A 288,358-nucleotide genomic window follows, 5' to 3' on the forward strand; every position below is an offset into this window, starting at 1 on the left:
TTTGAACAGCAAATGTGAAAATTCAGCGATTTTGAATACAAATAATCTAAAACTGTTGAAGTTAAATGGAAAATAACTTTATAGTATAATCACTGGATACATATAACAATATTTTTTTTTTTTTTCTTTTTACATTTTTTTTCTTTCCATGATGGCACCTGCCTCCACTGACTGCATGTCACTGATTTCAGTCTAAAACCGATCTTCCATTTATCCATTTTCTACCGCTTATTCCCTTCGGGGTCGCGGGGGGCGCTGGAGCCTATCTCAGCTACAATCAGGCAGAAGGCGGGGTACACCCTGGACAAGTCGCCACCTCATCGCAGGACAACATTCACACTCACATTCACACACTAGGGCCAATTTAGTGTTGCCAATCAACCTATCCCCAGGTGCATGTCTTTGGAGGTGGGAGGAAGCCGGAGTACCCGGAGGGAACCCACGCAGTCACAGGGAGGACATGCAAACTCCACACAGAAAGATCCCGAGGCCGGGATTGAACTCGCGACTACTCAGGACCTTCATATTGTGAGGCAGACGCACTAACCCCTCTTCCACCGTGCTGCCCTAAAACAGATCTTGATTGAGATAACAATTAAAAAGAAAAATAGAAGCAGTCATATAAGTATGCGTGCCATCCAATTAAGTAAATTAAATGTGTTCCGTCGTAGGAATGGGAACAGTCACATCCTTCATTATTGACTGTAACTACACTCCCCATCGTTGGATGATGCTGAGACAATGGATCATACAATGACTTCTCAACATTCCTTCAGTTTCTACCTAACCTTAACACTGTCCACTATTTTCAAGAACATTTTGTAACACTCTCTGTTTTATAATGCTACAAATAATCTTACTTTATATCATACTCTAACTAAGGAAGTTAGAAATAAGTAAATTTTTGTTTCTGAAATATATCTCGATTTTGAATACCACCAACAGATTAAATATTTTTTACCAACATTAAAATATACTATGCAACAATAGTTTAAAAAATACCACAATAATATTAAAGTCATGTTGTTGATTGTATGGTTTAGTTTAGGTTTTAAGCCACATGGTGCTGTTAAATAAAATTAACAATTAGTTTCATATGTATGGTAAATGTTTAAAGCTATTAATGCAAAAGTTTTTCAGATACATACCGTTACTGTTTAAACCACATATTTTTTAAATATTTAACACAATGTTTTTAATTGCCTGTCACTACATAGTAGGAATATTGATATTTGTCTTCTTTTTGTATTGACCACATGTTTAACATACGTTTTGTAGATTTAAGTTGCATTATAAGTGTAGCTTTTATTGTCATTGTACAACAATACAACACAATTGAATGAATCAACGAGTCAACTTTAGCTTCCTGATTGTACAATAAGTAAGTGTAGTGTGACGTTTTTGGTGCTTTTAGACTACCATCCATCCCCAGGCTTTTATCATTACTTTTTCCTAAATCTAACCTTGTTTGTATGTTCTTCACAAGCAAATAATAGTTTCTTGTGTGTTAGTATTTTAGAATGGCTCTTTTTCAAAACTAACAGACGGCGGAAATACAAAGTGACTTTAATAATAGTCTTCGCAACAATAATAATGCAAACTATATTTGTATGTGTACACATCACGGATAAGCAGAGTCCTCCTACTGCATTTGTACATCTATTCATTCAAGTTATGTTAAACCAGACCCAAACCTGTTCACCCAATTACTTTTTTCAAAACATTTTGACCAAAGAACCACCATTACATGTTAGGTAGATCACAAGGAAGTGTTTTCAATTTAGAAAAAAAATCAATAATAATACAACTCCTTTGATGCACCCTATAATTCTATAATATGAAATAAGGTCGAAAATAGACCATTCATCAGCAGTGCGCCTTATAATCCGGTGTGCCCTATGGTCCGGAAAATACGGTAAATGGAGCCCTCCAAACATTAAATAGATTTAGACTTAGACTTAGACTTAGACTTCCTTTTTATTGTCATTCAAATTTGAACTTTACAGTACAGATAAGAACACAATTTGGTTGCATTAGCTCATGGTAGTGCAGGATCAAAAAACAATAAGGTGCAGATATAAATAAATAGATTACTGTACAGATAAATATATTGCACTTTTGCATATGCATCCAGGTTTATGGATGTACAGTATATTATATTGTTTTTATATTCCAGGGAGTTAATCCATTTTTGGGGGGCATTGAGGGGATAATTATGATGCGTTCAAGAGTCTTACGGCCTGAGGTAAGAAGCTGTTACAGAACCTGGAGGTTCTGCTACGGAGGCTGCGGAACCTCTTTCTAGAGTCCAGCAGTGAAAACAGTCCTTGGTGGGGGTGGGAGGTGTCTCAGATTTACTGAGCCCTGGTCAGGCAGCGGCTTTTTGCGGTCTCCTGGATAGGAGGAAGAGGAGTCCTGATGATCTTTTCCGCCGTCCTCACCACTCTCTGGAGAGACTTCCAGTCTGAGGCACTGCAGGCTTCAGTCCAGACAGAGATGCTGTTGGTCAGTAGGCTCTCTATAGTGCCTCTGTAGAATGTGGTGAGAATGGGGGACGGGAGCTGTGCTCTTTTCATCCGACGCAAAAAAGTGCATGCGCTGCTGCGCTGCTGAGCTCTTTTTACAAGATCCGGTGTGTAGGGACCAGGTCATATTGTCAGTTATCTGCACCCACAGGAACTTGGTGCTGCTTACCAAATACATCTCATAGCCACCTTTACACTTGTTTCACCCAATATAGTAGCCTTGAGTGTGTTTACAGTACTTATCAGTAGGCTTGACGATCTTCCCAAACCCAGCGTCATTGCTATGGCCGTCGCCTGGCCAGGATCCGGGTCTTTTGATAACGCCAGCGTCAAAGTGGAACTGTATTATTGATGAGGCAGGAGTTGCAGATAATGCGCAGTAAAAAGTTGTTGTGCCAAAAGTTGGTCAACTGGATCGTCGTGGTGAAGATAGCAATTATTTGCTGCTTGTTGTTATTGTAACCCTTAAAGGCCTACTGAAACCCACTACTACTGACCACGCAGTCTGATAGTTTATATATCAATGATGAAATCTTAACATTGCAACACATGCCAATACGGCCGGGTTAACTTATAAGGTGCAATTTTAAATTTCCCGCGAAATATCCTGCTGAAAACGTCTCGGTATGATGACGTCTGCGCGTGACGTCACGGATTGTAGCAGACATTTTGGAACAGCACAGTGGCCAGCTTAAGTCGTCTGTTTTCATAGCAAAATTCCACAGTATTCTGGAAAACTGTGTTGGTGAATCGTTTGCAATTTGTTCAATTAACAATGGAGACTGCAAATAAGAAAGCTGTTGGTGGGAAGCGGTGTGTTGCCGCCGGCTGCAGCAACACAAACACAAATTGTTTACATTCCCGAAAGATGGCGGTCAAGCTTTACTATGGAACAGAGAAGTCAAGCGAACACGGTATGATTGGACCACACACACAAAGTACAGTGTATTATGCAGCGATCATTTCGAAAGATTGTGTTTCGAAGAGGGTCCCTTGCGAAGGGCAGAGATGGGCATCGCCACCACCCGTCGACAGACCACGGCCAGGCATCAATGGCAGTGTCACTGTTAGTGCTCCCAGTGCAAGTTCGACAAGTTCAGACCACCCCTCCACCTGTGGAGTGGACAGCCAGCACATGAGGTCTGCATTTGCCAAAAGGGAAAGGAAGAGGGTAAGGATCTTGATTTCCAGTTTCCATAGTCATACTCACACACATAGTCATAGACTACTCCAGTGGTTCTCAAACTTTTTTCAGTGATGTACCCCCTGTGAACATTTTTTTAATTCAAGTACCCCCTAATCAGAGCAAAGCATTTTGGTTGAAAAAAAGAGATAAAGAAGTAAAATACAGCACTATGTCATCAGTTTCTGATTTATTAAATTGTATAACAGTGCAAAATATTGCTCATTTGTAGTGGTCTTTCTTGAACTATTTGGAAAAAAAGACATAAAAATAACTAAAAACTTGTTGAAAAATAAACAAGTGATTCAATTATAAATAAAAATGTCTACACATAGAAGTAATCATCAACTTAAAGTGCCCTCTTTGGGGATTGTAATAGAGATCCATCTGGATTCATGAACTTAATTCTAAACATTTATTTCGTTGAAGTATTATTCAATAAATATATTTCTAAAGGATTTTTGAATTGTTGCTATTTTTAGAATATTTAAAAAAAATCTCACGTACCCCTTGGCATACCTTCAAGTACCTCCAGGGGTACGCATACCCCCATTTGAGAACCACCGGACTACTCCATGAACAATGAAATAAATTAACAATAAAATAGTCTACATATAATTATTGCTTCAAGTTCTAGTCAAGTTCTTCTGCAGTGTAAAGTATCGTACATTTACTGACATTACTGTCAATAGTGTCAATACTGTATAGATTACAATAGACAATAATATAAAGTATTGTACATTTGTACATTTACACACCTTTTGTGTGCATCCTTAGTTATTTTTCATCAATCCTTTTTGAATGTGCTTTTTGTTATAATTCTTATTATTTCTTCTCTGCGTTGGGGTGCTACACCGGCAACGCCGATCGTGACATCAATATTATTGTTGTCTACTTATCACAGGCTAAGGAAACCCATACGTATTAACATTCGTTGTTTCTACTACGTTACACAGCTGTGTGTTTTTGCATGCTATTCCAAAGAATCGAATAGAATAGAATAGAATATATCCAAAGACAGTGGATGACCGACAAGAGTGTTTACCCCATTTTCCATTGCTCTATAGGTAACCCTGAAATAGGGTTGTACGGTATACCCGTACAAGTATGGAATCGCGGTACTAATGAATCAAAAACTTTACTATACTCTGAAAAATACCAGTTCCCATACATGACATTGCCACATAGTGACATTGCTGGTTTTACGAGCAGAGGAGCATGTTCGGCAGCACACAATCACGGAGTACTTACAAGCAGACACAGTGTGTAGACAGAAAAGAGAGAACGGATGCATTTTGATCTAAAAACTAAAGATAAAGGTGAAGCTATAACACTGAAACCCCCTCAGGAAGAGGTGCTTTAAGACATGGCTAGCTAGCTAGCAGTGAACATCCATCCGCAGTCGGCAGTGTTTTAGCTACTTCTAAATCACTAATCCTTGCCTCCATGGCGACAAATAAAGTACGGTTCCCTGCAGGACGAGGAATAGCTAAGCATGCTTGGCTACACACCGTACGAGGATACTACAGCTCACCGGCATCACCGCTAACAAAAGCTAGCGCGCCTAAATGTAAACAAATGCCATGGGTGGATCTACACCTAACATCCGCTGTAATGATATCAAGTACAATTGCGTATCTAATCGATACTACTATGAGTACATCAATATTTTTTATCGTCACAAAATATTTTTCGCTTTTGAAAAATTCCTATTATGTTCAAAAACTCAGGAAATATGTCCCTGGACACATGAAGACTTTGAATATGACTATTGTATGATCCTGGAACTACTTGGTATCAGATCGGAAAATAACAGCGTATTAACAGTAAATGAACAAGTACATTAATAATTTTACAGCTTGTCCCTCATAATTTTGACAAAATAATAGAATGAAAAATGACATAATATGTTATTGCATACATCAGCAGACAAATTAGGAGTCTTTGTTTGTTTACTTACTACTAAAATACAAGTTGTCTTGTATGTTCACTATTTTATTTAAGGATAAAATTGTTCTTCGATTGCAATAAGAAACATATGTTTAATGTACCGAAATGTTTTTTGTTAAAATAAAGTCAATAATGCCACTTTTTTGTGGTCCCCTTTTTTTTAGAAAAGTATCGAAAGGTATTGAAATACATTTTGGTACCGGTACCACTACCAAAATATTGGTATCACGACAACCCTACCCTGAAAGTTACAAGCAGATGTTCCCCAAACTTTCAGGAAATAGCGGAAATGGGATAACAAACAATTCATGACATCTTGGGCCAATTTGGATCTTTTTTACTAAATTAAGTTATGTTTATGTTACGGACTTCAACTTATTTGTGTGCATGCTATCGACCTCACTTCCATTCACAGAGGCAAAGAGAATGGATGACAGATTAATTTCAATGAAACGTTCAGGTAATGTCAGATATAGGATAATGTAATTACATTTTGGTGTGTTTGAATTTAGGACATTTTTACTATTAGGAGGTACAGTAGGAAAGGGATTCATCCCTGGGTAGAGATAATTTTGCATTGCAGTCTGCTGAAAGGATGGAAAGCGCCTCTCTACGTAGCAACTGATGATGTGGTCAAAGTTGGAGTTGCCACAAAACCCATTTCACGATGTTCTGCTGCCGTCTGGCGGCTAAAGTGGATAGTGCGCCCCCGATTTGTCACGTTTCATGTGTCAGGCCCATTCATTGATACTGTTGGACCTGGCAGAGGTCTCCACACTTTGAGTGCTTTTCTAGTTTGTACTCTATTTTAAATCCATTGTGAATAAGAAAAAAATGGTGTTAAAATATGTCTGTTTAACACTACACACACACCATCATGTCACATATCAAAACTATTTTCTTCAATAACATTCTGACCATTTTTAAACAATGTTTTATGTTATCATATCATTAAAAAACAACAGTTTGGTGACATAAAGAGGGTGGACTTAAACAGTTTTCACTGTATTATTCTTTAAAAACAATTATTTAAACATGATTTATAAGCACACGTAGTTTGCGTTCATAACGGTGGGAAGTAGTCTATGTCAAACTTTGCTGGCGCCATATCTAATAAAACCCATACAACTAATGGTTAGCATGTAAAATAACATATTTCTTGTTCTGAACCATAGCGACAGCCCAAGTTACACAGTTGTTCTACACCATTCAGCATATAAAGAACAAATCAAAGTAACCATTACCGATTTATTATGTAAGTGAATGGCTTTTAAATTAGGGGAACCCAAATCTTTGCTCAGCAACCTTTTAGGCTCAAGCAATCTCAGTGGTAATGTTTAGTTTAGATATTGTTTGATCAGATCTAATTCAGTGTAAATTAGTTATTGTTTTAACAATAAAAAAGGGCCAATAATTGTTTAAATTATGACACAAGAAGTGATTGATTTGTAGAGTAGAAGTGGGGAATACTACACATTTTGGTATCATCCAATACCAAGTAACTACAGAAATCAGATCATTATTTAAAATCTTCAAACTCATTGAATTATATTGCCTTGATTCTTTAAATTAAATAAAACATAAAATAAAGATTTTCGGCATACACAAATAATATCAACCAACTTAGTTAACAGTATAGAAATACAACTTAACATAAGAAGATGTAACACAAATCATATGATCAATATGTTAATTTGTTAACATGTTGATCCAGTTAGTGTTAGTGTACACTACCTTCCGCCCGAGTGCAGCTGGGATAGGCTCAGCACAGTGACGTGCAGTGACGTTTGAGGTTGGGGAGGCACTGACCCACTAGTCAGATTTACAAACATACAGTATGATGCTAAGTCACTGACTCACAAGTCAGATTTACAAACATGACAGTATGATGCAATGGCACTGGCTCGAAATCACAAAAACACAAAGTATGATGCTAGAACAAAAAATGTCAACACACTTAGCACACAATTAACACAACAACTGCAGAGCAAGACATCTTTTTGACTTGGGGGCCGCATTGGGTTAAAACAATTTGGCCGGGGGCCGGGCTGTGTGTGTATATGTATATATGTATATGTATATATATATATATATATATTTATATATATATATATATATATATATATATATATATATATATATATATATATATATATATATATATATATATATATATATATATATATATATATATATATATATATATATATATATATATATATATATATATATATATACCGTATTTTCCGCACCATAAGCCGCACCTAAAAAACACAATTTTTGTCAAAAGCAGACAGTGCGGCTAATAACCCGGTGCGCCTTATATATGGATTAATATTCATATTTATTTTCATAAGGTTTAGGTCTCGCAACTATGGTAAACAGTCGCCATCTTTTTTCCCCGTAAAAGAGGAAGCGCTTCTTCTTCTACGGTAAGCAACCGCCCCATAGAAGAGGAAGCGCTTCTTCTTCTACTGTAAGCAACCGCCAAGGTGAGCACCCGCCCCCGGAGAAGAAGAAGCTCGCGGATATTTAATTTCATTTGTTTTTCTGTAAAGACAACAAAATGTCTCCTACTAAGAGACACGCGTACAAGGTTCCACTGGCTTTTGATATTCATGTGAACCGCACTGTGGATACAACGGGAGCACGTACGGTGAATATTCGCACCACAGGAAATGAGAAGTCGTCCTACTGTGGTTCTAGCTTGCCATGCTAACGGCCAGAAACTTTCACCCACGGTGATATTCAAAAGGAAGACCTTGCCAAAAGAGAACTTTCCAGCCGGCGTCATCATAAAAGCTAACTCGAAGGGATGGATGGATGAAGAAAAGATGAGCGAGTGGTTGATAGACGTTTACGCGAAGACACCGGGTGACTTTTTTCACGCAGCGCCGTTCCTGTTGATCTACGACTGCATGCGCGTCCACATCACAGATGGTGTCAAAAAACAAGTGAAGCACACCGAAGAAGAATAATTCGAGGGATTTGTAGATGAGTAATAACTTCAGAAAGTGAGCTTTAAATGTTTATTTTGTGTGTTGTGTGACACTAACGTATGAGCAACGTTGAGTTATTGATGTTGCTATTGCTCTGCACTATTTTGAGTGTTACTAGTTTTGTGATTGCACATTTGCACATTACATTTTGGGAGTGAACAGAGTTGTTAGAACGCTGGTTTGTAATATATTATTAAAGTTTGACTGACCTATCCGACTGTTTTGTTGACATTCCCTTTAGCGTAGCGTAGGTGCGGCTAATAGCACGGGGCGGCTAACAGGTAAACAAAGTTTTGAAATATGCCGTTCATTAAACGTGCGGCTAATAACACGGGGCGCCTTATGGTGCGGAAAATACGGTATATATATATATATATATATATATATATATATATATATATATATATATATATATATATATATATATATATATATATATATTCCTCGCGCACTAATTGACCGAAAGAGCGTGCACTTGCTGCGTGCTCGTCTGACACTGCGAGCGCAATGATATCACGTTATCGATGGGAAAATGCATTTTTAGACAATATGATATGCCTGAGCGGCTAAGAGAAACAAGTGGTTGAAAATGGATTACAAAAGACAACTTTTTAAAAATAATAACAAATATATATATTTTTTAATTTAGGACTTCCTGAGGGCCGTATTTTGGACGCTGGCGGGCTGTAGTTTGGGGACCCTTGGACTAGACAGTATATCTTACCTTTACTTGTAAATGAAGTCCATTCGCCTTTCCTTCTGGACGAAAATCTCTATGACTTTGTTGTTGAAGTCCTTCTATTTGTCTTTTTCTTTGAGTTTTAAAAGTCTCTCTTTCTCAATTGAGATAATTGCCGCAAAATGCAAGGTCCTGTTTCCCCAAAAAGCAAGTGGCGTTTATCAGGTCTTTTAATATCTCACGATTTTCTTTTACATTGGCATTGTGGATGCTGATACGTAGTCTCCGTTGTTCATTTAGAGCCAGATCAATATGTGATATTCCAAATGTTTTTAAAGAAATCTGACCTTGAATGTGGGCAGATGAGCTTTCATGTTTTTCGAGGCTTCTTGGCAGGTTTTTCAGATCCATCCCATCCATCCATTTTCTACTGCTTGTCCCTCTCGGGTTGCGGGGGTTGCTGGAGCCTATCTCAGCTGCATTCGGGTGGAAGGCAGGGTACACCCTGGACAAGTCGCCATCTCAGTATATCCCATTTGTTTCTAAACTGTCACGGCGCGGACTCGAACCCGTGTTGCTCCTGCAACTGAGTGCCAAGATTCCTCCTCTGGGTGCTTGCCCGGACACGCCCCTGCTCACGCTGGGCTTAGCACGCCCACACAGTGACAAGGCTGCAGACAATCACGCATCATTGTACCTGGACTTGACGAGAGGGAGTGCATAAAAGACCAGCAAAGCCAGGAGACCTTCGCCAGAACATAGCCAATCTCCCCTGAGTAAGCAACGTCTGGCACCCCGCCCTTGTTCCTTGCTTGCCTCCTTGTGCTCTCCCTCGATCCTGACTTGATGTCTTTTGTGTTTTCCACAGTGTCTTCTGTGATCGTGTCTTGCCTCACGACCTCCTTCCGGATCTTTGCTTGCCTTCCCTGATCCTCGACCACTGCTTGGACCCGGACATCGTTGCATTCCTCTTTGCCTTCCCCCTTGGATTCGACGAAAGATACATCCAAAATGCACCGACAACACCCTTTTGGTAAATTACACATAGTTAATTCCACACATCGTCCGCATTTATTCACTAGTGGTAGCATACACACCCCACACATTCATCAAATGTTTTAATAAACCTTCTAAACCGCAGTTCTACCCTGGTGTTGCCTCCTTCCCTTTGCCTAGTACACCATAGTGATGGGTCCGGCAACACCGATGAATCGGCGCATGCGTCGAGCTCATAGAGCAAGACCCTGTGTCGGTGTGCGTACCGCTTTTAGAAAGTCACATGACCGAACAGCGAACTGTGTCGCACTGAAAAGACCCGCTCACAGGGCACAGAGAAGTCTCTGTGCCCTGTGAGCGGGTCTTTTCTACAGCCGGAGAAATAATAACTAAGAAGAGAAATCGTCTAAAATGTAATACGTTGGAAAAACTGTTTTTTTTTAAATAAAATGTGTATAAAAAAAATTCCCAGTCCACAAGCATCACAACACGTTCTCTTAGATTTCCATGTCATGATACATGTCCACAATATTTATTGACTGTATCTAAAGATAAAAAAAATGTATTTAAATGAAGATTTGAAATAATCCTAAATGAAATACAAGGACTTGGTTTATATTATTGTATATACTAGGTCAGGGGTCACCAACCTTTTTGAAACCAAGAGCTACTTCTTGGGTACTGTGATATTTAGATATACGCTGGCTGCGTGGTGACGTCAACACGCACTAGTGGACAATGTGAGAACAGTTACACCTGATGCATGAGACAGGTGCATGCAAGCAATGTTGATGATTAAAGCATCCAAATCCATCTAACCGTCTTAATATTGAACCAGCAACAAAGTACACCTCCAAACATTACAGTGGCGACGAGGACTCAAATGGATATTCGCGTGAAGACTGTTCAAAAGGAAAGGAGGAAGTTCCGATGCTGAACATTCACAACTCGCAACGTGAGTTATAAAGCCAAAAGCTAACCAGTTAGCAACATACAGTGGATGCTGAGAAATTAGCAATGTAAAAACAAAAATGCTGAACTCTGCCATGGCAAGCCATGCCGCTATTCTGCCGTTTGACACGGAGATAGATCCAATTTCAGTCGGGACAAGATGGAGTAAGTGGATCCAACGATTTGAAAACTTTCGAGTTGCAATGAACATTGTGAATAATGGAAGAAAAAGGGCTTTGCTTCTGCACTTAGCTGGGGAACGTGTGCATGACATACCTGTATATGACACGCTTGCGGTCGAAGATGATGATTTTGAAACAACAAAAACGAAACTTGATGGATACTTCACCCCTAAGAAAAACACTCAATATCTTGTGTACAAGTTTAGGAAAGCCACAACACAACCAGGAGAAAATCTGGACACATATCACACGAGGTTACGCATGCTATCCAAAGACTGTGAATTTATCGATATGGACAGTGAAATAAAAGCACAGCTCATTCAGAGCTGCACTTCCTCGAGAATCCGGAGGAGGGCGCTCAGAGACCATGAAATGACGCTGGAAGCGCTGCTGAATTTTGGGAGAACATTAGAAATATCAGAACAGCAAGCAGAGAGCATAGAACAAGGTGCATCCACTGCTGTTAACGCACTTGAACACAAGTATAAACCACAAGTGAGTGATCTGAGGGGAAATAAAAATTATAAAAAAGACACTAAATGCAGAAACTGTGGGGGGAGATATCCTCACAGAGGAGACTGTCCAGCAAAAGGCAAGGACTGCAATGCATGTGGAAAACCAAACCATTTTGCAAAGGTATGCCGCTCAAATCAAAGAAAATCAGCTCAAGACAGAAATATACGTCATGATCAATCAATCAATCAATGTTTATTTATATAGCCCTAAATCACAAGTGTCTCAAAGGGCTGCACAAGCCACAACGACATCCTCGGTACAGAGCCCACATACGGGCAAGGAAAAACTCACCCCAGTGGGACGTCGGTGAATGACTATGAGAAACCTTGGAGAGGACCGCATATGTGGGTAAACCCCCCCCCCCCCCCCCCCCCCCCCCCTCTAGGGGAGACCGAAAGCAATGGATGTCGAGTGGGTCTGACATAATATTGTGAAAGTCCAGTCCACAGTGGTCTCCAACACATCAGCGAGAGTCCAGACCATAGTGGGGCCAGCAGGAAACCGTCCCGAGCGGAGACGGGTCAGCAGCGCAGAGATGTCCCCAACCGATGCACAGGCTAGTGGTCCACCCGGGATCCCGACTCTGGACAGCCAACACTTCATCCATGGCCACCGGACCTATGCAACTACCCCTCCCAAGGGACAGGGGAGAAGAGGAAAGAAGAAAAGAAACGGCAGATCAACTGGTCTAAAAAGCGGGGTCTATTTAAAGGCTAGATTATACAAATTAGTTTTAAGATGGGACTTAAATGCTTCTACTGAGGTAGCATCTCTAACTGTTACCGGGAGGGCATTCCAGAGTACTGGAGCCCGAATAGAAAACGCTCTATAGCCCGCAGACTTTTTTTTGCCTCTGGGAATCACTAATAAGCCGGAGTTCTTTGAACGCAGATTTCTTGTCGGGACATATGGTACAATACAATCGGCGAGATAGGCTGGAGCTAAACCGTGTAGTATTTTATACGTAAGTAGTAAAACCTTAAAGTCACATCTTAAGTGCACAGGAAGCCAGTGCAAGTGAGCCAGTATAGGCATAATATGATCAAACTTACTTGTTTTTGTCAAAAGTCTAGCAGCCGCATTTTGTACCATCTGTAATCTTTTAATGCTAGACATAGGGAGACCCGAAAATAATACGTTACAGTAATCAAGACGAGACGTAAAGAACGCATGAATAATGATCTCAGCGTCGCTAGTGGACAAGATGGAACGAATTTTAGCGATATTACGGAGATGAAAGAAGGCCGTTTTAGTAACACTCTTAATGTGTGACTCAAACGAGAGAGTTGGGTCGAAGATAATACCCAGATTCTTTACCGAGTCGCCTTGTGTAATTGTTTGGTTGTCAAATGTTAAGGTGGTATTATTAAATAGATGTCGGTGTCTAGCAGGACCGATAATCAGCATTTCCGTTTTCTTAGCGTTGAGTTGCAAAAAGTTAGCGGACATCCATTGTTTAATTTCATTAAGACACGCCTCCAGCTGACTACAATCCAGCGTGTTGGTCAGCTTTAGGGGCATGTAGAGTTGGGTGTGATCACAATAGATACACCACATTTGGACAACAGGAAAACACAAGACGTGTAAATCGAGTGACTGCATCAGACTGTGGTACACGCAGGGATTCATCAAGCAGTGATGATCAGCATGTATTTTCAGTAAATGGTGAAGCCTGCCCCAAACACCCCAGAACACACATACTGCTCAATGATGTGCAAGTTGAAGTGTTGATTGACTCTGGAGCAGCAGTTAACATTATTAGTGAAAACATATACAATATGCTCAAGCCACAGCCAGAAATGAGTGCTGCCAAAATCAAGATTTTTTCATACGGGTCCAAACATGCTTTGCCTATTATTGGTGTTTTTGAGTGCTGTGTGAAAGTAAAGGGCAGAAACATGCAAACAACCTTTTATGTGCTGAAGGGCAGTGGACACTCTCTTTTGAGCTATGACACAGCAAGTAAGCTTGAATTAATCCATATTGTAAATGCTGTGGACCCCACCATCAGGAGTGTGTCAGATCACCTGATTGACAGTTATCCAGAACTGTTCACTGGGATAGGCAAGCTCAAGGATTTCAGTGTGAAGCTACACATTAATCCAGATGTACAGCCAACATGTCAACCACACAGAAGGGTGCCATTCCACATCCGACAGAAGGTCAAAAAGGAATTACGAAAGCTGGAAGAGGATGACATAATCGAAAGAGTGACCGGACCGACACCTTGGGTCTCTCCAATAGTTACCCCACCTAAGCCTAAAGACCCGGATCAAGTAAGGATCTGTGTTGACATGCGACAAGCAAATGTGGCAATACAACGTGAACGTCACCTCACGCCCATGATGGACGACGTGATCCATGAGCTAAACGGTGCACGTATCTTTTCAAAATTGGACCTCAACAAAGGCTACCATCAGCTAGAGCTACATCCGGATAGCTGTTACATCACCACCTTTACAACTCCCCTAGGCCTGAGACGGTACAAAAGACTGAGCTTCGGCATATCGTCGGCTGCTGAAGTCTTCCAGAACACCATCTGTCAGGTATTGCACGGCATCCCTGGTGTCAAGAATTTAAGTGATGACATCATTGTGTAAGGCTCATCCCAGAAGGCCCATGACGATGCTTTGCGAGCAGTCTTTTGCAGACTCAAAGAAAGCGGCCTTACACTGAATCGCAACAAGTGCGAATTTAACAAGCAAAGACTGGAATTCTTTGGCTTCATCTTCTCAGCTGACGGCATCTCAGCTGACCCTCGCAAAGTGGCAGCCATACATCGAGCATCAGAGCCCAAAGACCCTGCCGAGATCAGAAGCCTTCTCGGCATGGCAAACTATTGCTCCAGGTTTATCAAAGACTTCTCTACATCACTGAAGTGAAGTGTGAAGTGAATTACATTTATATAGCGCTTTTTCTCAAGTGACTCAAAGCGCTTTACATTGTGAAACCCAATATCTAAGTTACATTTTTAAACCAGTGTGGGTGGCACTGGGAGCAGGTGGGTAAAGTGTCTTGCCCAAGGACACAACGGCAGTGACTAGGATGGCGGAAGCGGGGATCGAACCTGCAACCCTCACTGCGCCGCTCAGAGAGCTCACCAAGAAAGGAGCACCTTGGACTTGGGGTTCTGAGCATTCAGCTGCGCTACAAGCACTCAAGGAGCGCCTCACCAGTGACACTACCATGTCTTACTTTGATCCAAAAAAGGACACTGAACTTGTTGTGGATGCCAGCCCATGTGGTTTGGGTGTGATTCTTTTTCAGACAGACAAGGGAGAGAAGCATGTCATAGCGTATGCCAGTCGGGCACTGACGGAGGTCAAAAGGCGCTACTCGCAGACAGAACGAGAGGCCCTAGCGATTATCTGGAGCTGTGAGCATTTCCACCTATACCTCTATGGTAATCAGTTTACCCTTGTGACTGACGACAAACCGTTGGAGCTGATATGGAACAACCCAAAGTCAAAGCCACCTGCCCGGATAGAGCGATGGGGATTTCGACTTCAACCCTACGACTTTAAGATTGTCTACAGGAAGGGAGCTGACAATCCTGCTGATTACATGTCTCGACATCCGCTTACATCTCAGACTTCCGGAAGCACGAGAGCTTCCAAGATTGCAGAGGAATATGTCAACTTCATATCGCAGTTGGCTACGCATAAGGCAATGATGCTGGACCACATCAAAGCAGAGACACTGAAAGATGACATTCTGCAACAGGTTGGTGCACATATTAAGAACAATTCATGGCACACAATCACTGATAAAGTGCCGCATGCTGTTACACTTCAGCAGTACAGACATGTCAGAAATTAACTCACACTGTCAGCAAGCGACGACCTCATACTCAGAGGCTGTAGGATTGTAATTCCATCATCTCTACAACGCCATGTCCTTGAACCTGCTCACGAAGGCCATCAAGGCATTGCCAAGACAAAGGTATTGCTCAGAGAAAAAGTGTGGTTTCCAGGCATTGATCAACAAGCAGAGACAATCATCAAAACCTGTCTAGCCTGTCAGGCTAACACTCCAGTCACCAGGACTGAGCCACTCAAAATGTCCAAGCTACCGGAGTCACCATGGCATTCAGTAAGTGCAGATTTCTATGGACCTCTCCCATCCGGAGAATACCTGATGGTGATTGTAGATGACTACACACGGTATCCAGTAGTGGACATTCTACATGCAATTTCGTCCAGTGTGGTGATACCCCGCATGGACAACATCTTCTCAATGTTTGGGATACCACGTGTTGTGAAGACAGACAATGGACCTCCATTTAATGGTTCCCAGTTTTCCCAGTGGAAACACTGATCATCTTAATGATTTCTCATTACGCCTGTGGGTTGATGAGGCGTCATGAGTTGTTCAATTATGCTTCTAGGGGCCTTAAAAAAACATCCAAACACCTCGATTAGGGTTTTATTTACAAACCCCGTTTCCATATGAGTTGGGAAATTGGGTTAGATGTAAATATAAACAGAATACAATGATTTGCAAATCATTTTCAACCCATATTCAGTTGAATATGCTACAAAGACAACATATTTGATGTTCAAACTGATAAACTTTTTTTTTTTTTCAAATAATCATTAACTTTAGAATTTGATGCCAGCAACATGTGACAAAGAAGTTGGGAAAGGTGGTAATAAATACTGATAAAGTTGAGGAATGCTCATCAAACACTTATTTGGAACATCCCACAGGTGAACAGGCAAATTGGGAACAGGTGGGTGCCATGATTGGGTATAAAAGTAGATTCCATAAAATGCTCAGTCATTCACAAAGAAGGATGGGGTGAGGGTCACCACTTTGTCAACAAATGCATGAGCAAATTGTTGAACAGTTTAAGAAAAACCTTTCTCAACCAGCTATTGTAAGGAATTCAGGGATTTCACCATCTACGGTCCGTAATATCATCAAAGAGTTCAGAGAATCTGGAGAAGTCACTGCACATAAGCAGCTAGCCCGTGACCTTCGATCCCTCAGGCTGTACTGCATCAACAAGCGACATCAGTGTGTAAAGGATATCACCACATGGGCTCAGGAACACTTCAGAAACCCACTGTCAGTAACTACAGTTGGTCGCTACATCTGTAAGTGCAAGTTAAAACTCTCCTATGCAAGGCGAAAACCATTTATCAACAACACCCAGAAACGTGTACGGCTTCGCTGGGCCTGAGCTCATCTAAGATGGACTGATACAAAGTGTAAAAGTGTTCGGTGGTCTGACGAGTCCACATTTCAAATTGTTTTTGGAAACTGTGGACGTCATGTCCTCCGGACCAAAGAGGAAAAGAACCATCCGGATTGTTATAGGCACAAAGTTTAAAAGCCAGCATCTGTGATGGTATGGGGGTGTATTAGTGCCCAAGACATGGGTAACTTACACATCTGTGAAGGCGCCATTAATGCTGAAAGGTACATACTGTCAGGGTTGCCCCTGACAGTCTGGTTGCGTTTGTCTTAGTTTTCTATCAGTGCTTTTATTTTGTCTTCATTTCCTGCTTGTATCCCTGAGTGCTTTTCCCCCTCAGCTGTGGCTGATTGGCACCGGGCCACACCTGGTGTCAATCAGCCAGATGCTATTTGAACCTGCTTTCCCCTCCAGTCAGGGCTGGATTATTGTCATTCCTACCTGTCGTGTAGATCGTTACAGCTACTACCTGTCGTGCTACTACTTGTCCTTGTACCTGTCGTCGTAGCGGTAAACTGTTCCTGTTAGCTATTTGTAGTTTGCTTTCTCCTAGCTCTTTTGTTTTGTGTTTTCTTGTTAGGCATGAGCTGTTTCCAGTTTTTCTGTTTGCTGGTTCCTGTTTTCAGTTTTGGCTATTCCTAGTTCCTGGTTTGTGTTTTTACCTTTTATTCTATGAACATTAAATCATGTTTTCCTGGACAATAACTGCCGCCATCTCTGCATCTTGGGGTTCGTCAACAACTCAATGTGACATAATAATCCAGCCTAACACGAACCTCGCAGAGATGTCCATGGCGGAGAGGCTTAACAAAGCCTTAGAATTAATGGCTAATTTGAAGAGAAGTTCGGCCACTTTTCAAGCCCTCTCCCACCCACCCCTGTCGTCTGTGGGCCTATCTGGGGACGTCTGGGATCCGTCCCTTGGGGTGGGGGGGCTATGAGTAGCTGTGTAGCTGGGGAGGCACAGCTACTTCTCGCCCCAGTGGGTCTGCAAAAGATGGCGCCATCATCTCCGAGGGGTCTGCAACAGATGGCGCCATCCTCTCCGGTGGACCAGCAGATGCCACCATGCACTCCGGTGGACAAGCAGACGCCACCATGCACTCCGGTGGGCCGGCAGACGCCACCATGCACTCCGGTGGGCCAGCAGAGGGCGCCACCACCATCGTCTCCGGTGGGTCCTCCCACGCCGGCGGTCGAGCCGCCTCGCCAATTGCGGCGGCGTTCAACTCGCCGTCACCTAACTCTTCCTCGCTGGTTGCGGGGACACTTGGCCTGGTGGCCCACCTCCTTGTCTTCCCTCCACCCTCCCGTGACTTTGGACTGTTTTTTTTTTTTGGGGGGGGGGAGATTTTCTAATACGTCTGGTATCCGTTATGGGAAGGGGGGCTACTGTCAGGGTTGCCCCTGACAGTTTGGTTGCGTTTGTCTTAGTTTTCTATTAGTGCTTTTATTTTGTCTTCATTTCCTGCTTGTATCCCTGAGTGCTTTTTCCCCTCAGCTGTGGCTGATTGGCACCGGGCCACACCTGGTGTCAATCAGCCAGATGCTATTTGAAACTGCCTTCCCCTCCAGTCAGGGCTGGATTATTGTCATTCCTATCTGTCGTGTAGATCGTTACAGCTACTACCTGTCGTGCTACTACTTGTCCTTGTACCTGTCGTCGTAGCGGTAAGCTGTTCCTGATGATGATGAAGCTGTTCCTGTTAGCTATTTGTAGTTTGCTTTCTCGTAGCTCTTTTTTGTGTTTTCTTGTTGGGCATTAGCTGTTTTTCTGTTTGCTGGTTCCTGTTTTCAGTTTTGGCTATTCCTAGTTCCTGGTTTGTGTTTTTACCTTTTATTCTATGAACATTAAATCATGTTTTCCTGGACAATGCCTGCCGCCATCTCTGCATCTTGGGGTTCGTCAACAACTCAATGTGACATACAGGTTTTGGAGCAACATATGTTGCCATCCAAGCAACGTTACCATGGACGCCCCTGCTTATTTCAGCAAGACAATGCCAAGCCACGTGTTACATCAATGTGGCTTCATAATAAAAGCGTGCGGGTACTAGACTGGCCTGCCTGTAGTCCAGACCTGTCTCCCATTGAAAATGTGTGGCGCATTATGAAGCCTAGAATACCACAACGGAGACCCCCGGACTGTTGAACAACTTAAGCTGTACATCAAGCAAGAATGGGAAAGAATTCCACCTGAGAAGCTTAAATGTGTCTCCTCAGTTCCCAAACGTTTACTGAGTGTTGTTAAAAGGAAAGGCCATGTAACACAGTGGTGAACATGCCCTTTCCCAACTACTTTGGCACGTGTTGCAGCCATGAAATTTTAAGTTAATTATTATTTGCAAAAAAAAAATAAAGTTTATGAGTTTGAACATCAAATATCTTGTCTTTGTAGTGCATTCAATTGAATATGGGTTGAAAAGGATTTGCAAATCATTGTATTCCGTTTATATTTACATCTAACAATTTCCCAACTCATATGGAAACGGGGTTGGTACATGATGTAAGTATATATGTAATGTACCGTATTTTCCGCACCATAAGCCGCACCTAAAAACCACATTTTTTCTCAAAAGCAGACAGTGCGGCTAATAACCCGGTGCGCCTTTTATATGGATTAATATAAATATTTATTTTCATAAAGTTTAGGTCTCGCAACTACGGTAAACAGCCGCCATCTTTTTTCCCCGTAAAAGAGGAAGCGCTTCTTCTTCTACGGTAAGCAACCGCCCCCATAGAAGAGGAAGCGCTTCTTCTTCTACTGTAAGCAACCGCCAAGGTGAGCACCCGCCCCCGTAGAAGAAGAAGCGTGCGGATATTACGTTTCATTTCATTTGTGTGTTTCTGTAAAGACCACAAAATGTCTCCTACTAAGAGACACGCGTACAAGGTTCCACTGACTTTTGATATTCATGTGAACCGCACTGTGGATACAACAGGAGCACGTACGGTGAATATTCGCACCACAGGGAATGAGAAGTCGTCCTACTGTGGTTCTAGCTTGCCATGCTAACGGCCAGAAACTTCCACCCACGGTGATATTCAAAAGGAAGACCTTGCCAAAAGAGAACTTTCCAGCCGGCGTCATCATAAAAGCTAACTCGAAGAGATGGATGGATGAAGAAAAGATGAGCGAAGAGACCGGGTGACTTTTTTCACGCAGCTCCGTCCCTGTTGATCTATGACTGCATGCGCGTCCACATCATGGATGGTGTCAAAAAACAAGTGAAGCACACCGAAGAAGAAGAATTCGAGGGATTTGTGGATGAGTAATAACTTCAGAAAGTAAGCTTTTGTAGTAGAATTTCTGACCTTTGACCTATATTGCATGTCTAATAAGAATGTACGCTCATTTAATTTCTCTTCTATTCTGTGCCAGTGGGACAAAAGTGAATATTAAGTCGTGCCAACCTGTCTACAGAATGTTTAGAATTTCCAAATAATATGACTAAGAGATACAAGGTTGTTTTGGAACAGACAAAACCAAAACAAAACAATCATGACACATTAGATAACAAACAATGACGCACAAGAGACATATAAAAAATGGCAGAAGACCGGAACTCGACAGTGATTTTGGCTTGTGTGTGTCTTGTTTACTCCGGAGTAACATGTGGTCTGTCTGCACGGCCAACTTAATTCAACCTGCACTTCTGATAATGGGTAAATAAATTTGTTGTACTAAACTACTTTTGTTGCCTGTTTAAGCTTCGGACAATCCACTACACAAATTGGCGTCACGAACAGGATGGTTTAGAAGTTACAGGTCGACAGCCGCTCCCGCTCTCTCTGTCAGGCAGACAGTGTGCTGCACGCACGCATAACAAGGTAAGCGTTTTGCTTAAAGTGTAAACATTTTCTGCCTGGAGAGAGCCGGATCGATAAGACTAATTGCTGAATCTATTTTTGATAAAAGATAGGTTTAGTCAGGTTCTCCAAAAACAACCTGGAATGGGGTAAATTATGGTTGGATTGAGTTGTTTTATATGTGATCATTTGTCTGTGTGTTTGTTGAAAACTTGTGATCTCTTGTTTTTAACATAAGGGGATTGTTATTATAATTTTGGTGGTTTGGAGTGTAGAAGCATAGACGATGTGAGACGAAAAATTTATTTTAACCTCTTCATCCTCTGTCGTTGTTGGCAGAGGATGCTTTTTTCTGCAAGTACATTAGGTTAGCCGGAGTTGGACACAGCGAAATTTAAGGCAAGGTTGGCTAACTGGTGTGACATTTGGCCCACACAAATTCATGACGTCTATGAAGGTCCTACGTATCTGTCTATGTGGAAACTGCAGCCGGGTAAAAAGCCTGATATAAGGTGATCGTTCAGTGACTCCGGTAAAGGAGATCAACTGAGCCAAGTTGTCACGAATTTGGAAATTTGCTGCAGTATAGATGGATAGAGTTAAGGGCTCCTTTTGGTAGAGCCTTGGTGAAACTATATGGACTGACCAGACACGATGTACTGTAGGATTGGTGGGTGATTCCTGGTAATCCTACAGCGCCTTAGGCCGATTATCCGTGTTGGTCAGGAAGGATAACACAGGTGCTGCTCCAATGAAACGGGTTAATCGCCGTTTTATGAGCAATGATGGAACCTGGTTTTTGTGATATGAGACGGCCGATTCCACAAAAGCACGCGTGCATTAGTTGTTTATATTTTTCCGGACAATGGGGTGGTATGGTAATTTAACAATGTGTGTGTATAATGATGAATGCTGAAATGTGTGTGTATTGAGTGAGTCAGTTTATGTTGGTACATTTAGATATATGCGTAATTTAATATCTTTTGTGTAGCACCTGGTTTCTTATCTGGTTTAATTCCCCCCTTCCTCCCCCCCCCTCCCTCTCGCAACCTCCCTTCACGCTTTTTCTCACAGCCCCGCTATCTGTAAAAGTTGGGAAATTGTCTAAAATGTCTAAAATGTGTGAGAAATAGACAAAGTTATGTACAGAAAACACATGAGTGAATGATCCATCCATATAATTATTTTCTTCCGCTTATCAAGAGGTTGGATCGTGGAGGCAGCAGCCTAAGCAGGGAAGCTCCCCCTCTTTGGCGCTGCGAGCGAATTCCAGTCATTTGAATTTGTTTTAAACTATACTGGTGATTGTGACTGTGCGATATTACAGTTACACACTGAGATTTTGAGTACGGGAAAAAAGGCTCTTGCTCGCTGGTAAATTCTCTGTGTGAGTGACTGTGTGACGCATATAAAGAAAAAAAAAAAAAAAAAGGACTCTCAGCTGGGAGACATTTTGAGATAAGAGTGTGTCAGAAGTGGCGAGGCTGTGTGAGTGTCAGCTGTACGAGGCATTGGGCCGAAGAGGTGTGACACTGTTAGCATAGCATTGGATTAGTTTAGCATTGAGCTGGGTTTAAAGAATAAATAAATAAATAAATAAAAAACTATATATATATATATATATATATATATATATAGTGGACAGCTGTACTCAAATCTGAAGAGAAGGCTGACAGGTTGGTTTTGATAATAGGAAAAATAAAATATACTGTATATGAATAAATAAACATTTAAATATCAACACATACATTTGGACTGGGACATTGAAGCATTGTTAAATTCATTAGTCATTAATTATGTGTGTAATATACTGTATTGAACAGCCTTGTTGCTTATCTGATCCATCCAGTTCCTGTGTGGAAGTTGAGACAAACACACACACGCACGCACATCATAGATTAGGACACATTGTAACTTTGAATTAATAGTTATACAACAAATAAATTAATAATATTGAATTTAAATTTGATACAGATAAATTGATTATACATTGACATTTTAATTTTTTTTAGGAATAAACACACAATAAAATAAAAGTTAAATTTATATTCTAATACATCTAAGGGCATCTGTGCAAACTGTGAAACATAGAGTCTGAAGAAGTACAGATAAGCGTCGCCAACACTCAGCGCCATTGTCAAAACAAAACGTAGAGAAGCGTTAAACAAATTCTAATCAGAAGGAAGACAGACCAAAATATGAGAACTTAAGTAAACAGACAGCAAGTAAACCAGAAATAATAATGTAAATAAATAACAAAGAAAGCAAATTTCTATGTGACATTGGTGCATGTAGAATTACATGTAGAGAATAAAACTAAATGGAAATAACTGGCAAGATGAGCATGACGTCATGAATTGTGCTCGGGTTAGTAATAGATAGATAGATAGACAGATAAAACGTTATTGATTCCTTCAGGAGAGTTCCCTCAGGAAGAAGAAGTAAAAAGTAAACAGTAACTAATAAGGGTATAAATGGAAACAAAATAGAAAAATATTACAAGGAGAATAAAAATAGAACAGTAAAATAAGAGAAACTAGGCATTAACGACCATGATATAAAAAAGTATTGCACTGTTATTGTTTTGCATTCCCCCGGACAAAAAAGGGGGGTACTTGAAGGTATGCCAAGGGGTACCTGAGATTTTAAATATTTTAAAATAGCGACAATTCAAAATCCTTTATAAATATAATTATAGAAGAATAATTCTTCAACAAAATAAATATTTAGAATTAAGTTCACGAGCCCAGATGGATCTCTATTACAATATCCAAAGAAGGTTGATGATTGATTATATGTATAGAAATCTTTATTATAATTTAATCACTTGTTTAATTTTTAAAACGTTTTAGTTATTCTTATTTTTTTTTGTCCAAATAAGTCAAGTAAGACCACAACAAATGAGCAATATGGTGCACTGTTATACAATTTAATAAATCAGAAAATGATGACATTATGCTGTATTTTATTTCTTTATTTTACTGGGAAAAAAAAAAGGTTGAAAACCACTGCCCTAAATCATATCTAAAGCTAAAATTATTTTATAAGACTGATTATTTTGGATTATTGTGTTTGTATTGTGAGAGAAGGAGAGAAAGTGAGAGAGAGAGGAAGAGAGATTGAGGGTGAAGAGGATGGTTTGAGTAAATATGGGAAAAGGATGTTTATAACCTTACGTTATGTGAATGGTTTCTAGGAGAACAGAAAATAGAAACATTGGGTGAAGTGTAAGGAAGAGATGGATACAGGATGTTGTTTGTAAAGGAAAACGAAAGTGAAGAAAAGATGAGAAAGTGACAAATGAAGGTATTCGTAAATGGTATGCTGTTGATTGTGGTTAGCTGCAAGTTTGTTTATTTGTTTGTTTGTTTAGTTGTTTGAGTGAAATGGGAAGAAATCAATAGGAATAATTACATGCAAAATGGAATAAAACTATGAGTGCGATAGATAATGAATGAATAAATGAAATAGGTTTATTTTGGTCATATAATCAACCATCAACCAATTTGTGTGAGCAGTTTAACAGTAAATTAGACATATTAACAATCATACACATTTACACACAGAAAAGAAAAGAAAAAAGAATGACTGAAAAAAAAAAGACTAGGCGGAAGCCAAAGCTTATATTGGCCTATGATATACATTTATTGGACATTAAATTACCTGGAACATCAACGTTAAAAGATGAAAGTAATTGTTACTATATTTTATAATGTTCAAAAAACTTTACTTTTCAAGGGTCTCCAAAACCATAACAAAAAACTACATGTGTTCAGCTCATCACTGAGGATGGTACATCATTTAACTCCTAAAACTGAAATACATTTGTGTTTTTATTTTATTTTACTTGACCTATTTCAAAAATCAATATCCCCGTAAATGATAGTTTTCTCCTCATAATGTAAACAAGCTAAGAATACAAACTGGAAGGCTGTTGTTCTTTACTCGGAAACATAATTGCCATTGTTTTAAAATTAAATTATCTGAACATTTAACACATTATGACTTATAAAAAATAGATTGGTATGATCATAACAATAATGCTTTGTGTAATATTGAAATGAGCCTTTTTAGTTTAAGTATTGGGTCTATATTTCTTCTATAAACATTTCCCCAAACTTCAAAACAATATTACATATGGAAAAATAAATGAATAATATAACATGTGCAGACATTTCTTATTCAGCATGTGTTTGACTTTATACCGAATAGCAATGGATTTGGATATTTTTCTTTAATATGTTCAATATGTGGCTTCAAACATATTTATGATCAATTATTATTCTCAAGAAGTTAGTTAATATACTCTGTCAAGTTACTCTTTCTGGTAAAGATTTAGTCTTATTAATTTCTACATATTGAGATCTATTACTTAAAATAACTACTTAACCACTATTGTGAAACACTTTTAATTTATGGGAGTATTGGGATAGGATTGAGGAAGATGTCTGCTGTGGTGGTGGTTAGTTTGGAAATCAATTTAATAAAAGTAAGTTTAAAGGCCTACTGAAATGAATTTTTTAATTTAACGGGGATAGCAGATCTATTCTATGTGTCATACTTGATCATTTCGCGATATTGCCATATTTTTGCTGAAAGGATTTAGTATAGAACAACGACGATAAAGATTGCAACTTTTGGTATCTGATAAAAAAAAGGCTTGCCCCTACCGGAAGTAGCGTGACGTAGTCAGTTGAACATATACGCAAAGTTCCCTATTGTTTACAATGATGGCCGCATGAAGTGAGAGAGATTCGGACCGAGAAAGCGACAATTTCCCCATTAATTTGAGCGAGGATGAAAGATTTGTGGATGAGTAAAGTGCAAGTGAAGGACTAGTGGGGAGTTGAAGCTATTCAGATAGGGAAGATGCTGTGAGAGCCGGGGGTGACCTGATATTCAGCTGGGAATGACTACAACAGTAAATAAACACAAGACATATATATACTCTATTAGCCACAACACAACCAGGCTTATATTTAATATGCCACAAATTAATCCTGCATAAAAACACCTACGTGTTTGTTATGCTAGCTCCTCTGCTAGCTCCTAGCTCCATAGAACACGCCAATACAATTCAAACACCTGATCAACACACACAATCACTCAGCCCAAAAGACCGTTCACCTAACCCAAGGTTCATAAAGCTTATATATTTTTAAAAAGTTACGTACGTGACGCGCACATACGGTCAAGCTATCAAATGTTTAGCAGCCAAGGCTGCATACTCACAGTACCTGATATTCAGCTGGGAATGACTACAACAGTAAATAAACACAAGACATATATATACTCTATTAGCCACAACACAACCAGGCCTATATTTAATATGCCACAAATTAATCCTGCATAAAAACACCTGCGTGTTTGTTATGCTAGCTCCTATGCTAGCTCCTAGCTCCATAGAACACGCCAATACAATTCAAACACCTGATCAACACACACAATCACTCAGCCCAAAAGACCGTTCACCTAACCCAAGGTTCATAAAGCTCATATATTTTTAAAAAGTTACGTACGTGACGCGCACGTACGGTCAAGCTATCAAATGTTTAGCAGCCAAGGCTGCATACTCACGGTACCTGGTATTCAGCTGGGAATGACTAAAACAGTAAATAAACACAAGACATATATTTACTCTATTAGCCACAACACAACCAGGCTTATATTTAATATGACACAAATTAATCCTGCATAAAAACACCTACGTCTTTGTTATGCTAACTCCTAGCTCCTATGCTAGCTCCTAGCTCCATAGAACACGCCAATACAATTCAAACACCTGATCAACACACACAATCACTCAGCCCAAAAGACCGTTCACCTAACCCAAGGTTCATAAAGCTTATATATTTTAAAAAAAGTTACGTACATACGCAAAAAAAAGTTGCGCACATACGGTCAAGCGATCAAATGTTTAGAAGCCAAAGCTGCATACTCACAGTAGCACGTCTGCGTCTTTGTCATCCAAATCAAAGTAATCCTGGTAAGAGTCTGTGTTGTCCCAGTTCTCTACAGGCGTCTGTGTATCGAAGTCAAAAGTCCTCCTGGTTAGAGTCTCTGTTATCCGAGTTCTTCCATCTTGACTGCATCTTTCGGGAATGTAAACAAAGAAGCGCCGGCTGTGTACTGTTGTTGCTGACTACGTTCGAAAAATACGTCCATTTCGCACCGACAACTTTCTTCTTTGCTTGCTCAGCTTCTTTCTCCATAATGCAATGAACAAGATTGCAACAGATTCACGAACACAGATGTCCAGAATACTGTGGAATTATGAAATAAAAACAGAGCTTTTTCGTATTGGCTTCAATGTGGAAGGCATACCCGTGTTCCCCGGGCTACGTCACGCGCATACGTCATCCTCAGAGGCGTTTCGAACCGGAAGTTTAGCGGCAAATTTAAAATGTCACTTTATAAGTTAACCCGGCCGTATTGGCATGTGTTATAATGTTAAGATTTCATCATTGATATATAAACTATCAGACTGCGTGGTCGGTAGTAGTGGGTTTCAGTAGGCCTTTAAGTCAGGTAACTTTAAAGTGCAGTCTGACATTTTAGTTTGGAGTAATTTATATTTTTATTTAGACATTGCAGTACACCATACTTCTGGATGTTGAGCTAGAAGAGGATAATGGCATGACAGAATAAAGTTAGAGTTAAAGTTGGGGTGCCAGTGATTGTCACACACACACTGGGTGTGATGGAATTTGTCCTCTGCATTTGGCCCATCCCCGTGATCGCCCCTGGGAGGTGGGGGGAGCAGTGGGCAGCAGCGGTGCCGCGCCCGGGAATCATTTTAGGTGATTTGGCTCCAAAATGTTTTATAGTCTTTGGTATGACTCGGCCGGAGTTTTGAAATTGCGACCTGCCGATCTCAGGGCGGACACTCTAACCACTAGGCCACTGAGATGAAGGAGGCAAACCAAATCTCAACAGCTTTCAGTTAGCTATAGATTTTAAGAGTATAATGCGAATAACTATAACTTTACAACCGTTTGCTGTGAATAGTGTTGAATAATAATTACAAATAACAGCCTACATTAATAAATAGAATAAGAGCCGATATGTAAAGTGTTAAAAAGAGGAGAAGTGTGATTAAGCCTGGCGCTTAGAGCATGGCCTTGTGTGTTTGTTGTGACTAGGTTGGATAATCAGTCGGAGACAGGCAAGGCAAGGCGGGGCAGCTTTGTTTGTGTGGCGTTTTTCTAGGAAAGGGCAGACTCAAAGTGCTTCACAGACAACAAAGTGAAATGAAAGAAAATAAAAGCAAAATTAAAATGCAGGCAATAAAAATAAAAACAGTGCGGACGTTAAAAGTTAAAAGATTAAAAGATTTAGCTGAAAGATAAGGAGAAACGTGAATAAATACATTATTTTGTTTTGGAGAATATCACGTACAGCAGGAGGTCAGAGAGCAAACATGACAGCTTGCTCGCGCCTACTGATAGACAAATGATAGTTTAAATTAACTTATAGATAATCTTTAAGTGAATTAAAAGGGTACTTAAATACACATGAAGTAGTACGTATAATCTTTGAATTAAGGTTATTGATTAGCAATTAATGGGATAGTTAAGACTGTAATTTTAAAACGTGATATGCAAAATTGAACTAACCGAGAAGATACGAAAACGATGGGTGTACATGTTTTGAGTTCCAAATTCTGGAGGAAAAAACCTCAACAAAACGTAAAACCATACAGACGGACTTGGGTGGTAGCCACGGTTTTGCTAGGTCAAGCGAGGGTGGAAAGGATATGCAGCTGGGGGACTGCCAATCTGAACAAGACAAGCTCCAAAGTTGTAGCCAGAACATGCTCACAAAAAATACAGGTGTGACAGCAGGACGAACAGCAGGATACAAACAGACCCCTGCTGGACATAAGTGTCAACGGACAATGTTCAACACAATCTTTGAAGCATTCCTTTGTGGTCAACCTGCACACACCTTGTAATGACCTGCTTACGAACTGTGCCCTGACAATTCAATAACGCACAGAAGGAACTTCCTGATGTTGCCTGACAGCACGACATCAGCTGACAACTACTGGGGACGCCTCCCAGGAACGAGTGGAAGACGGGGACTGCTCCAACTGTCCTAGCACTGGCTGACTGAGGTGCGTCCGTGTGTCCTGCCACCCAAACCGCCAAAGTGTATGATCACCAATTAGACGACTCATAATAGGAGGGACTCAAGGTATGGCCGCTCATGTGAACTATCCTTACAACAATTAGAATGGTGTAAGATGGACAACTAATGACCCACATTGTTCCCTCTGTCCTGCCTACGAAACCAAAAATTTAGGTCAAATGATAAAACAGGGCGTAGCTGCCGCTGATTGAACCGATACGCAAATACCACATTTTCAATTATTTCGGTTGTCAGTTAAAAACATAGCTATTGGTTGCAATTTGGACATTCCTGCTGTAGGCTACAAGGAGCTAGCAGCTACACAACAGCTGAGCTAAAATAACAAAATTTAAGCATATCAAATAATTTTAGTTGCTTATTACATACACAAAGTCGCAGAGAGACAGAAGTCTGTAGAAAGTAATCAGTAACAAACGTGTCCGCATTATTAAACTTTCTACCACAGGAAACATACTGAACAAATACAGCAGTTACTGTCAGACTCTAATCCGGATTACCGTGTCTATCAGAGACATGGTTAAAACCCACAACAACTTTTGTTCTAATTAATGTCCCGGGGGACAAGATTACAGAAAATACAGATCGAGTGACAAAGGGGGGAGGAATTATGATTTATTAAAGGGAAAACATTAAAAGTAGATCAATTTGAGTATGTTGAAATTAAAATCACATTTTCCTCAGAAATGTATTTCAAGGTAATTGTAGTATACCGACCGACCACAGCTAAAGACATTTTTCTTGATTCATTTTCAGACATCCTCAAACAGCATAGTATGAAAGAAGTAATGTCATGGGGGACGTTAATCTGGACTGGTTAAATAAAACACGTAGAAAGAAACTTAAGGATATTATAAACGGCTTCTACATGATACAAATGATAAGCAGCCCTACTAGAATTACAATTGGATGACAAAAATCAAAGAGAACATCTGTAAATACACGAATACAAAACCAGAAAGAAGAGTGCTAAAATAAAAATACCATCGGATTCTAATAAAGACATGAGGACTCAGCTCTCATAAGAGCAATTATAACAGGTCTAAATACAGATCGTATGATTTAAAAGTTTGGAGGAACAAAGTTACAATGTTTATGCGGAAGTCTAAGGCTGACTTTCATTTAGAATTAATCAAAGCTGCAAAAGGGAACAATACAGAGTTATGGAAAACCAGATACAAATTTACGGAAAGAGAGCAAACAAGAAACAACACTATAACATTAAATATCAACGGCGCTACTGTCGCAGACAGTCTGGACATAAGTAATAATTTAAATGAACATTTCATCCAGTCTGTACAAACCCTGAATAAAAAATCCCTCCAAATCAGTGCAAATAATTGTCATTTATTCAGGATTGACTAATTTTAGAATTAACAAATGAAACAAAGTTAAACAAAATCTTCACTGCATTATCAGACTCACGATCTAGGACAGCTCCAGACTGGAGAAACTGATCAGGCAGGCCGGATTCTACGATCGGACTAAAACTGGACTCACTGGTGACGGTGGTAGAGAAGAGGACTGTGGAAAAACTAGTGAGCATCCTGGATGATGCCAGTCACCCTCTGCATACCGTTATCAGTAGCCAGAGGAGCCTGTTCAGTGCTAGACTGCTTCATCCCAAGTGCAGGACTAATAGACTAAAAAACTCCTTTGTCCCACACGCCATTAGACTGTACAACTCCTCTCTGGGAGGGAGGGGGGGTACGAGAATGACGGGGGATGCAAAACAATAACAGTGTAATACGTTTTCATAACATGGTCACTAATGCCTAGTTTCTCTTGTTATATTCTTATTTTACTGTTATATTTGTATTCCCATTGATGCTTTTTGTTTTTATTCTATTGTAATATTTTTCTATTTTGTTTTCATTTATACCCCCATTATTTACTTTTTTAAATTCGATCTCAATTCTGTACACTGCTGCTGGAATTTTAATTTTCCAGAGGGAAATCTCCTGAAGGAATCAATAAAGTACTATCTATCTATCTATCTATATATATATGGGTTGGACACTATCTTCCTAAAAACATAAGGATTGTATTATTGCTCGTATAACAACAATTGATAAATAAATCAATAACGGAAAACACTTTCCCTACCACGTCGAGAAACTGCTACTATGATTAAATCCATAAAGCAGGAAATAAAGAAGACCAGAACATGTACAGACCAATTAGCCTTCTCCACGTTATAACAAAAGGAATAGAAAATTTGAAGTTAAAAGGTGGCTTTGGAGCAATCAAGGCTGCTCACACGATCACTAAGATGGGCTTTATGTTGACACATCAATTTAATGAGTATTATATTTATCTATGAGAGCATTTTTGTTGTAAATTGTGAGGTATGGCTGTTAAAAGCTTGGTTGTTGTTATGAATGATTACAGATGTGAACAAGAGCATGTATTGTCTTTGTGTGATGATGTAAATAAGGTGTGGTTGTATTGTATGTTAAGTATGTGTCCATGAAGGGGCATTTGGTGACTTTTCTTATAATTGATTACATGCTACAGTATGATTATTTTTTTATTAATTATTGATTATTATGAATGTATATATTTATTATGATTAATTAGTGTCATAATTGTATTGCTTGATTTTTGGATCCCTTTAATTTAGGTAGCCAGGGACTGCAGATGGAAAGTAGCTATTTAGATATAATCGGGTACAGAACATATCTGTTTCTGAACTTAATGTTTCTGTGCATTGTCCCATCATAGATAGACTAAATTAAATACAACTATTTAGTGAATTATTGAGGCCACAATAATTCACTAGGTGTTGTAAAATATCAAAGTACTATTGCAAAAGCGAACAGTGACCTCAAACATGACCTGTCCTCCGCCTCTGTTCTTGCTGCGCTTGACTATCAGCTGTCTTTTCTTTTTCTTGGATGTTTCTGAAACTACTAATACTACTACTACTATTACTATTACTATTACTACGACTAACACTGTCCCTGTGAGAGGGACAAAGGGGGGAGGTGAGTTTGGATTGGGTCAAGTTTGAGCGTGTTGAGGTTTTATTTAATCGATATGAAGGAACGTAATGATTTAGATTGACAATTGCAGTGGTTGGCGGAAGCAACCCCACCCTCAAAGGAGGGTGCCAATTCAGTAATTAAATGTTTTGTGAATGATCTAATATCCCGACATGGTTTCCCCAAAAAGATTAGGTCAAACAACGGCACCTAATTTAAGAAAACAGGTTAATCTTCTTCAGTCACAAGATCAGCACTTCTCAGGACCAGCAGCTTCCTAGGAAGGTGGAAAGACCATGAGACCAAAATGGTAAGTTTGCAAAATGTAGAATTTGTGTGCCAGTTCCTCTGTGCAGATTTGAGGATGAAAGCAGCCACTCCAGATTCCCTTGCACTCGCTAAGAGGGGCACGGTCAAAGCAAATCCAGGATCAACACCCGATACCTGACTGGAAGGAACCGAGAGGAGAGACAACACCTTGCCAGCGATGACGAGAACAACTAAGGTTGCCAGCCAATGTGTCCACCGGGACTCCAGCAGCTGTGGAAAGAAGTGTCGGGCGTGCCGAAGCGGCGAGGAGGCCTAGAAGCAAGCCGAGGGCCTGGACCAAAGCCCCACGCCCCATACTCTGCCCCCGCCCCCACAGCTCCAACTTTTTCTCAGCTTTTCCCCAAAGCGGCCAGCGCGCACATGCCATTGCACAGTCTGCCCAATGGACTGAACCACACCCCAAGAAGAGACAGAGACAGACTGTTTGAGTGGATCTCTTTCTTCACCAAGGCAGCCAAAAGCCCAACGAGGTGTCGGCAGGCCACCAGCCTGAGGCACCACCGAGCCATCTATACGAGTACTAATCGAACATGGACTCATACGAAATTCAGTTGTGTGTTCAAAATTAATTGGTAATTAACAATATTGGTAACTACATCCATTGCAAATGCCGGGAAAAATATTTTTGCAAATGTCTTACAGTCATAAGTCTATATACATTCATCTATTTATGTTCAATGATGTTCATGATCAAAGTATTTGTTATTCCTTTACTAAATCAAAGGGTAGGCCACTAATTGTGTTCTGTGAGATGGTTTTACTGCAGGCTGGTAACAGCGATCGCTCTGAAGACGGAATTTTTGCCTCGTATAAAAACATTGAGGTTTTTGCCTCTATCTGTGGTAGAGATTAGTGGTCTACATCAGAAATTGTTTTGGTCCAGGGTCTTAAGACCCTGGAAGGCGGGTATGTAGTCGAATTTCTGACCTTTGACCTATATTGCATGTCTAATAAGAATGTACGCTCATTTAATTTCTCTTCTATTCTGTGCCAGTGGGACAAAAGTGAATATTAAGTCGTGCCAACCTGTCTACAGAATGTTTAGAATTTCCAAATATGACTAAGAGATACAAGGTTGTTTTGGAACAGACAAAACCAAAACAAAACAATCATGACACATTAGATAACAAACAATGACGCACAAGAGACATATAAAAAATGGCAGAAGACCGGAACTCGACAGTGATTTTGGCTTGTGTGTGTCTTGTTTACTCCGGAGTAACATGTGGTCTGTCTGCACGGCCAACTTAATTCAACCTGCACTTCTGATAATGGGTAAATAAATTTGTTGTACTAAACTACTTTTGTTGCCTGTTTAAGCTTCGGACAATCCACTACACTTTAAATGTTTATTTTGTGTGTTGTGTGACATTAACGTTCGAGCAACGTTGAGTTTTTGATGTTGCTATTGCTCTGCACTATTTTGAGTGTTACTATTTTTGTGATTGCACATTTGCACATTACATTTTGGGAGTGAACAGAGTTGTTAGAATGCTGGTTTGTAATATATTATTAAAGTTTGACTGACCTATCTGAGTGTTTTTTTGACATTCCCTTTAGCGTAGCGTAGGTGCGGCTAATAACACGGGGCGGCTAATAGGTAAACAAAGTTTTGAAATATGCCATTCATTGAAGGTGCGGCTTACAACACGGGGCGGCTTATGGTGCGGAAAATACGGTAGCAATGAGGACATTTATAATACAATTTAATATTTACGTATTTTGCTAATTTTAAGCATACGCTGCGCAATAATTTCCAAAACACATCACGTTTCCTTTTTTTTTTCTTCATCATTGATTTCTGCTCACTGCAGACTTTATGAGAGCTAACAAACATAATAAAACATCACTTACTGTGCAAAGTCTGCTGTCATGTGGATGCCGACTGTTCATATATTCCCTTTTAGATGAAAAATTGTGAGGGGGGAAACAAACACTTTTTGTGTCATTCTCGTCAGTTCCAGGTCCAAGGTGTCCCAACTTGCTGGTTATATTCTCAGCCACCTTTTGTCCAGGTGCGATGCATGACTTATGATCTGCAATAAATTTACAGGGAGCAGGAAAGCGATAAAGCAGCAGACCACTTGATGTAAACATTGTAACACATAAGTCATCACGTCGCCGCTATAAATAGGTCGCCTGTATTATTGCCTTCGATAACTTTATCACTAATACTGATTAATATTCAAATCACAAAATCCAAATGAAGTATTGCTGGCGCTTTTTGAATGGTTCTTTTTTGGATTTTATGGGCGAAATAGTGGAGTCCCATTGGCTCCGTTGTAAGCGGGCTTTTATTTACGTTTATTTAATATTTGGAATGCATTAAAAATAATCCATCCATCGTAACGATTGTGAACGGTAGGCAAAATTCCCCAAAAAAGTGCAGTTCCCCTTTAAAAGTTTAGAGAAACTCAAGTTAAGTTCATTGTTAATGTTAATGAACATGTCAAATTAATTTTGAACGTAGTATATTGCCAAAGCAGAAATCTGTTCTTCAAAGGTGTCAGAAGTATTTAATAAAATACGAACAAGCAAAAGTGAAAAGCGAAAATGCAGCAAAAAAAAAAAGGAAAAAAATTAACCAAAGGAGAAGAAATCAAACCTGCATGTAATTCTTTGGCTGATAAAATATTTTTGATATGTGACTTAAAGTGCAGATTTGTTTCTCCATCTGCGCTTCAAAACCGAACACAACAAACAGGTTTTGTTTTGGTTGAGTAGTAAAAATGTTGTGCCAGCCAAGACTTGATGTCCAAAATACAAATAATAAGCAGTGTATGGCCATCACAACAATAGAAGATGATGCTGTGCCTCCTGATGACGTTCAAAAGTGGTAGCATGTCAAGTTGGAAATAACAGGATCCAAAAATAAATAAATGTATTCTTAGTATAGATCATTGGAATTATTATCTATGCATAGAATAATTTATGTGAGAAATGTTTAAAAACTATGTTGTTTAAACTTAAATTTGAACAATGGCAAGTTGTTGAGGGTCTCCTGTTTAAATGTGCAAATGACAAATAAAGCTCCCTGAATCCTTCAAAAAATCGCCTTTTAACAGTAAATCCAAGTCAAACACGGGCAGAAATAATTTACTATTAGTAACTATTTCATGAATACTGTAAATACAGATTTGATGACAATGGCTGTTCAATGTGGAGTTACAATAGCCGTTGTTGTTATCACTATCATGACTTCTATTAGTACTATTATTACTATTTTGAAAAATGGCTATTGGTTCTATTAGGTCATGTTTAAACTTGGGACACTACAGACAGATTCTAGCCAGAGAATCCTTTAATTAATTTTATGTCTTGCGTAGATGTGTGTTGTTCTGTGTGTTCTTGACAAATACATAGAAAGAATGACATTGGCATGAAACATAAATACAGATCAAACAGTTTTTAAGACTCAAAACATTGACAGGGGGATTATGTAGTCTCTAGAGCCATCTAGTGATGAAACCCATCAATTACAGTTACAATTGCTATCAAGTGACTAATTAGACTTAGACTTAGACAAACTTTAATGATCCACAAGGGAAATTGTTCCACACATTAGCTCAGTTACAAAGGATGAAAATAATAATGTGCATAAGGGCACAAAAAGAGGGCGAAAACAAAGGTAAAAAGTACACCAAAAATGTACCATAATATACTAATCCATGAATAATGGAGGTAAAATTGAACCAATTATCTCCACATTTGACTCGAAAGGCATTCAAACAAGTTTACAGCAGTACAAAGTAAAAACACTTCATTTCAACGTAAATGCACTCTACATTTGACAATAAAGGCACGTCTTTATCATGAACACAGGCAACAATGAACAACAATGCGTATGGCGTCACATTAGTGCCAAAAATCCAAGCGCATAAAAACTGTTATCGCGCGCTGATTCTCCACTTTGTGCGCACGCGCGACACCCTTTTGCGCGCGCGCGGTGCCTTTCTGCGCGCGCGCCGTCTCGGTCTGTGCTCTGTCATGTTTCATTTTGGCACTTTGGGGGCGGGTATGCTTAGACCGCCCCTTCTTTCTGATTGGCTTTGAAAAAAAAAGAAAAAAAGAAAAAAGAAAAATACAATTTCAAGTAGGTTGTAAAAAAAGGCAGATGAAGTGAAACTATAGCAATGCTTTTCTTTACACTCTCTCATGCACACAGATACTCATGTTATGAGAAGTATATTGTTTCAAAAATATTAACATTAATTGTTGTTATTTTAAACATCTTTCGGATTACATTGCTCGAATTCAAAAACAACTTTACTACACGTATATTAGGCCCAATGTGCATGATTATTCTATTAGTATTAGTTATTTTTATGTTTTATCATATCTTAGCTTATTTTTATGTTTTATCATATCTTACCCTTTTTTTATATAGTCTTATTATATTTATATTTCAGTTTTTATTGTATTTTATTTTATTTTATAGTTTTTCATATTGTAGTTTATTTTTATGTTTGATTATATCTTATCTTATTTCATATTATTTTGGGACTTTTTTACCTGATGTGTATTTTAATTATTTTTAATCCATTTATTTTATCATCTAGTGTTTCCTCAAAGAGCCCTCTGGATCTCCACGTCCAGAGGGTTCCTGTGATTGGCTATTGTCATTGTGTTGTTACTATTATTGTTGTTGTTGTTGTTTGTTTATTTTAATGTACATGTTTGACTGTCTTTATGGGGTGTGGGTGTTATTTCTCATTTTGTTTTAACTATATAAAGCACTTTGAGCTGCATTTTAAATGTATGAAAAGTGCTTTATAAATAAAAATGTATTATTATTATTATTAGTAATAGTACCCTTAAAGTCACTCCAAACCAGTTCATTAACTTACCTCTTTTTCAGCCAACATTTTTTTATCCACTTTTTCCTCCGTAAATCTTGATACATATTGACGATGACCCGCCCTGCTATACTTCTAATTGGCTCATATGAAAAATGCTCAAAGCCAATCAGAAAGAAGGGGCGGTCTAAGCATACCCGCCCCCAAAGTGCCAAAATGAAACATGACAGCGCAGAGACCGAGACGGCGCGCGTGCACAAAGGCACCACGTCCGCGCAAAAGGGTGTTGCGCGTGCGCACGCAGTGGAGAATCAGCGCGCGATAACAGTTTTTATGCGCTTGGATTTTTGGCACTAATATGACGCCATACATGCGTCTCTTTTCTGCACCATCAAAATAAGACTGCGCAACACACCACGAAAAGGTGTTCTAGCATACTGAGTAATTGTAAAGGTGTTACCCACAATCAGGGGCGCCGAAAAGGGGGGGGGGGGGGGGGGTAAAGGAGACGGATTCTAGGGGCCCGTGATGGAGGGGGGCCCAGAGAGGCCCCTAATGATGATGAAATTATAATACAGAAAAAATAATGACACTAAGTTATAAACTAACATATAATCACACATGTTTTATTTTCCATGTCCTGGTAACAATACCTTTATTTGTTTTGGAAGCATCAACACATGCAGGGCCCTCCCTTGCCCCCCTCTATTTACGTAAAATGGTTCAGTCCGACTGGATCAGCTGCAGGTAGAGCACCAGCTATTAGTCACAGACAGCGCCACAGCGGGCAAAGCGGAGGAGAACAGCAGTAACACTCAAAAATCAGGCAGCCAAAAAAGAAAGGAAAATAAAATAAGAGAGGAGAAGGAGTTGAAGGGTCGACAATATGTCACCCAATATTTCCAAAAAAAGGTGGGTTTGTTAGTTGTGGTGGAAAGTTATGCATATTAACTTTGTCCCTGTCTGTGGTAATAAGCTAGCTCACTTTTCTCACCATGTTAGCTCAAGAAAACTCTGGATTTTTACATTTTACTGCTATATTAGTTAAATAATCAATCCAGTCAAACATTTATCAAGCTGTTCTTATTCAATAATAGTTGATCTCCCCTCTGTCAAAATGATGCCTCATTCTGAACAGAGTCAAGTGCACCAGCAGCAGCAGCAGCTGTCTGTCAGCCCTCTGAATCAGCCCCAGTACCCCCACATGAGGAAGGAGGTGAGCAGCTGTGTGTGTTGAAATAATAATAATAATAATAATAATATAATACAAAATGTAATACATTTTACTACAGTCTCAAGAATCAATGGTGCAGCAAATAAATGACTCAAAATGAATTCCATTGTATTCAGAATGCTCAGTTCTTCCCCTACTGTACATGTCAACTGTGATGCTGTTCTTCTTTCAAAAATATGGTAATGATAGTCAAAAATACCATTAAAATGCATAATGTATGTAAAATAGCATCAAAAAATGTTGCCGCTGTGTTGGGGGCCCTGTAAAGATTCTTTTATGGGGCCCAAAATCCCTAGCGGCGCCCCTGCCCACAATAGGCCTTCAGACAGTCAGAGGTGTCAAAGTCGTTTTTACTGAGGGCCACATCGCAATTATGTTTGGCCCCAGAGGGCCGCTTATAACAGTAAATACTATTGTTTCACAATTTTTTAATGCATTTTATTATTAGATTTTTAAAAACTAAAATGTACAAAAAATATGGTAAGTTGCAATAATTTCACCTCAAAAAGTAGTGTATATTACTGTAAATGGAAAAACAATACTGCTGTTTTTATGGTAAAAAAAAACCGGTCAGCTCAGTTGCCAGAATTTTACTGTTAAATGTACATTTGTTTTTTTACTGTAGATAAAAAAAACAGCAATTTTACAGTAACATTTTTGCACCTGAGCTACAAGTTTTATTGATTTTTTCTTTTACCGCAAATCAACAACTGTAGATTTTTCAGTGTATTACTTAAAATGCCAAAACTGTATAAAACACAGTAAATTTCACAATTTTACCATGAAATTTATTGATACTTTTACATTGCACAATTTGATGGATAACTTGCTTTGAATTTATTATTATTATTAGTATTTATTTTATTTAAAAAATAGTTTGAATGTTTGATAATATATTTTGCATAATTAGTATTATTAAATGATTAATTAATATTTGAGTTAACATCATTTGCGATTAAATGGAGTACATATATTTTTTCCCCCCAAAAAATAGAAAGAGAGAATACATTTAGGAAGAAAAGTTACAGTACTTTATTGAAGGATATGTGAATGTATGAAATTATTTAGGACATTTTTAGAAAGTTTTAGGATGTAAGCATGTGACAATGTTAATAATGTTGTACCTTATTATCTTACATGTACTGTATTGGGACCACTGCTTATAAGCTATTACAGCTTCCTGGGAGTTTCCTCCCACTTACAATTCATACAGAATTGTTAAGTATATGGACTTTTATAACGTTTTGTAAACAAAGGGAGATGATGATGATGACTATGAGAACTACTTTGACTAAAAAAGAGGTGCCATATTTGTGTATTATGTGTTTTGTGGCAACATGTCAATTGTGCTTTATTTATGAAGGCGATTTTCCTTCTGACAGTGTGGTTATTGTCTTTATGCTATATTGTGTCTGTCATTAAATAGAAGCATAATGTCAGAATTGAACACTAAACATATTAAGAGTTGAAACAAATATTATTTGACCGTTTGATGAGTTATTGTATTACCAGATAGACTCCTGTAGTTTCACTATCATAAAGCTGGACACATTATAGAATAGAATAGAATAGAATAGAATGTTTATAATGTTCAACAAAGTAGACTAGTGTTTTGAGAACAAGACGAGTGAGCAGATTTGTTGAATGACACTTTATACTACAAACCCCAAAACCAGTGAAGTTGGCACGTTGTGTAAATCATGAATAAAAACAGAAAACAATGATTTGCAAATCATTTGCAATCTATATTCAATTGAATAGACTGCAAAGACAAGGTATTGAATTTTCGAACTGAGAAACTAATTTTCGGACTGGAAAACGTTATTTTTTGCAAATATTAGCTACCATATTTTTCGGACTATAAGTCGCAGTTTTTTTTCATAGTTTGGCCGGGGGTGCGACTTATACTCAGGAGCGACTTATGTGTGAAATTATTAACACATTACCGTAAAATATCAAATAATATTATTTAGCTCATTCACGTAAGAGACTAGACGTATAAGATTTCATCGGATTTAGCGATTAGGAGTGACAGATTGTTTGGTAAACGTATAGCATGTTCTATATGTTATACAAACGTAGTTATTTGAATGACTCTTACAATAATATGTTACGTTAACATACCAGGCACGTTCTCAGTTGGTTATTTATGCGTCATATAACGTACACTTATTCAGCCTGTTGTTCACTATCCATCCATCCATCCATTTTCTACCGCTTATTCCCTTCGGGGTCGCGGGGGGCGCTGGAGCCTATCTCAGCTACAATCGGGCGGAAGGCGGGGTACACCCTGGACAAGTCGCCACCTCATCGTAGGGCCAACACAGATAGACAGACAACATTCACACTCACATTCACACACTAGGGCCAATTTGGTGTTGCCAATCAACTTATCCCCAGGTGCATGTCTTTGGAGGTGGGAGGAAGCCGGAGTACCCGGAGGGAACCCACGCAGTCACGGGGAGAACATGCAAACTCCACACAGAAAGATCCAGAGGCCGGGATTGAACTCACGACTACTCAGGACCTTCGTATTGTGAGGCAGACGCACTAACAATGTTCACTATTCTTTATTTATTTTAAATTGCCTTTCAAATGTCTATTCTTGGTGTTGGGTTTTATCAAATACATTTCCCCCAAAAATGCGACTTATACTCAAGTGCGACTTATATATGTTGTTTTCCTTCTTTGTTATGCATTTTCGGCCTGTGCGACTTATACTCTGAAAAATGCGGTAATTTTGAATTTGATGTCTGCAACATGTTTCAAAAAAGGTGGCACAAGTGGCAAAAAAGACTGAGAAAGTTGAGGAATGCTCATCAAACACTTATTTGGAAAATCCCACAAGTGAACAGGCTAATTGGGAACAGGTGGGTGCCAGACTGTGTATAAAAGCAGCTTCCATGAAATGCTCAGTCATTCACAAACAAGGATGGGGCGAGGGTCACTGCTTTGTGAACAAATGCGTGAGCAAATTGTCGAACAGTATAAGAACAACATTTCTCAACAAGCTATTGCAAGGAATTTAGGGATTTCACCAGCTAAGGTCTGTAATATCATAAAAAGATTCAAAGAATCTGGAGAAATGTCTGCACGTAACTTTGAATGCCCGTGACCTTGGATTAAAAACCGACATTGGTGTGTAAAGGATATCACCACATGGGCTTCAGAAAACCACTGTCAGTAACTACAGTTCGTCGCTACATCTGTAAGTACATGTTAAAACTCTATTATGCAAAGCGAAAGCGTATTATCAACAACACCCAGAAACGCCGCCGGCTTCGCTGATGGATGAAGATGGATGTTTTTATTTATGAATTACACAACGTGCCAACTTCACCGGTTTTGGGTTTTGTAAATTAACATGTACCTCATAGCCACATGTAGTTTCCACCTTGGACAAAACGTATCTCCAAACGTTCCTAATTGCTGGGTTGCAATCACGTGACTTAGAGGCACTTCCGGGTTTCTAAAGCCCCTTTAGGCTACTTTTTATCTACCTGCATAAGTGCAGATTTGGGCGCAATTTGAAAGGTTTAAAGGCAAATATATAAGCAATCATGAAAAAACATTTAAAATGGGATGGATACACTCATTTTTAAAACATTTAAACCAGGGGTCTTATATATATATATATATATATATATATATATATATATATATATATATATATATATATATATATATATATATATATATATATATATACCGGTATATATATATATATATATATATATATATATATATATATATATATATATATATATATATATATATATATATATATACTTATTTCTACTATATATATATACTTATATATGCCCTACAAACCAGGCCAAAACCAACTTGTCATCTGTCACCAACACGCATACCACTAAGCCACTGGTGCGCTTATGGCCACACAAAAAGTTGGACAACTCAAACACCACACAAAGTTACACTATGTGTGTGCGTGCTGAAGCCGCACGTATTATGTGACTTGGCCAGCATTCGCTAGACTGGGTGAAAAGCGGACGTGACGATCATGGGTGTCAAATTTGGCCCGCCGTGTAATTTCACTTATCCCTTGAGGCGATATCAAATTAACACAAGAGCTGGCCCGCCGATTATATTCAGCGGCGGTGCCGCGGTAACACCACATTCACCGCTAATACTCATACTTGCCAACCCTCCTGGGAGACTCTCAAATTTCAGGGGCCCTCCCAAAAAAAGTCATACGTGTGCTTATTCTACTGTCATTTATTATTAATGTTAATTTATTTATATTAATCATGGAATGCTGTTGATAGAGAAAGTTACAGGAATGCACACTTCATCCTATGCTTACATTTCATTGTGCAACATGAGGATGGTTAAGGGCAACTAAATGTGATCTCTGAAAGGGGTACACATGATTTCCAAAGCAGGACCCCCACCCAGACATATTGTACAATACTAATCCATAGCTTAATTAAAAACAAGATTTATTTTATTTTCATTACAAGTGGGCCAAATCACTAATATTACAAAATAATCTCATGAAAATAACTCCTCTCATTTGAGTGTTATTATAAAAGATTGGTTTGAGACAGGTGTGCTGCTGGTATTGCCACGTGTGATGTTGCTCACATGTGCTCCACTGAATGCTCAGGGAGTTTTTGTGTTTGCTCAGACACATGAACAATTAGAGGGAACATTGCACTTGACTTTCCTGCACAACAACTTAGCTTTTAGTTTCTGTTTTAAAATTAAACAATGAAAATACGGTGGATTAGACCAACGATCACTATATTTATTACTAAGACATGACGTTAGTTTATTTGCACAACCAAGTCTTTGTAGTTATATTTAAGTATAGCAGCCACAAAAGAATACAAACCAATGTGGTCTCTTGTCCTTTCTTTACATTTATTTATGTTCTCAAACACTAATTATAGAGTAGAGAATGAACTTGATATCAGTACAGAAAGTTTCTCTGACAAATCAAATGTTCAAACAAACATTTTACAAAGTGATCGCTGCAGACACGAGCATGGTCCGATTGTATTCAACAAGATCATGAAAGTGATATTTTTAAGAGCCATTTCCTTTGACACATGTAGCACCCCTACTGTAGGATAGCAGGTTAGTACAACAATTAAGATTACTAGGTTCTTGGCTGTATAATTGAGAGACTCGCAATGAGACGTTACGTACTTAGTGGACCACAGAACAACTGCTGGCAAATTTATTGCACAATAATAAACAATAACACATGAACAGTGTGCTTTTTAAATTGTAAATACCCCCCAAAAATAAATAAAAATAGAGCTCTGTTGCAAAAATTCAAAAGTAGCAAAATAGAAGAAATGTCCTTTTTAAATTGTCCTTTGAAAAAGTAAATTCTACCCGGGTAGTAATGAATTGAACACTGTCTATATTCCTTGGTTGGGAATCCTTAGTTCTATTGTAATCCGTTATTCCATACTGATTCGGTTCGATACTTGCGACTCTGATGGTGGATCAGTTCAGTTATAGGTCGCTGCAGAGTGTGGAGACCGATGCAGCTGGCCACACCACATCCAAACGCTCCCTCTCCGCAGACTCTCACTCACTGGGACTGGCTCGCCATCATAACTCAAGTCCAGTTTGGAACCAGACTTCAGGATCATACAAAAACCAATTGAAGTTCTCAGCAGCACAAAACACAGCAATCCAGCTCCCACTGGAACCAGGCTATCTTATGCTGCTTTTCCAACACTCGGTTTGAGGAGTGACAAGTATTTTAACTTATAAACCTTGTCTTTGTAACACAACGATATGACTCGTGCCTTCACTCTTTGACGTTCAGTGAAGGAATGTCTGGAATGAGAAAGGTGCATGCGACCTCTACTGGCCAACATGTGAATAACGTGCTGCGTGCATGTATCATTAATTTAACCCTGTAGTGACCACATGACTTTGACACATCAAGTTTAACATTTTTTAAGTGACCAAAGTGACTTTGGCACACCATAGATTAGAAATGAATAATAGGAGAATATATTAGTGACACTATATTTCCATATGGGTTACACACTCCCCCCTTAAGTCAGCATGAGTCCCTTCATGTGCTATAACATCTTGACTCAAATTGCTATAACCTCATGACTGTCGTAGTCACCTAAGGAAATAAGTGCGTGATTGAAACTGTCTAAAAGACTTTGAGCAAAAGAGATGAAGGGTTTACCCAACAGTGGGTAGTTCAATCGGTCTGGTGGCCGCCGTGACCTTATAGATCGGCGTACCATATTGCCTTCCCCACAGTCATCAGGTAAGTCGGTTCCCTCGCCTTGAGTATCTTGAGCTTCTGGAATTTCAGTGTCATTTCCCGGTTTTCCATTTTCATTACTCTCCAACTGGTGATCTCCAACCACTTCAGGAAATTCCTTTTCTTTTTCAACTGGCAACGCAGGCTCATTACCAGCAGAGGACTCCACTTGTGATTGGGTTTGTAGTGTCTCGCCCACTTCCTTTTCTGTGGGAGGATTGTCAGCTACAACCAGCTGTTTAGGGATGTCATAGACCTTTGTAAATCTCTTCTCAGTGAGAGCTGAGGTTTCCTCGGGAAGGACTGTGTACTCCTCTTCAGACTCAGAACTTTCCTCTTCTTGGACCTGAGGAGAACATTGTCTTGTCCTGGGACGACGAATCGGCCTTGGCTGATTGGGTTCCTCATCCTCGACTTCAACCAATTGCCCGCATGGCAGCAGAAGATCCCTGTGTAAAGTGCGGACTGGACCATCTTCATCTACTGGCTGAACCTTGTAAACAGGTAAGTCGCCCATCTGTTGTAAGACACTGTACACAGCGGACTCCCACTTGTCAGCGAGTTTGTGTTTGTTCCTCAGACGGACATTTCTCACCAGTACTCTATCTCCCACTTCAAGTGCAGACTCTCTGACTCGTTTATTCCACTGCTGCTTATTCCTCTCAGCAACCTTCTGGGAGTTTTCAATGGCTGTTTGATAACTCTCCTCCAGTCGAGACTTGAGATTTCGCACATATTGGGAGTGAGATACTGGTGTTCCTTCCCTTACGGGTAGGTTGAATGCAATATCGACTGGAAGCCTGGGTTGTCTCCCAAACATTAACTCATAGGGACTGAACCCGGTGACCTCGCTTCTGGTACAGTTGTAGGCATGTGTGAGTGGTTTAACGAAATCACGCCAGTGACTCTTCTCTTTTTCTTTCAGAGTACCCAACATGCCAAGAAGCGTGCGGTTGAACCGCTCAACCGGGTTTCCCCTCGGGTGATAAGGACTGGTTCTCACTTTCTTGATACCGGCTATGGCACACAGTTCTTTAATAGTGTGGGATTCGAAATCTCTTCCCTGATCACTGTGCAAGCGTTCAGGAAAGCCGTAGTGAACCAGGAACTGCTCCCACAGACACTTTGCAACAGTAGTAGCTTTTTGATCTTTCGTGGGTATGGCTACTGCATATTTTGTAAAGTGGTCTGTGATGACCAGAATGTCCTTAGTATTGTGGGAATCAGGCTCCAGTGATAGGTAGTCCATGCAGACTAATTGCATTGGCCTATTTGTCTGGATACTGACCAGCGGTGCTGCTTTCTCAGGCGGAGTCTTCCTCCTAACACAACGGCCACAGGTTTTGACCTTGTGCTCAACATCCGCAGCCATTCGTGGCCAGTAGAATCTTGACCGTACTAAGTCAATGGTACGGTCTATGCCCATGTGTCCCATGTCATCATGGAGACACTTGAGTACAGTGACTCTGAGGGACTCTGGAAGAACGAGTTGATAGATCGTTTCCTCTTCACATTTCCGCTTCCTGTACAGGAGACCGTCTCTCATCTCAAGGCGCTTCCACTCCTTGAGCATCAGTGTGAGTTCAGGAGAATTAGGACCAATGTTCCGAGGTACTGGGCCTCCAGATTCCAACAGATGAATAACATGTTTGATGGCAGGATCAGCTTCCTGACGTTCTCGGAGGTCATCCTCACTGAAGATGGGTACTGTCACATGACCTAATAATTCTTCATCACTGTAGATGTCTGGAACAGCGTTGGCGTTGAGAGCTAGGGATTCAACCAACGTGATGGAAGGTAAGTTGTCGGTTTCTCTTATCAGGTGTCGGTGACAAAGGGCTGTAACTGCATCTTCAGGTAAGTTTAGATGGTCAGGTGACGATGATAGATGATGTGAGGTGAACCGCTTTATTCTCTCTCTTTCTTCCAGTGAAGCGTCATCCTCAACCAGCATTCCATGCGGTCGCCTGGAGAGACCATCGGCATCTTGATTGCTCTTTCCAGCCCTGTACTTGATGTTGAAATTGAACGTAGAAAGGGCTGCTAGCCAGCGATAACTGGCAGAATCTAGCTTAGCTGAGGTGAGTATGTAAGTTAACGGATTGTTATCCGTTACCACAGTGAAGTTGTTACCATAGAGATAGTCCTGGAACTTCTCTAGGATTGCCCATTTTAAAGCTAGAAACTCCAGCTTGTGTGCTGGATATCTGGCCTCACTAGATGAAAGGCCCCTACTGGCATAGGCGATGACCCTTGATTGGCCGTCCTGCTCTTGGTATAAAGCAGCTCCTAAACCAGTAGTACTAGCATCCGTATGCAGTGTATAGGGGAGCTTTGCATCTGCGAACCCCAGGATCGGAGAAGATGTGAGCTTCTCTATGATGCATTCAAAAGCGTCCTGACAAGCAGGTGTCCATCGTTCTGCGAACGGCTCTTTTGGATTGAAATATTTCCCTTTACATGTCGTCATCTTCTGGCCTTTTCTGAGAGGTGGATAGCCAGAAGTGAGACTGTTTAGGGGCTTCACTATTTTAGAATAGTCCTTGACAAAGCGGCGATAATAGCCGGCGAAGCCTAAAAAGGACTTCAATTCTTTTAGGGTCTGTGGCCTTGGCCACATTTTCAGTGCAATGACTTTCTCGGGATCAGTCTCGACACCATCTCTTGAGACGATGTGTCCAAGATAACGTACAGACGTTTGGAAGAATCTGCACTTCTCGGGAGAAAGCTTGAGACCATATTCTCTTAGCCGTTGAAGGACGTGCAGAAGCCTGGCCTCATGTTCCTCCAGGGAGGCAGAGAACACAATGAGATCATCAAGAAACACAAGCACCTCTTTCAGGTTAATGTCACCCATGCATTTCTCCATTAGGCGCTGAAATGTACTCGGCGCATTGGTTATCCCCTGGGGCATACGGTTGAACTCCCAAAACCCCAGGGGACAGACAAAAGCAGTCTTGGCTTTGTCACTCTCTTCCATACCAATTTGGTAATATCCGGACTTGAGGTCCATTACGGAAAACCACTGTGACCCGGTGAGGGCGGAGAATGCTTCTTCGAGGTTTGGTAGTGCATAAGCATCCTTTATGGTTTGCGTATTCAACTTACGGTAATCGACACAAAGTCGGACATCACCGTTCTTTTTCTTTACAACGACTATGGGTGACGAGTAGGGTGACTCGGACTCCTGTATCACACCAGCTTCTAGCAGTGTTTTAAGGTGTTTCCTCACAGCCTCATAGTCATTGGGATGTATGGGTCTTGAACGCTGTTTAAAAGGCGTCTCGTCCTTGAGCTTGATACGATGCTTGACTTTGGTGGCATGACCAAAATCAAGGTCATGATGTGCGAACACATCAGAGTAACCATTGAGTTTCTCTGTGACTCTGGTTTTCCATTCCTCTGGTAGAGGAGAATTGCCGAAGTCAAATGTCAGGGTGTTGTTTGTGGACTGATTTGGAGAAAATGTTGCACTACAACAGTTCACAGTAGCTGCATTCTTGTCAGGTAATGGACTTTTTTCAACAATCTTATCAGGAACATGCAGTTCTGCGACAATACAGTTTGTGGGTAGTGTTATGTCATGGTCTGTCTCGTTTCTCAGCCAAACAGCCAACTTGTGCTGAGGCTGCTGGGGCAAAGTGACGAGGCAACAGTCAACGAAAATGCCACCAGGTAAGACAGACTTTCTTGGCTGTTCCAGAACTGCCAATTTCTCCGTATTTGCAAGATTGACATTGACCTGGCCTTCCACAAGGACTTTATCATGTGCAGGAATAACTTTCTGCGGTTTCGCTTTGAGTGTCATTAGACCTATTTGCCCAGTGCTCTTTAGCTTTTGTCTAAATTCAAGTGCACTGAGGATTTGTTTGTAGCCATGAACAGTTGAAGTGGTCTTTTGAGTGTTGTATTGGCACTCTTCATCATATAATACATCAAGTAAGTTGGTCCCTATTAGAACAGGAAGGTCACTGTTGGAGCGTTGATCAGGGACAACTAATGCTAGAGTGTTCACTTCGGGTGCAGTATCAATAAACTCTTTTGGCAACCTAATACTGACTTCTACATAGCCCAAATATGGGACAGACTGACCATTAGCACCTTCCACATCAAGAAGATTGAATGGCTGGATAGGCTGTTCTGACAAGTGCTCTGTGTAGAATGAGTTTGAAATTGTGGTCACCTGAGACCCTGTGTCAAGAAGGCAGTTACAATTTACACCTGACACAGTCACATTACTGATGCATTTGTTGCCAATTAAACCTTTTGGTATTTTAGATTGGTGCTTGGTTCTGTGAGAATAACTTGAAACATTTTGTTTGGAGCTTGTGTTAGTCTTTGTTCCTGTTTGCTCCTCAACAGGAACATGATTTATAAATCCTGTTTGCTTTGTTCGTCCCACAGCTTTTGTTTCTCTTTGAGTTCTTGGCGTTTAGCCTCAACAACCTCCGGGTTGGGCTCGTTGGGACAAGCTGGCGCTATATGTCCATCTTCGCCACAGTTAAAGCAATACCACGCTCGTGGTCTCTTTTTGCCTCTTAGGACAGCCTCAGTCTTAGGCTCTCTTTCCTTGGGTTTATTTTGCTTAGCTCCCTTGGAGGTAGCCTTTGTGGAAGATTCATCCATGGACGCTTTCAGGTTTGCCAACTGGGCTTGAAGTTGTGCAAGTTGTTTTTGTATTTTCTTTGTACTTTCATTATGGTTGTACTTTACAGCAACGGCTGCTACGTCCCTCTCATCTGTATCAGATTTGTACACGTTCACATTATTAGACTGCACTTGAGCTTTGTGAAATCCAACATGTTGCTTCATACGACGAGATCTGGCAGCCTGCTTGTCTTCCTCCGTCCTCACTAAGAGCAACAACTCGGAGAATGAGGGTGGGGCATCCTTCTGCAGTTGGGACAGCTGAAGATGTGTGATTAAACTATTGTTGAAACATCCCCTGCAGAACTGTTTCAGCAGTTGCCGGTCTGCGTCGCTGGCAGGAATGCCATTCCTCTTGACTACTTTGCTCAGTATTGACTGTAGACGATGTAAATAAGCAGAAGCCTTTTCACCCGGCTCTGCGTCGGTGGTAAGGAATGCTGCAAAGAGCTCATCAGCATCATCCACAGTACCGTAGGCTGAGTCAAGAGCATGCAAATAGTCACGTGGGCTCGACTGGGGCCCAAGATGCTTTACAACATTTACAGCTGGAGGAAGGAGACTTTCTACAATCCTTCTGACCACTTGCTTGTCAGGGATTGTGGAATCGCTGAAGTAGAACTCGACATTACTACGCCAAGTGTCATAATCGACTTCCAGGCTGGGGCAGGGAGTTTTCCCAGAGAAAGGCCTCAACCTGGCATGGTGTGTTGACGACATGTCACTGCTCTTTACAATATGCTCCACGACCATTCTCTGCACCTCAGGTGTGTTAATTTGGTCAAGTGGTAGCTGAAAGGGTGATCTGGCACCACTAGGCAGGGTTTGTCTAAGTGGGACCGCATTCATATTTAGAGTGGACTGAGTTGGGGTTTGGACTGATGCTGGTTCAACTCCACTCTTGTGAGGAGTAGACGAGGGGGTTTGGTGCTCAACATCCTCATCTCGTTGAGCTGGCCTGCTTTCTTGAATTCTGGCCAACTCCTCTCGCAGGATTTTCTCAAAGTCTGTGCCACTCAATTTTGCAATGCTTTCAAGCTCACACAGGTAGAATTTGGTTATGTTCGAACCTGCATTAGCAGCATAAACACTAGATAAAAGTTGCACATAGTGTGTAATTTTGTCATCTGAAGAAGGTCTGTTATATGGTAAATCACGTGCAAGAACACTAACACCTTCCCCAGATTTAAACTCAACAATAGCAGAATTTGGGAATTTAGCATCGGAACTGTCAATTTTAACCACTCTTTCAATGGACCCATATTGATTCAAAAAGTCAAATACCTCCTCATCTACTTCAGTACCAGACATGCCACTGACCAGTACTGAACTGGGTACCTTAATGTTTTCAGACTTAATGACATCCATATTTCAAGTGTAAAGTCAGAGGTATTACAAAATTTGTGAATAAACGTTGCCAGAGCTGTTCTGTATTGTACGTACAGTATGAATTCGGAATCACAGCGCTCCTGGCTGGCTCGCCAAGTGTGTAGCACCCCTACTGTAGGATAGCAGGTTAGTACAACAATTAAGATTACTAGGTTCTTGGCTGTATAATTGAGAGACTCGCAATGAGACGTTACGTACTTAGTGGACCACAGAACAACTGCTGGCAAATTTATTGCACAATAATAAACAATAACACATGAACAGTGTGCTTTTTAAATTGTAAATACCCCCCAAAAATAAATAAAAATAGAGCTCTGTTGCAAAAATTCAAAAGTAGCAAAATAGAAGAAATGTCCTTTTTAAATTGTCCTTTGAAAAAGTAAATTCTACCCGGGTAGTAATGAATTGAACACTGTCTATATTCCTTGGTTGGGAATCCTTAGTTCTATTGTAATCCGTTATTCCATACTGATTCGGTTCGATACTTGCGACTCTGATGGTGGATCAGTTCAGTTATAGGTCGCTGCAGAGTGTGGAGACCGATGCAGCTGGCCACACCACATCCAAACGCTCCCTCTCCGCAGACTCTCACTCACTGGGACTGGCTCGCCATCATAACTCAAGTCCAGTTTGGAACCAGACTTCAGGATCATACAAAAACCAATTGAAGTTCTCAGCAGCACAAAACACAGCAATCCAGCTCCCACTGGAACCAGGCTATCTTATGCTGCTTTTCCAACACTCGGTTTGAGGAGTGACAAGTATTTTAACTTATAAACCTTGTCTTTGTAACACAACGATATGACTCGTGCCTTCACTCTTTGACGTTCAGTGAAGGAATGTCTGGAATGAGAAAGGTGCATGCGACCTCTACTGGCCAACATGTGAATAACGTGCTGCGTGCATGTATCATTAATTTAACCCTGTAGTGACCACATGACTTTGACACATCAAGTTTAACATTTTTTAAGTGACCAAAGTGACTTTGGCACACCATAGATTAGAAATGAATAATAGGAGAATATATTAGTGACACTATATTTCCATATGGGTTACACACACTTAAGTTTTTTCCCTGACTTTATAACATTTGTGAAATACTTTTTTTGGGACTCAAGAAAGCTCTTTTATATCTCTCTATTTGAACAATTAGAACACCCAAGAACAGAACAGCAGTACGGCATTTTCTTCACAAACTCTACACTCACTCTCACTTGTTTTAGTGCTACGTTCAAGGTGCAACCTAGCAATTGTTCCTTTTTTTTTTTCTTTTTAAACTGTCATTTGATAAAAAGTCACATTTGGAGTTTAATTAGCAGAAGATAGGCATATATTTCTAGCTAACTAGCTGCCGACATGCTAAGGCAGTGGCAGCAGCTATGGTGGAACTAAACAGATGCCTGAAAAGTAAAGCAACAATGAGTGAGACAGGTGAGCGATTGATAACGCTGGCATCCATTGGCTTAGCCCACAGGTGTCAAACTCAAGTCCGCGGGCCACATTTGGCCCGCCACATCATTAAGGCGGCCCACAAACGCCCTGAAATGAGTCAATAAAGCATTGTATCATTTACTAAATGCAATTTTTTCATTGTGACAGACAGAAATACATGTATTGCATGCTATTGGGTATATTTTAAACTTCATTAACTAATAATGCAACAAATACAATACTATTATTAATTTACAAACTTTTTAAAATTAAAACAAAATAAATATCTGCTTGAGTTATTCAAAGCAAGTTATTAATCAAATTGTACACTGTAGAAATGACAATAGATTTTACAGTAAAAAAAACTGGCAGCTCAGTTGCCAGGATTTTACAGTAAAAAAAAACTATAGAATCGTTTTTCCATTTACATTAATATGCTGTAAAAAAATATCGTACATTTTACGCTGAAGTTGTGGTGACTCAGCTGCCAGTTTTTTTTTGTTTTTTTTTACTGAAAAATATATAATTTTTTTACAGTGTATACAAATATAATAATCAAATGCACAGCAATTAATTTTATAATATCATGAGGTGAATTCTTATACATTTATATTCATAAATTATATACGGTTACAAGCGGCTCTCTTAGGGCAGCCATAACTGCGATGTGGCCCTCAATGTAACCGTGTTCAACATCCCAGGCTTAGCCTGTCGCAGTTAAGCTATTGTCGTTTGGAAAAAGTCTGTTGATTTAATATTAATATAAAATATTTCAAATACTCTTTAATTTTCATGATGATTATATTTTATTATTTTAATTTCATTTGTGATTTTTTATGACAATTTTTTTTTTGCCTTTTTCTAATATTTTGTAAAGCACTTTGAATTGCCTTGTGTACGAATTGTGTTCTATAAATAAACTTGCCTTGCCTTGTTATTTTACGGACTATTGTTATTTTCACGATAATAAAAATATGAGACAAAGTGTGTCCCTTGACAGTTACATATGGAATATGTACTTTGTTTTTAGATACAGGACACAGATAGTAGACCCAGAGAAGGCTTTAGTCTGTTTATTTAATCAATCAATCAATCAACGTTTATTCATGTAGCCCTAAATCACGAGTGTCTCAAAGGGCTGCACAAGCCACAACGACATCCCACAGATCCCACATCAGGGCAAGAAAAAAACTCAACCCAATTGGCTACAATGAGAAACCTTGGAGACGACTGCAGATGTGGAGACCCCCCTGGGCGACCGGTGCAATGGACGTTGAGTGGATCTAGTTAATAGTGTGAGAGTCCAGTCCATAGCGGGGCCAGTCGGAGATCGTCTTGGGTGGAGACAAGTCAGCAGCGCAGGCATGTCCTCAACATTCCACATTAGACAGTTCATAAAGTTATACGCCGATTTGTATCAAAACTTTAAGAAATGTCAGAAATTGTATAAGGAACAAATGATTAGATTTTGGGGCTGATCTGCATCATTTCTACTACGTTAGCTTACGTTCAACCTTTATTTCCGTGTCTGCGTGTGCTTGTGCTAGCGGCCCCACAGAGACAAAGATAGTGGGAGACAGACAAGAGGCTTCACTATGTTTTATTCAGCTAAAAATAGCTTTAAAAAGGTGAGGGCACATTTTATTAAACTTTTAGAACATTTTAGAAATCGGATAAAGAACAAGTGATTAACATTTTGGGGCTTATTTGAATCACCATCTAGATTCAGGATTTTTTTTTACTACTAGGACATAGGGCCTGGCAAAGTGTGCGTATTCTGATAGATTTTCTAAATATACATCAGCTTTTAGACTGGAATGCTGCTTTAACATCTGCTGACTGAAGCCTTGCTTTTGAAGAATCCTCCATCAAGTCTTTTATTGGGCGCCAAACAATCATCCATGCCACACCCACTTCAAGTCGTTGTTTAATGTTTTGTTGTATTTGGAGTTTTCGAAATTGTCATGCTAAATCTCTGATGTTAATCGTGTGCGTGTAGATGTGATTTTCAGTGTAAATTAGAATCGAGCTAGCACATGTGCGCATATGCATTTGGTTGAATGTCACAGGAATAATTTGTGTATCTTATCTAAGTTATAATTACCATGCCTTATTTATGTCTGTTTAGTTTTACAGTGCTTCACAGTCCTGAAATGAAACTATATACTAGAGATTTTACATTACTGAAAGTGAGATAGAAAACCTTAAAACTTGCGGCTGCTGTAACAGAGGCCAGACAGTGTGGCTATGCAAATGTATAGTGGGTACAAAGAGTATTCAGACCCCTTTAATTTTGTAATATTTGCTTCATTGCAGTCATTTGCTAAAATAAAAATAAGTTAATTTTATTTGTAATTTATGTACACTCTTGACAGAAAAAGGTAGAAAAGTAACTGTGGTCCACGCGTATTGGCGTTGTTAGGCCTAGCCCCCCTAAAATGTTCTTAAGCCCCCCTAAATAATTTAATGTTAAAAAAACCCCCAAAAAACAAAACTTTTTTTATTTTTATTTTATTTTTTTACAAATACATGCCGACATATTCATTATAAAGTGGCCCGAATAGGAGTTTAAATAAATAATCATATAACCTGTCATTATTCACTCAGTTTACCCTCACTTCATAGTGTAAGGTGGAGAGCCCCTTTAGTGCGTCGGTATCCAATCCATTCCACTTGTTCATACAGAAAATGCCCACATCACTCAAAATCCAGTCCGCATTTTCTCTGCAACCTTGCTTGCGGTCCTGCAGGTGTACGAAGTACATTAGCACACAGCACTGCAGAACAAGAACCTTGTGTGTGCAATTGTAAATAATTTAGTTTTTAAGTTTTGTGTTTCTTGTAGAATCTATATAAAGTAATATACATTAGCCTATTGTTAAAATAATGAAAACAACATCATTAAATATATTTGTTTTATTGTATTGTTAAAATAATAGCTGTTGTATTATTATAGGATGGCTTGTTAAACATTTCATAGGATTTTCAGAGGGTGAAAAAACCAAGACATTTAATATAAAATGTAAAATGAATAAATACATTAAAGGAAAAAGAAAAAAAATGGTTAAAAGCCATCGTCCCGGGGAGCATTTCATTTCGTCCCGTGCATTTTTTTTACCGTCCCTGGGATGACGGGACTACATTAATCTCAAGCCCTGGAAGTTACATTTTATTGTTTGCATTATTTGTTTCAGCATTGCACTTTGAAGATGGTCCCTCAGCTCTTTGACAGCTTTGGCTCTTTTTCAGATCAGCAGACTAAGTCTTTCTTATTTACAGTATATATAAACGTTTCTCATTTCTATTCAGACTTCCATATATATTTAATTTCCTTAACGGCTTGCCATAATATATATATATATATATATATATATATATATATATATATATATATATATATATATATATATATATATATATATATATATATATATATATATATATATATATATATATATATATATATATATATAAATATATTATATACAAGCCAAACGATCCCGATCCAGATATTACTTTAATTCAAGTAATCAAGTAATATTTCCAGGGCTTGAATTTACAACCATTTTAGTCACATATGTGCCCAAAATGTAATCTGTGCAACTTCAAAATATTTGGGAACAAACAATTATTGTATTGTGAGCGAAAATTGTGGCATTAGCCTCTATGTTGTGAATGAATAACATAGAGGCTAATCCCATGACTTTCATTGTGTTTCAGTGTATCTTGAAGGATCATACAAGTAATTGTTTCTTGTTGATGCTGTAAACAAAATGTCACTGTGCAAACCCATGTTTGTTGTTGTACTGAACACAGATTGAAACTAAACCGACTGAAATAATAATAATAACAATTAATAATTTCTAAGTCTTTGTTAGCCGTTTGTGAAGTTTTGTGCTCGTGCGCTACATTCGCTCGCATCCTGCTTCTCCTGAGGGCTAAGCCCCCCCTGTCCTTAAAAGCTAGTGACGCCCCTGTCCACGTGTCACCTGCGGCTGTGAAGCGGATGGCAGGTGAGTGGATATCTCAGCTGGAACGAGTTATCTAATCACCTATCTCTTTATTAGCAGCGTCGGAGAGCATGAGAGGGTGTCTGACGGAGTGGACACACGACACCCGGGCTGCTGAAAAGCACAGGAAGAGGACAGAAAGAGCGACTGATAAAAAGCATCAGAGACTGAGAAAAGGAAACCATTTATGTGCTCAACGAGAAAAGTAAAATATATTTGTAAATCCTCAGCCGAAGGGTGTCACATGGTGATATTGGTCCAAGAAAGAACCCAACAACAAGGAAGAGTCGTTCACAGTAACATTTTTTTGGCAAATTTTCAGAGATGCTCATTTGGGTTTAGGTGAGGGACTCGGCTGGGCCAGGCAGAAATGGTCACAGAGTTGTTCCAAAGCCACTCCTTTGTTATTCCAGCTGTATGCTTAGCGTCATTGTCTTGTTGGAAGGTGAACCTTCGGCCCAGTCTGAGGTCCTGAACATTCTGGAAGAGGTTTTCTCCCAGGATATCCCTGTACTTGGCCACGATCATCTTTCCTTCAATTGCAACCAGTCATCCTGTACCTGCAGCTGAAAAACACCCTCATAACATAATGCTGCAACCACCACGTTTCACTGTTGGGATTTTATCTGGCAGGTGATGAGCAGTGCTTGGTGATACACATACCGTTTAGAATTAACGCCAAAAATTCAATCTCGGTCTCATCAGACCAGAAAATCTTGTATCTCATAGTCTGGGAAGTCCTTCATGGGTTTTTTGGCAAACTCTATGCGGGCTTTCATATGTATTGGAGAGGCCTCCGCCGGGCCACTCTGCCATAAAGCCCCAACGAGTAGAGGGCTGCAGTGATAGTTCACTTTGTGTAACTTTCGCTAATCTCCCTACTCGAGCTCAGTCACAGTGATCTTTGGCTTCTTTTTTACCTCCCTCACCAAGGCTCTTGTCCCACGATTGCTCAGCTTGGCTGGACAGCCATGTCTAGTAAGTTGCGGTAGTCCCAAACTTCTTCCATTTAAGGATTATGAAAGCCATTGTGCTCTTAAGAACCTTGAGTGCTGCAGAAGTTATTTTATAACCTTGGCCAGATTTGTGCCTTGCCACAATTCTGTCTTTGAGAACCTTGGGCAGTTCCTTCGACTTCATGAATCTCATTTACCCGATGCTAGCATGCAGCTAGCCGGCCGCACTCTGCTCACCCGGGACAGAACTAAGGACTCCGGTAAGAGCAGAGGGGGGCTCTGTATTTACATGCATGAGAACTGGTGCAACAACGGGACAATCATTGAACAGCACTGTTGCCCGGACGTAGAGTACATGTCTGTTAGATGTCGGCCTTTTTTTCTCCCGAGAGAGCTGTCTGTTGTTATCATCATGGCTGTGTATATTCCACCGGACGCCAAAGTAAACACAGCGCTCTCTCTTCTGCTGAACACCGTCAACGAACAGCAGCGGGCCCACCCCGACGGTGTTCATATCACAGCAGGGGATTTTAATGAGGCCAATCTGAAGACTGTACTCCCTAAGTTCTACCAGCACGTTAAGTGTTCTACAAGGGGCAAGAACACCCTGGACCACGTGTATACCAACATGAAGCACGCGTACAGAGCTACACCCCTCCCCCAGCTTGGACAGTCAGACCATCTTTCCCTCCTGCTCTCTCCTACCTACACCCCCATCAGACGCCAGGCCAGGCCCATCACAAAGACTGTTATGACCTGGCCTGACGATGCACTCCCCAAACTTCAGGACTGCTTCCAACACACAGACTGGGACCTCTTCCAACAACAGGAGCTGGAGACAGCCACAGGAACGGTGCTGGACTACATACAGTTCTGCATCGGGAATGTGACTGTGGAAAAAACCATCCGGGTTTACCCCAACAAGAAACCCTGGATGACCAGCCAGGTCCGCACACTCTTTAGGGCCCGCGACGCAGCCTTCAGGTCAGGGGACAGGGCACTGTACAGTGCTGCTAGAGCCGACCTGAAGAGAGGGATTAAAAAAGCAAAGGCGGACCACAGGAGGTGCATAGAGTCCCATCTGTCCAGCAATAACTCACGGGAGGTGTGGCGGGGCATTCATGACATCACAAACTTCAGAGGCTGCAATGTGACAACTGCGGATCAGAGTGCGACACTGGCAGAGGAGCTTAACTGTTTCTTTGCCCGTTTCGAAAACCCCCAGCGACACTCATCTGCTCCAGCCCTGCCCTTGCCCCCACCGGGCTCCGGCACCACTCCACTCACTGTACAGGAGCACAGTGTCAGACGAGTGCTCCTGGCTGTGAACCCCAGGAAGGCTGCCAGACCAGATGGAGTACCTGGAAAGGTGCTCAGGGCGTGCGCCCACCAGCTCGCTCCCCCCCTCACCAGGATCTTCAACCTCTCCCTGGCTCAGGCAGTCATCCCATCCTGCCTGAAGTCATCTACAATAATCCCGGTGCCGAAGAAGTCTCCCATCACCAGCCTGAATGATTACCGACCAGTGGCCCTCACTCCGGTAATCATGAAGTGCTTCGAGAGACTGGTTCTCCAGCACATCAAGGACCATATCCCTCCAGACTTCGACCCACCCACCAGTTCGCATACCGGGCGAACAGATCCACAGAGGACGCAATCGCTGTTGCTCTCCACTCTGCTCTGAACCACCTGGAGCAGCAGCAGAGCTACGTCCGGATGCTCTTTGTCGATTATAGTTCTGCCTTCAATACAATAATCCCTGACAGACTCTGCAATAAACTGGACACTCTTGGCCTCCCCCCTCTCACAAACGCCTGGATAAGCGACTTCCTAACGGACCGACCCCAGAATGTGAGATTGGCCACCAGCTCTCATCCTCCCGCATGCTGAGCATCGGCTCCCCACAGGGCTGTGTGCTGAGCCCCCTCCTCTACTGCCTCTACGCCCATGACTGCAGTCCAGCACACAGTGGGCAGTCCAGCCCACAGTGGGCTCATCTCCAGGGGTGACGAGGCTGCCTACAGGGAGGAGGTCCTGAAGCTGACGGCCTGGTCTTCGGAGAACAACCTCGCTCTCAACACCAGCAAGACCAGAGAGATCATCGTCGACTTCAGGAGGAGAAGCACCGACCCTGCCCCCCTCTACATCAACGGCGAACGTGTGGAGAGGGTCCACACCTTCAGGTACCTTGGAGTCCACATCTCTAACGACTTTTCCTGGACAATCAACACCTCATCAATCATCAAGAAGGCTCAGCAGTGGCTACACTTCCTTAGAGTCCTCGGGAAGCCTGACCTGCTGCTGACCTTCTACCGCTCGTCCATCGAGAGCCTGCTGACCTACTGTATTACAGTATGGTACGGCAGCTGCACTGCAACAGACAGGGAGAGGCTGCAAAGAGTGGTCAAGACAGCTCAGAAGATCATCGGCCGCCCTCTCCCCTCTCTGATGGACATCTACACCTCCCGCTGCCTCAACAGAGCCAGTGCCATCATCAAGGACAGCACCCACCCTGGCTCTGACCTGTTCCACCTGCTGCCCTCTGGGAAGCGCTACAGGTGCATTAAAATCAGGACAAACAGGCTAAAGAACGTCTTCTTCCCCAGGGCCATAACCACCCTGAACGGACTGCCCCATTGTCCCTCATAACTGCCTTCTCTTCGGTGCAATAACCCATTCCACCAACCACCCTGTTTTTTTCATGTAAATATTCATGTATATTTTGCACTTCTATATTTTTTATATTTTTATATATTTACACATTGTTTTCTTGCATGCACACATCGCACTGTATGGAATGGCCTCAATCTCGTTACTCTGCGTAATGACAATAAAACTGATTCTGATTCTGATTCTGATATGCACTGTGAGCTGTAAGGTTTTATTTAGACAGGGGTGTGCCTTTCCTAATCAAGTCCAATGAGTATAATTAAACACAGCTGGAATTCAATGAAGGAGCAGAACCATCTCAAGAAGGATCAGAAGAAATGGGCAGCATGGGAGTTAAAGGCCTACTGAAACCCACTACTACCGACCACACAGTCTGATAGTTTATATATCAATGATGAAATCTTAACATTGCAACACATGCCAATACGGCCGGGTTAACTTATAAAGTGCAATTTTAAATTTCCCGCGAAACTTCCGGTTGAAAACGTCTCGGTATGATGACGTTTGTGCGTGACGTCACGGAGTGAACGGAAGTATTCAGACCCCATTGGATCCAATACAGAGAGCTCTGTTTTCACCACATAATTCCACAGTATTCTGGACATCTGTGTTGGTGAATCTTTTGCAATTTGTTTAATGAACAATGAAGATTGCAAAGAAAAAAGCTGTAGGTGGGATCAGTGTATTAGCGACGGACTACAGCAACACAACCAGGAGGACTTTGAGATGGATAGCAGACGGGCTAGCCGCCGACCTCACCTTGACTTCCTCCGTCTCCGGGCCGCCGACCGCATCTATGATCGGGTCCTTCGTCGCTCCGTCAATCGCTGGAACGCAGGTGAGCACGGGTGTTGATGAGCAGATGAGGGCTGGCTGGCGTAGGTGGATAGCTAATGTTTTTAGCATAGCTCTGACGAGGTCCCGTAGCTAAGTTAGCTTCAATGGCGTCGTTAGCAACAGCATTGTTAAGCTTCGCCAGGCTGGAAAGCATTAACCGTGTAGTTACATGTCCATGGTTTAATAGTATTGTTGATTTTCTGTCTATCCTTCCAGTCAGGGGTTTATTTATTTTGTTTCTATCTGCATTTAAGCACGATGCTATCACGTTAGCTCCGTAGCTAAAGAGCTTTGCCGATGTATTGTCGTGGAGATAAAAGTCACTGTGAATGTCCATTTCGTGTGCTTGACTCTCATTTTCAAGAGGATATAGTATCCGAGGTGGTTTAAAATACAAATCCGTGATCCACAATAGAAAAAGGAGAAAGTGTGGAATCCAATGAACCCTTGCACCTAAGTTACGGTCAGAGCGAAAAAAGATACGTCCTGCACTGCACTCTAGTCCTTCACTCTCACGTTCCTCATCCACAAATTTTTCATCCTCGCTCAAATTAATGGGGTAATCGTCGCTTTCTCGGTCTGAATCGCTCTCGCTGCATTGTAAACGATGGGGAAATGTGAGGAGCCATTCAGCCTGTGACGTCACGCTACTTCCGGTACAGGCAAGGCTTTTTTTATCAGCGATCAAAAGTAGCGAACTTTATCGTCGATGTTCTCTACTAAATCCTTTCAGCAAAAATATGGCAATATCGCGAAATGATCAAGTATGACACATAGAATGGATCTGCTATCCCCGTTTAAATAAAAAAAAATCATTTGTAGCCCTTTAAATATGTGTGTCAGAGCAAAGTGTCTCAACACTTATGACCATGTGATATTTCAGTTTTTCTTTTTTAATACATTTGCAAAAATTCTGTCAAGATGGGGTGCTGAGTTTACATGAATCCATCCATTTTCTACCGCTTATTCTCTTGAGAAATAAAATCAACTTTTTGGATTTCAACAAATGGCTGCAAATAAACAGAAAGTAAAACATTTAAAGGAGTCTGAATACTTTCCGTACCGAATATACTGTATTTTGGTAAACCTCAAGTTAAGAGTTCGCGCTCTGGCTTTAAGCTTGGTCATTTGCGCTTTCGCACTCTCATTCAGTGGATGCAGGTTCAAGCCCTGGGTAGAAACCAGGGGCTGGACAAAATGAAAAATAATTATGAGTTTGTGCAATCAAATGCAGCACTGTACGCTTAACTATTTCACTTGTATCATTGGTGCTACTAAATGAAAAAAATTAGCAGCACTGACATTTTTTGTAGCACAGAAAATATATTGTAGCACTATGAAATGTCTCAAATATCACACTTTCCTTATTAACACTGAACGTACACATGTGCACTCATACATATAAACACAATGCCATCATGAGGCCTAATGTAACGCTCAACTAAACACAGGGAACATCCCTATACTGTGCTAGCACGGTCTCTAACACGAGTGTAGGGCTGGGCAATATGGACCAAAACTCACATCCCGATTTCATTTGAACCATAAACTAACCCATACATGGAAATATCTCCACCATGCCTTGATTTTAAATTTTCGGGACTAGTGGGGATCCCTAATACACAAAAACAGGTACCAACAAGTAAGACAAGTAGGTTTTGCATAATAGGATCCCTACTTGAGGTGGTTTGAGATAATAAAAAAGAAAAAGCCTTTGAAATAATATAAGAAAAGTAAAATATAATTTTCAATCTTTAAAAAAACCCAAAAACATTTAGCAATGCTCAATTCTTCAGCTAACAAAAACACAAAATAACAATATGTGAAATTAAGTGCCCTGGTTTAAGAGGACGTGTTTAAACGTCAGCAACATAAAAATAATTGACCTCTGACAATGGTGTTTTTATAGGTAAACATTATTATAGGACATACAATACACACAAAGATTTGAGGCAGGAACACCAACCTGCCAACTGCTTCATGATGCTGTGTGACAGGCTGTGTTCTTAAAATTATTTTTAAAAAGTCATTAATTATGGTTACTTTACCAAAAAAGGTATTTAACTACTCTTTAATAAATGTAATTAATTTGTAGGGAAAGTAATTATTGCACTATTTTTAAAAACATTCTAATATCTGGCATTATGCAGTTGAGATCAGCTTCTGAGTAGTGTGTGTGTGCCTTTTAAAAGGCAGTGCCTGTTTCCTAGTGACGTGCGACGTTAGCGAGTCCACACTCAGTGGGAGCTGTTTTTGTTAGCTTAGCAGGCCAGCAGCGGCAGTTTGTTGGCTCTGACGGCAGCTCTTTTGAATCTTTCACTGGTTTGTGTTACCTCTGCTTAATTAATAGATTGAATGTGCTTCCATAGCTGTATGTTCTTGTCAACAAACGGGGAGTTATTTGGATAGCGAGTTTGTCAATCATTGATTTGTTGTTCAATATTCCCTTTGTTATAGTTGTATTGGATGTTCAAATAAACTGAAACTAACCAACTAACTAACTCTCGTAGTTACTAGCGTGCAGTGCAGTTTGTTCCCCTCTGTGCATGGAGGATGATGAGGAGGAGGAGGCAGGGACACCAAAACACAGCTCTGCAGCACACACACAGAGTGATCAATGACACTTCTGCCTCAATCACTTTCACAATCACAGTGCATTTGGGTATGGTTATGGTTTCAGTTTATTTCATACATGCTACACAGTTAAGCAAACATTTTAATCTAGTTTGATAAACTATATTTTGGGAGCAAAATGCGATGAAAGGGTTAAAATCTGTATTTGCACGTGGTACTTTCTTTTCTCCAAAACTTGCATGACTTATTTTTAGTCGCAAATGCCACTAAAATGCTCGCGCTGTACAGTACCGAAATGTATAGTTTAATTACCGTATTTTCTGGACCACAGGGCGCATTGCTGATGAGCGGGTCTATTCAGGAATTTTTTCATACAAAAGGCGCACCACATAATAAGGCGCATTAAAGGGGTCATATTATGATTTTTTTCTAAATTTAAAACACTATCTTGCGGTCTACATAACATGTAATGGTGGTTCTTTGGTGAAAATGTTGCATAGATTATGTTTTACAGATCATCATCATGTCGCTTTCTGACAGTTGCTTCAGGGTGCGCCGTTTTGTGGGCGGTCTTATTTACGTGGCTCACTTTCGGCATCGTTTTCTCCCCATCATCTTTGTTGTAGCGGTGTAACGTGCAAGGACGGGAGTTGAAGAAGTGTCAAAAGATGGAGCTAACTGTTATAATGACATTCAGACTTTACTTTACTTTACGTTTTTTTTCCAAGATGGCTGCGCTTCAGAGCAGCGGCTTCGTGCGAGCGCTCCTGGAAGTGTAGACCGATTTGGCAAAAATACCCCTCAATTCAGTCAATTTCATGGCTGGCTCACAGCGTGTTCACTCCGTGATCACTTACGACCGACTTACGATTCTGGATGTGGAGAGATCGGGCCATTTTGGGCTGATAGATGCGTGTACGATGGACCTGCTCGCTAGCTTGGGAATTCTTCGCGAGCTACATCCAGCAGTGGCCTTTGAAGCAGCGGCGTCCACTACCAGCGGAGACCGTCAGCGAAAGAGACGTAAGCGATGCGCTCGGAAGCAGAAGCGGGGGTGTCGGGCGGGGCTAACAACAAAGCTAAATGCTTTGTTGTTAGCGGGGCTAACGAAAAAGCTAAATGCTAATCCACAAAGAAGCGCTAATAAGGAGTCTGTTAAGCTAGAACTAGCCAGCGCCAGGCTGGATAATCCCTGCACACATAGCAATTCTTCTAGAATAATATACAACTCACATAATGTTTTTTCTGCGTCAGAGGTGGACATGCATTTTACTGAGGTGGCAAACAATCTAAAAATTCCTGTCCTATCAATTCCTAGATATGGTCGAAATTATTTAAAGTGCACTATGCATAATAAACGTAACATTATTAATATTGCTACTACGGATACTTTCAACAAAAACTCCTCAAAACAGCCCACTACCTATAATATGGGCTTTTTAAACATAAGGTCATTGTCTTCCAAAACGTTATTAGTTAATGAAGTCATCAGAGACAACAATCTTGATGTCGTTGGTCTAGCCGAGACCTGGCTCAAACCAGACGAATTTTTTGCGCTGGGTGAGGCGTCTCCTCCTGGCTATGCGGGAACGCATATTGCCCGCCCCATTAAAAGGGGTGGGGGTGTTGCACTAATATACAACAAAAACTTTAGCCTTACCTCGGACCTAAATAATAAATATAACTCGTTTGAGGTGCTTACTGTGAGGTTTGACACACCGCTGCCTCTCCACCTGGCTGTCATCTACCGCCCCCCTGGGCCCTATTCGGACTTTATCAATGAATTTTCAGAGTTCGTTGCTGATCTAGTGACGCACGCCGACAATATAATCATAATGGGAGACTTTAACATCCATATGAATACCCCATTGGACCCTCCATGCGTGGCGCTCCAGACTATAATTGATAGCTGTGGTCTTACACAAATAATAAATGAACCCACGCATCGCAACGGTAATACGATAGATCTAGTGCTTGTCAGGGGTGTCACCACCTCTAAAGTTACGATACTCCCGTACACTAAAGTAATGTCCGATCATTACCTTATAAAATTCGAAGTTCGGACTCATTGTCAACAAACTAATAATAATAATAATAACTACTATAGCAGCCGCAACATTAATACTGCCACAACGACGACTCTTACTGACCTACTGCCTTCAGTAATGGCACCATTCCCAAATTATGTGGGCTCTATTGATAACCTCACTAACAACTTTAACGACGCCCTGCGCGACACCATTGATATTGTAGCACCGCTAAAGCTAAAAAGGGCCCCTAAAAGGCGTACCCCATGGTTTACAGAAGAAACTAAAGCCCAGAAATTATCATGTAGAAAGCTGGAACGCAAATGGCGTGCGACTAAACTTGAGGTTTTCCATCAAGCATGGAGTGATAGTTTAATAACTTATAAACGCATGCTTACCTCAGCTAAAGCTAAATATTACTCAAATCTCATCCACCTCAACAAAAATGATCCTAAATTTTTGTTTAGTACAGTAGCATCGCTAACCCAACAAGGGACTCCTCCCAGTAGCTCCACCCACTCAGCAGATGACTTTATGAATTTCTTTAATAAGAAAATTGAAGTCATTACAAAAGAGATTAAAGACAATGCATCTCAGCTACAACTGGGTTCTATTAACACAAATACGACGGTATATACGACGGACATTGCCCTCCAAAATAGTTTCTCTCTCTTTGATGAAATAACATTGGAGGAATTGTTAAAATGTGTAAATGGGACAAAACAAACAACATGTTTACTTGACCCAATTCCTGGGAAACTTATCAAGGAGCTTTTTGTTTTATTAGGTCCATCAGTGTTAAATATTATAAACGTATCACTTTCCTCTGGTACTGTTCCTCTAGCATTCAAAAAAGCGGTTATTCATCCTCTACTCAAAAGACCTAACCTCGATCCTGACCTCATGGTGAACTACCGGCCGGTGTCCCACCTACCGTTTATCTCGAAAATTCTCGAAAAAATTGTCGCACAGCAGCTAAATGAACACTTAGCGTCTAACAATCTCTGTGAACCTTTTCAATCCGGTTTCAGGGCAAATCACTCTACGGAGACAGCCCTCGCAAAAATGACTAATGATCTATTGCTAACGATGGATTCTGATGCGTCATCTATGTTGCTGCTTCTTGATCTTAGCGCCGCTTTCGATACTGTTGATCATAACATTTTATTAGAGCGTATCAAAACGCGTATTGGGATGTCAGACTTAGCCTTGTCTTGGTTTAACTCTTATCTTACTGACAGGATGCAGTGTGTCTCCCATAACAATGTGACCTCGGACTATGTTAAGGTAACGTGCGGAGTTCCCCAGGGTTCAGCTCTTGGCCCTGCACTCTTTAGTATTTACATGCTGCCGCTAGGTGACATTATACGCAAATACGGTGTTAGCTTTCACTGTTATGCTGATGACACTCAACTCTACATGCCCCTAAAGCTGACCAACACGCCGGATTGTAGTCAGCTGGAGGCGTGTCTTAATGAAATTAAACAATGGATGTCCGCTAACTTTTTGCAACTCAACGCTAAGAAAACGGAAATGCTGATTATCGGTCCTGCTCAACACCAACATCTATTTAATAATACCACCTTAACATTTGACAACCAAACAATTAAACAAGGCGACTCGGTAAAGAATCTGGGTATTATCTTCGACCCAACTCTCTCGTTTGAGTCACACATTAAGAGTGTTACTAAAACGGCCTTCTTTCATCTCCGTAATATCGCTAAAATTCGTTCCATTTTGTCCACAAGCGATGCTGAGATCATTATCCATGCGTTCGTTACATCTCGTCTCGATTACTGTAACGTATTATTTTCGGGCCTCCCTATGTCTAGCATTAAAAGATTACAGATGGTACAAAATGCGGCTGCTAGACTTTTGACAAAAACAAGAAAGTTTGATCATATTACGCCTATACTGGCTCACTTGCACTGGCTTCCTGTGCACCTAAGATGCGACTTTAAGGTTTTACTACTTACGTATAAAATACTACACGGTCAAGCTCCTGCCTATCTTGACGATTGTATTGTACCATATGTCCCGGCAAGAAATCTGCGTTCAAAGAACTCCGGCTTATTAGTGATTCCCAGAGCCCAAAAAAAGTCTGCGGGCTATAGAGCGTTTTCTATTCGGGCTCCAATACTATGGAATGCCCTCCCGGTAAAAGTTAGAGATGCTACCTCAGTAGAAGCATTTAAGTCTCATCTTAAAACTCATTTGTATACTCTAGCCTTTAAATAGACTCCCTTTTTAGACCAGTTGATCTGCCGTTTCTTTTCTTTTCTTTTCTACTCTGCTCCGGGGTGGACCGCTAGCCTGTCCATCAGATGGGGACATCTCTACGCTGCTGACCCGTCTCCGCTCGGGATGGTTCCCGCTGGCCCCACCATGGACTGGACTTTCGCTGATGTGTTGGACTTTCACAATATTATGTCAGACCCACTCGACACCGAGGATGTCGTTGTGGCTTGTACAGCCCTTTGAGACACTTGTGATTTAGGGCTATATAAATAAACATTGATTGATTGATTGATTGACTTAAATCAACAACGGAGCAGCATTTCCTCATCCGTGGCTCACTAGTGCAACAACGCCGGAAATGTGTCCCGTGAAAAACTGTCCGACCGGAACTCTCTAATAACTAAAGTTTCATGGATGAATTATGTAAACCCACTACACCGGTAATTTTTAGCGCTTCCATAGCGAGATATAAGTTAGAACTTTATGCTACTTTATATTAGAAATGGCAACAGCAGAGGATGAATGTCCCATAACAAGAAGATAGTGAAAAAGAAGAAGCTTATCAACTACGGCATCGGCGCAGACTACAGTAGCGGACCTGCGCAAATTTTCAAGACTTATGCAGATCCCAAATACACATCAGCAGGTACCAGAAGGTAAACAAAGTTGGTTTTGCATAATATTATGAAACAAAACGTTAGATAATATGTCAGCCAATGGGTACCATTTTGCGGTCCTAATACACACATCATGACTCTGACTACGGTAGCTGTAATGGGCCGACAATGCATCAAGCGGTGCGGCTTCAAAGTCATACTAAAACATTTTGACAGATTTTTGAGTGCCGTGTGTAATGTTCTTTATTTTCAATGGAACATTCAAAGTTTTGATGTTGTTTACTGGCGTTATATTGCAGTCTACACGTATCTCTTATAGAATTATTCCGTACATTAGGCGCACTGGGTTATAATGTGCACTGTTGATTTTTGAATCAATTTAAGTGGACCCCGACTTAAACAAGTTGAAAAACTTATTCGGGTGTTACCATTTAGTGATCAATTGTACGGAATATGTACTTCACTGTGCAACCTACTAATAAAAGTCTCAATCAATCAATCAATCAATGAGAAAATGAAAAGATTTTAAGTGCGCCTTATAGTCCAAAAAATACGGTAAATGTTTTTTGAGTTGTAAAATTATCCACCATTTGGGTGGCTGCTTGTCATTAGGAGTGATGGTAGGTCCCCAACAGAGGTGGGTAGTAACGCACCACATTTACTCTGTTACATCTACTTGAGTAACTTTTGGGATAAATTGTACTTCTAAGAGTAGTTTTAATGCCACATACTTTTACTTGAGTATATTCATAGAGAAGAATCACTACTTTTACTCCACTCCATTTATCTACATTCAGCTCGCTACTCGCTACTGATTTTTATCGATCTGTTAATGTACGCTTTGTTTGTTTTGGTTTGTCAGACAGACCTTCAAAGTAGGATCTATCGCATGCCTGCGTTTCACCAATGAAATACAGTCACTGGTGACGTTTCACTCCGTTTCACCAATCAAATGCAGTCACTGGTGACGTATGTCTCTGTTTCACCAATCAAACAGAGCCAGGGGGTCACATGACCGGCTGGTCATGTGACCGCCGCTGAAAATTAAAACAACAACAAGCTTAAGCTTACATGAACTCAACGTCACATTTGAGGAAGCACATCGCGGTAAGTAACATTAGTAGATATTTTGGCTGTCACCGTAGGCTGATGTTAGCTTCCCTGCTATGAATCACTGTCAAATGTACATCGTGTGGGGACATTTATTAACGCACTGCAGCCTCACAGACACGCACAGTCGCACACACACCCACACACGCATGCATAGAAACACCAATTAGAAGTGCACAGTGTTTTCCCAGGTTTAGTTAGTTTAGTCTTTATTTGAAGGAACAATGCACAGAAACATTAAGCTCAAAGACAGATATGTTCTGTACCAGATTTAGCTAAATATGGTAATTTCCATCTGCAGTCCCTGGCTACCTAAATTAAAGGGATACAAAAATCATGCAATAAATCTATGACAATAAAATCATACACAAGTATTAAGAAAAAAGTCATAAAATGCCCTTTAATGGACACATACTTAATATACAATACAACCACACCTCATTTACATCATCACACAAAGACAATACATGCTCTTGTTCACATTTGTCATCATTTGTAAAAACAACCTTGATTTTAACTGACACACCTCACAATTTACAACGAAAATGCTCTCATGGATAAATATAATACACATTAAGTTGACATGTCAAACAATTTGCCCACCTTAGTGACTGTGTGAGCAGCTTTGATTGCTCCAAAGCCACGTGCAGCCCAACGTGCAGCGTAACCAGTTTATGGTTTGCGTAAAGGCTAACTTGTTATTTTCCTTTGTAATCTCTGCCTACAGAGCCTATGGTGCTGTTAAGTTATTGTGGCTCAATTTGCCTTAATTTTTTCATGTTAATAAATTATTATTTAATATATATTATTGTTTTAGTTGCTTAAGAGATATTCCTGGCTCTGAATTTGCTCATTGCTATTTTTATGTTTTTGTGCATTACCTGTTCGTCATCATTAAACGAACAGGTTACTCATCAGTTACTCAGTACTTGAGTAGTTTTTTCACAACATACTTTTTACTTTTACTCAATTAAATATTTGGGTGACTACTCCTTACTTCTACTTGAGTAATAAATCTCTAAAGTAACAGTACTCTTACTTGAGTACAATTTCTGGCTACTCTACCCACCTCTGGTCCCCAATCAAAGCAGTTGAGAACCACTGCTTTAGGAGATGATTGAGCAATCAAACCAGGCAAAGAATCATTTCAGCCTTTCAGTGAAAAATTGATTGGCTAAGATTCCGACCACAAGGATGACAACCATTAAAAATAAAGTCAAGCCACGGCGTAACAGCAGCTGTGGTAGTGAGAGAACATCTCCAACTATGGTGATTCCAAATTTATGTTGGTCAGGAAACTCTTGGGGGTTGTGGTCCTCTTCAGCGCTCTCACAACTGAATGCCGTGTCATTAGCCTTACCCAGTTCGGGGTTCGAGTCTGGAAAATCAATCATATAAGCGTTTAGTTAGAGTGTTTGAACTTCATGGCCAAATTATTTGGTGGCATTTGTACACCTGTACTTGCCTAAATCTTTCATTGGGGACATGTCCTGATCAACCTTGACCTGGACTCCAGCTCTCAAGAGTGCCTGATCAAAGACATTAAAGTGGAATAATTTAATTTAGGTGACACATGTTTCTGGGAATCTCATTACACACCTCTTCAGCAACCTTCTTCCAATCAAGCTTATACAAAAATATGATGAAGAAAATAGACTGCATCAACACACAAACAGTAAGTCCTGTCCAAAATCCTGTGAAGAAATGACAGAAGCGTTGAGCAAACCGTGATAGCAAAACTTTAAGGGCCTGATCTACTAAGATCCAAATTACAAGTGCCACGATTGTACAATCGATAACAATGTGCAAAATTTGTGTTTACCGCAATAATTAAATATGGATTTTGCATGCTCATTTCTCTCAACATTTGTGTGGTGTTTCGTCATGTTGTTGACATACAGCACACACATATAATATGAACCACCTTTTTTGGTCTATACAGAAGCATAATTTATACAACAGATCCTACATTTAGCATGCTGAAGGTGCACTCTAGGAGGCACTGCCGGGTTGAGATGGTATGTCTGGAACGATCCAGATGCAAGAAAATACATATTCAACATTTTTACAGATATTTCTTACATGACAAAATGAACACCATTTCAACAAATGACAGCAGACACCAAAACAAATATAAATTAATGTGTTTTAATCAACTCACGTCTTTCAGCAGATACAAAATTCTAAAATGATATTGCTGAATAGACGATATGTCATGTTTTTTCTGACAGCCCCAATATGATGACATACAAACAGACAGCATATTTTCTCTCTTAACTGTCTGGATCATGGACAGACATTTCAGATGTGCTATATATAGGCACCAAACAGCGGCCAGAGAACAGTTTTAGTCTTGACAAATCAGCGCTAAATGATTATATTTGCATTTCCTCCTCCTAGTGTTTTGGCCTTTCTGATAATCAACAAATATTTTGCATCTACAGTACATGGAGACAAACATGCTGAATGAATTGCGCTCCTTAGTTTGCTCATTTAAGAGACGCAATCTTCTGAGCATGAGCTTAGTGGTCTGGCGTGCTATCAAGTTTGTACACATTTTAATATACGCAAACCATTAGTAGACAGGCCCTTACGGTGCATACATTGGAATGGTTACCTCTTACCTATGATGCCCATTCCTGCTGCAAACATCAAGGACACACCGATGGGAAGGCCAATGATGTAGTATCCCACCAGATTACATGCAGCGCCAATCTTTTGTTTCCCCGCTCCTCGAATGGCACCTCCACTCACTCCCTGTAGTGATCAGTGCAGGGTTACTCTGGGCTCACTTCCAATGTTTCAAATGTATCACAGGAATGTGTTTCTCACCGCAACAGCATCAGCGAGATGCATGAAGCTGAGAATCATCACTACATCAGCAACCCTCTTCAAAATTTCTCTGGAAAAAAATGTAACATAAAAACATAACAAAAAAACCTAGAAAAACACTTGGAGAGCACTTACCTCAGTCAGGCCCTAATTCTCAATAATAAAAAAGTGCTCAATCTAGACCAGACCTGGGCAAATTAAGGACCGGGGGCCGCATGCGTTAAGCTCAGATGAGGCACCAAGCAGTGTGGGTGGTGGAGCGTTTCCACAGAGTGTTTCCAGAGCGGCCAGCCTGAAACGCGGTTGTCAAGGACAGACGAGGATCGGAGATTTTTACAACAAAGTTCTATAGCTTAGTGATATATCAGATTGTAGGTGTTTTTTTTTTTTACCCTTTGCGTTCATATTTCGCTGTTTGTTGCATTTTTATTGCGTTTCGCTTGATTGTAAAATATGTCGATCGAGAGGGGGTGTGACGTTCATATGTTGTCAATATTCAGTGTTTTATCGTTCATAGTTAATATTGTAAATCACACATTCTTTATTTTCATGTACATTCTGGGTGTCCCATTCAGTAAAACATTTTTAAATTCCATTCCGTTTTTTAAGGTGGTCTGTCATAACGTTTTTAGCATTCAATCAGACATTATTGTGAGGTTTTGTATTAGTGTTCCTAAAATAAGATATACCAGCCCCAGACAGGTTTTTTTCTCTAAATTTGGCCCGAGTCAAAATAATTGCCCAGGCCTGATCTAGACAGTGATCCGATCAGCCGAAAAATTTAATCCCTATCAAAATGTGCTCATAACCTTTTGAGCTATCTATAAAAAATGTAATAAACGGTGTGAAGCCTCTTGTCAGTCTCCACTGTCTTAGTCCTTGTGGCGCCGCTCGCATACACACACGAAAGTAGAGGCTCATAATGTAAACCTAAGGTAGCAAATAAATTATCCGGATCAGGCACATCATTTAATCAATTGTTCCTTATCCCATTTCTGACATTTCCTTAAAGTTTAGTAAAAAAAAAACCAACAACATAAAATTAAGTTTTGAGGAATGTAGCTAGCTAACTAACTAACTCACAAAAAAACAAGTATCCCATTGTATTGACTTGTATTTAAAGGCCTACTGAAATTAAATGTTTTTATTTAAATGGGGATAGCAGATCTATTCTATGTGTCATACTTGATCATTTCGCGATATTTCCATATTTTTGCTAAAATGATTTAGTATAGAACAACGACGATAAAGATCGCAACTTTTGGTATCTGACAAAAAAAAGCCTTGCCCCTACCGGAAGTAGCGTGACGTAGTCAGTTGAACATTTCCGCAAAGTTCCCTATTGTTTACAGTGATGGCGGCCAGAAGTGAGAGCGATTCGGACCGAGAAAGCGACGATTTCCCCATTAATTTGAGCGAGGATGAAAGATTTGTGGATGAGGAAAGTGCAAGTGAAGGACTAGTGGGGAGTGGAAGCGATTCAGATAGGGAAGATGCTGTGAGAGGCGGGTGGGACCTGATATTCAGCTGGGAATGACTACAACAGTAAATAAACACAAGACATATATATACACTCTATTAGCCACAACCCAACCAGCCCAAAGGACCGTTCACCTAACCCAAGGTTCATAAAGCTTATATATTTACCCAAAGTTACGTACATGACACGCACGTACGGGCAAGCGATCAAATGTTTGGAAGCGCGCGGGTGGGACCTGATATTCAGCTGGGAATGACTACAACAGTAAATAAACACAAGACATATATATACTCTATTAGCCACAACACAACCAGGCTTATATTTAATATGCCACAAATTAATCCAGCATAAAAACACCTAGGTGTTTGTTATGCTAGCTCCTAGCTCCTAGCTCCCACCCATATAACCCGCCAATACAATTCAAACACCTGCACAACACACACAATCACTCAGCCCAAAGGACCGTTCACCTAACCCAAGGTTCATAAAGCTTATATATTTACCCAAAGTTACGTACGTGACACGCACGTACGGGCAAGCGATCAATGTTCGGAAGCGCAGCTGCGTACTCACGGTACCGCGTCTGCGTCTGTGTATCCAAATCAAAGTAATCCTGGTAAGAGGCTGTGTTGTCCCAGTTCTCTACAGGCGTCTGTGTATCGAAGTCAAAGTCCTCCTGGTAAGAGTCTCTGTTGTCCGAGTTCTTCGATCTTGACTGCATCTTTCGGGAATGTAAACAATGAAACACCGGCTGTGTTGTGTTGCTGACTTCCCTCGCAAAATACTCCGCTTCGCACCGACAACTTTCTTCTTTGCTTGCTCAGCTTCTTCCTCCATAATGCAATGAACAAATTGCAACAGATTCACCAACACAGATGTCCAGAATACTGTGGAATAATGAGATGAAAACAGAGCTATTTTGTATTGGCTTCAATGGGGGATCCATACCTGTTTCACCGGCTACGTCATGCGCATACGTCATCATCCAAAGGAGTTTTCAACCGGAAGTTTAGCGGGAAATTTAAAATTGCACTTTATAAGTTAAAGTATTGGCATGTGTTGCAATGTTAAGATTTCATACCATCGTTCCACATTTCACCTACCTCAGGAAGCGTCCTGTCCCCCACCTGTAACATCGATAATGACATCCAGGTCTGTGTTGGGTTAGCGTCTGCTGCCTTCGGTAGGCTCAAAACCAGGGTCTTCCTGAACAGAAACCTGACAGTTTCCACTAAAGCAGCTGTTTACAAAGTAGTTTGTCTGTTCACACTGCTATACGGCTCGGAAGCCTGGACCCCTTACCAAAGGCACGTCAGAATCCTGGAGAGATACCACATCCGCTGCCTGCAACGGATTCTGGGTCTGACCTGGGAGGACAGAGTCCCACATGTGGATATTTATGACCGGACCCAAACACCCAGTATCCAAGTGTTCCTTGCGCAAAGACATCTGCGCTGGGTGGGGCATGTAATCCGCATGCCCCCCCAGAGGCTCTCCCGACAGATCCTCTAAGGCCAACTCCAGGAAGGCTGTAGGTCTCCTGGGGGTCAGCGGAAACTCTACAAGGACCACATAAAAACCCTCCTGAAGCGCTGTGCCATCCAGCCTTCCGCACTGGAAGTTTTGGCTGCTGATCGCCACACCTGGCGCAACTGCAGTCACACTGGCATTGCTCATCTCCAGGAGCAGACCACTGAGAGGAGAAAACAACAACGTATACAGCGACATCAGCGCGCTGCAGGGGCCCCCCTCTCAAGCGTGGACTACATCTGCCCCACATGTGACAAACCATGTGGGTCGTGCATTGGCCTGCACAGCCACATGCAATGGCATATACAAAACCCCCCTCAATAACCCATTACTGGAGCAACGTCATCATCGTAACCGATGGACAGCCATAAGCAAGTAGGCAAGGCGGCTGCGTAAGGAGGACAGTTCAGCTAGTTTTTTGTTCTTTTTACCTTTGACATTAAATGGAAAGTTGATCCATCACCCCCTTGTTACGTCTGTTTGATATACAGTACAGTAAAGCGCTTTATATTGTGTTCAAAATGTAATAACTTTTAAGGTCTATATTGTTTCTCATGAGCAATTTTGCCTCGATATAAATGTTTTTCTATTTATGAAGCCTATTCAAGAACCAATTAAGTTTATAAATCAGTTTCCTATGTACTTTCACAAAAAGTATAATTGATGAAAGCTACTAATTTTTGTAATATTTATTTTAATAGTTCATTCCAACCCACACAAAAAGAATAAACCTGTTTAGCTCGTTTTCCCAGAACACTAAAAAAATGTTGGTATCCACAACTCCATCCATCCATTTTCTACCGCTTATTCCCTTTTGGGGTCGCGGGGGATGCTGGAGGCTATCTCAGCTGCATTTGGGCGGAAGGCGGGGTACACCCTGGACAAGTCATCACCTCATCGCAGGGCCATTAATGTATATTAGTAACCTATCATTTCAAACAGGTACATTGGTTGAAAGGTTGAAAACCACTGCCCTAAATTATATCTAAAGCTAAAATTATTTTATAAGACTGATTATTTTGGATTATTGTGTTTGTATTGTGAGAGAAGGAGAGAAAGTGAGAGAGAGAGGAAGAGAGAGCAGGTGAAAAAACAGATTGAGGGTGAAGAGGATGGTTTGAGAAAATATGGGAAAAGGATGTTTATAACCTTACGTTATGTGAATGGTTTCTAGGAGAACAGAAAATAGAAACATTGGGTGAAGTGTAAGGAAGAGATGGATACAGGATGTTGTTTGTAAAGGAAAACGAAAGTGAAGATAAGATGAGAAAGTGACAAATGAAGGTATTCGTAAATGGTATGCTGTTGATTGTGGTTAGCTGCAAGTTTGTTTATTTGTTTGTTTGTTTAGTTGTTTGAGTGAAAGGGGAATAAATCAATAGGAATAATTACATGCAAAATGGAATAAAACTATGAGTGCGATAGATAATGAATGAATAAATGAAATAAGTTTATTTTGGTCATATAATCAACCATTAACCAATTTGTGTGAGCAGTTTAACAGTAAATTAGACATATTAACAATCATACACATTTACACACAGAACAAAAAAGAAAAAAGAATGACCGAAAAAAAGAATAGGCGGAAGCCAAAGCTTATATAGGCCTATGATATACAATTACTGAACATTAAATTACCTGGAACATCAACGTTAAAAGATGAAAGTAATTGTTACTATGTTTTATAATGTTAAAAAAACTTTACCTTTCAAGGGTCTCCAAAACCATAACAAAAAACTACATGTGTTCAGCTCATCACTGAGGATGGTACATCATTTAACTACTAAAACTGAAATACATTTGTGTTTTTATTTTATTTTACTTGACCTATTTCAAAAATCAATATCCCCCGTAAATGATAGTTTTCTCCTCATAATGTAAACAAGCTAAGAATACAAACTGGAAGGCTCTTTACTCGGAAACATAATTGCCATTGTTTTAAAATTAAATTATCTGAACATTTAACACATTATGACTTATAAAAAATAGATTGGTATGATCATAACAATAATGCTTTGTGTAATATTGAAATGAGCCTTTTAAGTTTAAGTATTGGGTCTATATTTCTTCTATAAACATTTCCCCAAACTTCAAAACAATATTACATATGGAAAAATAAATGAATAATATAACATGTGCAGACATTTCTTATTCAGCATGTGTTTTACTTTATACCGAATAGCAATGGATTTGGATATTTTTCTTTAATATGTTCAATATGCGGCTTCCAACATATTAATGATCAATTACTATTCTCAAGAATGTAGTTCATATACTCTGTCAATTTCCACTTGATTCAACTTTAATTTTTGTTTCACAATTTGACTTTGCACCCTGGACAGGTCGCCACCTCATCACAGGGCCAACACAGATAGATAGACAGACAACATTCACACACTAGGGCAAATTTAGTCTTATTAATTTCTACATATTGAGATCTATTACTTAAAATAACTACTTAACCACTGTTGTGAAACACCTTTCTAATTTATGGGAGTATTGGGATAGGATTGAGGAAGATGTCTGCTGTGGTGGTGGTTAGTTTGGAAATTAATTTAATAAAAGTAACTTTAAAGTGCAGTCTGACATTTTAGTTTGGAGTAATTTATAGTTTTATTTAGACATTGCAGTACACCATACCATACGCCCGGGAATAGTTTTTGGTGATTTGGCTCCCAAAATTTTTTGTAGTCTTTGGTATGACTCGGCCGGGGTTTTGAACTTGCGACCTGCCGATCTCAGGGCGGACACTCTAACCACTAGGCCACTGAGATGAAGGAGGCAAACCAAATCTCAACAGCTTTCAGTTAGCTACAGATTTTGAGAGTATAATGCGAATAACTATAACTTTACAACTGTTTGCTGTGAATAGTGTTGAATAATAATTACAAATAACAGCCTACATTAATAATTAGAATAAGAGCCGATATGTAAAGTGTTAAAAAGACGAGAAGTGTGATTAGGGCTGGCGCTTAGAGCATGGCCTTGTGTGTTTGTTGTGACTAGGTTGGATAACCAGTCGGAGACAGGCAAGGCAAGGCGGGGCAGCTTTGTTTGTGTGGCGTTTTTCCAGGAAAGGGCAGACTCAAAGTGCTTCACAGACAACAAAGTGAAATGAAAGAAAATAAAAGCAAAATTAAAATGCAGACAATAAAAATAAACACAGTGCGGACGTTAAAAGTTAAAAGATTAAAAGATTTAGCTGAGAGATAAGGAGAAACGTGAATAAATACATTCTTTGGTTTTGGAGAATATCACGTACAGCGGGAGGTCAGAGTGCAAGCATGACAGCTTGCTCGCGCCTACTGATAGACAAATGATAGTTTAAATTAACTTATAGATAATCTTTAAGTGAATTAAAAGGGTACTTAAATACACATGAAGTAGTACGTATAATCTTTGAATTAAGGTTATTGATTAGCAATTAATGGGATAGTTAAGACTGTAATTTTAAAACGTGATATGCAAAATTGAACTAACCGAGAGGATATGAAAACGATGGGTGTACATGATTTGAGTTCCAAATTCTGGAGGAAAAAACCTAAACAAAACGTAAAACCATACAGACGGACTTGGGTGGTAGCCACGGTTGTGCTAGGTCAAGCGAGGGTGGAAAGGATGTGCAGCCGGGGGACTGCCAGCTTCTCTGAACAAGACAAGCTCCAAAGTTGTAGCCAGAACATGCTCACAAAAAATACAGGTGTGACAGCAGGACGAACAGCAGGATACAAACAGACCCCTGCTGGACATAAGTGTCAACGGACAATGTTCAACACAATCTTTGAAGCATTCCTTTGTGGTCAACCTGCACACACCTTGTAATGACCTGCTTACGAACTGTGCCCTGACAATTCAATACCGCACAGAAGGAACTTCCTGATGTTGCCTGACAGCACGACATCAGCTGACAACTACTGGGGACGCCTCCCAGGAACGAGTGGAAGACGGGGACTGCTCCAACTGTCCTAGCACTGGATGACTGAGGTGCGTCCGTGTGTCCTGCCACCCAAACCGCCAAAGTGTATGATCACCAATTAGACGACTCATAATAGGAGCCTTTTGACTCTTATATATGGTGGGACTCAAGGTATGGCCGCTCATGTGAACTATCCTTACAACAATTAGAATGGTATAAGATGGACAACTAATGACCCACATTGTTCCTTTGCTCTCTGTCCTGCCTACTAAACCAAAAATTTAGGTCAAATGATAAAACAGGGCGTAGCTGCCGCTGATTGAACCGATACGCAATTACCACATTTTCAATTATTTCGGTTGTCTGTTAAAAACAAAGCTATTGGTTTCAATTTGGACATTCCTGCTGTAGGCTACAAAGAGCTAGCAGCTACACAACAGCTGAGCTAAAACAAAATTTAAGCATATCAAATAATTGTAGTTGCTTATTACATACACAAAGTCACAGAGAGACAGAAGTCTGTAGAAAGTATTCAGTGACAAACGTGTCCGCATTATTAAACTTTCTACCACAGGAAACATACTGAACAAATACAGCAGTTACTGTCAGACTCTAATCCGGATTACCGTGTCTATCAGAGACATGGTTAAAACCCACAACAACTTTCGTTCAAATTAATGTCCCGGGGGACAAGATTACAGAAAATACAGATCGAGTGACAAAGGGGGGAGGAATTATGATTTATGAAAGGGAAAACATTAAAAGTAGATCAATTTGAGTATGTTGAAATTAAAATCACATTTTCCTCAGAAATGTATTTCAAGGTAATTGTAGTATACCGACCGACCACAGCTAAAGACATTTTTCTTGATTCATTTTCAGACATCCTCAAACAGCATAGTATGAAAGAAGTAACGTCATGGGGGACGTTAATCTGGACTGGTTAAATAAAACACATAGGATTACCGTGTCTATCAGAGACATGGTTAAAACCCACAACAACTTTCGTTCTAATTAATGTCCCGGGGGACAAGATTACAGAAAATACAGATCGAGTGACAAAGGGGGGAGGAATTATGATTTATGAAAGGGAAAACATTAAAAGTAGATCAATTTGAGTATGTTGAAATTAAAATCACATTTTCCTCAGAAATGTATTTCAAGGTAATTGTAGTATACCGACCGACCACAGCTAAAGACATTTTTCTTGATTCATTTTCAGACATCCTCAAACAGCATAGTATGAAAGAAGTAACGTCATGGGGGACGTTAATCTGGACTGGTTAAATAAAACACATAGAAAGAAACTTAAGGATATTATAAACGGCTTCTACATGATACAAATAAAAAAGCAGCCCTACTAGAATTATAATTGGATGACAAAAATCAAAGAGAACATCTGTAAATACACAAATACAAAACCAGAAAGAAGAGTGCTAAAATAAAAATACCATTGGATTCTAATAAAGACATGAGGACTCAGCTCTCATAAGAGCAATTATAACAGGTCTAAATACAGATCGTATGATTTAAAAGTTTGGAGGAACAAAGTTACAATGTTTATGCGGAAGTCTAAGGCTGACTTTCACTTAGAATTAATCAAAGCTGCAAAAGGGAACAATAGAGAGTTATGGAAAACCAGATACAAACTTACGGAAAGAGAGCAAACAAGAAACAACACTATAACATTAAATATCAATGGCGCTACTATCGCAGACAGTCTGGACATAAGTAATAATTTTAATGAACATTTCATCCAGTCTGTACAAACCCTGAATAAAAAGTACCTCAAAATCAGTGCAAATAATTGTCATTTATTCAGGATGGACTAATTTTAGAATTAACAAATGAAACAAAGTTAAACAAAATCTTCACTGCATTATCAGACTCACGATCTAGAGATATATAAATATGGGTTGGACACTATCTTCCTAAAAACATATAAGGATTGTATTATTGCTCGTATAACAACAATTGATAAATAAATCAATAACGGAAAACACTTTCCCTACCACGTCGAGAAACTCCTACTATGATTAAATCCATAAAGCAGGAAATAAAGAAGACCAGAACATGTACAGACCAATTAGCCTTCTCCACGTTATAACAAAAGGAATAGAACATTTGAAATTAAAAAGTGGCTTTGGAGCAATCAAGGCTGCTCAGAGGGTCACTAAGATGGGCATTATGTTGACACATCAATTTAATGAGTATTATATTTATCTATGAGAGCATTTTTGTAGTAGATTGTGAGGTATGGCTGTTAAAATCTTGGTTGTTTTTACGAATGATGACAGATGTGAACAAGAGCATGTATTGTCTTTGTGTGATGATGTAAATAAGGTGTGGTTGTATTGTATGTTAAGTATGTGTCCATGAAGGGGCATTTTAGGACTTCTCTTAATCTGATTACATGCTACAGTATGATTATTTTTTTATTAATTATTAATTACTATGAATGTATATATTTATTATGATTAATTAGTGTCATAATTGTATTGCTTGATTTTTGGATCCCTTTAATTTAGGTAGCAAGGGACTGCAGATGGAAAGTAGCTATTTAGATATAATCTGGTACAGAACATATCTGTTTCTGAACTTAATGTTTCTGTGCATTGTCCCATCATAGATAGACTAAATTAAATACAACTATTTAGTGAATTATTGTCGCCACAATAATTCACTAGGTGTTGTAAAATATCAAAGTACTATTGCAAAAGCGAACAGTGACCTCAAACATGACCTGTCCTCCGCCTCTGTTCTTGCTGCACTTGACTATCAGCTGCCTTTTCTTTTTCTTGGATGTTTCTGAAACTACTAATACTACTACTACTATTACTATTACTATTACTATTACTACGACTAACACTGTCCCTGTGAGAGGGACAGAGGGGGGAGGTGAGTTTGGATTGGGTAAAGTTTGAGCGTGTTGAGGTTTTATTTAATCGATATGATCAATCCGGTACAAGGATAAAGGAACGTAATGATTTAGATTGACAATTGCAGTGGTTGGCGAAAGCAACCCCAACCTCAAAGGAGGGTGCCAATTCAGTAATTAAATGTTTTGTGAATGATCTAATATCCCGACATGGTTTCCCCAAAAAGATTAGGTCAAACAACGGCACCTATTTTAAGAAAACAGGTTAATCTTCTTCAGTCACAAGATCAGCACTTCTCAGGACCAGCAGCTTCCTAGGAAGGTGGAAAGACCATGAGACCAAAATGGTAAGTTTGCAAAATGTAGAATTTGTGTGCCAGTTCCTCTGTGCAGATTTGAGGATGAAGCAGCCACTCCATATTCCCTCGCACTCGCTAAGAGGGGCACGGTCAAAGCCAATCCAGGACCAACACCCGATACCTGACTGGAAGGAACCGAGAGGAGAGACAACACCTTGCCAGCGATGACGAGAACGACTAAGGTTGCCAGCCAATATGTGTCCGTCGGGACTCCAGCAGCTGTGGAAGGAGGCCTAGAAGCAAGCCGAGGGCCTGGACCAAAGCCCCACGCCCCATACTCTGCCCCAGCCTTCCCCAAAGCCCCCACAGCTCCAACTCTACCTGAGTTTTCCCCAAAGCGGCCAGCGCGCACATGCCATTGCACAGTCTGCCCAATGGACTGAACCACACCCCAAGAAGAGACAGAGACAGGCTGTTTGAGTGGATCTCTTTCTTCACCAAGGCAGCCAAAAGCCCAACGAGGTGTCGGAAGGCCACCAGCCTGAGGCACCACCGAGCCATGTATACGAGCACTAATCGAACATGGACTCATACGAAATTCAGTTGTGTGTTCAAAATTAATTGGTAATTAACAATATTGGTAACTACATCCATTGCAAATGCCGGGAAAAATATTTTTGCAAATGTCTTACAGTCATAAGTCTATATACATTCATCTATTTATGTTCAATAATGTTCATGATCAAAGTATTTGTTATTCCTTTACTAAATCAAAGGGTAGGCCACTAATTGTGTTCTGTGAGATGGTTTTACTGCAGGCTGGTAACAGCGATCGCTCTGAAGGAGGGTCATAGACGGAATTTTTGCCTCGTATAAAAACATTGAGGTTTTTGCCTCTATCTGTGGTAGAGATTAGTGGTCTACATCAGAAATTGTTTTGGTCCAGGGTCTTAAGACCCTGGAAGGCGGGTATGTAGTAGAATTTCTGACCTTTGACCTATATTGCATGTCTAATAAGAATGTACGCTCATTTAATTTCTCTTCTATTCTGTGCCAGTGGGACAAAAGTGAATATTAAGTCGTGCCAACCTGTCTACAGAATGTGTTGACTGTCTAAAGGATTCGAGTTGTTATGGAACAGATAGGGATAACCAAAAGACATTGACGCATTAGATAACAAACAATGACGCACAAGAGACATATAAAAAATGGCAGAAGACCGGAACTCGACAGTGATTTTGGCTTGTGTGTGTCTTGTTTACTCCGGAGTAACATGTGGTCTGTCTGCACGGCCAACTTAATTCAACCTGCACTTCTGATAATGGGTAAATACATTTGTTGTACTAAACTACTTTTGTTGCCTGTTTAAGCTTCGGACAATCCACTACAGTAACACAAGCGAGCAGTAGAGAATCCATCCATCCATTTTCTATCGCTTATTCCCTTCGGGGTCGCGGGGGGTGCTGGAGCCTATCTCAGCTACAATCGGGCGGAAGGCGGGGTACACCCTGGACAAGTCGCCACCTCATCGCAAGGCCAACACAGATAGACAGACAACATTCACACTCACATTCACACACTAGGGCCAATTTCGTGTTGCCAATCAACCTATCCCCAGGTGCATGTCTTTGGAGGTGGGAGGAAGCCGGAGTACCCGGAGGGAACCCACGCAGTCACGGGGAGGACATGCAAACTCCACAGAGAAAGATCCTGAGGCCGGGATTGAACTCACGACTACTCAGGACCTTCGTATTGTGAGGCAGACGCACTAACCCCTCTTCCACCGTGCTGCCCAGTAGAGAATATGAAGAGATTTTTGATCCAGAACATATTTTGCTTTATTCATTATTGATGTGTTTTTTGCTACTTCATGTATTAGATTTTTTACTTGAGGTTTCTAGTCCATGTGATCATCTATTATTACACCCAAAATTGTGTTTTCTTTTGCCCTTTCAATGTCTACTCCGTCTATTAGTATTTGTGTATGAGTTTCTCTTCTACTGTTACCAAATAACATTATTTTAGTTTTACTGAGATTCAAAGATCATCTGCAAATAATACTAACTAGTCCTTTGTAACTTTTCAAATGTTGTTTAAATAAAGATTTAACAATGTTGGTCCAAGTATTGATCCCTTAGGTACACCACAAGATATTTTCAGCTCTGGGGATGTGTGTCCGCCTATCTTCACGTATTGCTTCCTGTTAAGTAGCTTCTTACCCAGTTCAAGACCAACTCTCTGATTCCATACCTTTCAAATGTTGTTGATGAAGATATTGTGATTAATTGTATCAAATGCTTTTGTTAAATCCATAAACACTGCAACAGCACATTTTTGCTGTCTATTGCAGTGGTAATCTCTTCCGTTATTATGATTAATGCCATTGATGTTGAGAAGTTGGCTCTGTATCCGTATTGGCTGTCAGTAAAGAGTGTTTCATTTTTATTTATGAATGTGTCTAATCTGTTGTTAAAACATTTTTTCAATAGTTTTAGAAAATTGTGGAACTAGAGAAACAGGTCTGTAGTTTGTAAACTGGTGTTTGTCACCAGACTTATACATTGGTACGACTTTTGCTATTTTCCTTTTATCTGTGAATTTGCCTGTTTGAAATGATAGGTTGCTGATATATGTTAAAAGTTCTGAAATCTCTTCAATGACCTTTTTTATCGTTTCCATATCAATTCCGTTACAATCAGTTGAGGTCTTGGATTTAAACATTTTTTTATTGATTATTGCCTCTTTTGTCACACCTTCCAGGAACATCGAGTGGGGATTTCTGTCTTTAGTGTCATTCAAGTCCTCAACTGATTCGGGATCTGGAATCTTTTCCTCCAAGTACTTATTGAAACTTTCAAATACTTTGTTCATATTGTCATTTTTTGCATCTGAGAAGTATTTAGGATAATCCTTCTTAGCACCATTTTTTATGATGTCTACTGTATTTTGCTTACTCAATATCGGCCCAAAAAAGCCAACAAACCCTCCTGGAAAGAAGGAGGAAATTGCTGTGAAATGACAGTTAACTTCGAGAAGAGAGGGAACATAAGAAAACCCTGGAAAAAGAGAATTCTCCTTCAGAGCAGTAACACACTTCCCCTCCTCTATGGAGATTAATTTGTCATGGAAGCATTTTTTGAAACTAAGTTTATGGAACTGAATTTTTTGCATTTCAATTTAGTCCAATTATGCTGACAATTTGAGTAAAATGTGTGTTTAAAAATTCAGTGTTTTAAAATTCAGTGCAGAAAAACTTGATCGTGTCTCAGAACAAGCCAATGGGATGTCAAGTTTGAAGTCACTGACATGGGTCATGCTTCATAATGCGCCACACATTTTCAATGGGAGACAGGTCTGGACTACAGGCAGGCCAGTCTAGTACCCGGACTCTTTTACTATGAAGCCACGTTGATGTAACACGTGGCTTGACATTGTCTTCCTGAAATAAGCAGGGGCGTCCATGGTAACGTTGCTTGGATGGCAACATATGTTGCTCCAAAACCTGTATGTACCTTTCAGCATTAATGGCGCCTTCACAGATGTGTAAGTTACCCATGTCTTGGGCACTAATACACCCCCATACCATCACAGATGCTGGCTTTTCAACTTTGCGTCTATAACAATCCGGATTGTTCTTTTCCTCTTTGGTCCGGAGGACACGACGTCCACAGTTTCCAAAAACAATTTGAAATGTGGACTCGTCAGACCACAGAACACTTTTCCACTTTGTATCAGTCCATCTTAGATGAGTTCAGGCCCAGCGAAGTCGACGGCGTTTCTGGGTGTTGTTGATAAACGGTTTTCGCCTTGCATAGGAGAGTTTTAACTTGCACTTACAGATGTAGCGACCAACTGTAGTTACTGACAGTGGGTTTCTGAAGTGCTCCTGAGCCCATGTGGTAATATCCTGTACACACTGATGTCGCTTGTTGATGCAGTACAGCCTGAGGGATCGAAGGTCACGGGCTTAGCTGCTTATGTGCAGTGATTTCTCCAGATTCTCTGAACCCTTTGATGATATTACGGACCGCAGATGGTGAAATCCCTAAATTCCTTGAAATATCTGGTTGAGAAAGGTTTTTCTTAAACTGTTCAACAATTTGCTCACGCATTTGTTGACAAAGTGGTGACCCTCGCCCTATCCTTGTTTGTGAATGACTGAGCATTTCATGGAATCTACTTTTATACCCAATCATGGCACCCACCTGTTCCCAATTTGCCTGTTCACCAGTGGGATGTTCCAAATAAGTGTTTGATGAGCATTTCTCAACTTTATCAGTATTTATTGCCACCTTTCCCAACTTCTTTGTCACATGTTGCTGGCATCAAATTCTAAAGTTAATGATTATTTGCAAAAAAAAAAAAAGTTTATCAGTTTGAACATCAAATATCTTGTCTTTGTAGCATATTTAACTGAATAGGGGTTGAAAATGATTTGCAAATCATTGTATTCCGTTTATATTTACATCTAACACAATTTCCCAACTCATATGGAAACAGGGTTTGTAAATAGCAACAACTAAACTCAAAACAGGTGCGCTGGGAGACAAACTGAAGCTGCTTTAGGACACTCAAAAAGGAAGTGGAACCACACAATAAGTGTGCAGGACAGGAACTCAACATTAAACATGGAAAAACACTAACAAACTCAAAATAAGGCACAGCCGTGACAGAAATGTGTCCAATGGTTAGAATCTTCACTTTTGAGTGACATATGGGTTACTATGGTAACCATAGGAACTACATCACAGCAGCTCTATGCAGACCAGGCATTAGGCAGAATGAGCTAAATAACTTAGTTGTGTAGATGTCACGATGACTCGCCTGTTGATGGCATCATATAGTGTCAACAATAAAATGTGTCCTCTTCACTTTCTCCCAGGTGTACACATATTACGATGTAGAACACGTTTAACACATATATTGTTTTGGCGCCGCTGGTGAGAAATTCAACTTCCTCATCTCACAAGGAAAAACATCTGATTAGCTCTACTTTGTAACTAACCCCCACCCTCTCTTGTATGACTGTCGTATGAACTGTGATTAGATATATACCAAACATCCGTGTGAAGTTGGCCCCCACCCCTCACAAACCTCCCTCATTCGTTTGTGCTGCGTTTGTGCTGGTTTGTGCAGTTGAAATGGTTGTTTGTGCTGTTTTCGTTTCTGAGTTAATAAATATTCCTTTATAGGTCAATCAAAGGTCACCCAGCCCCACATTCTCTAAATTCCGAATTAAGCCCAAATAGTCTCATTCATTTGTGCTTCTTTGTGCTGGTTTGTGCTGCAAAAAGTTTTGGTCTAACTATTATAGTTTTTAACTTATTAACGTTTTATGTTGTTTTTAATGTTATTAACAAGTCATTAAGTTATTACATATAAACAGTCCTTAACTATGTCAAAACCTCCCCAAACCAGTCCCAATCGTCTGTCCTGGTTTGTGCAGTTGAAGTGGTTGTTTGTGCTGCTTTCGCTTTTGAGTTATTAAATATTATTTTATACATCAATCAAAGGTCACTCTCCCAAGTTCTCCAAACTAAGTCCAAATTAAGGCAAAATGTGTTTGTGCTAAGTTTGTGCCGGTTTGTGCAGAAAAAGATATTGATTGGTGTGCTTACGTTTTCGAGATATTACAGTTTCAAATTTCCAGAAGTGACGTCATTGCTGAACCTGGCCTTCCTCAAACTAGGCAAAAAAAATCTAAAATTAAGCCAAAATAGTGTAATTTGTTTGTGCTACATTTGTGCTGGTGTGTGCAGTTAAAATGATCGATTGTGCTGCCACAGTTTATGAATTATTAACGATAAACAATTTAGGAAGTGACATCACAAATACACCAGAACTCTCAGTTTTTTAACAAAACAGTCTAATTTGTGGTCCAAACAATAATTGAGTAGTCTCATTGGTTGGTGCTATTTTTTGCCATTGAAACTATTGATTGCGCTGCTATACTTTATGAAATATTAACATTAACAATTTAGGAAGTGACGTCATGAGCGATTTTCTGTTTTCGAACAAAACAGTCTTATTTGTGGTCTAAATCAGTGGTCCCCAACCACCGGGCCGCGGCCCGATACCGGTCCGTGGATCGATTGGTACCTGGCCGCACAAAAAATAAAAAATAAATAATAATAATTTAAATTTTTTTAATTAAATGAACATAAAAAACACAAGATACACTTACAATTAGTGCACCAACCCAAAAAACCTCCCTCCTCAGTTTTCGACCAAAACAGTCTAATTTGTGGTTAAAAAACAAAAACAAAATAGTCTCGTTTGTTTGTGCTACGTTTTTGCTGGTTTGTGCCGCTGAAATTATTGATTGTGTTGCTAATTTAAGAGTTATTATTTCGTTTCAAATGAGCATCATGAACTATGCTTCACTGCCTTTGGAGGGCGGTAGACAGACTGGTACACCTGAGGAATATAAAGTTTTAATGCAGCTTTTGCAACTTTTACTTTTCCAGCTCAGTAAATACGACCCTTAAAATTACACCTGTGGCCAATGTAAGCATGTTTAAACGCTTAAGTTGTATACAAAAGTTGAATGCAAACTGCTATTGCAGAAAAGCAAGGTTAATTAGTCTCAACTAAACTCATCAGACCTAAATACAAGTCAATTTGCAAATGAATGAATATGGGTAAGCTTTACCTATGCATGTAATACATAGTACATAGAACATAAGTGCTTTTCAACTTGCATTGCATTTGCATTTACTGTAAGGTTTGCAGATACCTGTATCAAATTTTTAATGATTGACAAGGCCCCATGTTGGGTTTAGCACTTTAATTGGTAGTAAAATACATTGCAGAAATAAAGTAATTGATACTAATTGTATTTATTTCTTCTACATTTTTTTGCAGCACCAACCAGCACTGTCATGTCTGTTCATGTTTTTGTTTTGGCCATGTGTTTGTTTTTTTGTGAAGTGAAGTGAAGTGAATTACATTTATATAGCGCTTTTTCTCAAGTGACTCAAAGCGCTTTACATAGTGAAACCCAATATCTAAGTTACATTCAAGCCAGTGTGGGTGGCACTGGGAGCAGGTGGGTAAAGTGTCTTGCCCAAGGACACAACGGCAGTGACTAGGATGGCGGAAGCGGGGATCGAACCTGCAACCCTCAAGTTGCTGGCACGGCCGCTCAACCAACCGAGCTATACCGCCCCATTTTTGACTCTTTTTAGTTCCTGGTTGCACTTCCGTGTTTGTTCATTTCCATAGCAACTCATTAGTTTTCACCTGTCCTGTCACGCATGTGCTTCACGTTTTGAGTCACGCACCTGTTTTCACTGATCATGTCACTATTTAAATCTGTCTGTTTCTGTTGTTCGTGCTGGCGACCTCACACTATTTCATCACTCTGCTTCATGTCATGTCACAGTTCTTTGCCAAGTAAGTTTTGTTCATTTATGCCACAGTTAGTGTTTTTGTTTTATTGTTCATAGTTTCTGCCTTGGTGCAAGTTTTGTGTTTATACCCAAGTTTTGTATTTCCGCCTTTGTGCGCGCCTTTTGTTTCCATAGTCAAGTTTTTACCTCCGCTGTGAGCTCTTTTTGTTTATTCTTTTTTGAGTGTTAATATTAAATCATGTATATAATTTCACGTCTTGCCCGCGCAACTTTCCGTTGCCTTCCGGAGAAACACAACCCAAGAACCAAGTCCTGACAGTAGGTCGCCAGCATAAGAGTTTCTCCGCAAGAAAGTTGTTTTGACGAGGCAGCGTGGGAGGTCCTCCGCGCGATGGAGGAAGAGACGCTGCGTTATTTATCTGGGAAGCGCAGAGACCTGATGTGGGGGCCAGATGGAAATCTGGTGCCATTGAGCTCCATTTGGTCCGAGGACGGCGCTGCGTCACCGCAGTCCCGGAAGCGCCGCTCCAGACCAAGGACATCAGGGAAGGCGAGCGGATAGCACGCGGCGCTGCCGCAGGCTCCTCCCACTCCGGGCGGAAGCAGGTTGCTGCCAGCTCCGCAGCTCTAAAATGACGTTTCAGACCAGGATTTTTTTTTCAACTCTTTTACTTTTGATCACCCGCCTCCAACAAAAGACTCAAAGAACAAGATAAAACACTACCAAAACATGATCTTGAACATCAGGTCTAATAAGTCACAGCTATTTAAATTTCATGCCCCGCCCCCCAGGACTCAAGCCACGCCCAAGTCACAAACATTTTTTTCACCCACAAAAGCCCAGGTGGGGGAGAAATAAAGACTTTTTGGACAATTTAGAGGGGAGGATTTTTCCCCCCCCTCACCTCCCTCCACCCACCCCAAATAACGGTTCCAGACAGCGGGGAGCGCGTCTGGTATCCGCTCCTTGAGGGGGGGTGGGGCTAGGGCTGGGAATTGTTCAGGTGGGGTGGCTCAGCATCGCCACGCCAAGCCGCAACTTCCGGTTCGGCCACCACCACCAGTCTTTCGTCACGCCAAGCCACAGCCTCCAGCACGACCACCACCTCCAGTCTTTTGTCACGCCAAGCCACAGCCTCCAGCACGACCACCACCACCAGTCTTTCGTCACGCCAAGCCACAGCCTCCAGCACGACCACCACCACCAGTCTTTCGTCACGCCAAGCCACAGCCTCCAGCACGACCACCACCACCAGTCTTTCGTCACGCCAAGCCACAGCCTCCAGCACGACCACCACCACCAGTCTTTCGGCCTGCTAAGCCGCAACCTCCGGTTCGGCCACCACCACCAGTCTTTCGTCACGCCAAGCCACAGCCTCCAGCACGACCACCACCACCAGTCTTTCCTCACGCCAAGCCACAGCCTCCAGCACGACCACCACCACCAGTCTTTCGTCACGCCAAGCCACAGCCTCCAGCACGACCACCACCACCAGTCTTTCGTCACGCCAAGCCACAGCCTCCAGCACGACCACCACCACCAGTCTTTTGGCCTGCTAAGCCGCAACCTCCGGTTCGGCCACCACCACCGGTCTTTCGGCCTGCCAAGCCGCTACCCCCAGCTAGGCCACCTCCACCTGCTCCACGCCCTGCTCCAAGGCGATCAACGGGCCCAGCTCCACGCCAAGCGCCACCAGTCGCAGCTCCACGCCAAGCGCCACCAATTGCAGCTCCACGCCAAGCGCCACCAGGCGCAGCTCCACGCCAAGCGTCACCAGTCGCAGCTCCACGCCGTCAAGTGCCGCCAGTAGTAGCACCACGCCAAGCTCCGTTACCTGCTCCACGACGCCAAGTGCCGCCAGTCGCAGCTTCACGACGCCAAGTGCCGCCAGTCGCAGCTCCACGACGCCAAGTGCCGCCAGTCGCAGCTCCACGACGCCAAGTGCCGCCAGTCGCACCCCCATGCCAAGACCCCTCAAGCCAAGACCAAGACCCCTCAAGCCAAGAGCAGGACACCCCATGCCAAGACCAAGACCCTCGCCAAGACCAAGACCCTCGCCAAGACCAAGCACCCCCAAGCCAAGACCAAGCACCCCCATGCCAAGACCAAGCACCCCCACCCCAAGACTCCCCAAGCAAAGACCAAGAACCGCCATGCCAAGACCAAGACCCTCCAAATGACCAAGACCCTCCAAGTGACCAAGACCAAGACCAACCATGCCAAGACCAAGACCCCCCACGCCAAGACCAAGACCCCCCACGCCAAGACCAAGACCCCCCACGCCAAGACCAAGATCCCCCACGCCAAGACCAAGACCCCCCACGCCAAGCTTCGCCGCCTGACGCGCCACGCCAAGCTTCGCCACCTGACGCGCCACGCCAAGCTTTCGCCACCTGACGCGCCACGCCAAGCTTTGCCGCCTGCCATGATGACGACGCGCCTGCCTCCTTGTCTGCCACGGTTGTGGCCACTACCTGGTCGTCCGCCACGCCAAGTGCACCCACCTGATCGTCGGCCACGCATGTGGCCCTTCCCGGGTCGCCCACCTCGCCTGTGGCGGCGGCGTTCCACTCTTTCAAAAGGAGATTGTTATTAATCCATTACGCCCGTGTTGGGTTTGTTTTATAACATTATCGTGTCTTCAAAGTGTATATTCTTTTACTAAAATAGTGACTTTTGCCGAGGCTAGAACCAAGTATTCATGTTTACATTGTTTCTAATGGGGAACTCCACTTCACTATACAAACTTTTTGATTTACACACCGTGTTCAAGAACCAATTGAATCGCAAATCGAGGGTCCACTGTACCTGACTAGATTTCTACTCCTAAAAAACAACATAGTTTATACAAAAGGCCCATATTGAAAGATCTGGCACTGCAAATAACTGGATTGTACATTGTACAAAAAACACAAGATACATAATTTTTTACAAGTTGTAACTTACTCTTCTGTGGTGAAAATGTATCCAATGACATTCCTGCAAAGGCTGAGACTAGCTCCCACGAAACAGGCCATTATGACTGTAATGGGGAAGAGACATAGTTTCCAAAATAAAAAAAAGGTTTGCTGAGGTGGAAGGAATGTGGTATGTAGATTAACAACAAAACAATTGTATTAACATTACGCAGTGTCTTAGTAGTTATCATGTTGTCAAAAGATTCTCTAGGTGGTGTTTGCATGTTCTTCCCTTAGGCTTTTCTACCAAAAGTTCAGAAATCTTAAATTCCTGGAACCTTTATTTACAGGAACTATAAATTCCTGTAGAAGTTTATGGTTTGTATTTCCACCATATTTCACAGTTCTGGGTAGTTTATACAAATCGGTCTGATGACGTATGGAGGAGTAGTACAGCAATTATATTTTAAATAATACAATGTAAATAATTAGATGCGATTATGTCATATCTCTTTCTATTCTTTTCAATTCTATGCTCTGAGAGTTTAGTATAACTGCAAATTGTAAGACTTTAAACGTTTCTACTATTGAGGTACCATTATTCTTTTAAAATAAGTGTCTTACGTGTAAATATGTCTCTTACATGCACAGATGATAGGAACTTTGCAAGACAGCTGGGCCTGCTCAATGTTTCCTGCACCAAGAGCATTCCCCACTCGTACACTGGCAGCAGCAGAAAATCCAAGTGGGAACTGCAAGTATAACAAAGATGTCGAGGCTTCGGAGTCATTTAGGATTCGGTGAATGAGAATCATTGACTATAGATAAGATAAAGTAGAGTTACCATAAAAGCTACAGTTTCCAGCTGATATATTATAGCTTGAGCTCCTAGCTCTGCCTCACTAATTAAGCCAGCAAGGATCCCTCCCACTTCAAACATCCACCACTCAAGACAAAGCATGAGCATGCTCGGTATGGCCAGTTTGACAAAGGGCCCCCACTCTTGAAGACAGTCCAGTGACCAACCTGTGGATCAAAGAAGGTTTTTAAAAACACAACATATCTTCTCATGCAGTTTAGTACAGTGGTACCTCGAGATACGAGCGCCCCATCTTAAGAGTCTTTTGGCCCGAGCTGCTAATTGTTAGGCTTTAGGTAAGGAGCAACAATTCAGGTTATGAGCATCCCCACCACTGGTTGGAACGGAATAAATAGATTCATTTCAATAGGCAACGCAAAACACACAAAAGTATTTCTAGGTACAAGCTGCATCATAGAACCAATAGACGCGTATACCAAGGTACCACTGAATTTGAATGTACTGTATGTTCAATTTCAGCAATATAATGAGTGAACACTATAATATCGCAAATAAACTGATCAATTAAGTTGGGAATTACAATCTATTTAAACGAATAAGCGATAATTGCAGCCGTGGTCTAAACTCAAGTGTGGAGGGGGGCGTGGTTGGCGCGCTTGCTGCAGGAGCGGGGTGTGCCAGGACCGGCTTCGAAACACAGCTGACAGGTGATTAGATTGCCCAGCTGTTACTGATTATCTAATCACCTGTTGTTCTTATCAGTAGCGGCCGGGGCCAGGAGTGGGAGGAGTGGATGGAGAAAGACACACAAGTGGAAAGCGGAGCAGAGGAGAGTGGAGTAGAGCAACAGGAGAGACGGAGGGCTGAAAAGCCGAGTGGCATTCTGGTGTGTGGACACAATAAAACTTGGTTAAACCCTGACTGCCGGGCTCGTGTGACGTTTACTGGTGATCGGAAGAATCCACCCGAAGGGAACTCCTACATCAAGTTACCTGGGGGCCGCTGGAAGCAGAGTCTAGGTGAGGACCAGCCTCAAGAAAAGCTTTGTTAAAAAAGTTCCAATCTGCACAAAATGTCTTTATTTTTAATCTTTAACACAAAATAAGATGAAAAAATAAACAAATTAAGAATTAATATAAATATATTATTATTATTATTATTAAAATTATGATTATTATTAGTAATATAATATTATTATGATAAAATATAATATATATTGCTGATGGACAGGTGTCGCTGTCATGATCTGTCCACACATGTGTATGTTAGGGTTTTTCCTTGTTTAATGTTGAATTCCTGTCCTGTGCACTTATTTTGTAGTTCACTTCCGTTTTGAGTGTCCTGCAGCAGCTTTACTTTGTCTCCCAGCACACCTGTTTTGAGTTTAGTCTTCTCTATTTAAGTCCAGCTGGTGCTGCATTCTCGGTTTGGAGATTATTGTATGAATGTATGCTGTTGAACAATGTTTGCTGGTTTGAGGTTTCCAAGTAAGTTAGTTCCTGCGTCTTCCGAGGGTTCTTGTGTGCATTCCCAAATGCACTAGTGTCTTTTTGGTCTGCACCTCACAAGTGCTTTAGTGTTTTGGTCTTTGTTTGTATTAAATGCCTTGTACTCTCACGCTGTCTCCAGCTACCTTCTGCATCTGGGATCACAAATCATTACTATCATGTGACCCCAGCGTGACAGTCGCTTTGTGACTGCAGACTACATTAGGCTACATTGAGTTACTTGTTTTTCTTTTATCTCGTCGCATCACTTTGAATTATTTTGTCAGTAAGAGACATAAATACGTATAATGTCCCACTGGGCTGCAACTTTAAAAAACTACTTTTTTGGGGAAGTGTTGTGAACGTAGCAGTTTGGGACACATGTCTGTGTGTGCTCAATAGAAACGAGGCAGCAAGCCAGTTCCAGAAGAAAACTCTCTCAGGCAGCACTGCTGTGACGTTGACTCATTGAGAAATGTATTTCTGCTTGCATCAAACCCGGTCGATGTACCGACCCCGAGAGCTACAGCATATACCCCACCGTAACTGGAAATGGCACGTTGTGTAAATCAAAAATCAAAACAGAATACAATGATTTGCAAATCCTTTTCAACCTATATTCAATTAAATACACTGCAAAGACAAGATAATTAACGCTCAAACAGGTAAACTTTGTTATTTTTTGCAAAAAATAGCTCATTTACAATTTGATGATTGCAGCATGTTTCAAAAAAGCTGGCACAAGTGGCAAACAAGACTGAGAAAGTTGAGGGATGCTCATCAAACACTTATTTGGAACATCCCACAGGTGAACAGGGTAATTGGGAAAAGGTGGGTGCCATGATTGGGTATAAAAGCAGCTTCCATGAAATGCTCAGTCATTCACAAACAAGGATGAGGCAAGGGTCACCATTTTGTGAACAAATGCATGAGCAAATTGTCGAACAGTTTAGGAACAACATTTCTTAACAAACTATTGCAAGGAATTTAGGGATTTCACCATCTACGGTCTGTGATATCATCAAAAGTTTCAGAGAATCTGGAGAAATCACTGCACGTTAGCGGCAAGGCTGTGACTTTCGATCCCTCAGGTGATACTGCATCAAAAAGAAACATCAGTGTGTAAAGGATACCACCACCTGGGCTGAGGAACACTTCAGAAAACCCCTGTCAGTAACTACAGTTTGTCGCTACATCTGTAAGTGCAAGTTAAAACTCTCCTATGCAAAGCAAAAGTATTTTCTCCACAACACCCAGAAACACTGCCAGCTTCGCTGCGCGCAAGCTAATCTAAGATGGACTGATTCAAAGTGGAAAAGTGTTCTTTGGTCTGACGAGTCCACATTTCAAATTGATTTTGGAAACTGTAGACGTCGTGTCATCCGGACCAAAGAGGAAAAGAACCATCTGGACTGTTATAGGCGCAAAGCTCAAAAGCCATCATCTGTGATGTATGGGAGTGTATTAGTGCCCAAGGCATGGGTAACTTACACATCTGTGAAGGCACCATTAATGCTGAAATGCACATACAGGTTTTGGAGCAACATATGTTGCCATCCAAGCAACGTCTTTTTCATGGACGCCCCTGCTTATTTCAGCAAGACAATGCCAAGCCACATTCTGCACGTGTTACAACAGCATGGCTTCGTAGTAAGAGTATGGGTATTAGACTGGCCTGTCTGTAGTCCAGAACTGTCTCACATTGAAAATGCGTGGCGCATTATGGAGCGTAAAATACGACAACGGAGACCCCGGACTGTTGAACAACTTAAGCTGTACATAATAATAATAATTCCACCTGAAAAGCTTTACAAATTGGTCTTCTCAGTTCCAAAACATTAACTGAGTGTTAAAATGCCCATGCCAGCTTGCAGCATATTAAACTCTAAGTTAATGATTATTTGCAAAAAAACAATTACGTTTCTCAGTTCAAACCTTAAATATGTTCTTTGCAGTGTATTTAATTGAATATAAGTTGAAAAGTATTTGCAAATCATTGTATTCAGTTTTTTTTTTTAACGATTTACACAATGTGCCAACTTCACTGGTTTTGGGTTTTGTAGATTGTAATTCCCAACTTATTGATGAATTTATTTGCGTTATTATAGTTTTCACTCATCCATAAGCTTTGCTTCCTTTCCCTTCTTTTCAGGTAAGTTGAATTGTGTATATGTAATCATGTGATTTTCCTTGACATAACTTAATAAGCATGTCAGAAACTAAAATACCGTAGCATACAATAATAATTATTATTTAGGCCTCACAAAGTATTTATATATTTTTTCTGATAATTATCTTTACAAGTTCAGAGTGAGTAAAAGGGTAACTGACCTTCCCATGTCGCTTTGTGCAAACCTCTCCAGCAAATGTAAACAAATAAGACCACGGCCAACATGTACTGTGAGATCGCGTTGGCTGCTGCGGATCCACTTAAAAAAAAAAGAAACATAGGTAAAAACTCTAAAAGGCTTTTGTATGAGATAACATACTCTAAGTCTGACATGTGCCGTTAAACTACAACCATTTTAAATAGTAAAGTACCATTGATAGTGGTGAAATTACCCTCTGCATTTGACCCATCTTCTAATTCCACCCCCTGGGAGGTGAGGGGAGCAGTGAGCAGCATCGGTGGCTGCGTTTGGGAATCATTTTGGTGATTTAACCCCTAATTCCAACTCTTGATGCTGAGTTCCAAGCAGGGAGGTAAAGGGTCCCATTTTTATAGTCTTTGGTATGAACTCACGATCTACCGATCTCAGGGCGGACACTCTAACCACAAGACCACTGAGCACCTTTTGAACAACTGAACAATTAGAAGTAACGTCATGCAATCTCTACTAAGTGGTCACAGAAAAAAAGCAGCGTAGCTATGCAAATTTTATTTCAACACTATAATGTAATTGGAGCTGTGCAAAAGAGAACACATCATTGCAATATTTATTTTCATATCAGTAGATATGGATATGTATAACGATATCAATGAAATCACTATTTTGTCATGCATGAATGTTACATCGCTAATAAGTGACATGTGAAGACATCGCAAGGTTTTTTTTTATTCAAATGTGTATTTAATATTTACACACACTGCTAATATTATTTTACAATTGCAGATTTTCTTACAAATCTATATGTTTAATATGTATGTTGTTATTACAATTAATGTTATTGTTGTGTAAGTTACATGCACACGGCTGGAGAATCAGAGTGTTAATTAAGACGGTCACAAGGCCACCAGCTCAGTTGCCTTGTGGTTAGAGTGTCCGCCCTGAGACTGGAAGGTCATGAGTTCAAAACCTGGCCGATTCATACCAAAGACTATAAAAATGGGACCCGTTGCCCATTTGCCCATTGGAATTGGGAGTTAAATCACCAAATGATTCCTGAGCGTGGCACATGCTCACTGCTCCCCTCACCTCCCAGGGGGTGAACATGGGGCTGGGTCAAATGAAGAGGACACATTTCACCACACCCAGTGTATGTACATCCATGGGACTTTAACTTTAACATTAATGTTCATGCACAAAATAGTGCGAACAGTAATTTGCATTGCACAACATACAACATTATCTCATGTTTTTAGCCTTATATAACGACATAATATGGATTTATTGACTTACTTTAGTGTTGGTTTCATTTTGTCTAGTGTGCGCCTTTTTAAAACAAGTTCAGTTAAGCATGGTCTGATTTTAATATAACGTACACATCCTTGTACATCACTATATTGATGCACAGGTATACATTACTTTAAAAAAAAGTTAGGGATATGTGGCTTTAAGTTGTAATTTTAGGATGAACCTACAACGTATGGAGGGTCATATGGGACAACATTAAGCAAATATATATTTAAATAATCAATTAAATGTGCCTGTGGGGGGAGGTTGTTATTAGCGCACTGCAGGAGCAAAAGGTCACCGCCTCAGTCGATGGTGTTGAGGGCGAAACGCCATCGACTAGGGGTGTGCGGGACGGCGAGACGCAGCTGGCAGGTGATTAGATTTCGCAGGTGGTACGTGTTAATCTGATCATCTGTTGTCTTTAACAGTGAGCGGCCAGCGGAGGAGGGAGGAGAGAGACATATCTGAAATGATTGTACTGAAAAATATACATTGAATGGTGATTAAAGGCTTGGTGTAACGGTACAACTGACTCCTGACTTGATATGGGAACGGGTAGAGAACGACCTCTACATCTGGCGCCCAACGTAAAAGAAGAAGAAAAAAAAAAGGCTGCGATGTCGTCACCAAGCCCCATAGAGGCGCTGGGACAGCTCTTGGCGGAGGTGTCGACGGCGAACCACCGGCAGAATGAGGCGATGCAGGCCCAAATTGCACAGCAGAGCCAGATCCTACGAGCGCTCATGGAAAGGTCCGGAGCGGGGACAACCCCCGCAGCGAGGCCGACATTGACGACGGTGGGGATACACAGGATGGCAGAGACAGAAGACGCTCAAAGTTTCATGGACATGTTTGAGGCGACAGCGAAGGCATGCGCATGGCCGGAGGAAGAGTGGGCGGTGCGGCTGCTACCGTTACTGGTGGGAGAGGCGCAGCGAGCGGCGCTCAACCTGCCACCAGCGTCCCGCGTGAGCTACCGGGACATGAGGATGGCGGTGTTGGACCGGACAGGAGGGCCACAGACGCCGGTTCCGGACCATGAGACTCGGACAGGAAGAGCAGCCTTTCGGCCTGGGCCAACGGCTGAGAGACGCGGCGACCAGATGGCTACAACCCGGAGGAATAGAGGAGGTGATCGAGCAGATCATCCTGGAACAATTCCTGGAGGCAATCCCGGCGCGCACATCAGCGTGGGTCCGCTACCACCGGCCACAAAGCGTAGCAGCGGCAGTAGCCTTGGCGGAGGACCACCTGGCCGTACACCGGGAGAAGGGGAAGGAGGAGAAGGCTGCAGGAGGAGCGGAGCGGCCAGTCCCGGCGCCGCGCAGGATGCGGGCGCTGCCAGCCGAAGGAGCCCAGCCGTGGTCACGGCCACGACACAACCCAAGTCTGCTTGGGCCAGGCCGCTGAGGACACTGCGTTTCCCCCGCAAACGGCGCCTCGAATGCCGGGGGCAGGTGTGCTGGAGGTGTGGGCGGCTAGGACACCTGCAGCGGGAGTGTCCAGCGATGGAAGTGGGGCAGGTGATCCGGGTTGGCGACCCTCCAGCACCCTCCCCCGGGCCAGGGGAGACATACTATGTACCGGTAAGGATACAAGGGAGTATACACCGGGCGATGGTAGTTTCGGGCTGAGAGTAGTCCATGATTTACCAAAACCTGGTTCGACCCGGGGCGTTGAGAAAGGCTACACGGGTGCGGGTTAAATGTGTGCATGGGGATATTCACGAGTACCCTATCGTGCCGGTGGAAATTTTTTTTAAAGGGGAAAAACATAGTGTTAAGGTGGCTGTAAATTCGCGCCTGGCACCCCTTAATCTTGGTAACAAATTGGGTGGGATTTAACGGGTTAATAAAGCAGTGCGCAGGGGTGCGTTCACGACTGGTAGGAAAAGGGAATGTCCGCGCTGTTCTCATCGGCGACGCGAGATTATCCGACACTGCCGGGGGGGAGGGGGAAGGGGAGCCGGCGGGGGCTTCGCAGGAGGTTACCCCGGTTCCCCAATGGCGCCCCATGGATGATTTTCCACTTGAGCAGTCTCGAGATGACACTCTGCGCGCAACTTGGGACCAAGTGATTTCAATTGATGGGCAGCGGGTTCACCCGGGGATAGCGCGGGATTTCCCTCACTTTGCATTGATTAGGGACAGATTATACAGAGTGAGTCGTGACACTCAGACAGGGGAGGAAATCACCCAATTGTTGGTGCCAAAAAGCCGTTGGGAAATGATTTTCCAGGCGGCGCATTTTAACCCGATGGCCGGTCACATGGGGTATGATAAAATACTCAATCGGATAATGGTCCGGTTCTATTGGCTAGGCATTCGGGCAGACGTGCGCCACTGGTGCGCGGCCTGCCCGGACTGTCAACTTGTCAACCCCGCGGCCACCCCTAGAGCACCTTTGCGGCCATTACCACTCATAGAGGTCCCGTTTGAGCGAATTGGCATGGACCTCGTCGGACCATTTCACCCGAGCACCAAGGGATATCGCTTTGCACTAGTCCTGGTGGATTATGCAACACACTATCCCGAAGCAGAACCGCTGCGCTCCATCTCTGCAAAGAGTGTCGCGCAGGCACTGTTTCAAGTTATCTCCCGAGTTGGAATCCCGAAAGAGATTCTAACTGACCAGGGCACGTCCTTTATGTCATACACATTAAAGGAGCTGTACGGGCTCAAATCTATTCAGACCAGCGTTTACCACCCGCAGACGGATGGGCTGGTGGAGCGGATGAATAGAACCTTGAAATCCATGATCCGGAAGTTCGTACACGAGGACAAACCAAATTGGCATAAATGGTTGGATCCCCTGTTATTTGCAGTGCGGGAGGTTCCTCAGGCCTCAACAGGATTTTCTCCATTTGAACTGTTGTTCGGCGGGAAGCCGCGCGGGGTACTGGACCTAGTTAAAGAAAGCCGGGAGGAAAGTCCAAGCCCCAGTGAAAATTAAATTCAGTACGTCATGGACTTGAGAGCAAAACTCCACACTTTGGGGCACTTGTCACGTGAGAATTTGCTCCAAGCCCAAGAACGTCAGCAGCGCCTGTATAACAAGGGGACGAAACTCAGACAATTTGCACCGGGAGAGAAAGTACTTGTATTACTCCCAACATCCAGCTCCAAATTACTCGCCAAGTGGCAGGGACCCTTTGTGGTCACACGACGAGTAGGTGACGTGGATTACGAGGTCAGGCGGTCTGACCGGGGTGGGGCAACACAAATATACCACCTCAACCTACTAAAAGGGTGGAGGGAAGCGGAGCTTGTCTCCATGGTGACGGCGATAGCGGAGGGCGAGGAGCTGGGGCCTGAGGTTCCCCCCTCCCCCCGGCCCTTTCCTCTCCGCTGTGATAATCATCTGACGCCGTCACAGAAAGCAGACGTGGCCAAATTGCAGCAGCATTTTGCTGACGTGTTCTCCCCCCTGCCAGGCCGCACGACTCTCACCCAGCATCACATAGAGACCAGCCCAGGCGTGACGGTGAGTTCTCGGCCCTATAGGCTGCCCGAACACAAGCGCAAAGTAGTTTGGGAAGAATTAAAAGCCATGCTGGAATTGGGAGTGATAGAAGAGTCACACAGTGTGTGGTGCAGCCCCATAGTTCTTGTGGGGAAGAAAGACGGATCTGTGCGGTTCTGTGTGGACTACCGCAAGGTAAATGATGTGTCACGTTTTGACGGCTATCCAATGCCCCGGGTCGACGAGCTCCTGGACCGGTTGGGCACTGCTCGGTTTTTTACGACACTGGATTTGACTAAGGGCTACTGGCAGATTCCCTTGTCTCCAGAGTCTAAGGAAAAAATGGCATTCTCCACTCCGGAAGGTTTATACCAATTCGTGACCCTTCCGTTCGGCTTGTTCGGTGCACCCGCCACATTTCAGACACTCGTGGACCGGGTGCTGCGACCCCACGCTGCATATGCTTCCGCCTATCTGGATGATGTCATCATCCAGGGGAACAGCTCGGCGGAGCATGTGCAGAGGGTGGGGGCGGTGCTCTAGTCCCTGAGGCGGGCGGGGCTCACCGCCAACCCGGCGAAGTGTGCGGTTGGCCGGAGGGAGGTACAGTATCTGGGGTACCACTTGGGGGAAGGTCAGGTGCGGCCTCAGGTAGATAAAACCGCAGCAGTTGCGGCCTGCCCGACCCCGAAGACAAAAAAGGAGGTGAGGCAGTTTTTAGGGTTGGTGGGCTACTACCGGAGGTTCATCCCCCGGTTTGCGGACCTGACCAGCCCACTAACTGACCTCACCCGAAAAGGTGCTCCAGATCTGTTCCAGTGGACGGGGCAGTGCCAGCAGGCATTCGAGAAGGTGAGGAAAGCACTTTGCGAGGAGCCGGTACTGCGCATGCCTGATTTTTCTATCCCATTTTGTTTGCAGGCGGACGCGTCGGGCAGAGGACTGGGAGCCGTTTTATCCCAGCAGCGGGGGGGCACCGACCACCCAGTCCTGTACATCAGCAGAAAGTTATCGGAAAGGGAGGCCAGATATAGCACAGTGGAAAGGGAGTGCCTCGCCATCCGGTGGGCGGTCGGTGCCCTCCGATACTATCTGCTGGGACGCCCGTTCAGCCTCTGCTCCGACCACAAGCCCCTCCAGTGGCTCCACCGCATGAAGGATGCCAACGCGCGGATCACCCGGTGGTATCTCGCTTTACAACCCTACAATTTCAGAGTGATCCATAGGCCGGGGACGCAGATGGCCGTGGCAGACTTCCTCTCCCGCTCGCAGGCGGGGGTGGAGGGGGAGTTGGTGCGGCCGGACGATGTCCAGGCCTAAGTCTGGCGGTGGAGGTATGTGGGGGAAGGTTGTGATTAGCGCACTGCAGGAGCAAAAAATATACATTGAATGGTGATTAAAGGCTTGGTGAAACGGCACAACTGACTCCTGACTTGATATCAGGGGAACGGGTAGGGAACGGCCTCTACAGTGCCATTAATTAATAACAATTGGGATTAAATAAACACATGTGACATTAATTTATTTGATTTAAAAGTAATTTTAATTATAACAATTATTCAATTAATTATTTTAATATTTAGATAAAGTTTTCAATATTTAATTATTGATGTCATTATATTGTGATTTACTAACATGCGTGTCAGTGCTTTATGAATGTATCTGTCAAAGTCAGTGGGCTGGGCTAATTAAATCTAATCCAATGATTGCTTTGATCAGAAGCTTGGAACTTTGGACATTTTTCGAAACATGGCAGCTAAGGGGGATATACTCATACTTTTTGGGGGAGTTGGTGCTTGTGGAGTATGTGGAAGCAATACCTGCTGACCTCGCGAATGTAGCAGTTAAAGTAGAGGAATTCATTAAAGTGGATCTGAATCAGACAAGTAGAATTGGTGGGTAACCAATCACACTTTGACGGCTTAGAGAAAACAATTTCATGAGGTGTTGACACATCAAATCATGAAACAATTATGTAAATCATGAAATCAATAATTAATTTCATGATTATTTCAATATTGGAAAAAATACGATATTTTTATGTTCAATTAATTCATTACACAGTTATTTACATTTTTGATTACAATTATAATTAATTATCCATATCCATCCACTTTCTACCGCTTGGGTGGCTGGAGCCTATCCCTGCTGCATTCGGGCGGAAGGCAGGGTACACCCTGGACAAGTCACCACCTCATCACAGGGCCAACACAGATAGACAGACAACATTCACATTCACACACTTGGGCCAATTTAGTGTTGCCAATCAACCTATCCCCAGATGCGTGTCTTTGGAGGTAGGATAAAATAAATAATACAATTAATTAATTAACATTTAAGTAATAATTCAAATATGTATTTATTTCATTTGTTCACATTTGACCCCCCATTAATAAAGCACTATAGCCTGTATGGTGAACCAAACACATCCGTAAGTGATGCCATTATGTCCATAGCTTTTGTAATAAAATTATGCACTTTATGCTAAAAAAACAAAAAGGAGCATCATCTATTCTACCTTAAAAACAAGACAACATTTAACACCCTTCTAACACGTCTAAGTTTATTATGAACATTTTACACCGTTGAATATAACGCGTTCTATTAAAGACATAAACATCAGGCAGTTCACTCGGCCAAGTCTCAAGACCGAGTGAGACCTTTTTTCTGGCTACATTTTATCTTTGTGCTTAAGTTGCTTATTGTCTTATGTCTGTTAGAATATGTATGTTATTACTGTCGAGGAAAAGCTAGTTTGCAATATATATATATCGGTATTGTTTTATTGCCCAGCTCTATTATGAATAAATTATGAAATTAATTGCAGGTTTATCGTCACTGTAAAAGCAACACATTGCTTGACTAATTGGCTACCTTTTCCATTTTTGTGGACACATTACATTTTTCAAGACAAATTGTTCCTGTTTATTTGTGGCGGCCAGTCATAGTTTAAATTTGGGTCTACCTATTTGCCCTCACTGGTGAACACATTGCCAGTGAATAAGAAGACAGAGCAAAAGGCTTGGTGTTACCAGCGTAGCGACATTATTATATTTAGTGAGTAATCAGATCTCTCGAGAGCAGAGCCCATCAAATGGCCAGTTTAGTTAAAGGTGCAATATGTAATAATTTCATGTCAAGTCATCATTAAATGCCCTTGATATGTCAAAAAGCCTGCGATGAGGTGGCGACTTGTCCAGGGTGTGCCCCGCCTTGCGCCCGAATGCAGCTGAGATAGGCTCCAGCAACCCCCGCGACCCCAAAAAGGGACAAGCGGTAGAAAATGGATGGATGGATATGTCAAAAAGCATAAATAAATCATGTTATTTTCGAATACCTTTATAACTGATAACGGTAGTTCAGCCGGGATACGCTCATTTCAAAATTAGATTTACAGTTACGGAGCACCATCTCTGTCTAGCTACTGCCACTGGTAAAGTTACTAAACATGTAAGACCATAGTAAATCTTAAAGGCGTTGTTACGATTCTCAACTCATTCATGACAAAGCCAGGAACAAAACAAGGATTTGTATCGGGATGCCTTTGAAAGATGGAGATGATTGAAGGCGGAGAAGATTTTTTCATCTGACGCCAAACTTACCAATTTCCTCCTGATAGGTAAGTAAGGCATTTACATTTTCTTATTACTTGTAATAAATGGAAATGGACATTTCTTATGTAAACTATATTGTCCAATACAGTCTTTGATCTTGTCCAACAAAGCTAGTATGTTTGTGCAACGGATGCTTAGCGTGCTAGCCCGGTCAATGACACATCGACATAAATAAATGATAAATGGGTTATACTTGTATAGCGCTTTTCTACCTTCGAGGTACTCAAAGCGCTTTGACAGTATTTCCACATTCACCCATTCACACACAGGCTAACGGGGGAAATATATGCCCGTTAGCTTGTATGTCGATGTGTCATCCAACTGACAGGGCAAAATATATTTTCGACAGATAAAACCTGTAAAAATATGTGGATATGGGTAGTGTTAGTGCCTATTTTGTTCTCAATATGCAGATATGCTGAAGAAATGAGTTCCAACATTAGCACAGCTAATTGCGGTTTCTGGTAATGTATGTGCATCAGGCACATATTGGGTGGTATTTGCTTGTCACCATATAATGCATTACATGTAATGATTTTTTACTTTGTGTATTGACATGGTATTAGGCTATATGATTTATACGTAAAATGTTTTTTGCGTAACGTGGGTAGGCTCATAGAATCACACTCTGCACTGAAAGATGGTGATGTGCGTAAATGGAAGACAATGCAGTGCGTCAGGTTGGATGCAATATGAAGTTATGGAGAACAAAATGTGGCGGTAATTTTACGGCATGAGAGATGAGCGTGCTATCTACAGAGCTAAAAACAGTGCTCTTAAGGTTGTAAGGGAATGAGGTTTACCAACTTAATCATGGCCCAGCCACACTGGCTGGCGCCTGTTACACAAATTCGATCAGCCCCCTATACCTCCAACTGCAACCAACCACAGCCACAATTAGATTGCAGTCCTGTGGGAAACACTGATTCCAATTCTGTAATTTCAGTATCAAAACTTACGCAACTCCCAAATTGAGTGGATAGAGGAAGATGTAGTTGATGACTGCATTTAGGATGTTTCCAATTACACCCGTTATGACCTGAGGCCAAATTATTCCCTAAAAAAGAAACAAAAAAATCCCAGTTATTTATGGTTCTCTTTTGTGATACTCTTATTAATGTTGAACGTTTCAGATCAATGTTAGGCGTAACCTGATTTTGAAGATATCTCCCTTGTAGCTGGTACATAAATGCCGCCTGCAGCGCAAAAGCATAATCTCACACTAAGAAAGCAAATATTTCATGTCTGTTCTGCTGGAAACTTAATGCACACTGAGTAGAATTTGAACTTACCGGCAAAGCAGGCATGGTGATCTTCACGTAAAGTTGTGACAGTCTATACAACACATAAACATCAATGTGAATGCACAGCCTACCTACTGTAAATTTGTATTCCATAGATGTGACATTAAATAATCTGCGACAGCCAAGCTCATGATTTAATGCCATTATTTTAACAGCTTATTTCACAGTGTCGCAGATAATCTTACCACTATTTTGTTTAGAAGTAATAAACGTTCTAGGACAGTTGATGTCAATGCCGTTCTTGAATGATTATTACATATAATCCACAAAACTTGCAACAGAAGGGGCCGGGGCTACAGTGGCGGGCTGCTGCTATCTAAAGCGCTGCTCAGCCGTCCATCGCCACAGAGGCGTGGGATGGGGGTGGGTGGATGTGTGCATACGCACATTGACCAGGGTGTAGTGGTGTTGTGTCTATAGACCTAGAGACTTCGTCTGCAGGCGTTGCGAGCAAAGTTAAAATCCCAGGTGTTATTGGAGGAGAAATGCATATGTGAATGTATGTATGTATATGTATGTATGTATGTATATATGAAGATATACATGTGTATGTGTGTGTATATATGTGTGTGTAAGTCTTTGTGTGGGTTCTCTGTGGTTTGGTCACATAGAAATGGAAACTCTAGTTCAGGATGCAACAACGTCTTTTATTGAGTCTTTCTTTCAAGTTTTTCAGCGCTCTCTCGCCCCTCATCTCCTCTCGTCTGCGTGTCTGCCTTCCCTCTCATGGCCTCAGACGCTGCAAATAAAGGAGACAGGTGGTTAGATAACCCACTTCAGATGGGAAATCCCCTCACCTGTCAGCTGCTTCGTAGCCGGCTCCTGCACACGCCCTTCCCGCAGGAGACGCGCCGACCACGCCCCCTCCACATGCCTCCACCGCCGGACTCAGGCCAGGAAGCCGTCCGGCCGCCCCCCCCCCCCGTAGAAGTGCGGAAGAGGAAGTCGGCCACGGCCATCTGCGTCCCCGGTCTGATGACGTCATCCATATAAGGGGCCGCGTATGTCGCGTGGGGGTGCAGCACCCGGTCCATGAGGCGCTGGAACGTAGCGGGCGCACAGAACAAGCCGAACGGAAGCGCCATTTTTTCCTTGGACTCTGGCGACAAGGGAATCTGCCAGTAGCCCTTGGTCAAATCCAGTGTGGAAAAAAACCGAGCAGTGCCCAGCCGATCCAGGAGCTCGTCGACCAGGGGCATTGGGTAAGCGTCAAAACGTGAGACTTCATTTACCTTGCGGTAATCCACACAGAACCACACAGAACCGTCCTTCTTCCCTACCAGAACTATGGGGCTGCACCACGCACTGTGGGATTCTTCTATTACCCCCAACTCCAGCATGGATTTTAATCCCTCCCGAACCACTTTGTGTTTGTGTTCGGGGAGCCTGTAGGGCCGAGACCGCACTGTAACACCCGGGCTGGTCTCAATGCGATGTTGGGAGGAGGTTCTTGCGGCCGGGCCGCGGGGAGAACACATCAGAAAAGCGGTGCTGCAGCTTGGCAACATCCGCTTTCTGCGCTAACGTGAGCTGATTATCACAGAGGAGGGGGGAGGGCAGGGCAGGGCAGAGCGCGGGATCTATGGCCCGAACTCCTCCTCCTCGACCACCGGCACCATGGAAACAGGCTCCGCCTCCTTCCATGCCTTCAGGAGGTTAATATGGTAAATTTGAGTGTTTCCTCCCCGGTCCGAACGCCGGACCTCATAATCCACATCACCCACTTGCTGTGTGACCACAAAGGGTCCTTGCCACCTGGCGAGTAATTTCGAGCTGGACGTTGGAAATAATAAAAACACTTTTTTTCCCGGTGAAAATGTTCTTAGCTGAGTCCCCCTGTTATACAAGCGCTGTTGACGTTCCTGGGCCCGGAGCAAATTCTCACGTGACAAGTGCCCTACTGTGTGGAGTTTTGCTCGCAGGTCCATGATGTATTGAATTTCGTTTTTTGCATGAGCTTGGACCCTACTCCCAACTTTAATTACGTCCAAAACCCAGCACGGCTTCCTGCCGTATAATAATTCAAAAGGAGAAAATCCTGTGGAAGACTGGGGTACCTCCCGCATTGCAAACAGTAGGGCCTCTAACCATTTATCCCAATTTGGTTTGTCTTCGTGCGTAAACTTACGGATCATGGTTTTCAGCGTCTTATTTAGCCGCTCCACCAGCCCGTCAGTTTGTGGGTGGTATAGGCTGGTGCGGATCGCTTTAATTCCCAATAATTCCTATAGTTCCTTTATCGTGCGTGACATAAAGGACGTGCCCTGGTCAGTCAGGATCTCTTTCGGGATTCCGACTCTGGAGATGACCTGAAACAGTGCTTGGGCTACACTCTTTGCAGAGATGGAGCGCAACGGCACTGCTTCGGGATAACGCGTTGCGTAATCCACCAGGACTAGCACAAAACGATACCCCCGTGTGCTCGGGTGGAATGGTCCGATGAGGTCCATACCAATTCTTTCGAAGGGGACCTCCATCAGTGGTAATGGGCGCAAGGGCGCCTTAGGGTGGCCGCTGGATTGACCAGCTGGGAGTCCGGGCAGGCAGCACACCAGCGGCGCACCTTTGCCCGGATGCCCGGCTAATAGAATTGGACCATTACTCGATTGAGTGTCTTATCATACCCCATGTGGCCTGCCATGGGGTTGAAATGCGCCACCTGGAAAATAATTTCCCGGCGGCGTTTCGGCACCAACTACTGGGTGATTTCTTCTCCTGTCTGACTGTCACGGCTCACTCGGTATAATCTATCCCTAATGATTGAAAAATGAGGAAATACCCACGCTGTTCCCGGGCGCACCAGCTGACCGTCGATGGAAGCCACCTGGTCCCAGGCCGCACGCAGAGTGTCATCCCGGGACTGCTCGAGGGAGAAATCCTTCGTAGGGTGCCAGTGGAGGGCCGGGTCGAACCCGCGTCGCCACTGAGAACTGCACGGATATTCCTCTTTCCTACGGGCCATGAACGCACCCCTACACATTGTATCACTAGATGGTTAAAACCCGGCCAATTTGTACCCAAAATTATGGGGTGCGTAAGGTGCGCACTTAAAGCAACCTTGACACTATACTTTTGCCCATTATGTAACATTTTCACTGGCACCACAGGGTACTCGTGCACACCCCCATGAACACATTTGATTTTCACCCGTGCTGCCTGCCTCAAAGCCCCGGGTCGAACCAGGTTTTGGTGGATCATGGACTGCCCACAGCCCGAATCCACCATTTCCCGGTATGTACTCCCTTGTGCCTTTTCCGGGACGCAGTACGTCTCTACCGGATCGGGGGAAGGCGCTGGAGGGCCGACAACCCGCATCACCTGTCCCACCCCCATCAGTGGGCACTCCCGCCGCACGTGACCGGGCTGTCCGCACCTCCAGCACACTTGCCCTGGTGCTCGAGGTGCCGTCTGCGGGGGCAGCCCCTCTCAGCAGCGGCTGGACCCTGGAAGACAGGAAGAGCAGAGGAAAAATTTGAGCCCCGGGCCCCCCCTGTTGGTGGAACCTTCTGCCGCTGGTTGCGCGGCCTGCGCAGCGCTGTCACGGGATGCGTCGGGACCTGGGCGAGGGCAGAGGGCAAGTCCGCCGGGCGGTGTTGAGGAGCCGGTGGCGCTGCCTCCTCCTGCTGATCGTGCGGTCTGCCGGGGCTACGACGGGGCGCTCGGCCGCCCTCGGGTCCCTTCCTCTCGCTGCGCCTCCCGGTGCAACGCCAGATGGTCCTCGGCCAGGTTCACTGCCGCTGTCAGGTCACGTGGGCGGTGGTACCGGACCCTCGCCGATGTTCGCGCTGGGATGGCTTCCAAAAACTGCTCCACTAGGACTAGCTCGACCACCGGGTTGCCGCTCTCCCTCGGATTCAGCCATCGGGTCGCTGCATCTCAGAGCTGCTGCCTGAGCACAAATGGGCAGTCTCATGGCCCCATCCATAGCGCCTGGAACCAGCGTCGGTGGTCCTCCGCTGTACAGCCGGTCCGGTTTAGTACCGTCCTTCTCAGGTCCGGGAAGTGCACCCGGGAGGCCGCCGGTAGGCTAAGCGCTACCCGCTGCGCCTCTCCTGCCAGCACCGGCAGCAAGCGTACCCCACATTTCTCTTCAGGCCACCCGCATACCGCCGCCGTGGCCTCGAAAATGTCAATGAACGCCTGGGGGTCTTCGGCCTCCACCATTCGCTGCATGGAGGCTGTTGGTCCTGGTGGTGGTGCCGCTCCCACCCGGCCCGCCAGCGCCTGCAAGATTTTACTCTGCTGCACGACTTGCTGGCGGACCATCTCCAGCTGATGTTGGCTTGCCGCTGCCACGTCCGCCGGTACTTGTCCCAGGGCTGTCCGGGGGTCCGGTGCCGACATCTTCCAACCACAGATCAGTTGGGCGCCAGTTGTGGAAGTCTTTGTGTGGGTTCTCTGTGGTTTGGTCACATAGGGATAGAACCTCCAGTTCAGGATGCAACAACGTCTTCTATTGAGTCTTTCTTTCAAGTTTGTCAGCGCTCTCTCGCCCCTCATCTCCTCCTCTGCGTGTATGCCTGTGTGCCTTCCCTCTCATGGCCTCGGAGGCTGCTAATAAAGGAGACAGGTGATTAGATAACCCGCTTCAGCTGAGAAATCCACTCACCTGTCAGCTGCTTCGTAGCCGGCTCCTGCACACGCCCTTCCCGCAGGAGACGCGCCGACCACGCCCCCTCCACAATGTGTATTTATATTTGTGTACAGTACAGGCCAACAGTTTGGACACATCTTCTCATTTCAATGCGTTTTCTTTATTTTCATGGCTATTTACGTTGTAGATTGTCACTGAAGGCATCAAAACTATGACACCTTTGAAGTGAAAACTAGTTCAGGTGACTACCTCTCAAAGCTCATCGAGAGAATGCCAAGAGTGTGCAAAGCAGTAATCAGAGCAAAGGGTGGCTATTTTGAAGAAACTAGAATATAAAACATGTTTTCAGTTATTTCTCCTTTTTTTGTTAAGTACATAACTCCACCTGTTCATTCATAGTTTACTCCACCTGTTCATTCATAGTTTTGATGTCTTCAGTGACAATCTACAATGTAAATAGTCATGAAAATAAAGAAAACACTGAATGAGAAGGTGTGTCCAAACTTTTGGCCTGCACTGTGTATGTATATATGTATGCATACAGATGCATGCATATATGCATGCACATATTTATATTTGTATATACGTATGCATATATGTATATTTGTATATGTATGTATGCATATATATGTGTATATGTATCCATATATGTGTATGGATTAATATGATTCATATATGTATGCATGCATATGCGTTTGCAAATGTATGTATATGTATGCAGTATATATATAGCTCTAATATTGTGGTCAATAGTTTACATACACTTGTAAAGAACATAATGTCATGGCTGTCTTGAGTTTCCAATCATTTCTACAACTCTTATTTTTTTGTGATAGAGTGATTGAAGCACATACTTGAAGTTTGGTTCTTTTATGAATTTATTATGGGTCTACTGAAAATGTGACCAAATCTGCTGGGTCAAAAGTATACATACAGCAATGTTAATATTTGGTGACATGTCCCTTGGCAAGTTTCACTGCAAAAATGTGCTTTTGGTAGCCATCCACAAGCTTCTGGCAAGCTTCTGGTAGAATTTTTGACCACTCCGCTTGCCAAAATGTGTGCAGTTCAGCTAAATTCGTTGGTTTTCTGACATGGACTTGTATCTTCAGCATTGTCCACACGTTTAAGTCAGGACTTTGGGAAGGCCATTCTAAAACCACAATTCTAGCCTATTGCTGGGTATTGTGGCCAAACAGCTCAATTTTTGTTTCATCTGACATCACATGGACAAAGATAAGACCTTCTGGAGGAAAGTTCTGTGGTCAGATGAAACAAAAATTGAGCTGTTTGGCCACAATACCCAGCAATATGTTTGGAGGAGAAAATGTGAGGCCTTTAATCCCAGGAACACCAGGCCTACCGTCAAGCATTGTGGTGGTGGTATTATGCTCTGGGCCTGTTTTGCTGCCAATGGAACTGGTGCTTTACAGAGAGTAAATGGGACAATGAAAAAGGACGATTACCTCCAAATTCTTCAGGAGAACCTAAAATCATCAGCCCGGAGGTTGGGTCTTGGGCGCAGTTGGGTGTTCCAACAGGACAATGACCCCAAACACACGTCAAAAGCGGTAAAGGAATGGCTAAATCAGGATATAATTAAGGATTTAGAATGGTTTTAGAAATTCTGTAATACCATTTCTCAATTAAAAAACTGTTATTACTTCAACATTTCTTGACCGATTTAAACAATTCCAACACCAACCAATTCAGCTCATTCAGGACAATCATGCTCTTAATTATTTAAAAAAATCCAACATTTCCTGAAATTTCCAGGAAGTTCCCATTGAAATGAATAGGACACTTTTCCAAGATGCACAATTCCAACATTTTTCAACCTATTTAAACCATTCCAACATCAACACATTCCACTCATCCTGGACATTCCAACTAATACATTCCCAAGTTCCAAAACAAATTCCGGTTTTCCTGTAAATTCACAAATTCCTGAAATTCTGTAAAACTATTATTCAATTATACATTGTCACTACTAACACATTTCTTCACTGATTCAAACCATTTCAACACTGACCAATTCAGCTCATTTAGGACATTCATGCTATTTATCGCTTTCAAAAAATTCCCGCTATTTCTGAAATTCCCAAATTACCAGGAAATTCCCACCGAAATGAGTAGGACATTTCCCAAGTACCTCAATTCCCACATTTCTCAACCGGTTTGATTATTTCTAACACCAACATGTTCAGCTCATGAATTTCATTACATGGCGCCATCTTGAAAGTATGCAAGCTGTTCCCCTGTTAGAATGTTAATGTTAAAATTCTTAATGTTTTATGCTAGCATTTTAAGTTAAAGTTAAAGTTAAAGTCCCAACGATAGTCACACACACACTAGGTGTGGTGAAATTATCCTCTGTATTTGACCCATCCCCATGTTCACCCCCTGGGAGGTGAGGGGACCAGTGAGCAGCAGCGGTGGCCACGCTCGGGAATCATTTGGTGATTTAACCCCCAATTCCAACACTTGATGCTGAGTGCCAAGCAGGGAGGCAATGGGTCCCATTTTTATAGTCTTTGGTATGACTCGGCTGGTGTTTGAACTCACGACCTTCCAGTCTCAGGGCGGAACCTGACCGGACACTCAAACCACAAGGTTATCTAATGATGTACATTTTAAACCAAATAATCATGGATTCCGTTACTTGGTGCCATCTTAAAAGTATGCTAGGCTTTCACCTGTTAGCATGATAATATCAATGTGCTAATATTAGTATGCTAACATTTTTGCATTTTTTTTTTTAGAATTTAAATCTAATAATCATGGATGTTGTTACTTGGTGACATCTTAGACAAATGCTAGCTATCCCCCTGTTATCATAGTACTGTTAGCATGCTAATCGTTTATGCTAGCATTTAAGATAATGTTATACTTTTTAATACACTAGTCTTTAGTTACTTGGCGCCATCTTAAATAAATGCTCACCTTTCACCTTTTAGCATGCTAATTTTAGCATTTTAATTTTAGCACGCTAACATTTTATGCTAGCATTTTAGCAAATGTTGTACATTTGAAACATAATTATCATGGATTCTGTTACTTGGTGCCATCTTAAAAGTATGATTTTCACTGTTACCATGCTAATGTTAGCATGTTAATGTTTTATGCTAGCATTTTTACCTAGTTTGTTATTTTTAGCCTAACAAACATGCATTTTTTTACTTGCCCCCATCTTAGAAGTATGTTCGTTCTTCACCTTTTATCATGTTAATGTTAGCAAGCTAACATTTCTTCTAGCATTTTAGCTAATATTGTACATTGTAAACCCAATAATCATGGATTTTGTTACTGGGCGCCATGTTACAAGTATGCTTGCTGTTTCCCTGTTCCCTGACAGGGAGACAGAGCAGGATCGCAGACGGGTCAGCCAACATCCGGCGTCCCTTAAAAATGTGGGGAACAGGTAAACACCAGAGGGGGAATGAGTAAAACAAAATATTCAGTTTAAGGCTAGACTCCCGAGGAGGGGGTCCAGACTGAGGCCAGAAAAAAACCCTCAATAGCCATAGCACACAAACAAGTTACAAATAATTCACAAAACTCCCAACAGAGGGGAGAGAATGGGGGCTACGGAGGCAGGCTGCTGATATCTAAGCGCTACTCAGCCGTCCATCACACCTAAGGGATTCAAGCGTCGAAGGCGTATGTGTGTGTGGCATGCATTTTCCGAGGATGCATCTGTGTGTAAGCCTGCAGCGTGTCGTCCCGCGACCTTGGTGCTTTAGCAACCGCCAGTCAGTCCAAAGTCAACAACAACAGCTGTGCGTCCATGAGAGACATGAGGGAGTTTGTTGTGTCTTCACCGCACTGTCCTTCGGTAGAGTCTCAAAGCCACGGAAACAATCCAAATTACAAACCCAGTTTCCATATGAGTTGGGAAATTGTGTTAGATGTAAATATAAACGGAATACAATGATTTGCAAATCCTTCTCAACCCATATTCAATTGAATGCACTACAAAGACAAGATATTTGATGTTCAAACTCATAAACTTTATTTTTTTTTTGCAAATAATAATTAACTTAGAATTTCATGGCTGCAACATGTGCCAAAGTAGTTGGGAAAGGGCATATTCACCACTGTGTTACAACACCTTTTCTTTTAAAAACACTCAATAAACGATTGGGAACTGAGGAAACTAATTGTTGAAGCTTTGAAAGTGGAATTATTTCCCATTCTTGTTTTATGTAGAGCTTCAGTCGTTCAACAGTCCGGGGTCTCCGCTGTCGTATTTTACGCTTCATAATGCGCCACACATTTTCGATGGGAGACAGGTCTGGACTGCAGGAGGGCCAGGAAAGTACCTGCACTTTTTTTTTTTACGAAGCCACGCGTTGTAACACGTGCTGAATGTGGCTTGGCATTGTCTTGCTGAAATAAGCAGGGGCGTCCATGAAAAAGACGGTGCTTAGATGGCAGCATATGTTGTTCCAAAACCTGCATGTACCTTTCAGCATTAATGGTGCCTTCACAGATGTGTAAGTTACCCATGCCTTGGGCACTAATGCACCTCCATACCATCACAGATGATGGCTTATGAACTTTGCGTCGATAACAGTCTGGATGGTTCGCTTCCCCTTTGGTCCGGATGACACAATGTTGAATATTTCCAAAAACAATTTGAAATGTGGACTCGTCAAGACCACAGAACACTTTCCCACTTTGCATCAGTCCATCTTAGATGATCTTGGGCCCAGAGAAGCCGGTGGCGTTTCTGGATGTTGTTGATAAATGGCTTTCGCTTTGCATAGTAGAGCTTTAACTTGCACTTACAGTTGTAGCGACAAACTGTATTTAGTGACAGTGGTTTTCTGAAGTGTTCCTGAGCTCATGTGGTGATATCCTTTAGAGAATGATGTCGGTTTTTCATACAGTGCCGTTTGAGGGATCGAAGGTCACGGTCATTGAATGTTGGTTCCCGGCCATGCCGCTTACGTGGAGTGATTTCTCCAGATTCTCTGAACCTTTTGATGATATTATGGACCGTAGATGTTGAAATCCCTAAATTTCTTGCAATTGCACTTTGAGAAACGTTGTTCTTAAACTGTTTGACTATTTGCTCACGCAGTTGTGGACAAAGGGGTGTACTTCGCCCCATCCTTTCTTGTGAAAGACTGAGCATTTTTTGGGAAGCTGTTTTTATACCCAATCATGGCACCCACCTGTTCCCAATTAGCCTGCACACCTGTGGGATGTTCCAAATAAGTGTTTGATGAGCATTCCACAACGTTATCAGTATTTATTGCCACCTTTCCCAACTTCTTTGTCACGTGTTGCTGGCATCAAATTCTAAAGTTAATGATTATTTGCAAAAAAAAAAAAAGTTTATCAGTTTGAACATCAAATATGTTGTCTTTGTAGCATATTCAACTGAATATGGTTGAAAATGATTTGCAAATCATTGTATTCCGTTTATATTTACATCTAACACAATTTCCCAACTCATACGGAAACGGGGTTTGTAGAATGATTTGTTTGTGAGCGAAAATAACATTTGTTTTTAACTCTTAATTGTCTAATACTGGTCCTCAAGTTCATCCTACAGGGCAGACGATCCGAGTGTCTACAGTTCTGCACGCATCCTCCAATCATTTGTGGCTGCTTTGAAGGCTACCAGCAACTTCCAATTTGTCGACAAACCAGAGCAACTCTTACTCCAATCAGCAGATGTCCTGCTGTCATGATTCCGAATAGGTAGATATCTTCAACGTCCTCGACTGAAAGGGTCGCCAGCCACGCGGCGCTCCATCTTCCCCCAAGAGTTCGTTGTGTGACCAGCAACTACCGCTCCGTCTAGACAGGCAGGTTCCCCCAAACCCAAGATCTTGTCAATTTCGTTGAGAGGCAAGTTAATTAGTTCCATTGTTTAGATTTGGAGAGCAGTGCAAAAAGAGGCAACAAGAAAGTTAAGACAAGACAAGACAAAGACGCAAGCAGGAGAGATAAGGGAGAGGGAAAGGGAGCGTCCGTCCTCAATGAGTGCCGGTAAACTTCTGCACTTCACCTCTCAAACCATTTTACCTTTAATATATTTCAACTTTCAAACCATTTCTACATTGTACTAGTATTTCAGTTTAGTGTCAGCTTTTCAACATTCAAACCATTTCAACCTTCAAACCATTTCAGCATTTAAACAATTTCTAAATTTGAACCATTTCTACATTCCTCCTACTTCCCATTAGCATTTCAGTTCAGCGTCAGCTCTTTGATTGATTGAAACTTTTATAGTAGATTGCACAGTGAAGTACATATTCCGTACAATTGACCACTATATGGTAACACCCGAATACGTTTTTTAACTTGTTTAAGTCGGTTAAGTTGATTCATGATACAGATATATATACTATCATCATAATACAGTCATTACAGTAGATAATCATCAGGGTATATACATTGAATTATTTATATTTATAGAGAGGGGGGGGGGTTAGGTTTGGTTGTTATCATCACTTCAGTCATCAACAATTGAGTACAGAGAAATGGACATTGAAACAGTGTAGGTCTGACTTGGTAGGATATGTACAGCAAGTAGTGGACATAGAGAGAGAGACAGAGAGACAGAGAGAGAGAGAGAGAGAGAGAGAGAGAGAGCGAGAGAGAGAGAGAGAGAGAGAGAGAGAGAGAGAGAGAGAGATCAGAAAGCATAAGAAAAAGTATAAACATTTGATTATTTACATTTGATTATTAACAATCCGGGGAGGGTGTTAGTTTAGGGTTGAAGTTGCCTGGAGGTGTACTTTTATTGCGGTTTTGAAGGAGGATAGAGATGCCCTTTCTTTTACACCTGTTGGGAGTGCATTCCACATTGATGTGGCATAGAAAGAGAATGAGTTAAGACCTTTGTTAGATCGGAATCTGGGTTTAACGTGGGAAGTGGAGCTCCCCCTGGTGTTATGGTTATTGCGGTCATTTACGTTAAGGAAGTAGTTTGACATGTACTTCGGTATCAGGGAGGTGTAGCAGATTTTATAGACTAGGCTCAGTGCAAGTTGTTTTACTCTGTCCTCCACCCTGAGCCAGCCCACTTTGAAAAAGTGGGTAGGAGTGACGTGTGATCTGGGGTGGAGGTCTAGAAGTAATCTGACTATCTTGTTCTGGGATGTTTGGAGTTTAGATTTGAGGGTTTTGGAGGTGCTAGGGTACCAGGAGGTGCATGCGTAATCGAAAAAGGGTTGAACGAGAGTTCCCGCTAGAATCCTCATGGTGCTTTTGTTGACCAGAGAGGAGATTCTATAGAGAAATCTCGTTCGTTGGTTGACCTTTTTGATTACCTTGGTTGCCATTTTATCACAGGAAAGATTAGCCTCTAGAATGGAACCTAGGTAGGTGACCTCATCTTTCCTGGTGATAACAATGTCACCCACTTTTATAGTAGAGTCATTGACTTTCTTAAGGTTGATGTGGGACCCAAACAGGATGGATTCCGTTTTACCCAAGTGTATGGATAGCTTGTTGTCAGCGAGCCAGGTGCAAGTTCTACAGAGTTCAGCACTGCGGATTTTCTCCACCTGTGACTTGTCCTTGTCTGATACCAGCAGGGCAGAGTCATCCGCAAAAAAGAACAACTCAAATTTGTTTATGTATATTAGGAACAGTAAAGGCCCTAATATACTGCCTCGGGGGACTCCACAGCTTACTGAGAGGGGGGGACGACACACGATGCCGTTCACCTCTACCACCTGTTCCCTCCCCTCCAAGTAAGATTGCATCCAGCTTGATGAGGTTTTGTCAAATCCGATTGCTCTGAGCTTATCCAACAGTATAGCGTGGTTAACGGTGTCAAAGGCCTTCTGAAGGTCCAGCATGACCATGCCGCAGTATTTGCCCGCGTCCACCTCATGTTTATGTGGTCGGTCAGATAGAGAAGGCATGTGTCAGTGGAGTGGTTAGTTCTGAAGCCGGATTGGAATTTGTACATGAGTTTATTGGTGGCAAGGTAACTATCAATCTGTTCATAAACTATTTTTTCCATTACTTTCGAAATGGAACTGAGAATGGAAACAGGTCGGTAGTTGCCAGGTTCCAATTTGCTTCCTTTTTTAAAGACGGGAGTTACTCTTGCTATCTTAAAATCTTTTGGTACTTGGCCTTGTGAAATTGAGAGGTTTATTATGTGCGATGTGTGATTGGGGCAATGGTGGAGGCAGAGTCCCTGAGGAATCTGGAGGGGATATTGTCAAGGTGGCCTTGTTTGGGTGGAGCGCGCTCAATTATTTAAGCACCTCATCAGCTGAGACCATTTCTAATTTGAAATCGTTGTTGGATACTCCTAGCTTTCTATAGAAGGCTTTAATGTGTTCTACACCAAAGCGACCAGAGTGGTGGGACATCTTGTTGACAAGAATTGCGGCTATGCTGGTGAAAAAGGTGTTAAGTCTGCTTGCTACCTCCATTTTGTCTGTAATGAGGGAGTCACCCTCCTTGATGCTGATGTTGGTGAGTCTGGTTTTAAGTTTTTGGCTGCAACCGGGAAGCTGGTTGTTGAGGATTTTCCAGAGCTCACGTGGCTTATTTGTGTTTTCCTCTATTTTGTCGTTAATGTAATTTTTTTTAAGGATTTAGTCAGGTTGGTTGTCTTATTTCTTGATTTATTGCATTGCTTTTTGAGAGTTGAAAGTGAGTGATTTGAGGTTATTATTGGGTTGTTTATCTACTTCTCTTTTACGCTTTTGGCGAACGGAACGCCACAGGCGTGGCGGGCGACCACGGAACGGCCACATTTGTTGCCATTGAGAAGGTTAGCGTGAGTGGCACCAGAAGTTCAGCAGCCGGAGAGTTTTGTGACTTTGTCCTGGGCGTCGCTGCTTTTTGTGCCACTGGCGTCCATTGAATGACCCCTGAGAGAGCCGCATGCAGGCGCCTGATGGCTGCTTGCGCAGCCGGCCAGCTCGAGGTCGCGGAGACAAAGATGCCGGAGACGAGGAAGGTGGCGGCGCCGTGGGAAGGCCCGCCGGAGACGAGGAAGGTGGCGACGCCGTGGGAATGCCCACCGGAGACGAGGAAGGTGGCGGCGCCGTGGGAAGGCCCGCCGGAGACGAGGAAGTTGGCGGCGCCGTGGGAGGGCCCGCTGAAGACGATGAAGATGGAGGCACCTCAGGAGCTTGAGCGGGAGGCGAAGGAAGCAGCCTTGGAGCAGGAACCGGAAGCAGCCTTGGAGCAGGAACCGGAAGCAGCCATGGAGCAGGCGCAGGAACTGGAGCTTGCCTCGGCGCAGGAACTGGAGCTTGCCTCGGTGCAGGGACAGGAACTGGAGCTTGCCTCGGTGCAGTGACAGGAACTGGAGCCTCCCTCAGTGCAGGAACAGGAACTGGAGCTTGCCTCGGTGCAGGAACAGGAACTGGAGCTTGCCTCAATGCAGGGACAGGAACTGGAGCTTGCCTCGGTGCAGGGACAGGAACTGGAGCTTGCCTCGGTGCAGGAACAGGAACTGGAGCTTGCCTCAGTGCAGGAACTGTAGCTTAACCTCTGGGAAAGAACAGGAGCTTGCCTCGGAGCAAGAACAGGAGCTTGCCGAGGACAAAAACAGGAGCTTGCCGAGGTGCAGCAACAGGAACATGAGCTAGCCGAGGTGCAGCAACAGGAGCTAGCCGAGGTGCCGCAACAGGAACAGGAGCTAGCCAAGGTGAAGCAATAGGAACAGGAGCTAGCCGAGGTGAAGCAACAGGAACAGAAGCTAGCCAAGGTGAAGCAACAGGAACTGGTGCTAGCCGAGCTGCAGCAACTGGTGCTGGAACCAGTCGTGGAGCCGGTACTGGTCATGACTTTGGTGGAGGTGGCCTAGCTGGGGGTTGCGGGCATGCCGAAGGACTGGTGGTGGTGGCTGGGACGCAGGTTGCTGCCTGGCAGGGCGCAGCTGTGCCACCCCACTAGCACAGCTCCCAGCACTAGCCCCCCCTCAAGAAGCGGATCCCAGACGCGTTCTGTGCAGTCTGGAACAGTCTTTGGAGATGGGTGGGAGGAGGTCAGGAGGGGGGTAGACTCCTCCCCTTTTGATTGTCCAAAATGTCTATTCACATCCCTCACTTGAGACTGGGTGGGAGCACAGGGGAAAAAGTCTGTGCAGTGGGCGGAGCAATAGCCACTGGGGGGCAGAGCTTGAGTCCTGGAGGACAAGGACAGACCTGGCAGGTCTGTAAAAAAAAATTCTTGTAATGTTTTATTATGGAATTAAAGTCCTTAGGAGGCGGCTGACAGAGGGAAGCAGAAGGTAGAAAAAACAAATCTTGGTCTCTGACGTCATCAGAAGTGGGCGGCGTGACGTCATCAGGGGGCGCCAACGGAATTACATCATTATTGCCGCAGTCCAGGTGATTGACAGCCCAACCGGAGAAATGTTTGGTGAAGTGGTGAACTGGACCACCAAACTTCTGAAGGGAAGACTTGGCTGCCTGCAGCTTGCTTCGCGTCCTGACAGCGAAGCGAAACCCTTTTGCATGGCTTCCGTCTTCGCTGACGCATCCGGTTCTGCGGTGGTGCGGCAATGTCCCCCTGCCATACGGTGTTGATAGGGACCAATGAGCCGTTAGGACCCCACATTAACTACTGGCGCTCCATGGGGATATAGTGGAGAGTCTCCGCCTCCATCGCCTTCAATACCATCCACATACCTTCTTCGTCCATCTCCTCGACGTCCGTTGCGGGGGAACTGTATGCTGCAGGCTACCTACTGTGACGACCGGGTCGCATGGTGATGCGGGGGTCATTCTCCCAAGATGCAGATGGACTCCGGACACGGCGTGCAGGTAGGAAATTATTTATTAGGATAAATCATACGGGGAAAAAATAAAGGTGTGCTCATAGCACGGGAGGGAAAGCTAAGGAGGCTAGCGCGGGAGCTAGCATACACAGACAGGAATCAAAAGTCGTCAACTGTTGCGGGTAGCAAATTAGGAAGCCAGATCGGCTGACCGGCAAAGGCAGGAATAAATAGTGCTTCTGATTAGTGCTCGGGAAACAGGTGAGCGTCCCGAACACAAATCAGAGACAGGTGGAAACAATAAGCACCCATGGTAACTGAAAACAAACTCAAGTGTGCACAAGGGGAACTGAGGGAGTCCAAAAACCAAACAGAACATGATCCAGGCAGCGGATCATAACATTCAAGAACCAAGTTCGTAGCTCAAGGTTACTACTGTGCTGTGTGGTACAAAATGAATACAACATCAATACAGTATTTATTTTCCAATGTTGAAATCCTGTGCTTTTTGAGGTTTCAGTTACAGAACACTTGAAACAATGATAGCAATTCATAATGTTAATTAGTTAAGTAGCCACAAGTGGATTCAATGTTATTGAGAAAAAAAAGCTATCGAAGCATTGCAACTTTAGCCACAGCTTTCTGAAAAACCTTCTGCAAATTCAGCCATTTTAGGCTGCGACAATCATACAAAAAGCCAGAAAAATCCTGAAGAGATTGACTAAAGGGCTAAAGTTATTCTGCTAATTAAATAGTGACTTACCTGGCAACATTGTGGCTCTGTTTGACAGCCAGTAGAAGAGGTTCAGTTTGTATGAGGACAGCCCAGCATGGGAAGCAAGCCAGCAGCAGAATTAGAATTCCCCTCTGGAGAATCACTCCCACGCGCTTCAGGTTACCGCTCCCATATGTCTACAAAGAGGCAGATAAGCGGAGTTCGGAAAGCATGCCAATAATTACTGTTTTGATAAAGCAAAGAAAACTAACTTGATACAAACATTCATTGTAGAAATGTGAGTACGTGGACCCCATGACAACCTGAGAGCCCTGGCAAAGTATTTCAATAAGAAAAAAATAAATGAAACAGTTGCTTTTGCTGATGAAAGTACCTGAGATATGAGGGTATCGCAAGTCATGGACAAACCAGTGCCAATGGAAATGCCTGTGACATTAACCACCTGCAATTAAAGAGCCATTGTTAATGAAAATGCACATTAACCACCTGCAATTAAAGAGCCATTGTTAATGAAAATATAAATATAAATAAAACATTGTGCACTCTATTTTTTTGAATAACTACCTTCACTATAGTCATTTAACATAGTATAATAGTAAATGGGGCTGTTATGTTTAGACCAACATTCTGGAACCAACTTCGGTACAGCAGTTTAAACCAGTGTTTCTTAACCATAGGGCCCATTGTTCAGAGTCGTGTATAAAGAGTTTGGCCAAAACTACAGCATACAATTGCTTTAGTTTTGACGTTAGTTTTTCTGACGAAATAAAGCAAAATAATACATCTATATATAGTTTTAAACATATTCCAGCTTATAAACCTATAATAAAACATGTTTTTTTTTCGTGAAAGTAGAATTTTGCAGCCGTATTTAACATACCCGCCTGCTACATTCCTGCAGTTTTAAGTGATCAGTAGGCACTCTGACACACCCGATGATTAAAATAACCTATTTTCATTTTGCCCAAAATTGTTATTAGCTTTGGACCAACAATCACGGAGAAATGTTGACTTTTTTGTGAGGTATGTCAACTGTGGTGGCTGCCTTCAATGTATTTGTAATCACTGTATGTATCACATTATGCATTATTCTAACTGATCTTTCTTTTTTGTAACTTGATAAGTAAATAAGTGTACTTTTGTAGTTATTTCGCCTCAAATATGGTAACATTGGCAAGCAGTAGAGAATATGGAGTGATTTTTTGTCCAGACATATTTTGCTTCATTCATTTTTGACATGTTTCTTGCCCCTTTATGTTGTATATTTTCATGAGATTTCTAGTTAATTCTCTCATGTATTATTACCCCCCAAATTTGGTTTATTTTACTCTTTCAATGTCTGTCTATTTGTATTTGTTTGACTTTATCTTCTCCTGTTATCAAATTGCATTATTATAGTTTTACTGAGTTTCAAAGATAATCTGTTTTTGTCAAACTAGTTATTGACTTTGTTCATTTATTCTGTTATTTGTATTAGCTTCTGTGTTTTAGTGTTCTGTCCTGAACAAACGCAGATGTCGTGTCACGTGTTTACCTCGCACGAGACACTGTCATCGGTGGCCTTCCACAAGGACGAACATTCACTTCCCATACTTGTCCTCTTTCCGGGTTGTGGAAAAAGCGATGTAAAATATTTCCACAATTCTTGTGGGTGGAGCAGCCCCATGCTGATCAACAGGGCATTTTTACACGTCGAAAAAGTAACAAGGAAGCGCCCCGAACATCAGCTGAAAGATAGTAGCAGTCGTAGCACCCTGTAGTCACAATGATTGCTTTTTGACCAATCATTGAGGAGATTGCCTGAAACCGAGTTGGCCATACTCTCTATATATATGACTCTGCCATTGTTGGGCAACAGGCGGCCCTCCCAAAACAATATCTGTTTCCTCGCTGCGGCCCGTATGGGCTGCAATGGTATTCAGTTGTAGTACTCTTTTCCGCCACATGTGTCAGGAATGACAATCTCAAACAAACAGAAAAAGTCTGAAGCTCAAGTCAAAGAGAAGTTTCTATCCATCCATCCATTTTCTACCGCTTGTCCCTGGCTGGGTGCCAGGGGTGGCTGGAGCCTATCCCAGTCGCATTCGAGCAATAGGTGGGGTACACCCTTGACAAGTCGCCACCTCATCGCTGTCATGACGTGGACTATGATGCAGCTTACTGCGAGGATTTCGCAGCTCGCTGCGAGGAATGTTTTCCCGTGGTGCAAACGGACAGGACCGGTCAAGGCGTGCAGGTAAATACATGATTTAATTTATCACTCAAAAAGTACAAACAAAAAGCGCTCACAGCGGAGGCAAAAAACTTGATGCAGGAAACAAAAAACATTCCGAAGGCGAGCGTGCCTAACGCAAGTAAAAGCAAAGGCAACAAACTTAGGACATGAAACATGAACTAAAAAACTCACTAAACTGTGGCTTGAATAAACAAAAACTTATGTGGCAAGAAAAGAGCAGCATGAACCAAGCATGAATAATCAGCATAAAAATGTCATCAGAGTAATGTCAGGAGTACTAACAATGTCAACAGCGTAGCAAGAGTAATCAAGAGTAATCTAGAGTATCAGGGGTAATGTCGCCAGGCTGACTACCTGGCAACTACAGGCTTAAATAATAGTCTCATGATTAGTGACAGGTGCGTGAGTCCAAATGAGTCAGGTGAAACCAATGAGTTGTCATGGAAACTAAAACAAACCAGGTGCGCAAACAGGAACTAAAAGAGTCCAAAAACCAACAGAACATAACCAAACAAAACATGACCACAGAACATGACAATCGCAGGGCCAACACAGATAGACGGACAGCATTTCTTAAGCGCATAAATTATGACTTAAGTGGTGAGGCTCTATTTTCATTCGAACTTAAATTTTATTGACTTAGTTATATATTAGCAGGTTAAGATTAAAACTATATAGGGAATAAAGTTTCCTTAAGTTATATATGTTGATATTAACACATACATAAATAAGAAAAAAAGAGCTGACTTCATTCAAAAGCTTCACTGGAAAAGAGACAACTCTATCCAAGTTCCTCTGAAAGGAAGCAGAGTGGCTGTCAGGTTAAGGTCAGATCAAAAATGTTACAATGTTTTCATTTTTATCATTTTAGCAATGATCCTGAACATTTTTAATATAAACATTCCAATGACCAATACTGCCCCTGTAACTACTTCGTATCGGAATTCATACCCACATTTGTAGTATCTCCAAAAAGTAATGTAAAGTATTGAAAAAACAGAAGAATAAGTGTTACTACAATTCAACAGAAAAGTAGATATACAGTGCATCTGGAAAGTATTTACAGCGCTTAATTTTTCCCCACATGTTGCTGTTACAGCCGTACTCCATAATGGAATACATTCATTTTTGTCCTCCAAATTCTCCACACAGTACCCCGTAATGACATCTCAGGGCATTCAATCGATCGCAACTGGACGGTTTGGTTTGTCTTAGAAAACGTTTCGCCACTCCTTTGAGTAGATTACATCAGTTCCTGCTCATAGACTTAGATTGGTCAGATCTAAGTGATCTAAGTGGTCATATCTAGCGATTGGTGCCACAACCCCAAATATTTATACTCCAAAACCAGGAGGGTGTGCCTGGGCAAGGATGGTTTCAATGACCTGGATGAATGAGAACATTTCTAGAACCACGATGACAATGTGAAAAGTGTTTCTTTTTTTAAAAATAAAAATCAAAGAAATCACTTGTACATAAGTATTCACAGCATTTGCCAACAATCTCAAAATATGTTCTGACAGCTGAAATAGTGTCCACCTGTGGTGAATTTAGTTACTTGAACATGATTTGGAAAGGCACACACCTGTCTATAAATAAGGTCCCACACTTGACGGTGCATGGCGGAACAGAAATCAAGCATCAAGCCAAAATAATTGTCTGTAGACCTAAGAGGTGTCATGTCTGTTGATCATGTTTTTGTTTTGGCCATGTGTTGTTTGTTTTTTGGACTCTTTTTAGTTCCTGGTTGCACTTCCTTGTTTGTTTGTTTCCATAGCAACTCAATAGTTTTCACCTGTCCTGTCACGCACCTGTTTCACGTTTTGAGTCACGCACCTGTTTTCACTGATCATGTCACTATTTAAATCTGTCTGTTTCTGTTGTTCGTGCTGGCGACATCACATTCATGCTCCACATTTATGCTCTGCACACTTGTTCATCACTCTGCTTCATGTCATGTTCACAGTTCCTTGCCAAGTAAGTTTTGTTTATTAATGCCACAGTTAGTGTTTTTGTTTCATTGTTCATAGTTTCTGCCTTTGTGCAAGTTTTGTTTTCATAGTCAAGTTATTACCTCTGCTGGGAGCGCCTTTTGTTTGTACTGTTTTTTAGTTAGAATTAAAAATGTATTCACTTTCACGCGATGTCTGGTCCAAATCGTTTGCACCACGGGAGAACAAACCACGCCACAGTCCAAGTCGTGACAAGAGGCAGGATTGTCCAGAGGCACACATCTGGGGAAATGTACATACAAATATCTGTGCCTTGAAGGTCACAATGAGTACAGTGGCCTCCATTATCTGTAAATGGAAGACGTTTGGAACCACGAGACTCTTTCCGGACTGGCTGGCCGTCTAAACTGATAGATCGGGGGTGAAGGACCCTATTTAAGGAGGTGACCAAGAACCTGATGGTCACTGTGTCAGAGCTCTGTGAGAGGAGACCTTACAGACGGACAACCATCTCTGCAGCAATCCACCAATCAGGTCTGTGTGGTATGCTTACTTGCTTATGGCAGTCCATCGTTGTAGATGATGAGTTCATAACTCCCGGGGGGAATGTGGGTGTTTAGCGTTTGGTGCGCTCGTGCCACCTCATTTGGCTGTGAAGACCAATTGCTGATCTACACATTTTTCAACATGTGGGGCAGGTGTGTGTTGGACCTGGTTGGGTAGTTCTTTCAGCCCGCTCATGTCGTTGTCTGCGTTTCTGGGTTCTCTTCTCCTTCAGATGGGAGGAGAAGGGGTGCGCAGTTGTTACTCTCACCGTCTTGGTTCCAACCAGCTTCTTCCAGTGGCATGAGTAATCACAACAACCTTCTGCTGATTGAAGTTGCAGGGAACTGCCAGAGATCCAGTCTGTCGGTATCCTGCCCAATGTGAATCCCCGAAACACAGATTTTTTTGTTCGTGGTTTACTCTCGTAGCCATACACCCCACCAGGTTTACCCACATGGCAGTGGTGCAGTGATTGGTGGGGAGCCAGGGCGTGTCCACATTTGTGTGGGCCTGCACACCCCACCTATAGGGACCACAGCAGCTCCAAGATCCCCTACTGGCTTAGCCTGGCTTCGCGAGATGCCAGTTACCATGCGGGGTCAAGAGGAGGCACAATAAGAGTCTTGGTGAGGGAGAGGCTATGTACCGACCTCGGAAGGCTTACGCACTCGGCTTCCTTTACCCAGGCTGGTTTGGTCAGCGGCAAGAGCTAAGGGAGGAGGGTCACATGCATCTCTACATGCAACGTCTCTCTGGTATGATGGCCAGACGGCCATCATATTTGTAAAATTTTGTCAAATGAACCTGAAAGACCAAACTAAATTCTCTGGTCTAATGAGACAAAGATTGAGCTCTTTGGCATAAATGCCAGGCGTCATGTTTAGAGAAAACTAGGCACCGCTCATTACCCAGACCAATACCATCTCTATAGTGAAGCCTGGTGGTGGCAGCATCATGCTGTGGGGATGTTTTCACCGGCAGGAAGTGGGAGATTAGTCAGGTAAATTCAGCAATCTACAGAGACATCCTGGATAAAAAACAGTTCCAGAGCGCTCTTGAAATCAGACTGGGGTGACGGTTCATCTTTCAGCAGGACAATAACCCTAAGCACACAGCCATGATATCAAAGGAATGGCTTCAGTGGGGCCCAGCCAGAGCCTAGACTTGAATCTGATTTACATCTCAAGAGAAATCTGAAAATGGCTGAACACCGACACTTCCCATCCAACCTGATAGAGGCTGAGCGATGCTGCATATATGAATGGGTGAAAATGCCCAAGGATGGGTGTGCAAAGCTTGTGGCATCGTATTCAAAAAGACTTGGAAGCAGCAATTGCTGCCAAAGGTGCATAAACAAAGTATTGAGCAAAGACTGTGAATACTTGTGTATGTTATTTCCTATTTTTTACATTTTTAATACATTTGCAAAACTGGTGGTTTAAACTGATGTTGTTGTTGTTGTGCTGGGACTCTTCACCCGTGAGCGTACTCCGGTTAGGGAATAAGGACACCGTTTTACGTTTTAACTTCTTCTTTATATATAACTTTGTAGCAGCAGCAGCTAAGCACACTCTCACATACACACTCTTCAACACATTGCTTGAAGGACCCCGGGAAGTAAACATAGCTGCCCGGTAAACTGCCTGACTCAAACAGACTCAACTTAAAGGTGCATGACTACATTAATAACGTGTTTACGTCAACAATAATATAGTCAATTATATTCAACAATTATCATATTAAATAGGGAACTTTCTCTTAAACTTAATCACTGACAAAGGGAATTTAAAACAGCCGCCCCCTAAATAGCATGGCAATTTTGAAACAAACATAAATTCCCACAACAGTCCTTTAACCCTTGTGTGGTGTTCGGGTCTGTGGGACCCGTTTTCGATTTTTATTACAAAAAAAATGATACAATTCATTAATTTTTCAAACTGAGACTCACTGGCTTTGGCTCATTTTCTGTGAAGAACATATATCAGAATACATATTTAATGACCACACACCATACACCCCCCCTACACATTTCTATTACATATAAGATGTCCGGGGTCCACTGGACCCGGGGCTAATAGAAGTGTGGAAATTGATGTTCTGTGTACCACACACACACACACACACACACACACACACACACACACACACACACACACACACACACACACACACACACACACACACACACACACACACACACACACACACACACACACACACACACACACACACACACCAGGCCTAGACGGGGAGGACAGAGTGTAGGTACACAGAACATCAGAGGGTCAAATGTGCGACAAAATGAGCGCAGACAGTGTTGACAAACAATGTTGCAACCTTGTGTGGGAACCGCAGGTGCAGAAACACAAAATAAGAATCCATGTGGGATGCAGAAACTGGCAGAGAAATTTCCATGCAACGTTCATATTGTTGTTACTCAGCCAGTGTTTGTGGGTCTTAGACTTAGAATTACTTTTTATTGTCGTTCAAATTTGAACTTTACAGTACAGATAAGAACGAAATTTCGTTGCATTAGCTGGTTGTAGTGCAGGATAAAAAAATCAATAAGGTACAGATATAAATAAATAGATTACTGTAAAGATAAATATATTGCACTTTTGCATATGCATCTACGTTTATGGATGTAAGTTATATTGTCTTTATATTCCAGCGAGTTCATCCATTTTTGGGGGGAATTGAGGGGATTATTATGATGCGTTCAAGAGTCTTACGGCCTGAGGGAAGAAGCTGTTACAGAACCTGGAGATTCTGCTACGGAGGCTGCGGAACCTCTTTCTAGAGTCCAGCAGTGAAAACAGTCCTTGGTGGGGTTGGGAGGAGTCTCTGCAGATTTTCTGAGCCCTGGTCAGGCAGCGGCTTTTTGCGATCTCCTGGATAGGAGGAAGAGGAGTCCTGATGATCTTTTCCGCCGTCCTCACCACTCTCTGGAGAGACTTCCAGTCTGAGGCATTGCAGGCTCCAGTCCAGACAGAGATGCAGTTGGTCAGCAGTAGGGTTGGGTATCGAGTATCGAGTATCGATTGGAACCGGGACTAACTTTCAGATTCTCCCGGAATCGTTCAAAAGTTTAAATTTCGATTCCTATTTTCGATACCCAGTCCGCCGACCGGAAAAAAAAAAAAAAAAAAGAAAAAAAGAAAAATGTCCGCCGAACCGGAAGAAGAAGCCGCTGAGCACCAACGAAGAAGCGCCCACCGCCGGAAGTGTTAGCATAGCCAAGCGAGTCAGTCAAGCTCAAGCATGGATAGCGGGCGTTGGCGGTCGAAAGTGTGGCTTTACTTTACAAAAAAAAAATGAAATAACCGCGAAATAACAGAGCTCCATGTCCATCAAGAAACGAGTGGAGAGAGAGCTGCAGATGTACCAGGACGTTCCACCGATACCTATGTCTGACGACCCTGCTGCATGGTGGTGGTCTGGTGGAACCAACAAAAGACTTATCCTTTGCTGTCAGATCGCGCTTTCTCCTATTTATGCGTTCAAGCTTCTTCCACACCCAGCGAACGTGTATTTTCCACAGCAGGAGACACTATCTGTCCAGAACGCTCATGCCTGAGAAGGCGGATATGGTCATTTTCCTAAACAAGAACTGTCTCTGATTTTATACTGTACCTGCTGCTAATCTGGACTGGGTTTTGCAAGTTGTTTCTTATTGTTTATTTGCTTTTCTGCACCAGGTTAGCCCATCAGTGGGAGCACGGTAACATTTTTAAGTACCTGCAGCATCATACACTTGTGTGTGTAAATGTGTTTTCATGAGGTTTTCAAAAATAAAGCTCTCTTGAGGAAAGTGTACCCCTGGGAAAATGTATTCATAATTTATAATATTTATATTCAAGTTCATAGATTTGATATTTATATTCTAGTTGAAAACAGCCCTGTGAGGAATTTATAGTAAAGTTCATAAAAAGTTAATAGAATTAAAATTGATGGAGAATGTCAGACTATTTCATTCAGAAAGACTGTAGGTTAGCTAGCTCATTTAAAATATCCTAAACTTTTTTTTGACCCTGCCTCTTAAAAGAACCGGAATCGAGAATTGTCAGGAACCGGAATCGGAATCGGAATAGGAATCGTTCAAATTCAAACGATACCCAACCCTAGTCAGCAGGCTCTCTATAGTGCCTCTGTAGAATGTGGTGAGAATCAATCAATCAATCAATCAATCAATCAATGTTTATTTATATAGCCCTAAATCACAAGTGTCTCAAAGGGCTGTACAAGCCACAACGACATCCTCGGTACAGAGCCCACATACGGGCAAGGAAAAACTCACCCCAGTGGGACGTCGGTGAATGACTATGAGAAACCTTGGAGAGGACCGCATATGTGGGTAACCCCCCCCCTCTAGGGGAGACCGAAAGCAACGGATGTCGAGTGGGTCTGACATAACATTGTGAAAGTCCAGTCCACAGTGGATCCAACACATCAGCGGGAGTCCAGTCCACAGCGGGGCCAACAGGAAACCATCCCGAGCGGAGACGGGTCAGCAGCGCAGAGATGTCCCCAACCGATGCACAGGCTAGTGGTCCACCCGGGGTCCCGAATCTGGACAGCCAGCACTTCATCCATGGCCACCGGACCTATGCAACTCCCCCTCGCAAGGGACAGGGGAGAAGAGGAGAGAAGAAAAGAAACGGCAGATCAACTGGTCTAAAAAAGGGGGGTCTATTTAAAGGCTAGATTATACAAATGAGTTTTAAGATGGGACTTAAATGCTTCTACTGAGGTAGCATCTCTAACTGTTACCGGGAGGGCATTCCAGAGTACTGGAGCCCGAATAGAAAACGCTCTATAGCCCGCAGACTTTTTTTTGGCTCTGGGAATCACTAATAAGCCGGAGTTCTTTGAACGCAGATTTCTTGTCGGGACATATGGTACAATACAATCGTCGAGATAGGCTGGAGCTAAACCGTGTAATATTTTATACGTAAGTAGTAAAACCTTAAAGTCGCATCTTAAGTGCACAGGAAGCCAGTGCAAGTGAGCCAGTATAGGCGAAATATGATCAAACTTTCTTGTTTTTGTCAAAAGCCTTGCAGCCGCATTTTGTACCAACTGTAATCTTTTAATGCTAGACATAGGGAGGCCCGAAAATAATACGTTACAGTAATCGAGACGAGACGTAACGAACGCATGAATAATGATCTCAGCGTCGCTAGTGGACAAGATGGAACGAAATTTAGCGATATTACGGAGATGAAAGAAGGCCGTTTTAGTAACACTCTTAATGTGTGACTCAAACGAGAGAGTTGGGTCGAAGATAATACCCAGATTCTTTACCGAGTCTCCTTGTTTAATTGTTTGGTTGTCAAATGTTAAGGTGGTATTATTAAATAGATGTTGGTGTCTAGCAGGACCGATAATCAGCATTTCCGTTTTCTTAGCGTTGAGTTGCAAAAAGTTAGCGGACATCCATTGTTTAATTTCATTAAGACACGCCTCCAGCTGACTACAGTCCGGCGTGTTGGTCAGCTTTAGGGGCATGTAGAGTTGAGTGTCATCAGCATAACAGTGAAAGCTAACACCGTACTTGCGTATGATGTCACCCAGCGGCAGCATGTAAATACTAAAGAGTGCAGGGCCAAGAACCGAACCCTGGGGAACTCCGCACGTTACCTTGACATAGTCCGAGGTCACATTGTTATGGGAGACGCACTGCATCCTGTCAGTAAGATAAGAGTTAAACCAAGACAAGGCTAAGTCTGACATACCAATACGTGTTTTGATACGCTCTAATAAAATATTATGATCGACGGTATCGAAAGCGGCGCTAAGATCAAGAAGCAGCAACATAGATGACGCATCAGAATCCATCGTTAGCAATAGATCATTAGTCATTTTTGCGAGGGCTGTCTCCGTAGAGTGATTTGCCCTGAAACCGGATTGAAAAGGTTCACAAAGATTGTTAGTCACTAAGTGTTCATTTAGCTGCTGTGCAACAATTTTTTCGAGAATTTTGGAAATAAACGGAAGGTGGGAGACCGGTCGGTAGTTTACCATGAGGTCAGGATCGAGGTTAGGTCTTTTGAGCAGAGGATGAATAACCGCTTTTTTGAATGCTAGGGGAACAGTGCCGGAGGAAAGTGATAAGTTTATAATATTTAACACTGATGGACCTAATAATACAAACAGTTCCTTGATAAGTTTCCCAGGAAGTGGGTCAAGTAAACATGTTGTTTGTTTTATCCCACTTACACGCTGTAATAATTCCTCTAATGTTATTTCATCAAAAATAGAGAGACTATTTTGGAGGGCAGTGTCCGTTGTATATACAGTCGTATTTGTGTTAATAGAACCCAGTTGTAGCTGGGATGCGTTGTCTTTAATCTCCTTTCTAATGAGTTCAATTTTCTTATTAAAGAAATTCATAAAATCATCTGCCGAGTGGGTGGAGCTACTGGGAGGAGTCCCTTGTTGGGTTAGCGATGCTACTGTACTAAACAGAAATTTAGGATCGTTTTTGTTGAGGCGGATGAGATTTGAGTAGTATTTAGCTTTAGCTAAGGTAAGCATGCGTTTATAAGTTATTAAACTATCACTCCATGCTTGATGGAAAACCTCAAGTTTAGTCGCGCGCCATTTGCGTTCCAGTTTTCTACATGATAATTTATGAGCTCTAATTTCTTCTGTAAACCATGGGGTGCGCCTTTTAGGGGCCCTTTTTTGCTTTAGCGGTGCTATACTATCAATAATTTCGCGCAAGGCATCGTCAAAGTTGTTAGTGAATGGGGGGAGGGAGCTGTGCTCTTTTCATCCGACGCAAAAAGTGCATGCGCTGCTGAGCTCTTTTTACAAGAGCGCCGGTGTGTAGGGACCAGGTCATATTGTCAGTTATCTGCACCTCCAGGAACTTGGTGCTGCTTACCATCTCCACCGCTGTGCCGTCGATGAAGAGTGGAGTGTGGCTGGACTGGTGCTTCCTGAAGTCGACAATGATCTCCTTGGTCTTGTCGACGTTCAGGACCAGGTTGTTGGTTCTGCACCAGTCAACCAGATGTTTCACCTCCTCCCTGTAGTCCATGTCGTTGTTGTCACGGATGAGGCCCACTACTGTCGTATCGTCCGCATACTTCACAATGTGGTTAGTAGTGGACCTGGCGCAGCAGTCATGGGTCATCAACGTGAACAGCAGTGGACTCAGGACGCAGCCCTGGGGGGAGCCGGTGCTCAGGGAGATGGCACTGGAGGTGTTGTTGCCCACTCTCACAGACTGGGGTCTGTCTGTGAGGAAGTCAAGCAGCCAGTTGCATAGGGCGGGTACTGAATCCAAGGGGGGCCAGTTTGCTCACCAAGTGCTGTGGGATGATGGTGTTGAATGCCGAGCTGAAGTCCAGAAACAACATCCGCACGTGTATGTCCTTTCCTTCCAGATGTGCTAAGCTCAGGTGGAGTGCAGAGGAGATGGCGTCCTCTGTGGAGCGGTTAGGGCGATAAGCAAACTGGTATGGGTCGAATGTGGGGGGAAGTCTGAAAACAATGTATTCCTTTACCAGCCTCTTGAAGCACTTCATTACAGATGTTTTTTGGGATAAGTCAGTATTTTAACATAAAAGTGTTTGATTGTGAGGCATAAAAGCCACAAAATGCAACGGGTCCATCAGACCCACAAACACTGGCTGAGTAACAACAATATGAACACCACACAAGGGTTAACCAGGATTATCCTCAGGAAGAGCGGTCAGCTGGACGAGCCGAGCAACTGGTCTCAGGTAAGTCTTCTCGCCAACTTTAACTTCAGCTGTCCGTATACATCCATCATCACTTGCATTCAGCTTCACCACCCTCCCCATTGGCCAGTGAGCACGTGGAAGCTGAGGATCAACAATCATCACAACTGTGTCCAGGGGGAGATGATCTGAGTGTTGGCGCCATCTCTGGCGGGTTTGAAGAGAGGGCAAGTAGTTCCTGATAAACTGTGTCCAGAAGTGGTCAGCCATCATCTGGCAATGACGCCAGCGCCTCCTGGTGAGGGTGTCAGGAGCATAGGCAACTTGTGGAAGAGAGGCATACTGCCGCCCCATCAACAACATGCTGGGTGTCACTGGGTCTGGATCGGCCACATCCGAGGATACGTATCCTAAAGGCTTGGCTTTGAGGATGCCTTCCACTTCAATGAGGAGTGTGAGCAGAATCTCTTCTTGGAGCACTTGTGCACCTATGACCACTTGTAGGGATTTCTTGACTGATTGAATCTCACGCTCCCAGACACCACCAAAGTGGGGAGATGCTGGCGGGTTAAGACGGAACTTAATCTGTTTTTCTGCAAGCTGCTCCTGCAACTGTGATTCCATTGCTGCAAAGGCCTCCTTCAGCTCTTTATCTGCCCCTCGGAAGTTAGTCCCCTGGTCAGAGAGGACCTCAAAGGGAGTGCCTCTCCGTGCGATGAACCGTCTCAGTGCGAGGAGGAAAGCATCTGTGTCGAGGCTGGTGAGTAGATCCAGATGTATACATCTCGTCGTGAGACATTTGAAAATGATCCCCCAGCACTTTTCACTTCGCCTCCCAGCCTTGACCATGTACGGCCCGAAGCAGTCCACTCCTGTTGAGAAGAATGGAGGCTTCTACTTCTGGGGCAAGCGTACTCAGCACCACCTTGAGGTATACTTTCCCTCCCTGCATCGAGTTAGCCGCTGAGGTGCAGTCTTTGGGTGTGATGAGGAAGATTTGGGGGCCCGGCCTGGTGATGTCATGCAGCACTCTCAGGTGGATCTCCTGACACTCACTGCAAGGTTTCTTTAACGTGCAGCTCTCTTCATCGTGGTTAGTACGGCCACAGTTACGACAGCGCTTTCCGCCTGCTATCCACTTCTCAATTTCCTGTGTTGAGCGTTGAATAATGTCTGGACACTGCGACAAGTAGTGCTCTGTACTCTTGCAGAAGAGACACATCCTTTTAAACTTTTGTTGCTTAGCTGCTGGCCGAGTCGTTTCGGCTGATTTGGGCTGGTCTGCGCCGTGATACACAGAAACAGGCCGAGTCCGAGGCCGGGGAGTAGGAACAGGTCTGTCTCGATTGGCAGGCGGTGCTCCTTCAGTTCGACGGCGCTGTGCCATTTTTGCGGACAGTCTCTGAGCTTCTGCCTTCACCTTGAGCCACTCTGCGAGGTCTCTGAGGTTGTATGGATTTAGGCTGCTGGTGCTGAGGCGCCCCTGAACCTGCAGATGCTCCACAAAGTTGTCTCTCATGTGTCTAGGGAGTTTGCTAAGTAGCCGGTCAACATGGCCAGTAGACATCACTTCCATCTCATTAGGCCCTTCCAATGAGGTTAGCATTCCCACCAGCAAGTCAACGTTGAGGGCGAAGCTCTGGAAAGCTTTGGGGTCTCCTGATTTGAGATCAGGAGAGTTCAGGATGGCAGCAATCTCACTTTGTGCCAACTGATGTGGCTGCCCGTACTGTCTCTGCAAAGCCTGCATGGCGGCGGTGTAGGGCTGTACATAATGTCTGTGTGACTGAGCTATTAGCTTGGCTTCATCCAGGATCAAGTGTTCCATAAGCACACGGTATTTGTAATGTTCAGAAAGTTCAGTGAGGGGATTGAGCAGGTGATCTAACGCCATTTTTAAGTCAGCAAACTCTCTCTCACTGTCGTGCACCAACTTAGGCAGTTCAGGTATTGCAACAGGCTGTCTGGGGGACTGGGTAGTGTAAGGTACCTGCAGTGGCGTATACTGAGACTGGGGGCTGTACTGAACCTGTTGAGCTGATGGGGGCTGTTGCAGAGTGAAACCAGCAGGGGGAGACACCAGTTGATATGCTGGCTGAGTTGACGGCGGATACACAGGCTGGTAGAGTTACAGTTGTTGGTTCTGCGGTGGCAGCGGTGACTGGTATAATGGCTGTGTAGCGATGGTTGATGAAGGCTGATAGACAGTCCCCAGGGAAGTGGCAGCGCTGTAGGGCGATGGATTGATAACTGGCTGAGTGCCAGCCGCAGCAGGTAGCTGTGGTGCAGAATATGGCGCTGTTGCTATCTGGGGGGGTTGATAGGCTGGTTGTGCAAACAGTGGAGCGTGTTGCTGCACGGGCTGTGCAGACGGGAGTGGGGTGCATTGCCACACTGGCTGTGCGGACGGGAGTGGGGTGTATTGCTCCACTGGTGCTGGATTTACTGGTGTTGTCTGCATGGGCAGGTATTGCAGTTGTGCAGTTGGTGGCACTCTGTCCTGTACATTGTTAATCATCACTGTGGTAGGCTGGTTAGACGGGTAGCCTGATGTAACTGATGTCTGTGGGCTGGCATAACTCACTGCTTGTGAAGCTTGAGGTGTAGGCTGCAGCATAGAAACATTCAGCGTAGTGAGGGGAGGCGGTGCCCATGCAGATGTCACAGTTGAAGGCAGAGACTGCGTCAGTGTGTAGTTCTCCTGTTTACCACCTGGTGTAGGAGTCTTTGCTGCTTGAAGCTCTAGTGCTGTAGAGATGGTATGTGGCAGTGTAGACAGGTGTGGCTCATGCTGAAGCAGCCTAGATGATCCAAGATGAAGGCTGGATGGCTGTGACAGAGGGGTGCTGTGAACTACTGGACAGTTTAGCCAGGGTGATTGATATGTTGGGACGCTCATATTGAGATTAGCTGGTGGCCGTAGGACAGGAGAACCCTGCCTGCTTTGATAGCTCCGCCTCGCGGGCGCCGCCGATGGTTGGCTCATATGGCATGTTAGTTGGCTGGGCAAGTCTCTAGCATGTATCGCCATGCTCCACTCGCCCACCTTGCCGGCCGCTCCCGGCGATAATGGACGATCGGGGATAGCGTGCGCTCCGTGCGGCTGGTCCTCCATACACACAGACTCGGTCTGTAGGCTAAGTGACTGCAGCCGCTGGGCGCCGACGCTCTCTCCTCGGTCCTCCGCGCGGGCACCGTGAGGAATGAGGGACTGGGGAAGGCTAACCTGGTAGCCTTGTAGACGAGTTGGAAGCTGTCGCTGTCTTGCTCCGAGTGCGCCACCGTCTGCCGCTGTTGTTAGCGCTGTGTCCATTTCTCCGTCCCGAGTGAAGATTATCCGGCTCGAAGGACCAATATTAAAGAACTATATGTTTAAACTGATGTTGTTGTTGTTGTGCTGGGACTCTTCACCCGTGAGCGTACTCCGGTTAGGGAAAAAGGACACCGTTTTACGTTTTAACTTCCTCTTTACATATAACTTTGTAGCAGCAGCAGCTAAGCACACTCTCACATACACACTGTTCAACACATTGCCTGAAGGACCCCGGGAAGTAAACATAGCTGCCCGGTAAACTGCCTGACTCAAACAGACTCAACTTAAAGGTGCATGACTACATTAATAACGTGTTTACGTCAACAATAATATAGTCAATTATTTTCAACAATTATCAATTAAATAGGGAACTTTATCTTAAACTTAATCACTGACAAAGGGAATTTATAACATATATAATATATTATACAGTATATATTATATTATTTATTATTATTCTTGTCTATTGTGAGCGAACTGTGGTGCTGAATTTCCCCCAGGGATCAATAAAGTACTTTCTATTCTATTCTATCCTATTCTAAAACGTAATTATATAAGTAATGAATTACTTTTTTAGGTGAGTTATGAATAAATATAACTAATAATACGTAATTTGAGAACACTGGTAGTAACAGTAATGTGGTGTTGAGTTTAAAATAAACACTTTGTTTAAAATACCGTTATATATTGTATACTCAAAAAACTGATCCGAGCCACTCTTTGGGGTGACACATTTAAATCTAATTTGTTTAGCTTAAATACATGTAAAATAATCACAAACATCTACATTTCATTGGTATAACATAAATACTATGGGCATTTAGTTGTTTTTCCAATTCAAAATAATTGAATACCATTTCTGAGGCTCTACGCATGCGTGAGTACCATACTTGCCAACCCTCCCGATTTTTCCGGGAGACTCACGAATTTCAGTGCCCCTCCCGAAAATATCCCGGTGCAACCATTCTCCCGAATTTCTCCCGATTTCCACCCAGACAACAATATTGGGGGCGTGCCTTAAAGGCACTGCCTTTAGTGTCCTCTCTCACCTGAAAAGGAGACTAGTATATATGTCTCCGTTATCCATAGGTTTATCTATAACTCATAAAGTAGGCAGGCACGGAGCTATTTCTCAGTGTGTGTTTATTCCAGCCGGCACGTTAATACACTGACACACAACATCCTGATTCCCATCATGCATTGCTTCAAAACTACGGCAAGTAGTAATGTCCAAAAACATAACAGAGATGAAGAAGAAGAACGAAGAAGAGACATGGCGACTACGAGTAAGAAAAAGTACGCTTGCAAGTTCCAAAATTATTGGAAACAATTATTTTAGTTCATCCAGGACAGCTCGAAGGGGAAGGGGTATGCTGCCTGCACATTTTGTAATCAGACTTTTATATGTGTGTATATGTGTAAATAAATGAATAATAAAATATATAATAAAATATATATATATATATATATATATATATATATATATATATATATATATATATATATATATATTTATATATATGTGTGTGTGAATTGTGTGAATTATATTTATATAGCGCTTTTCTCTAGTGACTTAAAGCGCTTTTACAAACCCTGTTTCCATATGAGTTGGGAAATTGTGTTAGATGTAAATACAAACAGAATACAATGATTTGCAAATCCTTTTCAACCCATATTCAATTGAATGCACTACAAAGACAAGATATTTGATGTTCAAACTCATTAACTTTTTTTTTTTTTTTTTTCATGGCTGCAACACGTGTCAAAGTAGTTGGGAAAGGGCATGTTCACCACTGTGTTACATGGCCTTTCCTTCTAACAACACTCAGTAAACATTTGGGAACTGAGGAGACATAATTTTTAAGCTTCTCACGTGGAATTCTTTCCCATTCTTGCTTGATGTACAGCTTATGTTGTTCAACAGTCCGGGGGTCTCCGTTGTGGTATTTTAGGCTTCATAATGCGCCACACATTTTCAATGGGAGACAGGTCTGGACTACAGGCAGGCCAGTCTAGTATCCGCACTCTTTTACTATGAAGCCACGTTGATGTAACACGTGGCTTGGCATTGTCTTGCTGAAATAAGCAGGGGCGTCTATGGTAGCGTTGCTTGGATGGCAACATATGTTGCTCCAAAACCTGTATGTACCTTTCAACATTAATGTTGCCTTCACAGATGTGTAAGTTACCCATGTCTTGGGCACTAATACACCCCCATACCATCACAGATGCTGGCTTTTCAACTTTGCGCCTATAATAATCCGGATGGTTCTTTTCCTCTTTGGTCCGGAGGACACAACGTCCACAGTTTCCGAAAACAATTTGAAATGTGGACTCATCAGACCACGGAACACTTTTCCACTTTGTATCAGTCCATCTTAGATGAGTTCAGGCCCAGCGAAGCCGACGGCGTTTCTGGGTGTTGTTGGTAAACGGTTTTTGCCTTACATAGGAGAGTTTTAACTTGCACTTACAGATGTAGCGACCAACTGTAGTTACTGACAGTGGGTTTCTGAAGTGTTCCTGAGCCCATGTGGTTATATTCTTTACACACTGATGTCGCTTGTTGATGCAGTACAGCCTGAAGGATCGAAGGTCACGGGCTTAGCTGCTTACGTGCAGTGATTTCTCCAGATTCTCTGAACCCTTTGATGATACTATGGACCGTAGATGGTGAAATCCCTAAATTCCTTGCAATAGCTGGTTGAGAAAGGTTTTTCTTAAACTGTTCAACAATTTGCTCACGCATTTATTGACAAAGTGGTGACCCTCGCCCCATCCTTGTTTGTGAATGACTGAGCATTTCATGGAATCTACTTTTATACCCAATTATGGCACCCACCTCTTCCCAATTTGCCTGTTCACCTGTGGGATGTTCCAAATAAGTGGTTGATGAGCATTCCTCAACTTTATCAGTATTTATTGCCACCTGTTCCAACTTCTTTGTCACGTGTTGCTGGTATCAAATTCTAAAGTTAATGATTATTTGCAAAAAAAAAAAAAAGTTTATCAGTTTGAACATCAAATATGTTGTCTTTGTAGCATATTCAACTGAATATGGGTTGAAAATGATTTGCAAATCATTGCATTCCGTTTATATTTACATCTAACACAATTTCCCAACTCATGTGGAAACGGGGTTTGTACATAGTTAAACCCAATATCTAAGTTACATTTAAACCAGTGTGGGTAGCACTGGGAGCAGGTGGGTAAAGTGGCTTGCCCAAGGACACAACGGCAGTAACTAGGATGGCGGAAGCGGGGATCAAACCTGGAACCCTCAAGTTGCTGGCACGGCCGCTCTACCAACTAAGCTATTCTAGTTTACTCAAAATAGCCACCCTTTGCTTTGATTACTGCTTTGTACACTCTTGGCATTCTCTCGATGAGCTTCAAGAGGTAGTCACCTGAAATGGTTTTCACTTTACAGGTGTCTTTGAAGTAAATCATCGTCAAAATGACAAAAAAAATTGCAGTATTACGGAGCCCCTAAAGGGACATGGGGGAATTATTTTTTTTTAGATATGTATCTCGTGCGCACGAGAAACTTTTTGTAAAAAAATAAACATATAACATATAAATTATATGGGTAGATATTTGCTCCAAAAAGGGTATTTCTACAAGTAAACAGTACAGTAGGTACTTGATTTATATACAGTATATGTAATGCTAATAAGAGTATTCTAGTAGGATATGCAGAGATAAGATGTGTCAAAATATTACTAGAAATACATTTTTGGCAGCAACAAAGTGGCCATTTGGGTAGATATTTGCTCTAAAAGAGTATATTAACAAGTAAACAGTACAGTAGGTACTTGATGTTGATATATGTAATGCTCATAAGGGCATTTTAGTCAAATGCGCGTGTGTAAATATGAAAATATTATGTCGAATCACTTTTTGTCAGGCAATATTACATTTAATGACAATTTTACATAAATGAATACATCCAAACACGTTGTACATATTTATTACGTGCAGGAATAAATAACAGTTACAATTGTGTGTGTATCTTCCAATTAGAAAGAAGTTTTATCACATCAACATCGGACTAACTGGCAGGTCCGCAAGCCGCGCCCACCCCCCCACAGCCACAGAAGAGGAAAACTGTCCTTTTCCGGGCACGATAAAGTCTTAAATAATGTCAAACACGTAGCGTTACAATAACTATGAAGATACAGTGTTTGTCTCACACCTAGTAATCAGGCATTCACATTTTGCCACAACACACATGGGGGAAAGTCCTAGTTGGAAATACAGCCAAATTAACTCCTAAACTCCCATTTTAACACACACCTCAAACCATGTGCACGCATCCAATGCTTTCTTGTACGCACGAGAAAGTTTTTATTAAAAAAAAAAATATATATAATTTTTTTTTTTTTTTTTATAAAAAGTTTCTCGTGCGCACGAGAAAGTTTCTCGTGTGCACGAGATACATATCTAAAAAAAAAATTCCCCCGTGTCCCTTTAGGGGCTCCGTACTCTATGGAGGTTAATTTGTGTTTTTATTTTTGATTGGTGACCGTGATCATCACGAAAAAAAAGGAAATACTTGGATTACAATACTTGGATTACTTTTTCCGCCCGGCTTAAGCCGGTTTGAGTTGTACATAAAAAGAAGAAGAAGAAGCCGAAGCCGGTTTGAGTGACGTCAAACGTGCATGTGCGTGAGATCACAGTAGTAAACGATTTGTGACAAGTTCGCTCTCAAAATGGCAGGGAAAAAAAGCACAGCAAAACGAAAATATGAAGAACACAGGACATTTTAACAGTGTGGGAGAGTTTATATTTTTTTGTTGAACGTAATGGCAAGCCTTTCTGCCTTATATGTCGGGCGTCGTTAGCGCATTTCAAAGCTTCAAATCTTCAGCGTCATTTTAGCTCACTCCAAGCTAACATCGACCAGGAATTTCCAAAAGGGACAGAACTTCGCAAGCACAAGTTGGCCACTTTAAAAAGTCAGGCAGAAAAGCAGAAACATCCATCCATTTTCTACCGCTTGTCCCTTTTGGGGTCGCGGGGGGGTGCTGGAGCCTATCTCAGCTGCATTCGGGCGGAAGGCGGGGTACACCCTGGACAAGTCGCCACCTCATCGCAGGGCCAAAAGCAGAAACAGTTTTTCCAAAAATTTACAAAGCACTCAGAGACCATAACGCTTGCATCATATCAACTGGCTTGGAACATTGCACAGGCTAAAAAGCCATACAATGAAGGGGACTTCGTTAAAAAATGCCTCAGTGACGCTGTTGAAATCTTGTCTCCTGAAGACGACAAACTACAAACCCCGTTTCCATATGAGTTGGGAAATTGTGTTAGATGTAAATATAAACGGAATACAATGAATGAATGAATAAATCATTTTCAACCCATATTCAGTTGAATATGCTACAAAGTCAACATATTTGATGTTCAAACTGATGAACTTTTTTTTTTTGCAAATAATTAACATTAACTTTAGAATTTGATGCCAGCAACACGTCACAAAGAAGTTGGGAAAGGTGGCAATAAATACTGATCAAGTTGAGGAATGCTCATCAAACACTTATTTGGAACATCCCACAGGTGTGCAGGCTAATTGGGAACAGGTGGGTGCCATGATTGGGTATAAAAACAGCTTCCCAAAAAATGCTCCGTCTTTCACAAGAAAGGATGGGGCGAGGTACACCCTTTTGTCCACAACTGTGTGAGCAAATAGTCACACAGTTTAAGAACAACGTTTCTCAAAGTGCAATAGCAAGAAATTTAGGGATTTCAACATCTACTGTCCATAATATCATCAAGAGGTTCAGAGAATCTGGAGAAATCCCTCCACGTAAGCGGCATGGCCGGAAACCAACATTGAATGACCGTGACCTTCAATCCCTCAGACGGCACTATATCAAAAACTGACATCAATCTCTAAAGGATATCACCACATGGGCTCAGGAACACTTCAGAAAACCACTGTCACTAAATACAGTTTGTCGCTACATCTGTAAGTGCAAGTTAAAGCTCTACTATGCAAAGCGAAAGCCATTTATCAACAACATCCAGAAATGCCGCCGGCTTCTCTGGGCCCGAGATCATCTAAGATGGATTTATGCAAAGTGGAAAAGTGTTCTGTGGTCTGATGAGTCCACATTTTAAATTGTTTTTGGAAATATTCGACATCGTGTCATCCGGACCAAAGGGGAAGCAAACCATCCAGACTGTTATCGGCGCAAAGTTCAAAAGCCAGCATCTGTATGGGGGTGCATTTTTATTTATTTTTTTAATTATTTTTATTTTTATTTTTTTTCCAAGATGGCGGCGCGCACAGACGCAGCGGCTTACGGCTCTCCTTTTCAGTGCTCTTTCCTCCTTCTTTTCTTCTTGTTTTTTTTCCTTTTGTGCACCACCTGTACTGCAAACACCCGGTACACCCGCCAGTCACTCTTGGATATCGGGAACTCGCACCAGATATCTGTTTCGAGCGACTTTCACCACTAGCACAACATCCCAGACGACATAGCAAGAGCACCGGGCTCTCCGTGGTTTGTTGTCGGGTCTGGGAGACGGCGCAGGCGGAGGAGGGAGAGGGAGAGGAAGCAGAAGCGTGGCCGCAGGTCCGGCGTCTTGCTCAGGCTTAGGAAACAACCCCACAAGCCACCTCTACCGAGCCTGTTCCTCTCCAAAGCCAGATCCCTCGTACAGAAGATGGACGACCTGGAGTTACAACTCGCTGGAAACCGCTATGTTCGGGACTGTTGTGCTATGATTATCACAGAAACCTGGCTTCACCCGGAAATACCCGATGCTAGCATGCAGCTAGCCGGCCGCACTCTGCTCTGCCGGGACAGAACTAAGGACTCTGGTAAGAGCAGAGGAGGAGGGCTCTGTATTTACATGCATGAGAACTGGTGCAACAACGGGACAATCATTGAACAGCACTGTTGCCCGGACGTGGAGTACATGTCTGTTAGATGTCGGCCTTTTTTTCTCCCGAGAGAGCTGTCCGTTGTTATCATCACGGCTGTGTATATTCCACCGGACGCCAAAGTAAACACAGCGCTCGCTCTTCTGCTGAACACAGTCAGCGAACAGCAGCGGGCCCACCCCGATGGTGTACATATCATAGCAGGGGATTTTAATAAGGCCAATCTAAAGACGGTACTCCCTAAGTTCTACCAGCACGTGAAGTGTTCTACAAGGGGCAAGAACACCCTTGACCACGTGTATACCAACGTGAAGCACGCGTACAGAGCTACACCCCTCCCCCAGCTTGGACAGTCAGACCATCTTTCCCTCCTGCTCTCTCCTACCTACACCCCCATCAGACGCCAGGCCAGGCCCATCACAAAGACTGTTATGACCTGGCCTGACGATGCACTCCCCAAACTTCAGGACTGCTTCCAACACACGAATTGGGACCTCTTCCAACAACAGGAGCTGGAGACAGCCACAGGAACAGTGCTGGACTACATACAGTTCTGCATCGGGAATGTGACTGTGGAAAAAAACATCCGGGTTTACCCCAACAAGAAACCCTGGATGACCAGCCAGGTCCGCACACTCCTCAGGGCCCGCGACGCAGCCTTCAGGTCAGGGGACAGGGCACTGTACAGTGCTGCTAGAGCCGACCTAAAGAGAGGGATTAAAAAAGCAAAGGCGGACCACAGGAGGTGCATAGAGTCCCATCTGTCCAGCAATAACTCACGGGAGGTGTGGCGGGGCATTCATGACATCACGAACTACAGAGGCTGCAATGTGACAACTGCGGATCAGAGTGCGACACTGGCAGAGGAGCTTAACTGTTTCTTTGCCCGTTTCGATACCCCTCAGCGACACTCATCTGCTCCAGCCCTGCCCCCGCCCCCACCGGGCTCCGGCACCACTCCACTCACTGTACAGGAGCACAGTGTCAGACGAGTGCTCCTGGCTGTGAACCCCAGAAAGGCTGCCGGACCAGACGGAGTACCTGGAAAGGTGCTCAGGGCGTGCGCCCACCAGCTCGCTCCCCCCTTCACCAGGATCTTCAACCTCTCCCTGGCTCAGGCAGTCATCCCATCCTGCCTGAAGTCATCTACAATAATCCCGGTGCCGAAGAAGTCTCCCATCACCAGCCTGAATGATTACCGACCAGTGGCCCTCACTCCGGTAATCATAAAGTGCTTCGAGAGACTGATTCTCCAGCACATCAAGGACCATATCCCTCCAGACTTTGAGCCCCACCAGTTCGCATACCGGGCGAACAGATCCACAGAGGACGCCATCGCTGTTGCTCTCCACTCTGCTCTGAACCACCTGGAGCAGCAGCAGAGCTACGTCCGGATGCTCTCTGTGGATTATAGTTCTGCCTTCAATAAAATAATCCTGGACAGACTCTGCAATAAACTGGACACTCTTGGCCTCCCCCCTCTCACAAACGCCTGGATAAAGGACTTCCTAACGGACCGACCCCAGAATGTGAGACTTGGCCCCCACCTCTCATCCACCCGCACGCTGAGCATCGGCTCCCCACAGGGCTGTGTGCTGAGCCCCCTCCTCTACTGCCTCTACACCCATGACTGCAGTCCAGCCGATAGTGACAACCTTATCGTCAAGTTTGCTGACGATACCACAGTGGTCGGGCTCATCTCCAGAGGTGACGAGGCTGCCTACAGGGAGGAGGTCCTGAAGCTGACGGCCTGGTCTTCGGAGAACAACCTTGCTCTCAACACCAGCAAGACCAGAGAGATCATCGTCGACTTCAGGAGGAGCAGCACCGACCCTGCCCCCCTCTACATCAACGGCGAGCCTGTGGAGGGGGTCCACTCCTTCAGGTACCTTGGAGTCCACATCTCCAACGACTTTTCCTGGACAGTCAACACCACAGCAATCATCAAGAAGGCTCCTCAGCGGCTACACTTCCTGAGAGTCCTCGGGAAGTACAACCTGAAGCCTGACCCGCTGCCGATCTTCTACCGCTCGTCCATCGAGAGCCTGCTGACCTACTGTATTACAGTATGGTACGGCAGCTGCACTGCAGCAGACAGGGAGAGGCTGCAAAGAGTGGTCAAGACGGCTCAAAAGATCATCGGCCGCCCTCTCCCCTCTCTGATGGACATCTACACCTCCCGCTGCCTCAACAGAGCCAGTGCCATCATCAAGGACAGCACCCACCCTGGCTCTGACCTGTTCCACCTGCTGCCCTCTGGGAAGCGCTACAGGTGCATTAAAACCAGGACGAACAGGCTAAAAAACAGCTTCTTCCCCAGGGCCATAACCACCCTGAACAGACTTCCTCATTGACCCTCATAACTGCCTTCTCTTCGGTGCAATAACCCATTCCACCAACCACCCTGTTTCATGTAGATATTCATGTACATATTCATTTCACCCTCTGTATAGAGTGTACACTTGTTTTATCGCACTGTATGGAATGGCCTCAATCTTGTTACCCTGCGTAATGACAATAAAGCTGATTCTGATTCTCATTAGTGCCCAAGGCATGGGTAACTTACACATCTGTGAAGGCATCATTAATGCTGAAAGGTACATACAGGTTTTGGAACAACATACGCTGCCATCTAAGCACCGTCTTTTTCATGGACGCCCCTGCTTATTTCAGCAAGACAATGCCAAGCCACATTCAGCACGTGTTACAACAGCGTGGCTTCGTAAAAAAAAGAGTACGGGTACTTTCCTGGCCCGCCTGCAGTCCAGACCTGTCTCCCATCGAAAATGTGTGGCGCATTATGAAGCGTAAAATACGACAGCGGAGACCCCGGACTGTTGAACGACTGAAGCTCTACATAAAACAAGAATGGGAAAGAATTCCACTTTCAAAGCTTCAACAGTTAGTTTCCTCAGTTCCCAATTGAGTGTTGTTAAAAGAAAAGGTGATGTAACACAGTGTGAACATGCCCTTTCCCAACTACTTTGGCACGTGTTGCATCCATGAAATTCTAAGTTAATTATTATTTGAAAAAAAAAAAAAAGTTTATGAGTTTGAACATCAAATATCTTGTCTTTGTAGTGCATTCAATTGAATATGGGTTGAGAAGGATTTGCAAATCATTGTATTCTGTTTATATTTACATCTAACACAATTTCCCAACTCATATGGAAACGGGGTTTATAAAAAGAAGGGTATCAGAAGTCCAACTGTCCCGTCACACTGTTGAACGCAGAATATCGGACATTAACACGGCTATTGAATCACAGTTGCACTCTGACCTTAAAGCATGTGAGTATTTTAGTGTCACATTGGATGAGAGTTGTGACATACAGGACAAGCCTCAGTTGGCAATATTTGCACGGTCTGTGTCAAACGATTGTGTGATAAAAGAACTCCTTGATATTGTGCCATTAAAAGACTGAACCCGTGGCATAGATGTGAAAGAAACAATGATGGCTGCATTTGCGAAAGCAAATCTGCCCATACAGAAACTAACTGCAATAGCCACAGATGGAGCACCAGCCATGATCGGATCTGTGAATGGGCTTGTGGGGCTGTGCAAAGCTGACAAAACATTTCCAGAGTTTTGGAATTTCCACTGCATTATCCACAGGGAGCAAACTTGTGTCAAAATCATTGAATTTAGACAACGTCATGAAGCCCGTGATGGAAATCGTCAACTACATCCGCACACATGCACTTAAAGACCTACTGAAACCCACAACTACCGACCACGCAGTCTGATAGTTTATATATCAATGATGAAATCTTAACATTGCAACACATGCCAATACGGCCGGGTTAACTTAAAAAGTGCAATTTTAAATTTCCCGCTAAACTTCCGGTTGGAAACGTCTATGAATGATGACATATGCGCGTGACGTCACGACGGCAACGGAAGTATTCGTACCCAATGTGTCACCATACAAACTGCTCTGTTTTCATCTAACAATTCCACAGTATTCTAGACATCTGTGTTGGTGAATCTTTTGCAATTTGTTTGATGAACAATGGAGATTGCAAAGAAGAAAGTTGTAGGTGGGATCGGTGTATTAGCGGCTGGCTGTAGCAACACAACAAAGAGGACTTACTTGGATAGCAGACATCTGTGATCGGGTGAAGTCCTTTGTCGCTCCGTCGATCGCTGGAACGCAGGTGAGCACGGGTGTTGATGAGCAGATGAGGGCTGGCTGGCGTAGGTGGAGCGCTAATGTTTTTATCATAGCTCTGTGAGGTCCGGTTGCTAAGTTGCTAAGTTAGCTTCAGCGTCGTTAGCAACAGCATTGTTAAGCTTTGCCAGGCTGAGAATTATTAACCGTGTAGTTACATGTCCATGGTTTAATAGTATTGTTGATCTTCTGTCTATCCTTCCAGTCAGGGATTTATTTATTTTGTTTCTACTGCATTTGAGCCAGATGCTATCACGTTAGCTCAGTAGCTAAAGAGCTTCACCGATGTATTGTCGTGGAGATAAAAGTCACTGTGAATGTCCATTTCGCGTTTTCGACTCTCATTTTCAAGAGGATATAGTATCCGAGGTGGTTTAAAATACTAATCCGTGATCCACAATAGAAAAAGGAGTGTGTGTGGAATCCAATGAGACCTTGTACCTAAGTTACGGTCAGAGCGGAAAAAGATACACACTGCACTGCCTCTCTAGTCCTTCACTCTAACGTTCCTCATCCACAAATCTTTCATCCTCGCTCAAATTAATGGGGTAATCGTCGCTTTCTCTGTCCGAATCTCTCTCGCTCCATTGTAAACAACGGGGAATTGTGAGGAATCCTTCCTCCTGTGACGTCACGCTACTTCCGGTATAGGCAAGGCTTTTTTTTTATCAGCGACCAAAAGTTGCGAACTTTATCGTCGTTGTTCTATACTAAATCCTTTCAGCAAAAATATAGCAATATCGCGAAATGATCAAGTATGACACATAGAATGGATCTGCTATCCCCGTTTAAATAAAAAAAAAAAAATTCAGTAGGCCTTTAACCACAAGCAATTCAGGAATCTTATCGCTGAGCTGGACCAAGGGCTTCCAGGTGACCTGCCGCTGCACTGCACTGTGAGGTGGCTGTCAAAAAGCAAGGTACTCTTGCGCTTTTTTGAACTTTTGGATGCTGTGAAAGTTCATGAAAGAGAAGGACAAGGACTATCCCGAGCTCTCGGACCTCGAGTGGATTATGGATCTGGCCTTTTTGGTCGACATGCTGTGTCACTTAGACAGACGGAACCTGACCCTGCAGGGTAAGTTAAAAGTGCTGCCTGACCTGGTGCAAAGTGTGTTTGCGTTCATCAACAAACTGAAGCTGTTCAAGGCGCATATTCAAAAGGGAGATATAACGGTTCTTCCCACTCTGCTAAAAGCCAGCGGGCAAGTCACCAGTGCCGCCCTGAAAAAGAAAAGAGACAGATATTCGACACTGGTTGAAAACCTGCACGGAACCTTTGTGACCCGGTTCCATGATCTCCATGATCTCCACCAAGTTTTTTATTATATTATATTATATTATTATTATATTATATTATATTCCCGCCTCAACGCTCTCGCATGTTTAATTATTCGTCTCCGGCTCTATTCTCCTCTATTTTTTCGACTCTTTATGATGATAACTCTGCAGCCTCTGTGTGTCTGAATACTGAAGAGTTGGTTTCTGGGTTCAACTCTATTTGTTTACAAACACTGGACACGATCGCTCATTTCAAGTGCCGCCGCTCCAAACCCACGCTTCAGCCCTGGTTGAATGACGTCACTCGTGCTGCCAGGCGCAAATATAGGAGAGCAGAGAGAAAATGAAAAAAATACAGGCTGCATGTGTCCTTTGCCATTTTTAAAGAAAGCCTGTTTTCCTTTCAGAAGACTGTAAAAGCAGAGATGAATATGTATCTATCTCAGATTATATCTTCTAACTGTAACAACCCCAGAGCTCTGTTCAAAACTATTAACATTGTCATTGATGCTCCCAAATCTGTTGGTTTTGATGCTTCTTTGGAATTCTGTGAAAATTGTCTAAATTTTTTCACTGACAAAATTGTGTCAACTAGAGCCAGTTTATATCACGCTTCATATGACCCTTCTATTCCTCTGCATTTCTCTTCTGTTTTCCATCAGTTTGAGCCGGTGTCCTTTTCTTTTCTAAAGGACACAATTAGTCATATGAAGCCCTCTGGTTCTCCTACAGATGCCCTCCCGCCTCGCCTGTTTAAGGAGGTACTTGCTACTATTGGATCAAGTGTCCTTAACATTATCAATAGTAGCCTCTCTTCTGGAATAGTTCCAGTAGAGTTTAAACATGCAGTGGTACGACCTCTACTTAAAAAAACCGAGCTTCGACCCCCTCTCTCCTCTCTAACCTCAGACCATCCAAGCAACGTTACCATGGACGCCCCTGCTTATTTCAGCAAGACAATGCCAAGCCACGTGTTACATCAACGTGGCTTCATAGTAAAAGAGTGCGGGTACTAGACTGGCCTGCCTGTAGTCCAGACCTGTCTCCCATTGAAAATGTGTGGCACATTATGAAGCCTAAAATACCACAACAGAGACCCCCGGACTGTTGAACAACTAAAGATGTACATCAAGTAAGAATGGGAAAGAATTCCACCTGAGAAGCTTAAAAAATGTGTCTCCTCAGTTCCCAAACGTTTTTTATGTTTTATTTATTTATTTATTTTTTATCGTGCTCTGTTTATGTTGTGTTGTGCTTGCTCGTTTCTCTTGTATTATCTTTAAACCTGCCCATTGTACAGCACTTTGGCTACCCCTGTGGTAAATTGCAAATGTGCTTTATAAATAAAGTTGATTTGATTTGATTTGATTAACTTATTGCAACTCAACGCCAAGAAAACAGAAATGCTGATTATCGGTCCTGCTAGACACCGACATCTATTTAATAATACCACCTTAACATTTGACAACCAAACAATTACACAAGGCGACTCGGTAAAGAATCTGGGTAATATCTTCGACCCAACTCTCTCGTTTGAGTCACACATTAAGAGTGTTACTAAAACGGCCTTCTTTCATCTCCGTAATATCGCATAAATTTGTTCCATTTTCTCCACTAGCGACGCTGACATCATTATTCATGCGTTCGTTAAGTCTCGTCTCGATTACTGTAACGTATTATTTTCGGGTCTCCCTATGTCTAGCATTAAAAGATTACAGTTGGTACAAAATGCGGCTGCTAGACTTTTGACAAGAACAAGAAAGTTTGATCATATTACGCCTATACTGGCTCACCTGCACTGGCTTCCTGTGCACTTAAGATGTGACTTTAAGGTTTTACTACTTACGTATGAAATACTACACGGCCTAGCTTCATCCTATCTTGCCGATTGTATTGTACCATATGTCCCGGCAAGAAATCTGTGTTCAAAGAACTCTGGCTTATTAGTGATTCCCAGAGCCCAAAAAAGTCTGCGGGCTATAGAGCGTTTTCTATGGAACCCCCTCCCGGTAACAGTTAGAGATGCTACCTCAATAGAAGCATTTAAGTCACATCTTAAAACTCATTTGTATACTCTAGCCTTTAAAAGACCCCCTTTTTAGACCAATTGATCTGCCGTTTAGGCCATGGATGAAGTGCTGGCTGTCTAGAGTCGGGACCCGGGGTGGACCGCTCGCCTGTGCATCGGTTGGGGACATATCTGCGCTGCTGACCCGTCTCCGCTCGAGATGGTCTCCCGCTGGCCCCACTATGGACTGGACTCTCACTATTATGTTTGATCTACTATGGACTGGACTTTCACAATATTATGTCAGGGGGGACAGAGCCTTCTCTGTTGCGGGCCCCAAACGCTGGAATGATCTTCCACTTCATGTGAGACAGGCCCCTTCTTTGGCTATTTTTAAGACCCTTCTTAAAACCCATTTTTATTCACTGGCTTTTAACCCAGCATGAGACTTTAAACTGTTTTTAACTTTTAACTTTTTTAACTGCTTTTTATCTAACAAAATTGTTCTTAGGGTAATTTTGTATTTGCTTTTTTAATGTGTATTTTACTTCTGTTTTAAATTTTATTTTTTAGTCTGTCCTTTGCCTTTATTTCTTTGTGGTGTACAGCCCTTTGTTTTTCAACTGTGGTTGTTTTTAAAGGGCTTTATAAATAAAGTTGGTATGGTATGGTATGGTCAGACCCACTCGACGTCCATTGCATCCGGTCCACCCTAGAGGGGCATATGTGTCACCCACATATGCGGTCCTCTCCAAGGTTTCCCATAGTCATTCACATCGATGTCCCATTGGGGTTGTGAGTTTTTCCTTGCCCTTATGTGGGCTCTGTACCGCGGATGTCGTTGTGGCTTGTGCAGCCCTTTGAGACACTTGTGATTTAGGGCTATATAAATAAACATTGATTGATTGATTGATTGATTGATTGCGTAGTGACTTTAGATCTCAAAAATGAATGCCTTCTCATCTAAATGAGCATGACGAGAAACAGATGCAGACTGGCTCCAAGGTGAGCAGTTCCTGCTCCAGGCACGTCTGTCGCTAGACGGATGTCACCGAGCAGCGGCCATTTCCCATCCCTGCCTGGGCATAATACAACATAATAAACACTTTAATGCTGGATATTTTCAAGCTGTAGAAACTATTTCAATGGCTTGAATCTGCATTTTTACATGACATACGAAGTTCTGCTTAAGACAGACTAAGCACGAACAGAGCGGGGTAGAGTGGGCGGGGCTTGTATACGGAGCAGCGAGTGTCAGACAGAGGCAGATTTTTTTCAGCAAAGTTCTGCAGAACAGTGATATTATATCCAATATATGGATGTTTTTTTTTACCCTTTGCATTAATATTTCGCTGTGTTTATTGCATCTTTGTTGTTCTTGCTTGATTATAAAATATGTTGATCAAGAATGTGGTCTGCAGTAGAGGTGCAAATTTCATATATTCTCAATATTTAGTGTTTTTTCGTTCATAGTTAATATTGTAATTCTTACTGTGGAAGTCGCCTCCCAGCAGCTCCACTGCAGACACGGCACAAGAGCCCAGCGTGCAGGTTCAACAATGTTCAACGTGACTTTTCAGCCACGTCCGTTTCTTCCTCCCTCCTGCACCCAGCCGCTCACTCTTAAAGACAACAGATGATCAGATTAACACATACTACCTGTGCAATCTAATCATCTGCCAGCTGTGTCTCGCCGTCAGCACATGCCACGCCCCCGTCTGATGGCGCTCTGTTTTCAGCACCATGGACAGAGACGGTTATCTTTGCTCCTGCAAGCGCGCTAATCACACTCCCTTTCCACGCCTACATTCTATATTTTTAGGTACATTCTGACTGTCAAATAATTAAGTTAAAAAAAGTAACCTTCATTCCATTTTTGAGATGGTCTGTTTGTTTGTTTTTACTGAAAAAGACACTCAGAATGTACATGAAAATACAGAATGTGGGATTTACAATATCACTATAAACAATAAAACACTGAATATAAAATATGTGAACATTGCTCTCTACTTCTCAGGCAGACCAACTCCTTGATCTACATATTTTATAATTGAGCAAGAGCAACGATGATACAACAAACATGGCAAAAAATAAAGACACAACGATAAAAAACTATTCACTTATTCAATATAATATCAATGTTCTGCAGAACTTTGTTGTAGAAATATGCCTCCAACTGCGTCTTTGCTAGGTCTCAAGCTTGTTGCCTCCCCGCCCATCTTGCCCTGTGCCTGGTCAGAACTTCCTATGGTTACCGTAGTGTGTCGGTCATCTCTTAATGACCACACTTTGTCGTGTGAATAACATATTTACGCTCAAACATGTATTACTCACTCCATGAATGCATCCAAACATCAGCGAAAGTCCTAGTTGTTAAAGACATCAAGGATCTGGACGAATATTAGAACTCCCAAAGGAACCACAACAACAACAACGATAATGGAGTCTGATAAAAACAAACAACATCCAACTACAAAATTACAATGCTCCAAGGGATTACCGAACAAGAAGATCTGTACTCAGGTGCACATCCATCTACACTTACAGACATTCATAGGGCGACACAAAAGATTGCTGAACAGGAATATATGGAAAACCTTCAGCAGCATAGATCACAATAGTCCGGAATTAGTTAAAGCTATAGATCCAGTTACACATTTTATTTTTAATACCAGGAATAATTGTTTTTACAAACCCTGTTTCCATATGAGTTGGGAAATTGTGTTAGATGTAAATATAATCGGAATACAATGATTTGCAAATCCTTTTCAACCCATATTCAGTTGAATGCACTACAAAGACAACATATTTGATGTTCAAACTCATAAACGTTATTTTTTTTTTGCAAATAATCATTAACTTAGAATTTCATGGCTGCAACACGTGCCAAAGTAGTTGGGAAAGGGCATGTTCACCACTGTGTTACATGGCCTTTCCTTTTAACAACATTCAGTAAAAGTTTGGGAACTGAGGAGACACATTTTTTAAGCTTCTCAGGTGGAATTATTTCCCATTCTTGCTTGATGTACAGCTTAAGTTGTTCAACAGTCCGGGGGTCTCCGTTGTGGTATTTTAGGCTTCATAATGTGCCACACATTTTCAATGGGAGACAGGTCTGGACTACAGGCAGGCCAGTCTAGTACCCGCACTCATTTACTATGAAGCCACGTTGATGTAACACGTGGCTTGGCATTCTCTTGCTGAAATAAGCAGGGGCGTCCATGGTAACGTTGCTTGGATGGCAAAATATGTTGCTCCAAAACCTGTATGTACTTTTCAGCATTAATGGCGCCTTCACAGATGTGTAAGTTACCCATGTCTTGGGCAGTAATACACCCCCATACCATCACAGATGCTGGCTTTTCAACTTTGCACCTATAACAATCCGGATGGTTCTTTTCCTTTTTGGTCCGGAGGACACGACGTCCACAGTTTCCAAAAACAATTTGAAATGTGGACTCGTCAGACCACAGAACACTTTTCCACTTTGCATCAGTCCATCTTAGATGAGCTCAGGCCCAGCGAAGCCGACGGCGTTTCTGGGTGTTGTTGATAAACGGTTTTCGCCTTGCATAGGAGTTTTAACTTGCACTTACAGATGTAGCGACCAACTGTAGTTAGTGACAGTGGGTTTATGAAGTGTTCCTGAGCCCATGTGGTGATATCCTTTACACACTGATGTTGCTTGTTGATGCAGTACAGCCTGAGGGATCGAAGGTCACGGGCTTAGCTGCTTACACAGTGATTTCTCCAGATTCTCTGAACCCTTTGATGATATTACGGACCGTAGATGGTGAAAACCCTAAATTCCTTGCCATAGCTGGTTGAGAAAGGATTTTCTTAAACTGTTCAACAATTTGCTCACGCATTTGTTGACAAAGTGGTGACCCTCGCCCCCTCCTTGTTTGTGAATGACTAAGCATTTCATGGAATCTACTTTTATACCCAATCATGGCACCCAACTGTTCCCAATTTGCCTGTTCACCTGTGGGATGTTCCAAATAAGTGTTTGATGAGCATTCCTCAACTTTATCAGTATTTATTGCCACCTTTCCCAACTTCTTTGTCACATGTTGCTGGCATCAAATTCTAAAGTTAATGATTATTTGCAACAAAACATTTTTTTATCAGTTTGAACATCAAATATGTTGTCTTTGTAGCATATTCAACTGAATATGGGTTGAAAAGGATTTGCAAATCATTGCATTCCGTTTATATTTACATCTAACACAATTTCCCAACTCATATGGAAACGGGGTTTGTATTATACAGACGAACATATACAACAGAAACATTAACATTGACAACTAACTGTCAAATTATTCATTTAAACAGTAGAAGTTTGTACACAAACTAAAATAACATGAAGCATTTTTTGGAATAATTCAACAAACCCTTCAAAGTGATTGCTATCTCAGAAACATGAATAGATGCGAAAAAAATATTTTTGATCTGGAAGGATATGAACTAAATTATATCAACAGACCCAACAAGAACGCAGAGGGAGTAGCTGTGTACGTGATGAGCTTAACCCTTGTGTGGTGTTCATATTGTTGTTACTCAGCCAGTGTTTGTGGGTCTGATTGACCCGTTGCCTTTTGTGGCTTTTAATACACTTTTGTGTTAAAATACTGAACAGATGTTTACCTTATCCCAAAAAACATCTGTATTGAAGTGCTTCAAGAGGCTGGTAAAGGAAAACATTGTCTCTCGACATCCCCCCACATTCGACCCATACCAGTTTGCTTATCGCCCTAACCGCTCCACAGAGGATGCCATCTCCTCTGCACTCCACCTGAGCTTAGAACATCTAGAAGGAAAGAACACACATGTGCGGATGTTGTTTCTGGACTTCAGCTCGGCATTCAACACCATCATCTCACAGCACTTGGTGAGCAAACTGGCCCCCCTTGGATTTAGTACCCCCCTATGCAACTGGCTGCTTGACTTCCTCACAGACAGACCCCAATCTGTGAGAGTGGGCAACAACACCTCCAGTGCCATCTCCCTGAGCACCGGCTCCCCCCAGGGCTGCGTCCTGAGTCCGCTGCTGTTCACGTTGATGACCCATGACTGCTGCGCCAGGTCCACTACTAACCACATTGTAAAGTATGCGGACGACACAACAGCAGTCGGCCTCATCCGTGACAACAACGACATGGACTACAGGGAAGAGGTGAAACATCTGGTTGACTGGTGCAGAACCAACAACCTGTTCCTGAATGTCGACAAGACCAAGGAGATCATCGTTGACTTCAGGAAGCACCAGTCCAGCCACGCTCCACTCTTCATCAACGGCACAGCGGTGGAGATGGTAAGCAGCACCAAGTTCCTGGGGGTGCAGATAACTGACAATATGACCTGGTCCCTACACACCGGAGCTCTTATAAAAAGAGCTAAGCACCCAACCCACTATTCTCAGCACATTCTACAGAGGCACTATAGAGAGCCTACTGGCCAACTACATCTGTCTGGACTGGAGCCTGCAGTGCCTCAGACTGGAAGTCTGCAGAGGGTGGTGAGGACGGCGAAAAAGATAACCAGGACTCCTCTTCCTCCTATCTGGGAAATTGCAAAAAGCCGCTGCCTGACCAGGGCTCAGAAAATCTGCAGAGACTCCTCCCACCCCCACCAAGGACTGTTTTCACTGCTGGACTCTAGAAAGACGTCCTCAGCCTCCGTAGCAGAACGTCTAGGTTGTGTAACAGCTTCTTCCCTCAGGCCGTAAGACTCTTGAACGCATCACAATAATCCCCTCAATTCCCCCCAAAAATGGATTAACTCGCGAGAATATAAAGACAATATAACATACATCCATAAACGTGGATGCATATGCAAAAGTGCAATATATGTATCTGTACAATAATCTATTTATTTATATCTGCACCTTATTGCTTTTTTATCCTGCACTACCATGAGCTAATGTAACAAAATGTAATTCTTATCTGTACTGTAAAGTTCAAATTTGAATGACAATAAAAAGTAAGTCTAAGTGTATGTCTAAGACCCACAAACGCTGGCTGAGTAACAACAATATGAACATTGCATGGAAATTTCTCTGCCAGTTTCTGCATCCCACAGGGATTCTTCTTTTGGTTTTCTGCACCTGCGGTTCCCACACAAGGTTGCAACATTGTTTGTCAACACTGTCTGCTCTCATTTTCTCGCACATTTGACCCTCTGATGTTCTGTGTACCACTCAATCAATCAATCAATCAATGTTTATTTATATAGCCCTAAATCACAAGTGTCTCAAAGGGCTGTACTCTGTCCTCCCCCTGTCTAGGCCTGCTGTGTGTGTGTGTGTGTGTGTGTGTGTGTGTGTGTGTGTGTGTGTGTGTGTGTGTGTGTGTGTGTGTGTGCGTGTGTGTGTGTGTGTGTGTGTGTGTGTGTGTGTGTGTGTGTGTGTGTGTGTGTGTGTGTGTGTGTGTGTGTGTGTGTGTGTGTGTTGGTGCGGTACACAGAACATCAATTTCCACACTTCTATTAGCCCCGGGTCCTGTGGACCCGGACATCTTATATGTAATAGAAATGTGTAGGGGGGGTGTATGGTGTGTGTTCATTAAATATGTATTCTGATATATGTTCTTCACAGAAAATGAGCCAAAGCCAGTGAGTCTCAGTTTGAAAAATTAATTAATTGTATCATTTTTCTATTTAACACAAGGGTTAAACTACAATGTGGTAAAAAATGTCATTTGCTATTATCTCAGGGCATTAAATAGATCGCAACTGGACAGTTTGGTTTGTCTTAGAATATGCTTCGCCTCTCATCCGAGTAGGCTTCATTAATTTGTGCTCAGACTTAGAGGCACACCCTCCTGCTTTTATACTCTAAAAGCAGGAGGGTGTGCCTGGGCAAGGATGGTTTCGCCCTATCGTAGTGAGAAAAACAACTACTTTGATGCAAATGAGCAATCCTAAATGTCAAAGCCAACAACATTTGTTGAAGTGTAATTTACCCTTGTGTAGCATTAATGATAATAATAATGGATTAGATTTATATAGCGCTTTTTTAGACAATCAAAGCGCTTCACAGAAAAGTGAGAACCCATCATTCATTCACACCTGTTGGTGGTAAGCTACTTTCGTAGCCACAGCTGCCCTGGGGTAGACTGACAGAAGCGTGGCTGCCAGTTTGCGCCTCAGCCCCTCCGACCACCACCTATCATTCATCATTCATTTACCAGTGTGAGTGGCACTGGGGGCAAGGGTGAAGTTTCCTGCCCAAAGACACAACGACAGCGATTTGGATGGTACGAGGCGGGGAGCGAACCTGCAACCCTCAGGTTTCTGGCACGGCCGCTCCACCCACTACGCCACGCTGCCCCTTGAGGTATTGTGTGGCAGAACGATCGCTGCGGATCGACTACTACCAGTCCAAAATAGTCAGAATCCCCCACCTAAGCATTCCATTCAGTTGTAAACAAATGGCACACCTTCTGTGACCAGAATGTTTCTTGATGGAGGCTAAATTGCAGAAACTTTTAGGACTAGTTCAGGGGTCTCAAACATGCGGCCAATTGGGGCCCGCGAGACGTTATTGTGCGGCCCCCACCTTAATATGACAGTTTCATGTTAGTGAGGCCCGCGAGTAGTGCTTAACTGCGCTGTGTGCAGATCTGATGGAATCTACCAATCATGGTGTGGTATGAGGCTCTCGACAATGTCGAGGGCGTGCCATGATGGCACTTCCTTTAGTGTCCTCTAGATACTGTCACCGCATCACCTTTTTATCCATACTAACAGCGTGCTGGTTCAGACACATGTATGAAGCTTTTGCAGACACATGCAAGTTATTGCAAGACATACTTGAGGAACAGCCACACATGTCACACTGAGGGTGGTCATATTTTATTGTATTTATTTTTTAACACTGTTACAAATATGCGCCACACTGTGAACCCACACCAAACAAGAATGACAAACACATTTCGAGAGAACATACACACCTAAACACAACATAAACACAACAGAACAAATACCCAGAATCCTTTGCAGCCCAAACTTTTCCGGGCTACAAAAACACACACCTCAACCCCCGCCCCCATCTCCCGAATTCCGAGGTCTCAAAGTTGGCAAGTAGGCATTGACGTCACTTGCGTGATGCAAGCAGAGAAACATTTTGCCGCTTTTCCACGACACCCGCACACGCTCTTCTTCCCTCCCTCCCTGCCTCCCTCGCTCGCCGAGTAACCCCTGGCTGCAGCCCGCAGATCGAGGAGGGGCTAAACGTTTAACCCATGTCGCAAACGGCAACAATCACTTTCTCCTCCATGCTGCAGTTCACCCCGGACTGCACTACACTGCACTGAGTTTGACGGTTGAATGCTGATTGGCTGTTACTTGCATGAATATTTTAATGATCGACTTGTTTGTCTATCCATACATTAGTTTATAATGTACAATAAAACGTTTAGACCAGCCCACATTTAGGGAAAATTTAAGCCCCTCCTCGATCGAGTAACCCCTCACTGCAGCGGGGGTGAACCCATGGGTTAAATGTTTAGCCCCTCCTCGATCTGCGGGCTGCAGCCAGGGGCACTTGCGCTCGCCCGCCTGCTCGCTCCCGCCCCCGCTGTAAACAGTCCGGGCGGGGAAGATGAGCGCTTTGATTGAGACTTTTATTAGTAGTAGTAGGTTGCACAGTGAAGTACATATTCCGTACAATTGACCACTAAATGGTAACAACCAAATAAGTTTTTCAACTTGTTTAAGGTCCACTTAAATTGATTCATGATACAGATATATACTATCAGATATTCCAAAGCACTCCGCCGAAGGAGCGAGCGACAATACAAAAGTGTGGTGCACTGGACCCCAGCGCTGGGCGAATCAGACGTGTAACACGTTAGTGGTGATGTTAGCCCATTCGGGGCTAATTATGCTACCGTAACTGTAAACTCCACGTCGAGCACCCCTCCACCCCCGTTGGCTCCAGACAGAGACGATGCAATATTTCTTTGTTGAGCACAAGGGGCACCCCGACGTGTCTTATTTCATTTAATTTCATTTAATTTTAATTCATCTCCTTCATTGATGTGCATCTTTGATCGATAGACAATTATACCTCAATTATTCAATTATACGTTTACACACCAATGCCTGAGAAGGAGCAGGATGAAGAAAAATCTTATATTTTTCTGCCCCCTTCAACATAATACGTAGTCTTACTTAATGATATCATATAAACCAACAATTACATCCAAATATAAAGAAAACAAACAAAAAAACACACAAAAAAACACAAGAAGTGCAAAACTTCATGATGTACAAACCGAACAAAAAAAACAAAAGAAGTAATATACACCTCACGGGATGATACAAAACAAATACAAAACCAGGCAAAAAATAAGTAAAATAATAAATATAAAGCAAAATGTAAACACTTATGGCTGTCCATATGATATTATTGTTCTTTCTTTATATATTTTTTCATTTGGAATATATTTTTACAATCTTTTATCTCATTGTAAAGAGAATTCCATAGTTTAACCCCCACCACTGATATGCACATTTGTTTTAAAGTTGTCCTTGAATACTGATGTTGGAAATGACCTTTTCTTCTATGTTCTGTATTCTCAGAAGTGATGACAAACATTTTTTGTAAATTTGCTGGTAATGTTTTACTTTTAGCCTTAAACATGACACATAATGTCTGTAACTTTACTAGCTCCTGTAATTTCAATAAACCCGAATTAATAAATAATATGTTAGTGTGTTTTAAGTAATCTACTTTATGAATAATCCTTATAGCTCTTTTCTGTAGTTGATACAGAGAAAGTTGCGGTGCACAAGCAATACAATTTGAAACGTCATTATACAACTAGACATGCTGAGGAGTATGCAAAATACCAGGGAGATGAGAGAGTGAACCGGGTTGCAAATTTTAAAACCAGTCTACTGAGGCAACAAGATTTCGTCAAGAAAGCAAGCGAAAAGAGCGATGCAGCAGTCAAAGCTAGCTACATGGTGAGTGAGATGGTTGCTAGGGCGGGAAAGCCATTCAAAGATGGTGAATTCATTAAAAAGTGCATGTTAGATTTTTTTTTTAAGAAATCTCTTCTTGCGGCCCAGCCTCACCCAGTTTCTGCATCCAGTGGCCCCCAGGTAAATTGAGTTTGAGACCCCTGGACTAGTTGAAAGGACAGTGTTGTATATGGGAGACAGGTGGTGTCACAGACCACCTCCTCTGTTCAGGGATGGTTTTTCAACCTTTCGTACCATCTATCCTCCCTGTCTAGAATCTGTACAATTTTGTTCTCAAAGGAGTGTCGTTTCTTGTTTTGCAGGTAGACAGCTTAGTCTTGGTCTGACGAGTTTGCCCTTCTATGCTGTGCCATGCGTCGGCTTAGGGGTTGTTTTGTTTCTTCAATATATGAATCAGTGCATTCATCATTGCACTGGATAGCATACACCAGATTGTTTTTGTGGGTGTGGGGTGTCTGGTCTTTAGGATGCACTAGTCTCCGTCTCAGGGTGTTTCCTGGTTTGAAGTGTACTGGGATGTTGTGTTGGTTAAAAATTATTCAGAGTTTCTTCAGATAGACCTGAAACAAATGGAATAACAATATGTTTGCGCCTGTCACCTTTTTCCTCCTCATCCACTCTGTTTATGTTATTTCTGGAAGAGGATGCATTTTTTACAAACGACCAGCTGGGGTAACTACAGGTTTTGAGGGCTTCCCTTAAATGTCTATGCTCTTTCTCTTTGGCCTGTTGGCTAGTAGGAACATTATCAGCTCTTTGTAATGGTCTCCTTGCAGGTCTTCCCAAAAAAACTGTCAGGCAGCTACAGCTTGTTCAGAACGCTGCTGCTAGAGTTCTAACAAAGACCAAAAAATGTGAGCACATTACACCAATTCTTAAATCCTTACATTGGCTCCCTGTACATCAGAGAATAGATTTCAAAATCCTCCTGCTCACATATAAATCACTACATGGTCTAGGGCCCAAGTATATCACTGATATGCTCCCACTATATACGCCCTCTAGATCACTAAGATCTTCTGAGACCAATCTGTTAGCGGTTCCAAGAGTAAACTCAAATCAAGGGAGATCATCATTCAGTCACTATGCAACACATAGCTGGAATAAACTTCCTGAAGATGTCAGACTCTCCCCAACTCTCACTACTTTTAAAACTAGACTGAAGACTTTTATGTTCACCTTAGCTTTCAGCTAAATCTTTTAATCTTTTAACTTTTAACGTCTGCACTGTTTTTATTTTTATTGTCTGCATTTTAATTTTGCTTTTATTTTCTTTCATTTCACTTTGTTGTCTGTGAAGCACTTTGAGTCTGCCTTGTGTATGAAAAGCGCTATACAAATAAAGTTGCCTTGCCTTGCCTTGCCTGTGTTGCAGGGTTCTGATAGCGCCCAGTTTGTGAGTCAAAAAGTAGGTATTGATCGGTATATGTGGGTTTTCAGTAAACCCTAACATGTAGGCCCCTGTTTTCTCCAATGTGGACATCACAGTCCAAAAAAGGCAACTTACTGTCTTTGACATCCTCATGTGTGAACTTGATGTTTTTTTCCACTTAGTTAATTTGCTCGGTGAAGGCTTGCACTTCTTTGTTTCTGATTTTCACCCTTAAAAGAGCTCAAATCACTCATTTGAAGGCAAAAACTGGGAACTCAAATGATAATAAAATCACACAATAGATTGGTAAAGAATTTGTCCAGAAGAAATATTACCCAACCAGAAAAATATCTATTGGTCACAGAGGTTGACCAGAATGCCATTTGTTTAGAACTGAATGGAAGGCTTACATGGGGGATTCCGACTAATTTGGACTGGTAGTAGTCGATCCAGAGCGATTGTTCTGCCACACAATACCTCAATGCTAACGAGGGGAAATTAAACTTCAACGACGATCATTGGCTTTGACAGTAGGATTTCTCTTTTTCATCAAAACAGTTTTTTTCTCACTACATCAGGATGAAACCATTCTTGCCCAGGCCCACCCTCCTGGTTTTGGATTATAAATATTTGGGGTTTTGACACCAGCCGCTAGACTAGACCTGACCTTGGTCGTGCTTATAGACCTGACCTTGGTCAGGTCTATAAGCACAAACTGATGAAGCCTACTTGGATGATAGGCGTTCGGAACGTCTTCTAAGACAAACCAAACCGTCCAGTGGCGATACCCTGAGAGGACAATGACCTGGATGAGTGAAAACATTCATAGATATGTCATTAGCTATTGATAATATCTTAGAATGTATAATCATTGAAATATGTAATGAAAAAAGCAAAAACTTACTTATCAGTTGTATATATATAGATCACCTAAGTCAAACAATGACAGGTTTGAGAACTGGATTAAAGCAACTTTTATTGATTAAAAAAATACTTTCTTATGTGGAGACTTCAACATTAACCTCTTGAACCCTAACAACCAAAGTCCATAGATTACTTAGCCAATGCAGGATCCACTTCCTAAGGCAGGGGGAACCTGCGACACAAGAGACCACCCGCCAAGCTATTAACACCAGGGGCGGCGTGGAAGATGGAAGTAGACCTGGGTAGGCAGCTCCAGTTCCCACAGGAGATATGCAGCACCACCTTAAGATCAGATGTGGTGCTGTGGTCTGCAGCTCTGAAGTCAGTAGTACTGATTGAGCTGACAGTGCCATGGGAGGAGGGACTGGAAGCTGCCTACGAGAGAAAGAAGGCAAAGTATGCAGACCTGGTCGCGGAGTGTAGAGAAAGTGGATGGAGGGTGAGACTGTATCCGGTGGAGGTGGGACCCAGAGGCTTTGTGGACAGAACAACACCACGCCTGCTCAAGGACCTGGGACTACGTGGAGCCACCCTGAGCAGATCCACCAAGGAGCTTTCAGAAGTAGCAGAGAAAGCTAGCCACTGGCTCTGGCTGAAACGACGCGACAAGGCTTGGGGAGCAACATCCAAGTAGGTTTTGCTGCAGGGGGTGTCAGGGAGACGTCCCTGTACACTGCCCCGCCACCGGGAGATGTTCTGGGCTAAGGGGCGAAACATCAATGAGAGGTGGTCCCCAGCTGAAGACCCTGCAGCAAAACCTTTTCTGGTATGCGGTCAGGTTTAGGGCTGCCTCAGGGAAGAGGACGTCCCTGCCATGCACAGTCCACCACAGGTGGAGGTGCGACAGGCCTAAGGCCCAGCGGCAAGACCACCTTGCTGTAATTAAAATACTTTATAAACATAATGTACAGTCTGAGTTTATAGCCTTAAATCACAAGGCCAAACAGAATCTCAGAACACAGTGCCACACGTATTGATAATATTTTTACCAATGATTTTGATAATAATACCACAAGTAGTCTGCTAATATCCGATATCAATGGTCGTCTGCAAGTTTTAATAATCTATGACATAAACTAAATGAATAGGAACATTGATGAAAAAAAGACATTTAGAAGAATATGTGTGGAGTTTGCACGTTTTCCCCGTGACTGTGTGGGTTCCCTCCGGGTACTCCGGCTTCCTCCCACCTCTAAAAACATGCACCTGGGGATAGGTTGATTGGCAACACTAAATTGGCCCTAGTGTGTGAATGTGAGTGTGAATGGCCCTGTGATGAGGTGGCGACTTGTCCAGGGTGTACCCCGCCTTCCGCCCGAATGCAGCTGGGATAGGCTCCAGCACCTCCCGCGACCCCGAAAGGGACAATCGGTAGAAAATTGATGGATGGATGCACAGAACAAAGTATGAATGCTTTCAAGAATGATCTGAGTGATCAAAGTTGGGACAATTCAAAATGATGTACATCATGCACATGGTCTTTTTTTTTTTATAAGTTCCGAGATGCTCTATGACAAATATTGTCCATTAAAAAACTTAGTATGAAGCAAAAGAAAAGCAATCAACCATGGATGACAAAATGACTGAAAAATGCTTGCAACAAGAAGTATACATTATGTAGAACATTTATGACACAAAACTCTACAGCGGCAGAAGACAAGTACAAAACGTATAAGAACAAGCTAACCGGCATACTATGAACACGTAGGAAATAATATTCAAACCAATTATTGGTCCGGAACAAAAACAATATGAGAGCAACATGGGGCATCCTGAATAGCATTATTAAACATGGTGCTAAGAAGGATGATCCTAAATAATTCTCAGATAGAAACGTAAAAAATTACAATATGAACAAAGTAGTTGAAAGCTTCAATAAGTACTTTGTGAACATTGGACCAAATCTGGAGGAGAAGATTCCAGATCCCAAGTCAGTTGAGGATTTAAATGACACTATAGACATTAATCCCAACTCGATGTTCCTTGAGGGTGCGACAAAAGAGGAAATAATCAATATTGTGTCAAATGTAAATTCAAGACCTCAACTGATTGTCACAGAATTGATATGGAAACAATAAAAAAGGTTATTGAAGAGATTACATAATCTTTAACATATATCAGCAACCTACCATTTCAAACAAGCAAATTCCCAGATAAAATGAAAATAGCAAAAGACTGGTGACAAACACCAGTTTACAAACTACAGATCTGTTACTCTACTTCCACAATTTTCAAAAATTATTGAAAAATTGTTTAACAACAGATTGGACAAATTCAAAAATAAAAATGCAACACTCACAGACAACCAATACAGATACAGAGGCAACATTTCAACATCAGTGGCATTAATCAAAATAACGGAAGAGATCACTAATGCAATCGATAGCAAAAAATGTGCTGCTGCAATGTTTATTGACTTAAGAAAAGCATTTGACACAATCAATGGTAATATCTTAATAAACAAATTAGAACGGTATGGCATCAGAGGGTTGGTCTTGAACTGGGTAAGAAGCTACTTAACAAACAGGAAGCAATGCGTGAAGCCAGGCAAACACACGTCTACAATATGAAGACCAAAATTGTTCAATATGTTATATAAACGACATTTGTAATGTTACAAAGAACTTAAAGTTAGTATTATTTGCAAATGATACAACTGTGTTTTTTCAGTAGAAAACAGACAGAAGCTACTACAAATAATAACCCCAAAAAAATGAACAAATTAAAAATACGGTTTGACAAAAACACTATCTCTAAATCTCAGTAAAACGAAAATAATGTTATTTGGTAACAGTAGAAGGGAAAGTCAGTAGGGATGATGTTCGTTAAGAAATTATCGATGTCGATGCCATTATCGAATCATCTTATCGAACCGATTCCTTATCAAATCTCTCATCGAATCCAGATAGGTTGTTCTGTGTGCACCTTGTGTGTGCACTGAGTTCCAAAAGCCGTAGATGTTATGTGACTGGGCCGGCACGCTATTGTTCTGCTGAGGACAGAATGCGGACGTTAAAGGGTGAAGGTTTTAGGTGAGAGAGGACGCTAAAGGCACGCCCCCAGTGAGCATATAGTGCTGCTATGTGCGTTGTAAATTTAAAAAAATGCAGACAAACACATCACCAACATGGGCGAGGTGCCGCTCACTTTCGACATCCCGGTGAAGCACACTATGGAGAAGAAGGGGACCAGCACGGTAGCGAATCGATACGCACAACGGGGCAAGAGAAGTCAGTTGTTACTTTTTCCGAGGAGCCCCACGGCAACGAGACTGACTTTGAAAATTACGAGAGGGAATCTGGCGTGTTTGATGGAGAACTTGCCCAGCTGTTCATTTCGGACACAGAAGATGAGGACTTTGATGGATTTGTGGATGAGGATTGATCAAAAAATAATGTGAGTACACTGATAAATACTTCAATAAAGTACAACCAAACTCAGCTTTGCTCCTGCTGCCTTTTTAAAACAGCGTCCATGCATGCTAGCGTATGTTTTAAGGTAGCGTATGTTTAACCATGCCTGCGCCCAAAAATACGCTGCGCCTTATTTATGCGTTAAATACAGAAATAGCACTCATAACTGAAACGGCGCCTTTTAATACGGTGCGCCCTATGGTCGCGAAAATACGCTTTGATAACGGGAACCAGTTCTCAAAAAGGGATTCAAATCCATCGAAGCATCGGGAGAACCCGTTTTCGAACATCATCCCTAAAAGTCAGACACAAATACAAATAGATGGAGTAGACTGAAAGGGTAAAAGAAAACACATTTTTGGGTGTAAGAGGTTGTATATTTATGTAAAAATATACAACATTAAGTAGCAAGAAACACGTCAATAACGAATAAAACAAAATATGTTCTGGACCAAAAACCACTCCATATTCTCTACTGCTCGCTAGTGTTACCATACCTGAATTATCGTGTAGAAATATGGGGAAACAACTACAAATGTGCACATCATTCACTAATGGTGTTACAAAACAGATCAATTAGAATAATACGTAATGTTGGATATAGAGAACGTACAAATCCTTTGAATTGAATCAAAAATATTGAAATTCAACGACTTGGTGCATTTGCAAACAGCTACAATTATGTACAAATCAAACTATAACCTGCCAACCAAGCATGCATAACAATTATTCTCAACAAAAGAGGAGAAATATAACCTTAGAGGAAAATCTAATTTAAAATATTTGTATGCACATACAACAATTAAGATTTTTAGCATATACGTATGTGGGATTAAATTATGGAATGGATTAAACAAAGAAATCAAACAAAGCACCAATGTTCAGTTTAGGAGGCTGTTCAAACTACAAATGTTCACAAAGTACAAAGAAGAAAAAGTATGATGAACATCTTGAAATTTTAAGAAAGAAAAAAAAAGATAATTATTATTTATGTATTTAAAATTACTTATGGTGTATTTATTTATTTATTATTTAATATCACATGTCACCAAATGTTACATGTTTGGGGAATTTGCACATGATTAAAATCTACAGAAGAATAATAATTTCATATATTTATTCACAAAAAAGTATTATTTTTTTCTATGCTACGTATGTGCCTCTTGAAACCTCACTGTAGGTTTTGTAAGGTCATGTTACCTCTAAACTAAATTGATGCTAAACCACCCTTTTTTCTCTTTTTTTCCAAATAATCGATAAGTGAACCAACCGTTAAGGAACCGAATCGTTAAGCAGAATCAAAAGTGGAATCGGAAAAAGCTTATCAATTCCCATTCCTAGTCATAATGACTTAATCAGATTACAATATAAAATCGATTAGGTGTGCATCCTAACTTGGTTAAGCAGTTGAAGCGTAGCGCTGCTCGCCTGCTCCAATACTGAGGCAGAATGAGTCGATAACGAGGCGTGGGTCAATAACAAATTTTGTTGGACGATGTATCGTCACACATATTATTGCAGATTAAAGATATTATTGTCAACATTATTTTGAGACCTAATTACGCATTATCCATCCATCGTTTGTCTATCGTTTGTCCCTATCAGGATGCCGGGGGGCTAGAGCCTATCCCAGCTGCACTTGGCCAAAAGGCAGGCTACACCCTGGAGAAGTCGCCACCTCATCGCAGGGCCAACACAGACAGACAACAATCCATGCACTAGGTCCAGTTTAGTGTTGCCAATCAGCCTATACACAGGTGCATGTTTTTGGAGTTGGGAGGAAGGCGGAGTACCCAGAAGGAACACACGCAGTCATTGGGAGAATATGCAAACTCCACACAGAAAGACCCCGAGCCCAAGAATCGAACCCAGTCTTCTCACTGTGAGGCACGAGCGGTAACCACTTCTCCATCATGCTGCCTAAATAGAAGGCTTTTAATTATCCTAAAAGGCTACACAGAGTGTCCGCCCTGAGATCGGTAGGTTGGAGTTCAAATCCCAGCCGAGTCATACCAAAGACTATAAAAATGGGACCCATAACCTCCCTGCTTGGCACTCAGCAACAAAGGGTTGGAGTTGGGGGTTAAATCACCAAAATGATTCCCGGGCGCGGCGCCGCTGCTGCCCACTGCTCCCCAAGGGGATGGGACAAATGCAGAGGACAAATTTCACCACATCTAGTGTGTGTGTGACAATCATTGGTACTTTAATCTTTAATCTTTAATCTTAATAAATAAAAACAAAACTGTCTCTCAATCTCCTTTAGCAAAAAGTGCACTTTAATAAATATTGAATGGCTTGAAGTGCAGTTGTTTCCCCAGTTTTCGATGCCAAATGTGGCATACTTGCTTGTTTGTCCGTGTTGATAGACTCATCCTGCTCATTTATTTTGAAGCCAGAATATTCCCATACAGATACATTTAGTTTTGGAAATATTTTTGTTTTCCTACAAATGTTTATTACTTTGTGGTGCTTTTCACTAGCGAGTAACCCTAACCCAGTCAAGACGCAGATTATGGCTGGCTGACAAAAGGATTCCCTCTGTTAATTGTATTCTGTTTACCACTTTTCTGAATAAATGCGCTCAAGTGCTCTGCGATGCACATTGTGCACCCAGGCATGTGATTTGAACTTAATGAAAAAGATGGGTCTAGGGCAGTGCAGGACATGAGCCTTCCCGGCAAATTTCTGAGCAGCATGCATTTTCCTTTTTCTTTCTGCTTTAGTGGATTCTGCCTTGGATTTTATAGCCAATTTCTGTCTCTTTGACTCCCTCTCTACTTCTAACTGCTCCAAATGCAAAAATCATAAAGGGTACAAACAATGTTTATTCTATTAGCTAACTTCCTTTATCTGAATTTGTGATTTATAACATGAAATAACAAATATCTTGCAGTCATGTTGTTTATGTTTCAAAATGATTCAACTCTTCAAAGTCAAAATATACACAGTAGAAATAATTAACAAAGTGTCAGCTACTGCCTTCTTCTAAAACACCAATAAAAATGAAATTTTGCATTTAGACTGGCTATACTGTAGCAAAAGTAATCTCTTCTCCGACTCTATCGCCGTCATTTGGGATGTGCGTGTCTGTTGTGATTTCCCTTTATGGTTTGATGACCTGCCCTATCTTGCCTCTGATTTTGTTCAAGGCACAACCTGTGTCACAGAAATATTAAATGTGTATCCCAAGGTAAAACCATATTTGGATATTGTAAATAGTTTTGTACAGTTTTGAACATTGTTTTTTTTTGTTTTGTTTTTGCCAGTTTTAGCTAGGGATAAAGCACAACTACCAATTCATGATTTTCATTTGCGTCTAGGGATGATACTCGAAACCGGTTTTCCCGGTTGTTCGATAAGAAAAGAACCGAGTCCTCGGACTCAAATCCCTTTTTGAGAACCGGTACCCGTTATCGAGACCACTATAGTAAAGAAAAAGAGTTGGTTCTTTATTCGAATCCCTGGGAACGAAACCAGAAATGCTCCGTGAGACATCACAAGAAATGACGTCACGTAGCTCGGTCATTAGGCGCAGATAGCGAAAGCAGGAAAAACAATGCACCGGAAAAAGCGCTCCAAGGTGTAATAAAGTTCAAAACAAAATATATAATCCAATGAATAACTTTACTGAGAGATTTGAGCAGGGTACAAACACATGACGAACACTTTTACGACCAACCGGAAACATAGCAACCAGGCTAGCAACGCACCTCCTTTACGGCAGCTGTCGCAACGTTCTTAAAGCAACCTTTTTTAACTTTTGTTTTTCTTTCCTTGTAAACAAAACAAAATCACACTGTATATGTGTTGTCTGTCTAATTATAAATAATGCAAACGAGGCGTGTTGGCTGAGTTCTTGACGTTTACTTTCACAGCGTGCTCATAACCTCATTCTTAGCTGCCAGGTGACGACATGCAACAACACTTTTCGGGGCTACCGCGCATGCTCGTCACTCCCATTGCATGCTGGGTAGTGTAGTTGCTATATTCCCTGGCTCATAACATCACATCTTTCCCCCTATAAAGAAATAATGTTAACTCAATAAAGTGTATTTCTTTTTTTAGCTTTAACGTTTCATTTTTTAGCATTGTAACCACATTTGCAAACAACTTTTCTCTTCATAGAATTTTCTTTCAATAAAGAAATAAAGTGCAAAAATGTCAAAGCATCATAACAAACAGTTATGTCAAATAGCAGCAGAACTGCACTTTTTTGAGAGCTGTATTATTTTCAGTTTTGTGCCCAAGGGACTGATTTTATTTAACACTATAGTATTATTTATACACCTATAGTGATCACAGAGACAAGTTGTTTTTGTGTTACTATATATATTTATTTTTCTGAAAAATCCCACTTAATATACTTTGGATAACAACAGTCAATATTTATTTATTTTATTTTATTTTTTAGGGGGGTAACAGTCAATATTTATTTATTTATTAGATTTTATTTTTTTCTTATATAATACAAGTGAGCTTTTGTTAAACCAAATATTGTGTGTTTTTTTTCCATATACAACAACCTATCTGGACACGATAAGAGAATCGATAAGGAATCGGTTCGATAAGAGGATTCGATAATAAGCTCGAACTCGATAATTTCTTATCAAACATCATCCCTATTTGCGTCTAATATTATTTTAATACATTTGAATTGACCTGCATTGGCACACATTAAATAAATACATTATTTTAAGGAAATACGTTCGAAATTATAGCACCACCTGTTGCTTCCATATGCATTTGGCTTATGTGTGGTCATAACCTGAATTGAAGATAGACATTCGGGCACTTGAGCATACATCCTTACCGCTATTGATAATGACACTGCTGCAAGTTCTGTTTTCCCCAGGTGGCCACAGAACACCGTGCTGACGACGCTGATCATAAACACCATCAACTGGGAAATGACCTGGAGTAGAACAATAAACATAGTTGTTTTAGTTTCCATTTAATCCTGACACATCAGAACACATGATTACATTTAGATATGTATTAGACTTGTTCAAAATTCAGAATTTGGAGTTTTCATTTAATTCATTCAAATAATTAATATTTGATTTAAAATGGCTATGTTGAATTGAATTACAGGATGTGGAATCAATTATTTGAGCAAGGGCTAGACCAGTAGTGACCAATTATTATTTCCATAGGGCCACATGAGAAACAGAAAATATTGTGGAGGGCTGGGCCAAAAGGCTTAACTCAATTCTGCATAATTTGTCATGACGCGGAGTTGAACCCACGTTTCCTCTGCTGGCAGCACGCTCAGACACGCCTCTGCTCGCGCTGAGCACAACACGCCCACACAGCAACAAGCCTGCAACAATCACTGATCAGTGCACCTGGACTTGACGAGGGGGAGTGGCATAAAGACCAGCGGACCTGAGGAACCTTTGCCAGAATGTCGCTAACCTTCCAGTAAGCATCACGTCTGGCATTCCCTTTTCCCAGTGATTTCCTCGTCCTTGTGGTTGCTCTATCTCTCCGTGTTTTTTTCCTCCTGGTTCATGCCCTTTTGTATTTCCACAGTGGCTCCCCTGTCCTCCGTGATCGTGCCTTGTCACTCGATACCCATCCGGGTTCCTGACTGCTCTCCCCGATCCACGACCTCCCTGCTCGGAACCAGACCACGCTGCCCTGCTCTTGCCCACGACCTCTTACCTGTCCATGAACTGCCTCTTCGCCTTGTCCCTTTGGATAACAACGAAAGATACAACCAACATTTGCAGACAACAACCCTAGGTAACATTTACATTATTAATATTACACATAGTCAACACTCATTCACTTTGAGTAGCATACACACGCCACGTATTCATCAAAGGTTTAAAATAAACCTTGTAAACCGCAGTCCTGCCCTGGTTGTCTCCTCCTTCCCTTCTGTGATACACAACATAATTGTGTGAATGCTCCTAAGCATTCACGCCTATGGTTTTCGACACCAAAATTCATCTATTTTTAATTATGGGCCTGCTGCAATGCAAGCACCCATTCACATGATGCTAAGCGGCAGTGAATTGGCGCTTGCAATGCAAGCAGCCCATATTATTATTGCTCATACTTCACAGTTTATTATTATTATTATTATTATTATTATTATTATTTCATCCTGATTCTATCCTAAACTCTCACGAATAATAAGCGACGAACCAACCAACAAACCCAATCTTATACCGTCGGAAAGGTCTCAATATAGGCAACAGAGGCACTTCAAGTCGGGTACGTTTTGGGTTACCATGGCAACGCTATTCCGAAAACTAATCACTATGAGCCTATTGAATAGGTACGCAACCTTTATAATGGCGGATATTTCCAGCAGAACGCTCCAAACTGCGAGATTACCTCCTCTTGTAGCTCAGCCATTCTTTCACGTAGCTCGTTGCGTAACGTCTCATTTTGTTCACACACTTGTCTACTTTAACCCTGACTAAAACGTTTTTACGTCCAATGTTTTGGCTGGATGGCCATCCCAAGGAGGCGAGCGCCATCGGGGTTTAATGGCGTCCCGAAAATACGCTTTTTCTTTGGTTAACAACCTGTCCTCACGGCCACATCTTTAATCCCACTGTGTTTCGGTGAAAACGTTGACACACATGTCCTCTCTCAGAAAATGTAACTTTTATGGAGGGTTTAGAATCTTTGATCAAGGTGAGGAATATTGATTGGAAGTGTTTATTGCAATCGAGTGTTTGTTATTCCAAGTCCCCAAGCTACTACGTTTTCTAATATTACCGTATTTTTCGGATTATAAATTGCTCCGAAGTATACGTCGCACCGGCCGAAAATGCATAATAAAGAAGGAAAAATATGTCGCATTTTTGGGGGAAATTTATTTGATAAAATCCAACCCCAAGAATAGACATTTGAAAGGCAATTTAAAATAAATAAAGAATAGTGAACAGGCTGAATAAGTGTACGTTATATGACGCATAAATAACCAACTGAGAACGTGCCTGGTATGTTAACGTAACATATTATGGTAAGAGTCATTCAAAAAACTATAACATAGAACATGCTATATGTTTACCAAACAATCTGTCACTCCTGATCGCTAAATCCGATTAAATCTTCTTCCTCGGTGTCGCTTCTGGTATCCTTTCTTTCTGCTGCTCGACTGCCGTTTTCTGCGGCATATTTCACTACGTCCAGTTTGTAATCTGCAGTATATGATTTCCTTTTCGGTGCCATTTTTGTTCAGCCCTTCTCAGTTTTTATAAGTTACCGCCAATGTTGAAATGATCCATTTTCCTAGGTACGTCCGTAGTAGCATGTAGCATCTTTTTTTTTCACAAAACACCGCCACCATGACCCACAATGCACTTTTGCCATGACACGACCCCACATAATTTCTATTGGTTGACGTGTGTGTGTGTGACGATTGCTGACGTGTGTGTGACTATTGCTGACATTCGCCTCGTCTCTTACGGGAATGAGATAAATAATATTATTTGATATTTTACGGTAATGTGTTGTTAATTTCACACATAAATCGCTCCGGAGTATAAATCGCACCCCCCAAACTATGAAAAAAAACTGTGATTTATAATCCGAAAAATACGGTACTGGGGGATCTAAAGGATTGCATTAAGAAACACTGGTACATTTCAAAGGGCGATCCTCCGATAGGTCATGTATTTCAGGATCTCCCAATTCTTGCTCATAAACATACTCCTAATTTAAGAGACAAATTAGTCAGAGCAGATTGTTTTATTCGTCCACAACATTTTCTATCATCTCTTCCCAATGGTAATTTCTTGTGCCGTAACTGTGTTCAATGTAATGCTATGATTAAAGGTGAAAATTTATTTTAGGATGTTTTCTATAATGGTTTTCCATGAATTTGTCTATATGCATATCATGTATGTCATATATATATATATATATATATATATATTTTTTTTTTTTGTTGTTTTTTTTTTGTGGCTTTCGGTTGGTGCTTCATTTTGGTACTTTATTAGTACCGTATTTCCTTGAATTGGCGCAGGGAATATAGTATTCGGACGTCTAGAATTACTGCCGGGTCAAACTCGTTTCTCAAAATAATTAACGCATGCTTGGCCTTATCGCCGGTTCATTATTGACGCCGGATCAAATTCGTTTTGCAAAATATTAATTTTATTATCGCATGTCTATAATTTTCGCCGGGTCAAACTCGTTTCGCAAAATATTTAGCATATGGCTAGAACTTCCACCGGGTCAAATTCGTTACGTCACGAGTGACGCTTTACCTGTCCTCATTTTCAAAATGGAGGAAGCTGCTTTCAGTAGTTTGCAATCGCACAAAGTAAAAAAGATAAAGAGCTACCGGTGTTCAGTAGGATTTAAGGTCCAAGCTATTGAATACCGGTACAGTATGCTAAAAAGAACAGTAAGCAGATATGTTTTATTAATATACCGTAGCTGCGTGTGTCAAATACTGTATGAGTCATGAAATGACTCCCGCCTCCTGGTGGTAGAGGGCGCTGCCACGCTACTGATCCTTCTTGCGACTTCCGGTACTGCAGAAGAAGTGAACACACGCAGCAAGGCATTTTTTTTTTCCCTCTGCCTGAACTTTTAACAAGGAGGATTACATACCGGTATCTAAAATAAAACAGTTTTCCAAACTGGACTTTCAATCGAAGCAGGAGGTAATAATTAAAGGAATATCTCCATCGAGACAGAGAGACATTTAAAACGGAAGAAAGAAAATAAGGAAGACTTCTATAAACAAGTTATCGATGCTTTTGGTCAGAAGGAGCTGCAAATGGACTCCATTTATAAGTACAGGTAAGACCATAATAACGTTTTTTTTATTAAATGTGCTTTTCATGATGGTATGCTTACATCACACTCAAAGCGCACGCCTAAATTTACCGCATTCCTTTTGGTAAACGCCGGAGTGAGAAGAGGTTTTAAAATAATTACCGCATGCACGGCCATCCCACCGGTTTCCGGTAAACGCCGGAGTGACAGGAGGTTTTAAATTAATTAGCGCCCCTGCGGCTATTCAAGGAAATACTGTATTATATATGGAGGGAGCTATAGCTATTCTAGCGCTTTATTTTTTTTTCCACTGTGCTGATGAGCTATGTCTCCTTTTATTATAAGGGTTGCCTACACATTTTTTTATTGCTTTATTTATTTTCCTATGATACTATACTGAGTCTTTGATTTATTCTGTACAATTTTCCTCTTATTTGTGCACTTTAATTGTTTAAGTTCTTGATTTATGTCAATTGATTGATCACAGCTGTGACTATTTAAGTGCATCATTTCCTTTTGAAAATTGCACACTGATGAAGACATTTTCGAAACCGGTACGTGTTTGGTAGCGCCTGCGTAGTTTGTATTAAAATTATTAGAAGAACACAAGTGTTGCTGGCCTTGCTTTTTCTTTAAGAAAACTTTTTGCCGTGCACCTCTTTATGTTTTATTATGCTTTTTGGAGAGTGCGTGTTCAACTGTTCCCAAACACACAAGTCATTGTTTTTATGTCAAAATTATAGATGTATGCTGTTTTTATTTACTGTAGACAGAGAAAATAAATAGCATTATAGGGTTGGGTCAAAGTAAAGGCACACTAAAATAAATACATAAAGTGGGGTGTGGGGACCCCAGAGGGAGTTGTTGTCACGGCGCGGAGTCGAACCCACTTCTCTCCTGCAACTGAGTGTCACAGTTCCCCCTCCGGCTGCTCGCCCGGACACGCTCACGCTGATCGCAGCACGCTCACGCTGAGCGCAGCACGCCCACGCAGCGACAAGCCCGCATGCAATCGCAATCTGCACACCTGGGACTGATGAGGGCGAGCTGTATAAAGGACCAGGGGACCCAAGGATCCACGCGGGAATTTAGTTACTTCTTTGTGTACCGTAAGCCTTATGCTCTCTCACTGTTGTTGTTTTTCCCTCTGTGATTCTGACGTCCGTGTTGCTCTCCCGCAGTGCCTTCCCGAGTCTTCCCTCTTCGAGATCTCCCGTTGTTTCCCCTGTGTTTTGGACTGCCTTCCTCGTTTCCCGACTCCTCGCTCGCCCCTGGACTCTTGACGTCTCTCTCTGCCGCACGGACCCCTCGCGGATCTTGGACCCCCTTTGCCTTGCCCTCTTTGGACTTATCTGCTTCCTCAACAACACTAGGTAACGCACTTCAGATATCTACACACAGTCTTACACCACACACTCTTGTATTTTGGTCACACACCATTCTATAGTTTAGTTGTATCGTTTATTATTATTATTATATATGTATATATATATAATCAATTATTCAATATACTGCCCTCTGGTGTCTGAGCCGTCACCTCCCCTTTAAGTTAACCATAACAGTTGTAGAGTGTTCACTGCTAAATGACAGTTAATAGTAATGGACCCTTATTGGGGCCATTTAGTTCCATATGTACATTCTTTGTTACATTAACATTATTAACTATGTAGGAACTTAAAATGTAGAAGTTTTGCTTCTACATTTTGATGGTTTTCCATCAAGCATGGAGTTATAGTTTAATAACTTATAAATGCATGCTTACCTTAGCTAAAGCTAATTACTACTCAAATCTCATCCGCCTCAACAAAAACGATCCTAAATATTTGTTCAGTACAGTAGCATCGCTAACCCAACAAGGGACTCCTCCCAGTAGCTCCACCCACTCGGCAGATGACTTTATGAATTTCTTTAATAAGAAAATTGAACTCATTAGAAAGGAGATTAAAGACAACGCATCCCAGCTACAACTGTGTTTTATTAACACAGATACGAATGTATATACGACGGATATTGCCCTTTGATGAAATAACATTACAGGAACTCCTATGGCGTGTAAATGGGATAAAACAAACATGTTTACTTGACCCACTTCCTGGGAAACTTATCAAGGAACTGTTTGTAATATTAGGACCATCAGTGCTAAATATTATAAACGTATCACTTTCCTCTGGCACTGTTCCCCTAGCATTCAAAAAAAGAGGTTATTCATTCTCTGCTCAAAAGACCTAACCTTGATCCTGACCTCATGGTAAACCCACCTTCCGTTTATTTCGAAAATGCTAAATGAACACTTAGCGTCTAACAATCTGTGTGAACCCTTTCAATCCGGTTTCAGGGCAAATCACTCTACGGAGACAGCCCTCGCAAAAATGACTAATGATCTATTGCTAAAGACGGATGCTTATGCGTCATCCATGTTGCTGCTTCTTGATCTTAGCACTGCTTTCGATACCGTCGATCATAATATTTTGCTAGATCGTATCAAAACATGTATTCGTATGTCAGACTTAGCCTTGTCTTGGTTCAACTCTTGTCTTACTGACAGGATGCAGTGCATCTCCCATAACAATGTGACCTCAGAGTATGTTAATGTAACGTGTGGAGTTGCTCAGGGTTCGGTTCTTGGCCCTGCACTCTTTAGCAACTACATGCTGCCGCTAGGTGACCTCATATGCAAATACGGTGTTAGCTTTCACTGTTACGCTGATGACACCCAACTCTACATGCCCCTCAAGCTGACCAACACGCCGGATTGTAGTCAGCTGGAGGCGTGTGGGGGGGTCCCACATTTGCGGTCCCCTCCAAGGTTTCTCATTGTCATCCCATTGAGTTGAGTTTTTTCTTGCCGAACTATTCCGCTTATAAAGCCCTTAAAAAACATTTAAACACCTCCTTTAAGGTTTTATATACATCATTTAAGTATATATGTACAAACCCCAAAACCAGTTAAGTTGGCACGTTGTATAAATAGTAAATAAAAACAAAATACAATAATTTGCAAATCATTTTTAACCTATATTCAATTGAATAGACTGAATAGACAAGATACTTAACGTTTGAACTGGAAAACGTTATTTTTTGCAAATAGTAGCTCAATTGGAATTTGATGCCTGCAACATGTTTAGAAAAAGCTGGCACAAGTGGCAAAAAAGACTGAGAAAGTTGAGGAATGCTCATCAAACACGTATTTGGAACATTCCACAGGTGAACAGGCTAATTGGGTGCCATGATTGGGTATAAAAGCAGCTTCCATAAAATGCTCAGTCATTCACAAACAAGGATGGGGCGAGGGTCACCACTAAGTGAACAAATGCGTGAGCAAATTGTCAAACAGTTTAAGAACAACATTTCTCAACAAGCTATTGCAAGGAATTTAGGGATTTCACCATCTACGGTCCGTAATATCATCAAAAGATTCAGAGAATCTGGAGAAATCACTACACGATGATATTACGGACCTTCGATCTCTCAGGCGGTACTGCATCAAACAGCGACATCAGTGTGTAAAGGATATCACCACATGGGCTCAGGACCACTTCAGAAAACCACTGCCAGTAACTACAGTTTGTCGCTACATCTGTAAGTGCAAGTTAAAACTCTACTATGCAAAGCCAAAGCCATTTATAAACACCAAGAAACACTGCCAGCTTCACTGGGCCCGAGCTCATCTAGGATGAGGTCTGACGAGTCCACATTTCAAATTGTTTTTGTAAACTGTGGACGTTGTGTCCTTCGGACCAAAGAAGAAAAGAGCCATCCGCAAAGTTCAAAGCCAGCATCTGTGATGGGGTGTATTAGTGCCCAAGGCATGGGTAACTTACACATCTATGAAGGCACCATTAATGCTGAAAGGTACATACAGGTTTTGGAACAACATACTGTATGTTGCCATCCAAGCAATGTTATCATGGACGCCCCTGCTTATTTCAGCAAGACAATGCCAAGCCACGTGTTACAACAGCCTGGCTTCATAGTAAAAGAGTGCGGATACTAGACTGGCCTGTCTGTAGTCCAGACCCGTCTCCCATTGAAAATGTGTGGCATAATATAAAGCCTAAAACACCACAACGGAGACTACGGACTGTTGAACAACTTAAGCTGTACATCAAGCAAGAATGGGAAATAATTTCACCTGAAAAGCTTCAAAAATTGTTCTCCTCAGTTCCCAAAAGTTTACGGAGTGTTGTTAAAAGGAAAGGCCATGTAACACAGTGGTAAAAATGCCTCTGTGCCATTTTTTTGCAATGTGTTGCTGCCATTAAATTCTAAGTTAATGATTATTTGCAAAAAAAAAATAAGTTTCTCAGTTTGAACATTAAATATATTGTCTTTGCAGTCTATTCAATTGAATATAAGTTGAAAATGATTTGCAAATCATAGCATTCTGTTTTTATTTAATTTCAAAAACGCATCACGTTTGCTTTTTTCCCCAACAAAATAACTGATTACTTCTTACTTCATGAAAGCCAAGAAACATAATAAAACATTACTTACTGTACAAAGTCTGCTGTCATTATAATGTGAACTGCTAGAATCTTGTTACATTCCTGTTTAGATGAAGAATGACTCAAATCCTCACGAAGAAAATGGAGGTGGAGCCAGGCGTCTTTTTGTGTCGCTCTCGCCATTACCGTGTCTAACTTGGCGGTCAAAATGTACCAACTTGGCGGAATTTGCCTCAGCCTTCTACTATTCAGGTAAGATGCATGATTTATGATTTACAATAAACTTCCAAGGAGCAGGGAAGCGAGGAAGCAGCTGAACACTCGATGATGTAAACATAACAGCATAAACTGGTGATCACGTTGCCGCTTTAAATAGTTTATCTGTGTCCGTGCTTATAATATTAATATCACTAATACTTGTTAATATTCTAGTCATGAAATATAAATGGAGTATTGTTGCTGCTTTTTGGATGGTTATTTATTGGGTTTTATGGGCGGAATAGAGAACCTCCCATTGGCTCCGCAGTAAACTGACTTTTAACTACGCTAATTTACAAGTTAGAATGCTTTTTTTTTTTTAAAAAACATCCGTCATGTCATTTAAAATGATTGTGAACGATAGGCAACATTCCAAAAAAAGTGCAGTTTTCTCTGTCTCTTTTGTGGGACAAATATTGTTCCTTTTGGCCAGGTTATAGTGATTATGCCACTGTGGTTTCTGTTAAAACAGTCATTTATCCCCTGATGAAAAGTCTCCATTAGAGTATAGATCCTGTTCTGTCTCCCTGTAATGTTTGATCCTGTTCTGTCTCCCTGTAATGTTTGTCTGATCTTGAATGGGATTGTGCTGAAAATTTTAATTTCCCCTCGGGGATTAATAAAGTATTTCTGATTCTGATATTATGGTGTTAATTTATCATTATTATAGTTTCACTGCCTTTTATTTAATTTGTTTCCTGTGTTTTTTCCCCTCGTGTTGTGCATAGTACGCACATAAAAAGAAATGTTAAAAAAACAGACAAAGAGCATGTTTCTAGCAAGTGTTTATTTTAATAAACAATCAAACTCAGCATTTTTCTCTTGTTTGATGGAAAGTTGTACATTAAGTTATATATTTATATAATATAGCTTTAATTTAGCAAGCTACTTTTGCAGTGTAACTTGTAGTGTTGCTTGATAGTTTCCCCTGTAACTTAGCTACATTTAATCAAGAGTAACTTGTAGCTTAGTTTACTACATTTTCCAAATAGCTTGCCCATCACTGGCTATCATATACGGCTAAAATTTTGTTTTGTAATTTGTATTTTTTTTTTAATCTGCCATTGTATTTGTAGTTTATACTTCATACTGATGTATGAGCCCTACAGGCAGAAGTCAGTATTTTTACTTGTAGTTATTAGGTGTCCACCATCTTTTTTGTAATACAGATTCACCTTATTGTGTATGCTATGCAGTGGGTTTGTCCAGGATTTTTGATTTAAACCAACATAGGTAACAGTTCGAGTCTTCTGAACTGTCAGACCAAATTTGGATTTTCATCATGATCATTCACGACTCAATGTGAAATTAATTTAGCATGGTCTGCACCCACAAAGGCGATGTAATACATTATTTTACACACAATAAATAAGTAGTCAACTCACCCAGGCATTAAGCTGTTCTAAACACCATCCTCACTCACGGTTTTAACTTTTGGTTCTTCCTAAATTTGTATTTAACATTGTTTCTCCTTAAACGTGAGGTTGATTGCAAGTAAATTACTTAATTTGACGTTATGTCATTTATCAATTGTAATATACAATGTACAATCTTACAGTTTAAAAAAGGTTTAAACAATTTGATGTTATATGGATGCTTTATTATTGCTAATGTTTTTACCATGTATCCACTTTAGCTCACATTCAATCACTATTCTGGTGACAATTTAAAAGATATATACCAGTCTTTATTTTAGCTTCAATATGTGGACTATGCAGCTTTTAATATATTTATTGTCAGAACAGCAATAGTTTTTTAACCTGTCCATATATTTGTAAATACATATAATACTTTAGAGAGTGCATTGTGTTTCCACTTTTGCATTAGTTCAGGGATATATCCTCCTAATGTTATAAAGCAGTCACCACAAGACAGCAATAAGCCCCTTATGGCAATAGTCATCTGCACATGCAAAACATATTCTGGATTTGAGCGTACACGATTCTCCATCCATCCATTTACTACTGCTTGTCCCTATTTGTAGGATATCCACGCAAACCGTACTATATGAGGCCCCAGGTCATTTTTGCTGTCATTGGTACTTTAACTATTAACTTTAACACTTTTTTTTGCAGTCAAAGTTGAGAGTAACATCCATTGACTTGAACTTTTGTCTCGTGTTCTTTTGAATATGTAACAAATGCTAACAGTTAGCATGTTGACATGATAAAAGTTATCATGGTAGCAAGAGTGTTAAGTATTAAAATCCAGGACTTTTATAACCACATAATTGTCAAAAATAATAACATGGGAACAGTTATCAAGCTGGCAAGATAGCGCCAGATAACAAAATCCATGATTTGTAGGTTTATACTTACACAATTGTCTAAAATGTTAGCACAATGACCAAAAGTGGATTAGTTATCTTCTCCTAGAAAGCCTGAGAAGTGTGTGGTTTAAAAACCGGCACTGTTGTGTGTGAACAATAGAAACGTCAAGACCCACTTCTTCTCTCTTTTATTGGTGTGCTTTTATTTATGTGGTGTGCAGTACTGCCACCTGCTGAAATGGAGTGTGAATCGAGATGGCACCCTACTCTTAATAATTTTATTCAACTGGGGTTTTTCTTTTAAATGTATTTAGTGCTTTGTACCCTACATGTTCAGAATGCAAGCTTAACACCTTCAGTGTGTGTTTTAAAAACCGGCACTGTTGTGTGTGAACAATAGAAACGTCAAGACCCACTTTCTTTTTACTTCTTCTCTCTTTTATTGGTGTGCTTTTATTTATGTGGTGTGCAGTACTGCCACCTGCTGAAATGGAGTGTGAATCGAGATGGCACCCTACTCTTAATAATTTTATTCAACCGGGGTTTTTCTTTTAAATGTATGTAGTGCTTTGTACCCTACATGTTCAGTATGCAAGCTTAACACCTTCTCTTTAACTAACTTATTTTTTTATTATTTCCCTATCTCTATTATATTTCCTACACTGCATTTGTTACATGCTCTCCATTTTCTATTTGACAATAATCACACAGGACTGTTATGTTCCCCTATTAATTTCAGGGAACTATTAAGACTACTATTACTACTACTACTACTACTACTATTATGTATGTCCTAAACTCATTCTAGTAATCTAGTAAGCTACCAAGTTCTATTACCTCCTCTTTTGAGAAGGTTATAGCTGCGGTCAAAAAACTACCCACTCTAAGTTGCACCCACAAGGGTGACGACAATGGAAGTGAACCGTGTCTTAACGCGTGAGTAGACACTGGAATTGTAACGTGATGGCTAATGCAACGTGAGTATGTGAATGTACCTTATTTATCTAAAGTTCGCCCAAATAAGGTTAATAAACAGCTTATTGTTATTAATATTTTGGCTGTTAAATGCATTGCATTTTCAGCTGTTTTTATGCAATGAACAAAACAATTGTTTGTGTATTTTAAAGGAGCCATATGTAAGAATTGCATGTCAAGTCATCATTAAATGGCCCCGATATGTCAAAAGGCATTAATCATGTACTTTTGGAATACCTATAACTCCATCCATCCATTTTCTACCGCTTGTTACAGCCACAAAATGTTATTGTATTAATTTCGATGTCCCGCCCTCCACCGTTTTCAGCAATTAAAAGTCTATGAATGTGTTGCATCCAGGTTGCCAGTTACGCACCGCCATCTTTGTCTAGCTACTCTCACTGGTAAAGTTACTAAATATGTCAGACCTTAGTAAATCTAAAAGGCTTCCTTACGATTCTCAGCATATTCATGAAAAAGCCAGGTACACAACGAGGATTTGTATCGGGGAAGCCTTTGAAAGAGGGTGACAATTGAAGGCGGAGAAGATTTTTTCATTTGACGCCAAACTTGCTAATTTCCTCTTTGATAGGTAAGTAAGGCATTTACGTTTTCATATTACCCTATTCTCCACACTATAAGGCGCACCTAAAAACCTCCAATTTCCTCAAAAGCTGACAGTGCGCCTTATAATCCGGTGCGCCTTATATATGGACCAATATTGAGCCACAACAGGTCTCGCAACTACGGTAATCAGCCGCCGACTTCATTTTCCCTTCTTCTACGGGGGAAAATGAAGACAGGGGCTGCTTACCGTAGAAGAAGAAGCGCTTCTTCTACGGGGGAAAATGAAGTCGGCGGCTGCTTACCATAGTTGCGAGACCTAAACTTTATGTAGAGACCCAAAAATGGCTCCTATTAAGAGACACGCTTACGACGCAGAGTTTAAACTCAAGGCGATCAGTCACACAGTAGAACACGGGAATAGAGCAGCAGCGAGAGAATTTAACATTAACGAATCAATGGTGCGGAAGTGGAGGAAGCAACATGATGACCTGCGCCAAGTAAAGAAGACTAAACAGAGTTTCCGGGGGAACAAAGCGAGATGGCTACAGTTGGAGGAAAAACTCGAACAGTGGGTTGTTGAACAGAGAGCAGCAAGTAGAAGTGTCCGTACAATCACTATTTGTTTTGTTGACATTCCCTTTAGCGCAGCTCCATCTAATGGATGCATAACGTAACCCCAGCCTCTACTTTAGCGTCTATTCTATGCGCCTTATAATGCGGTGCGCCTTATATATGAACAAAGTTTTAAAATAGGCCATTCATTGAAGGTGCGCCTTATAATTCGGTGCGCCTTATAGTGCGGAAAATACGGTACTTGTAATAAATGGAAATGGACATTTTGTATGTAAACTATATTGTCCAATACAGTCTATGACCTTGTCTAACAAAGCTAGTATGTTCGTGCAATGAATGCTTAGCATGCTAGCCCAGTCAATGGGAGCATACGTAAGGGGGAAATATATGCCCGTTAGCCTGTATGTTGATGTGTAATCGAACTGACAGGGCAACATATATTATCAACAAATAAAACCTATGTGGATATGGGTAGTGTCGGTGCCTATGTTGTTCTCAATATGCTGATACGCTGAAGAAATGGGTTACAAAATTAGCACGGCTGTCATGGCGATGCGAAACGTACGGAGACAGCCAAATCACATGATAAAAGAATTCCTCATTGAATATTGAATATTGTGGACTACATGTACCAAGTTCTATGGCAATCTGAAACGTTTAAAACAGCAGCCTTTAGGCATAATGTCTCCTCTTTAGTTTTGGGCGTACATTAGGCTGCTAAGCATGCTCTACTTATTTTCACCAGTATAACTATTGCTAGTGTTGATTGTAGTTTGTTTTAGTCTTTGTTTTCTGACAGTACTGACAATAACCATATGTCAGTCCTACAGTGTAGGACTCGTCGCTTGCCATTTGAAGTTCCTTGGAGTAGCCCAGTCGATTGAGCTGGATTCGGCAGCGTATCTGGCAATCAATCAATCAGGGGGAGGGGACTACAGAATGTTCACAGTGACTGCAGTACCATTACTGGCCAGATTCTTACAAATGGCTCCTTTAAGTGGGAATTACCTACTGTTTTAGCAACTGCAATCAAGATACAGATCTAACAACATTACGATTTATAAACCATAATATGGATGGATGGATGGATGGATGGATTAATTTATAATCTATAAATAAACTATCTGTGGTTTAACAACGTAATTAAGACTGCAAATTAGATGTGTGTTGTGGTTTTATTTTGGCTGTCTTTAGCTGACATGAAATAATGTAAATATGTTTTTTTCTGCGAGAATCACGTTTTGTTGTGTATTGAGTTTAGAGTTGCCATATAGGGCTCAAGATAAACTTTGTAGTACGTCTGTCTTAAGTGTCACCATAAAGGGTATATATTTAAACTGCATGGATGTAAGCTGTAGAGGCTTAATGTGTGACAAATGTATTACATTACAAATGTATGGACATTTCTAGACGTGTACACAAAATAACAAATAGTCTTTGTTTTAAAATGGTTGTGTCTTGGAAATGATGTTAGTGTTGTTAATCACTTAATTTGTGAAAACCTGCACTTTTAAACATTGAATTAACAAATTATTTGTTTAAAATATTATTTTTAATAAGTCATTTTTGATTGTGTAGTTTATCAATTCAGTTCATTGCAGCTTGTTTGAGGAGTGAAATCATTTTAAATGCCAAACTTGCACATTTGACCAACACCTTCTGACCAAAACAATGTTTTGTGACGGATAAACGGCACAACTAGCCAGAACAAATGTGGACACATTCCAGAAGAGGTGGGTATGCTGGGCTCACAACTCACTTACTGGCCCATCAGAGATCCATTGTAAAATATGGATGTGAGTACATCTATGTGATTATACCTTATAATCAATTCCCCACAGTGCCTGGAACCTCCAAGCACCACCGGCGCAACCCCGGGGCAGACCGTCGGAGGGGGGACGCGTGGCGTGGAGCGCTACCTGGACACAAGTCGAGGGACTGATCACCCTCAGCTGGGTCGCCCAGGAGAGGGTGTTTGATTAAGACCCGAAACACCCTATGACCCCGGGAGAATCACTGATGATGTGTCCAGGTTGCACCGTAAGGTGTATTATGAAAACGATCCAGTATGGCATCGCCATTGACTTCCAGGAAGAGGCTGGATGACAACCTCGAAAGAGTGGTGACAACTGGAGAGACAGTTGACAGCCCGGAAAGACGGCAACCGGGGCAGGGAGGGGTAGCATCTCAAGCTGCAGCTCCTGCAAGGGAGCACCCATATAACGCTGCGAAAAACCCTGAAGACACATAAGATCAAGATAGGCTGCCTGAGGAAACCCATGGTGCAACGCACAGGGCCAGTACCTTGTACGGCCCTGATGAGACGGAGGAGGACCCAGGCCCGGACATTCCCCACAGTGCCTGGAACCTCCAAGCACCACCGGCGCAACCCCGGGGCAGACCGTCGGAGGGGGGACGCGTGGCGTGGAGCGCTACCTGGACACAAGTCGAGGGACTGATCACCCTCGGCTGGGTCGCCCGGGAGGGGGTGTTTGATTAAGACCCGAAACACCCTATGACCGCGGGAGAATCACTGATGATGTGTCCAGGTTGCACCGTAAGGTGTATTATGAAACCGAATATTTACACAGTGTTTGGTGTGTTCTTTTAAAGTAGTCTTACCTCCCCTCCCCTGTTATGAAATTATTTTAGTATTTCTCTGCCTCAGAATGTTTGAGTTTGAGGGTTTTTTTCGAACATGCATGAACATGATACATCACAATTTCCAGTTTCTCTATTCAGCATGTTCGAAAAGGAGTAGGAAGAAGCTGAGCTTATTTAATCCTACCCCTTTTCTTTGACATAGCAGTTAACACTTTTGTTCATTTCCTGTTCTCAATGTATTCACAATATACTCCATAAGTAAAAACATTGACAATAAATACATAAATAATAATTAGTGAAGTAAGTTGTTTTTCATATGGTGAGATAAATAAGATTATCCAGAAAATGAATGGATGGATTTCAGTATGTTTATCATGGTTCGTCTTCTCTGTACTTTCTAAACACTTTAAAGTTTGAAGAGTTTCTTGAATTGGATCATATTAGTACATTGTTTGATTTCTTTGCTTAATCCATTCCATAATTTAATTCCACATACTGATATACTGAAGGTCTTAAGTGTTGTAGGTGCGTACAAATGTTTTAAATTAAATTGTTCTCTAAGATTATACTTCTTCTCTTTTGTAGAGAAGAATTGTTGTATATTCTTTGGTAGCAGATTATAGTTTGCTTTGTGCATAATTTTAGCTGTTTGCAAATTCACTGTCGTTGGAATTGTAGTACTTTTGATTCAATGAATAAAGGGTTTGAATGTTCTCTATACCCAACATTGTGTATTATTCTAACTGATCTTTCTGGAAGACGGTGGTGAATGAAGTGTACTTTTGTAGTTATTTCCCCATATTTCTGCACAATAACTCAGATATGGTAACACTAGCGAGCAGTAGAGATCATGGCGTGATTTTTGATCTACAACATGTTTTGCTTTATTCATTATTGACGTGTTCCTTGACACTTTATGTTGTATATTTTTATATGAGATTGCCAGTTCATTTCATCATCAATCATTATACCTAGACATTTGGTTTCATTTACTCTTACAATTTTTATTCCATCTATTTGTATTTGTGTTTGACTTTCCCTTCTACTGTTACCGAATAGCCTTATTTTAGTTTTACTGAGGTTTAAGGATAGTCTGTTTTGGTTAAACCATCTTTTTAATTTGTTCATTTCTTTTGTTATTATTTGTATTAGTTTCTGTGTGTTCTCTCCTGAACAAAACACTGTTGTATCATCCGATAATAATATTAACTTTAAATGTTTTGTAGCTTTACAAATGCCATTTATATACATTTCGGTTCCAGTATTGACCCCTGGGGTACACCACAGGATATATTTAGCGTTGTAGATGTGTGTTCGCCAAGCTTCACTTATTGTTTCCTGTTGGTTAAATAACTTCTAATCCAGTTTAAGACCAACCCTCTGATGCCATAACGTTGTGATTAATTGTGTCAAATGCTTTAGTAGGATCCATAAACCCTGCTGCTGCACATTTGCATTGGTAATTTCTTCTGTAATTTCAATTAAAGCCATCGAAGTTAAAATATTAGTAGTTTAAGTATGTTTTTTATCACTTACTGACACAGACAACAGCTCCTTTGAGAAGGCTAAGGAAATATACATATAAGGACCAGAGAATGACTGGAGGTAAGCACGTTTATAACACAAGAAAAATATGAAAAAATACATTTATGTAATAAAAACTTTTTTCACTTTAGTGTTCAAACAGCAGAAACAACTGCTGGCTGGTCCACTATTTGACCAAAAACCTGAATGAATAACACTGAAAGAGTTCCAGGACAATTTTCGGAAAGCTTCTGAAGTCTGACACTTTCTTAAATAGACTTTGATTGTTATTAAAAATACATTTGTTCAAGACATTTTTGTTTTACAACAGAGCATATTTTCACAAACGCACGCACGCACGCACGCACGCACGCACACATACACACACACACACACACACACACACACACACACACACACACACACACACACACACACACACACACACACACACACACACACACACACACACACACACAGGCGTTTTAGGCATTTATCTTTTAAAAGACAGTTATCAACTTCAAGATTAGGTTTACACGATTTATGGAATATCACACAAATTTATTGTAATATTTCAGTAACTTTATTCAAGGCTACCCCCAAACTGGACAGGGCCCCATAAGAACAGTTATTTACACAAATTGAGGTTGGTAATTATAAAACTCAATCCTCTTATTGACTCTAAACAGTCATCCATCTATTTTTTTATACCGCTTGTCACTATTGGGGTCGCAGGGGTGCTGGAGCCTATCCCAGCTGCACTTGGGCGGAAGGCAGTGTACACCCCGAACAAGTCATCAGCTCATCGCAGGGCCAACACAGATAGACAGACAACATTCACACACTAGGGCCAATTTTGTGTTCTCAGTCAACCTATCCCCAGAAAATGGTTTACAAAATAAATTAGTAATTGGAGATAATGAACACATTTCTATCAAATTCTGTCCATAAAAGTTATGAACAGAATCAGTGACAAAGGGCAGCCTTGGCTGAGTCCAACCCTCACTGGAAACGGATCCGACTTACTGCCGGCAATGCGGACCAAGCTCTGACACTGATCATACGGGAGCGGACCGCCACAATCAGACAGTCTGATACACCATACTTTCTGAGCACTCCCCACAGGACTTCCCGGGGGACACGATCGAATGCCTTCTCCAAGTCCACAGAGCACATGCAAACTCCCATGCACCCTCAAGGACCCTGCCGATAGTATAGAGCTGGTCTACCGTTCCAAGACCAGGACGAAAACCACACTGTTCCTCCTGAATCTGAGGTTCGACTGTCCGGCGTAGCCTCTTCTCCAGTACACCTGAATAGACCTTACCGGGAAGGCTGAGGAGTGTGATCCCACGAAAATTGGAACCCACCCTCCGGTTCTCCTTCTTAAAGAGAGGAACCACCACCTGGTCTGCCAATCCAGAGGTACCGCCCCCGATGTCCACACAATGTTGCAGAGTCTTGTCAACCAAGACAGCCCCACAGCATCCAGAGCCCTAAGGAACTCCGGGCGGATCTCATCGACCCCCAGGGCCTTGCCACCGAGGAGCTTTTTAACTACCATGGCAACCTCAGCCCCACAAATAGGAGAGCCCACCACAGATTCCCCAGGCACTGCTTCCTCATGGGATGACGTGTTGGTGGGATTGAAGAGGTATTCGAAGCATTCCCTCCACAACAGCCGCAGTCGAAGTCAGCATCACACCATCCTCACCATACACGGTGTTGACAGTGCACTACTTCCCCTTCCTGAGGCTGCGGTGGTGGTCCAGAATCGCTTCGAAGCCATCCGGAAGTCGTTTTCCATGCCTTCCCCAAACTCCTCCCATGTCTGAGTTTTTGCCTCCGCGACCGCTGAAGCCACACATTGCTTGGCCTGTCGGTACCTGTCAGCTGGACTCTTTCGTCAGCTTGACGGCATCCCTCACTGCCGGTGTGCACCAGCGGGTTCTAGGATTACCGCCATGACAGTCACCAACCACTTTGCGGCCACAGCTCCAAGCAGCCGCCTCGACAATAGAGGCAGTGAACATGGTCCACTTGGACTCAATATTCAGTGCCTCCCTCATGACATGTTCAAATTTCTTCCGGAGGTGGGAATTGAAACTCTCTCTGACGGGAGACTCTGCTAGACGTTCCCAGCAGACCCTCACAATGTGTTTGGGCCTGCCAGGTCTGTCTGGCATCCTCCCCCACCATCAGAGCCAACTCACTACCAGGTGGTGATCGGTAGAAAGCTACGCCCCTCTCTTCACCCGATTGTCCAAAACATGAGACCGCAAGTCCGAACTAAAAAGTCTATCATGGAACTGCGGCCGAGGGTGTCCGTTGCCAAGTGCACATATGGACACCCTTATGTTTGAACTTTGTGTTTGTTATGAACAATCCGTGACAAGCACAAAAGTCCAATAACAAAACACCACTCGGGTTCAGATCCGGGTGGCCATTCTTCCCAATCACCCCTCTCCAGGTTTCACTGTCGTTGCCAACATGAGCGTTGAAGTCCCCCAGCAGAACAAGGGAATCACCTGAGGGAGCACTCTCCAGTACTCCCTCAAGGGAATCCAAAAAGAGTGGGTACTCTGAGCTGCTGTTAGGTGCGTAAGCACAAACAACAGTCAGGACCCATCCCCCCACCCGAAGGCGGAGGGAAGCTACCCTCTCGTCTACTGGGTTAAAAGTCCAACGTGCAGGCTTTGAGCCGGGTGGAAACAAGAATTGCCACCCCAGCCCGTCGCTTCTCACTGCGTGCAACGCCAGAGTGGAAGAGAGTCCAGCCCCTCTCGTGAGAACTGGTTCCAGAGCCCTTGCTGTGCGTTGAAGTGCGTCTGACTATATCTAGCCGGATCTTCTCCACTTCGCGCACTAGCTCTGGTTCCCTCCCCCTTTGTCTGATCCCTCACCTAGGACCTGTTTGTCTTGGGAGACCCTACCAGGGGGCATAGAAGCCCACTGAAAACATAGCTCCCTGGATCATTGGGACACGCAAACTCCTGTACCACGATAAGGTGGCAGCTCAGACTCTGAAAGTAACAAATAGAATATATGATTTAGCTCATTAGTGGGTTCAGTGTGGTGTATAAAATACACAAATACGACACCATCAATAAAGTACATGTGAGATTTGTGCAAGAGACCAATAATGTTTTCAGGTGCATTAAAAGCCACTGTTGAAACTTTGATAATTCCATAATGTCAGGTTTACAAAATATTAAATTATTCTCATTTTGAAACAAATTAATAATCAGTAATATACAATGTAATGTATATGTACATAATTGTAACAATTAGGCTAACCTAATCCATAGTCTATTCTGATTATTTCTGCGTAGTGATGACTAAAATTACATTTACATACAGATAGATTTCTTTACGTCAATTTTGTTTGCATTAATTAATGCCATTATGACGGCTTAAAACATTTCACTGTCGTAGCCAAGAGATTTTACTTATTCATTTACATAAAATTACTCTTAGAATTTTTTTTTTTATATATTACGTATTATCTCTCCAGCTTCACTTTGGTTTAATACACGCTTCACTTCCATTGTCTTCACCCTGTGGGGGCGTCTTTATCTTTAAGGGTGCACAACTTATAGTGGGCGTGAGTTAAGGTAGTTCTGGGCGGCCGCAGCTAGATATACTTGTTGCCTCTTATTACTCCATTCCTCTATCATTTGTAATATTAAGACCTGCCTTACGTTGCTTCTGATTGGTTTGTATTGCGTGGTGTAGGGCTTATAGGTAGGGCGATATAGCCTTTTTTTAATATCTCGATATTTTTAGGCCATAAAGCGATACACGATATATATCTCGATATTTTGCCTTAGCCTTGAATTAACACTTGATACATATAATCACACCAGTATGATGATTCTATGTGTCTACATTAAAACATTCTTGTTCATACTGCATCTGCTTGCGCTGTGGAAGGCGGCTGCATCTCCAGTAGCTCTGTAGTTCTAGCTCTTTTAAACTTATTTTATCTTTATCTTTTATCTTTAATTATTATTATTATTTGTTAGATCTTATAAACTTTTATTTTATCTTTTATCTTTTGTCTTTTATCTTTTTTATGTTTTCTTTGAAGACAGTGAATCCCTGTACATATCCAATGGATACTTTTGGCAGTTTTAAAAGACCACGAGCCAGTTTTCTTACTTATTCGAGAGAGGAGCTGCTCACTCTGAAAACAATGGGGTGTACTGGTGTACGACACTCCATTCCAGTGGAGCTGAGGAAGAATCGTCGGGGCTGCAAAGCGGGGGCTAAGCTAAAGGCTAAGCGAGAGGAAAATCGACGGCGCTACAAACCATCCATTCCTTCCGTCATCATGGGGAACGTGAACTCGCTGCCAAACAAGATCGACGAGCTTCATGGACTAAAAAGCCAGCGTGCGTATCGAGAGAGCAGCCTGTTTATCTTCACGGAAACGTGGCTAAACCATCTGGTACCGGATGCTAACGTGGACCTGCATTCACCGCAGTGAGAGCTGACAGAGACACTAAAGCATGTGGGAAAAGCAAATATACGTTAACAACACATTCACATCTCCGTGAAGAAAGTCTTGTGTTGCCCGAACTTGGAGCTACTAGCTGTTAGCCTCCGGCCATACTATCTGCCGAGGGAGTTCAGTCACGTGATCTCCTTCTGTGTTTACATTCCCCCGAAGGCAGATGCAGCCAATGCATGTGAGATGATCCACGCCATCACATCAAGGCTACAGACAAAACATCCTGAGGTTTTTTCATCATTTCTGGGGACTTCAATCATGCTACTTTGGACTCAACGTTAGCTGCTTTTTACCAGGCTGTGGATTGTCCCACGAGAAACAACAGGACAATTGACCTACTGTATGCTAATGTCAGGATAAGGGTTTCTTGTTAAGCAGAAAATCAGGATTGTTCCAAATAGGCATATATTGGCAGGGAGTGAACGGGGACCCAGTTCTTTAAAAAAAAAAGTCCCACTAAGCTGTAGTGTGCATATATTAATACTTTTAAAGCAGTTGTGTTTTCAAACAATTTGGCTAATAAAGGGCAAGTTAGAAATTGGGATCTCCTGGCTGAATGATTGTTCAATATCTAACCATAAATGTTAATAAGTTGGGATTGATCCACTTTAATATGTATTGCAGTTTATTGGCAAATAAATCATGGGAAGAATTAGGGAGTTCATGACACCCATATTTCTTGGGTATTTGTAAGGTTTTAGGACTTATTTGCGCTTGTTTACTTTTCCAAAGAAACTGATTGAAGTGTATATCTAGTGATCTAATCAAATTTGATAAGATTCGGTTGAAATCATTGCAAAAAGATAATTAACCTGAGGCAAGTCCATAATTTTCACAGTGGACACTGTTCCCATAAGTGAGATGGGCAGTGTCTTCCAACGCACCACATCATCCATAATCAATTTTAAGATTGGGGACTAATTCAAGCGATTCAGGTCTGACAAGGTGGGGGAAATGTTGATACCCTGTTATTTAATGTTTCCTTTGTGCAGTGGAATCAATGAGGTGCTCTGAAAGTCAAAATTAATAGGTAACAGTAGATTTGGACCAGTTCATGGCGTAATCTGAAATAGAACTGAATTCATCAATGAGTGAGATTGTGTCGTGAAGAATGTGGATTTTTTAGGAAAAGTAATACATCATCGGCATGAAGGCTTATTTTATGATGAATGGTTGCAGTATGGATGTGTTTAAAATTTGCATGCTGTCAAATTGCGGCTGCAGGAGGTTCAATAACTATAGCAAACAGTAACGGAGAAATAATTTCTTATCAAACATCATCCCTAGCTGCGCGTGTCGTTCGGTGGGTGGTGCTTCACTTCTGTGTTCATATTATGGTTGAAGTGCAGTGATAACAGAACATTTAGATTGTTACTTTGACTGATTTAGTAAGTAAGATGACCTACAATTTAAACAGAAATGAAAGACTGTCGTCAGGATGTCGAAAGTAGACTTTTTTTTTGCAAACAGTCGATCCGACATCAAAACATGTCAAGACACTTTGTCAAACCAATCACACACTTTTCCGGCTTCAAAATAAAGAGTGCTACATTATACATCCGGTTTAAGTACGTCTAAGGTTTCTCCTTAATGTACGGACTTCATATTAGCCGCCACACCTAACAAAATTAAGTAATATGATGTATTGTAGCACCCACATCTGCCTGTGTGCTTCACTCATAAGACACACAACACTTGGTCATTGTCCGCTGACACTGTGTGTTTAGACCAGGGGTCACCAACCTTTTTGAAACCCAAGAGCTACTTCTTGGGTACTGATTAATGCGAAGGGCTACCAGTTTGATACACACTTAAATAAATTGCCAGAAATAGCCAATTTGCTCAATTTACCTTTAACTCTATGTTATTATTAATATTTAATGATATTTATCTTTGTGGAAACACTGATCATCTTAATGATTTCTCACAATAAATATATATAGAAACAGATAAATATCAATATGCAACACTTTATTTTTATATTTTCTCTAAGTGCACATTTTTCAAATTGAACATTTTCAAATGATCACTTCTAAGACAGTCTTGTGAAATCACAACATCCCATTTTAACTAGCTAGCCACTAACATTTTTTAACAAATCATGAATTACTTTGCACCATGTTTGTACAAATAATAACTCATGTAAAATACAAAAGTCAACTCTCAAATTTTTAAATAAATCATGTCACACTTTGAACTGGACACCAAATCTGTTATCTGTTTCTTTGTCAGTTAGTGAAGACCAAGTCTTTAAAATATTTTCTTGGATTTTCAAATTCTATTTGAGTTTTGTCTCTCTTAGAATTAAAAATGTCGAGCAAAGCGAGACCAGCTTGCTAGTAAATAAATAACATTTAAAAAATAGAGGCAGCTCACTGGTAAGTGCTGCTATTTGAGCTATTTTTAGAACAGGCCAGCGGGCTACTCATCTGGTCCTTAAGGGCTACTTGGTGCCCGCGGGTGACCCCTGGTTTAGACCAAGGAGAAAATTACCACCATGACACTCTAACGTACACATTAACACCAGCCATATACACAGGGTTGTCTAAAGCGGAGACAGCATGTCCGCGCTGTGGATGTACTTTAATGTATTTGCGATACACACGCGGACAGCGATCTTCACAAAGATGACACCTGCAGCGTTTAATGAGAGAAAGGCTCCCAACAACGTCAGGCTCTCTGCGGCTCACTTTTTGTCACAGACATGGCGTGACAGAATCTAAACATAGTCTCTAAACATGAGTACAGTCGCCAATAACACCAGAAATAGATGCTTAATTTGTTGCCAATCGTTTTTATTACAAAAAAAGTGACTAAAAGGATTGGAGAAATCTAAAAAAAAAAAAAAAAACAATTCTCAACAAAAGAACAATGTACAATTTAAAAATAAAACAATACGATATTATGTAAGAAACATATATACAGTATGTTCATACTATACTTAACAGATTTGTTTTAAATGTATATTCAAATCCCTTTTTAAAGAATATATGCATCATAGCAAATCATGCGACGACATATCGACCACACGCCCCTAACTCCACAGGTATTTTGGCAATTTAGGAGAAACCCTGACATTAACAAAATAAAAATGTCTTACATTACGAGCATGCTTTGTCAGAGATGTTTTTTAACGTTAATTACGTGATAGTTGCACCTAAAGAAATGCTAGTACATCAGTTAAAGAATATCTGGGAAGGTGGGGTGGAGGGATTTTTCTGTCTGGCTGAAATATTGTGTAAATTATTTTATAACATGTTCTGGTCGAGTCCACAATTGCAGAATGCTTACCAGGCTCAATATTACATATTAGAGAAGGTTAAAACATTGTCATGCAAAAATATGAAGCCTCCCCCCCTGAAAATGATCTGTCTAGGGTAGTGGTCCCCACCCACCGTGACACATTTGGTGCCGGGCCGCACAGAGAAATTAAATATTTTATAACCGAACGCATTTTCTCCTACTTAACTTTCGCCAGTCCCACCAGACCAATACCACCAATAAGCTTGTTCACAAATGTATTATAAAACTCCTGATAGGAAGTCACCATTTGCTATATTTATTACATTTTTGTTACATGCGTCAATGCACGGTGGAACAGGGGTTAGTGCATGTGCCTCACAATACGAAGGTCCTGAGTAGTCCTGAGTTCAATCCCGGGCATAGGATCTTTCTGTGTGGAGTTTGCATGTTCTCCCCGTGACTGCGTGGGTTCCCTCCGGGTACTCCGGCTTCCTCCAAGCGACAAAAACATGCACCTGGGGATAGGTTGATTGGCAACACTAAATTGGCCCTAGTGTGTGAATGTGAGTGTGAATGTTGTCTGTCTATTTGTGTTGGCCCTGCGATGAGGTGGCGACTTGTCCAGGGTGTACCCCGCCTTCTGCCCGAATGCAGCTGAGATAGGCTCCAGCATCCCCCGCGACCCCAAAAGGGACAAGCGGTAGAAAATGGATGGATGGATGGATGGACAATGCACATTAAAGGCCTACTGAAACCCACTACTACCGACCACGCAGTCTGATAGTTTATATATCAATGATGAAATCTTAACATTGCAACACATGCCAATACGGCTGGGTTAACTTATAAAGTGCAATTTTAAATTTCCCGGGAAACTTCCGGCTGAAAACGTCTAGGTATGATGACGTTTGCGCGTGACGTCAAGGGTTGAAGCGGAAGTATTGGGATACAATGGACAACCGCTCTGTTTTCATCGCAAAATTCCACAGTATTCTGGACATCTGTGTTGGTGAATCTTTTGCAATTTGTTCAATTAACAATGGAGACTGCAAAGAAGAAAGCTGTAGGTGGGATCGGTGTATTAGCGGCTGGCTACAGCAACACAACCAGGAGGACTTTGAGTTGGATAGCAGACGCGCTACCGTGAGTACAGCTTTGGCTTCCAAACATTTGATCGCTTGCCCGTACGTCCGTGGCACTATGTGCATGTCACGTACGTAACTTTGGGGAAATATATGTTTATTGCCGACTCTGATGGCGGCCGGGGTGTCGTCGAAAGCTACAACGCCCGCCGCTGCGCCGCTGTCCTCACCTTGACTTCCTCCGTCTCCGGGCCGCCGACCGCATCGATGATCGGGTGAAGTCCTTCGTCGCGCCGTCGATCGCTGGAACGCAGGTGAGCACGGGTCGTGATGAGCAGATGAGAGCTGGCGTAGGTGGAGAGCTAATGTTTTTAGCATTGCTCTGTCGAGATCCCGTAGCAAAGTTAGCTTCAGTGGCGTCGTTAGCAACAGCATTGCTAGGCTTCGCCAGGCGGTACAGCATTAACCATGTGGTTACAGGTCCAGAATTTGGTAGTATTGTTGATCTTCTGTCTATCCTTCCAGTCAGGGGCTTATTTCGTCTGTTTCTATATGCAGTTAAGCATGATGCTATCACGTTAGCTCCGTAGCTAAAGTGCTTCGCCGATGTATTGTTGTGGAGATAAAAGTCACTGTGAATGTCCATTTTACGTTCTCGACTCTCATTTTCAAGAGGATATAGTATCCGAGGTGGTTTAAAATACAAATATGTGATCCACAATAGAAAAAGGAGAGAGTGTAAAATCCAATGTGCCCTTGTACCTAAGTTACGGTCAGAGCGAAAAAAGACACGTCCTGCACTGCACTCTAATCCTTCACTCTCATGTTCTTCATCCACGAATCTTTCATCCTGGCTCAAATTAATGGCGTAATCGTCGCTTTCTCGGTCCGAATCGCTCTCGCTGCTGGTGTAAACAATGTGCAAATGTGAGGAGCCCTTCAACCTGCGACGTCACGCTACTTTCGGTACAGGCAAGGCTTTTTTATCAGCGACCAAAACTTTATCGTCGATGTTCTCTACTAAATCCTTTCAGCAAAAATATGGCAATATCGCAAAACGATCAAGTATGACACATAGAATGGATCTGCTATCCCCGTTTAAATAAGAAAATTTCATTTCAGTAGGCCTTTAATAAACATATAAAATGTAAAGGTGACATATCGTAGCCAAAAGCTAGGTTCCATGATCCATCTGCAGTCCGCGGCAGGTTGATGACCTAAGATCAGGGAAGATCAGGAAAAAAGTGACCATAATATTTAAAGTGCATTAGGCAGATGGAAAAGTGCTACATTTTTGCATATAATAATTGTGCTGAAGAAAGAAAATGCACATCTCCTTTGGCCTAGTATGTTAAAGTGCTGGTATTATTGCACATAGTCCTATTACACAAGTAGTTAGCAATCCATCCATCCATTTTCTACCGCTTGTTCTTTTTGGGTTCGCGGGGGGTGCTGGAGCCAATCGGGTTCGCGGGGGGTGCTGGAGCCAATCTCAGCTGCATTCGGGCAGAATGATGCTGGGCTTCACCCGACTAGTTACTGGCGGTTCATTGATAAGAAGCGTTTGGATTCTGCCGAAAAACGGGCCAAACGGCTGGATGTGGGTCAAGATGAGTCAGTGGCATCGGACAACGCTTCAGGCTCGACAAGTGACATTTCCAAAGAAAAGACTAAGATCGAAGACGGCCCTGCCTATCGGTCCTGCTGGCCCTGTGCTCCCTGCCATTTGTATAATTTGCAAGAAAACGGACAAGAGAATTACTAAATAACTATACTTCAGAAAAGAGCTGTACGCATCATCAACAATGTTGGATATCTGGACCATACTCATTAACTATTGTTACAGTCAAAAATATTGAAATGTAATGATATTATTTTGTATCAAACTGCACAAATAATGTATAAAACCAAAATAAATAAACTCCCAGGAAGCATTCAAAAGTTGTTCAGCACACTAGAGGGGGGTTATAATTTAAGGGGGAATTTCAATTTTAAAATGCTTAGTTATAGAACAACCATTAAAAGTTGTTGTATTTCAATTTGTGGAGTGAAACTATGGAATAGTTTGAATGTGGAGTTAAAGCAATGTCCAAACAGCAGTTTAAAAATAAGTATAGGTACATGGTATTCCAGAGGTACAGAGATGAAGAAGGCCTTTGATATTGGGTTGTTTGTGTTACAGAAGAGTATGGGGCTGCCCATTGAGGCAGTGGTGCTGCTGCTGCTGTGGCATGATACCATTTCCATGATCACTAGTGGTAATGGTGTGGCTATGTATGTGTGTAGTGTGCACATGTATGGATATATTTATCATTTATGTATACAAGTTCATTAAGTTTGTACATAGCTCAGAGTAATTTATGATTTAAAGAAAAGGGGTGGGATTAAATAAGTGTAAACTTCTCGCTCCTTTTCAAATATGTAAAAAAAAAAAAAAGAAAGAAAGTCCATTGCTCATTTGTTTTCGTTTTTTATTCTCCATTGTTTTCATTTTGTTATAATGGATGTTAAGGCTATAGCACTGTATTGGATCAGGCTTGCTCTTGTTTTTTTGCATATTTGAAATAAAAATATATCAATCAATCAATCAAAACTGCGGGAGGCAAACGGCAGAGGGACCATCTTTCACAGGCAGAAACGCTTTCAGCAGGTAAACACACACACACTACACATAGCACTTACACACATACAAACCATTTAATCATCTTTTATTTTTAGGCCAGTTGATGAACGCTGCCAGGGTAAAACAAGACAGTAGCATTCTCTTGCATATCGAAGACAGAGACTGTGTGGCCATGGAGGTGCGGTACCACAAGTCCTGTTACAGACAGTACACCAGGTTCAAAGTCTGATGTAACAGTTACTGGAACCGCAGATGAAGAAGTGTGAGTTATTAAATTGCATTATCAATTATATACACACTATAAATTACAATTCATATTATAGATGCATGACAGATACAGTGTCAATAATTATGAAATGAATATAGAATAAATAAAAGTTTCATTTTTTGAATGGACTTTTCCATGATATTACATTTGTTTTAGATGCACTTGTAAAGGCTGTTTGTATGTAGCTACAATCTTGACTGCATACCTTTTGACACATTAAATGTGTGTGTGTGTGTGTGTGTGTGTGTGTGTGTGTGTGTGTGTGTGTGTGTGTGTGTGTGTGTGTGTGTGTGTGTGTGTGTGTGTGTGTGTGTGTGTGTGTGTGTGTGTGTGTGTGTGTGTGTGTTTCTTTTCAGAAGTGAACCAACCTTTGATGCCAGCTACAACATATTCTGCGAGAGGATCATCCGCCAAAGGTTAATTGTTAATCAGGAGGTGCTGAGAATGAACCAGCTACGACGAATGTTTTTAAATACAGTACAAAAACATGAACATTGTTATGCTTCAAACTACAGGTAACAACAGAAGCTTTTTTTGGCAGCGATGTAAAACACTTTTATGCTGGAAAATATCAAAAGAATAATAAATAATTTAAAAAAAGGCTTTGATAGTATATTTAAATTACCGTATTTTTCGGATTATAAATCGCTCCGGAGTATACGTCGCACCGGCCGAAAATGCATAATAAAAAAGGAAAACATATATACGTCGCACTCAAGTATAAGTCACATTTTTGGGGGAAATTTATTTGATAAAATCCAACACCAAGAATAGACATTTGAAAGGCAATTTAAAATAAATAGAGAATAGTGAACAACAGGCTGAATAAGTGTACGTTATATGACGCATAAATAACCAACTGAGAACGTGCCTGGTATGTTAACGTAACATATTATGGTAAGAGTCATTCAAATAACTATAACATATAGAACATGCTATACGTTTACCAAACAATCTGTCACTCCTAATGGCTAAATCCGATGAAATCTTCTTCCTTGGTGTCGCTTCTAAACAACTCTGCCAAATCCAAAGGTATGTGCCGCTTCCTCTTGCCGTTTTCAGCTGCATATTTCACTACGTCCAGCTTGTAATCTGCAGTATATGATTTCCTTTTAGGTGCCATTTTTGTTCAGCCCTTCTCAGTTTTTATAAGTTACCGCCAATGTTGAAATTATCCATTTTTATAGCTACGGACGTAGTAGCAGGTAGCATCCCATGACCCACAATGCACTTCTGCCATGACGCACAATGCACTTCTGCCATGACCTGCCCCCGCCAAATTTTTATTAGTTGACGTGTGTGTGACGATTGCTGACATTCGCCTAGTCTCTTACGGGAATGAGATAAATAATATTATTTGATATTTTACGGTAATGTGTTAATAATTTCACACACAAGTCGCTCCGGAGTATAAATCGTACCACCAGCCAAACTATGAAAAAAACTGCGACTTATAATCCGAAAAATACGGTACTAATACTTTTCAGTGTGAATATATATTTATTTACACCCTTGTGCTCCTCTTTCCCTGTGTTCTTATGTTGCAGGCAGGATACATTAAAGAGAAGGCTGACTCTGGACTTTCCCCAACTGGTGTTCGCAACATCTGCAAACTGTTTTTTGTTGAGATATTGTCTGCAGATAAGCTGATAGACAGGCTACCTCATCCATCAGGTACAGACACAACTGAGTCAACTGAAGTAAGCCAAGGTGAAAGTCACACTGAACACATGGCAAGAACAACAGCTGGTCCGCAAACTACTGAGAACATGAGGACACTTTATAGTGCAGTGCTGATATTGAAGCAGCTACTATGTGACTCTCCCGGTATGACGTGGCCCTGGCCACCCACATCAGATGATTTAAATGTGTCCGATGCAAAATCTGTTGTGCCACTTGACCTGCACAAGTTATTGCTTGGATTGTAGGTGCTGTCATGATCCGTCGGCCGGATCATGTTTTGTTTAGTTATGTTCTGTTAGTTTTGGATTTCCTTAGTTCCTGTTTTGTGCACTTCTGGGTTTGTTTTGGTTACCATTGGTACTAATTGGTTTCACCTGCCTCTGATTAGTGTTCGGCACGTTCACTTGCTGCCGAGCACCAATCAGAGAGCTATTTATTCACCTCTCTCGCCACACTCGTCCTGGCTTCTTTGTTTGCTCCACGCAACAAGTTACATTGGTTATTCCTGTGATTCTTGATTCTTGTTCCTGCGCTAAGCTTTGCCATAGCTTCGCATGCTATCGGCCCGCTTTTCTGTTTATTCTTGTTTTTGTCTGCTTGTATCTACGATGTATGATTTATGAGAAATAAATCATCTCCTACCTTCACGCTTTCGTCCGGAGTTGTCCGTTCTGCATCTGGGAGGAACGACCCCGCATACAGATGCGACCCCAACGTGACAGGTGCAACAAAGGAACCAACATTAGCCTGTTATGTTGATATTCCAGAAGATGTGAACCTAAAAGTGATATCTGTTTGTCAAGACATTATGTATCTTGCATCTAAAGGTCGGAGGCAGACACCAAAATCATTATGTCTTGGTCTAAGTATTCGGCATTTAACAGGTTCCTCACAAGTTGTGTCACTGCTGAGTGGACTAGGACATTGTGCTTCATAGGACACAGTTGTCAGTCTAGACACTAGCCTTGCCCAATTACAACTACTAGAGGGTAGAGACAAAATCCCGGTTGGATTCTCAAAGAAGACTCCTACAATACTGGTGTGGGACAATATTGACTTTGGGGAGGAGACACTGTACTCTACTCACCATACAAATGGCATTATGCTGCAAAGTTCTGTCGCTGAACCTGCATCAAGAAAAAAACAGACAACCACTACAGAAGGGCGTGTCCTCATTCAAAGCACCCCCTAGCTCTCCTGTAGAACACTACCAACAGTCTAAAAGACAAGGGCCACAGAACTTGTTTCATCATCATATTATTCCACTGCAGCTGGAAACATACAGATGGAACACTGCAGCCCAAACTGAACTGGCATATGTTTTTGTAAAATACATAGATGATGAACGATGCACAGTCCCAAGCTGGACAGGTTTCCATACATTGCTTCAAGGTGATGCTACTCTGCAAAAGTCAGCACTGCATTATCTTCCAGTCATTGAGGCTTCACCGACAGAGATGTCAACGGTAAATACAATTCTGCTGAATTCCTCTTTGATGTGTGGAAAGATGCTGATCTAACAGATGTGGGCAAGGACTTGACTGTGTACATAGCACATGGAGAACTGTGTCACTGCTTGAAAGTAACAGATGGTTCACAAACTGTAAATGCTGTTAAGGATCTTGAATGTGATCATGAGGAATGTGACACAAGGGTGTACTTACATGCACATCATGCTGCACAGGAACATGAAACAGTCATCATTAAGAACCCTGATACAAATGTGGCAGTTATTGCTTTAAGTCTGCAGAGAGATTTTCCATGTAGCTTGTATTTCTTCACTAGTGGTTAGAGTGTCTGCCCTGAGATCGGTAGGTTGTGAGTTCAAACCCCGGCCGAGTCATACCAAAGACTATAAAAATGGGACCCATTACCTCCCTGCTTGGCACTCAGCATCAAGGGTTGGAATTGGGGGTTAAATCACTAAAAATGATTCCCGGGCGCGGCACCGCTGCTGCCCACTGCTCCCCTCACCTCCCAGGGGGTGAACAAGGGAATGGGTCAAATGCAGAGGACAAATTTCACCACACCTAGTGTGTGTGTGACAATTATTGGTACTTTAACTTTAAACTTTAACTTCACGGGAGTTGGCAACAGGACAAGAATCATTGACCTTGTTAAGGTGTCAACAGCCCTTGAAAACATTGTGTGTTCGGCACTTATTGGAATTCATACTTTCTCAGGTTGCGACTCCACAAGCGTCTTTCATGGCAAGGGGAAAAGAAAGACATTTTCTGTTGCTTGCGTAAAGGAAGAATACCTGTCTGCATTTACACATCTGGGAAGCAGTTTGGAATTGGACCAGTCAACATTTGATGTGCTGAGCAAATATGTGTGCCACCTGTATGGCCAATCATCTGCAGAAAATGTCAACGCTGCAAGGTACACAGCATTCTGCATGGCATCATCAGCTTTGCCGGAACTCTCAATGCCCCCTACAAGTGACGCCCTGCACCAACACTGCAAAAGGGCAAACTACCAGGCTGCAATAATGAGACATTCTCTCAAACGTATAATGTCTGCCCCTTCACCCAATGGCAATGGATGGCACATTGAGGATGGGGAGTTAAAAGTTACATGGATGACTACAAATCCTGCCCCTGATAGTGTTAAAGGTAGTCCACTGCAGCTGCAAGCAGAGCAAATGTGAGACAGGAAGATGTTCCTGTATGTCTGCAAGACTGTCCTGTACTGATTTGTGTCGTGCCAAAATTGCACCAATATTTCCATGGAAACAGAGGATAAAAGCAGATTAGAAGATGGCTCTGATGATAGTGATAGCTAAGAGATGAACAATGTCTCCCTCGTTCAGAATACGCAAAGTCACACTTAATCAGTTAGTTCTCTAATAAAAATTTGACTTTTTGCCACATTTGAGAAAAATCCCTCAGAGTATTTTACTTTTTTTTTTTTTTTTAGTTACTTAAGTTAAATACTTTAAAAATAGAATGTGAGGTTACAGTGCACTTGACCTTAAAAAAAATATAATAATCAGAGTTTGAGTGTGTGCCAAATTTGAGGAAAATCTATCAAATAATTCTTGACATATGGCCTACTGAAATGAAATTGTTTTATTTAAACGGAGATAGCAGATCCATTCTATGTGTCATACTTGATCATTTTGCGATATTGCCATATTTTTGCTGAAAGGACAACGACGATAAAGTTCGCAACTTTTGGTCTCTGATTAAAAAAAGCCTTGCCCCTACCGGACGTAGCGTGACGACACCGGAGGAAGGACTACTCATATTTTCCTATTGTTTACACCAGCAGCGAGAGAGATTTGGACCGAGAAAGCGACGATTACCCCATTAATTTGAGCGAGGATGAAAGATTTGTGGATGAGGTGAAGGACTAGAATGCAGTGCAAGACATATATTTGTTCACTCTGACCGTAACTTAGGTACAAGGGTTCATTGGATTCCACACTTTCTCCTTTTTCTATTGTGGATCACGGATTTGTATTTTAAACCACCTTGGATACTATATCCTCTTGAAAATGAGAGTCGAGAACGCGAAATGGACATTCACAGTGACTTTTATCTCCACGACAATACATCGGTGAAGCTCTTTAGCTACTGAGCTAACGTGATAGCATTGTGCTCAAATGCAGATAGTAACAAAATAAATAAACCCCTGACTGGAACGATAGACAGAAAATCAACAATACTATTAAACCATGAACATGTAAATACACGGTTAATGCTTTCCAGCTTGGTGAAGCTTAAAAATGCTGTTGTTAACATCGCCATTGAAGCTAACTTAGCAACGGGACCTCACAGAGCTATGATAAAAACATTAGCGCTCCACCTATGCCAGCCAGCCCTCATCTGCTCATCAACACCCGTGCTCACCTGCGTTCCAGCGATCGACGGAAGGACGAAGGACTTCACCACGATCATCCGTGCGGTCGGTGGCTAGCGTCGGCTAGCGCGTCTGCTATCCGAGTCAAAGTCCTCATGGTTGTGTTGCTGTAGTGCGCCGCTAATACACCGATCCCACCTACAACTTTCTTCTTTGCAGTCTTCATTGTTCATTAAACAAATTGCAAAAGATTCACAAATACAGATGTCCAGAATACTGTGGAATTATGAGATGAAAACAGAGCTATTTTGTATTGTATTCAATGGGGTACCGATACTTCCGTTTCATGGTTACGTCACACGCATACGTCATCATCCAAAGACGTTTTCAACCGGAAGTTTAGCGGGAAATTTAAAATTGCACTTTATAAGTTAACCCAGCCGTATTGGCATGTGTTGCAATGTTAAAATTTCATCATTGCTATATAAACTATCAGACTGCGTGGTCGGTAGTAGTGGGTTTCAGTAGGCCTTTAACAATGTGCAAAGCTAAGACAAAATAATAAAAAAATGTATTAAAAAAATACCCAAGACATGCTGTGACATCAACACATTGTTTTGGTTATGTAAATATTGTTTTATACCATATTGTGTACAGATTCTAAACTGTAATGCAGTTTTTGATGTATTTCCATTTTTCGGCATTATTCGATATTTTGATTGATGTCAGCCATTTTGGGCGAAAGTGTTCTTTATTTTATTTTTTACTTCCTCTTATAACACAGTATCTACTGAATTTTTTAATGTATAAAACATCATTGTTTAGCAAAATGTACCATGTGTATGTTCAATTGTACAGGTTGCTATTCACTTATTTTGAAGCATTTTTTTCATTTGTTTGTATGTTTCATGGTTTAAATTCAAATTAAAGTATACCAATGCTAAAATACTTGTCTCAAATGTTAGGTATATGTAGTAATGTCAATTTGTGAGAGAGATTCTGTTTCCAGAATGAATGTAAATACATTTACAAGAAAAAACAGCTGTATAAGATTTTTGTTTTTTTGTCATTCCTATTTTTATACATTTATGGCTCAAAAAAAACCAGCCAGGATATTTTGTGGAGAACTTTTAACCTAATGTCCACAATGGCATTGTCTATGCAAAAATGCAAAAAAAGAGTAGTGCCCAAACGTGGGAACGAAAATCACTTTCTAGCCACTTTTTCCTGGTTCACCTTATGGCCTACTAATTGAACGTCATGGTGAGTTTTTTCCATCTATTAATTTTTCATGCACTTATTTGCTATATTTATCTGCCACATGTGGAAGGCCTGTCCATGAAAATAATGCCTACATTAAACCGGTCCCTGGTGCAAAAAAGGTTGGGGACCCCTGGTCTAGGGTACACTTATTAATAATGAAAAAATATACGTACCTGCGATTATCGCAATTAATTTTGAGTTAACTATAAGCAAAATGCAATTAAAAAGATTTAAATAGTTTAACAGCCCTAGTTTTTAGTTCTAACAGAGCCGTATGGAGAACCTTGATCTATGGTATGAATGAGTCTCTGATCCCAGTCCAAATTTCCATAGAGTAGCTAGAAAAAAATTCTAAATCACTCTGTGTAATGTTTTTTTTACCATCTAATGAAACAAAAGCGGTTTTGAGATTATGACTAACATAATAGTCAGATTGCGTAAACGGCAAAGATTGTTGGGCAAGTGTCGCCCTTTGATAAAATGAGCATTTTTCTTTATTTAGTTTAAGTTGGTTGGCAAAATATTTGCCTGGTTTATTGTCATGCTCAAACTTTTCCAAGCATAACCTCGGTAATTGGAAATGAGTTACTTTTTAAATTATTTTTCTTAAGTCTAATTTAAGTATTCCTATTTTGCTTAAAGTTTGTTCGATTTGTGAGTTATCATAAGCTATTTCTAATAGTTTCATATCAGTAGGTGGCAGCAGGTAGATAATTGCTTTGTAGATGTCGGGAACATTATTATTAATTATTGGTCGACTTCGAAATTTTACAGTAAACTGTATGTAGTTTTTACAACATTAAACTGTAAATTGAAAAAACTCTTCCACTGTTTTTATGGTAAAATGTTATCGACTAACCATACACCGTAAAAAACAATACATTTTACAGTAAAAAACTAGCAGCTCAGTTGATAGAATTTTGTTGTAGAAAAAGCCAGGAATAGTTTTTTTCAATATACTGTAAAAACGTTTGTACTGAAGTGAAATGATTAACTCATATTATGTTCTACATATGGTGAATGTTTATATTCAACTTGGAGAACGTCTCCGACGTCTCTTTTAATCCAGCCGCACTGCCGTGTCGCCCTTCTGCCCAGGAGGGGGTGACAAGACCAGAAATACACATCAGTACAATTTATTGTAACATTTTGATATTTTACAGTGTACAATTGGATGGATAATGTCCTTAGAAATCATAATCATTGGAACAGTTTCCCTTGTGGATCAATAAAGTTTGTCAAAGTCTATAAGTCAAGCAGATATTTAACATTTAACATTTTATAATGTTTAGAAAGCATTTGTTGCAATATGGTTTAATTTGGTGTTGGTATTGTATACTATAAAAGTTTAAAAAGGTATGCAATTTTTGCAGTACATATATTTTTTTCTGTCAAAATGGAAAAAACAAATACATTGAGTTAGAAAAGATAGAGTACTTTGACGCATGTTATTTCCAGGCGTACGCGGGCCACGTTAAATGATCTGGTAAAGTGACCTGTAAAGTGGATTTGTGAAATCGTCACTTGAGAATCTGTCTTTTTTTTCACAATTTCTTAAATTTTAATTTGCCAAAAGTTTTATCGATCACAAATACTGCATATCCGGTATTAGGACTCCCGCGTGTTATTGTTTTAGTCATGGCGAGCAATAAACCCAAGAAGCGAAGCTTCAATGAAAAGTGGCTTCAGGAGCCACTTTTCAGCAAATGGATAACTTATGACGATGGAAAGATGTTTTGCACGCTATGTAAACCGGCTGAGAAAAATCACCTTTACGACCGGGTGCACGGATTTTCAAAGATCCAGCCTCACTAGGCACCAAGAAACATCATGTTACACATTTCCTGCTTGTCTGCTCCCAGACCGTGGTCAAGGAGCATGGGGGAGACGTTCCCTCCAGGGCAGAGTGACATAGTGACGTATGTCACTTTACCCAGCAGTGGGTCCCTAAAGTTCCGCTCTTTGTTCGGAATGACGAGGCCGTCGATTTGTGCAACTCTTTATTTATGTTTTCCACAAAGCCAACCATCCACCATGCTATTAACACTTCTGAACATGCTAGCGCTACCTCTCCTAACTTGCCCACTCACTTTCACACATCACTCACCCCACATACCGCCATTCTTAAAGGGGAACACACAGCTTATGGCCATCACGAAACCAGAGATGAAACGCTAGAGGCATTGAGTGCCACTGTATTAAATGAGATTGAAACTAACTTGCCAAATTCTACAAACCCCGTTTCCATATGAGTTGGGAAATTGTGTTAAATGTAAATATAAACGGAATACAATGATTTGCAAATTCTTTTCAACTCATATTCAATTGAATGCACTACAAAGACAAGATATTTGATGTTCAAACTCATAAACTTTAGGGGTTTTTTTGCAAATAATAATTAACTTAGAATTTCATGGCTGCAACACGTGCCAAGTAGTTGGGAAAGACCATGTTCACCACTGTGTTACATCACCTTTTCTTTTAACAACACTCAATAAACGATTGGGAACTGAGGAAACTAATTGTTGAAGCTTTGAAAGTGGAATTATTTCCCATTCTTGTTTTATGTAGAGCTTCAGTCGTTCAACAGTCCGGGGTCGCCGCTGTCGTATTTTACGCTTCATAATGCGCAACACATTTTTGATGGGAGACAGGTCTGGACTGCAGGGGTGCCAGGAGAGTACCCGCACTCTTTTTTTACGAAGCCACGCTGTTGTAACACGTGCTGAATGTGGCTTGGCATTGTATGCTGAAATAAGCAGGGGCGTCCATGAAAAACACGGCGCTTAGATGGCAGCATATGTTGTTCCAAAACCTGTATGTACCTTTCAGCATTAGTGGTGCCTTCACAGATGTGTAAGTTACCCATGCCTTGGGCACTAATGCACCCCCATACCATCACAGATGCTGGCTTTTGAACTTTGCGTCGATAACAGTCTGGATGGTTCGCTCCCCTTTGGTCCGGATGACACGATGTCAAATATTTCCAAAAATAATTTGAAATGTGGACTCGTCAGACCACAGAACACTTTTCCACTTTGCATCAGTCCATCTTAGATAATCTCGGGCCCAGTGCAGTTCCCCTTTAACTATAAACTGTGTGCTGGTCACTCTGCATTACTTAGAACTGTGAATCTAGTAAAAGTATGGCACACATTCAGCTACACTGTAGTTTTGTTGTAACCAAATATGGCACACTGTCACTGAATTTTCTTTTTTTTTTTTTTACTTGAAAACAAATTAAACTAGCATAATGTATTGTATCCTCCAAAAGAAGTCACACAAAGTTTGACGCTATTTGTTGACTTTTATTGCCAATCTTATGATGACAAACGGCACAATTTCAACAGGTTTTACCTCCCGTGCACACTTTCGCCTCTGTGCTTCTTCGACGCACAACACTTCCTCATTGTCTGCCAATTCGCTTTCAGGCAAGGATGGTGTGTTTGCAAACATAGGAAAACCTAACATCAAATCAAAACCACACAAACATAAAACATTAACACCAGCAGGTCGTTACCCGTATGAATGGCTATATAGCCTATTATGTGTGCACTATTGACTAGTGATTCACCAAAAACTTGGCCACTGAAAAAACAGTTTAATTACCGAAAACAGCGCTGCAGAAACTGGATGTAAACGAGGCGCACGCCATTGTCTGGAGCGTTGTCAGCATGTCTGCGATGTGGACGTAACTTCAATGTATCCCATATATACCCACGGACAGCGATATACAAAATGTGCAAATATTAAGAGGACAATGGCGGCTTTTAAGGAGAGAAAGTCCAACTGGAGCAACAACTCGAAGCAAGTGTGACCTCGTGCTCGGTGCAGCTCGCCTCTTTCGTCGGGGACATCGAGGGACAGGAATGGAGTCTCTAAAGTTGAATAAATTATATAATAACACCAGAAAAAAATATTGCTAGTCGTTTTTAATTTTAAAAAAGTAATTAAGTCTGTAGACAGTTGAAAAATTCCCAAAGTGCATTGTACAAAGCAGCAACAATTTAAAATATGACAAAACAATATAAAAATAAATGTTAGTACTAATTAATAACATACTTGTTTTTAAATGTATGTATACATTTTTTTTAGCATTTTTAAAGAATATCAAGTGGGAGAAAATGAATGGATGGATATCATAGCAGATTACGCAAATTATGTTATGACGTCATGGTGACCACGCCCACATTCACGCTCCTAACCACGCTCTACCGCCACAGGTATCTTGGCAGTCGAGGGGAAATCTTGCTCTGAACTTCAGTTTGTCGCTGAATGATTATTGGACAATACATTATAGCTTGAGTTTGGAAAGACTTGATGCTGCTTGCATCCAAAAAAAAGTACACCTGCGTAATGACACTATTGCTGTAATCTGTGTAGGAAAAGTTGGTAATTTCATAATGCAGCAAATATTAAGATTTCCATCACAACATTTTGAAAAAACAACATGCATCTGGACATATGCTTGTGTGTCTTCCTTGCAATCACATTCTCCATTGTAATCAATAAAGTTACATCTGATTTAGGTTTGACCTATGCAAAATCTGACTAGATTATTTAAATTATTTCTATTGAAGATTAAATGTTTTGCGTTGCTCTGATAGTTTTTAAAATGTTAGCATTGAATTTGATGGTGTATTATATACTGCACCAAATTGTTAAATTTTATTCAAAACCAGTATAGCACCCAAATGTTGTAATACCTTTTGCAATATGTAACAAGTTATTACAAAATGTGTCAAAGTTTATCAGCAAATGTGTTTAAAGATTTTATTACAAACTGCGGCAGGTTATGTCACGGCCTAGGCGCATTCCAGTGCGCATTTATCTGTGTGTTGCGCTGAGCGCACCTTCAAGCGTGCTCCTGCATGCGCCACTCCTGCTGCAGCCAGGGGCTGCAATCAATCAGCAATCCGCACACCTGTCGCTGATGAGCTCCCTGGGCTTCTTAAGCCAGTGCAGACCTGCATTCCGGGCCAGAACGTAGCGACCTGTTCCAGTACAGTAAGACAACCATCTCTAGCTCAATGCACACTCTCTCTCTCTGTGTGTTTCTCCCCTTGCGTGTTCATTTGTTTTGTGTCCCTTGTTGTCATCCAGCAGCATTCCTTCGTACCCGCGTCACAAGCTGTGTGTCTCCTCTCCCCGTATCCCCTTTGAGGGTTCAATGATCCACATCGCCGCACCACCGTGCCAGTCGCGTCGGAGAGGACGAAGACCTTCCAGAAGGGCATTGATGCGCTCCCTGGACGCTACGCCTCCAGTGACTTACGCTCCGCCTCCCAAGGCTCAAGCTCCGCCCCCGGTGATTCAAGCTCCTCCCCCAGTAACTATATCCCCGCCCCCGGTGACTATATCCTCGCCCCCAGTGAGTTTAGCCCCGCCCACGGCTCTGGAAAAATTTTCTGGCTCTCCTCAACAGCCTCCTGTGGGAAGGAGGGATGAACTGTTTAAATTATCTAGAGAGGAGGAGGAATCTACCTGCCTCCTGGCCTCCCGCCTCCCACCCTTTGTGACTGTTCCGCATTTGGCAGGAAGCGTCTGGCATCCGCTTTCGGAGGGGGTGGTGGTGCTGATGGCTGTGCTGGTGGGGTGGCACAGCTTCGACCAGCAAAACGGCTACCCCCTGCTCGGCCAGCACCCAGACTGGTCCCCGTGCCAGCACCACGGCCAATTCAGCACCATGGCCAGCGCTGTGCAACAGTGGCACCATTTGTATCAAAAGGTATATTGAAAGCCTATTAAATTATTTTAATCCATTTTCATTAAATAATCAGTTACTAGCTATAAGTATAGCCTACTACAGTATATTTATTTGAGTGTGTGTACAAAAATACATCCATGGTCATTTACTAAGTTACGTGTATATTCATGAAAGAGAATAGTGAGTGTGATGTTTACTCCGTTTACAGATAGAAAAGGCAGTGGCTAAGAATAATGAAATAATGAGGAAGTGGGCATACCATCACTTTTTGATTCTGCTTACAGTACTTACCTGTAGCCCACATTAGTCCATATTTGCCCAATTACCTGGTACTGGTTTTATATACAGTGTAAATAGTGTGTAATGTGACTTGTTCTTTGTAAATATGTCTGTATAAATCACAGTACATATCATACTGGATGTTGTAAATATATTTATATAGGTTGTGTTTTGCCCTCAAAGTACTGTACTGATAAATGTTTTTGAGTTTATGAATAAAAAATGAAATAAAAACAAGCTAATACGTTCTCATACAGTACAAAATAGTATACAATGATATACAATATACATACAGTATACTTATATAGAGCTGCATGCAAGGTAAAATAAATCACAATTAGGTAGATATTTATTTTATACTACGGATGAATATTAATATACACTATATATATAAAATATTACACTATATGTACAATACAATTTGATAACAATTGGCATTATTAGCAGTAAAAATTGATTAAAGTAGCCGCAGTCAATGATACAAATGTAACACATCGCAGTAGTTGCAGGAGAGAAAAAGAGAAGGAAAATAAAAATGTTATTTATGACTCTGCCGTGTTCAGGATCCGAACATGTTCTCTTGTCTTTCTTCCTCCCCCCCTCCGTTCCCCATTTTTTACGGGCAATTGTTCCCAGGCTTGCATAGTTATCTGTTTTAATTAATTGTGTATATAGATAAAGACACTTGTTGCATGTTGGATGTATGTAAAAAAAAGAGAGAACTCAATTAATGAAAATTGATTATTTTCTCAGCCCCCCACAAAGTACGAGAGAGGAACATTCTGGAGCCTGTCCCTGGCATTCGTGTTTTCACTTCATAATGTGAGACACGCCAGAAACAAATGTATACTGTTATACAAGATGGAGATGAAGGAAAAAAAATGGTTTTAATTAGTTTTAATACACAATAAGTTTTGGATAGCAACATATTCTTCATGTTCCGACAAAACAAGCTTGTGTGGGTTGACTTAATTATTAGTACAAAAGTCATTAGCTCTCAGCCATTCTCTTGCTCTCACAAGGAAAAGGGGTTGGAAACCCGTGAACAATATGGTCATATTCTGGCCTGACCAAGCAAAATCATGATGGGATTCGGGTACCGTAATGCCAAAATATATTTTTACAACTTCCTCTCCTCTTTCCCACTGTCAGACTCTTGTCCGACCTTCAGAATTCAGAAAAGTTCATTTGTTGCCAGACCAATGTAGAGTAGACAGTAACAATTGCGTGTTTAATAGTGTTGGTAACAATCCGTGCAACTCCTTTTAAATGTATTTTTGGATTTTCAATTAATTAAAGTAAATTGTACTCTACAATTTATTACAATGCCCTTTAGACGCTAATTTGAATGATAGATTCACATTGTTATTGATGGAAAAGCGGAAGAAAATGGATGGATGGCTCTACATACAATGAAAACATCCATCCATTTCTACTGCTTGTCCCTTTCGGGGTCGCAGGGGGGGTACACCCTGGACAAGTCGCCACCTCGTCGCAGGGCCAACACAGATAGACAATCATATACAATTTAAAACTGGTGCGTTCACTTACCACTGGCCCGGCTAGCTTGAAGAGTTGAAGCAGTTCAATGCGATAGCTGAGCGGGACACACCATCCAACACGTCCCAAACATGAAGCCAGAGAGACCGCTACACTTGCTTCCGAAGCTTCGGTCGCTCCCTCTGAATATTTTAGTGTCTTGCTATTGCCGTCCATGTTGGTGAAGTACAAAGTCGGGAGCACGTTGTCAAGTGTAACTTCTGCGATGTACTTTGATGGAAGTGACGTGTGCCGTAAAAACTAGATACTTCACGTGTAGTTTGATGCACGCGGCTGGTGCGTTCAGGGCTCCTTCGTACACGGAGCAACTACTTCAATCTTTCGCAGCGGAAGCGATGGCCAATATGTTATTTTGGTGTCGGTGTGATACCAAGTAGTAAAACCGACACAAATACCAATATTTGTGTAAAACTTGAAAGCTTATAATAACAAACAAGCAATTTATTAATATGTTATACAATAATGTACAACAATGTAACAACATCAACAAAATAATAAATGTTTTATTTCTATTACATACACTTGTTTATACAAAACAAACTACATTCAGAATTTAAAAAAGGCTAAATATATTATTGGTTTTCATTAAATAGGTGGTCTTCAACGTTATCCAGGCCAAGGACCTCCAAACTGATGGAGAGATGAAGCGGGGATCCCCTTTTATTATGAGTTTCTAATAACAAGTTGCTATTTGGAGCGCACATCACGAGCAATCCTAAATGCTAACAAAAGAGAATAATATGATTCTTTATTCATGTTTTTATTTTAAAGATACAGTGAGTAGGGTGGCCATATGTCACTGTCATTTGTAAACTACACTACAATGTGTTTGATCAATGTTCATGTGTATTTTTAAAGCATATAAGTGTGTGGAAAAATTCCCTCCCCCTGCCCCCATTGGAGTACCTCTGCGGACTAAAGACTTCATATTTAAGTCATTTGGTTTCCTGCAACTATGTAGACGTCGGTTTTTCTTTCAAGGGTTTTTCTGTAAATGATGAATGAAATGTATAAATAAACATTTAATGTTACTTTTACATTTATTGATGGTGATAAGCAGAGCAGGGGAAAGTCACACAAACACCGCTTGCGTTGTTTCTCAAATTCTTTACTGTTACTCACCTTCTTTATCAAAGTGCTGACGCTCACAATTTTTTTTGCAGTCATACTTTGCGATTCTCTATTTTATTTGCTCAATGAGATGCAGACAAACGGACTATTTCAACGCGCAATGATTGGGCGTGCAATAATCAAGACGGTATACAAAAACTAGGGCAATCTTGTTAAAAACAGAATTGTGCGTAGGAGCAAACGAAAATCGAGATAAGGCTCTGTATAAAAAGAGGGGTGAACGGAAATCGAGACCCTGCTCTATTTAAAAAAATTCTCCAATACTGACACTACCCCAGGTACAATTTTTGGATCTATCTACCCCTAATTTGCATATAACTTGGAAGTATTAAAGGCCTACTGAAACCTACTACTACCGACCACGCAGTCTGATAGTTTATATAGCAATGATGAAATCTTAACATTGCAACACATGCCAATACGGCCGGGTTAACTTATAAAGTGCAATTTTTAATTTCCCGCTAAGCTACCAGTTGAAAAAGTCTATGTATGCACGTATGCGTGTGACGTCAATGGTTGAAACGGAAATATTCAGACACCATTGTATCCAATACAAAAAGCTCTGTTTTCATCGCAAAATTCCACAGTATTCTGGACATCTGTGTTGGTGAATCTTTTGCAATTTGTTTAATGAACAATGAAGACTGCAAAGAAGAAAGCTATAGGTGGGATCGGTGTATTAGCGGCTGGCTGCAGCAACACAACCAGGAGGACTTTGACTTGGATAGCAGACGCGCTATCAGACGCTAGCCGCCGACCGCATCGATGATCGGGTGAAGTCCTTCGTCGCTCCGTCGATCGCTGGAACACAGTTGAGCACGGGTGTTGATGAGCAGATGAGGGCTGGCTGGCGTAGGTGGATAGCTAATGTTTTTAGCATAGCTCTGTCAGGTCCCGTAGCTAAGTTAGCTTCAATTGCGTCGTTAGCAACAGCATTGTTAAGCTTCGCCAGGCTGGAAAGCATTAACCATGTAGTTACAGGTCCATGGTTTAATAGTATTGTTGATTTTCTGTCTATCCCTCCAGTCAGGGGTTTATTTCTTTTGTTTCTATCTGCAGTTAAGCCCGATGCTATCACGTTAGCTCCGTAGCTAAAGTGCTTCGCCGATGTATTGTCGTGGAGATAAAAGTCACTGTGAATGTCCATTTCGCATTCTCGACTCTCATTTTCAAGAGGATATAGTATCCGAGGTGGTTTAAAATACAAATCCGTGATCCACAATAGAAAAAGGAGAAAGTGTGGAATCCAATGAGCCCTTGTACTTAAGTTACGGTCAGAGCGAAAAAAGATACGTCCTGCACTGCACTCTAGTCCTTCACTCTTACGTTCCTCATCCACAAATCTTTCATCCTCGCTCAAATTAATGGGGTAATCGTCGCTTTCTCTGTCCGAATCGCTCTTGCTGCTGGTGTAAACAATGGGGAAATGTGAGGAGCCCTTCAACTTGTGACGTCATGCTACTTCCGGTACAGGAAAGGCTTTTTTTTTATCAGCGACCAAAAGTTGCGAACTTTATCGTCGATATTCACTACTAAATCCTTTCAGCAAAAATATGGCAATATCGCGAAATTATCAAGTATGACACATAGAATGGATCTGCTATCCCCGTTTAAATAAAAAAAAATCATTTCAGTAGGCCTTTAAGCTGATTAGCTATCCTCTATCAATTTATCATTGGTCTATATCTAGAATGTGTACTACATATTAGATAACATTCCTTCCAGAATAAATTACAAATGGATACAGTGAAGTAAATGAGTCTTTCATGCATAATTCTGCCTGTTAAACATCACTAAAGCTTGTCAAACAATAACAATCCGATGAGTCAGTATGAATAAGATAGTGTTGTTTAATGTAAAACAATATGAATAACAATGTAAAATTAACCTGCAGAAATTGTGAGCTTACAACACAAAACGGCCCTGCAGCCGACTGTATTGACCAGTGTAAATAGATGTTAGATGAGAGATGTAACACAGTATTGTAGTATTATTACATATATTCCATCCATACACTCATGTATCAACACAAATGCATTCACAAATGTCAACATTCTCACTACCCACTTCTCTAAAGTGGGCTGGCTCAAGGTGGAGGACAGAGTTAAACAACTTGCACTGAGCCTAGTCTATAAAATCCGCTACACCTCCCTGATACCGAAGTACATGTCAAACTACTTCCTTAACGTAAATGACCGCCATAACCACAACACCAGGGGGTGCTCCACTAACCACGTTAAACCCAGATTCCGAACTAACAAAGGTCTTAACTCATTCTCTTTCTATGCCACATCAATGTGGAATGCGCTCCCAACAGGTATAAAAGAAAGGGCATCTCTATCCTCCTTCAAAACCGCTATAAAAGTTCACCTCCAGGCAGCTACAACCCTAAACTAACACCCTACCCGGATTGCTAATAATCAAATGTAAACAATCAAATGCAGATTCTTTTTCTTATGCCTTCTGATCTCTCTCTCTCTCTCTCTCTCTCTCTCTATGTCCACTACCCCCCCCACCCCCCCACCCCACCCCCCCCCTCCACACTCCTGATTGTAAATAATGTAAATAATTCAATGTGATTATCTTGTGTGATGACTGTATTATGATGATAGTATATATGATAGTATATATCTGTATCATGAATCAATTTAAGTGGACCCCGACTTAAACAAGTTGAAAAACTTATTCGGGTGTTACCATTTAGTGGTCAATTGTACGGAATATGTACTTCACTGTGCAACCTACTAATAAAAGTCTCAATCAATCAATCAAAACTCATTGCTCACTTTGTTTAAACACTTCTACTTCTACTACTTAAATATGTTTTATATCAGAATTTTTTTTGATACTCATGAGTACAGTAAATGTCAGGTATTTAAATACTTTTACTTGAAGGAGCTGTTTGCAACTTCCTCACTTCAAAGAAAAAAAAAAACAAGAGCACCACCTTTATGGTTATGTTTCCCTCAGGCTTATGTTCCTCTTAGTGGTTTAACAGAACACATTTGTTTGACAATTGTCTATATGTTTCAGAATTAGAAAGTTGATGTAATATATTTTTTTACCGGCCCTAATCAATCTATTGGTGTTTTGTGTCACTTACCCGGTCACGTCAATACGTACACACATACAAAAGCAGGCCAAGAAAAGCAACAAACAATTTGCAGTAATTTGTTGTTATGATACATTCAATGACAACTACCACTATCTATCCAAATTGCTATGATTAGCTAACAAAACCTAAAGCTAATTTGCGTGCATGTGTTACGTACATACGTCATTACGTCACTATTTACGAGAAGTTGTAAGAGGGCGGCATATACTTTGTAAAATACAGTATATAAAAATATGGAAAGTTGGCGTCCTCTAGCCATCTGTGTAAATGTTGCAAACATCACCTTTAAAGAGGAACTGTACTTTTTTGGGGGAATTTCGCCTATTGTTCACAATCATTATGAAAGACATGAGGACGGATGAATGTTTTTCTTTTAATGCATTCAAACTTGTAAATAAAATTAAATAAAAGTCCACTCACAGCCCAGCCAATGGGGGGGTCCTCTATTTCGCCCATAAAATCCAATAAATAACCATTTAACTGCCAGCAATACTCCATTTACATTTCGTGATTTGAATATTAACCAAGTATTAGTGATATTAAAGTTTTTTCTGCAGTAACACAGACAAACAGACAAACTATTTATAGCAGCGCCGTGATCACTTCCGTGTGTCCCTATGTTTACATCATCAGTCTGCTGCTTCCTCACTTCCTTGCTAACTGTAATGTTTATTCTAGATGATAAATCATGTATCTTACCTGGACAGAAGGCGTCTGAGTAGGTATTCCGACAAGTTGGGACACTTTGACAGCGATTTAGGACTCAAAACTGGCAAGGACGACACAAAAAGATGCTTGACCCCTCCAGGCCTTGGTCCCATGCTGCTTTGGACTTCGTAACAGGACTTCCTCCATCTGACGGCAACATGGTCATCCTTACCTTGGTAAACCGTTTTTTCGAGATGACTCACTTTGTGGCACTTCCCATGCTCTTGAGACAGCAGACCTCCTGGTCCGGCACATATTCCAGCTACATGGTATTCCCATGGGCATTGTCTCAAATAGGTGCCCATAATTTTCCTTGGCAGTGTGGAAGGCATTCTGAAAAGCACCTTGGGCCAGAGCCAGCTTGTCTTCGGCTTACCCTTCCCAATCCAATGGTCAGACAAACCGGGCCAATCAGGACCAAGAGGCATATATCCGCTGTGTGTGCCATTAGCAACCTGCCTCCTGGTCTACTAAATTCTCATGGATTGAGTATGAACATAACACTCTTGTCAGCTCTGCCAAAGGCACTTTTACATTTAAAGCAGAATTTGGGTGCTAGCCTCCCGCCTTCTCCTCACTGGGGTCAGAATCAGCTGTTCCATTAGTCTCTGCCGTGCCTATTTCGCCTGGAGCCACACTCAAGCAGCCCTGGTACGCACCTCACAACGCAACCAACGTATTGCTAAATGTCATACTCCGTGGCACCGGGATACAAGATTGGTCAGAAGGTTTGTCTTTCGTACCGGGATTTACTGCTGCACACTATCTCTAAGAAGCTACAACCCAGGTATATTGAACCATCTGCTGCTGAATGTGTTATCAACCCCTGCTCTGTACAGCTCAGCCTGCCTGACTCGCTTTAGAGCCACCCTGCTTTTCATATCTCTCTCATCAAGCCGGTGACATACAGCACTCTGTGCCCTTCGGAGGTGCCTCCTCCCCCTCCAAAGCTAGTTGACGGTCGCTCCGCAATTAAGGTTAGTGGCATTTTAAATGTTAGAAGAAGGGGCATGGGTTTTCAGTATTTGGTAGACTGATAAGGTTATGGGCCAGAGGACCGGTCTGAGTTTTCTCAGTCCCATATTATCGATCCCTTCTGTTAAATTTTTATAGACAAAACCTGGAGAAGCCTGGTCGGCCGACAGGTGTTAACCATTAAGGGAGCGGGTACTGTTACATGTTGTGTTTTGCCACCCTGCCTGATTAATCCTGTCTTCTCCTCTCTCTATCTCCAGACGTTCTCAGGCCGGCTAGAGGTGTTGCTTCAGGATGCACCTGAGGCTGAATGTCTCATCAACCTCTTAAGCCGAGGTCTTGCTGCTGGTAGACAACAGGTTTTTATCCCGTGTTGTCCACGCTTTGTCGCAGATGACACAATCTTCCTGAAGCTGCTTTCCACATCAGTTTCACTGACTCCCATATTGCAGACTTCTCTTCACTCCGGCGTCTCCCCTGCGTTGGTGCTGTTTTACCTCGCCTCCAGCCATACTTGTCTATTTAGGTCATTTGTTGTCCTTTTGATATTTGTTAGTTGTATGTTACTTGTTTTTCTGTGTCATCTCTCTTAGTTACTTGTTAATTAAGTTTTTGTACTCTTTTTGTTACTTTGTAACAGTAAAATACTTTGTAAATACGGTCTCCACCCTCTGCTTCTGGGGTTCACGTGTTTACCAGAACCTAACAGCCGCAAAACAACTTTAAACCACAAAAGATGTGGCCGGCAGTTGTGCCGTTGGGAAGTACTGGTTACGGCGATTCACCGTCTCCTGATAAGTAATTTCTCATCAAGACCTAACCTCGATCCTGACCTCATGGTAAATGGCCGGTAGTTTACCATGAGGTCAGGATCGAGGTGTCCCACCTTCCGTTTATTTCGAAAATCCTCGAAAAAATTGTTGCACAGCAGCTAAATGAACACTTACGTCTAACAATCTCTGTGAACCCTTTCAATCCGGTTTCAGGGCAAATCACTCTACGGAGACAGCCCTTGCAAAAATGACTAATGATCTATTGCTAACGATGGATTCTGATGCGTCATCTATGTTGCTGCTTCTTGATCTTAGCGCTGCTTTCGATACCGTCGATCATTATATTTTATTAGAGCGTATCAAAACACGTATTGGTATGTTAGACTTAGCCTTGTCTTGGTTTAACTCTTATCTTATTGACAGAATGCTGTGCGTCTCCCATAACAATGTGACATCGGACTATGTTAAGGTAACGTGTGGAGTTCCCCAGGGTTCGGTTCTTGGCCCTGCACTCTTCAGCATCTACATGCTGCTGCTAGGTGACATCATACGCAAATAAGGTGTTAGCTTTCACTTTTATGCTGATGACACCCAACTCTACATGCCCCTAAAGCTGACCAACACGCCGGATTGTAGTCAGCTGGAGGCGTGTCTTAATGAAATTAAACAATGGATGTCTGCTAACTTTTTGCAACTCAACGCCAAGAAAACGGAAATGCTGATTATCGGTCCTGCTAGACACCGACACCTATTTAATAATACCACCTTAACATTTGACAACCAAACAATTACACAAGGCGACTCGGTAAAGAATCTGGGTATTATCTTCGACCCAACTCTCTCGTTTGAGTCACACAACAAGAGTGTTACTAAAACGGCCTTCTTTCATCTCCGTAATATTGCTAAAATGTGTTCCTTTTTGTCCACTAGCGACGCTGAGATCATTATTAATGCGTTCGTTACTTCTCGTCTCGATTACTGTAACGTGTTATTTTCGGGTCTCCCTATGTCTAGCATTAAAAGATTAAAGTTGGTACAAAATGAGGCTGCTAGACTTTTGACAAGAACAAGAAAGTTTGATCATATTACGCCTATACTGGCTCACCTGCACTGACTTCCTGTGCACTTAAGATGTGCCTTTAAGGTTTTACTACTTACGTATAAAATACTACACGGTCTAGCTCCATCCTATCTTGCCGATTGTATTGTACCATATGTCCCGGCAAGAAATCTGCGTTCAAAGAACTCCGGCTTATTAGTGATTCCCAGAGCCCAAAATAAGTCTGCGCGCTATAGAGCATTTTCTATTCGGGCTCCAGTACTATGGAATGCCCTCCCAGTAACAGTTAGAGATGCTACCTCTGTAGAAGCATTTAAGTCCCATCTTAAAACTCATTTGTATACTCTAGCCTTTAAATTGTCAGGGTTGCCCCTGACAGTTTGGTTGCGTTTGTCTTAGTTTCCTATCAGTGCTTTTATTTTGTCTTCATTTCCTGCTTGTATCCCTGAGTGCTTTTTCCCCTCAGCTGTGGCTGATTGGCACCGGGCCACACCTGGTGTCAATCAGCCAGATGCTATTTGAACCTGCCTTCCCCTCCAGTCAGGGCTGGATTATTGTCATTGTAATACTTGTCATTGCAGCTCCTACCTGTTTTGTCGTTTGTACCTGAATCCTGTAGCTGTTGGCAGCGTGCTGTTTTTTGTTCCTAGTTCCTGTTTGCTGGATCCTGTTTCCCGTTTTCCAGTTTGGCTCCTAGTTCCTGGTTTGTGTCTTTTCTTTATTTTTACTTTTGGACATTAAATAATGTTTTTCCGCACAATGCCTGCCGCCTTCTCTGCATCTTGGGGTTCGTCAACAACTCAATGTGACATAAATAGACCCCCTTTTTAGACCAGTTGATCTGCCATTTCTTTTCTTTTCTGCTCTGCCCCCCTCTCCCTTGTGGTGGGGAGGGGGGCACAGGTCCGGTGGCCATGGATGAAGTGCTGGCTGCCCAGAGTCGGGACCCGGGGTGGACCGCTCGTCTGTACATCGGTTGGGGACATCTCTGCGCTGCTGACCTGTCTCCGCTCGGGATGGTCTCCTGCTAGCCCCACTATGGACTGGACTCTCACTATTATGTTAGATCCACTATGGACTGGACTTTCACAATATTATGCTAGACCCACTCGACATCCATTACACCAATCTCCCCTAGAGGGAGGGGTCACCCACATCTGCGTTCCTCTCCAAGGTTTCTCATTGTCATCCCACTGGGTTGAGTTTTTCCTTGCCCTGATGTGGAATCTGAACCGAGGATGTCGTTGTGGCTTGTGCAGCCCTTTGAGACACTTGTGATTTAGGGCTATATAAATAAACATTGATTGATTGATTGATTGACATTGATTGATTGATTTCTATGTAAATTAGGAAGTGAGGGACTAACGTCATCAATAGGGATGAGAGAGCATACATTATTCTGCACAACTAGGATGCTGACCTTAATTGGCGATGCCAGGGTGGAGAACAGATACTGTATGGCCCAGTCGAGGAACTTTATTTAGCAGGTAAATCTACTGTTAAAATGTTGGTTACTGTACTTTCAGTAAAAATTGCTTGAAACTTTAAAATGTGAGCAGAAAGTGTTTCCTCCTGTTAATTCAACCTAAAGTGTTGGTTGCACGTTAGTTAGTTAGTTAGTTAGTTAGTTAGTTAGTTAGTTAGTTAGTTAGTTAGTTAGCTTCAGTTTATTTTGAACATGCATACAATATAATTTCAATGTAATCATCATATATTTCCAGTTGTTTCATTACAGCATGTCCAAAAAGGAGAAAGACGAAGCAGAGATTTTATAATTGTATCCCTTTTCATATCGTAGCAGTTTTGTCCCATGTCTCTGTTCTCTGTTTGTAACAGAACAGTGAATAAATACATGAATGATAATTTAATATACAATAAGCAAGTAAACAAATATTACTCAGTGACCTAGTGGTTAGAGTGTCCGCCCTGAGATCGGTAGGTTGCGAGTTCAAACCCCGGCCGAGTTATACCAAAGACTATAAAAATGGGACCCATTACCTCCCTGATTGGCACTCAGCATCAAGGGTTGGAATTGGGGGTTAAATCACCAAAAATGATTCCCGGGCGTGGCCACTGCTGCTGTTCACTGCTCCCCTCACCTCCCAGGGGGTGAACAAGGGGATGGGTCAAATGCAGAGGACAAATTCCACCACACCCAGTGTGTGTGTGACAATAATTGGTACTTTAACTTTAACTTAACTTAATTAAATAAACAAATAAGTGTTACACATATAAACATATACACAATAATTAAAGTTCACATAAATTAATAGTTAAGTCATTTTTGGTTCACCTATGAGATGAAGGAGATTTTTTTTGTTTAAATGTTCAAGATGTTTACCATAATTCTTCTTCTTGGTACATTGTGAACACTTGTAGTTTCAACAATTTCTTAAACTGAATCATATTAGTGCTTTGTTTGCTCTCATTGCTTAATCCATTCCATAATTTAATTCCACATACTGTTATGCTAAAGGTCTTGAGTGTTGAACGTGCATACAAATGTTTTAAATTAGATTTTCCTGTAAGGTTATAGTTCTCCTCTTTTCTTGAGAAGAATTGTTTTATATTCTTGAGTAGCAGATTATAGTATACTTTGATCATAATTTAAGGTGTTTGCAAATGCACCAAGTCGTTGAATTTCAATATTTTTGATTCAATAAGTAAAGGGTTTGTATGTTCTCTATATCCAACATTATGTATGATTCCATCCATCCATCCATTTCTACCGCTTATTCCCTTCGGGGTTTTGAGGGGTGCTGGAGCTGATTCCATGTAGCTTTTTAACAACGTTAGAGAATGAAGCGCACATTTGTATTTGTTTCCCCATATTTCTACACAATGACTCAGATATGGTAACACAAGCAAGCAGTAGAGAATATAGAGTGATTTTTGGTCCGGAACATGTTTTGCTTTATTCATTATTGACGTGTTTCTTGCTACTACCATGAATTGATTAACGTGGACCCCGACTTAAACAAGTTAAAAAACTTATTCGGGTGTTACCATTTAGTGGTCAATTGTACGGAATATGTACTGTACTGTGCAATCTACTAATAAAAGTTTCAATCAAACTTCATGCTGTATATTTTTTACATGAGAAATCCAGTTCATTTTATCATCTATTTTTACACCAAAAATGGGTTTTATTTGACTCTTTCAGTGTCTACTCTGTCTATTTGTATTTGCGTTTGACTTTCTCTTCTACTCTTACCTAATAGCATTTATTTTACTGAGATTCAAAGAGTCTGTTTTTGTCAAACAATCTTTTTAATTTGTTTATTTTTTCTGTTATTATTTGTAATAGCTTCTGTGTGTTCTCTCCCGAACAAAACACAGTCATGTCACCTACAAATAGTACTAACTTTAAGTTCTTTGTAACTTTACAAGTGTCATTTATATGAAAATGGAACATATTTGGTCACAGTATTGATCCCAGAGGTACGCCACAAGATACATTCAGCGCTGTAGACATTTGTTCTCCGATCTTAACATATTGTTTCCTGTTGGTTACGTAGCTTCTTACCAAGTTCAAGACCAACCCTCTGATGCCATACCATTGCAATTTATTTATTAACTGTATGTTGATAACTTAATGGGAAACACTAACTGCATATTAAAACCCGAATGGCAATTCTTAACCCTAACTGAAGCTCAAATATTAAGGCTGAATAGTTCAGTGGGTTAAGATACTTGATCTTTGAACAAGTGGGAAAGGGTTAAAATCTCAGCAGGATTGATTAAAGTTGTTCAAATTTGCTTTTTTCATCATTTAAATAATGCAAGTCTGAAATAAACTGGGAATAATCATGATAAATCCAAATTCAGAAATCTAATTGAAAAAACTTAACAACCCCAACTGTACACTGAAATCATAATGGCAAACGCTAGTCCTAACTGTACATTGAAACCCTAATTAAACCCTAACCCTAACTGTACATTGAGGACAACACCTAACCCTCAACCCTGATGTAATACCCCATCCCTAACTGTAGCTCAAAATCTAGATGCTTAATAGAAAAGTGGGTTGGACTAGATGCTCTCTGAACAAATGGATACAGGTTAAAATCTCAGCAAGGGTAATTAGCTATGTTAAAAGATTTTTTATACTTTAAATAATGCAAGTGAGTGATAACCAGTTAACAATCATCGTAAATCCAAATTCAAACAGTGACGTGCAGTCAGGGGAGGCAGGTGAGGTGGGGCCTCACGTGCCATCATGGAAAGAAAAAAAATGTAAAAAGAAAAAAATAATAATTAAATTGTTATATGTATCCAGTGATTATACTATAAAGTTATTTTCCATTTTACTTCACCAGTTTTAGATCATTTTTATTCAAAATCGCTGAATTTTCACATTTACCGTTCAAATACTGAGAAGAGACTTGCGGTGAGTCACCAGCCAGTTGAGGCACGTCACTGAGTTGAGCCTCACCATGGATTGCGCAATGACTCGGCTAACTGCTGGCCTGCTGTGCAGTGAGACCGTATTGCTATATGAATTATATTATACATTTCCATAGTTTAGTTAGCTGAGGTATATAATGTACAGTGTATTTTGTCAACAACTGTATGTGTGTAACGTATTTCTTGTGCTGAGCAATCATAAAACTGCTGCGAAGACGCACTGTGTGAGGCTCGCAGTAATCCCGCCTAATGGTGGTAGAGGGCGGTAGTGATCCCAGAGATCATTCATGCGACTACTCGGCTGCAGATGAAGTGACAACAAGCAGCAACAGTTAGCAGCGATCGTTTATTTTTTCCTCTTGCCTGGACTATTAACATGGAGGATTACATATCTAAAACAAAACAGTTTTCTAAACTGGACTTTCAATCGAAGCAGGAGGTAATACTTAAAGGAAGATCTCCATCGAGACAGAGAGACTTTTAAAACTGAAGAAAGATAAGGAAGACTTCTATGAACAAGTTATCGATGCTTTTGTTCAAAAGGAGCTGCGCATGGAATTCATTTATAAGTAAAGGTAAGACCATAATAACCTTTTTTTTTAAATTAAATGTGATTATTTTTTTGGGTGCTACAGTTTGTATGTGTAAAGTTAAAGTTAAGTTAAAGTACCAATGATTGTCAGACACACTAGGTGTGGTGAAATTTGTCCTCTGCATTTGACCCATCCCCTTTTTCACCCCCTGGGAGGTGAGGGGAGCAGTGGGCAGCAGTGGGCAGCAGCGGCACCGCGCCCGGGAATCATTTTTGGTGATTTAACCCCCAATTCCAACCCTTGATGCTGAGTGCCAAGCAGGGAAGAATGCTGGTATGAGCTTTTAAACATAACTCGTTAACTGCTGCCAATCAAATGGTGAATAAGATACTCTTTAGGGTTCATATGTTTGTAAATCTGACTGTGATGAAGTCAGTGCCTCACCAGCCATGAACCTCACCGCACGTCACTGAATTCAAAAGTATATTTAAAAATGATACCAACTCCAACTGTATGTTGAAACCCTAAAGGGACACCATAACTGAACAATGAAACCCTAATGGCAATCCCTAACCGTAACTGCAGCTCAAATATTAAAGCTGAATAGTTCAGTGGTTTAGGGTTCAAAGCTCAACAAAAATGACTAGTATTGTTATTATTATTTAATCATTTCAATAATGCAAGTGAGCAATAACCTGGGAATAATCATGATAAATCCAAATGCAAAAGTGTAAACATTTTTACAACCCCCGAAGTACATTGAAACCCTATTGGCAAAACCTAACCCAAACTGTACATTGAAACCCAAATGAAAAACCCTTATCCGAACTGTACATTGAGGACAACCCTAACGACTAACCGGTTAAGGTAAACATAACTGTACATTGAAGACAACCCGAGCCTCTAACCTTTACCTGATGGAAAACCCTAACCCGAACTGTAGCTCAGAAGCTTAATAGTACAGTGGGCTGGATGTTCAATGAAGAAGTGGGTACGGTTTCAAATCTCAGCAAGGTGATTAGCATTTTTAAAAAATGTTTTTTTTTAAATATTTTAATTAATGCAAGTGAGTGATTACCTGTGAACCCTAATGGGAAACCCTATTGGGAACTCTAACTGCACATTGAAACCCTAATGGCAATCCCTAACCCTAACTGCATCTCAAATATTAAGGCTGAATAATTCAATGGTTTAGGGTTCAAAGCTCAACAACGATGATTAGTATTGTTATTTTTATTATTTTTAATCATTTCAATAATGTATTTGAGTAATAACGTGGGAATAATCATGATAAATCCAAATTCAAAAGTCTAAACATTTTAACAACCCTACATTGAAACCCTATTGGGTAAACGAAAACCTAATTGTATATTAAAACACAATTGAGAAACCCTAACTACACATTGAAAATCTAATGACAAACCCTATCCCTAACTATAGATTGAAACCCTAATGAAAAACCCTAACCTTAACAGTACTTTCAGGACAACCCAAAACTAACCCATACCCTACTGGAAAACATTAACCCTAACTGTAGCTCAAAATCTAAAGGCTTAATAGTGGGTTTAACTAGACTCTCTCTGAACAAGTGGTTAAGGGGTCAAATCTCAGCAAGGTTGAATAATGTTGTTAAAAATCATTTAAATAATGCAAGTGAGAAATAACCTGGGAATAATCATGATAATTCAAAATTCAAAACTGAAATTAAAAACATTAAAAACTCTAAACGTACATTGAAAGCATAATGGCAAACCCTAAATGTAACTTTACATTAAAACCTTAATACAAAACCGATCAGAATACAGTTTTTTCCAATTGCTTACACACTCAAATTTAAATATTCACACAGTTAACAAAGTATACACACAGCAAGCAAAACCACTGTGCAGATTTGCCTAATACAGTTTTTCCAATTGCTTACACACTAAATTGTAAATTTTCACACAGTTAACAAAAGTCTACACACAGTAAACAAAACCACTGTGCAGATTTGCCTAATACAGTTTTTTCCATGTGCCTACACACAATTTTACTAACTGTGTGTCTTTTTTCAAAATGATTTACACACTTTTCCAAACACAACATTAAATTTTCTCAATTCCTATATTATTTGCAAAATGGTCAAAACATATGCCCATTCATCAAAATAAAGCAAGCATTTGTAAAAATGCAGTTTTACTGTCATCTCACTTACACAGACTTCAAATGATAAGACACTATTGGAGTGAGTTACCCAGAACAGTGATAAATACAAAACACATTTGTAAAAACCCCTATTTTACTATAAGAAATCACATGTTTGGGGCATTTTGCCTGACCTTTTTAGCATATGTGATGAATGATTACTGTAACTTGACAAAATATATTGGCAAATCCATAGCAATCGTCATTGTTTACTTTGAAGTGGGCCTATACATAAGAGGCTAGCCTCTCCACCACCAAGACTCCTGTGGTGCCTCCTCGTGGCCACACACGGTAAACTGCGTCTTTGCGGACACAGGCAAAACTGTAGGGGATCTCGGAGCAGCAGTGGGCCCCAGAGGCGAGGCGTGCAGGCCCACCAGTGTGTGGACACGCCCTGGCGTCCGCTAACCACTGCCCCATCTATGGGTTAAATAGATTCTCCGCGGGTCGCCACCTTGTCGTGGTGGAGAGCCTTGTGTGTTCCAATGAACCTAAGAGCGATGCCGTCGGGAGCCTTGGCTCCTGGTAGGTTCAACCATGGCGGTAAGGTCGAGGGGGAGGTTCCAGACATAGCGCGATCCAAAAACCTCAACGGCTGAGCTGGCGGAGGATGACGCGTCGCCCCCGGCAGTGAAGGCGGATGAAGGTTAAGGGTGCCTCACTGCCTACTGGGTGCACCGTGTGTGCTTGGCTACGGGAGTAAACCCCTAACGACAAATCTGTTGTGAAGACCCGCATCAGGCATCCATCAACAGACCGGTGTGCTGGCAGTCTTGTGCAACTCCTTTCTGCAGAAGGTTGTCATGAGCTCTTCATGCCACTGGAAGACGTAGGGGGGAGCCAAGGTAGTGAGGGTAGTGACTGCGCACCACTTCCTTCAATCTAATCTACTCCTCGCGCAGGCCTGCTCCAAACACCCCCACCCCCTTTCCCACCCCATCCCCTCCCCTCCAAGTCCTGCGGCGATGGAGAAGGGTGGCAGATACAGGTCAGGATGTGACTGGGAGTATCTAGCCCAACGCTGCACGCAGGCAGCGTGGGATAGACGGTCGCTGAGGTACGGGACGGAACAGCGTGTCTCTTCGGCAGCTTCCCACGTGACTGAGCAGCCCCACCCTGCTCACCCTGAGATGGGAAGGGCCTAGAAAATGTGGCCTAAAAATGGTCTGTTCCTCCACTCCCGGGCAGCCTACCGCAGCTGCCGGGTCATCCCCCCATGCGGTCGAAAACACAAGAATAAAACCCGACTGACACTCACACTAGCGACTTGGAACGTCCGTACGCTTTTGGATGTGCGTGATGATTCATCTCGTCCCCGCAGAAGAACAGCGTTGGTGGCGCACGAACTGAAGAGGTATAACATCGACATTGCGGCCCTTAGCGAGACCCGCTTCCATGGGGAGGACTCCATGGCCGAGGTGGGAGAAGGATACACTTTTTTCTGGAAAGGGCTTCCGGAAGGCTCCCGCCGCCTCCATGGTGTAGGCTTCGCTGTGCGGACCTCCCTACTTCAGAAGCTTCCTGAATCTCCAGTTGGCATTAGCGAAAGGTTGATGACCTGGAGGATTCCCCTCACCAATAATCGTTACTGCACCCTCATCAGCGCCTATGCCCCAACACTGATTGCCGACCCTCAATGTAAGGAAGAGTTCTATGCCTCCCTGCACTCCGCCATCAACAAAACACCACTCACTGACAAGCTCATCCTTCTAGGGGATTTTAACGCAAGAGTGGGCTCGGACAGTGTACTGTGGAGGGAAGTGCTGGGTCGGCATGGTGTTGGTAAGCTCAACAACAATGGTCTCCGTCTTCTCACTCTATGTTCTGAGCATCAACTGGTCATCACAAACACCTTGTTCCAACTGAAGAACAAGTACAAAACATCCTGGCAACACCCGCGCTCTAAACACTGGCATCTCCTAGATTACACCATCACCCGCCACGCGGACAGGAAGGAGGTGCGCATCACTAGGGCCATGCGTGGAGCTGACTGTTGGACTGACCACCGCCTGATCAGAACAAAGATTGACTTAGAAATACGTCCTCAACAGAGAAAAACACCACCTTCCAAGAGGCTCAACTGCGATGCACTGAAGTCCACGCACTCCGTCAACCAGCTCAGGGAAAAGGTAGCAGATCAGCTGTTCAAGATTCCTGAAGTACCACCAGATCTGGACACTGGACCTACCTGGAGCACTCTACGCACTGCCCTCCACCAGGCGGCCGTGGAGTCTATAGGGTACACCAGAAGGCGACATCAAGACTGGTTTGACAATAGTGCGCCAGGAATCTATGACCTGCTTCAGGCAAAACACAAGGCCCTTGCAGCTCACCTATCAAACCCTCAATCCACCGTCCTGAAGGCTCAGTTCATCCGTCTCAGAAGTGAAACCCAGCGCACCCTCAGAGCCATGGAGAACGACTGGTGGACCCAGAAGGCCCGCGAAATACAACATCACGCAGACACCAACAACTCTCATGCCTTCTACGACTCCATCAAGTCCATCTATGGCCCACAGAGGAAGAACATCACCCCAGTTAGATCAGCTGACGGCACCACTCTCTACAAGGACAAACAACAGATCCTGGACAGATGGGCTGAGCACTTCAGGGTACTGTTGAACACCACAAACCCTGTACAGACAGACATACTCTCTGACCTCCCATGCCTGCCCCCTGTAGTAGACTCACTGGACATCTCTCCCAGCTTCTCAGAAGTACTCAAGGCCATCAAGGGTCTAAAAAACAACAAGAGCCCAGGCCTTGACGAGATCCCGGGAGAAATCTTGAAGCACGGTGGATATCTCCTGCACCGCAGAATGCACCAGCTGATCACTGCCATCTGGTCGTCTGAAGTCATCCCGCAAGATTGGAAGGATGCTAACATCATAACGATCTATAAACGCAAAGGCGACAAAGCAGACTGCGGCAACAGCAGAGGTATCTCCCTACTATCCGCAGCTGGGAAGGTGCTAGCAAGGATCATGTTACATCGTGTAGCAACTCATGTAACCGAAAACATCCTGCCCGAATCTCAATGCGGCTTTAGACGTGATCGGAGCACCGCAGACATGATCTTTGTTGCCAGACAGGTACAGGAAAAATGCAGAGAACATCGCAAAGACCTGTACATGGCATTCATTGATCTGTCCAAGGCCTTCGATACAGTAAACTGGAAAAAGTACTTGGAAAACTAGGTGTACCAGCAAAGTTTTGCAACCTACTGCGACAGCTACATGATGGCATGCAGGCCTGTGTGAGCAACGGCGGCCAACAATCCCCATTTTTCAGTGTGAATGTGGGGGTCAAGCAAGGGTGTGTCCTTGCCCCAACCATATTCAACATGTTCATTTCCACTGTCACCCTCCTGTCCCATAAACACCTGGACCCCACAGATGGGATTCAGATACAATACCGGCTAGATGGTAACATTTTTAACATCCGTCGCCTCCAAGCCACCACTAAACTCACCACCCAGCATATTCTGGAACTACAGTATGCAGATGACTGCGCTGTACTTGCACACTCACCAAAGTCTCTCCAGCGCGCACTGAATGTGGTAGCCTCCATCTACAGTGCCATTGGTCTTCAGATAAACACCAAGAAAACACAAATACTCGTGCAGGAGTACACTCCCCAGCCAAACACGCCAATCTTCACCCTTGACGGGCACCCATTAGCCACCGACCCCCATTTTACCTACCTCTGTAGCACCCTGTCGCCATCCTGCACCATTGACGATGACGTCCAGGCCCGTATTGGCCTGGCCTCTGCTGCCTTTTGAAGGCTACGGTCCAGGGTTTTCTTGAACAGGAATCTAACCATCTCCACCAAGACAGCCGTGTATAAGGCAGTCTGCCTCTCCACGCTGCTCTATAGTTCTGAAACCTGGACACCCTATCAGAGGCACATCCAGAGTCTCGAGGCCTTCCACATCCGCTGCCTCCAAAGGATCCTAGGTCTAACCTGGGAAGACAGGGTGCCCTACACTGAAATTTATGACCGGACCAACACACCCAGCATCACAGCACTCCTTGGCCAAAAACACCTAAGATGGGTCGGACATGTGATCCGTATGCCAGCCCACCGTCTACCCCGTCAGATATTGTATGGCCAGCTTTCAGTCGGTCAAAGGTCTGCCGGGGGCCAGAAAAAACGGTACAAGGACCACATTAAAACTCTCCTGAAAAAGTGTGACATCAAACCACCAGCACTGGAGTCCCTGGCTGCTGACCGCCAGACCTGGAGCTCTACCTGCCACCAGGGAATCACTCATCTTCAGGAGAAGTTCACAGAGCGGAGAGCACAGCGGCGTGCACAAAGACACCAACGTGCCACAGCACCAGCGACCATCACTGCTGCCTTACCCTGCCCCTCCTGTGACAAAGTCTGTGGATCACGCATAGGCCTGAGCAGCCACCTGGCTATGCACAGGCGAAAGGCACAACAATAACCAATCCAATACTTCGTTTAGAGCAATGTCATCATCGACATCGATGGACTGCCATAAGCATACATAAGAACCTAAAGAGAAAGTAAAAATATCCTGTAATCTTTTCAAGAACTGCTCAACAATGATGCTGCAAACTGCAAATATTTATTTTTACCACAGTCAGGTAAAGTAACATATCACAGTAGTCAACAATGATATGCAGTACAAATAAAAATCTGAGAAAAATAAAAAGGTTTGAAAAAAAATCTGGATATAAAAATTACAAATAGAAAAAAACTGTTTAGCTGTAGCACCCACTTCCATCCATCCATCCATCCATCCATCCATCTTCTTCCGCTTAACCGAGGTAGGATGGCGGGGGCAGCAGCCTAAGCAGGGAAACCCAGACTTCCCTCTCCCCAGCCACTTCGTCCAGGTCTTCCCGAGGCGTTCCCAGTCTAGCCGGGAGACATAGTCTTCCCAACGTGTCCTGGGTCTTCCCCGTGGCCTCCTACCGGTCAGACGTGCCCTAAACACCTCCCTAGGGAGGCGTTCGGGTGGCATCCTGACCAGATGCCCGAACCACCTCATCTGGCTCCTCTCGATGTGGAGGAGCAGCAGCTTTACTTTGAGCTCCCCCCGGATGGCAGAGCTTCTCACCCTATCTCTAAGGTAGAGCCCCGCCACCCGGCGGAGGAAAGTCATTTTGGCCGATTGTACCCGTGATCTTGTCCTTTCGGTCATAACCCAAAGCTCATGACCATAGGTGAGGATGGGAACGTAGATCGACCGGTAAATTGAGAGCTTTGCCTTCCGGCTCAGCTCCTTCTTCACCGCAACGGATCAATACAGCGTCCGCATTACTGAAGACGCCGCACCGATCCGCCTGTCGATCTCACGATCCACTCTTCCCTCACTCGTGAACAATACTCCAAGGTACTTGAACTCCTCCACTTGGGGCAGGGTCTCCTCCGCAACCCGGAGATGGCACTCCACCCTTTTCCGGGCGAGAACCATGGACTCGGACTTGGAGGTGCTGATTCTCATCCCAGTCGCTTCACACTCAGCTGCGAACCGATCCAGCGAGAGCTGAAGATCCTGGCCAGATGAAGCCATCAGGACCACATCATCTGCAAAAACCAGAGACCCAATCCTGCAGCCACCAAACCAGATCCCCTCAACGCCTTGACTGCGCCTAGAAAGTCTGTCCATAAAAGTTATGAACAGAATCGTTGACAAAGGGCAGCCTTGGCGGAGTCCACCCCTCACTGGAAACGTGTCCGACTTACTGCCGGCAATGCGGACCAAACTCTGGCACTGATCATACAGGGAGCGGACCGCCACAATCAGACAGTCAGATACCCCATACTCTCTGAGCACTCCCCACAGGACTTCCCGAGGGACACGGTCGAATGCCTTATCCAAGTCCACAAAACACATGTAGACTGGTTGGGCAAACTCCCATGCACCCTCAAGGACCCTGCCGAGAGTATAGAGCTGGTCCACAGTTCCACGACCAGGACGAAAACCACACTGTTCCTCCTGAATCCGAGGTTCGACTATCCAGCGTAGCCTCCTCTCCAGCGCACCTGAATAGACCTTACCGGGAAGGCTGAGGAGTGTGATCCCACGATAGTTAGAACACACCCTCCGGTTCCCCCTTCTTAAAGAGAAGGGGAACTGCCTATCCAGAGGTACCGCCCTCGATGTCCAAGCGATGCTGCAGAGTCTTGTCAACCAAGACAGCCCCACAGCATCCAGAGCCTTAAGGAACTCCGGGCGGATCTCATCCACCCCCGGGGCCTTGCCACCGAGGAGCTTTTTAACTACCTCAGCAATCTCGGCCCCAGAAATAGGAGAGCCCACCACAGATTCCCCAGGCACTTCCTATGAAGGAAGACGTGTTGGTGGGATTGAGGAGGTCTTCGAAGTATTCCCTCCACCGATCCACAACATCCGCAGTCGAGGTCAGCAGAACACCATCCTCACCATACACGGTGTTGATAGTGCACTACTTCCCCTTCCTGAGGCGGCGGATGGTGGTCCAGAATCGCTTCAAAGCCGTCCGACTCTGCAACATGGCGTGGACATCGCGGGCGGTACCTCTGGATTGGCAGACCGGGGTGGTGGTTCCTCTCTTTAAGAAGGCGAACCGGAGGGTGTGTTCCAACTATCGTGGGATCACACTCCTCAGCCTTCCCGGTAAGGTCTATTCAGGTGTACTGAAGAGGAGGCTACGCTGGATAGTTGAACCTCGGATTCAGGAGGAACAGTGTGGTTTTCGTCCTGGTCGTGGAACTGTGGACCACTTTATACTCTCGGCAGGGTCCTTGAGGGTGCATGGGAGTTTGCCCAACCAGTCTACATGTGCTTTGTGGACTTGGAGAAGGCATTCGACCGTGTACGCCGGGAAGTTCTGTGGAGAGTGCTCAGAGAGTATGGGGTAACGGACTGTCTTATTGTGGTGGTTCGCTCCCTGTATAATCAGTGTCAGAGCTTTGTCCGCATTGCCGGACCCGTTTCCAGAGGGTTGGACTCCGCCAAGGCTGCCCTTGTCACAGATTCGGTTCATAACCTTATGGACATAATTTCTAGGCGCAGTCAGGGCGTTTAGGGTATCTGGTTTGGTGGCTGCAGGATTAGGTCTCTGCTTTTTGCAGATGATGTGGTCCTGATGGCTTCATCTGGCCAAGATCTTCAGCTCTCACTGGATCGGTTCGCAGCCGAGTGTGAAGCGACTGGGATGGGAATCAGCACCTCCAAGCCCGAGTCCATGGTTCTCGCCCGGAAAAGGGTGGAGTGCCGTCTCTGGGTTGGGGCGGAGATCTTGCCCCAAGTGGAGGAGTTCAAGTACCTCGGAATCTTGTTCACGAGTGAGGGAAGAGTGGATCGTGAGATCCACAGGCGGATCGGTGCGGAATCTTCAGTAATGCGGACGCTGTATTGATCCGTTGTGGTGAAAAAGGAGCTGAGCCGGAAGGCAAAGCTCTCGATTTATCGGCGATCTACGTTCCCATTCTCACCTATGGTCATGAGTTTTGGGTCATGGCCGAAAGGACAAATTTTGCATGTGTGGTTTAGGAGTTATGTTTAAATAACTGTCAGATTGAGTGTAACAGTATACTGTCATAGTGAGAAAAACCCATATTTTGTATTTGCAAACATTACAAAAACAACTGATTCTAGTTAAACTCACATGGATACAATATTACAGTCATTTTTAGACATAATGCATGTTTAGTTTTGGAGTTATGTTTAAATAACTTTCATAGTTAGTAGACAGTTATACTGTCATATTGAGTAAAAAGAATGTGTGTCCTTACAAACATTACAAAATATGTTTTACCAGAAATTCTCACAAAGATACGTTTTTCCAGGCATTAATAGCCGTTTTTCATGTGTGGTTTAGGAAATATGTTTAAATAACTGTCATATTGAATGTGTTAGTTATACACATTCAATATGTGTATAGGTTTGCAAATGTTTGTATTTGCAAACCTTACAAAAACAACTGATTCTAGTAAAACTCACATAGATTCAATATTACAGGCATTTTTAGACATTTTACATGTTTGGTTTAGGAGTTGTGTTTGAATACATTTTTATTGCTTTTTTCGTTAGGGCAAGTCCGATCGGCAAGAGGCCACGGGGAAGACCCAGGACGCATTGGGAAGACTATGTCTCCCGGCTGGCCTGGGAACGCCTCGAGGTGGACAAAGAGGCTAGGGAGAGGGAAGTCTGGGCTCTCTGCTTAGGCTGCTGCCCCTGCAACCCGACCTCGATAAGCGGAAGAAAATGGATGAATTTAGTATGACAGTTATACTGTCATATTGAGTAAAAAAACTAACTTGTGTCTTGCGTTATTAGCCATTTTGCATGTGTGGTTTAGGAGTTATGTTTAAATAACTGTCATATTGAATGTGTTAGTTATACTGTCATTATGTGTAAAACCAAATGTTTGTATTTGCAAACCTTACAAAAACAACTGATTTAGTAAAACTCACATAGATTCTATATTACAGGCATTTTTAGACATTTTACATGTTTGGTTTATGAGGTGTGTTTCAATACATTTTCATTGCTTTTTTCGTTAGGTCAAGTCCGATCGGCAGGAGGCCACGGGGAAGACCCATGACCCATTGGGAAGACTATGTCTCCCGGCTGGCCTGGGAATGCCTCAGGATCCCCCGAGAAGAGCTGGACAAAGTGGCTGGGGAGAGGGAAGTCTGGGCTTCTCTGCTTAGGCTGCTGCCCCCACAACCCGACCTCGGATAAGCGGAAGAAAATGGATGGATTTAGTATGACAGTTATGCGAAAGGGGAAGAGAAACGACAGAGTCACCTTCACCGTCAGCGGAGAAGACATCCCACTCATCGTGGATCAGCCCATCCGAAGCCTGGGAAGACTCTATATACCTGGTCCCTCAGACAAGGACATGGGGAAAATCATCCTCCAGCAGCTTTCAGAGGGCCTGTCCAAGAGTGATGCAGGCCAGCTACCTGGGAAATACAAGGTGTGATGTTACCACTTCACCCTGTACCCTCTGAAGCTGTGCGAAGTCACGTCATTAGCCGTAAACCGGATGGAAGCAAAAGCCAACTCTTTCATCCGAAAATGGCTTGGCCTGCCACAGTGCTTCTCAGCTGCTGGCCTGTATGGATGGAACTCACTCCAGCTGCCCCTGAAATCTATAACACTGGGCTACAGGCAGGAGAAGGAAAGGCTGGTGATGGAGATAAGGGACTCCTCCGACAGGGCAGTGGCGGATGCAAATGCAAGAGTCGAGACTGGAAGGAAGTGGAGGGCCAAGGAGGAGGTCCAGAAGGCGATGGGGAGACTGCAACATCAAGAAGTCGTGGTCATGGTCCAGACAGGCCGGGCAGGCCTTGGATGGAGCAATCCACCCATCCTATGGTCCAAGGCAGGCAGGAAAGAGAGGAATTACCTTGTTGTTGCTGATGTCACCAGGATTGAGCAGGAGGAGCTCAGAGTAAGGTCTGTGGCACAGGGGCAGCAGGGGAGGTGGACAACTTGGGAGGGTGTATCGAACCGAGCAATCAGCTGGGCAGATTCCTGGAAACTTTCCTCATCAGGGCAACATATGACACCCTCCCGAGCCCTAAAAACCTCCATCAATGGCTTGGTACAGAGCAATCCTGCGACCTCTGCGGGACCATCAATGCCGCACTCCAGCACGTTCTGTCAGGCTGCAAAATGGTGCTGACACAGGGTCGGCTCAGATGGCGGCACGACCAAGTGCTCAGCAAGCTGGCAGAGGTGCTGGAGAAAAGTCGGTAGGAGGCAACAACCAGAGTCCAGCAGAAAGCCAATGCAGGATCCACTTCCTAAGGCACCTGCCACACATTCTAGCAAGAGACCACCCGCCAAGCTATTAACACCAGGGGCGGCGTGGAAGATGGACGTGGACCTGGGTAGGCAGCTCCAGTTCCCACAGGAGATATGCAGCACCACCTTAAGACCAGATGTGGTGCTGTGGTCTGCAGCTCTGAAGTCAGTAGTACTGATTGAGCTGAGTGCAGAGAAAGTGGATGGAGGGTGAGACTGTATCCGGTGGAGGTGGGAGCCAGAGGCTTTGTGGGCAGAACAACACCACCCCTGCTCAAGGACCTGGGACTACGGGAGCCACCCTGAGCAGATCCACCAAGGAGCTTTCAGAAGTATCAGAGAAATCTAGCCACTGGCTCTGGCTCAAACGACGCGACAAGGCTTGGGGAGCAACATCCAAGTAGGTTTTGCTGCAGGGGGTGTCAGGGAGACGTCCCTGTTCACTGCCCCGCCACCGGGAGATGTTCTGTGCTAAGGGGCGAAACATCAATGAGAGGTGGTCCCCAGCTGAAGACCCTGCAGCAAAACCTTTTCTGGTATGCGGTCAGGTTTAGGCCTGCCTCAGGGAAGAGGACGTCCCTGCCATGCACAGTCCACCACAGGCAACGGTGGAGGTGCGACAGGCCTGAGGCCCAGCGGCAAGACCACCTTGCTGTAATTAAAATGTCATATTGAGTAAAAAAACTAACTTGTGTTTTTGGAAACCTTACAAAATATAATTTTCCTAGTAAAACTCACAAAGATACATATCTCCAGGCATTATTAGCCATTTTGCATGTTGTGTTTGAATACATTTGTATTGCTTTTTTCGTTAGGGCAAGTCCGACCGGCAGGTGGCCACGGGGAAGACCCAGGACACATTGGGAAGACTATGTCAGCCGGCTGGCCTGGGAACGCCTCGGGATCCCCCGAGAAGAGCTGGACGAAGTGGCTGGGGAGAGGGAAGTCTGGGCTTCTCTGCTTAGGCTGCTACCCCCGCAACCCGACCTCGGGTAAGCGGAAGAAAATGGATGGATTTAATATGACAGTTACACTATCATATTGAGTAAAAAACTAATTTGTGTCTTTGCAAACCTTACAAAATATATTTTTTCTAGTAAAACTCACAAACATACATTTCTCCAAGCATTATTAGCCATTTCACATTTGTTGTTTCGGAGTTATGTTTAAAAAACTGTCATAGTCGGTAAAACCTAATTTTTGTATTTGCAAACCTTACAAAAACAACTGATTCTAGTAAAACTCATATGGATACAATATTACAGGCATTGTTAAACATAATGCATGTTTGGTTTTGGAGTTATGTTTATATAACTTTCATATTTATCATTTATTTATATTTAGTATGACAGTAATACTGTCATATTGAGTAAAAAAAACTAACTTGTGTCTTTACAAACCTTACAAAATATTTTTTTCCAGTAAAACTCACAGAGACATTTCTCCAGGCATTATTAGCCATTTGACATGTGTGGTTAAGGAGTTATGTTTAAATAACTGTCGTATTGAATGTGGCAGTTGTACTGTCATTATGAGTAAAACCTAATTTTTGTAATTGTAAACCTTACAAACACATCTGACTCTAGTAAAACTCACATGGATTCAATATTACAGGCATTGTTAGACATAATGCATGTTTGGTTTTGGAGTTATGTTTATATAACTTTCATATTTAGTATGACAGTAATACTGTAATATTGAGTAAAAAAAACTAACTTGTGTCTTTACAAACCTTACAAAATATTTTTTTCCAGTAAAACTGACAAAGAGACATTTCTCCAGGCATTATTAGCCATTTTACATGTGTGGTTAAGGAGTTATGTTTAAATAACTGTCATATTGAACGTGGCAGTTGTACTGTCATTATGAGTAAAACCTAATTTTGGTAATTGTAAACTTTACCAAAATACTTTATTTTGGTAAAACTCACACAGATGCAATATTACAGGCATTTTTAGACATAATGCATGTTTGGTTTTGGAGTTATGTTTATATAACTTTCATATATAGTATGACAACTATACTGTTATATTGGGCTATATAAGTTAGTTTATATTAAAACTAACTTGTGTCTTTACCAACCTTACAGTAAAACTCACAAAGATACATTTCTACGGGCATATTAGCCATTTTGCATGTGTGGTTTAGGAGTTATGTTTAAATAAATAACTGTCAGATTGAGTGTGACACTATCATAGTGAGAAAACCCACATTTTTGTATTTGCAAACCTTACAAACACATCTGACTTTAGTAAAACTCACATGGATTCAATATTACAAGCATTTTTGCACATTTTGCGTTGTTGGTTTAGGAATTATGTTGGAAAACATTTTTATTGCTTTTTTCGCATTATGTCAGGATTCTAAGAACATTACTGTCATATTGAGTAAAAAATTACTTTTTGTGTTGCAAGATTTTAAAAAAGCATATGTTTTGAGTAAAACTCCCAAGGATGCATTATTTCAGGCATTATTAGCCATTTTGCATGTGTGGTTTAGGAGTTATGTTTAAATAACTGTCATATTGATGTGACACTGTTATAGTGACAAAAAACTTAATTTTGTATTTGCAAACCTTACAAACACAACTGACTCTAGTAAAACTCACAAGGACTAAATATTACAGGCATTTTTACACATTTTGCATGTTTAATTTAGGAATTATGATGGAATACTTTTTTATTGCTTTTTTCGCATTATCTCAGGATTTTAAGATCATTACTATCATATTGAGTAAAAAAACACTTTTTGTGATTGCAAGATTTTTAAAAAAGCATATGTTTCGAGTAAAACTCATAAGGATGCGTTATTTCAGGCATCATTAGTCATTTTGCATGTGTAGTTTAGGAGTTATGTTTAAATAACTGTCATATTGAGTGTGACAGTATACTGTTATAGTGAGTAAAACCTAATTTTTTGTATTTGCAAACCTTACAAAAACAACTGATTCTAGTAAAACTCACATGCATTTAATACTACAGTTATTTTTAGACATTTTGCATGATGGGTTTAGAAATTATGATGGAAAACATTGTTATTGTTTTTTTCGCATTATCTCAGGATTCTAAGAACATTACTGTCATATTGAGTAAAAAAATAATTTTTGTGTTTGCAAGATTTAAAAAAAGCATATGTTTTGAGTAAAACTCCCAAGGATGCATTATTTCAGGCATTATTAGCCATTTTGCATTTGTGGTTTAGGAGTTATGTTTAAATAACTGTCATATTGAATGTGACACTAGTGAGTAAAACCTAATTTTTGTATTTGCAAACCTTACAAACACAACTGACTCTAGTAAAACTCACATGGATTCAATATTACAGGCATTTTTACACATTTTGCATGTTTAGTTTAGGAATTATGATGGAAATCTTTTTTATTGCTTTTTTCGCATTATCTCAGGATTTTAAGAACATTACTATCATATTGAGTAAAAAAACACTTTTTGTGATTGCAAGATTTTTTAAAAAGCATATGTTTCGAGTAAAACTCATAAGGATGCATTATTTCAGGCATCATTACTCATTTTGCATGTGTAGTTTAGGAGTTATGTTTAAATAACTGTCATATTGAGTGTGACAGTATACTGTTATAGTGAGTAAAACCTAAATTTTGTATTTGCAAACCTTACAAAAACAACTGCTTCTAGTAAAACTCACATGCATTTAATATTAAAGTCATTTACAGACATTTTGCATGATGGGCTTAGAAATTATGTTGGAAAACATTTTTATTGCTTTTTTCGCATTATCTCAGGATTCTAAGAACATTACTTCATATTGAGTAAAAAAAACTACTTTTTGTGTTTGCAAGATTTAAAAAAAAGCATATGTTTTGAGTAAAACTCCCAAGGGTGCATTATTTCAGGCATTATTAGCCATTTTGCATGTGTGGTTTAGGAGTTATGTTTAAATAACTGTAATATTGAGTGTGACACTATTATAGTGAAAAAAACCTAATTTTTGTATTTGCACACCTCACAAATACAACTGACTAGTAAAACTCACATGGATTCAATATTACAGGTATTTTTACACATTTTGCATGTTTGGTTTAGGAATTATGATGGAATACTTTTTTATTGCTTGTTTCGCATTATCTCAGGATTTTAAGAAAATTACTATCATATTGAGTAAAAAACTACTTTTTGTGATTACAAGATTTTAAAAAAACATATGTTTCGAGTAAAACTCATAAGGATGCATTATTTCAGGCATCATTAGTCATTTTGCATCAGTAGTTTAAGAGTTATGTTTAAATAACTGTCATATTGAGTGTGACAGTAAACTGTTATAGTGAGTAAAACCTATTTTTTTGTATTTGCAAACCTTACAAACACAACTGACTCTAGTAAAACTCACATGGATTCAATATTACAGGCATTTTTACTCATTTTGCATGTTTGGTTTAGGAATTAAGATGGAATACATTTTTATTGCTTTTTTCGCATTATCTCAGGATTTTAAGATCATTACTGTCATATTGAGTAAAAACAACTTTTTGTGATTGCAAGATTTAAAAAAAAGCATGTTTCGAGTAAAACTCCCAACGTTGCATTATTTCAGGCATCATTAGCCATTTTGCATGTGTAGTTTAGGAGTTTTGTTTAATTAAACTGTCATATTGAGTGTGACACTGTCATAGTGAGTAAAAGAATATTACTTTCATATTGAGTAAAAAAATACTTTTTGTGTTTGCTAGCCTTTAAAAAAGCCTATGTTTCGGAAATTTCACAAGGATGCATTATTTCAGGCATTATTAGCCATTTTTCATGTGTATTAGGAATTTTTAAATAACTGTCATATTGCGTGTGGCAGTTATACTGTCATTATAAGTAAAACCAAATTTTTGTATTTTTAAACCTTATAAACCGCCTGTTTCTGTGAATTTCTAGTAAAATTCACAGAGATACATTATTACAGGCATTTTTAGACATAAACATAGGCATGTTTGGTTTTGGAGTTAGGTTTATATAACTTTCCATATTTAGTATGACAGTTTTCTGCTTATTAAGTACAAAAACGAACTTGTGTCTTTGCAAACCTTACAACATATTTTTTTCCAGTAAAACTCACAAATATACATTTCTCCAGGCATTATTAGCCATTTTGCATGTGTGGTTTAGGAGTTATGTTTAAATAGCTGTCATATTCAGTCATAACTGTCATAACTGTAATATACATGGGGAAGGCGTGGCACAGTTGGGAGAGTGGCTGTGCCAGCAACCTGAGGGTTCTTGGTTCGATCCCCACCTTCTACCAACCTCGTCACGTCCGTTGTGTCCTTCACCCTTGCTCCTGATGGGTCGTGGTTAGGGCCTTGCATGGCAGCTCCCGCCATCAGTGTGTGTGTGAATGGGTGAATGTGGAAATAGTGTCAAAGCGCTTTGAGTACCTTGAAGGTAGAAAAGCGCTATACAAGTATAACCCATTTACCATAGTGAGTAAAACCTAATTTTTGTATTTGCAAACCTTACAAAAACCACCGATTCTAGTAAAACTCACATAGATACAATATTTTAGGCATTTTTAGACATAATGCATGTTTGGTTTTGGAGTTATGTTTATATAACCTCCTTTCTGAGCCGCCACCTTATCGTGGTAGAGGAGTTTGCGTGTCCCACTGATCCTAGGAGCTATGTTGTCCGGGGCTTCTATGCCCCCTGGTAGGGTCTCCCAAGACAAATAGGTCCTAGGTGAGGGATCAGACAAAGAGCAGCTCAAAGACCTTTATGAAAAGTACAAATCGAGGTCCTAGATTTTTCCTCGCCCGGACGCGGGTCACCGTGGCTCCCCTGTGGAGCCAGGCCCAGAGGTGGGGCAAGATGGCGAGTGCCTGTTGGCTGGCTCAGCTCGATGAGGTAATGTGGGTCTCTCCTCTAATGGGCTGGGTCATAGAGGTCGGGTGCAGTGTGAGCTGGGCAGCAGCCGAAGGCAGGGCACTTGGCGGTCCGATCATCGGCTACATAAGCTAGCTCTTTGGACGTGGAACGTCACCTTGCTGGGAGGGAAGGAGCCTGAGCTGGCGTGCGAGGTGGAGAAGTTCCGGCTAGATATAGTTGGACTCACTTCGACGCACAGCAAGGGCTCTGGAACCTGTTCTCTCGAGAGGGGCTGGAATCTCTTCCACTCTGGCGTTGCAAGCAATGAGAGGCTGGGGTGGCAATTCTTGTTGTCCCCCGGTTCAAAGTCTGCACGTAACCTTTAACCCAGTAGACGAGATGATAGCGTCCCTCCGCATGGGATGGGTCCTGACTGTTTACGCACCAAATAGCAGCTCAGAGTACCCACTCTTTTGGGATTCCCTTGAGGGAGTACTGGAGAGTGCTCCCTCGGGTGATTCTCTTGTTCTGCTGGGGGACTGCAACGCTCATTTTGGCAACGACAGTGAAACCTGGAGAGGCGTGATTGGGAAAAATGGTCACCCGGATCTGAACCCAAGTGGTGCTTTGTTATTGGACTTTTGGGCAGAGCTTTCTACCGAATACCACCGGTGGTGGCTCCGATGGTGGGGGAGGATGCCGGACAGGCCTGGCAGGCCCAAACGCATTGTGAGGGTCTGCTGGGAACACCTAGCAGAGTTTCCTGTCAGAGAGAGTTTCAATTCCCACCTCCGGAAGAACTTTGAACATGTCACGAGGGAGGTGCTGGACATTGAGTCTGAGTGGACCATGTTCCGTGCGTCTCTTGTCGAGCCGGCTGATTGGAGCTGTGGCCGCAAGGAGTTTGGTCCCTGTTGTGGAGGGATGCCGTCAAGCTGAAAGAGCCTATCGGGTCCTTTTGGCTCATGGGACTCCAGAGGCAGCGGACAGGTCCCGACAGGCCAAGCGAAGTGCGGCTTCAGCGGTCGTGGAGGCAAAAACTCGGACATGGGAGGAGTTTGGGGAATCCATGAAAAACGACTTCCGGACGACTTCGAAGCGATTCTGGACCACCATCCGCCGCCTCGGGGGGAGCAGTGCACTGTAACACCGTGTATGGTGAGAATGGTCTGCTGCTGACCTCTACTGCGGCTGTTGTGGATTGGTGGAGGAAATACTTCGAAGACCTCCTTAATCCCATCAACATGTCTTCCTATGAGGAAGTAGTGCCTGGGGAATCTGTGGTGGGCTCTCCTATTTCTGGGGCTGAAGTTGCCGAGGTAGTTAAAAAGCTCCTTAGTGGCAACGCCCCGGGGGTGGATGAGATCTTTCCGGAGTTCCTTAAGGCTCTGGATGCTGTGGGGCTGTCTTGGTTGACAAGACTCTGCAACATCGCGTGGACATCGGGTGCGGCACCTCTGGATAGGCAGACCGGGGTGGTGGTTCCTCTCTTTAAGAAGGGGAACCGGAGGGTGTGTTCCAACTATCGTGGATCACACTCCTCAGCCTTCCCGGGAAGGTCTATTCATGTGTACTGAGAGGAGGCTACGCCGGATAGTCGAACCTCGGATCCAGGACGAACAGTGTGGTTTTTGTCCTGGTCGTGGAACGGTAGACCAGCTCTTTACTCTCCGCAGGGTCCTTGAGTGTGCATGGGAGTTTGCCCAACCAGTCTACATGTGCTTTGTGGACTTGGAGAAGTTATTCGACCGTGGGGAGTGCTCAGAGAGTATGGGGTATCGGACTGTCTGATTGTGGCGGGTCGCTCCCTGTATGATCAGCGTCAGAGCTTGGTCCGCATTGCCGGCAGTAAGTCGGACCCCTTTCCAGTGAGGGTTGGACTCCGCCAAGGCTGCCCTTTGTCACCGATTCTGTTCATAACTTTTATGGACAGAATTTCTAGGCGCAGTAATGGCGTTGAGGGGTTCCGGTTTGGTGGCTGCAGGATTAGGTCTCTGCTTTTTACAGATGATGTGGTCCTGATGGCTTCAACTGGCCTGGATCTCCAGCTCTCATTGGATCGGTCCGCAGCCAAGTGTGAAGCGACTGGGATGAGAATCAGCACCTCCAATTCCGAGTCCATGGTTCTCGCCCGGTAAAGGTTGGAGTGCTATCTCCAGGTTGGGAAGGAGATGGCCCAAGTGGAGGAGTTCGTACCTAGGAGTCTTGTTCACGAGTGAGGGAAGAGTGGATCGTGAGATCCACAGGCGGATCGGTGCGGTGTCTTCAGTAATGAGGACGCTATATCGATCCATTGTGGTGAAGAAGGAGCTGAGCCGGAAGGAAAAGCTCTCAATTTACCGGTCGATCTACATTCCCATCCCACCTATGGTCATGGTTATGACCGAAAATACAAGATCACGGGTACAAGCGGCCGAAAAGAGTTTCCTCCGCCGGGTGGCGGGTCTCTCCCTTAGGGTGAGAAGCTCTGTCATCCGGGAGGAACTCAGAGTAAAGCGCATTATTAGCATTTGTTGTTTCGGAGTTATGTTGCTGGCATTGCCGGCAGTGAGAGGCGACGGGCTGGGGTGGCAATTGTTGTTGCCCCCCAGCTTTAAAGCCTGCACGTTGGAGTTCAACACAGTGGACGAGAGGGTAGCTTCCCTCTGCCTTCGGGTGGAGGGACGGGTCCTGAATGTTGTTTGCACTCATGCGCCAAACGGCAGCTCAGAGTACCCACCCTTTTTGGATTCACTCGAGGGAGTACTGGAAAGTGCTCCCCCGGGTGATTCCCTCGTTCTACTGGGGGACTTCAACGCTCATGTGGCAACCACAGTGAAACCTGGAGAGGCGTGATTGGGAAGAATGGCCGCCCGGATTTGAACCCGAGTGGTGTTTTGTTATTGGACTTTTGTGCTCGTCACAGATTGTCAATAACAAACACCATGTTCAAACATAAGGGTGTCCATATGTGCACTTGGCACCAGGACACCCTAGGCTGCAGTTCCATGATCGACTTTGTAGTTGTGTCTTCGGATTTTCGGTCTAATGTGTTGGACACACGGGTGAAGAGAGGTGCGGAGCTTTCTACCGATCACCACCTGGTGGTGAGTTGGCTGCGATGGTGGGGGAGGATGCCGGACAGACCTGGCAGGCCCAAACGCATTGTGAGGGTTTGCTGGGAACGCCTGGCAGAGTCTCCTGTCAGAGAGAGTTTCAATTCCCACCTCCAGAAGAACTTTGAACATGTCACGAGGGAGGCGCTGGACATTGAGTCCGAGTGGACGATGTACCGTACCTCTATTGTCGAGGCGGCCGATTGGAGCTGTGGCCGCAAGGTGGTTGGTGCCTGTCGTGGCGGTAGTCCTAGAACCCGCTGGTGTCCAGCGGTAAGGGATGCCGTCGAGCTGAAGAAAGAGTCCTATCGGGCTCTTTGGCTCGTAAGACTCCGGAGGCAGCAGACAGGTACCGACAGGCCGAGCAGTGTGCGGCTTTAGCGGTCGCGGAGGCAAAAACTCGGACATGGGAGGAGTTCGGGGAAGCCATGGAAAACGACTTCCGGACGGCTTCGAAGCGATTCTGGACCACCATCCGCCGCCTCAGGAAGGGGAGGCGTTGCAATGTCAACACCGTGTATGGTGGGGATGGTGTTCTGCTGACCTGGACTGCGGATGTTGTGGATCGGTGGAGGGAATACTTCGAAGACCTCCTCAATCCTACCAGAACATCTTCCTATGAGGAAACAGGGCCTGGGGAATCCGTGGTGGGCTCTCCTATTTCTGGGGCTGAGGTTGCAGAGGCAGTTAAAAAGCTCCTCGGTGGCAAGGCCCCGGGGGTGGATGAGATCCGCCTGGAGTTCCCTAAGGCTCTGGATGTTGTGGGGCTGTCTTGGTTGACAAGACTCTGCAACATGGCGTGGACATCGCGGGCGGTACCTCTGGATTGGCAGACCGGGGTGGTGGTTCCTCTCTTTAAGAAGGCGAACCGGAGGGTGTGTTCCAACTATCGTGGGATCACACTCCTCAGCCTTCCCGGTAAGGTCTATTCAGGTGTACTGAAGAGGAGGCTACGCTGGATAGTCGAACCTCGGATTCAGGAGGAACAGTGTGGTTTTCGTCCTGGTCGTGGAACTGTGGACCACTTTATACTCTCGGCAGGGTCCTTGAGGGTGCATGGGAGTTTGCCCAACCAGTCTACATGTGCTTTGTGGACTTGGAGAAGGCATTCGACCGTGTACCCCGGGAAGTTCTGTGGGGAGTGCTCAGAGAGTATGGGGTAACGGACTGTCTTATTGTGGTGGTTCGCTCCCTGTATAATCAGTGTCAGAGCTTTGTCCGCATTGCTGGACCCGTTTCCAGAAGGCTGCTCTTTGTCACAGATTCGGTTCATAACCTTATGGACATAATTTCTAGGCGCAGTCAGGGCGTTTAGGGTATCTGGTTTGGTGGCTGCAGGATTAGGTCTCTGCTTTTTGCAGATGATGTGGTCCTGATGGCTTCATCTGGCCAAGATCTTCAGCTCTCACTGGATCGGTTCGCAGCCGAGTGTGAAGCGACTGGGATGGGAATCAGCACCTCCAAGCCCGAGTCCATGGTTCTCGCCCGGAAAAGGGTGGAGTGCCATCTCTGGGTTGGGGCGGAGATCTTGCCCCAAGTGGAGGAGTTCAAGTACCTCGGAATCTTGTGCACGAGTGAGGGAAGATTGGATCGTGAGATCCACAGGCGGATCGGTGCGGAATCTTCAGTAATGCGGACGCTGTATTGATCCGTTGTGGTGAAAAAGGAGCTGAGCCGGAAGGCAAAGCTCTCGATTTACCGGCGATCTACATTCCCATTCTCACCTATGGTCATGAGTTTTGGGTCATGGCCGAAAGGACAAATTTTGCATGTGTGGTTTAGGAGTTATGTTTAAATAACCGTCAGATTGAGTGTAACAGTATGCTGTCATAGTGAGAAAAACCCATATTTTGTATTTGCAAACATTACAAAAACAACTGATTCTAGTTAAACTCACATGGATACAATATTACAGTCATTTTTAGACATAATGCATGTTTAGTTTTGGAGTTATGTTTAAATAACTTTCATAGTTAGTATGACAGTTACTGTCATATTGAGTAAAAATAATGTGTGTCCTTACAAACTTTACAAAATATGTTTTACCAGTAAAACTCACAAAGATAAATTTTTCCAGGCATTAATAGCCGTTTTTCATGTGTGGTTTAGGAAATATGTTTAAATAACTGTCATATTGAATGTGTTAGTTATACACATTCAATATGTGTATAGGTTTGCAAATTTTTGTAATTGCAAACCTTACAAAAACAACTGATTCTAGTAAAACTCACATAGATTCAATATTACAGGCATTTTTAGACATTTTACATGTTTGGTTTATGAGTTGTGTTTGAATACATTTTTATTGCTTTTTTTCGTTAGGGCAAGTCCGATCGGCAAGAGGCCACGGGGAAGACCCAGGACGCATTGGGAAGACTATGTCTCCCGGCTGGCCTGGGAACGCCTCGAGCTGGACAAAGAGGCTAGGGAGAGGGAAGTCTGGGCTCTCTGCTTAGGCTGCTACCCCTGCAACCCGACCTCGATAAGCGGAAGAAAATGGATGGATTTAGTATGAGTTACACTGTCATATTGAGTAAAAAAAACTAACTTGTGTCTTTGCAAACATTACAAAATATATTTTTTCTAGTAAAACTCACAAAGATACATATCTCCAGGCGTTATTAGCCATTTTGCATGTGTGGTTTAGGAGTTATGTTTAAATAACTGTCATATTGAATGTGTTAGTTATACTGTCATTATGTGTAAAACCAAATGTTTGTTTTTGCAAACCTTACAAAAACAACTGATTTAGTAAAACTCACATAGATTCTATATTACAGGCATTTTTAGACATTTTACATGTTTGGTTTATGAGTTGTGTTTCAATACATTTTCATTGCTTTTTTCGTTAGGTCAAGTCCGATCGACAGGAGGCCACGGGGAAGACCCATGACCCATGACCCATTGGGAAGACTATGTCTCCCGGCTGGCCTGGAAATGCCTCAGGATCCCCCGAGAAGAGCTGGACAAAGTGGCTGGGGAGAGGGAAGTCTGGGCTTCTCTGCTTAGGCTGCTGCCCCCGCAACCCGACCTCGGATAAGCGGAAGAAAATGGATGGATTTAGTATGACAGTTATGCGAAACGGGAAGAGAAACGACAGAGTCACCTTCACCGTCAGCGGAGAAGACATCCCACTCATCGTGGATCAGCCCATCCGAAGCCTGGGAAGACTCTATATACCTGGTCCCTCAGACAAGGACATGGGGAAAATCATCCTCCAGCAGCTTTCAGAGGGCCTGTCCAAGAGTGATGCAGGCCAGCTACAAGGTGTGATGTTACCACTTCACCCTGTACCCTCTGAAGCTGTGCGAAGTCACGTCATTAGCCGTAAACCGGATGGAAGCAAAAGCCAACTCTTTCATCCGAAAATGGCTTGGCCTGCCACAGTGCTTCTCAGCTGCTGGCCTGTATGGATGCAACTCACTCCAGCTGCCCCTGAAATCTATAACACTGGGCTACAGGCAGGAGAAGGAAAGGCTGGTGATGGAGATAAGGGACTCCTCCGACAGGGCAGTGGCGGATGCAAATGCCAGAGTCGAGACTGGAAGGAAGTGGAGGGCCAAGGAGGAGGTCCAGAAGGCGATGGGGAGACTGCAACATCAAGAAGTCGTGGTTATGGTCCAGACAGGCCGGGCAGGCCTTGGATGGAGCAATCCACCCATCCTATGGTCCAAGGCAGGCAGGAAAGAGAGGAATTACCTTGTTGTTGCTGAGGTCACCAGGATTGAGCAGGAGGAGCTCAGAGTAAGGTCTGTGGCACAGGGGCAGCAGGGGACGTGGACAACTTGGGAGGGTGTATCGAACCGAGCAATCAGCTGGGCAGATTCCTGGAAACTTTCCTCATCAGGACAACATATGACACCCTCCCGAGCCCTAAAAACCTCCATCAATGGCTTGGTACAGAGCAATCCTGCGACCTCTGCGGGACCATCAATGCCGCACTCCAGCACGTTCTGTCAGGCTGCAAAATGGTGCTGACACAGGGTCGGCTCAGATGGCGGCACGACCAAGTGCTCAGCAAGCTGGCAGAGGTGCTGGAGAAAAGTCGGTAGGAGGCAACAACCAGAGTCCAGCAGAAAGCCAATGCAGGATCCACTTCCTAAGGCACCTGCCACACATTCCAGCAAGAGACCACCCGCCAAGCTATTAACACCAGGGGCGGCGTGGAAGATGGACGTGGACCTGGGTAGGCAGCTCCAGTTCCCACAGGAGATATGCAGCACCACCTTAAGACCAGATGTGGTGCTGTGGTCTGCAGCTCTGAAGTCAGTAGTACTGATTGAGCTGAGTGCAGAGAAAGTGGATGGAGGGTGAGACTGTATCCGGTGGAGGTGGGAGCCAGAGGCTTAGTGGGCAGAACAACACCACCCCTGCTCAAGGACCTGGGACTACGGGAGCCACCCTGAGCAGATCCACCAAGGAGCTTTCAGAAGTATCAGAGAAATCTAGCCACTGGCTCTGGCTCAAACGACGCGACAAGGCTTGGGGAGCAACATCCAAGTAGGTTTTGCTGCAGGGGGTGTCAGGGAGACGTCCCTGTTCAAAGCCCCGCCACCGGGAGATGTTCTGTGCTAAGGGGTGAAACATCAATGGGAGGTGGTCCCCAGCTGAAGACCCTGCAGCAAAACCTTTTCTGGTATGCGGTCAGGTTTAGGCCTGCCTCAGGGAAGAGGACGTCCCTGCCATGCACAGTCCACCACAGGCAACGGTGGAGGTGCGACAGGCCTGAGGCCCAGCGGCAAGACCACCTTGCTGTAATTAAAATGTCATATTGAGTAAAAAAACTAACTTGTGTTTTTGCAAACCTTACAAAATATATTTTTTCTAGTAAAACTCACAAATGCCTCCAGGCATTATTAGCCATTTTGCATGTTGTGTTTGAATACATTTGTATTGTTTTTTTCGTTAGGGCAAGTCCGACCGGCAGGTGGCCACGGGGAAGACCCAGGACACATTGGGAAGACTATGTCAGCCGACTGGCCTGTGAACGCCTCGGGATGCCCCGAGAAGAGCTGGACGAAGTGGCTGGGGAGAGGGAAGTCTGGGCTTCTCTGCTTAGGCTGCTACCCCCGCAACCCGACCTCGGGTAAGCGGAAGAAAATGGATGGATTTAGTATGACAGTTACACTATCATATTGAGTAAAAAACTAATTTGTGTCTTTGCAAACCTTACAAAATATATTTTTTCTAGTAAAACTCACAAACATACATTTCTCCAAGCATTATTAGCCATTTCACATTTGTTGTTTCGGAGTTATGTTTAAAAAACTGTCATAGTCGGTAAAACCTCATTTTTGTTTTTGCAAACCTTACAAAAACAACTGATTCTAGTAAAACTCATATGGATACAACATTACAGGCATTGTTAAACATAATGCATGTTTGGTTTTGGAGTTATGTTTATATAACTTTCATATTTATCATTTATTTATATTTAGTATGACAGTAATACTGTCATATTGAGTAAAAAAAAGTAACTTGTGTCTTTACAAACCTTACAAAATATTTTTTTCCTGTAAAACTCACAGAGACATTTCTCCAGGCATTATTAGCCATTTGACATGTGTGGTTAAGGAGTTATGTTTAAATAACTGTCGTATTGAATGTGGCAGTTGTACTGTCATTATGAGTAAAACCTAATTTTTGTAATTGTAAACCTTACAAACACATCTGACTCTAGTAAAACTCACATGGATTCATTGTTAGACATAATGCATGTTTGGTTTTGGAGTTATGTTTATGTAACTTTCATATTTAGTATGACAGTAATACTGTCATATTGAGTAAAAAAACTAACTTGTGTCTTTACAAACCTTACAAAATATTTTTTTCCAGTAAAACTGACAAAGAGACATTTCTCCAGGCATTATTAGCCATTTTACATGTGTGGTTAAGGAGTTATGTTTAAATAACTGTCATATTGAACGTGGCAGTTGTACTGTCATTATGAGTAAAACCTAATTTTTGTAATTGTAAACTTTACCAAAATACTTTATTTTGGTAAAACTCACACAGATGCAATATTACAGGCATTTTTAGACATAATGCATGTTTGGTTTTGGAGTTATGTTTATATAACTTTCATATATAGTATGACAACTATACTGTTATATTGGGTTATTTGAGTTAGTTTATATTAAAAATAACTTGTGTCTTTACAAACCTTACAGTAAAACTCACAAAGATACATTTCTACAGGCATATTAGCCATTTTGCATGTGTGGTTTAGGAGTTATGGTTAAATAACTGTCATATTGAGTGTGACACTATCATAGTGAGAAAACCCAAATTTTTTGTATTTGCAAACCTTACAAACACATCTGACTTTAGTAAAACTCACATGGATTCAATATTACAAGCATTTTTACACATTTTGCGTTGTTGGTTTAGGAATTATGTTGGAAAACATTTTTATTGCTTTTTTTCGCATTATGTCAGGATTCTAGGAACATTACTGTCATATTGAGTAAAAAATTACTTTTTGTTTTTGCAAGATTTTAAAAAAGCATATGTTTTGAGTAAAACTCCCAAGGATGCATTATTTCAGGCATTATTAGCCATTTTGCATGTGTGGTTTAGGAGTTATGTTTAAATAACTGTCATATTGATGTGACACTGTTATAGTGAGAAAAACCTGAATTTTGTATTTGCAAACCTTACAAACACAACTGACTCTAGTAAAACTCACAAGGACTAAATATTACAGGCATTTTTACACATTTTGCATGTTTAGTTTAGGAATTATGATGGAATACTTTTTTATTGCTTTTTTCGCATTATCTCAGGATTTTAAGATCATTACTATCATATTGAGTAAAAAAACACTTTTTGTGATTGCAAGATTTTTAAAAAAGCATATGTTTCGAGTAAAACTCATAAGGATGCGTTATTTCAGGCATCATTAGTCATTTTGCATGTGTAGTTTAGGAGTTATGTTTAAATAACTGTCATATTGAGTGTGACAGTATACTGTTATAGTGAGTAAAACCTATTTTTTTGTATTTGCAAACCTTACAAAAACAACTGATTCTAGTAAAACTCACATGCATTTAATACTACAGTTATTTTTAGACATTTTGCATGATGGGTTTAAAATTATGATGGAAAACATTTTTATTGCTTTTTTCGCATTATCTCAGGATTCTAAGAACATTACTGTCATATTGAGTAAAACAATAATTTTTGTGTTTGCAAGATTTAAAAAAAGCATATGTTTTGAGTAAAACTCCCAAGGATGCATTATTTCAGGCATTATTGGCCATTTTGCATGTGTGGTTTAGGAGTTATGTTTAAATAACTGTCATATTGATGTGACACTGTTATAGTGAGAAAAACCTAATTTTTGTATTTGCAAACCTTACAAACACAACTGACTCTAGTAAAACTCACATGGATTCAATATTACAAGCATTTTTACACATTTTGCATGTTTAGTTTAGGAATTATGATGGAAATCTTTTTTATTGCTTTTTTCGCATTATCTCAGGATTTTAAGAAAATTACTATCATATTGAGTAAAAAAACACTTTTTGTGATTGCAAGATTTTTAAAAAAGCATATGTTTCGAGTAAAACTCATAAGGATGCGTTATTTCAGGCATCATTAGTCATTTTGCATGTGTAGTTTAGGAGTTATGTTTAAATAACTGTCATATTGAGTGTGACAGTGTACTGTTATAGTGAGTAAAACCTAAATTTTGTATTTGCAAACCTTACAAAAACAACTGCTTCTAGTAAAACTCACATGCATTTAATATTAAAGTCATTTATAGACATTTTGCATGTTTGGTTTAGGAATTAAGATGGAATACATTTTTATTGCTTTTTTCGCATTATCTCAGGATTTTAAGATCATTACTGTCATATTGAGTAAAAACAACTTTTTGTGATTGCAAGATTTAAAAAAAAGTATGTTTCGAGTAAAACTCCCAACGTTGCATTATTTCAGGCATCATTAGCCATTTTGCATGTGTAGTTTAGGAGTTTTGTTTAATTAAACTGTCATATTGAGTGTGACACTGTCATAGTGAGTAAAAGAATATTACTTTCATATTGAGTAAAAAAATACTTTTTGTGTTTGCTAGCCTTTAAAAAAGCCTATGTTTCGGAAATTTCACAAGGATGCATTATTTCAGGCATTATTAGCCATTTTTCATGTGTATTAGGAATTTTTAAATAACTGTCATATTGCGTGTGGCAGTTATACTGTCATTATAAGTAAAACCAAATTTTTGTATTTTTAAACCTTATAAACCGCCTGTTTCTGTGAATTTCTAGTAAAATTCACAGAGATACATTATTACAGGCATTTTTAGACATAAACATAGGCATGTTTGGTTTTGGAGTTAGGTTTATATAACTTTCCATATTTAGTATGACAGTTTTCTGCTTATTAAGTACAAAAACGAACTTGTGTCTTTGCAAACCTTACAACATATTTTTTTCCAGTAAAACTCACAAATATACATTTCTCCAGGCATTATTAGCCATTTTGCATGTGTGGTTTAGGAGTTATGTTTAAATAGCTGTCATATTCAGTCATAACTGTCATAACTGTAATATACATGGGGAAGGCGTGGCACAGTTGGGAGAGTGGCTGTGCCAGCAACCTGAGGGTTCTTGGTTCGATCCCCACCTTCTACCAACCTCGTCACGTCCGTTGTGTCCTTCACCCTTGCTCCTGATGGGTCGTGGTTAGGGCCTTGCATGGCAGCTCCCGCCATCAGTGTGTGTGTGAATGGGTGAATGTGGAAATAGTGTCAAAGCGCTTTGAGTACCTTGAAGGTAGAAAAGCGCTATACAAGTATAACCCATTTACCATAGTGAGTAAAACCTAATTTTTGTATTTGCAAACCTTACAAAAACCACCGATTCTAGTAAAACTCACATAGATACAATATTTTAGGCATTTTTAGACATAATGCATGTTTGGTTTTGGAGTTATGTTTATATAACCTTTCTGAGCCGCCACCTTATTGTGGTAGAGGAGTTTGCGTGTCCCACTGATCCTAGGAGCTATGTTGTCCGGGGCTTCTATGCCCCCTGGTAGGGTCTCCCAAGACAAATAGGTCCTAGGTGAGGGATCAGACAAGGAGCAGCTCAAAGACCTTTAAGAAAAGTACAAATCGAGGTCCTAGATTTTTCCTCGCCCGGACGCGGGTCACCGTGGCTCCCCTGTGGAGCCAGGCCCAGAGGTGGGGCACGATGGCGAACGCCTGTTGGCTGGCTCAGCTCGATGAGGTAATGTGGGTCTCTCCTCTAATGGGCTGGGTCATAGAGGTCGGGTGCAGTGTGAGCTGGGCAGCAGCCGAAGGCAGGGCACTTGGCGGTCCGATCATCGGCTACATAAGCTAGCTCTTTGGACGTGGAACGTCACCTTGCTGGGAGGGAAGGAGCCTGAGCTGGTGTGCGAGGTGGAGAAGTTCCGGCTAGATATAGTTGGACTCACTTCGACGCACAGCAAGGGCTCTGGAACCTGTTCTCTCGAGAGGGGCTGGAATCTCTTCCACTCTGGCGTTGCAAGCAATGAGAGGCTGGGGTGGCAATTCTTGTTGTCCCCCGGTTCAAAGCCTGCACGTAACCTTTAACCCAGTAGACGAGATGATAGCGTCCCTCCGCCTGGGACGGGTCCTGACGGTTTACGCACCAAATAGCAGCTCAGAGTACCCACTCTTTTGGGATTCCCTTGAGGGAGTACTGGAGAGTGCTCCCTCGGGTGATTCTCTTGTTCTGCTGGGGGACTGCAACGCTCATTTTGGCAACGACAGTGAAACCTGGAGAGGCGTGATTGGGAAAAATGGTCACCCGGATCTGAACCCAAGTGGTGCTTTGTTATTGGACTTTTGGGCAGAGCTTTCTACCGAATACCACCGGTGGTGGCTCCGATGGTGGGGGAGGATGCCGGACAGACCTGGCAGGCCCAAACGCATTGTGAGGGTCTGCTGGGAACACCTAGCAGAGTTTCCTGTCAGAGAGAGTTTCAATTCCCACCTCCGGAAGAACTTTGAACATGTCACGAGGGAGGTGCTGGACATTGAGTCTGAGTGGACCATGTTCCGTGCGTCTCTTGTTGAGCCGGGTGATTGGAGCTGTGGCCGCAAGGAGTTTGGTCCCTGTTGTGGAGAGATGCCGTCAAGCTGAAAGAGCCTATCGGGTCCTTTTGGCTCATGGGACTCCAGAGGCAGCGGACAGGTCCCGACAGGCCAAGCGAAGTGCGGCTTCAGCGGTCATGGAGGAAAAAACTCGGACATGGGAGGAGTTTGGGGAATCCATGAAAAACGACTTCCGGACGACTTCGAAGCGATTCTGGACCACCATCCGCCGCCTCGGGGGATCCTACCAGTACATCTTCCTATGAGGAAACAGGGCCTGGGGAATCTGTGGTGGGCTCTCCTATTTCTGGGGCTGAGGTTGCAGAGGTAGTTAAAAAGCTCCTCGGTGGCAAGGCCCCGGGAGTGGATGAGATCCGCCTGGAGTTCCCTAAGGCTCTGGATGTTGTGGGGCTGTCTTGGTTGACAAGACTCTGCAACATGGCGTGGACATCGCGGGCGGTACCTCTGGATTGGCAGACCGGGGTGGTGGTTCCTCTCTTTAAGAAGGCGAACCGGAGGGTGTGTTCCAACTATCGTGGGATCACACTCCTCAGCCTTCCCGGTAAGGTCTATTCAGGTGTACTGAAGAGGAGGCTACGCTGGATAGTCGAACCTCGGATTCAGGAGGAACAGTTGGGTTTTCGTCCTGGTCGTGGAACTGTGGACCACTTTATACTCTCGGCAGGGTCCTTGAGGGTGCATGGGAGTTTGCCCAACCAGTCTACATGTGCTTTGTGGACTTGGAGAAGGCATTCGACCGTGTTCTGTGGGGAGTGCTCAGAGAGTATGGGGTAACGGACTGTCTTATTGTGGTGGTTCGCTCCCTGTATAATCAGTGTCAGAGCTTTGTCCGCATTGCCGGACCCGTTTCCAGAGGGTTGGACTCATATGTTTTTTTAAGGCTTGCAAACATAAAAATTAGTTATTTAAAAGTAACTCCTAAACCACACATGAAATATGGCTAATAATGCCTGAAATAATGCATCCTTGGGAGTTTTATTCGAAACATATGCTTTTTTAAAGCTTGCAAACACAAAAAGAAGTTGTTTTACTCAATATGACAGTAATGTTCTTGGAATCCTGAGATAATGCGAAAAAAGCAATACAAAATGTGTTTTAAACATAACTCCTAAACAACACATGCAAAATGGCTAATAATGCCTGGAGAAATGTATCTTTGTTATTTTACTAGAAAAAAGGACTTTTGTAAGGTTTGTAAAGACACAAGTTAGTTTTTTTTATTCAATATGACAGTATAACTGTCATACAATATATGAAAGTTATATAAACAGAACGTGCATTATGTCTAAAGATGCCTGTAATACTGAATCTATGTGAGTTTTACTAGAATCAGTTGTTTTTCTAAGGCATGCAAATACAAAAATTAGGTTTTACACATAATGACAGCATAACTGCCAATATGACAGTTATTTAAACATAACTCCTAAACCATACATGAAAAATGTCTAATAATGCGTTAAAAGATTTATATTTGTGAGTTTTACCAGAAACATTTTCTTTTGTAAGGTTTGCAAAGACACAGTTTAATGTTTTTTTACTCAAGATGACAGAATAACTCACATACTCAATAGAACAGTTATTTAAACATAACTCCTAAACAACACATGCAAAATGGCTAATATTGCCTGGAGAAATGCATCTTTGTGAGTTTTACTGGAAAAAATATATTTTGTAAGGTTTGCAAAAACAAAAAGTAGTTTTTTACTTAATATGACAGTAATTTTCTTAGAATCCTGAGATTGTGCGAAAAAAGCAATACAATTGTATTCAAACACAACTCCTAAACCAAACATGCAAAATGTCTAAAAATGCCTGTAATATTAAATCCATGTGAGTTTTACTAGAATCAGTTGTGTTCGTAAGGATTGCAAATACAAAAATTAGGTTTTACTCACTATGACAGTGTCACACTCAATATGACAGTTATTTAAACTTAACTCCTAAACCACACATGAAAAATGGCTAATAAAGCCTGAAATAATGCATCTTTTGGAGTTTTACTCAAAACTTATGCTTTTTTGAGGCTTGCAAACACAAAAAATAGGTTTTTACTTGATATGACAGCAATAATCTTAGAATCTTGAGATAATGCGAAAAAAAGCAATAAAAATGTATTCCATCATTATTCCTAAACCAAACATGCAAAATGTCCAAAAATGCCTGTTATATTGAAGCCATGTGAGTTTTACTAGAATCAGTTGTTTTTTTAAGGTTTGCAAATACAAAAATTAGGTTTTACTCACTAGTGTCACATTCAATATGACAGTTATTTAAACATAACTCCTAAACCACACATGCAAAATGGCTAATAATGCCTGAAATAATGCATCCTTGGGAGTTTTAATCGAAACATATGCTTTTTTAAATCTTGCAAACACAAAAAGTAGTTTTTTACTTAATATGACAGCAATGTTCTTAGAATCCTGAGATAATGCTAAAAAAGCAATAAAAAATGTATTTAAACATAACTCCTAAACAACACATGCAAAATGGCTAATAATGCCTGGAGAAATCTATCTTTGTTAGTTTTACTAGAAAAATTGTATTTTGTAAGGTTTGCAAGACACAAGTTAGTTTTTTTAATTCAATATGACAGTAGTGAAGTGAAGTATATTTATAAAGGACACAACGGCAGCGACTAGGATGGCGGAAGCGGGGATCGAACATGCAACCCTCAAGTTGCTGGGACGGCCACTCTACCAACCGAGCTATACCGCCCGGTATTTAGTATGATAGTATAACTGTCATACTAAATATGAAAGTTATATAAACATAACCAAACATGCAGTATGTCTACAAATGCCTGTATTATTGTATTTCTGTGATTTTTACTAGAATCAGTTGTTTTTGTAAGGTTTGCAAATACAAAATATGGGTTTTACTCACTATGACAGCATACTATCACACTCAATCTGACAGTTATTTAAACATAACTCCTAAACCACACATGCAAAATGGCTAATAATGCCTGGAGAAATGTATCCTTGTGAGTTTTACTAGAAAAAATGTATTTTGTATGGTTTGCAAAGACACAAGTTAGTTTTTTTACTCAATATGACAGTATAACTGTCATACTCAATCCATCCATCCATCGATTTTCTTCCGCTTATCCGAGGTCAGGTTTTGTGGGCAGCAGCCTAAGCAGACTTCCCTCTCCCAAGCCACTTCTCCAGCTTTTCTCTGGGGATCCCGAGGCGTTCCCAGGCCAGTCGGGAGACACAGTCTTCCCAATGTGTCCAGCATCTTCCCTGTAGCCTCCTGCCGGTCGGACTTGCCCTAAACACCTCCCTAGGGAGGCGTTCGGGTGGCATCCTGAGCAGATGCCCGAACCTCCTCATCTGGCTCCTCTCAATGCGGAGGAGCAGCGACTTTACTCTGAGTGCCTCCCGGATGACAGAGCTTCTCACCCTATCTCTAAGGGAGAGACCCGCCACCACCCGCCATGAGGAAACTCATTTCGGCTGCTTGTACCCGTGATCTTGTCCTTTCGGTCATAACCCAATGCCATAGGTGAGGATGGGAACGTACAAACCCTGTTTCCATATGAGTTGGGAAATTGTGTTAGATGTAAATATAAACGGAATACAATGATTTGCAAATCATTTTCAACCCATATTCAGTTGAATATACTACAGACAACATATTTGCTGTTCAAACTGATAAACTTTTTTTTTGTTGCAAATAATCATTAACTTTAGAATTTGATGCCAGCAACACGTGACAAAGAAGTTGGGAAAGGTGGCAATAAATACTGATAAAGTTGAGGAATGCTCATCAAACACTTATTTGGAACATCCCACGGTGTGCAGGCTAATTGGGAACAGGTGGGTGCCATGATTGGGTATAAAAACAGCTTCCCAAAAAATGTTCAGTCTTTCACAAGAAAGGATGGGGCGAGGTACACCCCTTTGTCCACAACTGCTTGAGTAAATAGTCAAACAGTTTAAGAACAACGTTTCTCAAAGTGCAATTGCAAGAAATGTAGGGATTTCAACATCTACGATACATAATATCATCAAAAGGTTCAGAGAATCTGGAAAAATCACTCCACGTAAGCGGCATAGCCGGAAACCAACATTGAATGACCATGACCTTTGATCCCTCAGACGGCACTGTATCAAAAACCGACATCAATCTCTAAAGGATATCACTACATGGGCTCAGGAACACTTCAGAAAACCACTGTCACTAGATACAGTTGTTGCTACATCTGTAAGTGCAAGTTAAAGCTCTATTATGCAAAGCGAAAGCCATTTATCAACAACATCCAGGGCCCGAGATCATCTAAGATGGACTCATGCAAAGTGGAAAAGTGTTCTGTGGTCTGAAAAGTCCACATTTCAAATTGTGTTTGGAAATATTCGACATTGTGTCATCCCGACCAAAAGGGAAGCGACCCATCCAGACTGTTATCGACGCAAAGTTCAAAAGCCAGCATCTGTAATGGTATGGGGGTGCATTAGTGCCCAAGGCATGTGCAACTTACACATCTGTGAAGGCACCATTAATGCTGAAAGGTACATACATGTTTTAGAACAACATATGCTGCCATCTAAGCGCCGTCTTTTTCATGGACGCCCCTGCTTATTTCAGCAAGACAATGCCAAGCCACAATCAGCACGTGTTACAACAGCGTGGCTTCGGAAAAAAAAAATGTGCGGGTACTTTCCTGGCCCGCCTGCAGTCCAGACCTGTCTCCAATCGAAAATATGTGGCACATTATGAAGCGTAAAATACGACAGCGGAGACCCCGGACTGTTGAACGACTGAAGCTCTACATAAAACAAGAATGAGAAAGAATTCCACTTTCAAAGCTTCAACAATTAGTTTCCTCAGTTCCCAATCATTTATTGAGTGTTGTTAAAAGAAAAGGTGATGTAAGACAGTGGTGAACATGCCCTTTCCCAACTACTTGGCACGTGTTGCAGCCATGAAATTTTAAGTTAATTATTATTTGCAAAAAAAAAAAAAGTTTATGAGTTTGAACATCAAACATCTTGTCTTTGTCAATTGAATATGGGTTGAAAAGGATTTGCAAATCATTGTATCCTGTTTATATTTACATCTAACACAATTTCCCAACTCGTATGGAAACGGGGTTTGTATAAACCTAACTCCAAAACTAAACATGCATTATGTCTAAAAATGTTTGTAATATTGTATCTTTTGAATTTTACTAGAAACAGGTGTTTTGGAAAGGTTTAAAAATAGAAAAATTAAGTTTTACTCATAATGACATTACAACTACCACACGCAATATGACAGTTATTTAAACAAAACTCCTAAAATACACATGAAAAATGGCTTATAATGCCTGAAATAATGCATACTTGTGAGTTTTACTCAAAACATATGTTTTTTTAAGGCTTGCAAACACAAAAAGTAGTAAATTGAGAGCTTTTCCTTCTGGCTCAGCTCCTTCTTCACCATAACGGATCGATATAGCGTCCTCATTACTGAAGACGTCGCACCGATCCGCCTGTTCCGTCACTCGTGAACAAGATGACTAGGTACTTTAACTCCTCCACTTGTGATCCACGATAGTTGGAACATACCCTCCGGTTCCCCTTCTTAAAGAGAGGAACCACCACCCAGGTGTGCCATTCCAGAGGTACCGCCCCCAATGTCCACGCGATGTTGCAGAGTCTTGTCAACCAAGACAGCCCCACAGCATCCAGAGCCTTAAGGAACTCCGGGCGGATCTCATCGCCACCAAGGAGCTTTTTAACAGATGCCCCAGGCACTGCTCCCTCATAGGAAGACGTGTTGATTGAGGAGGTCTTCGAAGTATTCCCTCTACAGCCGCAGTAGAGGTCAGCAGCACACCATCCTCACCATACACGGTTTTGACAGTGCACTGCTCCGCCCCCCGCCCCCGAGGCGGCGGATGGGGGTCCAGAATCGCTTCGAAGCGGTCCGGAAGTCGTTTTCCATGGCTTCCCCATACTCCTCCTTTGTCCGAGTTTTTGCCTCCGCGACCGCTGAAGCCGCACTTCGCTTGGCCTGTCGGTACCTGTCCGCTGCCTCTGGAGTCTCATGAGCCAAAAGGACCCGATATTCTCTTTTTCAGCTTGACGGCATCCCTCACTGCTGGTGTCCACCAGCGGGTTCTAGGATTACCGCCACGACAGGCACCAAAAAACCTTGCGGCCCAGCTCCAATCAGCCGCCTCGACAAGAGAGGCACGGAACATGGTCCACTCAGACTCAATGTCCAGCACCTCCCTCGTGACATGCTCAAAGTTCTTCCGGAGGTGGGAATTGAAACTCTCTCTGACAGGAGACTGCTAGGCATTCCCAGCAGACCCTCACAATGCGTTTTGGGCCTGCCGGGTCTGTCCGGCATCCTCCCACACCATCGGAGCCAGCTCACCACCAGGTGGTGATCGGTAGAAAGCTCTGCCCCTTTTCACCCGAGTGTCCAAAACATGAGGCCGCAAATCCGATGACACAACTACAAAGTCAATCATGGAACTGCGGCCGAGAGTGTCCTGGTGCCAAGTGCACATATGGACACCCTTATGTTTGAACATTGTGTTTCTTATGGACAATCCGTGACCAGTATGAAAGTCCAATAACAAAGCACCACTTGGGTTCAGATCCGGGTGGCCATTTTTCCCAATCACGCCTCTCCAGGTTTCACTGTCGTTGCCAACATGAGCGTTGAAGTCCCCCAGCAGAAGGGAATCACCCGAGGGAGCACTCTCAAGTACTCCCTCAAGGGAATCCAAAGAAGTGCTGTTTGGTGCATAAACACAAACAACAGTCAGGACCGTCCCCCAACCCGAAGGCGGAGGGAAGCTACCATCTCGTCTACTGGGTTAAAGTCCAACGTGCAGGCTTTGAGCCGGGGGGCAACAATAATTGCCACCCCATCCCGTCGCCTCTCATTGCTCTGGAACATCAGGTTCCAGAGCCCATACTGTGCGTCGAAGTGAGTCCACAGCCGGAATTTCTCCACCTCGCGCACCAGCTCAGGCTCCTTCCCTCCCAGCGAGGTGACGTTCCACGTCCCAAGAGCTAGTTTATGTAGCCGATGATCGGACCACCAAGTGCCCTGCTGCCCAGCTCACACTGCACCCAACCTCTATGACCCAGCCCATGAGTGGTGAGCCCATTGGAGGGGGTACCCACGTTGCCTCATCGAGCTGAGCCCGGCCGGGCCCCATGGGGACAGGCCATCGTGCCCCACCTCTGGGCCTGGCTCCAGAGGGGAGCCCCGGTGACCCGCGTCCGCACGAGGAAAAATCTAGGTCCTCGATTTGTACTTTTCATAAAGGTCTTTGAGGTTTTTTTCTCTGATCCCTCACCTAGGACGTATTTGTCTTGGGAGACCAGGGGGCATAGAAGCCCCCGGACAACATAGCTCCTAGGATCATTGGGACACGCAAACTCCTCTACCACGATAAAGTGGCAGCTCAGAAAGGAGGTTATATAAACATAACTCCAAAACCAAACATGCAATATGTCTAAACATGCCTGTGATATTGTATCTATATGAGTTTTACTAGATTCAGGCGTTTTGGTAAGGTTTAAAAATACAACAATTAGGTATTACTCACTATGACAGTATACTGTCGTACTCAATTTGACAGTTATTTAAACATAACTCCTAAACAACACATGCAAATGGCTAATAATGCCCGAAGAAATGTATCTTTGGGAGTTTTATTAAAAATATATATATATATTTTGTAAGGGTTGCAAAGACACAAGTTAGTTTTTTTACTCATAATGACAGTTTGTCATACTAAATATGAAAGTTATATGAACATAACTCCAAAACAAACCATGCAATCTGTCTAAAAATGCCTGTAATATTGTATATATATGTGAGTTTTACGAGAATCAGTTGTTTTTGTAAAGTTTGCAAATACAAAATGTAGGTTTTACTCACTATGACAGTATACTGTCACACTCAATATGACAGTTATTTAAACATAACTCCTAAACCACACGTGCAAAATGGCTAATATTTCCTGGAGAAATGCATCTTTGTGAGTTTTACTGGAAAAAAATATTTTGTAAGGTTTGCAAAAACAAAAAGTCGTTTTTTACTCAATATGATTCTTAGAATCCTGAGATAATGCAAAAAAAAGCAATACAAATGTATTCAAACACAACTCCTAAACCAAACATGTAAAATGTCTAAAAATGCCTGTTATATTGAATATATGTGAGTTTTACTTGAATCATTATCTTTTGTAAGGTTTGCAAAGACACAAGTTACACACTCAATATGACAGTTATTTAAATATAACTCCTAAACTACACAAGAAAAATGGCTAATAAAGCCTGAAATAATGCATCCTTTGGAGTTTTACTCGAAACATATGCTTTTTTGAGGCTTGCAAACACAAAAAGTAGGTTTTTACTTGATATGACAGTAATGTTTGTAAAATCCTGAGATAATGCGAAAAAAGCAATACAGTGTATTCAATCATAATTCCTAAACCAAAAATGCAAAATGTCTAAAAATGCCTGTAATATTAAATCCATGTGGGTTTTACTAGTATACGTTGTTTTTGTAAGGTTTGAAAATACAAACATTAGGTTTTACTCACTATGACAGTATAGTGACATCATCAATATGACAGTTATTTAAACATAACTCCTAAAGCACACATGCAAAATGGCAAATAATGCCTGAAATAATGCATCCTTGGGAGTTTTATTCGAAACATATGCTTTTTTAAATCTTGCAAACACAAAAAGTAGTTTTTTACTCAATATGACTGTAATGTTATCAGAATCATCAGATAATGCGAAAAAAGCAATAAAAATGTATTCCATCATAATTCTTAATCAAACATGCAAAATGTATAAAAATACCTGTATTATTGAATCCATGTGAGTTTTACTAGAATCAGTTGTTTTTGTAAGGTTTGCAATTAAAATTTATTAGGTTTTACTCACTATGACAGTGTCACACTCAATATGACAGTTATTTAAACATAACTCCTAAACTACACAAGAAAAATGGCTAATAATGCCTGAAATAATGCATTCTTGTGAGTTTTACTCGAAACATATGCTTTTTTTAAATCTTTCAAACACAAAAAGTATTTTTTTACTCAATATGACAGTAATGTTCTTAGAATTTTGAGATAATGCGTAAAAAGCAATATCAATCAATCAATCAATCAATGTTTATTTATATAGCCCTAAATCACAAGTGTCTCAAAGGGCTGTACAAGCCACAACGACATCCTCGGCACAGAGCCCACATACGGGCAAGGAAAACTCACCCCAGTGGGACGTCAATGTGAATGACTATGAGAAACCTTGGAGAGGACCGCATATGTGGGTAAAACCCCCCTCTAGGGGAGACCGAAAGCAATGGATGTCGAGTGGGTCTGACATAATATTGTGAAAGTCCAACACATCAGCGAAAGTCCAGTCCATAGTGGGGCCAGCAGGAACCATCCCGAGCGGAGATGGGTCAGCAGCGTATAGATGTCCCCATCCGATGGACAGGCTAGCGGTCCACCCCGGGTTGGGAGCAGAGTAGAAAAGAAAAGAAAAACGGCAGATCAACTGGTCTAAAAAGGGAGTCTATTTAAAGGCTACAGTATACAAATGAGGTAGCATCTCTAACTTTTACCGGGAGGGCATTCCATAGTATTGGAGCCCGAATAGAAAACGCTCTATAGCCCGCAGACTTTTTTTGGGCTCTGGGAATCACTAATAAGCCGGATTTCTTTGAACGCAGATTTCTTGCCGGGACATATGGCACAATACAATCGGCAAGATAGGCAGGAGCTTGACCGTGTAGTATTTTATACGTAAGTAGTAAAACCTTAAAGTCGCATCTTAGGTGCACAGGAAGCCAGTGCAAGTGAGCCAGTATAGGCGTAATATGATCAAACTTTCTTGTTTTTGTCAAAAGTCTAGCAGCCGCATTTTGTACCATCTGTAATCTTTTAATGCTAGACATAGGGAGGCCCGAAAATAAAATGTTACAGTAATCGAGACGAGATGTAACGAACGCAGGGATAATGATCTCAGCATCGCTTGTGGACAAAATGGAACGAATTTTAGCGATATTACGGAGATGAAAGAAGGCCGTTTTAGTAACACTCTTAATGTGTGACTCAAACGAGAGAGTTGGGTCGAAGATAATACCCAGATTCTTTACCGAGTCGCCTTGTTTAATTGTTTGGTTGTCAAATGTTAAGGTGGTATTATTAAATAGATGTCGGTGTTGAGCAGGACCGATAATCAGCATTTCCGTTTTCTTAGCGTTGAGTTGCAAAAAGTTAGCGGACATCCATTGTTTAATTTCATTAAGACACGCCTCCAGCTGACTACAATCCGGCGTGTTGGTCAGCTTTAGGGGCATGTAGAGTTGAGTGTCATCAGCATAACAGTGAAAGCTAACACCGTATTTGCGTATGATGTCACCTAGCGGCAGCATGTAAATACTAAAGAGTGCAGGGCCAAGAACCGAACCCTGGGGAACTCCGCACGTTACCTTAACAAAGTCCGAGGTCACATTGTTATGGGAGACACACTGCATCCTGTCAGTAAGATAAGAGTTAAACCAAGACAAGGCTAAGTCTGACATCTCAATACGCGTTTTGATACGCTCTATTAAAATATTATGATCAACAGTATCAAAAGCGGCGCTAAGATCAAGAAGCAGCAACATAGATGATGCATCAGAAACCATCGTTAGCAATAGATCATTAGTCATTTTTGCGAGGGCTGTCTCCGTAGAGTGATTTGCCCTGAAACCGGATTGAAAAGGTTCACAGAGATTGTTAGACGCTAAGTGTTCATTTAGCTGCTGTGCGACAATTTTTTCGAGGATTATCGAGATAAACGGAAGGTGGGACACCGGCCGGTAGTTTACCATGAGGTCAGGATCGAGGTTAGGTCTTTTGAGTAGAGGATGAATAACCACTTTTTTGAATGCTAGGGGAACAGTGCCAGAGGAAAGTGATACGTTTATAATATTTAACACTGATGGACCTAATAATACAAAAAGCTCCTTGATAAGTTTCCCAGGAATTGGGTCAAGTAAACATGTTGTTTGTTTTGTCCCTTTTACACATTTTAACAATTCCTCCAACGTTATTTCATCAAAGAGAGAGAAACTATTTTGGAGGGCAGTGTCCGTCGTATATACAGTTGTATCTGTGTTAATAGAACCCAGTTGTAGCTGAGATGCATTGTCTTTAATCTCTTTTCTAATGGCTTCAATTTTCTTATTAAAGAAATTCATAAAGTCATCTGCTGAGTGGTTGGAGCTACTGGGAGGAGTCCCTTGTTGGGTTAGCGATGCTACTGTACTAAACAAAAATTTAGGATCATTTTTGTTGAGGTGGATGAGATATTATAGTAATATTTAGCTTTAGCTGAGGTAAGCATGCGTTTATAAGTTATTAAACTATCACTCCATGCTTGATGGAAAACCTCAAGTTTAGTCGCACGCCATTTGCGTTACAGCTTTCTACATGATAATTTCTGGGCTTTAGTTTCTTCTGTAAACCATGGGGTACGCCTTTTAGGGGCCCTTTTTAGCTTTAGCGGTGCTACACTATCAATGGTGTCGCGCAGGGCGTCGTTAAAGTTGTTAGTGAGGTTATCAATAGAGCCCACATAATTTGGGAATGGTGCCATTACCGAAGGCAGTAGGTCAGTAAGAGTCGTCGTTGTGGCAGCATTAATGTTGCGGCTGCTATAGTAGTTATTATTATTATTATTAATTTGTTGACAATGAGTCAGAACTTCGAATTTTATAAGGTAATGATCGGACATTACTTTAGTGTACGGGAGTATCGTAACTTTAGAGGTGGTGACACCCCTGACAAGCACCAGATCTATCGTATTACCGTTGCGATGCGTGGGTTCATTTATTATTTGTGTAAGACCACAGCTATCAATTATAGTCTGGAGCGCCACGCATGGAGGGTCCGATGGGGTATTCATATGGATATTAAAGTCCCCCATTATGATTATATTGTCGGCGTGCGTCACTAGATCAGCAACAAACTCTGAGAATTCACTGATGAAGTCTGAATAGGGCCCAGGGGGGCGGTAGATAACAGCCAGGTGGAGAGGCAGCGGTGTGACAAACCTCATAGTGAGCACCTCAAACGAGTTATATTTATTATTTAGGTTAGGTGTAAAATTATAGTTTTCACTGTATATTAGTGCGACACCCCCTCCCCTTTTAAGAGGACGGGCAACATGCACATTGGTATAGTTAGGAGGAGATGCGCAAAAAAAATTGTCTGGTTTGAGCCAGGTCTCGGCGAGACCAACGACGTCAAGTTTGTTGTCTCTAATGACCTCATTAACTAATAACGTTTTGGAAGATAATGATCTTATGTTTAAAAAGCCCATATTATAGGTAGTGGGCTGTTTTGAGGATTGTTTGTTGAAATTATCCGAAGTAGCAATATTAATAATGTTGCGTTTATTATGCGTAGTGCACTTTAAATAGTTTCGACGATATCTAGGAATTGATATGACGGGGATTTTTAGATTGTCTGCTTGATGTTGCGATAAACTGAACGCATCATTGTTAGCCACCTCAGTACTATGTGTGTCTGCCTCTGACACCGTCACAAAAGAAAAAACATTATGTGAGTTGTGTTTTATTCTAAGAGAATTGCTATGTGTGCAGGGATTATCCAGCCTGGCGCCGGCTAGTTCTAGTTTAAAAGACTTCTTACCCAGACACTCCACGCTTCTTTGGTTAGCTTTTCCCTTTGTTGTTAGCCCCGCTCGGCATCCCCGCTTCTGCTTCCGCTCACACCGCTTACGTTGCCTCCATTGGCGGTCCCCGCTAATACTTGACTCCGCTGCTACAAAGGCCGCTCGATGTAGCCCGCGAAGTATTCCCATGCTAGCGAGGAGGTCCACCGTACATGCATCTTTCAGTCTATAACGACCCGATCAATCCACATCCAGAATTGTCTGTCGGTCGTTTGTGATCACAGAGTGTCCACGCTTTGAGCCAGCCATGAAATTGACAGAAATGACGGGTGTTTTTTGCCAAATCGCTCTACACTCCCAAGAGCGATTGCAAGCCGCTGCCTTTAGGGCGCCGCCATCTTGCCAAAAACAGTATCAACAACAGTATCAATATTAGTTACAATTTCAACATAGCAGTGATTAAAAATCCCTCATTGACATTATCATTAGACATTTATAAAAATAAAAATAAAAGAACAATAGTGTCACAGTGGCTTACACTTGCATCGCATCTCTTAAACCTTAGAAGCATTAAAAATAAGCTGACTCAATTTAAGATATTGAATAGATTTTTTTTTGCATCTTCTCAGCTGTTTAAAATTGGTGTAGTAGATAACAAGTTATGTATGAAGTGTCGGGCAGCCGAGGCAACTTTTGTTCATTTATTGTGGGAATGTCAGAGAATAAAAGAGTTATGGTTGAAAACAACAAAAGAAGCAATCACAGTCCTTAATATAAATATCCCAATGACACTGCAAACTTGTATTCTTGAGGATCTCCATCAATTTAGTAACGTGTCATCAAAGAGTAAACATGCATTTCTTTCAATATGCATAATGACAAAAAGGGTAATATTAAAAAAATGGATAGATGTTGATAGACCAACTCATACTGACTGATATACACAAGCTGTGGAGATGATATCAGTAGAAAAAACTGCAAATAGTTTAGATAATAATGAGTCATATATTGGAATATGGGATCCATTATTTAAATTAGTTTTAACTATTAAATGAACCTTAAATATGACTTATTATATCATTGTGGAAAATATTGGACACAATGTGTTGTCAAGTTCATGAGATGTGATACAAGTAGGGCTGCAACAACTAATCGATTAAATTGATTAAAATCGATTAAAATCGATTATAAAAATAGTTGCCGATTAATTTAGTCATCGATTCGTTGGATCTATGCTATGCGCATGCGCAGAGGCTTTTAAAAAATAAAATAAATACAAAATAATTTTTTACATTTTAAAAAAAAAAAAGAATCTTTATTTATAAACTGCAACATTTACAAACAGCTGAGAAACAATAATCAAAATAAGTATGGTGCCAGTATACTGTTTTTTTTTCAATAAAATACTGTAAAGGATAGAAATGTAGTTTGTCTCTTTTAGCCGATTATTAATCGATTAATCAAAGTAATAATCGACTGATTAATCGATTATCAAATTAATCGTTAGTTGCAGCCCTAGATACAAGTATAAGCCACTGTGACACTATTGTTCATTTTTTGTATTTATTTTTTTAAATTAATGTTTGTAATGATAATATCAATGAGGGATTTTTAATCACTGCTATGTTGAAATTGTTACTAATATTGATACTGTGTTGATAATATTCATTTTTGTCTCAGTACTTTTAGATTGTTCCGTGTCATGTTTGTGTGTCCTCAATTGATCTCAATTGCTCTGTTTATTGCTATTCTGAATGTGGCTGGGTCGGGTTTGGTTTTGAAATTGTATTGAATTATTATGGTAATGTTGTGTATTGTTTTCATTTAAAAAAAAATTTAATTAAAAAAAAAAAAATTGTTTTTGAATCGAGAATCGTGTTGAATTGAAAAAAAAAATCGATTTTGAATCGAATCGTGACCCCAAGAATCGATTTTGAATCGAATCGTGGGACACCCAAAGATTCACAGCCCTAGTAAACACAAACAACAGTCAGGACCTGTCCCCCAACCCGAAGGCGGAGGGAAGCTACCATCTTGTCTACTGGGTTAAAGTCCAACGTGCAGGCTTTGAGCCGGTGGGCAACAAGAATTGCCACCCCAGCCTCTCATTGCTTGCAACGCCAGAGTGGAAGAGAGTCCAGCCCCTCTCGAGAGAACAGGTTCCAGGCCCTCACTGTGCATCGAAGTGAGTCCAACTATATCTAGCCGGAACTTCTCCACCTCACACACCAGCTCAGGCTCCTTCCCTCCCAACGAGGTGACGTTCCAAGTCCCAAGAGCTAGCTTATGTGGCGATGATCGGACCACCGAGTGCCCTGCCTTCGGCTGCCGCCCAGCTCACACTGCACCCGACCTCTATGACCCAGCCCATGAGTGGTGAGCCCATTGGAGGGGGGACCCACGTTGCCTCTTCGAGCTGAGCCCGGCCGGGCCCCATGGGGACAGGCCGGCCACCAGGCGCTCGCCATCGTGCCCCACCTCTGGGCCTGGCTCCACAGGGGAGACACGGTGACACGCGTCCGGTTGAGGAAAAATCTAGGTCCTTGATTTGTACTTTTCATAAAGGTCTTTGAGCTGCTCTTTGTCTGAACCCTCACCTAGGACCTGTTTGTCTTGGGAGACCCTACCAGGGGGCATAGAAGCCCCCGGACAATATAGCTCCTAGGATCAGTGGGACACGCAAACTCCTCTACCACGATAAGGTGGCGGCTCAGAAAGGAGGTTATATAAACATAACTCCAAAACCAAACATGCAATATGTCTACTAAACCTGCCTGTAATATTGTATTTATGTGAGTTTTACCAAAATCGGTTGTTTTTGTAAGGTTTGCAAATACAAAAATTAGGTTTTACTCACTCAATATGAAAGTTATTTAAACATAACTCCTAAACAACACATGCAAAATGGCTAGAACATGCCTGGAGTAATATATCTTTGTGAGTTTTACAGGAAAAACATATTTTGTAAGATTTGCAAAGACACAAGTATGTTATTTTACTTAATATGACAGTATAACTGTCATACTAAATATGAAAGTTATACAAACCCTGTTTCCATATGAGTTGGGAAATTGTGTTATATGTAAATATAAACGGAATACAATTAATTTGCAAATCATTTTCAACCCATATTCAATTGAATATGCTTTAAAGACAACATATTGATGTTCAAACTGATAAAAAAATTTTTTTTTGCAAATAATCATTAACTTTAGAATTTGATGCCAGCAACACGTGACAAAAAAGTTGGGAAAGGTGGCAATAAATACTGATAAAGTTGAGGAATGCTCATCAAACACTTATTTGGAACATCTCACAGGTGAACAGGCAAATTGGGACAGGTGGGTGCCATGATTGGGTATAAAAGTAGATTCCATGAAATGCTCAGTCATTGCTCGGGTCACACTTTGTCAACAAATGCGTGAGCGAATTGTTGAACAGTTTAAGAAAAATCTTTCTCAACCAGCTATTGCAAGGAATTTAGGGATTTCACCAACTACGGTCCGTAATATCATCAAAGGGTTCAGGGAATCTGGAGAAATCACTGCACGTAAGCAGCTAAGCCTGTGACCTTCAATCCCTCAGGCTGTACTGCATCAACAAGCAACATCAGTGTGTAAAGGATATCACCACATGGGCTCAGGAACACTTCAGAAACCCACTGTCAGTAACTACAGTTAGTCGTACATCTGTAAGTGCAAGTTAAAACTCTCCTATGCAATGCGAAGACCGTTTATCAACAACACCCACAAACGCCATCGGCTTCGCTGGGCCTGAGCTCATCTAAGATGGACTGATACAAAGTGGAAAAGTGTTCTGTGGTCTGACGAGTCCACATTTCAAATTGTTTTTGGAAACTGTGGACGTCGTGTCTCCAGACCAAAGAGGAAAAGAACCATCCAGATTGTTATAAGCGCAAAGTTGAAAAGCCAGCATCTGTGATGTATGGGGGTGTATTAGTGCCCAAGACATGGGTAACTTACACATCTGTGAAGGCGCCATTAATGCTGAAAGGTACATACAGATTTTGGAGCAACATATGTTGCCATCCAAGCAACGTTACCATGGACGCCCCTGCTTATTTCAGCAACACAATGCCAAGCCACGTGTTACATCAACGTGGCTTCATAGTAAAAGAGTGCGGGTACTAGACTGGCCTGCCTGTAGTCCAGACCTGTCTCCCATTGAAAATATGTGGTGCATTATGAAGCCTAAAATACCACAGCGGAGACCCCCGGACTGTTGAACAATTTAAGCTGTACATCAAGCAAGAATTGGAAAGAATTCCACCTGAAAAGCTTAAAAAATGTGTCTCCTCAGTTCCCAAACGTTTACTGAGTGTTGTTAAAAGGAAAGGCCACGTAACACAGTGGTGAACATGCCCTAACTACTTTGGCACGTGTTGCAGCCATGAAATTCTAAGTTAATAATTATTATTTGAAAAAAAAAAAAAAAAGTTTATGAGTTTGAACATAAACATCTTGTCTTTGTCAATTGAATATGGGTCGAAAAGGATTTGCAAATCATTGTATTCCGTTTATATTTACATTTAACACATTTTCCCAACTCATATGTAAATGGGGTTTGTATGAACTTAACTCCAAAACTAAACATGCATTATGTCTAAAAATGCCTATAATATTGTATCTATTGAATAAAATAGAAAAATGAGGTATTACTCATAATGACAGTACAACTGCCACATGCAATATGACAGTTATTTAAACAAAACTCCTAAACCACACATGAAAAATAGCTAATAATGCCTGAAATAATGCATCCTTGTGAGTTTTACTCGGAACATATGCTTTTTTAAGGCTTGAAAACACGAAAAGTATTTTTTTACTCAATATGACAGTAATTCTCTTAAAATCCTGAGATAATGCGAAAAAAGCAATAAAAATGTATTCCATCATAATTCCTAAACCAAACATGCAAAGTGTGTAAAAATGCCTGTAAAATTGAATCCAATCGAGTTTTACTAGAATCAGTTGTATTTGTAAGTTTGCAAATTAAAAAAAAAGTTTTACTCACTATGACAGTGTCACACTCAATATGACAGTTATTTGAACATAACTCCTAAACCACACATTAAAAATGGCTAATAATACCTGAAATAATGCATCTTTGTGAGTTTTACTCGAACATATGCTTTTTTAAAATCGTGCAAACACAAAAAGTAGTTTTTTACTCAATATGACAGTAATGTTCTTAAAATCCTGAGATTATGCGAAAAAAGCAATACAAATATATTCCATCATGATTCCTAAATCAAACATGCAAAATGTATAAAAAAGCCTATAATATTGAATCCATGTGAGTTTTATTAAAATCAGTTGTTTTTGTAAGGTTTGCAAAAACAAAAATTAGGTTTTACTCTTTATGACAGTGTCACACTCAATATGACAGTTATTTAAAAGTAACTCTTAAACCACACATGAAATATGGCTAATAATGCCTGAAATAATGCATCTGGGAGTTTTACTCGAAACATAAGCTTTTTTAAAAATTGAAAACCTAAAAAGTAGTTTTTTACTCAATATGACAGTAATGTTCTTAGAATCTTGAGATAATGCAAAAAAAGCAATAAAAATATATTCCATCATGATTCCTAAATCAAACATGCAAAATGTATAAAAATGCCTGTAATATTGAATCCATGTGAGTTTTACTAGAATCAGTTGTTTTTGTAAGGTTTGCAAATACAAAAATTAGCTTTTTCTCACTATGACAGTTATTTAAATATAACTCCTAAACCACACATTAAAGATGGCTGAAAATACCTGACACAATGCATCTTGTGAGTTTTACTTAAAACATGTGCTTTTTTTAAGGCTTGCAAACATGGAAATTTGTTTTTTACTCAATTTGACAGTAATGTTCTTAGAATCTTGAGATAAAGCAATACAAATGTATTCATCATAATTGCTAAACAAAAACTGCAAAATGTCTAAAAATGCCTGTAATATTGAATCCATGTGAGTTTTTCTAGAATCAGTTGTTTTTGTAAGGTTTTCAATAAAAAAAAACTAGGTTTTACTCACTATGACAGTGTAACACTCAATATGACATTTATTTAAACATAACTCCTAAACCACACATTAAAAATAGCTGAAAATACCTGAAACAATGGATCTTTGTGAGTTTTACTCGAAACATATGCTTTTTTTAATCTTGCAAACACAGAAACTAGTTTTTTTACTCAATATGACAGTAATGTTCTTAGAATCTTGAGATAATGTGAAAAAAGCAATAAAAATGTATTCATCATAATTCCTAAACAAAACATGCAAAATGTCTAAAAATGCCTGTAATATTGAATCCATGTGAGTTTTTCTAGAATCACTTGTTTTTGTAAGGTTTTTAATTTAAAAAATTAGGTTTTACTCACTAGACAGTGTCACACTCAATATGACAGTTATTTAAACATAACTCCTAAACCACACATTAAAGATGGCTGAAAATACCTGAAACAATGCATCTTGTGAGTTTTACTTAAAACATATGCTTTTTTAAGGCTTGCAAACATGAAAATTAGTTTTTACTCAATATGACAGTAATGTTCTTAGAATCTTGAGATAATGCGAAAAAAGCAATAAAAATATATTCCATCATGATTCCTAAATCAAACATGCAAAATGTATAAAAATGCCTGTAATATTGAATCCATGTGAGTTTTACTAGAATCAGTTGTTTCTGTAACGTTTGCAAATACAAAAATTAGGTGTTATTCACTATGAATGCAGTGTCACACTCAATATGACAGTTATTTAAACATAACTCCTAAACCACACATTAAAAATAGCTGAAAATACCTGAAACAATAGATCTGTGTGTGTTTTACTCAAAACATATGCTTTTTTAAATCTTGCAAACAGAAAAACTAGTTTTTTACTGAATATGACAGTAATGTTCTTAGAATCTTGAGATAATGCGGAAAAAAAGCAATAAAAATGTATTTAAACATAACTCATAAACAACACATGCACACTGGCTAATAATGTCTGGAGTAATGTATCTTTGTGAGTTTTACTGGAAAAAAATATTTTGTCAGGTTTGCAAAAACAAAAAGTAATTTTTTTACTCAATATGACAGTAATGTTCTTAAAATCCTGAGATAATGCGAAAAAAGCAATACAAATATATTCCATCATGATTCGTACAACAAGCATGCAAAATGTATAAAAATGCCTGTAATATTGAATCCATGTGAGTAAGGTTTGCAAATACAAAAATTAGGTTTTACTCACTATGACATGCAGTGTCACCTCAATATGACAGTTATTTAAACATAACTCCTAAACCACACATTAAAAATGGCTGAAAATACCTGAAACAATGCATCTTGTGAGTTTCACTTAAACATACGCGTTTTTAAATCTTGCAAACAAAAAAAGTAGTTTTTTACTCAATATGACAGTAATGTTCTTAGAATCTTGAGATAATGCGGAAAAAAAGCAATAAAAATGTATTTAAACATAACTTATAAACAACACATACACACTGGCTAATAATGCCTGGAGTAATGTATCTTTGCGAGTTTTACTGGAAAAAAATATTTTGTCAGGTTTGCAAAAACAAAAAGTAATTTTTTTACTCAATATGGCAGAAATGTTCATTGAATCCTGAGATAATGCGAAAAAAGCAATAAAAATGTATTCAAACACAACTCCTAAACAACACATGCACACTAGCTAATAATGCCTGGAGTAATGTATCTTTGTGAGTTTTACTGGAAAAAAATATTTTGTCAGGTTTGCAAAAACAAAAAGTAATTTTTTTAGTCAATATGACAGTAATGTTCTTAAAATCCTGAGATAATGCGAAAAAAGCAATACAAATATATTCCATCATCATTCCTAAAACAAACATGCAAAATGTATAAAAATGCATGTAATATCGAATCCATGTGAGTTTTACTAGAATCAGTGGCATTTGTAAGGTTTGCAAATACAAAAATTAGGTTTTACTCACTATGACAGTGTCACCTCAATATGACAGTTATTTAAACATAACTCCTAAACCACACATTAAAAATGACTGAAAATACCTGAAACAATGTATCTTGTGAGTTTTACTTAAAACATATGATTTTTTAAGGCTTGCAAACATGAAAATTAGTTTTTTACTCAATATGACAGTAATGTTCTTAGAATCTTGAGATAATACGAAAAAAGCAATAAAAATGTATTCATCATAATTCCTAAAAAAAAAACATGCAAAATGTCTATAAGTGCCTGTAATATTGAATCCATGTGAGTTTTACTAGAATCTGTTTTTTTTTGTAAGGTTTGCAAATACAACATTTAGGTTTTACTCACTATGACAGTGTCACACTCAATATGACAGTTATTCAAACATAACTCCTAAACCACACATTAAAGATGGCTGAAAATACCTGAAACAATGCATCTTGTGAGTTTTACTTAAAACATATGCTTTTTTAAAAATTGCAAACATGAAAATTAGTTTTTACTCAATATGACAGTAATGTTCTTAGAATCTTGAGATAATGCGAAAAAAGCAATAAAAATATATTCCATCATGATTCCTAAATCAAACATGCAAAATGTATAAAAATGCCTGTAATATTGAATCCATGTGAGTTTTACTAGAATCAGTTGTTTCTGTAAGGTTTGCAAATACAAACATTTGGTTTTACTCACTATGACAGTGTCACCTCAATTTGACAGTTATTTAAACATAACTCCTAAACCACACATTAAAAATGGCTGAAAATACCTGAAACAATGCATCTTGTGAGTTTACTTAAAACATACGCTTTTTTAAATCTTGCAAACACAAAAAGTAGTTTTTTACTCAATACGACAGTAATGTTCTTAAAATCCTGAGATAATGCGAAAAAAGTAATAAAAATATATTCCATCATGATTCCTAAATCAAACATGCAAAATGTATAAAAATGTCTGTAATATTGAATCCATGTGCGTTTTATTAGAATCAGTTGTTTTTGTAAGGTTTGCAAATACAAAAATCAGGTCTTACTCTTTATGACAGTGTCACACTCAATATGACAGTTATTTAAAAGTAACTCCTAAACCACACATGAAATATGGCTAATAATGCCTGAAATAATTTATTCTTGGGAGTTTTACTCGAAACATATGTTTTTTTAAATATTGCAAACATAAAAAGTAGTTTTTTACTCAATATGAAAGTAAGTTCTTAGAATCTTCAGATAATGCGAAAAAAGCAATAAAAATGTATTCCGTCATAATTCCTAAATCAAACATGCAAAATGTAGAAAAAGTCCTGTAATATTGAATCCATGTGAGTTTTACTAGAATCAGTTTTTTTTGTCAGGTTTCAAATACAAAAATTAGGTTTTACTCACTATGACAGTGTCACACTCAATATGACAGTTATTTAAACATAACTCCTCACTCACACATTACAAATAGCTGAAAATACCTGAAACAATAGATCTTTGTGTGTTTTACTCAAAACATATGCTTTTTTTAATCTTGCAAACACAAAAACTAGTTTTTTACTCAATATGACAGTAATGTTCTTAGAATCTTGAGATAATGCGGAAAAAAAGCAATAAAAATGTATTTAAACATAACTCATAAACAACACATGCACACTGGCTAATAATGCCTGGAGTAATGTATCTTTGTGTTTTACTGGAAAAAAATATTTTGTCAGGTTTGCAAAAAAAAAAGTAATTTTTTTACTCAATATGACAGTAATGTTGTTAAAATCCTGAGATAATGCGAAAAAAGCAATACAATTATATTCCATCATGATTCCTAAAACAAGCATGCAAAATGTATAAAAATGCCTGTAATATTGAATACATGTGAGTTTTACTAGAATCAGTGGTTGTTGTAAGGTTTGCAAATACAAAAATTAGGTTTTACTCACTATGACAGTGTCACCTCAATATGACAGTTATTTAAACATAACTCCTAAACCACACATTAAAAATGGCTGAAAATACCTGAAACAATGCATCTTGTAAGTTTTACTTAAAACATATGATTTTTTAAAAATTGCAAAAATGAAAATTAGTTTTTTACTCAATATGACAGAAATGTTCTTAGAATCTTGAGATAATGCGAAAAAAGCAATAAAAATGTATTCAAACACAACTAATAATGCCTGGAGTAATGTATCTTTGTGTTTTACTGGAAAAAAATATTTTGTCAGGTTTGCAAAAACAAAAAGTAATTTTTTTACTCAATTTGACAGTAATGTTCTTAAAATCCTGAGATAATGCGAAAAAAGCAATACAATTATATTCCATCATGATTCCTAAAACAAGCATGCAAAATGTATAAAAATGCCTGTAATATTGAATACATGTGAGTTTTACTAGAATCAGATGTTTTACTAAGGTTTGCAAATACAAAAATTAGGTTTTACTCAGTATGACAGTATACTTTCATACTCAATATGACAGTTACTTAAACGTATTTCCTAAACAACACATGAATAAAGACTAATCATGCCTGAAATAATTCATCCTTGGGAGTTGTATTCGAAACATATGCTTTTTAAAAATAAGGTTTTTTACTCAATTTGACAGTAATGGTCTTAGAATCCTGAGATAATGTGAAATAAGCAATACAAATTTATTTAAACATAATTCTTAAACCCATCCATCCATCCATTTGATACCGCTTGTCCCTTTTTGGGGTCGCGGGGGGTCGCTGCAGCCTATCTCAGCTACAATCGGACGGAAGGCGGGGTACACCCTGGACAAGTCTCCATCTCATCGCAGTAACTCCTAAACCACACATGCAAAATGGCTAATAATGCCTTGAGATATGTATCTTTGTGAGTTTTACTAGAAAAAAAATATTTTGTAAGGTTTGCAAAGACACAAGTTAGTTATTTTATTCAATATGACTGTCATACTAAATATGAAAGTTATATAAACATAACTCCAAAACCAAACATGCATTATGTCTAAAAATGCCTGTAATATTGTATCCATGTGAGTTTAACTAGAATCAGAATCTGGGGTGAACATTTTCAAAGGACCCAGATTTCCCTCGCCCAGACGCGAGTCACCGGGGCCCCCCTCTTGAGCCAAGCCCGGTGGTGGGGCACGATGGCGAGCGCCTGGTGGCCGGGCCTGCCCCCATGCCCGAAGAGGCAACGTGGGTTCCTCCCTCCAATGGGCTCACCACTCATAGCAGGGGCCATAGAGGTCAGGTGCAATGTGAGCTGGGCGGCAGCCGAAGGCAGGGCACTTGGCGGTCCGATCCCCGGCTACAGAAGCTAGCTCTTGGGACGTGGAACGTCACCTCGCTGGGGGGAAGGAGCCTGAGCTAGTGCGCGAGGCGGAGAAGTTCCGTCTAGATATAGTTGGACTCACTTCGACGCACAGCAAGGGCTCTGGAACCAGTTCTCTTGAGAAGGGCTGGACTCTCTTTCACTCTGGCGTTGCCAGCAGTGAGAGGCGATGGGCTGGGTTGCAATTCTTGTTGCCCCCCGGCTCGGAGTTGGAGTTCATGCCAGTGGACGAGAAGGTAGCTTCCCTCCGCCTTCGGGTGGGGGAACGGGTCCTGACTGTGGTTTGCACTTACGCGCCAAACGTCAGCTCAGAGTACCCACCCTTTTTGGATTCACTCGTTCTACTGGGGGACTTCAACGCTCATGTTGGCAACGACAGTGAAACCTGCAGAGGCGTGATTAGGAAGAATGGCCGCCCGGATCTGAACCCGAGTCGTATTTTGTTATTGGACTTTTGTGCCCGTCACAGATTGTCCATAACGAACACCATATTCAAACATAAGGGTGTCCATATGTGCACTTGGCACCAGGACACCTTAGGCCGCAGTTCCATGATCGACTTTGTAGTTGTGTCATCGGATTTGCGGCCTCATGTTTTGGACACTCGGTGGTGAGTTGGGTCTGATGGTGGGGGAGGATGCCGGACAGACCTGGCAGGCCCAAACGCATGGTGAGGGTTTGCTGGGAACGTCTGGCAGAGTCTCCTGTCAGAGAGAGTTTCAATTCCCACCTCCGGAAGAACTTTGAACATGTCACGAGGGAGGTGCTGGACATTGAGTCCGACTGGACCACGTTCCACACCTCTATTGTCGAGACGGCTGATTGGAGCTTTGGCCGCAAGGTAGTTGGTGCCTGTCGTGGCGGTAATCCTAGAACCCGTTTGTGGACACACGGTGGTGAGGGATGCCATCAAGCTGAAGAAGGAGTCCTATGGGGTTCTTTTGGCACATAGGACTCCTGAGGCAGTGGACAGGTACCGACAGGCCAAGCGGTGAACGGCTTCAGCGGTCGCGAAGGCAAAAACTCGGACATGGCAGGAGTTCGGGAAGCCATGGAAAACGACTTCCGGACAGCTTCGAAGCGATTCTGGACCACCATCCGCCTTCTCAGGAAGGAGAAGCAGTGCACTTTCCAAGGCTCTGAATGCTGTGGGGCTGTCTTGGTTGACAAGACTCTGCAGCATCGCGTAGACATCGGGGGTGGTACCTCTGGATTGGCAGACCGAGGTGGTGGTTCCTCTCTTTAAGAAGGGGAACCTGAGGGTGTGTTCTAACTATCGTGGGATCACACTCCTCAGCCTTCCCGGTAAGGTCTATTCAGGTGTACTGGAGAAGAGGCTACGCCGGATAGTCGAACCCCGGATTCAGGAGGAACAGTGTGGTTTTCGTCCTGGTCGTGGAACTGTGGACAGCTCTATACTCTCGGCAGGGTCCTTTAGGGTGCATGGGAGTTTGCCCAACCAGTCCACATGTGCTTTGTGGACTTGGAGAAGGCATTCGACCGTGTCCCTCGGGAAGTGCTTAGAGAGTATGGGGTATCGGACTGTCTGATTGTGGCGGTCCGCTCCCTGAATCATCAGCGTCAGAGCTTGGTCCGCATTGCCGGCAGTAAGTCGGACACGTTTCCAGTGAGGGTTGGACTCCGCCAAGGCTGCCCTTTGTCATCGATTCTATTCATAACCTTTATGGACATAATTTCTAGGCGCAGTCAAGGCGTTGAGGGGATCCGGTTTGGTGGCTGCAGGATTAGGTCTCTGCTTTTTGCAGATGATGTGGTCCTGATGGCTTCATCTGGCCAGGCTCTTGAGCTCTCACTGGATCGGTTCGCAGCTGAGTGTGAAGCGACTGCGATGAGAATCAGCACCTCCAAGTCCGAGTCCATGGTTCTCGCCCGGAAAAGGGTGGAGTGCCATCCCCGGGTTGCGGAGGATTGTCTGCCCCAAGTTGAGGAGTTCAAGTACCTCGGAGTCTTGTTCACGAGTGAGGGAAGAGTGGATCGTGAGATCGACAGGCGGATCGGTGCGGTGTTTTCAGTAATGCGGACGCTGTATCGATCCTTTGTGGTGAAGAAAGAGCTGAGCCGGAAGGCAAAGCTATCAATTTACCGGTCGATCTACGTTCCCATCCTCACCTATGGTCATGATCTTTGGGTTATGACCGAAAGGACAAGATCACGGGTACAAGCGGCCGAAATGAGTTTCCTCCGCCGGGTGGCGGGGCTTTCCCTTAGAGATAGGGTGAGAAGCTCTGCCATCCGGGGGGAGCTCAAAGTAAAGCCGCTCCTCCACATTGAGAGGAGCCAGATTAGGTGGTTCGGGTATTTGGTCAGGATGCCACCCGAACGCCTCCCTAGGGAGGTGTTTAGGGCACGTCCGACCGGTAGGAGGCCACGGGGAAGACCCAGGACACGTTGGGAAGACTATGTCCCCGGCTGGCCTGGGAACGCCTCGGGATCCCCCAGGAAGAGCTGGACGAAATGGCTGGGGAGAGGGAAGTCTGGGCTTCCCTGCTTAGGCTGCTGACCCCGCGACCCGACCTCGGATAAGCGGAAGAAGATGGATGGATGGATGGATGGATGGATGGATGGACAGTTGTTTTTGTAAGGTTTGCAAATACAAAATATGGGTTTTTCTCACTATGACAGTATACTGTCACACTCAATCTCACAGTTATTTAAATATAACTCCTAAACCACACATGCAAAATGGCTAATAATGCCTGGAGAAATGTATCTTTGTGAGTTTTACTGGTAAAAAATATTTTGTAAGGTTTGTAAAGACACAAGTTAGTATTTTTTACTAAATATGACAGTATAACTGTCATACTAAATATGAAAGTTATATAAACATAACTCCAAAACCAAACATGCATTTTGTCTAAAATTTTGTATCCATGTGAGTTTAACTAGAATCAGTTGTTTTTGTAAGGTTTGCAAATACAAAATATGGGTTTTTCTCCCTATGACAGTATACTGTCACACTCAATCTGACAGTTATTTAAACATAACTCCTAAACCACACATGCAAAATGGCTAATAATGCCTGGAGAAATGTATCTTTGTGAGTTTTACTGGAAAAAATATTTTGTAAGTTTTGCAAAGAAACAAGTTAGTTTTTTTTACTCAATATGACAATACTGTCATATTGAGCCAGATTAGTCATACTAAATCCATCCATCCATCCATTTTCTTCCGCTTATCCGAGGTCGGTTTGCGGGTCAGCAGCCTAAGCAGAGAAGCCCAGACTTCCCTCTCCCCAGCACCTTTGTCCAACTCTTTTCGGGGGATCCCGAGGCGTTCCCAGGCCAGCCGGGAGACATAGTCGTCCCAATGTGTCCTGGGTCTTCCCCGTGGCCTCCTGCCAGTCAGACTTGCCCTAAACACCTCCCTAGGGAGGCGTTCGGGTGGAATCCTTAGCAGATGCCCGAATCTCCTCATCTGGCTCCTCCCAATGTGGAGGAGCATTCCTCCCGGATGACAGAGCTTCTCACCCTATCTCTAAGGGAAAGACACACCACCCGGCGGAGGAAACTCATTTCGGCCGCTTGTACCCGTGATTTTGTCCTTTCGGTCATAACCCAAAGCTCATGACCATAGGTGAGGATGGGAACGAAAATCGACCCTTTCCTTCTGGCTCAGCTCCTTCTTCACAACAACGGATCGATATAGCGTCCTCTTACTGACGACGCCACACTGATCCGCCTGTGAAGCTCACGATCCACTCTTCCCTCACTCGTGAACAAGACTCCTAGGTACTTGAACTCCTCCACTTGGGGCAAGATCTCCTCCCCAACCTGGAGATGGCACTCCACCCTTTCCCGGGCGAGAACCATGGACTCGGACTTGGAGGTGCTTATTCTCATTCCAGACGCTTCACACTTGGCTGCGAACCGATCCAATGAGAGCTGAAGATCCTGGCCAGTTGAAGCCATCGGGACCACATCATATGCAAAAAGCAGAGACCTAATCCTGCAGCCACCAAACCAGATCCCCTCAACGCCATGACTGCGCCTAGCAATTCTGGCCATAAAAGTTATGAACAGAATCGGTGACAAAGGGCAGCCATGGTGGAGTCCAACCCTCACTGGAAAGGGGTCCGACTTACTGCTGGCAACGCGGACCAAGCTCTGACACTGATCATACAGGGAGCGACCCGCCACAA

At 41.9% G+C, this 288,358-nt stretch overlaps 1 protein-coding gene and 1 long non-coding RNA gene across 3 annotated transcripts; one reads left to right on the forward strand and one right to left on the reverse strand.

The window, feature by feature from the left end:
• Positions 1-38,027: 38,027 nt before the first annotated feature.
• LOC133633535 (uncharacterized) lies at positions 38,028-56,607 on the forward strand. Its single transcript, XR_009821769.1, has 3 exons — positions 38,028-38,161; positions 38,388-38,465; positions 56,286-56,607. It is a non-coding gene; the product is annotated as an uncharacterized LOC133633535 (long non-coding RNA).
• A 12,856-nt stretch (positions 56,608-69,463) lies between these two features.
• LOC133633929 (multidrug and toxin extrusion protein 1-like) lies at positions 69,464-216,834 on the reverse strand. 2 transcript variants are annotated; one of them, XM_062026747.1, is made up of 16 exons: positions 216,569-216,834; positions 173,400-173,501; positions 123,164-123,232; positions 122,818-122,966; positions 106,735-106,777; positions 106,594-106,638; positions 106,402-106,499; positions 97,081-97,178; positions 93,287-93,468; positions 93,086-93,194; positions 92,492-92,567; positions 72,090-72,159; positions 71,882-72,014; positions 70,857-70,951; positions 70,723-70,786; positions 69,464-70,635 (listed from the first exon to the last, which is right to left on the reverse strand). In XM_062026747.1, exons 1-16 carry the CDS (start codon positions 216,731-216,733, stop codon positions 70,400-70,402), a joined length of 1,734 nt encoding a protein of 577 aa, XP_061882731.1. In that variant the 5' UTR covers positions 216,734-216,834; the 3' UTR covers positions 69,464-70,399. The 2 variants fall into 2 exon arrangements, with proteins under 2 accessions (XP_061882731.1, XP_061882732.1); XM_062026748.1 differs by lacking the exon at positions 216,569-216,834 and adding an exon at positions 184,359-184,437.
• Between the last annotated feature and the right edge of the window lie 71,524 nt (positions 216,835-288,358).

The sequence above is a fragment of the Entelurus aequoreus genome, linkage group LG18 (assembly GCF_033978785.1).
Source record: "Entelurus aequoreus isolate RoL-2023_Sb linkage group LG18, RoL_Eaeq_v1.1, whole genome shotgun sequence".
NCBI lineage: Eukaryota > Metazoa > Chordata > Actinopteri > Syngnathiformes > Syngnathidae > Entelurus > Entelurus aequoreus.

Coding starts and splice junctions, on each gene's coding strand:
- LOC133633929 (XM_062026747.1), bottom strand. CDS start 216,733: ATGGACGGCAATAGCAAGACACTAAAATATTCAGAGGGAGCGACCGAA. Junction 106,639..106,734: donor TCACCATGCCTGCTTTGCCG/GTAAGTTCAAAT, acceptor TTTGCGCTGCAG/GCGGCATTTATGTACCAGCT. Junction 70,952..71,881: donor AGCAGGAATGGGCATCATAG/GTAAGAGGTAAC, acceptor ATTTCTTCACAG/GATTTTGGACAGGACTTACT.